The sequence below is a fragment of the Eulemur rufifrons genome, chromosome 29, assembly GCF_041146395.1.
Source record: "Eulemur rufifrons isolate Redbay chromosome 29, OSU_ERuf_1, whole genome shotgun sequence".
NCBI classification, from domain to species: Eukaryota; Metazoa; Chordata; class Mammalia; order Primates; family Lemuridae; genus Eulemur; species Eulemur rufifrons.
The window spans coordinates 18,133,547-18,342,038 of NC_091011.1; the positions used below are offsets into that span (position 1 = coordinate 18,133,547).

A 208,492-nucleotide genomic window follows, 5' to 3' on the forward strand; every position below is an offset into this window, starting at 1 on the left:
AATTAGCTTTCCTCAGAGCCTAAGCAGAGAGAAAAAGAACCACATGACTCCCCACACTTATCTAGTCTGTAGTTCTTTGGCCCGGTCTTCTTATCTCTTCTGAGATGTCATGTGACTTGGCTGTGTCCTATTTTAGAACAAAGCATTATATGCCTTTCTTTATCTATGATCTGGTTCGGATTTATTTTTTTCCAGAAAAACAGTGCTCAATTCTCCTCTTCAAAGCAGAAAATCAGTGTCTGCACAATGAACAAATCATCCACGGGCAGGAAATATAAACACACTTTGAAATTGTGGAGAAAAAAGATGCATCACACACAGCCAAGGAAATATGAATGGGCTAATTCTAACTGATCTTTTTTCTCATTAGATCTAAAATCCAGCCTTCTCGACTGCCCATTATTTTCTGCACGGCTCATTTTCTGCACACCACATGAAAGGCCTTGAGAAAACTTGACCCTTCAAGGAATAATCAGGCTTCTCCAGAGAAAAGACGCTACTTGACCAGAATATTCTTTAACAGCAAGATAAAGAGCCCATATAAAGCTGTTTAAAATAAAACTAAATAACTTCTGAATAGAACAAGTTATAATTTCTACAATTTGTGGGTGCTGCTGGTCAAATTGCTAAAGGGCTGTGTGTTTATGGCTTAGGCTTTTTTTTTTTTTTTCTGCTTCAGTTCTAGTTTTAATTTAGCTTTGTTTTGCAAGAATGAAGGGGGAAGGGCCTCCTAACCAACCCAACAGGGCAGTTCCGGTGAGCTTCAAAGTTCGTGGTTTACAGTCACTGACTTCAGCCAGGGAGCGTGGCAGGAAGTGCCTGTTGGTGCCACTGTGCAGCTTAGGTTTTTCTTTTTCCTGCAGGTTTTAGCTCAGAAGAACTGCACTCCACGGACTCCCTCTACCTCTTCCCAGACTCTGCCCCATGTGGCTCTCTCAAGGGTCCCACAGTCGCGAGCTGTGGGTCTGTGAGTGTGTGTGTTTTCATTCGTGTCACGCTTATTGAAGCGCGTGTATCTGACTGAGAGTGTGGGGTGTGTGTGTCAGAGAGAGGAAGAGAAGGGTAGAGAGACCAACTGACTCTGTGGCCTCAGTTTGAGCATTCCTTGGCCGGCACCTTCTGTAGCCAGGAGATCCCTCGTGGTGCATGGCTCAGAGATGAAGCTCCCCTGGAAGATCCTTATGGCAGCTCCTCTATTCTTCCTCCTGCCCCTTCACTCCTCGGCTTCTCCGGCCTACCACGACCAGCTGGGCACCATCCACTCCAACAGCCACACCTGCATAGGTACGTAAATATTTTTACATATTTTATGTGTATGTAACAATGGGGTCCAATACTTTTCTTGCTTAATAAATCACCTATTTAATGACATCCCTAGTTGTAAGATTCCGGGTAAAGCACCAATAACCTCACTGACAAAAATGTTGAGTCTATGAGTAAGCATTCATACTGTATACAGCCGCTAGTTTGAATTAGTCATAAAAGTCTTCCACCTCATTGGTGATTGCAATGTTTTTCTCTTATATGGGCAACTATAACAGCCTGAAATTCTTACTCCTTCTCCCGGGCTTTGTTTGACTTCAGACAGACATGTCTGAGTTTGAATCGCTGTTCTATTTCCTCCCTTTCTCTCCCATCCTTTACTGGCTGTGAAATCTTGAGCAGCTTACTTAATCCTCTCCATGCCTCTGTGTCCTTATTGGTAAGCAGAGGCTAATAGTACCCACCTCACAGGGATACCGTGAGAATTGTGCTCGTGCATGTAAATTTGTGGTATTTGCACACAGTAAGGACTCAACCATATTAGCTTTCTTCTTTCTCTCAGGGAGTGTAGACTTGGTGATCATTCAGAAACTTTGAACACAGACTGAGCTATGGCTCCTAAGTGTTTTGTTTCTGTGGGGTTTTTTGTTTGTTTGTGAATTTTTTTTTGTTATTTTGTTTTTGAGAGTAGGAAGTAGGGTAAGATCTTTGATATTCACATTGTAGCTGCAGCTTCCATGACAGTGATGGGCATTTAGAAGGGACAGTCCATGGAGCCACATAGATTCAGAACACTGAGTAGCAATTGTTCAATGAGCAGACCTCAAAATAGAGCCCTGGCTTGAGAAGCCAGAAGAAGAACCCTAGGGTAAGTATGGTGGCCACATGCTACAGATGGAAAATCTGGAAAGAGTCTGACACTTATGAATTATTTCTGGAGGCGGTATGGAAACACATCTGAATTAGTTCTACTTCTCCAAAACCATGACCTTAGGTTCCCTCTCCTGCCCCAGTCCCGGTGAGGCCACAGAGAGTTAGAAGGAGATGTTGAGGGGATTCCAGGTTGGGGTTCCTCTGGTTATCTATTGTTATATAGTAAATTAAAATAATAACCATTCTGTTCTATCATGATTTTGAGGATCAGGAATTTGTTCAGACCCTGGCTGGTGATTGTTCTCTCTGTGTAGGAGTGACCGTGGTCACTAGGTGGTATTCAGATGGTGGATTGATGGGTCTGGGACTGTTGGAGGCAGCTTCACTCACATGTTTGGCAACTTGGGGACAGAGAATGGCTAGAAGGTTGGCTTGTCAGGGAGCATCCATCGGAGTGCCTACGTGGGGAGGACTCAGGGAATAGGCCTTCTTACCTAGAAGCTCAGGAATCCCAGAGAGAGAATTCCAAAAGACAGTATCTAGAAAGAGACAAAGCATCACTTCTGTCACCTTCTATTGCTCAAAGCATTCACAGGTCCCTCCTCCCAGACTCAAGGGAGGGGAGATAGACCCCTCGTTTTGATGGGGAGTGTCATCTCTACTAGCTACAAGAGTTCACTTTGGTTGCCCACACAAATATTCCATGGCCCCAAGAGCCTGGGGCGTCTGTTGCTGATTAGGCTTGAGGATGATTTAGCACCTATTTTCCTAGCAACTCACGACTTCTGTCTAACTCTGCCGGGTGACTTACTCACCTGTCGTCATCATAACAAGAAAGGTGGGTGCAAGAGGAGTCCGTTCATGTGATTCACCTTGACCGAGCACTGGCTGTGTGCTGAGACGGGTGCTGAAGGTCATCCACACTGGTGTCTTACTGTTTGAAGTTGGCCCCTTGGGGAAACAGGCTCAGAAACTTGTGTGCAGGGGAGTTTATTGAGGAGTGTTCTTGAGGAAAAGACCAGTAAGAGAGGAAGGCAGCAGGGGGTAGGGGAGGAGGAGGGCTGTGCTGCAGCCACACACACAAAGAGGCCTAGTCGATCCCACTGAGAGCTCTAGGGGCTGTTCTGAAGTGAGTTCAGGTCGTGGAACCCCCTCCTCCCAGGGGAGGTGCCATAACTTTGACTGAGACATACTGCGACACCTCCTTTGGTGGAGGCAATTCCTGGCAAGGGACTCAGACACTGGCATGATCCTTCAGACAAACACTTCCTGCAGCTGGGGGAGCGAGTATCTTCTGAAAGGGGGTCCCGGGGTACATACACTTCCTGACAGGGCCGAAATGCGGGAAGTGTCTCAGAAGTAGTGAAGTAGGCTCACTAGCATGCTGGTGGCAAGAGGAAAAACTTCATGGAGGAAGAAGAGAAGGAATTGTTGGTTGGGCTTCCACTAACTTTACGTTTGCTGTTAACACCCCAACAACTTTCTGATGTAAAGCAGGATTATGTGCCTGCAGACTCCCCCGCAGAAAGGCATTCCCCAAACATTTCCATGATTCACTCCTCACCCGGTCACCTATGCCAGGCCCTGCGCTCTGAGCCAGGGATACAGAAATGAAGAAGAGAAAGAATTTTGAAAATGCCTGTCTTCTGAAAATTCATTGTCCAGTGTAGAGGAAAATGAGAATCTGGAGCCCCGTAAAGATTACAGTTCTCTAAAATGAATGATGAACCGGGCACTTAGTGCGTCCATAGTGCCCCACTCGTCTGGACCTTGTGGAACCGCAGTGTCCGTGGCGGAGCCGGCAAACAGCCACGGGCCACAGGAGCGGACAGCTGTTGACTGTGTGCTAGCAAGGTCACCGGAGGAGGGTGAAACTGTAACCTGGGCGGGAGGGAGAAGAGTTTGTGAAGACTTCAGAGTTTTAGAAATGTTTCGACCCTAATGTTGCCAGTCAAAGAAGGAAGCTTCAGTTATCTCAAAAATTCCATTGCAGACACCTCCTCCCTGGAACACCCCAGCCAATGAAAACCTTTCTGAGCAAAAGCTGGCTAGGCAGGTGGGTTTCCAATCATCCCAATGGAGCAATAAGTCATCTTTGTTAGTTGTTTTTTAATTGCCCTTCTACCATAAAGTCTTACCTTGATCATTTAAGTATATGCTTGTCTTGATTTATAAGATCATAATAAAAGAAAATATTTATATCTCCTTCCCGATACATGGAAGTAGTTTTTCTTTCTTATTTTCCATTGAGTTCAATTTAATTAATTAGATTCCATCTATTTTTATGAAGATGTGTATTTAGTAATCATTTATTTCTTATTCGTAAAATTTGTTTTCCTACTGGTCTGTGGCCATTCTTACAGCGCCCTGACACCTCTCCACGGGGGAGGTTGCCTTCCATCTTTTCTCTGAGTTGAATCTGGACTGACTGGAGTGATACTTGGGGAGAGTAACTCTATCCTAGTGTTCTTGAGCCATGTAAATTACATTTGTTACTTAATAGTTATAATAATTGCTAACATTATTTGTTGGGTACTTACTGTGGATAAACTGTCTTCCAAAAGATTTACATGTATTAACTCATTTAATCATTAAATGACATTATGGAGTATGTAGTGTCATTATCCTCATTAGGTAGGTGACAAAACTGAGATGGAAATAAGTCACTTGTTCAAGGTTACACAGCTAGTTAAGACTTGGCGTATTCCTCACTGTATTTGTGATTATGTTGTTTTTGAAGTTTTTACCTGATTTTGCATTACAGCTTTATTGAGATATAATTCACATACCATGAAGTTCACCCTTTTTAAGTATAAAAGTGGCTTTAAGTATATTCATGACTTGTGCGGTGATCACCAATATCTAATTCTAGAACATTTCATCACCCTCCTCCCCAAAATCCCATGCTCATTAGCAGTCATTCCCAATTTCCTTCACTCCACAGCCCCTGGAAATCACTAATCTTCTTTCTGTCTATATGGACATTTCATATAAGTAGAATAATATATGTGGCCTTCTGCTATAGGCTTCTTTGACTTAGTATAATGTTTTCAAAGTTCATCCATGTTGTAGTGTGTATCAACCTCATTTCTTCTCATGGCTGAATAATATTCCATTGTATGAATATATCCAATTTTGTTTATCTATTCATTGTGTTTTTCTGAGGTGACAGTCTTGCTATGTTGCCCAGGCTTATCTCAAACTCCTGGACTCCAGCAATCCTCCTGCCTCAGATTCCAGAATAACTGTGATTATAGGTGTGCACCACCATGGCCAGCTCTTTGTTCATTGTTGATGGACATTTGAATTGTTTTCACTTCTTGGCTATTATGAATAATTCTTCTATGAATATTTATGTACAAGTTTTTGTGTAGACATGTGTTTTTATTTCTCTTGGGTGTATGTATACCTAGGAGTGGAATTTCTGGGACATATGGTAACGCCACGTTTAACATTTTGAGGAACTGCCAAACTATTTTCCAAAGAAGCTACCCCATTTTACATTTTCATCAGCAGTGTAAGAGGGCTGTAATTTCTCCACGTTCTCACCAACACTTGTTATCATCCATCCATCTTTTGCTTATAGCCATCATGGTGGGTATGGAGTGAGATCTCATTGTGGGTTTGATTTTTATTTCCCAAATGATGACACTGAACATCTTTGCATGTGCTTTTGGCCATTTTATTTATTTATTTTTATTTTTGCTGATTTTTTTCATTTTATAGGCATTGATAATTTATGCATGGTTTATACTGAAACATTTCACAAATCAGAATATACAGCAGAAAACTTCCATACTATGGTGAAATAAATGAAAATTGCATATCCCAAAGGTAAAATAGTCATGGTGTATAACAAAATAATGATAAATGTCATTTTTACATTTTATTTGCTTATCTTCTCTGACAAAAATATCTATTCAAGTCTTTTGCCCATTTTTTAATTGGGTTTATTTATCATTTTATTGTTGAATTGTTAAAGTTCTTTATATAGTATAGATACAAGTCCCTTATCAAATGTATGATTTGAAAATATTTTCTCCCATTCCATGGATTTTTTTCCCCCACTTTCATGATGGTGTCCTTTAAAGAACAAAATTTAGTAATTTTGATTAAGTCAAATTTATGGGTTTTTTTTTTCTTTTCTCTTTTTTGCTTTTAGTGTCATATCTAGGACTTATTTTTTTTTAATTATTATTGGTTTCCTCTTTTCTTATGCCCCTTCCTTTATTTTATTTCCAAGACCTGAGTCCCTAACCACCATTTCAGCAACCAGGAGTGAACCTCCCGAGCTTGCCAGTAACAGGAATCGCCTTGAGCTAGCCTCAGCAAACAAAAGGAGGAAACTTTCTCATGTGAATTTCAGGAATGAATTTTAAAAGTCAAAAGGCAGAAAGGCAGGGCTAAAAAACAAGCCAGGAGCCAAAAATGATGGCTGACAGGACCCCAGGGAGTTCTCTCTCCTGGCCTTTCGGTGCTGCCTCTACCTCTGCTCCTCCAGACTAGCTGGTTTAATGCTCTCGGCCCTTTGGCCGACTACTCACTCCCACAGCCCTGAGTTTGCATGTAATAGTTCAGCCCACGTAGAGATGGGCTGTCCTGGTTGCCAACTCCAGCTTCCCAGCAGTGGGAATCTGGGCTATGTCTTTAGAGCACTGAGTACGAGGCAGGTGGGAGTGAGGACAGCTCGAGGTACAGATACGGCTGCCAGGAGTGTGGAGGAGGGCAGCTCTTGCAAAAGGGGGAGATTGTCTTGTCGTGACTAGAGAGATACTCCAAAAGGAGCCACCACTGAAGTTACTGAGCTATTGAGCCCACATCCCCATCGCAAATAAACAGCCTGGCTCCAGTCCCAAAGAGGAGCGCTCCTGTGGGGAACCAGCCAGTAGACCTGAGGACAGGGTCTTGAATACATTCTCAAATCAAACCAAAGCTGTGGGAGGCCCCGTGTCCCCTTCCCCAGTTTGCCATATCTGTTAGCACCGAATAACGCGTCCCGTTTGAACACTAGGCACACACTGGCTCGACTGCGCTTGAACGTGCTGTGTCTCTCTCTGCCACTTTTCAAATGTCATGGGATCAATAATAAGCCATGTTCATTTTTCCAAAACATCATTTTCTTTACATGGGTGATTTAGAAGGAAAGCAATCCTTATGTTTCTAAGTCATTGACATTTAAATTAATTCATTGAATTTTGAGGTTTTTTTTTAAAGCACTATTTGGTACTCAGGAAGCCTTTCAAAAGGGTAAAAAAGAAAAAAAAAACCCACGTTTTTCTTCATTCACGCTTGGCTAAATATATAAAATGCCTTCTGAGTCAGGTTATAACCCTCTCTCTTTCCCGCACACTCCACACAGAGTGGTCTGAGATGACTTCATAGTCTGAATGATAAAGAGACAGAGGTGGCCCTTTGGTGTCAAGGCATTGTGAGTGATAAAATAGCAGTGTCACTGACAAAAATAGGAAAGATTTGGCCTGAGCCAGCAGAGAAGGTTGAAAATTTATTATCACAATTTAGAGACACAGAAATTTTACTTTCTCTATCTCTCTATAACTGAACGTGTTCATGAAGACACCATTTCTGTTGATAGCAGAAAACACTTCATCTTGCCATTTGGGTTTAAATTTAGTCTCCTTTAGGTGACTCAGCTTCTCTTCCCTCCCTCCTCTGTGAGGGTTGAGCTCAGTTCCCAGGGAGGGCTTACACATCAACCTGACCCTCCCAGTTCCTGGCCTTTGGGATGGGCCTCTGTCCTCAGCCCTCAGAGCTCCCGCAGTTGAAGCTTCATGGCTGGTGGAATTCTGGGTCTTGGCTCAGCAGAGAAAAGGATAGTTGACCCCACATCTGACCAGCCTGCATGTTCTGCCCTGGCAGGCCCTGCAGATACCCAAAGCTTAGCCCGACAGCCCCTAGTCCCCTGGACACAGCTGTTGTCCTCTGCACTTGCCCTTCACCGTGGCAATGCCCACACCCTTAATCCCCTACCTTTATTTTAAAATTATCATTGAATTTAACCCCAATTTTAGCACAAATGGTAGGTTTCTGATCATCTGAATTTTCCAAATATTCCCCACCCTGTCTGCCTTTCTTTTTCCTGGATTGTTCTGGGGTGGTAACTCTGAAGAAAAAGGCCACAAAGACATCGTGGACAGGGTCCACAACTTTGGGGAAAGGATTGCATAGTGAGAAAAACCAAAAGAATCCAATTGACGGCATGCCGTTCTTCAGGAAGAAAGCAAATGTTTTTTTCTTTTTGTAAATATACTATGGGAAAGTACACAAAGCATCTTTAAATGTATTATGGGAAAGAGGGAAAAAAAGAGGAAGTTGCAAAGCATTAAACAGAGTAAAATCCCCATCAAGTTATATCTCTCTATTGACATAGCTATATTTCTAGACAGAATGAACACCAAAATGTTAATAGTGCTTATATGGTTATCTCTGAGTGGTGAGGTTTTGTGATGTATATTATCTTTTTGGTTCTTTTCTGAATTTTCCACAATTTTCAGATGAGCTCATGGAAGAAATAGTAAGGGCTGGAACTTACTTAGAGTGGCAGAGCGTGGGGTGTCATTCAGACAGCCTGGCTTTAAATTCTGGATCTGACATTCTGGACAAATGTGACCTTAGGAACATTGCTTCACCCTCTTTACTCACTTCCCTCATCTGCAAGATGAGAATTACAGGGGCAGTGTGGATGGCTAAACAAGTAAATACACTCAGAGGACTTAGAACTGTGCTTGGTACATAGGAAGTATTCAAAATGGTTGTGATTATCCACTTTTTGAAAATCGGGAAAGAAATATATGGAAATTGTGCTCTAGAAGTCCTGAAATTAAACCTATTATACAGCTGAGTCCTGAGTAACTGAATAATTTCACATCAATCTATATCTCATGTAGATACAAATTCTCAACTCTTGGGTATCTTCAGGGAAGATTCATTTATAAAGAAAGATTTCACAGTGTATTAGCTTTCTATTGCTGTGGCATAAATTGCAACACACTTATCAGCTTAAATCAATACAAATATATTATCTCATCATTTCTGCACATCAGAAATCTGGACATAACATAATTGGGTTCTCTGCTCAGGGATTTACAAGGCTGAAGTCAAGATGTTGGCCAGGGCTGCAATGTGATTTGAGGCTCAGGTCCTCTTGCAAGTTCACTGGTTGCTAGCAGAATTTAGTCCCTTGCAGTTGCAGAAGTGAAGTCCCATTTGTTTGCTAGGTGTCACCTAGGACCACTCTCCATAACTAGAGGCTGGCCCTCTTCATGAGAAGTTAGCAACATAGCTATTTCTTTCTTATTCAAGACCAGCTGGAGAAAATGCTATATTTAAAGGGCTTCCCTGATTATGCCCAGTCCACTTAGAAAAATCTTGATTAATTCAAAGTAAACTGATTCGTGTCCTTAATTACATATGCAAATCCCTTTTTGTCATTGCTGTATAACAGAATATAATCATGGAAGTGATATCCAATCATATTCTCAGCTTCTGTTTGTGTGTACACCGGGAGGCAGAAGTCTTAAAATTCTGCCTACCACACATAGAAATGCTTTTAAAAGAACAAAAAAAGGCCTTCAAGCAAAAGAGAATTCATGTGACTTAATTTCAATGTGATTCACCAAATAGACATGAATACATAATGGAAATTAATAGAAGAAGAGTAAGTTGCAGACTGAACAAGTTTCTTGTTTTGGGTTTTGATTTTGGTTTGGTTTTGGGAATTTTGATTTTTTATATGCAAGCTTTTCCTCATGGACTTCACACTCTGAGAATTTGGAAAGAAAACAAATGGCCTTTTACTCATAAGCTAGTCGTCTTTCATTGTTAGGAAAGGGGACAAACCCCTATCTGAATCATGCTCTGGACAAAATCTATTTTTTAAAATGACTCCCACAATTTAACAAAATGTGAATGCAAATTGGAGTAGATTAACTTGCCCTTTATTTTATTAAATCTAAAACCCCAGGTTGCTTCAGATAAAAATAAGTATAAGAGAAAATTCTGATTATGATGGCATGAAGGAGTTGGAGATTCCTCTGTGCAAAAGACCAAGTGTAAAACTGGAAAAATTGTCACAAGCATTTCAGGGCACTGGAAATCACCAATGGCATAAAAGTGAGAAATGTTTGTTCTTGAAAAATTGCTTGACCTTGAGGAAAAACAGTGAGTCTCTGTGGCCTTCTTGTCCAGGGCTGCTCTATCTACTCCGCTTTCTTCTTGGTTAGAGATATTAATAGTTTTATCACTGTGGAACTGGCTGCAAAAACCAGTAGGTCTACTGTTAATGTGATAGATGATTCAACCAGGGTTCAAAGAGTCATGACATTCCTGGCTAAAAGTGATGGACTCAGTTGGGAATTAACAAAGAGAGCCTGCAGCTTTGCTAACCCAAGGTTTTGGTCCCAGCTGGAGCAATGGCAATCAGCCAGAAGTTTAGCAGAGAGATCATGGAAATGATCTGGAGAAGAGCATAACAGCAGGACTGAGATAAGCTGTCCACATATCCCTTAGGGATTGGGAAACCATGTGTGTGTAGGGGAGACCTGAAAGAGCCCAGCAAAAAATCCCAGGGAGACTTGAGAACTGGCTACAACTTTGAATGTATTCCCTAACTCACAGATGGATCAGTCAACAGAGGGTAGAAGCCTTACAAGCATGTGTTTCAACACAACCATGCACAAATCTAATCTAAGCTATGTAGACACAGGAGTGGTCCACAAAAAGCTGGGCTAAAAAATGAGCAGAGAATCAGAGACTCTACATTCTGGGGGGGAAAGATCTGCAGTTGAAGCCAAGAAAGTTATTACACTAGAAAAGAAGAGCCAACAGTCCTCAGAAGATAAAACAGAATCAAGAGATGTTAAATGTGTTATTTAAAATATCCAGTTTTCAATAAAAAAAAAATTGTAGACATGCAAAGAAACATAAAATAGACACCCATACTTGGGTGGTGGAAGCAGTCAATAGAAATGGACTCTGAATGGGTCTAATAGATGAAGACTTCAAATTTACTATTATGAGTATATCCAAAGAATTGAAGAAAACCATAGTAAAAAAATTAAAGGAAAATATTATGACAATATTCAGCAAGTAAAATTTCAGTAGACATAAAATTATAATGAAGATACAAATGTAAATTCTAGATGTGAAAAAACAATAATTGAAATGAAAACTTACTAGATGGACTCAACAGAAGATATGAGTTCAAAGAAGAAAGAATCAATGAACTTGAAAATAAATCAATAGAAAGTATCTAGACAAAAGAATAGAGAAAACAAAGCTTGAAGAAAAGTGAACAGAGCCTCAGAAAAAATATACATTATCCAGCATCTCAATATTTATGAAATGGAAGTTCTAAAAGAAGAGGAGAGAGAGAAAGGGAAAGGAAAAATGGTCAACACCTTTTCAAAATTGAGGAAAAATATTAACCTATAGATCCAAGAATCTCAAAAATCCCCAAATACAAAAAGAGAAGAAAACTTTGACACCTCATAGTCAAACTTCTGAAAATCAAATACAACATGAAAATCTTGAAAGCAGCCACAGAAATATAACTTATTATTTACAAGAAAACAACAATATGACTAATGGCTGACCTCTCATCAGAAGATATTAAAATGACATACAGACATACCTTGTTTTATTAAACTTTGCTTTATTACCTTTGCAGAGATTGTGTTTTTCACAAATGGAAGGGTTTTGGCAACCCTGCATTAAGCAAGTCTATTGGCACCATTTTTCAAACAGCATGTGCTTACTTCATGTCTCTATGTCACATTTTGGTAATTCTCATAATATTTCAAACTTTTTCATTATCATTATATCTGTTATGGTTATCTCTGATCAGTGATCCCTGATGTTACTATTATAATTGTTTGGGATTACCATAAACTGCATCCACATAAGATGACAAATTTAATCAATAAATGTTGTGTGTGTTCTGACTGCTCCACTGACCATCCATTCCCCCATTTCTCTCCTTCTCCTTGGGCCTCCTTATTCCCTGAGACACAATAATATTGAAATTAGGCCAATTAATAACCCTACGATGGCCTCTAAGTGTTCAAGTGAAAGGAAGAGTCACATGTCTCTCACTTTAAATGAAAAGCTAGACATAATTAAGCTCAGTGATAAAGCATGTCAAAAGCCAAAATAAGTCAAAAGCTAAGCCTTTTGTTCCAAACAGTTAGCTAAGTTGTGAATGCAAAGGAAAAGTTCTCTAAGGAAATTAAAATTGCTACTTCAGCGAACACACAAATGGTAAGAAAGTGAAACAGCCTTATTGCTTATATGGAGAAAGTCTCTTCAATTCTATGAAGACTGAGAGGTGAGGAAGCTGCAGAATAAAAGTTTGAAGTTAATAGAGGTTAGTTCATGAGGTTTGAGGAAAAAAGCTACCTTCATATCATAAAGTGCAAGGTGAAGCAGCAAGTGCTGATGTGGAGGCTACAGTAAATTATCCAGAAGACCTAGCTAAAATCATGGATGAAAGGGGCTACACTAAACAATAGATGAAACAGCTTTCTCTTGGAAGAAGATGCCATCTAGGACTTTCATAGATAGAAAGAAGTCAATGCCTGGCTTCACAGATTCAAAGGACAGGCTGACTCTCTTGTTGGGGGCTAATGCAGCTGGTGACTTTAAGTGGAAGCCAATGCTCATATACTATTCTCAAAATCCTAGGGCCCTTAAGAATTATGCTAAATCTACTCTGCTTGTGCTCTATAAATGAAACAAAAAAGCCTGGATGACAGCACATTTGTTTACAGCATGGTTTACTGTATATTTTAAGCCCACTGTTGAGAAACTGCTCAGTAAAAAAAGATTCCTTTCAAAATATTGTTGCTCATTGACAATGCACCTGGTCACTCAAGAACTCTTATAGAGATATACAAGGAGATTAATGTTATTTTCATGCCTGCTAACACAACATCCATTCTGAAGCCCATGGATCAAGGAGTAATTTCCACTTTCAAGTCTGATAAATTAAGAAATACTTTTCACAGGGCTATAGCTACCATAGATAGTGATTCCTCTGATGGATCATGGCAAAGTAAATTGAAAATCTAGAAAGAATTCGCCATACTAGATATCACTAAGAACATTCATGATTCATGGGAGGAGGTCAAAATATTAACACTAACAGAAGTTTGGAAGAAGTTGATTCCATCTCTCATGGAGGACTTTGAGGGGTTCACAACTCCAGTTGAGGAAGTAATTGCAGACATGGAGGAAATAGTAAGAGAAATAGGATTAGAAATAGAGCCTGAAGATGTTGCTGAACTACTACATCTCATGATAAAACTTGAATGGATGAGGAGTTGCTTCTTGCAGATGAGCAAAAAAAGCAGTTTCTTGAAATGGAATCTACTTCTGATGAAGATGCTGTGAACGTTATTGAAATGACAATAAAGGATTTAGAATATTCCATAAACTTAGTTGATAAAGCAGCAGCAGGATTTGAGAAGATAGAGTTTTAAAAAAGACAAGATCCAACTACATTCTGTCTACTAGAGACACACTTTAGATGCAAAGACACAAATGGTCTTAAAATAAAAGAAGGGAAAAATATGTACTATAGAAATAGTAACTGTAAGAGAATTAGGATAAATATATTCATATCAGACAAAATATACTTTAAGATATGGTATAATTCTAAAGAAAAAGACATATTTTATAATTATAGAGAGTCTAATATATCAAGAAAAAAGTAAGAATTATTATTGTTATATATTAATATTAATTACATATATAAACTTAGTAACAGAGCCCCAAAATACAAATAACAAAATATTAATAGATTTGAGAAGAAAAATAGCCAATTCAACAATATTGTTGGAAATTTCAATATTTCTTCTCTTCTTAATTGATAGAACTTGACTAAAATATGTAAGGGTCTAGAGGACCCGAACAACACTAGTAACTAACTTGACTCAGCTAACCCACTCAATGACAAAAACACATATATTATTTTAAGCATTCATGGAACATTCTCCAGGATAGACCATATGTTATACAGTAAAGCAAGTATCAATCCATTTTAATGCATTGAAATAATACAAATATTTCTCAACTTAAATTAGAAGTCAAAAAATCTGGGAAACATCAAAATGTGTGGAAGTGATACAACACACCTCTTTTTTAAAAATGTAAAAAAGAAGAAATCACAGGAAAGTTAAAAAATAGTTTTGCCTAAGTGAAAATGAAAACACAATATACCAAAATCTATGAGATGCAGCTAAAAAAGTGATTAGAGGAAGATTTATAGCTGTAAATACATATTAGAAAGAAAAATCTAAAAGTCAATAATCTAAATTTCTACCTCAAGAAGCCAGAAAAAGAATAACAATCCAAATTCAAACTAAGAAGGAAAGAAATAAGAAAGATTGGAGCAGAAATTGGTAAAATAAAAAACAGAAATAGAGTAGAGAAAATAGATGAAATCAAAATATGGTTCTTTGAAATGATAAATAAAATTGATAAATCTTTAGCTAGACTGATAATTAAAAAAGGAGAGAAAAAACAATAATCAAAATCAAGAGTAAAACAACAGACCCAAAGGAAATTAAAAAGATTGTAGGGGAATATGAACAATTTTGTCCCAAGAAAGGACAGAATTTAGATAAAGTGGACAAATTCTTAAAAGGACACAAGTATCCAAAAATGACTAAAAAAAAAAGGAAAACCTGAATAGACCTATGTAAAGAAACTGAATTAATAATTAGAAATTATATTAGTTTCCTAGAGCTGCTATAAAAATCTACCATAAATTAGGTCAGTTAAAACAACAGGAATTTATTCTCTCACAGTTCTGGAAGCTAGAAGTCTGAAATTAGGTGGCAGGCTCTTTCTCCTGCTAGTTACTAGCAATCTTTCTCATTCCTTGGCTTGTAGTTGCATAACTCCAATCAATCCCTGCTATCATTTGTCACCTGAACATCTTCCTTCTGTGTGTCTGTCTTCACATGGCCTTCTCCTCTCTGTGTGTGGTTATCTCTTCATATAAGAACACTCGTTATATTGGATTAAGGACTCACACTACTTTAGAAGGACCTCATCCTAAGTAATTACATCTGCGAGAATCCTGTATTTAAATAAGGTGCATTCTGAAGTTCCAGGAAGGGCATGAATTTTAGGGAGACACTATTCAACCAGATATAGAAAATCCCAAGTCTAGGTGGCTTCACTAATAGATTCTATAAAACACTTAAAGTAGAAATAATGCCAATGCAATACAATTTCTTTCATAAAATAGAAGAGGAAGAAATAGATTCCACTTCATTTTATGTTTTTCCCTAATGCCAAATCCAGACAGAGACATCACAAGGAAAGAAAATAACAGACTTTTATAGACATAGATGCAAAATCCTTAACAAAATGTTGACTAACTGAATCCAGCAACATATAAAAGAGGTAGCACAACATGACCAAGTGGTGTTTATTCTAGGAATGCATGATTATTTTAACATCTGAAAATCAATTAATTAAAATACACCAAATTAGTAGAATAGAGGCCACCATTACATTATCATCCAACAGAAACAGGAAAATTGTTTGACAAAATCCTTTATTCATTCGTATTAAAATCTCTCAGCAAGTCATGAGAGAAAAGATGACTTCCTCAACCTGATAAAGGACATTTATGAAAACTCTATGGCTAACTTCATATTTAATGACGGCAGACTAAATGCTTTCCTCCGAAGACCAGGTGCAAGGTAGGGATGTCCACTCTCACCACTTCTAGTCAACATTGTATTGAAGATTTTATTCAGTTTAATAAAAAAAGAAAAATAATAAAAGCATAGGGGTTGTAAAGGAATAAGTAAAACTGTCTTTACTTTCAGACACTGTGATCCTAACTGTAGAAAATCCTAAGGGATCTTAAAGAAAAAAAAATCCTGCTAGAACTAATAAATGAGCTTAACAAAGTTGGAGGATTCAAAAGTAACATACAAAAATCAATTTTTGTTTATATTAGTAATAAATTTTCAAGTATTGAAATTAAGAAGATAACCCATTCACAGTATAATAAAAATATTTAGGAACAAATTTAACAGCTGAAATAAAATTACACTGAAAACTACAAAACATTGCCACAACAAATCAAAGAAGGTTTTACAGAAGAAGTGATGTATCATATCAATGGATTGAAAGACTCAATAGTGTTAAGATGGCAGTAATCCCCAAACTGATATATAGCTTAAACACATTTCTAACCAAAAAACTAATAGGCTTTTTTGTAAAAATTGGAAAGCTGATTTTAAAATTTATATGGAAATGAAGAGAAGCCAAAGTAGCCAAAATAATTTTGAAGAACACTGTTGGAGAATTTACATTGACTGATTTCAAAACTTCTCTAATACTACAGTGACTAAAACAGTGCAATATTGGTATAAGAGTAGACATACATACGTGGAACAAAATAGGAAGTCCAGAATTAAAGCCATACATTTAAGGGCAATTGATTTCCTACCAAAGTTTCCTAGATAACTCAATGGGGACAGGATAGTCTTTCAACAAATGATGCTGGGACAATGGGATATCTATATGCAAAGCACGAGGGGACTTAGATCCTTATTTCAAATTACACACCGTTGTGAACTCAAAATAGATCATGGACCTAAAGGTAAGAGCTGAAACTTTAAAACTTCTAAAAGAAAACATAGAAGAAAATCTCTGTGACATTGGGCAAAGATTCTTGGATATGATAAAAAGCACTTTCAAAAACAAAAATTGATAAATCGTACTTTATCAGATTTAAACAGTTTGCTTTCCAGGAAATATCCTCAGAAAATGTAAAGACTAGCCCCAGACTGAGAGGCAATCCTTTCAAATCGTACAGACTTTAGTACATTGCTGATTATTTTCATTAGCATAATTGAAAATTTTCAGTTTTGAAAGACGATGAAGTGTTGCACTTAGAAGATTATGAAATTTAAGATAAAGTAGATCTGGATTTGAATCGCCAGTTAGCCACTGCTTCCCGAAGGATTTAGGTATATTGCTTAACCTCTCTGGGCCTCAGAGTTCTCATTTGTAAAATAGGAGGTAGCGATCTCATGAGGGTGCTGTGAAGAATAAATGAGATATAGTTTGTAAAACCACTCAGCAGACAATCTGAAATAAAAAAGGTATTCTAGAAAATGTCATTTCATGTTTTTCTAAAACTTATTAAGGTGGAAGGATGCTATGAAAAAGCTTATTTAACAAGAAATTGTTTGATAAATAGAATTTTTTCCCAATTATAAAAGAACATGTGATCTTCATAGAGATTTTAGATATAGAAGAATATTTTAAAGACTGAAATCCTAAAACCCAAATGATCACTGTTGATATTTTGCTATATTTCCTTTCAAAATTGTCTAAGTATACATTTGTGGGGTTTGGATCTTGTTTTATTCTTTTATTTCTATATTTGGATAGTTAAATAGATAATCTAAAAGCAAATACTGTATTTTTCTTTCAACAAAACATTTGCAGGAACTTCAGTGCAGTAGTGAGCATTTGCAGGCAGGTAAAAGCTCTTCATGTTAGCAAGTAGGTTTGTGGATAGAGACTGAGTATAACATCAAGCACAGGCTAAGATTATTTATCTATCTGTCTGTCTATTTACCTATGTATCCATCCATCCATCCATCCATCCATCTGCCCACCCGCCCATCCAACAATTTTTCTATCCATTTACCCACCCATCCTTTATATCTATCTCTATCAATCTTAGAATGCAAATATTGAAGAGAATTGAAAAATGAAGTTATATTTTTCTCAAAGAAAAATCTTTTTTTTGCATGAACATCGTATTGTTTTATTTTACAGAACTTTTTTGTATAAAGTTTTTTCTACCAATTCCTTTGTGTTTCCAGATATATCATCATATCATCCACATATTAAGATTTACAAATTTGTTTTCATTTCCTCTGCCACCTTCAATTGCCCTTGATAAGGTTCAACGCAAGTTTAATGAATACTAGAGGCAATAGTGTGCTTTTTAATATTGTTGCTTAAAACAGTAGGTAGTAATCACCCTCATGTTTTCCATGAGTATGATAAAGACTGTTTTATCAAATGTGAAAAGATCTATCAATTCCTAATTTTGATGCTTTTATTTTTTTATAGAGCATTTTTTTATTTTTTTATGTTATTTATTTCAGCTTATTATGGGGGTACAAAAGTTCAGGTTATATATATTGCCCATGTCCTGCCCATCCCCCCGAGTCAGAGCTTCAAGCGTGTCCATTCCCCAGACAGTGCTCATCGCACTCATCAAAGAAAAATCTGATGGATTAATTTCTTTAATAATATGATCTGGCTTTGTCATTTAGGTTTCTACAGAGGACATTTTTCATTACTTGAATGTACTAAGTCTGCAGCTTCAACATTTGACAAAAATATTTTTGAAGTATGCATTAAGATAAAAGCATTTTATTAAAAATATTATATAGGCAAAAGTGTATTGAAAAGACTCAATTCTTTCTGAGTATATTAGGTTTGAACAGGGTCTAAGTGAAATAGTAATTGCTATAATTAAAAGATAAGCATTAGTAAATTTTTTGGTATGTTTCCCAAAAATGGAGAAAGTACAAAACTGCATTGATTTACCATATTTTTGCAAGTCAGGTGGTTTCTAGTTCTTTGCTTTCAACAAAATTGAAGGGAGACTTAATAGAGTTGTCAGGTAATAGATCATTTAAAATAATTTTCAATGATAGATCACTCTAAGATTTTTGGCATTTAACTCTGAAAGAGTTCAAAGAACTGAGTGACATTGCTATATCAAAAGTCCTTCCATTCCCATCTACTTATTTAAGTAAGTATGTTTCTCATCACATCTTGAAAAATGAAAAATAGGAACAAAAGTGATGCTGAATCTTATCTCATTATCTTACATGAATAAATAATATTTTTCAACAGATATAAGTACTATTAATAATTAAAAAGCCTCAAGAATTTCACTAAGAGGTACAATTTCAATAAAATTTTACCTTCATCATTTAATAATCATTTATCAAATTGGCAATATATATTGTTTAGATAAGTTAATTTTACTAACAAAGAAAACTCTATCCAGAAGATTTTTTAATACTTAAGAGTGTTATAGGCCAGGTGCAGTGGCTCATGCCTATAATCCTAGTGCTCTGGGAGGGCAAAGTGGGAGGATTTCTTGAGGTCAGGAGTTCAAGTCCAGCCTGAGCAAGAGAGAGACCCCATCTTTACTAAAAATAGAAAAAATTAGCCAGGTGTGGTGGCATAAGCCTGTAGTCCCAGCTACTGGGGAGGCTGAGGCAGGAGGGTCTCTTGAGCCCAGGAGTTTGAGTTTGCAGTGAGCTTTGATGACACCACTGTACTTTACCCTGGGTGACAGAGTGAGACTCTGTCTCAAAAAAAAAAAAAAAATACTTAGAGTGTTATAATCACAGAAAATTAAAATTTTTATTTAAATTTTATACATATTTTTAGTGTTGATAGGTATAAAAATGTGATCAATGAAATACTTTCAACCAAAAAAAAATCACATTGGGGCAAAATTCTATAGTGGAAAAAGAATTCAAGGGGGTAGACTTTTCACTGAAATAGAATCCAAGGAGACGAATTCTCAATGCAAAATTTCTCACTGTGAAAGAAGAGTTTGATCACATATTTTTTAAATGGATGAGAGTAGGTATAAGTCACTAAAGCATTTAGATTCTTTTGGATACATATGAAAGTATAATGTAGCAGTTCTATTGTAATATTTACAATCTGCCCAAAATTACACCCTTTGCAACTATTTAAATTGATATCCATTAATAATTTCTTAATATCCATTAAAATGTGGAAGGGGTACATGGTTTTTCTAATTCTTTTAGGCGATACAGAGCAAAACATTTGGAAACCACTGAACCGTGCTGCAGACTCTACAGCACGAAGCTGGTGCTCTGTAGTATGACCTTCAAGGTTCTTCACAGTGTAGCCCCTTCCTGATCACTCGTCCCTTCCCATGGACCCTGAATTCTAGCCTTGGCCAACTCTTCTCTTTCTTACCTTCAAGTCTTTTTAAAAAATGCTACTACTATGTCCCTGGAAAGCCTTTTCTGTCTTTTTTTGATGAACGAGGTCCTCCTCTCCCTTAAGGCTCAGCTCTTCCAAGAAGCCATCACTGGCGACCCCAGGCAGAGTTCATTTCTTCCTCCTCTGTGCTCCCAAAGCACTCACAGCTCCCTCTAGCACAACACAGGCTGCTGGATTGTCATTTAGGCGTCAGTCTTCCCTGCTGCTCTGTGTCTTCTCTCATTCACCTTCGCATCCTTAAGCTCCTGAGTGCATAGCAGGTGCTCATAAGTGTGTGCTGAATAAGTAATAGGATGGATGAGTCCTGGCATCTCCACTCCCATTTCTTTATCATTAATTTTTTATATATTTCTAAATTAGTTAAACCAGTCATCCTGTGTCTCTCAGCACAGCCTGCTAGTTTCTTCTTCCTGCCTTGCTTGGGCCTGCTCCCCCTTCGGTGCCCTCAGCCTCACTTTCACCAGTACTTGTCCATCATGCTCCCTCTCGTTGCCTATGTTCTTGGCAAACTCGGCAGTTTGGAACTCACTGAGCATTTTCTCATAAAAACAATGTTCTGCACAGCCTAGTCCACCCAAATGTAGTCAAAGGACTGGATATGTACAATAAAAGAAAATTCATCCCTAGAAAAGTAAAAATGTTGTTGAAAATGCCACACATTTTTCAAAGATGAGTTTCTGTGTTTTTATTTTTTAAAGGGTTCGTGGAGAATATGTCCCTTCCCAGTGGATGTCTCAGCAAGAGGGAGAGGGGCTAACATTTGTTAAATGCCTACTCTGTTCTAGGCATCTTGTGCATTTTATGTGATGTGTCACTTAAGCCTCGCGACAGTTTTGCCAGGGGCGTCAGATAGCCTTTGCTGTATTAAAGACCACCCTACACTTGCACAGCGATCATTTGTTAGCTTATGATTCTGTGAGCTGAACACACCTGGGTGATTCTTCAGCTGGTCTCCCCGGGGCTCACTCCGGCAGCTGCACTCAGCTGGTAGACGGCGGAATGGCAGGGTCTGGATAATCTAGAATGGCCTTGCCCATAAATCTGGTAGTTGGCAGGCAGTTGGCGGTAGGTCACCTTTTATGGGGCCTTTCCAGCAGGCTGGCTCAGGCTCACGGCTACAGTGTTGAAGAAGGCAAAAGCGGAAGCTTTCTGAGGGCTTAGTTCCAATCTGACAGACTGCCCCTCCCTCCACATGCTACTGATCAAAGCAAGTCACAAGGCCAGATTCAAAGGGCTGGGAAAGAAACACCACCTCTTTATGGGAGGCAGTGCAGAAAATTTGTGGTCATCTTCAATATAACACAAGGGGCATTATTATTCCATTCTGTGCATGCCAAAATCCAGGTTTAGACAGTTTTACTGTCCTGCCAAACACCAGCTAAGAAAAGCAGGAGCTAAGCCCAGGTCCGCCTGGCCTCCCAATTCCCCTACTCCTACTGTACCATAGCATCTCAAGTAACCTTCATTTCCCTCCCTTCCATTCCCTTTCCTTCTCCTCCAGACTCTGAGAGGAGGAAGCAGACGAAAAGGTCGAAGGTGCAGGATGATTCGTACCTGGGTTGTGTGCCACCATCTCCGGCTTGGTAACTAGTATCTTAGGGAAACAAGGCTGGCAGTAGGATACATTTTAAGTGATTATTTTCATAAGTTTCTTTCTTGTTTTCCTTTCATTTCACCAAATGTAGTGGTGTTCAAGTTGCATCTCTTCTGCTTATTGGCCACATACCAGGCAAGGCACTTAACCACTCTGAGCCTCTGTGTGCTCATCTGTAAAATGAGAGTGATCATTCCTGTGTCTATGAGTTGTTGTGAAGTTTGAATGAGACGCTAATGTATGTAAAAACACTTTGAAAACTGTAGGGCACACTCTGGCAACGTGATGAATTATTTATGCCGCTACTCAGGGTCAAAAAGGAAGTGCGGTCACGCTGACGGTGGCTCTGACAACTCCAGGTGCTTTCAAGGCTTTTCAATGAAGTGCAGGCTTCAGACAAATAGGAAATCTGATAGACCGCTCTCCGCAGTTGGCTGCATTTCCAGCCAGCACAGATATGATTATAATTAGTTTCAAGAGTTCTGTTTCACTTCAAAAGGATTCCATGGCACAATCTGCAGTGTACCTGAGATATGTGGCCAGAAGTCGATTCCTGTGGCAGGTGTTTTTATTCGTGCCCATTTGCTTTTTTTTTTTTTTTTTTTTTATTATTTTAAACACTGTCAGGAGTGTCTGTTCTATTCTATTCATTATTTCTCAGATGCCAGGTGAGAAGAGATTTTCCATATGTAAGTTTCAAGACGGTCACCACTGAGCAAAATGCATAGCTCTTGCTCCCCCCCTCACTCTCTAAATGAACAGCAACCCGGGCAAACTCGCTTTAACAGAGCCAGGCCTTTTATTAGCAGAGAATAGCCTGTAATGGGAGGAATTACTCTGTCCATGCATCCCTCCCAGGGAAAACATTCGTTAACCTGTCAAAGAAGTGAAACCTCTTATCAGAAACTGTAGAAAAGTCAATTTCTTCATTCTCGCTGCTAAAGGATTCAGAACATACCTCACTGCAGACCTTAAATTAACAGTGCAACTGGAAGGAGAGTCGAGCCCACTGGAGTCAGGCGGAGACGGCCAAGTGCGCAGGACTCCCAATCAAAGCTGAGCCCAACCCGGGCGTTCACTATTTCAAACCCCGATACCTGCTTTTCTGCAGGGTCCTTTTCATCATCGTAGCTCTTCCCTAGGCAAAGTGATGATAGTGGTAAAATCCACCCAGTCTTCAGAGACAGATGACTTTTTTTGGCTTCTTTTTATCTATCTAATGATATTCCAATTTTAGCCAGCAATGCTAAGGAGCCATGACAGTCACAAGAGTCCTTGATGGGATTTCTCTGAGTAAAACTCAGAAGAAAAGCCCAGATCCGCAAGTACAAAGAAGCAGGTTGGTCTTGAGCAGCCCAATTTGCTTTATATTCATCTTTCTAAGCCATGGATTAAAACAAATGCAAATATGTGCCGGAGTTGAATTTTCAGGGAAAGGAAACAGCATCCAAAGTTTACGATCATTGAGGTCGCTAGGAATGGACACTCCTCAAGGACAAATTTCAGTGAAGGTTACCTTAAGCTCCATGCTCACCCAATATTCCTGCTACACTGAACTATTGTAAGTTTTCGATTCCTGCATCTCATCCAGACTACTATACCATTGATTGTAAGAAACTATTATTTTAGGTACCAATGAGAAAGAAAAGTTGCTACTAATTAAATTGTGGAAAATACGGAGAAAGCTATTATATCATGCTCTTTCAGACCAAGTCTTGTTTCTCTCTTAAGAGCACCTTTTCTTCCACCTGCTCTGTCATAGTCTCTCCAAAATCACATTCCACCTAGCATTTGACTGATATTTACCATCCAGTTCATAGGATTTGGGGAAGTATATTGTGAGCCCCCTATGGGGGGATCATATTCTATCCATCTGGGGGCCCATCAAAGCCATGTGAGGACACAACACTTATGCCCTTTTGCGCCTTCCACCACGTGAGGATGCAGCAAGAGGCGCCATCTATGAAGCAGAAAGCAAGACTTCACCAGACACAAAATCTGCTGGTGCCTTGATCTTGGACTTCCCAGCATTCAGAACTGTGAGCAATAAATTTCTATTATTTATAAATTACTCAGTCTAAAGTATTTTGTTATAGCAGCAAGAATGGACTAAGACACAACCCAGCTCCCCTGTATTCTTCTTTGATTGTGAGCTGCATGTCATGACCATTAGCAACAGAAGTTGATTGCCTGCCTGGCTCAAGAGAGGGCACTGGTTGCTTCACACCAAAATGAGAAGTGGAGCAATGTCCAGAAGTGGAGACTGGAACACAGAGGAAGCAACGTGGGTGAGACGACTGAGCTGGGAAGCAACTATAGGTGCATCCATTAGCCCTTTGTAGGGATATCTCAGCGACAGACAACTGAAGTGTTACTCACGTGGCTCTCAAGTCAGTGTACCCCAAGCCAGTAAGCATCTCTTCCCTCCATCCTCTGAGCCAGGCACTGTGCCAGGCACTCAAAGTTAGAGATGGTAAGACCCCATTCCTGCCCTCAAGGAACTTATGGTTTAACTTTAAACTCTTAAAAATGAAGTTCCAGAAAGATAGGTACCTTGTTCAAAGTCACACTGTTTGTAAGTGGCTGATTTGAACCCAAGTTTTTTTTCAAAGCCTCTCCAACTACCCCAGATCTTCTTATCACATAGCAATATAATTACTTATCATTGTTCTTCACTTGCAATTGTTAAAATTTATTTAGCTTCACCCAACTTAATGGCGATTAACAGAGACATAAATCAGGGTGTAAAAGTATATTACAAATGTTGAAAATATTCCTATGTATTAAATATATTTGACATATTGAAAATAAAAGTGAAATTTCTTATCTCTAGGTGAGTTGAGTGATGTTTATTACCTTTTTTATACTGTACTGTATTTTCAAATTTTTCAAAAATGATATTACATTGTGTTCATATTTTTGAAAACTTATTTTTTCAAATAAAACAAATTTATATGAAAATGCTTTTAGATCATGAAGTGCTAATAAATGTCAGCTAGTAAACTCCTTGCAATGTAAGGAGATCCTCCAAGGTCATGCATGAGGTTAAAAAACAGCCAATCGACCTCGATAGTGGATGGTGACAAAGGCACCAGCAAGCGGATGCTCTTGGAGCCCAGTAAGACCACGGTTATCAAGATTTTGCTATCTCAGATTCAGCGAGCCTCTCTTTGCCAAGACAGAGGGGACAGAACAATCAAGGCCAAAGTATCACCAGACATTGCAGCATCTAGAAAGGTGAAAATTTCTCCGTCCTTCATTGGAAATTCCTCATTTTATAGAAGGTTTTATTTCTTTCTGTCTAAAAATGCCCAATTGTATTGTTCACATCTGTTATCAGCCACCTTCCCTCAAGGAATCCTGGTGGGGATTTAGTTTTAATGACACTAGACATGTGAATTGGGTCCCCAGTGCCTTAAGCAGAGGGACAATAGTGAGCCTACTACTGGGCCCAGGCACCCTGGAACAACTTCATGTTGGGTGTCAACCTTCCCTCGCCGCCTTAGACATGAACCTCTGCTAATACGTGTCCGTTCTTCTTATTGCAATGAGATCTGACAATTTCCTTTCACATACTTACTGATCTTCGACCAACCAGTTGTGTATAGGAGAATAAATGTCACTTTCCTTTGGAAAAAGGAGGTTTGGGCTTCCCCAGCAGTTCTTTAAATCAAGGCAAGCGCTAGAATCTTCTATGAATGTCAGCCTAGCAGCTCTGGACATTCATACTTATCATATATCAATAGTGGCAGAAGGGACATATTCCTAACTTAATGTAATCCCCTTCTACACACATATCGTGTTGGTGCATGCTTTCCAGTAGTGTGCTTTATAGCTGGGAGGTGAAATAATATTTTACAATGTGTTATAATTTCAAAGGCACACTCAGTTTCACTTTTACCTCATTTAATCATCACAGCAGCCCTATGGGAAACATATTATTACCTACTTCACAAGGAGGAAACCAAGGCTCAGAAAGGCTGCATGATGAGTCCAAGAATACAAAGTCAGGACTCAATCCCAGATCTTATGACTTTAAATGTCAGGCAATTTCTACCACTTTTCCAAAATTAAAATTTTGACCCCGGGTCTCCTGGTATGCAAGAGAATGTGTAGGATAGAAATGATCTTATTCACAAGGAAGCAGAAAGGAGAGAAAGAGGGGAAGAGAGAAGCTAATATCTATTGAGCTTCTACCTTGTGTGGGCTGTTTTCCTTGCACTTTCTCATTGAAGCATCCTCTCTTTCTCCCATGTGATTGAAAAGAAATGGAAATTAAGCAAGATTAAATTACTTTCCCAAATTCATATAGCTCACCGGTGGCAAAACTGGACTGACATCTCCAGGCCTTCTGATTCCCAAACCCACAGTCTTCTCGCCACATTTTATATTTTACTACAACTCACAGTGCATTTACACACAGAGAAGATTTTAAAAGGCAAATAACAAATAAAAATTTTGTGTTTTGGAACACTTTCTTTCCCCTGGCCCCTCCAGCCAGTTTTCCTGTGACACTGTTGACATGTTCTTCTGCTCTCTGCAGGGTGTGTGCTGGTGGTATCCGTGATTGACCAGCTGGCTCAAGTTCACAACTCAACAGTGGAGGCCGCGATGGAGAGACTATGCAGCTACCTGCCTGGTGAGTATGGAAAGGGTCATGCCACCATGGCGCTGCTTGTCTTCCCACTCATGGGTCAGCATAACTGAGTGTGTACCTTGCATGTGCTTATGGAGCAGAATCAGATCGTGTTGTTTCTGTGGGTGGATGTTCTTATGGGGCTCATAGAAATTAAAATGGGGAAAAAAAAAAACACTCTAGGAAATTTCTCCCAGACATTCAGTATCCATCATGGCAGAATGAAATTGCTGTGGACGTTTAGGGAATAAAATGTTGAATGGCCAATTGTCGTTTTATATGTCACATTAATAATGATTTGTTCACCTAGTGATCATTGCCTTAAGTACTAAGAAATCAAAATAATGAATAATTTTCAATAATTTTTTTGTTAACTTGACCAACATATACATACTAAGATGCATACACAGACCTACCAACACAGAGTTTTAGACTAGGAAGACAACTGATCTCAAAAACCCAAGGGTAAAATAATCTGGAACATTCCATTGATTTGAACTGGATTACAATAAAGTCCTTTAAACATTCTGCAAAAGAAGAAACTGATTGGTGGTTCGAACAAGTTGTATGTTTGTTTTTCAGTGTTAGCAGAAAAAAATTGTTAACTCTATTTCCCTGATAGAATACTGTTAAACTTGAACAGTCGTAATGAATAAACTTCTTTGAGAGTCAAATTTTTATTCTCTTAATGGGAACTAATTCATCAAGGATGCCCACATTATTTTTTCTGTTAAGCAAAGTAGTTTGGCTAATGGTGGTTTTACCTTTGATTTATTTAGTACATTTTGCCAATAGCACCGAAGCATTTTCAGAGTATTAACTGCATGCGGTTGCAATATGCATTCACATGCTAAAATGTTTAGAATTCAAAAATAAATAGTAGGAGAGGGTAATATACAAACTCACGTGTTTACAGTGTCCCAAATGGACCATTGTTAAGATTTTGACATATTTACATCAAAATTACATCTTTCTACTGTGAAATTAAACCATGGCAGATAAACCTGAAACCCTTTGTCTTCCCCTATGCTCCGTTCCATTCTCTCCCCACATCCCTAGAAGGAACCACCCATTGAACTCAATGGGTCTCCTTCTTGTCAGATTTTATACTTACACATTTACTCATGTGAACCCATAAACAAGGTGTAGTATTGTTCTGCCAGTGATTTTTTTAAATCTTGTCTTGGAAAAAAGAAGACAAACATAGAAAATCATGCAAAGCAAATGTATAGCTTCAACAGTTATTGAAAGGTGAGCACCCTTGTGAATATATAGAGTTTACAAGGGTAACGGACAGATAGAGCCTCCTCAGAAGGCCCTGCCATGTCCCCATCCTCCCTCTCCCACAAAAGAACAATGTCCTGAACTTTATGGTAACCATTTTCTTGCCTTTCTTTATAGTTTTATCACCCGCATGGGCATCCCTAGACACCATAACCTTGCCCAGTATTTAATTTTTTGATGTCTTTTAAGTCTATTTTAACCAACAAGTTTCCTTTCCACCCCTTCCATTTTCTTATAATATAGCTGTGGAATTGGACCTGTAGAGATTCCCACAGTCTGGATGGTGCTGATTGTATTCCTGTGTTTTAACTGAGTCTGTTTCTCTGTACTATTTCCTGAAAATTGGCACCTTGACCAAAGGCTTGATCAGACTCCAGTTTGATTCCTTTGGCAAGAGTATAAATGGGATTGTTTTCTTAACAGCCCTATTTTCTTTTGGTGAGAAATAATATTTCAAGACCCCAGTCTGCATGCTCATTGCCACTGAGTTGACCATTCTTTCTAGGCCTCTCAGTGGACAGCAGTAGGAAATAGATGCATATAAATTTACGTGAATAATTTTTAAGATAAAATATCTGAGGCATTCATACCAATATTTCAAATTCAAATTCAGAATTACAGATGTTTTTACCTTAATCTCTTCTGTATAATAGCTTTATTTCCTTTTTTCCACACGAAGTCTCTCTTTTCACACAAAGTTTTGGTTGTCAAGGATAAAAGGATTGATAGAATTAAAATATCCCATAAATACTCATTTATGTATCCCTCATTGTGCATATAACAGTCCCAGAATATCAGTTCTAATGCTGCCATTATTAATATATTTTATCTTTATTGAATGCCTTTCCACCTTCTCCACCCTTTTCATCATTGTACTACATTGTCTGAGTATAAGAGTTACTCCATAAAATACTTGTTTCTTTTTTGCTCTCATTTGGTCTTAGCTCCATCAGCAACTGTGTGATTAATGTTCACCACCAGCCCTTATGTGGATGTCTCCTTAGTTGAGTTGTTGTCTAAAGTTCATTCCTCAGGAAGGGTTCATGAGAACAACATTCCCTGAATCCTTGCATGTTGGTAGTAGGCTGTCTTTACCCTTTATACCTGGAAGTCAATGTTTTTCTGTATATAAAAATCCTTGGCTTACAATTTCTTTCCCTAAGCATCTTAAATATATTATTAAAAAGCCAACTGATAATCTAATTTTCTTTTGTAAGTCATTTGCTGTTTTTGCCTTGAAATTCAGAGGATTTTTTTTTCCTATAAAGCTTAGTTATCTAGAGTATGTCTTGGTGTTAGCTGTTGTGTATTGATGTTCCCAGGCATGCAGTGCACTCTCTCAATGTAATTTCAAATGTATGTTTTCTAATTTTAGGAAAGTTTTTAGCATTTGTTCAGTTTCCTTGGTTTGGTTTTTTTCTTCTGGGATTTCTGTTATTCATATTTTGAATTATCTTTGCCTGTCTTCAATATTTTACCTATCTCTTAAATACCTTTTATCTCTTCTTTTTTATCTTAAAATTGTTCTTCCTTTTCACCTTCTGTTTCACTTAAAACATCATCTATTGTTTTACTGTTTTTGTGTTCATTCTAGTTTAGACTTCACTTCTTTGTTAATTTTTTTATCCTTCCCCGAATTCTTTTATTCCATCTCTGAGTTTTTCTAATTCTGATCTGCTGTTCTTTCATGTCTTACACCATTTTATTAATGCCTCTTAGCTCGTTTGGAAATAATATGCTATGTTTTGATCTCTTTTTTTGGCATGATTTTCTGGCATGCTTCTACTATCTGTAGGGATGTTATTCTGTTCCTTCCTCTTTTTTTTTTTCTTATAATAACTTTGTATGGGAGTTGACCCAGATACATTTCTGCTGCTCATTTTTATGTGAAATTAGTTTTCAAAAACTCTTAGAGAGAGAGGGGGTTCAGGGTAGTTTTTCTAAATGCACAGAGCCCCTTCCTCTGTTGTTTTGGGGTAGTGTTTAAAAAAATGATGACAGCTTGCTTTGGGGGGTTTCCTGACTCCGTTCCCCCACCACTTTTATCTGGACATTCTCTCTACCTTATTTCTAGTCAGCTCAATTTTTATCCCCAACCCAGCAGTTTCTCCTCACTGTGGGCCCTGTCCTCGGAGGGAGCTCCTATGGGTCTGTTTCTAGAGTCTGTGAGAACCACACCACTCCAGCCCCTTAGCCCTTCTACCTGTGAGCTCCCTGCACTCACCAGCTATCACAGTGGGCAAAAGCCCTCCCGGTTTCAGCCGCTGCTCTCTGATTGGCCCTATCTCAATACCTATCAGCTATTCATGGATTCTCCTGTTCTCAGGTTTATCTGACATCCATCACTTTCCTTTACTTTCTCTGGTACATAAGTTGATGACCCACAGGTTTTGTGGTTGTGAAGTGGTTGAGCCTTACCTACTTGCATGTTGGGGTTCGTGGAGATACCTAGTTTTGTGGTAACTGTTATCTGTTGGGTTTTGGTTTTGTTACACAGGTGCTTTTGTGTGTGTATGTGGAGATTCAAAGAGATTCCAAAATTCCACTGCCTCAGGCCGGGCGCGGTGGCTCACGCCTGTAATCCTAGCACTTTGGGAGGCCGAGGTGGGCGGATCGTTTGAGCTCAGGAGTTCGAGACCAGCCTGAGCAAGAGCGAGACCCCATCTCTACTAAAAATAGAAAGAAATTATATGGACAGCTAAAAATATATATAGAAAAAATTAGCCGGGCATGGTGGTGCATGCCTGTAGTCCCAGCTACTCGGGAGGCTGAGACAGGAGGATCGCTTGAGCTCAGGAGTTTGAGGTTGCTGTGAGCTAGGCTGACGCCACGGCACTCACTCTAGCCTGGGCAACAGAGTGAGACTCTGTCTAAAAAAAAAAAAAAAAAAAAAAAAAAAAAAAACAAAATTCCACTGCCTCCACCATCATCTTTCCATAATTCTTCTCTGCAGAGGCTGTAATTTTACATCAATGGTCTGTTGTATGCATTGCTGTGCAACTTTTGTTTTTCATTCAACATTACGTTTTTAATATCTATACATGTTAAGATATATAGACCTAGGTCAATCCTCTTAATTGCTTTATAGTTCTTTACCATATAAATGTTCTATGTTTTATTTATCTCCCTATCTGAACATTCATATTCTGTTATAAACCTTACTTGATATTTTCACAGCTGTAACTTAGACAAGATGAGAGAAAATATTATTACCATTTTACAAAAGGAAAAAAAGGGAAGAACAGTTACAAGTATCACTAGGCCTTGCTTTAACTGGTTGACATTTCTGTCTGGTAGACCACACTGACAGGTATAACCATTGGTACCTTGAGTTTAACACTCTCTCTTTAGGCAAATTTGTATCGTTCAAAGGTGAAAGACTGACTAAAACTCCTATTTCCTGCGTTATCCCCTCTTCTTAATGTGTTAGCAAAATATAAAACAACTTGAAACAAGGTTGCTGAGCTTCAAGGTACCACCCTGGCTCCTCCTGACTTAGAACAGCAAATGTCAGAGTCTGGAGGTAAAATGAGAGGCGAAAAGGCAGGTTCTGGTGAAGTGGAAGTTGACATTTCACCGAGGGAAACAAGGTAGATATTTCCGGTTTCAATGGTGGGTTGCCTTTGCAACTGGTGCAATTTCAAAGGATTAAGAAAGCTGTCTGGAATTATTTTCATTTTATCAATTAACATTTTACCTCCAGATGAAAATACAACACTCAGTTCAGGTTAAAGGGTCATTACATTTGACAGATGGAAAGGCGGGTTGGGCAGTATTGTTTGATTCTACGGCTGTGGAAAACAGCGTGCAGAATGGTTGTGCAAATTGTATCGGATGACAAAGACAGACTGTCTCCAAGCTCAGGATTTTTCCCAGAAATGTAACAGGCTTGGCTCACAGAGTCTGTGTGAACCTGATATTGCCTCTGTCTGGTAAGCAGGAGAATGGGTTGGGGGGAGGTACAAGGAGGTGAAATTGTGCACGTAAACACACAGTTATTTTTTAAAAAATGCTTTTTAAGTGTTACTTTCACCTCCAAAGCTAAACAAGTGCAAAATAAAACATAACCTTAGCAGGGAAATCACGTAAGCAACATCGCTGAGAATAATCTCTCAGTAAATTATGTTGCCCTTCCCTGTGCCTGCGAAGACAGACTTTTTCAAATTGTGCAAAGCATTCATGACCTTCAGTTTCACCCACTGCTTTTGCCTCCGGCTCTCATTAGTAAACACCTTGGAAGAATCTCAGAATTGTTAATGGAAAAATGATTAATGGAATTGTTCTCATTAGGGGTCAACAGAATCAGATGCCCTGAGAGCCTTGCCAGAACTTCACTTTCTTGGGTCACCTATGCAAATATCTTATCTCGATGAAATATGATAGTTAAAAACTCATGGAGACTGAAAATGGAGAAGGCAACCCTCCTCATACTCTGTAGGTTCTGAAAATCTACATGCATCCTGGAATTCATGTCACAAAATTGTGTGGTCAGTTGGTCTCACTAGGTTTCAGGTTTCCCATAGTTAATGTACAACAATACCTGAGATACCTGCAGCAAATAAGGCATCAAATAAAATGTCCTCAGCATATTGTAAGGTATGCTATGAATAGCAAGGGCTTTTGGAGTAAAAGATTTTAACCTCGGTTGATTGATGTGTCTGTGATCTTAAGTTCTCTAAGCCTCGATGTTCTTTCCTATAAAATGAGGATAAAAATAACCACTCCCTCAAAAGATTCTTAGGAGAATGGAAATAATAGTAAACATGAAGGTGACTTATACGTTGGAATGTCCTACGTTTTATTTACACACACATGTGTATACACCTAATGGACGATGACTGCTCAATTGGTCTTTTTTTAACCCTTTTTTGCCCTTTAGAATAGCCACACTTTCTTTTTTCCTATGCTGTTCCAAGTCCCTACCATTTGAATATGTAGAAATTAAATACTCTCGTACCTTCCTAGTCACAGGCAGGGGTTAACAGTATAATTTTTACGTTAAGTAAGTTACTTTCAATATGTTAAGGCCAATCTTTTCTTCAGTTGTATCAATAGCTGTCAGGGTACCATCCGATCATGGCTTACAGAGTATAGCTGGCTCTTTATGGAGATTTTGCCAATTTCTGCTCTGCATCTTCCGAGTTGATCTTAGAATCTCATGTCCCTCATCAGCCATTGCTCCTGGGGCCTCTCAAGCTAACAATCACAGACTCCATTAGAAGAAACTGATCGTTCCAGTGGTCCTGCTGAGATTGTGGGGAGAAGCCTGCGGCCATACACTTTTACTTGAGCTGAACAGAATTCTAAGAAACACACACACACACGTACAAGCACCTCTTATCTTATGGGAAATAAGATGAATTTTCTCTGCCTTTTGGCCAGTACTGCAAGTTTATCAAAAAGCACTGCAATGTCCATTTTTAAATTGCTCTGCTCTAGGCTAAGCTAGTTCTGCCTTAGCAATACTTTAAACTTGCTTCCAAAGTGACTTGCTTCCTCACTTAATTTTGACTATCTCTTATAAAAGTCTCCAAACTTAGCAGACGTGATAGTGAAGGGACCCAGATCCTACACCCACATTTTTCAGATGTGGAATTGAAAGTCCGGAGAGGGAATTGAAACTCCAAGATCAGAAGCCAGCGGGCTGGTGAAGGAACTCGGGTCTCTGAGTGCTATGACATGAGAGCTTCTTAACCCTCTGCACGATGGCCTGCCTAAAAAGAAGCACTCAAGGGGGAGGGTATATGTTTTTAAAACAGTTTTATTAAGATAGAACTTACATACCATACAATTCACCCGTTTAAACTATACAATTCAGTGGCCTTTAGTATATTCTCAGTTATGCATCCAAAATCACAATCTATTTTAGAATATTTTCGTTATACCTAAATGAAACTCCATGCCCCCTAGCCATCACCCCTAAACACCATTCTCCCCAGCCCTAAGCAACCGATAGTCTACTTTCTGTCTCTGTGAATTTGCCTATTCTGGGAATTTCATTTAAATTGAATTATACAGTATGTGGCCTTTTGTGACTGGTTTCTTTCCCTTAGCATAACGTTTCAGAGGCTCATCCATGTTGTAGCATGTATCAGAACTTCATTACTTTGTATTTCTGAATAATAATATTCCATCACATGGATATAGCACATTTGTTTATTAGTTGATGGGCATTTGAGTAGTTTCCACTTTTTGACCATCGTGCAAAATACTGCTATGAATATTTGTGTACAGTTTTTGTGTGAACATATGTTTTTGGTTCTCTCAGGTATATATAATATATAGGCATAGAATTGCTGAATCACCTCGTTACTCTATGTTAAGCAATTCAAGGAACTGCTAGACTGTAGTATTTAGACTGGTTACCAAAGAAGATACACTATTTTACATTTCCACGAGCACTGTATAAGGCTTCCATTTTTTCCACATACTCACCAACCTTGTTATTATCTCTCTTTTTTGTTATAGCACATTATAGTAAGTGTGAAGTTGTATCTCATTTTGGCTTTGATTTACATTTCCTTGATAGCTAATGATGTTGAGCATCTTTCTATGTGCTTTCTGGAAATTTATTTATCTTCTTTGGAAAAATATTTATTCAGTTTCTTTGCACATATTTTAATGGGACTATTTGTCTTTTTATTATTGAGTTATAATGGTCTTTTGTATATTCTAGTACTATGTGCTAGACATGATTCATAAAACTTTTCTCCCATTCTGTGGGTTGTCTTGTTACTTTCTTGATGATATTCTTTGAAGCACAAAGGTTGTTTTTTTTTTTTTTTTATTGTAACGAAGTCAAATTTGTCTATTTTTTCTTCTGTTAAGTCTACCAGTCCATAGACATGGAATGTCTTTCCATTTATTCAGGTCTTCTTTAAGTTCTTTTAACAATGTAGTTTTCAGATTATATGCTTTGTACTATTTTTGTTAAATTTATTCCTAAATATTTAATTCTTTTCAATGTTATTATAAATGGAATTGTTTTTCTTTGTTGTGTGTTCTTTTTAATTTATTTTATTTTTAATGTGGTACAAGGGTTTTTATTACGTGGATATCTTGTAACATGCTTAAGTCAAGGCATTTGGTGTGCCCATCACCAGAGTAGTGTTCATTGAACTCAGTAGGTAAGTTTTTATTCCATACCCCTCCCTGCCTCCCCCTTTTTTGGTTTTCATATTCTTTATGTTGCTTTGTGCTTAGCTCCCACTTATTAGGGAGAACACATGTTGTTTGGTTTTCCATCCTTGAGATACTTCATTTAGGATAATGGTCTCCAATTCCATCCAAGTTGCTGGAAATGACATAATTTCATTCCTTTTTATGGCTGAGTAGTACGCCATGATACACACACACACACACACATATATACACACCACATTTTCTTTATCCAGTCATGAACTGAAGGGCATTTAGGTTGATTCCACATCTTTGCAATTGTGAATTGTGCTAAGATAAACATTTGATTGCAAGTGTCCTTTGGATAAAATGACTTCATTTCCTTTGGGTAGATACCTAGCAGAGAGATTTCAGGATCAAATTGTAGGTCTACATTTACTTCTTGCAGAATCTTCATACTGTTTTCCATAGAGGTTTTACTAATTTGCAGTCTCACCAACAATGTATTAGTGTTCATTTCTCTTTGCATCCACACCAGCATCTACTGTTTTATGATTTTTTTAATAATGGCCATTCTGATAGGGGTAAGGTGGTATCTCATTGCAGTTTTAATTTGCATTTCCCTAATGATTAGTGATATTGAGCATTTTTTCATAAGTGTGCTCACACCATGTGGCCTTCTGGATCCTTTAGTGCGGCCTTTTGACTGAATCCAAATTTTACAGAACAAATCCTTTTAACAAAGGATTTTTTAACAAAGGATAATTTTTAAAAATGTATTTATTCTGTGAAGTTTAGATTCAATTGAGGGGCCACACTTGGGGATCTGGAGGGCCACTTGTGGCCTTGAAGCCACAGGTTACTCACCAATGGATCTTCTTTTGAAAAGCTTCTGCTCGGGTCTTCTGCCCACTGTTTGATGGGGTTGTTTTGTTTTCTTGCTGACTTGTTTGACTTATTTATAGATTCTTGATATCCGTCCTTTGTTATATGTATAGTTTGTGAGTATTTCCTCCCTATTCGGTAGGTTGTATGTTTGCTCTGTTGATTATTTCCTTTGACATGCAGAAGCTTTTTAAATTAATTAAGTTTCATTTATTTATTTTTATTGTTGCTACATTTGCCTTTGGGTTCTTAATCACAATTTTTTTGCCTAGGCTGATGTCTAAAAGAGTTTTTTCTATGTTTTCTTCTAGAATTTTTATGATATCATGCCTTACATTTAAGTCTTTAATCCATCTTGAATTAATTTTTGCGTATGGTGACAGATAGAGGTTATGTTTCACTCTTCTGCATGTGGCTCTCCAATTTTACCAGTACTATTTATTGAATAGGGCTTCCTTTCCCCAGTGTATGTTGTTGTTGGCTTTGTGAAAGATCAATTGATTATAGGTAGATGGTTTTGTTTCTGAGTTCTCTATTTTGTTCCATTGGTCTATGTCTCTACTCTTATACTAGTACCATGCTATTTTGGTTACTGTAGCCTTGTAGTATAATTTGAAGTCAGGTGATGTGATGCCATCATACTTATCTTTTTACTTAAATTGCTTTTACTATTTGGGTTTTTTTTGTTGTTCCAAATTAAACTTAGGATTACTTTTTCTAGATCTGCTGGTATTTTGATGGGGATTGCACTGAATCTGTAAATCACTTTGGGTGGTATGGACATTTTAACAATGTTGATTCTACCACTCCATGAGCAAGGGATGTTTTTCCATTTGTTTGTGTCATCTGTGATTTCTTTCATCAATATTTTATAGTTCTCCTTGTAGAGATCTTTAACCTCCTTTGTTAAGTATATTCCTAGATATTTTATTTTCTTTTTAGCTATTTTCAATGGTGTTGAGTTTTTTATTTGACTCTCCACTTGAATATTATTAGTATATAGAAATGCTACTGATTTGTATATACTGATTTTGTAATCTGAGACTTTGCTGAATTTATTTATAAATTCCAGGAGTGTTTTGCTGGAGCCTTTAGGGTTTTCTAAATATAAGATCATATCATAACAAACAGGGATAGTTTCATGTCCTCTTTCCTGATTTGGTTGCTCTTTATTTTTTTCTCTTGCATGATGGCTCTGGCTAGGACTCCCAATAAAATGTTGAATAGAAGTGATGACAGTGGGCAGACTTGTCTTGTTCCAGTTCTTAGGAGGGATGCTTTCAAATTTTCCTCATTCAGTATGATGTCATATGTGGGTTTGTCATATATGGCTTTTTTTATAATTTCAACATATGTCCTTCTATACCTAGTTTGTTAAAGGTTTTTACATGGATGGGTGTTGGATTTTGTCAAATGATTTTTCTTAATCTATTGAGATGATTTTTATGGTATTTGCTTTTGTTTCTGTTTATGTGGTGAATCACATTCATTGATTTGTGTATGTTGAACCATCCTTGCATTCCTAGGATGAAACCCACTTGATCATATTGGATTATCTTTTTGATGTACTGCTGAATTTGGTTTGCTAGTATTTTATTGAAGATTTTTGCATCTATCTTCATAATAGATATTGATCTGTATTTTTCTTTTTTTGTTGTGTCCTTTCATGGCTTTGGAATCAGGGTGATACTGGCTTCATAAAATGAGTTAGGGAGGATTCCCTCCTTCTCAATATTATGGAATAGTTTCTGTAGGATAGGTACCACTTCTTCTTTGTAGGTCTGGTAGAATTTGACTGTGAATCCATCTGGTCCTGGGCTTTTTGTAGTTGGGAGGTATGTTTATTTCTGCTTCAATCTCACTGGTTATTGTTGTTCTGCTCAGGGTTTCTATTTCTTCCTGATTTCAGCTTGGGAGGTTGTGTGTTTCCAGTAATTTATTCATTTCACTAGGTTTTATAGTTTGTTTGCTTAGAGGTTTTCATAGTATTCATGGATGATATTTTGTATTTCTGTGGTATCAGTTGTAATGTCTCCTTTTTCATTTCTGAATGAGGTTATTTGAGTTTCTCTTCTATTTCTGGTTAATCTGGCTGGTAGTCAATGGATTTTTTATATTTTCAAACAACCAACTTTTTGTTTCATTGATCCTTTGTATTTATTTTTTTTTTCATTTTGTTTAGTTTGCTCTGAGCTTTGTTATTTCCTTTCTTCCACTGGCTTTTGATTTGGTTTGTTCTTTTTCTAGTTCCTTGGGCTATGATATTTTGTGGTTAATTTGTGATCTTGAAGTAGGCATTTAACCCTATGAACTTTCCCCTTAGGACTGCTTTTCCTGTGTCCCATAGATTTTGAAAGCTTGTGTCCCCTTTGTCATTCAGTTTGAGGAATCTTTTGATTTCCATCTTATTTTCATAATTAACTCAAGGATCATTCAGCAGTAGGTTACTTAATTTCCATAATTTTGTGTGTATTTGAGTGTTTGTCTTGGAATTGACATTTAATTTTATTCCACTGTGGCCTGAGAAGATATGTGGTATGATTTTAATGGTTTTGAATTTTCTGAGACTTGTTTTGTGGAATAAAATATGATCCATCTTGGAAAATGTTCCATGTGCTGATAATAAAAATATATATTCAGAAGTTTTGTGGTAGAATGTTCTGTAATGTCAGTTAGGTCCATTTGTTCTAGAATCCTGTTTAAGTCCAATGTTTCTTTGTTCATTTTCTGCTTTGGTGATCTGTCCATTTCTGTCAGTGAAGTGTTGAAGTCCCTGACTATTAAGATGCTACTGTTTATTTCTCTACTTATATCTAGAAGAATTCGCTTTATGAAACTGGGAGCTCCTGTGTTAGGTGCATATATACTTAGGATTGTTATGTCTTCTTGTTGAATTGCTCCTATTACTATTATATAATGACCATCTTTGTCTTTTTTATCGTTTTTGATTTAAAATCTATTTTACCTGATATGAAAATGGCTACACCTGTTCACTTTTGTTTTCTGTTTGCATGGCATACTTTTTCCATCCCTTCGCCTTGAGTCTATGTGAGTCCTTGTGGGTGAGGTGTATTTCCTGGAGACAGTAGATATTTAGGTTGTGGGTTTTTTTTATCCATTCAGCCAGTTTTTGTCTTTTAAGTAGAGAATTCAGGCTGTTTATGTTGGGTGTTAGTATTGACATCTGGGATGCTGTTCCATTCAATATGTTGGATGATATCTTTTTGTTTTATTTTCCATCTTGTGCTATTGTTTTATAAGATATGTAAGCTATAACTTTTGGGTGTTTTTACACTGCTGTGTATCTATTGTGTTATTGCATGTACAGTGCACTTTTGAACATTTCCTGTAGGGCAGGCCTAGTGGTGATGAATTCCTTTAGTGTTTGCATGTCTGGGAAAGACATTATTTCTCCTTCATTTATAAAACTTATTTTATCAGGATATAAAATTCTTGGCTGACAGTTCTGTTTAAGGAAACTAAAGATAGAACACATTCCTTTCTGACTTGTACAGTTACCCTTGGGAAATCTGCTGTTAGTCTGGTGATTTTTCCTTTGTAAGTTACTTGATGTTTTTGCCTCACAGCTCATAGGAGTTCCCCCTTCATGTTGACTTTGGCCAGTCTGATGATTATATGCCTTGATGATTCCCTTTTTGCAATGAATCTCCCACATATTCATTGAGCTTCTTGTATCTGGATGTCTAAATCTCTAACAAGGCCAGAGAAGTTTTCCTCAGTTATTCCCTCAAATAGGTTTTTTAGGCCTTGTGATTTTTCTTCTTCACCCTCAGGGATGCCTGTGATTCTTATATTTGGTCATTTTGTTTAATCCTGTATTTCTCATAGACTTTGTTCATTCCTCTTGATTGTTTGTTCTTTATTTTTGACTGACTGGGTTAATTTGAGAGAGTTGTCTTCAAGCTCCGAAACTCTTTCTTTTGCTTGTTCTAATCTATTTTTAAAACTTTCCATTGTGTTTTGTACTTCCCTAAATGAATTTTCATTTCCTAAAGTTCTATTTGGGTTATTTTTAATATATCTATCTGTTTAGTAAATTTTTCATTCATTTCCTGAATTGTTTTTCTGGTTTCTTTGAATTTGTTTTCCATTTTCTCTTGGATATTATTGAGCTTCCTTGCAGTCCATATTTGGAATTCTTTATCCATCATTTCAGTTTTTTCATTTTGGTTGGGATCCATTGCTAGAGAATGGGTGTGTTCCTTTGGGGGGTGTCCTTTCACTGATTTTTCATACTTCTGGAGTTCTTGCACTGATTCCTTCTCATCTGGAGCAGCTGTAGCTTGCTTTTGGATCTTCTTTTGATTATATGGGTTTTTTTCCCCCTGTCTCTTAAGAATGTGTCTGTAGCATATGTTGGATATGGACCTTTGGGTTTGCTTATGAGTACTTTGATGGGGTTCTAGATTCTGGATGGATACCTCGGTTATTCTTAATGTTGTGGTTTTCTCAATTGCTAATTATTTGAAGACCATAGTGATGGTGTACTTTGTATGAGCAGATTCCTTGTCTCTTGTTGATAAGGGAAGATGGAGATATTTGAAATCCTTTCTCTTTCTCTAGCAGTGTGTGAAGTATATTGGGATTCCAAGTTTAATCTCTGAGACAGTAGGTGGTGCTTGTAGGTAAGAGTCAGCCACACCCTGTATGATTGAATTGGTAAATGGTGTAATGGGATGTACAAGTTGTCCTCCCTGCCAGTAGGTGGTGCTTGCAGGAAGGAACCAGCTGCAATGGTGTTTTGAGGGACATGTGACTAGCTCTAGTCCATCAGGAGAAGCACTCAGATGCTCAAGTTGGTGAGAGGGGCCCTGGAGCTCCCAGGGGACTCCTTATTCTCCACCACAGCAGAGGGGGATGGAGGAGCAAGGCTGAGCAGGGCTGAGTCAGAGGAGCCTGCATTCAGGCTCCACAAAGGTGGACACAAGGAAGCTTCTCTTCTGCGCAGGATCCTGCCTTGAACCAAAAGTGTGGCTTTCCTTTTGAAGGAGAGGTGCTCTGCAAGTACCCTGCAGCTTGGACCCACACTGCACTCTCCTTTCGGTTCTGCCCACATGGGCTCCCTCACCTCCCAAGACTAGTTCACAGATCTCCCCTCTGTGTCCCCGAGCATTAACATAATTGAGCCCTGGGGTACAGAGTTCAGCCTGGAGGGCTGTCCCTTGGTGCCCCAAGTTCAAGCTCTGACCATGCAAGGGAGAAGCATGTTGGTCCTGAGTTGCCCATGGAGTGCTCAAGTAGGCTTAATGTCTCTCCACTTTGGGGTGTGTCCTGCTCTGCTGGAGCAGCCAGGCGAGCAGCACTAGGAAGGGCTGTAGGCAGAGAGCTCAAAGTCCAAGCACCCCTTGTTCTGCTGAAGGTCTTTAAGAAGAAATTTGTGAGTCTCACTCTCTGTGGAAGCCTCAGTGTTGTGGATGAACCAACAGCAGGGAAAAAGCCACTCCTGAGGACCCTGGCTCAATTGTCCCTTAAAGAACCCATGCCACTTGGCAGCAGTGGGGCGGGGGGAGAGGCAGGGGAGGAAAAGAGCCTGAATGGAAGAGAGCTGGTACTCTGGTCATCTTTGTCCCTCTCCCCAGACGGCAGCCTGCCCAGAATGTCCAAGCTCTGGGATCACACAGATCCCCCAGGACCCACCAGCTCCTGTGGCCACCATAGTCTGGGCAAGAGTTGGGAAATGTTTGTGTGGGAACCAGTGACATAAAAACTGAGGGACTGAAGCCCCCTGGGGAGGACAAAGGAACATAGTGGGTAGAGAACCAGTATGGCGCCTACCGTCTCAGCTCAGGTCTGTGGTGACAGGGACCGACCCCAAGAGGGCTGGCAGCCCAGTACTTTGTTTTCAAGAAGCTCCCAGTTCACTGGCAGCAGCAGCTTTGGGGCTCCTGAGGGTAGAGAAGCTCCCCAGCAGCTCACGAACCTGCTGACTACCAGAGGTGTGAGGGAAGGAGAAACAAAACCCCACCTACCCTTTCCAGGACTCCAAGTTTTTCAAGGGGTTGATCTCTGCCAAAATCTTGCTCCATCTTCTTCTGCTCCACAACTTTTTCCTGTGGAATTTCTTGTAGGTTCTCACACTTTTCCCCCAGAATTGCACCTGAGCTATGTTTTGTTTTGTTTTGTTTTGACCTAAAACTTTTCCTTCTTTCTGAGACGATCTGGCAACCAATGTCTCTAAATCAGCCCTCTTGTCCCACCCTCCCTGGAACTGTTTTTTCTTAATTTCATTTTTTAAGTTCTCATTTCTGCTATATAGAAATACAATTGATTTTGCATATTGATCTTATATCCTGCAACCATGATGAACTCATTTATTGGTTCTTAGGGCTTTTTGATGGATTGCTTAGGATTTTCTACATATGAGATCATGTCATTTGCAAAATAGCTTACTTCTTTCTATCCAATCTAGATGCTTTTACTCTTATTCCTGCCTACTTCTCCTGGCTAGCACTTCCAGTATTATGTTGAATAGAAGTGGCAAGGGCAGATATTCTTGTCTTTTCCTGATCTTAGGAGGGAAGTGTTTGTTTAATCTTTCATCATTATATATCATGTTAGTCGTGGGGTTTTGTAGATAACCTTTATCAGGTTAAAAAAATTCCTTTTTATTCTTATTTTTTTATTTTTGTTTTGTGGGGTTTTTATTAATAAAAGGGTGCTGTATTTTTGTCAGATATCTTCTGCATGTATTGGATGATCATATAGTATCTGCTTTTATTCTATTGATGTGGTATACTTCATTGATTTTCAGATGTTAAACCAATCTTGCATTTCTGGGATAAATATTGTTTGATCACGGTGTATAACTTTTCCTATATTGCTAGATTTTATTTGCTTGTATTTTGTTAAGATCCTTTGTGGCTATATTCATAAGAGATTTTGATCTTTAGTCTTCTTTATTGGGGGAGTTTATCAATGAAGCCATCCTGTCCTGGGCTTTTCTTTGTGAAAAGTTTTTGGTTACTAATTCAATATTTTTACCTGTTACATGTCTATTAAAATTGTCTATTCCTTCACCAGTTTTTGGCATTCTGTGTCTTTCTAGGAATTTTTCCATTTCATTTAATTATCTAATTTATTGTTATGTGGCTGTTCATAGCATTCCCTTACAATTTTTTTGTTCCTGTGAGATAAATAGTAATGTGGAGATACAGTTTTAATTGTGCACTTCAAGAGCACAATTTATAAAACAAGTCATATGAACATATCTATTTTAATATAAAAATAATATTTAATATTATTGAACATTAGTAAAATTGAAGTGCCAAGGAGAGTTCGCTGTATTTATCCTGTTGTTTCACCACTCCACCCTCCAAGCCAGGCCTGGGGCCCCCATTTGAGATGCATCATGACAAGATAAATTCTCCTCAGACAGGGTTTTCCATCTCTTTCCAGAACAGCTTATCTGTCCCCAACTATACTTAGATCCAAAGTTAAATTACCAAGGTTCCACAGTAGACTCACAAACTAAAGAAACAGGATCAGAGGGCTAACATGTTTGGTAGTGTAGACGGATCAACCCACAAAATGTTCTTATACTCTCCTAAGGGGTGAGGGGAGATTATTTCATTAATTATTGTGTATGTGTGTTGTGTGTATCTGTGTTCTTTGATGAAGATAGCAGTGCAGGGACACCTGTAACAGCTGGTCTTTTATCTCTGGGTCAACAACAACAAAAACTAAGTAGTCCAAGTAAAGTCTTCTCCCCAACTGAACACCAGAGAAGAGTATTTCTAACATAAAAACCAAAAATATAACTGTGTTTTGATAACAAACTGGTTATCTTTAGCATATACAGTCAAGTGGCATTCACACAAACCTAAAATAGAAATGATATTTAATAGATACATTAAATGTAACATTTCCCCTCATATCCTTAAAGTAAAATACTTGAATTAATCATAAATTAATCATTCAGCTTCAGTTCCTAAAAAAGATAATCAGTGTTAACTCATGTGTTAAATTCGTCATAATAAAGATATATTATATTTGTCCTCTTTGTTTTTCTTAGAAAAACTGTTCTTGAAAACCACCTGCTATTTAGTGGTTTACTTGTTTGGACGTGACATCGTAAAGCTGTGAGTACGCCATGGAATATTATATAGCTCTGACTCGGACGCTGGGGCAGGAGGGAAGGCGAAAGCTGGGAGGCAGGAGCTTCGCTGTCAGTTTGATGTACTTACTGGGGAAGGGCCTGAGTTGTTGTTCCAGTTCTTGTTAATAGTGGAAAATCAAAACTGATTCAGATCCTTTGTCACTCTGGGCACAGGCTCCCCTTGGGTTATGGTGTAGCAATCTGGCTCAATTTCTCTCCAAGAGGAAGGAATTTCACAAACAATTCCGACAACAAAATGACCATACCCTACTGCCTTAACACAGACCATCGAGCCTTCCTCCTGAGCCCCCAACCTGGTCCCGCCCTTTCCCTGCTCTCCCTCCCTGGTCGCAGGCCCCGTTCCTCCAGGCTCTTCTCTTCTCCCCTCCTGTGGGCAGTTTTCCTGGTCTCTCCCCCTTTCTACCCCAGCTCCTTGCCATTATCGTCCTCTGTCTGCCTGCTTTGACCTTGCCTCTTTACGGAGCTCAGGGCACTGGACTGGATAAACCATACTCCTCAGCCCATGGCACCTTCCCATCAGTGATCCATGCATGGCCATCTTACATGTATTATTTATTTACTTACTTAGTTACTTTGAATAACGTAACAAGCTCCCAAACCTACCACCCAAAACAGTCTAGAACCTTGACAATAACTTCATCTAGCCTTAGGGTCCCTCCCTCTCACGCTCATGCTTTTCCCTACCCAGGTGAGAATCGTCCTAAGTTCCATCTTCATCCTTCTCTGGCTTTCTATAAAAAAATGTATAGAAGCTTTTCTATAGTCTTATTATATATGAACTATATAAATAATTAATCATTACATCATGCATATGTTATTACATATAAATTATGTATGTTTGGGTTGTTTTCTGGCTTCCCCTCTTGAATATCGCTTCTATGAACATTCTTACATGTTCTGCTTCAACATGCCATTAGCCTTAGAGCAGAGATGTTCAAAGAACAGCATCACTGTCCACAGCAGGATAGCCTAGAGCGGCAGAAGTTTAAAGACAGAAGGAACTTAAAATCATACAGGCCAGGGAGATCAGAGATCTATACAACTGCCTCTATTAATATTGACCTCACTCTATTATGGTAAATGATTTATCATGAGCCTCAGACTGTGAGTGTTTGGAAGGCAGGGACCCTGTTTTCTTGGCTAATATCACTATTATTGCCACCGCCTCCTGACTGGACTCCAGGCCTGGGGGCCTGCCCAGCGGCCTACAATTCCATAATCTACATTATAGCCAGACTAGTATCTTTGTAATGCAAACCTAATTATGGCACTCCTGTACATAAAATTCTTCAACGTCTTCACACCCTTTGTAGAATTCCTAGTCCCATACACAAGACTCTTCCTAAACTGGTCCCTGAGGGCATTGCCAGACTCACCCCTTGCTACTCCACAGCACAACCTACTCCAAACCACTTGTAGTTCTCCACACACACCAGGAGGTTCTTGCCTCAGAATATTTGTGTGAAATGTTCACTCTATTTGGCACATCCAATACCTCTACCCCCAGACAAATGCTATTTCTTGGGACCTCAGCTCCAGGGTCACTTCCTCTGGAAGCTTTCCTGACCCTCCCCAGGCTAAGGCCCCACCCCCACCATACACAGGAACACCTGCAAACATGCGCACACACACAGACACACACACGCACATGATCATGTGCACACACAGACACACATTTAAGGTCATGCACGCACACATTTTCCTAATACCCTGTGCAACCCCCCAGCATGCCACTTACCACATCTGTTTGTATTTTAATTGTACATTTACTTTTTTCTTGCTAACTAGATGAAAAACTTTTGGAGGCTGAGACTACATTTTATTCATCTTTGTATCGCCAGGAATTTAGCAAAATACTGACTATATGTTTATGAAAGGAGGAAAGAAGGAAGAAAAGTTGAGAGGAAAGGGGGAAGAAAGGAGACAGCTTTTTATCTCCAGGGCCAGGTGCAATACTTGAGCATACAAAGCTTTCAGTAGGTGTTTGTTGAATTAATGAATTAGTTTTTTAAAAGAAAAAAAAAGTATGACTACAGATGAGCTATGACTAGACTGCTCTGAAGAAAATTATTTGAGAGTATTAAAACAGGAAGAAAAAACTATTCAGCCTATTCAGTGAATCTATTTATATACCTCAAAGGAGCCAGGTGCTACTGGGGGAGATGTCAGCGTGGCTGGAGAAGTCCTGCTGGGCCTAGAGCAGGGAGCCAGATGAGCAAGCTAAAAACAGGCACAGAAGCCAAAAGGGGCAGCACACACAGATGTCCCGTATGGGGTGCCAGACAGCAACTCCCAAGAGCAACACAATGGAGTGAAAGGGAAGTGTCCTGGGTTAATCTGGAAGTGCCTTGCCCTTCTGTGGATGGCTATGGAGTGGTGAGTGCGAGAGCCAGTGACACACCAGGATCAGAGAGAGGCCAGACACAACTGTACAACATGTGAACTGTATAAGGGACAAGTGGGCATGGGTGTGAAGAAAGAATGGGCCCAGCAAGTCACTGAAAGAGGGATCCACTCCTGAGTACATGGTGGGGACGGGAGGAGTAATATTTTTCTTCCTAAGATGGCTAATTCTCACTAGCATGAGGTGGGCTACTTTGAAGAAAGACAGATGTTATAAATGATGCCCCCTGCACGGTTCTGTCTGCCATTTGCTTTGCTTATTTATAATTTCCCAGTATCCATATTAGCTGTGAGCTGACAGAAATTTCTCCTCCTATGGTGTGTTCTTCTTACAGCTTGTTTTAAGCAATCAGATACAGCTCTAGGTTGATGTGGGCCCTGAAAATGACAACCTCATGATTTAGTTTTACTTGAATGTCAGTCTTCCAATATTAAATGTACTTCCTAACCCAGAGGGCATCCCTCCTCATTATTTCACACCAGTCAGTTCTCAATAATTCATGGACTAATTATGCAGCAATTATATTTCCTACCCACAGGCAGAGCCACTAGATGTTGTAAGGAGGTAGGATACCTGAGAACTCAGGGATTCCTCCAAGAACCTGGGTCATGCAGGGAGGGGCTGCTTCAGGGAGCAGCCCAATCCTAGCCAGTGACCTCGTGCTGGGTCACGCCCCACCCCTGCCCACTGTCTGGTCCAGCCCTCCATTGTTCTCAGTGTTGCCATAGCAAACCTGACTCTGGTCTCTGTCTCGTCTTGCTTCCTGTTATCTATTTATCTCCCTCTAAATCACAAATTCTGGGTCCTAAGCCCAGGGGCAATCAGAGATCAGGAGAGGACTAAACTACTAACATTTTTAGAAGAAAAATGCAGAACAGAATTGATAACAATTATAGTACACCATGAATGTAACTAATGGCTTGGGGGGGGCATCAAAAATACAGAGCAATATAATTGTGTTATTCACAAGATAATTACAAGATTTATAGAAATGATTAAATTCACTGTACACTTTAAAGAATGTGGTCCAGAAATGGATAAAAGTATTAAGTTACATGATAAAGACTTTTCAATTCTGTTGGTAGATCTCTGTAACTATCATTAATGTACAAAGCCTCCTTTAAAAGTAATGTCAAAGGTTTAAATTTCAGCACTTTTGAGTGAAAACGGCCCTGTCCCCCCATCCCTGCCATAGGCTCTGTTACTCTGCCATCTGGGGATCCTTCCTCTCTTCTTGAGATTTATGACGATAAGGATCATCACCATCATTGACTTGATTCTCCCATGATCCATCCTAATTCAAACTGTCCATTGGCTGGCCACACCGAATGGCTGAAGCCCTCTCCTCTCTGCACGCCTCACTCCTGTACACCTCTGTGCCTGCAAAGGTAGTAAAAGGAAATCAATTAAAATGTGGTGGGTTCAACATTATGGAGCCTGGAAGGTGCCACGCTGTCCTAACAGCAAGTAAAAAGCTGAACAAACTGGAAAATCAACAAAACTTCTTACATCCTTAAGAGAAGTAAGACCACTGGGAAAACCACTGCCTCCAAAATTGAGGAGAAACAGGTAGATACAGAGAATCACAACTTACCAGAGCTGAAATTGCCCCAGAAACCTGTACCAGGGAGGGGAAACCTGAACTGAAATTGACAAATTGCTGGAGGCTACATGTGGACAAGTCTGAGAGTCAAAAATTCCAGGGGACCCAGGCACAGGGGTGGGTGCCCGCACATTTGTGTGTCTTACCTCCAGGAGTTTGACTAGAAATTATTGGAGGGAAAAAACTCCTCATGTTTGTGGGGGTTGGGGTGAGATATGGAGTGAGGAAGAAACAGGTAAAGAACCATTTTGAAATATACCAGAACATTCTGTTCTTAACAAGCTCGACCCTCAGAAGAAACTAGTAACCAGGGCCTAACTGACCTGAGAGAAAAAAAATACCCAATTCCAGCCAGCTCTAGCCTTTCATGTGAGAGAAGGGAAATTCCTAATCTAGTCCGTTTTAGCCATCCTGTCCCAGCTAAGAGGGGAGAAAAACTGAAAAACACTTGTGAAGTTCATAGTCAGAGGCACAGGCTCCCTGAAAGACTGAGACCTGATCATAGAACTATAGAATGTTTCTCACACACACGCACACACACACACCCCTCATCATCCCATTAGTAACAGCCTATTTACAGAAGTTCCTTCTACCCAAATCATAATATCTGACTATCAAGAAAAAAATTACAAGGTATATTAAAAGGCAAAAAAAAAAACAGTTTGAAGAGAAAGAGCAAGCATCAGAACTGGACACGGTAGATGTGGCAGGGATTTTATAACAATCAGACAAGGAATGTAAAACAACTGTGACTAATATGCTAAGAGCGCTAATGAATAAAGTGGGCAGTATGCAATAACAGATGGGCAATGTAGGAGCTGGGTGTCCTAACAGCAAATTACAAAAGGAAATGCTAGAGAGCAAAAACACTAACAGAAAGGAAGAATGCTTTTGATGAGCTTACTAGTAGACTGGAAATGTTGAGAAAAGAATCTCTGAGCTTGAGGATATATCAATAGAAACCTCCAAAACTGAAAAGCAAAGAGAACAAAGACTGAAAAAAAAGAACAGCATATCCAAGGACTGTGAGACAACTATGAAAGGTATAAGTGATGCATAATAGGAATACAAGAAGGAGAAGAAAAGGAGAAAAGGACATTAGAAATATCTGAAATGATGACTGAAAATTTCCCCTGAATTGATGTCAAACATTAAACCCAAGTCTAGGAAGCTCAGAGAACACCAGAGGGGGGAAAAAACCTTACCTATAAAGCAACAAAGATAAGAATTACATCTGACTTCTCCTTCTTGTGATCAAGAAAAGAATGGAGTAAAATATTTAAAGTTTTGAGAGAAAAAAACACCATCCTAGAATTCTGTACCCTGAAAAATAATCCTTCAAAAGTGAAGGAGAAATAAAGACTTTCGTAGACAAACAAAATTTGAGAGAATTTATTGTCAATAGACTTTCCTTGCAAGAAACATAGAAAGTAGTTCTTTACAGAGAAGGAAAATAATATAGTAATAAACTTGAATCTACATAAAAAAGGAAGAACAACAAAGAAAGAATCATTGAAGGTAAAATAAAAATTTTATGGTTCCTATTCTTAATTTACCTAACAACAGTTTATTTAAAATAATAGTAGCAACATTGTATTTGGTTATGTAAGTGAAATGAATGATAGCAATGATACAAGGGACAGGAGGAAAAATAAGAATTCTTTTATTATTATATGATGCTCTCACTACATGTGAAGTGGTATAGTGTTATTTGAAAATGGACTTAGTTGTAAGTGTTTATTACAAACTCTAGAGCAGCCACTAGAAATGGAATAAAGAGAAGTACAACTGATATGCTAAGAGAGGAGAGAAAATGGATTCATATAAGATGTTCAATCAAAACCACAAAAGGCAGAAAAAGAGTGAAAGATAAAAATAAAAACAAAAACCAAAGACTAAAAATAGAAAACAGTAACATATACGATAGGTATTAATCCAACTATATCAATAATCACTATGAATGTCAATGGTTTAAATGCACCAATTAAAAGACAGAAATTGTCAGAGTGGATCAAAAAACAAGATTCAGCTATACATTGTCTATAAGGAACCCACTTTAAATATAAAGACATAGATACATTAAAAGTAAATAGATGCAGAAAGATATACCGTGGTAACATTTATCAAAGGAAAGCAAGAGTAGCTATATTAATTTCAGACAGAACAGACTTCAAAACAAAGAAAGTTATCATGGATGAAGGGGGGTATTACTTAATAATAAAGGAGTCAGTTCTCTAAGAAGACAACAATCCTTAACATGTATGCACCTAAAAACAGAGCATCAGAATATGTGAGGCAACAAATGAAGGGACTGCAAGGAGGAATAGATGAATCCCCTACTGTAGTTGGAGATTTCAACACCTCTCTATCAGAATTGGGCAGAAAATCAATAAAGACATACAATAGTCCTCCCTTATCTGTGGGGAATATGTTCCAAGACCCCCAGTCGATGCCTGAAATAGCAGATAGTACCAAACCATGTAAATAATGTGTTTCTTAAATACTTACGTACCTCTGATAAAGTTTAATTTATTCTTCTTCAGTATTTTCTTTTAAAAAGTTTAATTTATAAATTAGGCACAGTACTCTTGTGCTTTGGGGCCATTCCTAAGTAAAATAAGGGTTACTTGAACATAAGCACTATGATATCTCCACAGCTGATTTGAGAACCAGGACAGCTACTACGTGACTAACAAGCAGATAGCATATACAGCATGGAAACACTGGACAAGGGGATGATTCTTATCTCTGGTGGGACAGAGTGGGATAGCACAAGATTTCATCATGCTACTCAGAATAGCAGACAATTTAAAACTTATGAATTGTTTATTTCTGGAATTTTCCATTAAATATATTTGGACCATGGTTAATCACAAGTAATTGAAACCACAGAAATCAAAACTCTGAATAAGGGAGGACTATTATAATTAAACTCAACAACACCATCAATCAACTAGATATAACTGACATCTAAACACTACTTCATTCAAAAACAGCAAAATACACATTTGTTTCAAGCTCACATGGAACATTCACCAAGATAGACTACATTCTGAGCCATGAAACACACCCTGAATAAATTCAAAAGAATATAAGTCATACAATGTCTCCTCTCAGACCACAGTGGTATTAAACTAGATATCTATAAAATAAAGATAACTGAAAATCCCAAAATACCTGGAGATTAAATAGCACACTTCTAAATAACACACAGCCAAAAAAGAAATCACAAGAGAAATATTTTAATCTCAAGTTAAAATATCTTAAACTAAATAAAACTGAAAATACAACTTATCAAAATGTGTGGGATCAAGTGAAAGCAGTGCTTACAGGGAAATTTATAGCATGGAATGACTATGTTATAAAAAAAAATCTAAAATCAATCATCTGAGCTTCTATCCTAGGAAACTAGAAACCAAAGAGCAAAGTAAATCCAAAGTAAGCAGAGAAGAGAAACAATAAAAATTAGAGCAGAAAATAAGGAAATTGAAAGTAGGAAATCAATAAAGAAAATCAATACAATCAAAAGCTAATTCTTTGAAAAGTTAATAAAATTGATAAGCTTCTAGCCAGGATAACTAAGAAAAAAAGAAAAGGAGCACAAATGACTGATATCAAAAATTAAAGAGAGAACATCACTACAGATCCCACAAACATTAAAAGGGTAATCAAGAAATACTAAGAATAATTTATGACCATAAGTTTCATAACCTAGATGAAATGAGCCAATTCCTTGGAAGACACAAACTGCCAAAAATCACACAAGAAAAAATAGACAATCTGAATAGGCCTGTATCTATTAAAAAATTGAGTCAATATTTAATTATCTTCTAAAACAGAGCATACCAGGCAAAGATGAGTTCACTGGTAGATTCTACCAAATATTCATGGAAGAAATTATACCGATTCTCTATAATCTCTTTCAGAAGATAGAAGCTAAGGGAATAATTCCTAACTAATTCTATGAGGCCACCATCATCCTAATACCAAAACCAGACAAAAACACTACAAGAAAAGAAAATTACAGATCAATATCTCTCATGAACACAGATGTAAAAATCCTCAACAAAATACTAGCAAATCAAATCCAACAATGTATAAAAATAATTGTACACCACAACCAGTAGAACTTATTGTAGGTATGCAAGGCTGGTTTAACGTTCAAGAATCAGCCAGGTGCGGTAGCTCATACCTGTAGTCCCAGCTACTAGGGAGGCTAGGTGGGAGGATCACTTGATGCCGGAGTTTGACACCAGCCTGGGAGATACAGTGAGACTTTGTCTCTAGAAAAGAAAAAGGAATTAAAAGCCAATTAATGTAATACATCATATCACAGGCTCAAGAAGAAAAATCAGATGATCATACTAATAAATGCAGAAAAATCATTTGACAAAATCTAACACCTATTCGTGATTTTTTTAAAAAAAAACCTCACTAAACTAGAAATAGAGGGGAATTTTCTCAACTTGATAAAGAACATCTACAAAAGCCCTAAACTAACACCATACTTAATGCTGAAAACTAGATGCTTTCCCACTAATATTAGGAACAAGACAAAGATGCCCTTTTTACCACTCCTTTTCCACATTATACTAGAAGTCCTAGCTAATGTAATAAGACCAGAAGAGGAAGTAACATATATACTGATTGGGAAGGAAGAAACAAAACTGTCTTTGTTTATAAATGATATGAGTGTCTATGTGGAAAATTCAAAAGAATCAACAAAAAATTTCCTGGAACTAATAAGCAATTATAGCAAGGTTACAGGATACAAGGTTAATATACAAAAGTGAATTACTTTCCTATATACCATCAGTGAACAAATGGAATTTGAAATTAAAAACACAAGATCAGACAAGATCGGGTGCGTTCAGGGTGGTATGGCTGTAGACATTTAGATTGGCACTCCCAGAAATGAAAGACTTATGTATATATCTAATAAAATATGTACAAGATCTATATGAAAAAAACTACAAAACTTTGTCAAAAGAAATCAAAGAACTAAACAAACGAAGAGATAGTCTATGTTCATGAATAAAAGGAATCAATACTGTCAAGATGTCAATTCTTCCCAACTTGATCTATAGATTCCAAAATCCCAGAAAGTCATTTGAGAGGCATCAACAAAGTATCTGGAGAGGCAAAATACCCAGAATAGCAATACAGTATTGAAGAAGGACAAAGTTGTAAGATTGACACTGCCCAACTTCAAAACTCACCTTAAAGCTACAGTAATGAAGACAGTGTGGTCTTGGTGAAAAACAGACAAATAGATCAATGGAATAGAATAGAGGATGCAAAAATAGACCCACAAAAATTAGTCAAATGATCTTTAAAATAGGAGCAAAGGCAATATAATGAAGAAAAGATAGCCTTTTCAACAGTTGGTGCTTGGACAAATGGACATCGACATGCAAAATAGTGAATCTAGACACAGACTTTACACCCTTCACAATAATGAGCTCAAAATGGATCACAGACCTAAATGTAAAATGCAAAACTATAAAACTCCTAAAAGATAATGTATGAGAAAATCTAGATAAGATAACCTTGAGTTTTGTGATGACTTTTTAGCTAGGACAACAAAGGCATGATCCATGAAAAAAAGAACTAATAAGCTGAACATCATTAAAATTAAAATTTTTGCTCTGCAAAAGACACTGTCAAGAAAATGAAAACACAGTTTGCAAATAGTTGGAGAAACTATTTTCAAAAGACATATCTGATAAAGATTTGTTATCCAAAATATACCAAAAAAAAAAGAACCTCTTAAAACTCAATAATAAGATAACAACCCAGTTAAGAAATGAGCCAAAGACCTTAACAGACACCTCACCAAAGAAGATACACAGATGGCAAATAAGCTATGAAAAGATGCTTAACATTATATGCTATTAGAGAATTACAACTTAAAACAGCAAGGAGATATCATAGAAAGGCTTAAATACAAAAACCTGAAAAAATTGATAGCTTTTTACAAAACAAAATATAGTCTTGCCATACAAGCCAGCAATCAAGCTCCTGGGTATTTACCCAATTAAGTTGAAAATTTATGTCTACACAAAAACCTGCACATGAATATTTATAGTAGCTTTATTCATAGTTAGCAAAGACTATAAGTAACCATAATGTCCAATGGTATAAGCAATCTGTGGTACCACTATGCAATGACATGTCATTCAGCAATAAAAGGAAATGAACTATCGAGTCACAAAAACTTGATTGCATAATACTAAGTGAAAGAAGCCAATGTGAAAAGGCTACATGCTGAATGAGTCCAACTGTATGACGTTCTGGAAAAGGCAAAACTATGGAGACAGTAAAAAGATCAGTGATTGCCAGGGTTAGGATGGAGAGAGAGATCAATAGGTGTAGCACAGAGAATTTTTAGGGCAGTGACAATCTAATCTGTATGATACTATAATGGTGAATACATGTACTTATACCTTTGTCCAAACCTGTAGAATATACAACACCAAGAGTGAATGTTAATGTCAACTATGCACTTTGGGTGATAATGAAATGTCATTGTAGGTTTGCCAATTTTACCAAATGTACTGGTGAAGGGTATAGATAATAGGGGAGCCTATGTGTGGGGGGGGGTGGGCAGGAGGTATATGAGATATCTCCATAGCTTCCTCTCAATTTTGCTGTGAACCTAAAACTACTCAGGAGAAAAAAAATCTTTTTTTAATTTTAGAATATTATGGTTGTACAAACATTTTGGTTACACATAATGCCTTTGCCTCACCCAAGCCAGGGCTACAAGCGTGCCCTTCCCCCATACAGTGCACTCTGCATTCATTAGTTACAAGTTTATCCACCCTTACCACCCACCTCCCACCTGACCGGCACCCAGTGAATATTACTTCCATATGAGCACCTTAGTGTTGATCAATTAGTACCAGTTGGATGGCCAGTACATGTGGTGCTTGTTTTTCCATTTTTATGATACCTTTAAGATATCTTGCATTCTTGTGATACATGCAAGAATGTATCACAAGAATGAGCTCAAGCTCTACCCAGGATAATACAAGAGGTACCAGTTCACCATTGTTTTTTGTAGTTGAGTGGTATTCCATTGTATATATAGACCACATTTTATTAATCCAATCAGGTATTGATGGGCACTGGGGTTGTTTCCACATCTTTGCAATTGTGAATTGTGCTGCCATAAACATTTGAGTGCAGATGTCTTTATCATAGAACGGGCAAAGGACATGAACAGAAACATTTCAAAAGAAGACAGAATAATGGCCAGCAAACATATTAAAAAGTGCTCAACATCTCTAAATCATTAGGGAAATGCAAATCAAAACCACAACGAGATATCACCTGACTCCAGTGAAAATGGCCTCTATCAAAAAGTCCTCAAACAACAAATGCTGGCGTGGATGTGGAGAGATTAAAACACTCTTACACTGCTGGTGGGACTGAAAATTAGTACAACCCCCTGTGGAAAGTAATTTGGAGATACCTCAAAGAGCTAAAAATAGAAATACCATTTGATCCAGCAATCCCACTTCTAGGCATCTACCCAAAGGAAAAAGTCTTTTTAAAAATGTGACCATTTGGGCCTTACTTGCTGCTCTGGGAAAAAGAAAACAGTGTTAGGTGGGAATGGTTCTTTTAGGTTTGGGGAGATTTCCTAAAGATTTCACTAATTGTGCATAGTCCAGGCCTCCTTTCCCAAGGTTGGTCAAGAGTACGTGCACTACATTGCCACTTCTTACGCATCTTGCACATTCTCATGGTCTAAAACCCGTCTGGATTTCCATGATCCAGGATTTTCTCTTTTTATCCAAAGGAGTACTTCACACTTTAAGGCTTTTGATGAGGAATCTCTATCTTAGAGGACGCTGGAGGGACACCACATGCCCAGTTCCCCTCTTGTATTCCCAGCTCAGAGCTCCAGCCTCCCTCTCTGACTGAGTGGTCCACATCTCCACTGCCACATTCAGATTCACTTACTTGAAATTGTGCTGTATTTAAGAGAAAGACAGAAGAGGTCTTGGATCCTATACATCGAGTAGGCTCTGGTGGTTCTGGATTGCCACAAATGGGATATTGGCCTTAGGTTAAAAACAAAGCTTAAGAAGAGGCCTATTTATCACTCTTCAGAGTCCACTAAATACCAGACCTCCATAAAGATAGCAGCCATTAGTTAAATAAATGAACCATTAAGTTGAGAACAGGTGTGTGAAAACAGCCACCCTCTCCTGATTTACTGACCCTTGGTAGACATTAGTTGGTAATGGACTCCATCTGCAACAAGCAGCTTGCCCTGCTATTTAGGAAAGGTGGCTCCTTTTACACTTTAAGTTGCATTCCCGCCCCCTGACCTCCCATGAAGAAACCCTGGAGCTAAGGGAGTGACTCTCGTGAAGAACTCCACACTTCCCTTTTAACTCAGGTGCACACAGAAAGTTAATAGACTATCTTGCCAGCCACATTGTGAGTCTCATTCAGCTGCAATGAAATTTGGGAGCCTTTGGTCCCAGCTTATGTTTTCACATGTTGGTGACCCTCAAAATATCTGGAGATTTCTGAGGCAGCTCCCCTGCCCCGATGGGCTTTGATAAGATACATTTTCATTAACACAAGGGGGTTCTTCCTACGGGAAGGGGCATGGTAGAAATAAACTCTCAAGGCCCCTTCTAGCATTTGGAGGGGCCAAAGATGAGATTTTAAAAACTATTTTGATGTTTGGCAACCAATAAAACTGCTGCTTACTCATGTAGTAAAAACCAGTGTGTTTTTGTTTTGTTTGCTTTGCTTTTTGTTTTTGTTTTACCACTCTAACTCTCATTTGTTATTCTGCATGTCCAGGTATATAATTCCTTTAAAGGAGTGGACAACCTAATTATGTCTGTGAAATGGGTATCAGAGAAATAAAACAGAGACAGGAGTGGGACGGGGGAGCAGATTCAATGACTCGCACTCAGGCCTGAGCTCAGGAGGCCACAAGTTCCAACGCTAACCAGTGGTTCTCAAGGGTTGGCCCACACGTGGGCTGTGACTGCCTTCAGTCGAAAGAAAAAGAGACAACTTGACCTTGCTCATGGAGAAGGAAAAAGAGGAGGAGGAGGGTCAGGGAGAGAAGAAGAAAGGTGGTAGTAATTATAGCACTTATAGAGGCAATCATTGTAACAGGTGCGGAGAGGTGGGAGGGAGTTATTATACAGAAACTAGAGCATTATATGGACCTGAAGGACAGGAAAATATCCAGGCCTCCAAAAGAGGCTGAAAACAGAACGAGGAAACCAAAGGAACCCAGGGATGTGCTCTCCCTGGGGCTTCCCTGCTGCACACCCTCTAGGTGCTGTCCTCCGAACCCCAACTTGCAGACTAGCTTTCCAGATACCCAGTCCACGTGGCAGGAAATGACTACAGTACGGGCCCAGCTCACCACGGTTCCTCTTAAGCTGAGATTAGCCCAGACTGAAGTCAAACTTTATAACACTAATTCCAAATTTTCATAAGTGAGAATCTGATTGGTCCTGCTTGAAACAGTGGTCTAGTGAAGTTTAATCAATTGTCCAGGAGTTAGGAAATGCAAACACGTTTCGTTACCAGGGGTCTGCCACTCTGGACAAAGGGGGATAGTTAAGTGATCATGTGAGCTGGGAACAAATCCTCCCAAAAGTATTTTCTAGAATCCATCACTGTCCCTCCATGTAATGCAGAGATTAGTCTCCAGGTATTACCAACCTGTGTTGTATTTTTTTGTTTTTGTTGTTTTGGTTTGGTTTGGGTTTGAATCAATAATTTGCCTGGAAAATATACTAAAATTTCATACTTTTTCCTTCATTCAAAGTAGCACATTAAACACATTTTTCTTAGTAAGAATAGTTTTAGGGTTGGCAAAGAAAAAGTGGATATGGAAGGTTTGGTTTTTAGCCCCTTCAAATCTAGACATAAACCAAAATGTTTGAAGAGCACTACCCTTACACCATTCCCAGGGAAAGAAACAAGTCAGTCAACTATATTGTGTTTTCTTCTGCAAGGATAAGAAATAAGTTTACTTTAAAGGGGAAGAGATGATTTGGATTATGCGTAAGAAAATAATTTTAGATGTTTAAGACTATATCATAAATGATTGTTCACGATAAGCCTCAGCAAACTTCAAAATATTGTTCTTGGCCAGGTGTGGTGGTTCACACACTTTGGGAGGAACACTTGAGGCCAAGAGTGCGATACCAGCCTGGGCAATATAGCAAGACCCTGTCTCTACCAAAAAAAAAAATTAGCCATGCACAGTGACATGTACCTATAGTCCCAGCTACTCGGGAGGCTGAGGCAGGAGAATTACTTGAGCCCAGTTCGAAGCTGCAGTGAGCTATGATCATGCCACTGCTGCTCCAGCCATACAGACAGCAAGACCCTGTCTCTAAAAGAAATAAATGTATTGTTCCCATTTAATTACACTTCTGTCCATTTTTCCTTTCCCAGTTTTATTTGTGGCTTCTGGAAAGAATCACAGTGCTCATATGTGAGGCTACCCATAGCTCAGCACTGTGCGTGCCCCCTGCCCACCCCCAGGACCTTACTCTAAATGTAGGAGACAGCAACGTGGCAGGAAATCGTTATGATCCAGCAGCCACATGGGCCTGGGCGCGGAGGCCATGCTGCAATGAGGAGTGGAGGCTATTAGAATCCATTCCAGGGTTTCACCTTTCTTTGAAATAGCTTCTACCTCCTAATGCCTGAGAGTTGTGAACAGCCTTTGTTTTGTCCCATTTCCCTCCAGGCTTAGTGCAGATATGAATGCTGACGTGGTGTGTCACACTCTGAAGTTTTGTAAACAGAACACCGGCCAACCTTTGTGTCATCTCTACCCGCTTCCCAAGGTGAGTGGGTTTTCACTCTCAATAGCAGTTTCTGGTGACATGCAAGCCCTTTGGAAATGCTAGGAAAGGTGGCTCAGCTTCACTTGCTCGTGGCTTGGGGACAGGCAGCGAGTGGCAAGACGACATTTTCAATTACACTGCATGAAATAACATCCTGAATTTCAGCCTAGATCCCCCACCACCCCCTGGCCACCAAAGAATGTCTTTGCTGTTCATCTACTGTGGACTGTAATTCTGAGCTGGGCTGGCAGTAGTTAGGAAATCTGATCAGCCAAACAGCACAGAGGTTTAAGTCCCTCTCTACCACCTAAAAATCAAGCAAGAGCAAAGCTGGGCAGCTGGTCACCCCCTCTTCTGAGCTTTGTTGTTCTTACCCATACAATGGGTTACAGTGAAATACCTCCCTCATCGGTTTATTGTGGGAAGTAGGTGAGCTAATACATATAAAATGTTCAGTGTAATACCTTCTACCTAAAAAAGTGTTAAGCAAAATGATAGCTTATGTAATTATTATTGATATCATTATTATTCAGAGATAGTTGTTCTGAATACCCTGTGTGCATTATATCATTCCGGGCAACTTTTAATTGGATTGCAGTCAGAGACAGGCTGCAAATGTTGACACAATTCCCTCCCCATACTCTGGGTGAGAGTATGATATTAAATCCAGTTTTTTTGGAAGCTTTCTGTAAAAAAAAAAAAGTTCTATGCCTCGTTTTTCAGAATTGTAGTTTTTCTGTGTATCACACAACCAGGTTTCTATTTTAATTGTAATTTCTTTTTTATTCATGTTAAAATGGCAATTTGGCTTAACCAATAATCATGATTTTGCTGACTGATAATATTAAATATCATAAGCCTGTCTCCTTGAGCAGGAAGAAAAGGATGCAAATGCTTAGAGTATGAATGTATTTTGTGCTTCCTTGATCATTGACTAAGTACCAATTAAATTTCCCCTAATTCTACCCAAGGAGCTGTGGGCTCCACCGGTTTCTGGAAGAGTTAATTTTTAATTTAAAAAAAAAAACAAACTTTTCATGTGTTCAAGTAGCATGTGAATATCATGATATTCACTGATACCGCGGCGTTGGTGGTATAGTGGGTAGCACAGCTGCCTTCCGTAATATTCACTGATGTTGCAAGGAGGAACGTGTCTCTGTGTAGGAAGGAGAGTGATAGGGGATTTTGTGATTTCCTTCCCTAACATCATGTCATCTATACACTGCGCCCACAGCTATACAGAGTCACAAAAAGTTCAACTTTAAACTATCCCATTTGGTCTCCTGAAATTTCATTTCCTTGTCTTCCCACCCCAACCCCCTTTTCAATTCCAACTCCGGAACATTGCAACCGTCCTCTGGGAGGGAACTGGAGGATTTCATGCCGAAACGTTCTTTGGTAGCAGCTGGCACTTACTGAGCATGCGCCGTGTGCCAGGTACTGGGTGAAGAGGCTTATGCTTCATCTCATTCAGACCCCAAACGACCCTGGGATGCGGGCACCATCACAACCCCTTTTTCACAGTGAAGGAAACGAATTCCCAACCCTGTTCTGATTGGAGAGCTTGGGTGGGCTCCTAACCGTCGTTATCAGTGTTTCTGCAACTCCCCTGGGGTGTCCCCCCAACGGTCAGCTGCAATCCCACCACCAGCAACAACCCGTGTTAGAATGTTGCTTGCTTTCCTTTTAATTTTTAAAATAAATTATATGGTATTAATAATTCCTTTGAAAGTCATGATAATGTTTATACAATTTCATACCCTACTTTGCCCCCTGAACATTGCATGTTGAGCGTATACCTTTTTTAAAAATGATACACAGCAGACCTTTTTCATTTCCAGGGCATACAAATCACTCCTGCATAGCATGTATGAATTAGTAGCTAGAATGACCTGCCTACCAAAGGCAGTGGAAACACAGATGTACATGTAGACAATTTCCAGCCCACCAGAACTTCCTCATGTCTCTCCTGGTCAATAGTCACCGAAGTAGCCACTATTTTGAAATCCATCAGCACAGAGTAGTTCATTTATATAAAATTCTATTCTTGAACTTCATGTAAATGGACTCACACAGTTTTTGCTCCTTTGTGCCTGGCTTCTTTTGTCTACGAGTTGCATCTATGTTTGGGGTGTACAGTATCATCGCATGCAGTATTCAGCCAGTCATCTTCTGATGTAGCTCCCTCTGTAGCTTCCCAGCTGGTCCAACCACATCCGCTCTTGCTCTCTTCCCAATAGTTTCCTCACTGATGCCAGAAATGCCTTTCTATAAGATTAATATGATCTTGTCACCCCACCTTGGCCCTTTGCATGATCAGCAGATCCTCCCTCTGTCCTTCCTCCAGGTGATTCCTCCTCATCCTTCATGTCTCAGCTGACATCTTGCTTCTTCAGGGAGATGACTCCGATCAGACACCGCTTGTCATAGCTCCTGTGCCTTCCTTCATCGAACTCACTCTTCAGTGATTCACCTGTGCGATTGCCCGTCTGTCTACCCCTCCCACTAGGCTCTAACCTCCAGGAGGGCGAACTCTGTCTTGTTCACCACTGTATACCCAATGCCTAGGATGGTGCCTCATACATGCCAAAGAAATATTTGTTGCCTGAATGAATGGATGAAGCACCACTAGCTTCTCATTTGCATCACTGATGGCAATTCTGGTTTCCCTCACGTCATGGCCTGACTCATTTTCCCAGTGCACACCTCAGGTCCTGTTATTTACTCCAGCTTAGGATCTCCACATTGCCGACATCTCGACATTGCCAAATTAAGTACAAGTTTTCACTTAGCATTTCAGGACTCTCCAAAAGCCTTTCCAGACTTGCCTTCCACTCTTAGTCTTGTGAATCCTGTGCTGTGGCCCAGCAGTGGGTGACGGGCTGTCCCCCAAGCCCACTCCCAACCTCCCACCCTGCACCTTTGGTCTCAATCCCTCCTTCCACCCAGACAGCCTCACCAATGCCATGCCCACCCTTCAAGTGTGTCTCCATGGCCACCTTCTCTGTAAAATAATCCCTAACTCTCCCAGCAAAATATTAACTCTCCTCTCAATAATCATTGTAAAATAAGCACTTACAATGTGCCAACACTGTCCAAAATGCTTCCTATGTATCAATTCATTTAATCTTACAGGGTAGATACTGTTGTCCACATTGCATAGATGAGGAAAGCAAGGCACAGAGATGCCGAGATATTACAGCTGCGTAGATTTCTTGACTAGGGTGTAAGCACATGGGAAGGCAGCTGCATCTAGCCTGTCTTCGCCCCTCCATCCCACCAGGTTTGTGCTTACTTGGTGTGTGGATAATAATGGAAATAGCAAGAGCATACAGTTATTGACGGCCTGCCAGCATCTGCACTTTATATGCGTGATCTCATTTAACAATGCTCTTAGGTGTGTATATTTACTTCACAAATGAGAACATTGAGAGTTAAAGAAGTTCAAGGGTTTTCCCAGGTTACACAGCCAGGGAGGACACACAGGAGGCTCTGGGTCCATTTGCCTGCAAAGCCCAAGTTCTTATCCACTGTGCTCTGCCTCACTGATACTCTTGGGGATTGAACCACCTTCCTGGGCCAGCTACGTCCTCACAAGCAGGACTCTGCACCCTCCATGTCTTGCTGTTTATGCATTTCAGATTCTGGTGAAACATAAATTGTGTGATATGAGCCATCTCCCCGGTAACATGCATACTGCAGGGGTGGAGGGGATGGAGGTGATGGAGGGGTCCTTCTGTGCCAGGAAGCTCATGGGGCAGAGAGAAGCAGTGTAGAGCAACAGGGATCTGGCTCCAGTGGGGCCAAAAGAAAAATGTGGAACCACATTTGGGGAACACAGTGAACTACCTATTGATCATCTGTAGCTCACCTGAAATTCCAGGCCCACTTCCCGCTGATCCTGTGGCCACGTCTCCCTACCACTATCTACCATGTGCTCAAAAGGTCAAACTTCATCCCCAATTAATCAAAGCAAGAAAAATCTACAATGTTCAACTGGTACAAGGAGGAGAAGAGGGAGGAGGGGAGAAAAGGAAGTAAAAGGAAGAAGGGGAGGGAAGGGGAGGGGGAAGGGGGAAAAGCTGCAGGCCTCATTGCAAAGACTCCCCAGAGAGTTTTGTGTTACCTACCTTGGGGGGATTATTTTTACCACTGTTCCTCTCATTTGCACAGAAAACAGGGCATTGACTGCTGCTGGTTGGCCTGTGCAGGTACACACACACACACACACACACACGCAAACACACATACATGCATGCAAATTTGTGCAAAAGCATGATTCTGACACCGCAGCTCACAAAATGAAAATTGAGTGCACCTCCTACATGTATGCCCTGTGGCATTAAACCTCTCTTTTTTGGATCAGTGTTACAACGCACAAGCCCCTGCCTGAGCCAGAAGCTCCTGGAGCCTCCTCAGCTTTGTGCTGCTCCTCCTTGGGTCCCCTAACCCTGAGATCCCCAGGCAGACCTCATAGCTTTAAAGAGACCCCCTTCCTAACCACGGCTGTGCTGGAGGCACATGCTGCCCTTGCCAGCATCCCGAAGGCACACTTCAGACTTACTTGAGCCACTTTGAAGCCACCCACTGAAACAGAATTACATGCAGAATGGAAGCCCTGTGTGGGGGCAGGTTCTTCGTATTTCCCTGGGGCTTCCAGCCACTTAAACTGCTATGAGGGAGACCTACAGCCTTAGAAAAGCACCCCAGACTTTGAAATGGCTTTTCCCACGGTGAACCTGGTTTCTGCAGGAACCAGATGCTGAGTGTGTTGGGGTGTGGGGGGGTGTATGCACAGAGAATCCAAACCCCCAGAAGCTGACATATACGGGTTTGGGAAGAAGTAAGTTTGCACTCTTTTTTATGAGAAAGAGGCACACAACAGATTCTTGTTTCACTGAGAAATTAACAAACTGACCTCAGGAATTTACTTTTACTTTTTAAACATTGGGTGTCAAATAAAATACCTGGCATCCCTTTTAATGGACGGTCTCAAGTGGTAAGGTTAGGAAAAGAATCATGATCAGGAAACTGGACATTTTCTAAGCTCCCTTAATTGCTACATTTCATTCTGTCCGATCAACAATGAGCTCACAATGTGCTTTCAGTTGTGATATCATCTAGTCTTCCCCAAACTCTGGTATTCTTCATAAATTTATTTTGGTAATAATTTCAGATTTACAAAAAGTTGCAAGGATGCTACAGAGAGTACACCCCTCACCCAAGTTCAGTTTCCCCTAAGGTTAACATCTTAACATTACTTAGTCAACACTAAAGAAACCAATATTACTACTGTGTATCCATTACGAGTAACTAAACTCCAGGCTTGATTTGGACTTCACCAGTTTCTCCACTAATGTCCTTTTTCTTTTCCAGGATCTAATCCAGGACACACATTGCATTTAGCTGTGACATCTCCTTAGTGTCCTCTGATCTGTGACAGATTCTCAGTCTTTCCTTGTTTTTCATTAACCGTTTTCAGGAGTACTGGTTAAGTACATTTGTAAAAAGTTCCTCAAATTGGGATTTTTTTTGTTTTTATCTTAATTTGTTGTGTACCTCTTTTGAGCTCAAATTTTTCGAGTTTTCCAGTTTTGCTGCCATTGGAAGCTCTTTTGGGTTGGTTCCTGTGTCTCTTTGACATACCTCCACCTTTTTGGGGAGAGTGGTATTATGTATTTTCTGGTACTACCAGGTGATTCAGGTGTTATCTTGTATTTTTTTCTGACCCAGTCAGAATCAGACATTTCCCTAAAGAGACCTGGTTCCTTTTACTGGAGAGTGGTATTTAGCAACCAAGATCTGGGTGCTAGGTGTGCCCATTGCTACTGGGATGTCATTGCTTCTGTGCCTTCTCAGTGGAGAGCTAAGTAAAACATGTATGTATACAACCCATATATATATATATACACATATCTACAGTTGTTTCTGTGTGTGTGTGTGTGTATGTGTGGACATGAGTTCATACTGGTGTCTCCAATTTTAATCCTTTAGCACAGGGCCAAACCGTATTTCATAGGTGTAATTATCAAACTTATCTTGCAGTGGAGGCTTAAGATCTTTACCCAAACCTCATAACTAGTGAGTAGAACCTGAATTCAACCCAGGGCCTTGGATTTCAGACCTGCTGCTCTCCACCTGAGCACGACCTATGTTTAGCACAGATTATGGACCCCATTCAGAGTAGCCATCCTCAGAGCCAGAGGGAAGTAAAAGCACTTTGCTTTTAGTTTTAATGAAATAATCCTGAAGAGCTTAAAGAGTCTGCACAAGTATCCCAACTTTCTCAACACCAATTAAACTCTGCAGCCATTTGCTCACTTAGTCATACCTCAGTGAACATTTCTGGGGCACTGTGAGCAACCCCACAGCCAGGCACCCGACGTAAGTTCTGTTTTCCAACCATCACAAGTCTGCAGGACAGATAGGACACCCCTATTTCATAAATAGGTCTGCTGAGACGTAGAGAACTGAGAGACTTCCCTCAAGTCCCACGGTTTCTGTAGAGTAATTGTTTTTCTGTTCTCAGCCAGCCAATATTTGTGTAGAATGAATTATGTAGAATATTCCAGAAAGTGTGGCAGGCAATAACAACGCAAACAGTGATTCTGGCAGGGGATGCAGGCTTGTAAACAGACAATGATGGAGACATAGGTGCTCTCACACAGGGTGCAAGGAGGGTTCCCCCAGAGCAGGGCTGAGCTTTACCTGGGGGAATAGGAGCGGAGGTGATACTGCAAGGAGTTGGCCCCGCACGCCACGCCCTGCCTACGTCAGCGCCTTGTGCTTGGGCCCTTTGCCTAGAACTCCCAGTTCTCTGCACCTTCTCCTGCTGCAGGTCTCTGTGTAAGTGCCTCCGCCGCACACAGGCCCTTCCTGACCAGCCCGTCTGCAGCACGTCTCCCTTCCTGCTCTCCCACAGCACTTTGTTTAGTTCTTTCATAGCCTTTGGGTACAGAGACCATGTCTTCCTTGCTCGCCAGCATATTCTTGGGACTGGCACAGTACCTGGCACGTCACAGGTGCTCCGTGAGATTTGTCACATGAAAAATGAGATGGGAAAGGCCGTCCTAAACAGGTGTTTGCCCTATCTCTTCCCTTGTGAGGATTTATCTGGCCTTGATGGAATATCCAGGAGCTGGAAATGTTTAGCTTATTTTAGAATGTGAAACTGTTTTCAGAGATAAACATGCCCTGGAAGGGTCAGAACTGTTGTGCCAGAGCTGGCCCGAGCCTGAGAGCTTCCGTTGACAGGCCTGAAGGCACCGTCCCTCCTCCTGATTGTCCCTCCCGCACATCCAGGGACACGTACCCTGCCTGCCCACAAACATCATCTTTCTCCCCAGCCATTCCTTGAGTTCTGCCCGTTTTCTGTTGATTCATTAACTTAACCTCAGTTACTGGCTTTCTAGTCTCTTATCCCCCCAGGAATAAGGCCTCTTAGATGGAACTGGAGATTTGAGAACAAATCTACCTGGAGTTCATTCCTTTCCTAGGGATTCTCCCAAAGCAGCATGCTGACTCATTGGGCGAAGTTGCTCTGAAGTCATCTATGCCCAAGCAAGAAAATGAGAAATGCCTATCAGCCTGCTCAAGTATCTCCCATTCTAAAAAATAAATACCAAAATCAACTTTCCCAAGCCTCCCTCCCCCATTTCACTTCAGCTTTCCGGAGAAGTCAAATTTCTCTCCTGCCTCTAATGGGCAAGCAGTTCAACAAGATGTCTAAGGGTACAGACCCTGGAGCCAGACTGCCTGGGCTCAAAGCTCCAAGCTTTACTAAGCTCCTGTGATAGGACAGGTACATATTAGAGGCCGAAAAGTAAAAGACAATGAGAACTGCTGTAAAATTGGACCAAGAGCTTGGCATAATACAGCATCTAAAATCCTTCCACGGAATTACAAGCTTATTCTATTACCTTAACTTCACAGATGAAAAATCAAAATTCAAGCAAATTGATAGTTGAGAAGTTGTTTAATTGACAATGTTTTTAAAATTCCCCTTTAAACATCTGAGGAAATTATGAACAATGAGAAAAATGACAGGAGAATAGAGCCTCCTAGACACAGAAAGTCAGCTTAAAATGGAACAAAATATAGTGTCTAGAAATAAGCCTAAATGCATTTGAAATTCTTGTTTTTGATTAAAATAGCATTTCAAATCGGTGCTAAAATAACAGATTACTCAATAAATGCATGGGGCTAAAGACTAGACATTTGGGAAAAATTTAAGCTAGATGCTTATCTATTCCTTATAGCAAAATAAATCCCAAATGAATTAAGAGTTGGATCCAAATGAATCAACGGTTGAATCATTAAAAAATGGAACTATTACAGAAAAAAATCCTGAGCAGTTTTATTTATAATTTGTGACCTAAAAGTCACAAAAGGAAACATTAATACATCTGACTAGTAAAAACCTGCATCATACACAAAGTCAAAAGACAATTGGCAAACTGGGAAAATATTTTTGTAATATACAACACAAAGAATTATTTTCTCAACGATTCAAAGAGCTCCTTAAAAAAAAAAAAAGAGCAAGCCCACAAACAATTAGTTAACAGAAAAAGATTGGTTTACAGAAAAAGAAAATCAAAGGACAAAAATTTCGGGGAAAATGCTTACCCTTTCTTATAATTTAAAAAGTGAAAATTAAGATGAGATTCCATCTACCTCCTATGTATTTTGCCTTCACAAAACTCTTTGATGATCATTATGCAAGAAATTATCACAGAAACAGAAAGGCTTTCAATATCAAAGACCACTAAATTAAATTGCTCTCTGAATATTTGAAGATTTAACACTCTAACAGGGCTGAGCATTGGAACACTGTGTTTAGACTTATGATCGACTGCTCAGTGTTTTCTGCAAGCATTTCAGATTCTAAGCAGTATTTTTGTTAAAGCCCATATTTGGAATCTTGGAGAATTTATCTACTTAAACTTGTTTTAAAGACTTCTTTGGGGGCTATTAAACTCATAGAGATGTGAAGACTCTTCAAAGAACAGCAAAAATAATGCAAATGTTAAGTTACCCTTGACTTCTGATAAGTAGAAGAAATCAAATGATTCCACAGAAGGTACTTATATGACATTTAAGATATAAAAAATTTTCTTGCCTGATTTTGAGGAGTTCAGAAAATGACAACTATCTCTCTCTTAAGAACATGCTTATTAATTCCCTTAGCTCAAGAAAAGCTAATGACCCTAATGAATTTGAACAGTTCTAAAAGATCCCTTGAATTTTAAAGTTTTAATCACTAGTTTTCCAGCATCCGCTCTTGGTCCTCATTTTCACCAATTAATCCCCCACATCAGAGCTCAGCTTGGAAGTCATTTCCTCTAAGAAGTTTTCCCTGGTGCTCCAAGTTCAGCCAGGATTCCACCCCTTCCTTCACACTCCATCCTTCTAGCACTTATTGCAATTGTAACTAATTAATCATAAAATTATTGCTCAATGTCTGCAACTTCTGTTAGGGTGTAAACTCCATGAAAAAAGAGATATTCTGGCTATTTTATTCTGTGAACATAATGCTATTCTCTGCATTTTTCCCAGAGCACCAGTGACCCCCAGGTCACTGCATGTATTAATTGTTCAGTTACTATTTGTTAAATGAATAGTACAGTAGAAAGAATAACACCTTCCCAAAGAAGTTCACATCCTAATCCCCAGAGCCTGTGACTATGTTACCTTACACAGCAAAAGGAAGTTTGGGGCTGTGATTTAGTGAGAATCTTTAGATGGGGAGATTACCCTGGATTGTTTGGGTGAGCCCGATGTAATCACAAGGGTCATTCTAAGAGGCAAGCACTAGGATCAGAGTGAGAGAAGAAAATGTGACAACAGAGATAGAGGTGATGAGAGTGATGAGGCCATCAGCCACCAAGAACTGGAAGAGGCAAGGAATGGATTCTTCCTTGGAACCTACAGAAGGAGCCAGTCCTGCTGACACCTTGATTTTGATCCTTCTGAACTCCAGAATCGTAAAAGAATAAGTTTGTGTTTTTTAAGCCACCAAGTTTGTGGTCACTAGTTACAGTGGCAATAGAAAACTAATACAAATAAATTGATTAGTTGCATAACATTGGGCAAGACTGCAGGCAAGTAGAGAAAAAGTAAAAAATTAAAATACTATGTAACAAAGCGATTGACCTAAGACAACCTAATGATTAAACCATACCCGCTATTTGACTGGCTCAATTATTTGCTGGAAATCATTTGTTTAAAGAATAGGACAACATGTTATAGTAAGAATAGACCATGGAGTCTAGTACTGGAGTCTTTGTTTGTGTGCCCAGCCACTAGAGAAGAAATAGTCAAAATGGAGCAAAGGTGTTTGCATTGGGTCTTGGATTTCTCATCCATAAAGTGGGGTTAAGAATGGTTACTTCCTACTTTGCAGAGTTCATATAAAATTTAGCGATAAGTTGTATACAATGTTTGATATAGAACACGAAGCATAGAGGAACTATGGCAGAATGGTGTATGGCAGTGGTGGTAAAATCAATGAATAAAAATGTCAGAAAAAGGAGTAGGGTGGGAACAGTGCTGATTAAAATAAGGCTTTAGAGCAAAGGGTATTGCCTGGAAAATGGGAAACAATAGCAAGAGCATGATGAGATATATTGATGATGCTAACAGCTATACAATGCAGAATTAGCCTAGAAGAAGGAAAGAAGAACATTCAGCTAATGGTGAAATATATATGAAGAAGAGACATTCAGTGATAAAAGAGAATGCATTTAAAAGTAGTGCCTTTTTTCTTTTACTTTACTTTTTTCTTTTTTCTTTTTTGCCCCTGGAAGAAGATGATGTGAACAGACTTCATTTTTTCTGTATAACTTAAAGTCATAAATGCCCATTGGAGCTGGAAAATGTCAGAAACTCAAAATCAAATTGGGCTTTGACAGAGCTAAATCCTGGGTATTGGAAAAACAGCTATGCAGGATGTAGTAGAACGCAGATATAGCAATAGACCAGCAAATTCTACCCAAAAGCCAAATATGCCACTATTTGATAAAAACTCATAAGCAGTGGAACCACTTGCCTTTGTCTTTCGACTTGATAGAGATTGCCTCAAATCCCTTTTCCATGCCTTTCTGTTGGCTCTTTCTTTGTAGTCCGTCTGTCTTAGTCAGTTAGGGGGCACTATATAACAAAGTACCACAGACAGGGTGACTTATAAACAACAGGAGTTTGTTTTTCACAGTTCTGGAGACTAGAAGCCTGAGATTAGGGTGCCAGCAGGGTCAGGTTCTGGTGAGGCTGGGGAAGGCCCCAACTCCAAATGCCATTACATCCGGATTGGGGTTTCAACTTACGAACCTGGGGGAGACACAGACACTCAGCCCACCTCACTGTCTCATGCTGTAGTTATTCATGCACTTAGCTCCGCCAGTGGACAGCAAATCCTTGGAGACAGCGTCTTTCAAATCTTGCTCCATTTTTAAAATCAATTTGTACCACTTAATTTGGGTGTGACGAGCAACCTGTGCTAATACACTTGCAGAAAAGATCCAGGGTAGATGAGTGATCTCCCCCCCCAACACCCCCCTCACTCATACGTGCTCTTTGATAATAAAAAAAAAATCACCCTTCTCAAATCATCCTTTTCCCTCCCAGGGGCTTTCTCCTTTGTGGGAATCTGTCACTGCTGTCAAATGTGTGAAGTGAACAAAAAGCACTTTTTGTACTTTTCACATATACTGCTGTTATAATTGATAACAGAGAACGTGATCACTAAAAATTGTTCCCTGTAGAAACTCATGCTTAAAAATACTGTTTTTCTTTACTTTCTTCACTCCTAAGTGTACCAAAATCCAATTCTTGAACATCACAGAACCTCAGAAGGCCCAATTAGTGAACATACCCTGTCCAATTCACTAATACTCTGAAAATGTCCAGGGACGTTGTGCCGAGTCCCTGAGAAGCCCCTGAGAAGCCCCTGCACACTGTGTACCTTACATGTTTCCCCGTCGTAATCAATAAAGCTTAATGTACTTTGGCCAAAACATTTGAATGTTTAGGAAATAAATGCAGGATCTACATAATATTCATTTTTTACAAAGTGTCTCCAAGCCTTGAATATGCTAAAGTGTGTGTTGGCTCTCAGAGGAGGATTTAATTCTCAGATTTCCTAAACTTCTTTAACTTTAAAAAATGTTTGTTTCTTTTTTAGCATGCCTTATTAACATCTCCCAGAGTAGGGCAAGGAGCATGGATTTTGTGCCAAATGGGTCTGAATTGAATCTGGACATGCCACTCATTGATTCTGTGACTTCAGGCGAGTTATTTAGCCACTCTGAGCCTCAGTTTACCTCATCTATAAAAGAGGGATCATATTAACTACTACTTAACCTTTCCAATTGTATTCTCACAGATTCCTGTCAATCTTCTCTACCAGATTATAAAACCCTTGACATCTCATTCACTGTATGTCCCCAACATATTTCATGGCTCAACAGATACTAGATGAGTATTTATAAAATAAATGAGTAGAATGAGTGACTGCACAAAAAATGGATGACTGAAAGAATATTTCTTTCTCCTTTCGTTGTCAATATTATGCTTGCTACTGTGCTTATACGTGGGTTACATGAATTTCTACCCAGGTGCGTGGCTTCTTGATATACAAGAGCCAGTCCTCTCGCCTGGACCTTTTATGTTAAACCATCTACATTCCATGGAAGCTACATTTGCCATTCCTCAAGGCCTTGGTGAAACCTCATAAGTCTTGTTTTCTTGCTTGTGTTAAAATTTCAGGCTTACTTCATCCTTGGAAAACAGTGTTTCACTGGTGGGAAAGGTGCTGGAGTCTAGAAACTCGAGTACCAACTTCAGCTCTGCTTGCAGAGTGGCCCTGGTTAAATTGTGTCATCTCTCTGAGCTTCAGTTTTCTCATCTGTAAAATGGGGAAAATATTACTTTTTTCTCAGGCAGTTTTCAGGATCATTGAAAAAGAGCATGCATTTCTGTCAGCTGATGTAATCACTGTAGTTTTTCCAGCTGTGTATTAGTGACATGACAACCCGAAATAAAAACACTAATTATTGTTTACACTAATGTCATGCTTACTATCTGCAAGGCACTATTCTAGGTATTATCTTGTTCACTACTCATAACTATGCTATTATCATCCCCATTCTACAGATGAAGAAACTGAGGCTCAGAGTGCTTAAGTCACTTGACCCAAAGCCCTACAACTAGTAAATGATGAAGCCAGGATTCAAACCCACAAGCACTCTATGATCCAAAATCATTTTAAATGGCAAATAACAATGGAGACCCTGATCTAGTGATTAATACAATATTTAAAGAGTTTCCCTTGAAGATGGAAGTTTGTTCACAACCGAACTGCTAGTCAGACTACTGTACTTCCTTCCTTTTGCTTGGGCTCCCACTTGGCCGATGGTTGGCAGAGCACAGATCCTACCAGGGCACCTCTTTGCCCAAGCACTTGGCCCTTGCTCTTCCATCTTCCAAACTACTGTTAGCTCAATGTCAAGAGCCAAAGTCACTCTGAGAGCAAGAGAAGCTGTATGAGTCTGGGTGGTTTAAACAACAGAAAGTTATTGTCTCAGGTAGTGGGGGATAGAAGTCTGAGACCCAGGTGTTAGCAGGGTTAGCCTTCTGTGGGCTGTGAGAGAACATTTGTCCCATGCCTTTCGCTCTCAGCCCTGAGGGTTTGCTGGCATCTTTGGCGTTATTCTCTCTGAATCTCCACATTATCTTCCCTCTGGATGCATTTTTTTCTCTTCACACGGTATTCTATCCATATGGACACTAGTCATATTTGATTACCAGCCTACCCTGCTGCAGTACGACCTGATCACAACTAATTTCCTCTTCCATGATCCTATTTGCAAATAAGGTCACATTCTGAGCTACTGGGAGGTTAGGACTTTAACATATAAATTTTGGTGGGACAAAATTCAACTCATAACATCAGTCAGTAGTCACCAAACCTTTCCTCTTGTTTGAGACTTTGGGCTGGCTCTGATTTGGTGGGCACTGATATCATTCTACACAAAAGTGTGTTAGTGAGCCACCGTGCCATGTGCTACTGGGTGCTCGAGCGAAGGGTCACCCTCTCCCCTTTCACAGACTGCTGGGCTGCTGGGCCATGTTGTCCTTGAGCACTTTCCAAGCTCTTGAGTAAAGAAATCCAATACACATATCCATGGTCCTTTTGAGGGCTTATGTCTCCCTGAGCCTGTGTGACGGCTTCCTTAGCAATCCATTCAGGAGGGTATTAAATAAATAGGCTGAAGAGGATTTGAAAATGGAATAAATAACCATGATAACCAAGGAAAAAAATGTAATGAGAATCTGAAAAGATATGACCAAAACAAATTGCAGGATCAAATGAATGCTTCCAGAACCAAGCTGTTCATTGTTGACGGAGAAACTGCTTATGCCTCAGACGATTGCTCTAGCTGAGTCATAAACATCATTCTGGCTTCCAACCAGAAGAGCTTTCTAATCAGCTCTCAGTCCGTTCTCAAACTTTCTCTCCAACCGCTCATTAAAATTGCATCCTCCATCCTGAAGTCTTAATTTTTCAGAATATAGAAGAGTGGCCTTCATGCATTATAAATGCAGGCTTAAACGTCAAATTGCCAGCAATTAAAGATTACCAAGGAGAGATAATAGTTATTTTTATTTTTCCTGGCAGTTTGCTTGTCATTAAGACAAGCAAACCAAGTAATTTTTCCAAATGGCTTTGAGTTTTTACATCCATTTTCTTCTGGGGAAAAAAAAAGCACAGGCTTTTATCTCAATTCTCTTTTGTATATTGGTATTAATATTAATGCATTTTGAATCAGTAACTAAAAAGAAAGTGGTGCTTTGATCTTTTTTTAATTTTAATTTTCTTAACATGTATTTGTCACTAAACCTGGCACACCCCTGCTCAAAAACTCTCAGTAGCCAACAGCTACCTTTGAAATAAAGACTAAACTGTTGTCATGGCATCTAAGACCTCACTCTCTGCCCATTACACCCTCGTCCAGACTTCTCTTCAGTACGTAGCCAGAGCATCTGGCCTGTTCAACACACTGTGGCCCAAATGTTCCCTGTGCCCAATATGTTCTTCCCCTTTCTACTCACTTCCACTTGTTGCATTCTTACCTTTGATGGCTCAGCACAAGGATTGCTTCCTCCTGAAGCCACCTTGGCTTTCCCCTTTTCTGGCAGAGCTTTGTTTTCCTCTGTTTTCTTTTTATTCCACATTGCAATATACTCCCATGCATGCACTTCCCCGTTTAATGTTAAGCTCAGGATAGGTGAGAACAGTGACGGCTGTTTTTATGCAACTCTCCAACCCCTGCACTCCCTACTTTGGTGCCTGCCATGCTACCTTGGAAGTAGTAATGTTGAACAAGTAAAGGAATGAGGACATGTCTGAAAAATGCAGCCCTTTCCCAGGCTCTATTTAGTCATTTTCATTTTAAGAGTCCTGTGAATTTAAGTCAACAGGTGCTTGTTGCCTGCATGCTCTGGGCTTGACAATATTGAAGAGGTTAAGGGTGACCAAAAATTACAGCCCAGAACCCAAAGCCTCCATCCAGGAGCTCTCAGAGTGGTTGGGGGAACAAGACAGCTGTGCTGCAGCTGGAAAATTATCCAGCGGGGGCTGGGGGGTTTCTGGAATGGCAGTTTCTGGGCGAACCCTTCTGATTCCAGTCTCAAAGGCTGGAAACTCCATTTCTGGTGTCGTGGAGCGCACGGTGAAAGAGAGAACTATGCACAGGCTTAGAAGATGAAAGCTCTGGGGCTGCCTCCTGAGCAGACTTCTCCATAGCTGTGTAGTTTAGGGGAGCTGAGCCTCCACGTGGACCCTGCTATAGAGTAGGGAGGATATGTACTTCCCAGGGGCCGTGAGAGATTTGAATGAGAGCTCAGCTCAAGCTGCAGGTCCTCTGAAAAGCGTCCCCAACCCCTCAGTGGGATGTAAACAGTCTTTCTTTGGACATGTGCCCCACAGCTCCTGTGCACAGCTATTCTGAACCTGGAGTGGCTGACATACCCATCCACTCACCCCACCCCTCAAAGCCATGAGCTTTTTGAGGGCCCTTGTCTATGCTATTGCAGCAGCTTCGAGTCTGCCAGGCCCTTCTCAAGCCTGGGGTGATGCCCACGGGTGCAGCCAAGTGTGGCTTCTGGAGCTTCCCTCCATCCTCACTTTATTGTCAGGTAAAGGCAATTGCCATTTTCTCAATCTTAGGTAGAGTACCCGCAAATGCAGCTGCAAGACAAATCCATCCCCACCGCTACGCAGGTAGCAGTGAGTGGGCGCCCCAGGCTGCAGTGGACCCAGGTCCTAGCACAATGCTCCGCATCTCTGCAGCACTGGGACACGCACCCCACACACAGCTACTCCGTCTGCGCTGGCCGAGCCCCTGCTGCCCCAGCCTCGAGGGTGCTAGAGGATTCTACCCTAGGGTCCCTTCCCTTAGTGCCCATGTGGCCTTCACCTTTGAATGCGCTAGAACACTGGCCACTCCCTCCTTGCTTCAGTTTGGTGTTACCCAAATTGCATCTTGAGGAAATGCTTCCAATTTTCTAGTTTGTGGATCCTACCCGTCCCCAATTTCCAGCAGAAATCTAGAGTTTCCTAGTTGTCATCGTAACTGGAATTTGGAAGTGGGTGCTGAGTTAATGGGTAAGTTTAAATGCCCACCTGGGACCAGGGCGCTGCCCAATCTCGGATGCTTTGAACCCTCTCCTTGGCAAAGGCTGGTGCGCTTCTCTGCAGCCCATGCCCCTCTCCCTGCTGCCTTCCCCGCATGCACCAACACAGGGACTCAACCCATCCAGAGGAACCTGCCCTCAGCCTCCTAGGAGGACAGGGAAGCAGCCATCACACCGCAGCACTAAGGGTGGGGCAAGGCCTCTGCTATAGCACTTACCATGTCGTGTCATATTTTTACAGCTTGTTTGTCATTACCCCCCACCAAACATTAAGCACCAGAGAATTAAGCTGGTTTAAAATCAAATTGGTTGTCTCAAAGGGATTCAAGTGGCTTCTACCAGAAAGGTGTTGCCAAGGCCCTCTCTCAGCTTCGTCTCACTTCTGCTCATTGCATTGGCTTGTGATCCGTGGCTTTGCCGGACTGGAAGCTCTGGGAGGGCAGCGATGTCTGTGCTGTTCCCTGCCAGATTTCCAGGGCCCTCATTGGCATATCTGTGCTGAGAGCACATCACTTTCTTCTTCAATAACAACAGAGACAACATGGATTGAGCTGTTTTTCGAAAGCATTTATTGCTGAATTGGTGCTCATTGTATAAAATTTAGAAAGCATGGAAAACAAGGAGGAAAAGATTATCACCTATCATCATTACGGCATATTCCTTTGCAAGGTATTTTTCTACGTGAGTAAAATCTGGTAGCCTATTTCCCTTGCTTAACAATGTCATGACCATTTCCTTTTGATTCCCCCCCCCTATTTTTTGAGCACCTAACATGTATCAGGGACTGTGCTAGGCCCTGTAGATTTTTAAACTGGGCCTTAGAATGCCAGTGAATATTTCTGAGACAGAGAAGCAGGGCCACATAATTAAGGTAGCGGGATACTACCTTCAGGTTGTGATGTATGGAGACTGAACTTGAGGCTAACAAGGGTAGCCAAAAAGGACACCATAAGACAAATTTGTGCTAAAATCTAGTGTCTGTTACACTGACCATGCCAGAGATGCTACTTTATACAATAGGAGAATTTCCAAGATTTTCCAAAATTTCTGGAAAAATCCAAAAGTGCAATTGATAAGGTCAGTTTTACCCAAAACTGGCACCATTCCCGAAGCAGTCTTTCTGCTAAAGACGCCTCTGTTTTACAAGTGAGGATAGTAGTCTGTGCTGCCAACCATTCAGAAGGGACACTGGGTGCAGTGTTGGGGCACAGTCTGGAGGTGCCCACTGGGTGGTACCATCACATTGACCTCTTAGTTGACCTGTCACAAGGAGGTCTGGGGAGTCCTGGCAAGAGGCTGGGAGGCCAGAGCAGTGGTGGGGGACTCTCTAAGGCTCAGGGACACAACTGTTCACTAACTAGCACAGAAGACTTGCAATGTTTTGAGAAACATACACTGTACCAGAGCATCCTGGCAACCAAACCCACCCAGAGAGCATCTTCTTTCAAGCCTTACATGTCAGCTGGCCTGTTGCCTTTGACATGAGAGCCCCAGTTTGCCATCCATTGACCTTGAGCCAGAGTATGATTTGGAGCAGAAACCAGGAGAGGGGTTCAGAGCCTGCCCATGGAGGACAAGCTGTGCAGGCTCTGCCACCCTCCTTTCTGAAGCACCTCCTGGAACAGTCATTCCAACCCAGGCTCACCCTAAGAGACACACACCCGCTCACATGTTCACTCAATATGGCCACGTAGCTGCAGAGTGGAGAGAGGGGGCTTGTAGGGTGAAGAATGAGCAAAACAATTAAATACGGACCTGAGTCCTGAATATCCATTAGTAGCATTGGCCAGCATCTCCCAGGAGGCCTTCTCTTGTGAACAGCCATCTCAAAAGTCCCATTCTAGCATCCATTTTTACTGCCTAAATGTGGGGACAACATCCTTAGTCATGTGGAGTAAGAACTACTACAGTACTTTCCTTAAATCCCAACTTCCCTACTAATTTGGGTGAGTGGGAAGTGGGTAGGAAAGACAGAGCTTTCCAATAAACCTATCAATCATTGAAGGGAGGTGATTTTAGGGCTGTACAGGCAGCAGGATGATGAGGGACGTGGCGGCCAGGATTATGTACATTGAGTTGCGGGTAAAAGCTCCAGAAAGCAGTGCTAGAAACAACCTACCTCCACCTACCCCAGGATTAATCTTGTCCCAGCCTCCCCTCACCCAAATACACAAACACGGTGGTCTTGAAATTTCACAGCAATCATTATTGATAATAATGAGCTAACTCTTTGTATTTGCAATGTGTGTGTACTTGAAAGATGCATTTAGATGTTGTAGAAATGGTTGAAAGAGGACAGGGAATCTCCAACGAGGGGAAGAGGAGGTGACTGAGAGCTGGAGTTAGCCTGCAGGGCAGAGATCAGACTTTCTTCACTGCTGCAGCATGAAACACTCACGTTGGTTGTTGATAGCTTCCTAGTTGCTAATGTGGCTTTCAGACACAAGGACAAGTTGCTTATGGAGGAGATCAGCATAGCATAGCAGTCAGGAAGCAGAGGTTCAGATGGCGTCTCTGCTAGACTCTAGCTATGAGATCTTGGGCCAGTTTCTTAGCTTTTCTGCATCCCAATCTCCTCATGTGTAAAATGGTCTTACCTCTCAGGGCTGCTGTGAAGAGTAAGTAAGATAACGTTCACAAAGTACTTAGCACGTCTGACAGAGCAAAGTCCTTAACAAAGGTAGTTGTTCACATGAAATTGCTTTCTTGTGAATTACTTTATCACAAATTTATGGAATAATTCATTTATCGAAAACATGTAGACTTTAAAAGTCCTAACTTTAGAAAAGATCTAGAAAGAAAAGACGAGACGTAAGTTGTAATGTTGTCTAACTTTGCTTTTATAGGAGTCATGGAAATTCACACTGGAGAGAGCAAGACAGATTGTCAAGAAATCCCCGACTCTGGTAAGGAATGAGCCTTTTCCTTGGTGTGTTCATCTCCCACTGGCCCTGCTGTCACCCCCAAAAGCAAGGGCTACTCCAGATCCAAGCCTGCAACATGCCGTAGTTGCACTGGGATTAAAGTACTGATAGGAACATGAACCCCTTTCTGTCTTTTTTTCCTGTCTTCCCCCTTTTTTATTTTTAATTTTTTAATTTTAGCATATTATGGGGGTACAAATGTTCGGTATCTTGCCTTCTCTCTTAACCTCTACACTACTGACTTTGAGGCTGGGTAATCCTTTGTTGTGGAGACTGTCACGTGCTTTGTGGGGTGTTTAGCAGCATTCCTGGCCTTTACCAGTAGCACCCTCCACCTCTTCCCAGTCATGACAACCCAAAATGCCTCCTGACGTTGCCCAATGTCCCCTGGAGAACAAAATCACCCTCAGTTGAGAACTCTAGTGGACCATTTTGGAGGAGGCTATAGACTCCTGCTCCTCCACTTTCTAAAAATGTCATCTTAAGCAAGGTGCTCAACTTCTCTGAGCCTCGATTTTCTTGTCTGTAAGATAAGGTCAGTAACAGTGTCTTTTGATGTAAGGACTAACAGAGTTGATGTGTGTGAAGCACCTGGTGTCTTGCCTAGGACTTACTCAGTACTCCATAAATGTTAAATGTCATCACAATTATTATTCATTTCCCCTAATTTGTCATCTTTGTAATAAATAACACTCTCCTTCAACACATAGGATGTTTAGTTAAAATAAGTTCTCGTGAAGTTAAGCATTTAACTTGGGCCCTGGTTGCAAATCACCCCCAATAGAAAAGGAGGCAGAAAAGTAGATCTCTAAAGACAGTGTCATCCTTGATGCTATAAAGATCCTGGCAGTAAGGGGGCATCCATCAGCAACGGGAGGCCAAAGACCCCGTCCTTGGCTTCTCCCTGCTGGCCAGCTCATCATTCACTGGATGCAATGCATTTAAGGTATTATTGATTTGGCAACATGGAAATAAAGGGGAGGAAATCCCTCGTGGCCAGGCAAGCCAGATTTAGCAAGTGAAAAATAGGATGCCCAGTTAAATTTGAACGTCAGATAAACAATGAATAATGTTTTAGTATAAGTATGTCTGATGCAATATTTTATCTGGCAGCCCTACTCACGGGGGGCACGTGGGGCTTGATGGACCAGGCTGCTATGTGTGAAATGGCAATATGCAGGCATTTCCACCTAAGTGATTAATCGATCACCACATCTGCACCGCCCATCATTATTTAATGCAGTGAATAATTAAGCGCCAACAGTAGCCAGTTTAGCTAATTTGCTTAAGTTGTTGGATGAGGTACGGAAGCGCTGCAGGAAGCCCTTGACCACCGCCTTCAGAACCCCGAGCAGAAACGGAGAATAATAGAATTCATCTTTTATTCCTCTCAGCACACGCCTAAAAACTTATTCTCAGAGCATTGTTTACTTCACTAGCACAAACTGCCTTGGCGTTAACTCAAAGGCTAATTAGGATTTTACAGTTTTTTTATTTCTGTCACCAGAATTGCAAGCATAATTCATGGGGCAGAATTCCAATAATTACTTGCGAGAAGCCAAAAAAAAATTTTTTACTGAACAATTCAACAATTAAAAAACTCCTCAGAAACCTCCACCACTTTATTTACTCTCCAGATGAAAGCTATCAAGGAAAAAATAATCAGAAAATGCAAATAAGTGTTTCTGAAAAACTGCTCAGAGAGAATAGACTGCGATTGGGTGCACTGTGACAGCTGCTGTAACCGCAGACCCAGCCAGGACACGGAAAGCAACACACAGTAGGTCGCATGTCATTTCAGCCCAGACTGTCAGGCTGAGAATCCAGACAGGAGAAGTTATGCACTGTTGAAGGAAATCAAATGTTCCAGAGAAAGTCCGGATCTCAATGAGGCCCCGAAAACCTCCTTGAGGGAACTTTTCAGAGATTTCGGGGAACATTGAGCATCTAGGAGCACCAGAGTTTCTTAATCACCTTACTTAATTCTCACCTCTACAAAGTAGAGTATTTTTGTCATCAGTTCCATTTTACAGATGAGAGGACTGAGTCTCAGGTAGGTTAAGTCATTTGCTCACTCCACATAGCTAGTAACAGAGAAACCCATCATTTAAGTCCAGAGCTAGCTATTTCCAAGTTCAATACCCTCTCTACTATGCTGGTAGCTCTCAACAAGTTCTCGTTAGTGCTAAACTTCAGGGAGCACCATTCATGTCCCAGGCTATGTGGATATTGGAATCCTACAGTGGACAACCTGTGCAGCTATACGTGACAGCCCTGATCACAAACTCACCTGCTCAACAGCATCATCTGGGAAGCCTTTAAAAATTGCTAATGTCCGAGCCCCACCCCAGACCAATTTAAATCCAGGTATAATAACATACAAGGAGGGCTGAAAACTACTTCACTATGCAGAAATTCAATTTTATCTTGGCTGTGTACAGAAGAGTGATTACTCTCCCCCTATGGCCTTCCATTTACCCCATTCACCCGATCTTTCTTTATTCAACCCCTGTTTTTTGTTCTGCTTTCATTTAATATCCTGGTGTGTGGGGAAGCTCAGGAGGCTGGTTAAATCGATTGCAAAGTGAAGATGCCGCATAACTCCTGTCCCCAGTGACAGCCCAGATGCGAGACTTTCATTTTAGGTGGGATTAGATGCAGCCAGATGCCATATTTTAAATCCATTGCTGTGTTAATAACAGCCCACATTTTGTCTCTATCTAGCAAAGTTCCAGTGAAAGGAAGGGGCTGGCAAACATGCAGGCAAGGACTGCTTGTGGCAACGCTGCTCTGGGCCCACCTCTTTTCTCTTTGTAAGCAAACTGTAGGAGGATGAGACGGTCTTTCCCTCGCTATGTGATGAAAAGACCAAATAATCAAAACCTCTGTCTAAATAGGAGCAGTTTTGGGGGGGGCATCCCTGGGACATCAGCTTCCTAACCCCAAATTCTGTTCAATGAATGTCAAATACAGCTGCAGCCATCCAGCTGAATTTTGACACCAAACGGCTGTGTCATTATAAAATTTTATTTTATTATACCTTTTCTTTGTTGTACTTATAAGGCTGTCCATATAAATTTTTTTTAATATATTGGTTATCATGAGTGTTAAAAGTCTACATTGTCGTTAGGATAATGAGACCAAGGCCTTCAGACCAAAGCAAATATTAAAACAAGTAGCTCAAATGTTCAAATGCAGCCTGGCCTTGAACTCTAGGTCTCAGGATGTGTCTACACTTCCAAAGTGCCACCAATGTTGTTCTCATGCTGGTGTTTGTCTTACTGTGTAGCTACAATTCTAATCTTAATCAGCTACTACATCCCTGAATTCAATCTTCTAAACACCCCTCCTTTGCACACTGCCCTCCCTGCCCCTTTTATACCCGTGGCTTCCAACCACTGGCACTTGTGCCCCTCACCCCACCCTGGATTTGGTGATGTCTGGAGACAGATTTGCGCTGCTGGCATCTGGCGGGTAGAGGCTAGAGATGCTTCCAAGCATCTCACAGTGCACAGGACAGATGCACAGCAAAGAAAGAATTAGTATCAGCCCGAAATGGCAATCGAGATGAAGTTCCAGACCCTAGGATTAGGCCTCAGGGTCCCTTATCTCTGATGGGCCCTTCTGCCCCCTCTCGGCTCCTCTGGGCCATCGCCCCACCCTAGCCACAGCTTTCTGAAACACCAGTGTAGCTCCTCTGCCTGACACCTTCAGGGATTGCCCACAGTCCCGAGGGTAACATGTAGTGCTGCATCCCAGGCTTGTCATAATGTCTCCTTCCTTCCATGGGTCACGGCGTTCTGTGGTTTCCGATGCTCCAGCCGGGCCGAAATGTTTGGCATTTCCCCTAAGATACCAGATTTTCTCGTACCTCCACAGAACTGCTTGGGGTGCTCCCTCCGCCAGGAGCCCGGCTTCTTCAGCTTCAGTGTGCACCCCGGGGGTCTTGTTAAAGTGCAGATTCTGATTCTGTAGGTCTGGCGGGGTGGCGCTGAGACTTTGCCAGCACACCTTGGGTGGCTGGGACCTAGGCCAGTGGTTCTCAAGCCTTAGCGGGCACTGGAATGACTTGAAGGTCTAAGAAAACAGGGTGCCAAGACCCACCCAAGGTTGCAGATTCAGCAGATCTGGGGGCCCAGGAATTTTCATCTCTAACAAGGCTGTGGACTGCACTTTGAGTCACAAAGCTTCAGGGCATCTGTCTCTTCCTTCCCACCTGCCTCCATCCTGCCTGACTTCTGGGTCATCTGCATCCTCTCCCAGGTTCCTAGAGAGCCCTGCTAAATGCGTCAGCCCCCACAGACCCCACAGGGTGTGCCCAGAGCTGGGATATCCATCCATGCCCTGCACTCCACGGTGAGCTGAGGACAAGGACAGCCTCTTGGTCTTCACATCTCATGGCGTTGGTCAGGATGTTCTTCTCCTAGGAAGCCAGGCAGCCATCTCAAAGATCCTTGAATACTTCATTTATATTCTGAAAAGGTTGCCAGTTATCCTTTGCCAGGTCAAAATATCGCCAGTGCCCATGAAGCCTTGCATAGCTGTCAGAGGGAGTCCCTGGGCCAGCAGGAATCCACCGTCTCTCTCCCTTTGTTGATAAATGCAGGTTCCTAACTCTTCCCACCCTGTTGTCTTTTTTTTTTCTTTCATTTGAGGAAAGCATCATGGAAACCACAATCTTTCTAAAAACACAGCTTAGTAAAGACCCAGGGCTTTCAGCAATAATGTATCCCACTCTTGGAATCTCATGGAAACCGCTGTCTAAAACCCCATGGCTCATGGAGCTGCACGCTCTCTGCTCCCCTGGGGAAGGGGCCTTCCTTCTCTTTAGTCTTTATTTGCATAATAAGATGGAATTATTTTATTTGAAATTGTTGTCTATTTTCAAAGCTCTTGGGTACAGGAACATTGTTGACAGAATAGAACCGACCAAGGTGGAGAGTGCGGGTGGCAGGGAAAGTGGGACAAGCCTGTGGGTGAAGGGTGGGGGCCTTCCGGCTGGGAGAACAGCATGAGCAAGTGCTTAGGGGTTGGGATAGGTGTGGGATGGGTATGGAGCTGGGGACAGGAGCAAGAGGTGAATTTAGGTCAGTAAAATGGGGATGCATTCTAGAGGGAGAAGGGTCCAGACATCTAGGCTACAGAGGGGCCCTTAGAGGGCAGGGAACCATTCCTTAAACAACTTTTTATATTGTTTGTTTTTTTTTTTTTTTCTCTCTCTCTCCAGAAATATTCTAGAAGTGGTTCTGGCATTTGTTCACTCCCATTTTTGACCAAGATCTGTCAGAAAATTAAACGGTATGTATACAGTTTCTACCTTCCCGAGCACCAGCGTATGATAACATCTTTGCTGGTCCAAGTTTTCTAATGACTAAAATAATCGTCACACTTGAAAGGCATATTTCTGAGGGTGACAGTGTTTCTTGCTCAAAAGATGACTCGTATAGAAACCAGAAGACAATTTAGCTCTGAACAAAATCATTTTGGGAATATATTGAATACCAGGATCTTTACATCTCAAAGCTTGATCTGTGCCCCAGGCTAAAATGCGCCCTGCCCGGGAGGCTCTCTGCACACGCAGCCCTGGTGCTCCCTTCGCCACACTGGGGACAGCCCCTCCTTGTCATCATGGCAGGAACTCCATGAACATCTTTAGTGCAAAGGGACTGTTTTGTTTTGTTTTGTTTTTTTTCTCAGAGCCCAAACTGTTGAAAAATCTGGCTTGGATATATACAAATAGGGTCCTGGATACAGAGACACTATCCAGAACTTTCAAGCCCTCCTGTCTCAGTTTAAAATCCTACACTCCAGCTCCACTTTGAGTCTGGGGTTATGCTAGACTTCATAGTAATCACTGTTAAAAAATGGTAAGAGGTGGAACAGTGTCTTGAGAGGGACATTTGACTCAGGGGCACAGTAGCGTAGGTTCTATCCTCCATTCAGCTACTTCCCAGGTGACCACTGCGGCTTTTGCTCCTACCAGGTAACATATGGCACTGTTCTAGGTGCCAGGTGCTAACCTTTCAATACGCTACTCACTTACTTCTCACAACTGTATGGGGTAGGGGTGATTATTATTCCCATTTCACAGGGAAGGAAACTGAGCCTTAAAGAAGCAACTTCCCTCAGGCCACCGAGGACCAACACACACCCCCAGGTGTATTTGACCTCGTGTGTTCTTTGGTAACATGCATATTCTTGACCCCTTTGCGATGCTGCTTCTTGAGCCGACTTTGAGGACCTGGGCCATTTAATGTCTCTGAGCCTCAGTTTCCCCATATCTAAAATTAAAGCATAAACTAAATGCTGGCTACACCTCAGAATCATCTGGGAACTTTTGCAAATCCAGATTCCTTGGCACCAGCACTAATGAGAGAGCACTGTGTTTTCCTGAACATTCTCTATTAGGGGATCCTTAGGCAATTAGACGTCATACCTAGACTCCTGGTTGTCTGTGTCCCTCCAGCACTCACCTTCTAGTTCAGGTGCACAAGATCACGAGTGCTGCATGTACTGATGATGCTTTAATGACTCAAAGGAATGTTCCTTAGCTATGAGACACTCATTTAACCACACCACCTCCCCAGGCCCCTTTTTCTTACTCTTCCTGTCCCACAGGAGCTCCAACAACTTTCACCTGTGCTAGTCCAGCCTGGCTCTTGGACCTGAGAATGCCAGAAGTGAGAGTTGGGCTGCACACCTGGACTGAGGGGCTATACTAGTTTCCTGTGGCTGCTGTAACAAAATACCACAAACTAGGTGGCTTAGAACAACAGAAATGTATTATCCCTCAGTTCTGGAGGCCAGAAGTCTGAAATCAAGGTGTCAGCAGGGCCATGTTCCTCTGAGACCTTAGCTAGAATCCTTCCTCATCTCTTCCTACCTTCTGATGGCGACTGCCTGTCCTTGGCATCCCTTGGCTTGCAGCTGCGTCACTCCATCTTCACATGTGGCCATGTTCCCTGAGTAGCTGTCTTTTCCTTTTATAAGGACACCAGTCATATTGGATTAGGGCCCAACCCTCATGGCCTCATCTTCACTTGATTACATTTGTGAAGACCCTATTTCCAAATCGGGTCACACTCACAGGGAGCAGGGGCTAGGACTTCAACATGTCTTTTTGATGAACACAATTCAACCCCTAACAGAGGCACATTTCCTATGTCCCACCACCTTTCATCTCATAAGCTTCATGAGAGCTAAACCCACTGAACATCGCCAGCTCCAATCTGTTGTGAAAATATCCGGGGAGAGGAGGAGGCTGTGATTCAGACCCACCTTCAGAGCCTCTTAGAGATTCAAGAGTTGAAGAGTTCAAAATTCTTCCTGGTTTATCTGCCATCGTGAGCCTCTGCAAGCCAGCTGTGCAGAGTGCTGGCCTGGGCCCCAGAAACAGTAGCGACACCGCTTTCCATGAATGGGGTGGATGCAGACAGCATCGGGTTGTGGGGAGCAGAGGGGAAATATCAGACACGAAAGAAGATGCTGGGAGGCTGAGGTGCAGCCAGCTGCCCATGCCCCTGTCATGGCCTCGTGCCTGGCTGCCGCTGAATTCAGACCCCCATTCCCTCCTTGCTGAACCCATCATTGTGTTTTCTGTGTCAGATGTGGACCAGCAGGACCCAACAGTGCCAAAGTGACAACACTTCCATTGAACCACCTCTGAAAAATGAAATTCAAGAGCTTCTGTGGCCAGGGATTTTCTTGGTCCAATTTAAAAGGAGATATTATTCTTTTATGAAAAAACAAACACGTTGTATTTTTCTTCATTCTAAAAATCACTGTGTTTCAAGTATCATTGACACCAGGTCACAATTTGTTGAGTACTTTATGATTTACAAAGCACATATAAATACAGTCTTATTTATTCTTCAAAACAATCTGTGGTTTGGTACTAAAAATGATAACTAAAAGTTATCTGGTGCTGTGTATGCACCAAGAACTGTGATAAATGCCACCCTATAAGGTAAGCCTCATTATTGTCCCCTTATCTAAAGAGGTAAAGTCATTTGCCCAAGGTCACAGGGCTGGTAATGGACAAATCTGATCTTTGAACCCAGCAGTCGGGTTCCCACTGACCCCTCAACTCTCAGGCCTCCTCTTTAGGTGAACAAGTGGGTTTTACATGCCTGACCCACCAGCACAAAGTCAGCAGGTGGTAGAGACAAGACCTGTGTGTCTTCTGTTGCATGGTCCTTTGATGAGATCCCACCGAGAGGAATCCCTTTCCTGCTCTGTGCCTCTGCATGCCCCCAGCCTGTTTGGTTTACAGCTTTCAACATTCAGTTGAGGGTCCCCACCTCAAATTGAGGGAGGTGTTCCTGCTCCCAGCCCACCTTCAGTCCCGGTGCTCCCACTCCCTGCTCCCCCGTCTCCCACACCGCCCGTAAGCTCCTGCACAGCAGGGATACCATTTCTCAGTAGTAGGAGCTCAGGGAAGAAATGAGGGAAAAAATAAAGCAAAAGCACTACTTTAGCAGGAAAAAAAAAAGTGTGTAGACTATCAGGCTACTCCCATGGGGTAATCAAGTTTTTTGTTGTTTTGTGCTGATCAGATCCACAGTGCAGCACACTGTTGATCTTTGTCACAATTTATTACAATGGCAGGTCAGGAGGGTCCCCTCGTTTACAAATCTATGCTTTTATATAATGCCTATATGCATAAACACACACATTATTTCATATAGATACACACTAACTATATATTTATATTCTACGTTAATTGAGTTTTTCATTCAACACTACTTTCTTTTCCTTTTTCACTTGCTCTTCCTTCCCCATGCCCTACTCCTTCCACCACGTCAGTCCTGTCCCCAGCACTGAGCTGAGCCGTGTCTACAGGTCAGGGTGTGCCCTCCCTGGTTTCCCCGCTCTCACTTCGTCTTACACAGACCCACAGAACACACCTGCATCCACACACAACCAGCCCATGCCCCGCCCTCCAGTGCCACCTGGGACTCCAATGTGTGGCAGGTACCCATGAAAATTCATTCTCATTTTTTCTTTTGTCATAATGTCCCGGTTTCAGGAATCATTTTGGGAATATTAAACTTGAATAGCTCAATATTGTGCAATTAATAACATTCAGCTGCAATTACAATTGTTCACTGGATCAAGCCTGCTAGCCCGACATCTGCCGTCTCTGATAGGGCCATGGCAGCGATACCAGCCTGCATGACAATTGGATAGAACGTTGTGTGACCAGAAACCTGAGCATCTGACAGGGTCCTTGGATTGGGATTGGGTCCTCTCTAGAAATGAAACTGCGATACCAACAGACACCTGACTCCTGTTGCCCAACCCTGGGAACCATCCTTGAAATAACTCTTTCCATTGCACATGGTAACAATAAGAGCTAGTGATTTTTGAGAACTTACCATACTTCAGAGACAGAAAATGATAGTGGTCCTATTTTACAAATGAGGAAACTGAGGTATGAAAAGATTAAGTAATTTGCCTAGAGTCACACAGCTAGTAGACAGCAGACCAGGGATTCAAACGCAGGGAGTCCAATTTCAGAACCCAGAGCTATGTTGAGGGAATGCTCATGGCTCTTCCTTTCCACTGGGATGCCCTTAGTCCAATTACTTGCCTTGAAAATGCTTCCTCATCCTTCAGGTCTCACCTTAAGATCATCTCCTTCCTCACACACAGTTAGAAATGTTTTCCCTCTGGGGGCACAGCACCTTTGTAGTATCTTCTCTCCAGGACTGTAGTTATCTACTGATGTACCGATTTCACCCATCCATCATTAAACTCCTCAAGTGCAGGAAATGTGCCTGGTGTTCATCCTCGTATCTACGGGTTGAATGCCCCGCACACAGCAGGGACTCCAAACATGCCTGTGGAATGAATGAATGAATGAACATTTCAACATACAACTAAGATACTTCTAAGGATACACAAAGTATCAAGTTTAGATACAATTTTACAATAATAATTTTAGCAAAAAGTAAACAATGCCTTATCCAAAACCTTGGCACCAGATATGATTTAGAATTCAGAATTTTTCATATTTTTAAGAAAGTAACATATGGTGCATATACCATAACTCACCTACCCTCCCCAGCACCTCTCGATCAAACACATTTCTATTTCGGAATGAAATGTATGAGTTTTCACACTCAATATGGTAAAGTTTATCAACTGCTTTATATCAGTTTAGGTCAAGTTTTGTCACCAAATGAGGTTGCTACAAAGTTGGAAAACATTTGGATTAGGGTGTGTGAATAAGGGATTGTGGAGTTTATATAAACTGCAATTTATGCTGCTTTGTAGAACCAATCTACCCACTCGTGTCTAGAATACATGGCTTTGGTGAGTGGCTTTGAGCATTTAAGCAGGCCAAGGTTAATGAACTAGCTTTCAAGTCCTAGAGATAACTCATAGTTCCTTCTTTCAAAGACACACTCTCACCCCCAAGATGGCAAAGGTGGAAGGGAACAACTTTGGCATACTGAAGTGAGACCTTTTCTCAGACTGAAAATATGGCTCTTTGGATCCATGCCATCTCTCTCCCCCCACCCCTTTTCTCAACTAGAAAAATAAAACTGCTTTCCAAGAGGTCCAAGACACTCATGGGAAAAAGCCACCTAGTCTCACAGGAGATATGAGCTTCAAAAGCTTCCTCCAAAACTTTTCTTAACAGTCACAACTTACGTTAAATGACTGTGTGTCATTTGGTCCAAGCTTTTTCAACTTTTCTTTCTGGAGTTTGCCCATGCTGGAATGCAGTGGCTCTATCATAACTCACTGTAACCTCCAATTCTCAGGCTCAAGAGATCCTCTTGCCCCAGCCTACACTGTAACTGGGACTACAGGCGTGTGCCACCACGCCCTGCTCATTTTGTTATTGTTTGTAGAGATGAGGTCTTGCTGCGTTGCCCAGGCTGGAACATTTCTTGACAGAAGATGCAGTGGGAGAAAAACATTCGTAGCTCAGAGCAGACAAGGAATGGGATGTATCTAGAAACCCTTGAATGTCAGAGCAGGGCTGGATCTTATAGACGATCTTGTCCCACCTCCTGTTTTACGTGAGGGAAAGCAGCATTATAGCCTCTCTGAGTCCCCTTCTGGAACCTTCATCTCCCACCATTTCAGCCATGGGAAAATCAAAATTTTGGGTGATATGGCTACAGCCCACGCCTGGATTACTACTGGAACGTCGCTGGATCCCTCGCCACCTTCCCCCAGGGCTGGTCTAACTTTCCACGTAAGAGGGGACGTGTGCAGTCAGGAAGTAGAACTTCCCTAACTGTCTTCTGGTCATTCCTCTCTGGCCCTGTTCAACTGTCCCCAGCCCAAGTGGAAGGTGAATTTCTCCTTTCAGACAGCAAGAGCTCGTAACCACAGCTGCAAGCACTCTGTGATGCCCAGTACCAGGGGCTTTTCGTGTTGCTTCATTTAATCCTCCCAATAAACCCTGTGAGGGAGAGGGCATGAGCCACATTTTACAGATAAGAAAGAATGAGGCTCAAGGAGGTTAAACTGCTTTCCTAGGACCCCAGCGCTAGTAAGGAAGTGGTGGACGGAGCAGGTTCCAACCGCAGACTCTGGAGCCTTATGAGCTACCACACTCAACTTGGATCTGGCAAGAGGACTTAAATTCTAAGGGAAAATTCTTCTTTGGGACACTAAAAGGCAGCCAGCTGCCTTGTTCTTTCGGGGTCCCAGCCTCCCCTGCTCCCCAGCACAGGGAGGTAGGGAGGACTAGCTATGAGATACCAGCTGTGTCTCCTTCTGCACCAGGTCCTAGAAGGCAAGGGTTGCCCGAGACAAGGGCTTGCCTTCCACGCCCCCCGCCCCCATCCCCCAGCATCCTACCTGTACTCGTTCATCCCAGGGTCCTACTCAGTGTCCAGTCAGGAAACAGAACCATGCCAGGTATTTCACGTCGGGAAGGTTTAATACATGGAACCAGTTTTACAAGTGTTGAAGAGGCTGAAAGAGTCAAACGGGGAAGGAGAAGCAGCCTAGCTGTGCTGCGTGGCTGGGGGTGAAAGTGAGCAACCACGTGGGCTGGGACTCCTGGGAGGGCCAGCTGTGGGTAGAGCCGGAGCCACTGAAGGGAACATCCAGAGAGGGAGAGAGAGAACGAACAACTGCTCCTCTCCTCTCCCTGCCCTGTCTTCCCACCAGTGCCAGCTCTAGCTGGCAAGGGAACCTGGGAAGTGTGTTTTACAAAATTCCCAGCCCCAGAATTGCAGAGCAGGATACAGGCTACATATACAACCAGCACGGTGCCCTTTTGTGCTTCCCCAGAGAGGCCTGTAACCTGGGCTTCTGGTGGGTCCACTGCCCCAGAGTGCAAAAGATGGGCTTAACGCTACCAGTGTGTCTTGAGGTTCTCAGAACTGCTGAGATGCCCTGATGATTCAAAAGATCATTTAGCAAATCCTATAAAGCAGCAGTCCCCAGCCTTTTTGGCACCGGGGAACGGTTTCATGAAAGACAATGTTTCCGCAGGCAGGAGTCGGGAGAGGTGGAGCTCAGGTGGTGATGCGAGCAATGGGGAGTGGCTGCGGCCCAGTTTCTTACAGGCCATGGACTGGTACCAGTCCACAGCCCTGGGGTTGGAGACCACAGCTATAAAGGGTCATGTTACTTGCTCTAAATTCTAGGCCCCAGAAGAGCTTTATCCTGCCATATGAGTGCATTATTCTGCTACCTCACAAGTGATTTTCCTAAACCGAAAGCAATGCTTGCCATAGAGGCTGGTAAAAGTCTGGTAGTGAGAGCACAGGAGAAATCTACCCTTGTGAGTGTCCGTGGCTTCGGCGTGAATGTATCTGGTCATCACAGCCGGGTCCTTGGTTTCCTAGGCTCATGAATGGGAACGAAAGTTGCCAGTGAATGAAAACTATAATAAATGCCTCAAGATTCTCAAAGTAAGTGGTTAAAAAGAGTAAAATTTTAAGAAAAGCTTTCCATAACAGAATGTGTAAAATGGCAGGAATTCAATTTGTAGTGCTGAGTTCATTGACTGAACTCAAAATACAGCCTCTATTTCCTGGGGATCTCAACGTCAATAACCCACGTCCTTTAAAATTTCAATTCAATTATTTCACTTCCCCATATGGGCCAAGTTAAATGTCAGAGAGAAAACTATCCTGTTGGGTGGAGAATAGAGATTGGCACAGTCTGGCTGGCTCTCTCCTATACCATGCAGACCCTTCACTCTATTTTTAGAATGGCCCTCTGTCACAAAACTCAACACAGCTGTATCTGAAAACGTCTCTGTTTGTTTTCACCAACATGCTTTCTTTTTTCCTTAGCTCACCAGATGTTTTGTTTTCTTTTTTCTAGAGCTTTTGAAAATTCTGTGCCATTCAAAGATGCAGATTCAGACAAATACAGCGTCTTCCCAGTAAGTATGATTAAGAATAATTAGATGTTCACTAAATATTGCATTGCTTCCTACAAATTTCTTTCCTTTAATAAGACAAGACTGAATTTCATTTGAATGTATTATTAATTTGATGAACAACACATTATTTCATGATTTTTAAGGACTTTTTGGCATCATGATAATACATAGGCCATCAAAGTAAATCTTAGGCCCAGACTATTTTTGTTTCAATTCCCAGCTGGGATTCTCTATGGGGACCGTAGTTATCTTGAAAGGTGTTATGAATTATTTTGGAAATTCTTAAACTTACTTTTTTAAAGTGAGTGTTTGTGTGTGTGTGTGTGTGTGTGTGTTTGATTTAGAGCAATTAAAATGCCAGGGTGTTCTCTATGAAAGCCAACAAGCAAGTAACATGTCATAAACTCCCAAAAGTTTGGGAAGTCTCAGATATTCTATTTGGGAATGCAGTAAGTAAAAACATTGTTTGAAATTATTGTGGCTTTTGATTTTTTTTCAAATCACTCATATCAAATATATAAATCCACATAATAAAGTTTGGCTAGAGATTTTTAAATTATTCAATAAAATGATTAATCATTTGGCCAAATAAACCAATCGTCTTATAGTCTGAGAAGAATGATGGCTGGTAGAGGAAATTTCAGGAAGTTGGATGATTCTGCTGTTTCTAGAGGTGCACATAGATACACATACATGAATAAACATATCCACACAAACACACGTGTACATACATGCACATCTGCAACATGCATACACATAAACACATACACATGCACCCACACACACACGTACAGGCACACACCCAACATTACACACACACACAGGCCCACACTCAACGTATACACACACACATTTGAATACGCACACACACCCTGCCACCTGTCATTAGCCCTGGTGTTATACTACATTTTACCTACCACAGCATATATTACCATATTAATCTTAATTTTCTTGGTGTGCTTTAGTGTTCCTAGACTGAGTTTGAGTTAAAACCTGCAGATGTCAATACCACCCAGACAGCTCTGATTAACCTTCCTCATGGGTAATCCAAACAGACTGACCACCTCCTCTGCCTGCTCTTCAATTTCAGACGCTGCGGGGCTATCACTGGCGAGGGCGAGACTGTAACGACAACAAGAAGTCGGTGTACCCAGGCAGAAGGTAACTGTTTCCACTGGCCACTGATTTTGAAAATTGCCTTCAAGAAAGGGGGCAGGCGGCATGATTCCTTCCCCCAGCCTAGGGCATTCCCACTTACAGAGAGACAGGCCCTCCACGTCCCAATTGAAGAAAAGCTTTAGCAAAAAAAGAACAGCATTCATTCGTGCATTTATTCATTCATTTGTCCAGGAAATGCACCTACTATTTGCCAAGCACTTTGCATCATGCTGGGTGGTAAACAAAATAGAAATATGCCTCCTCTCCTGGAGCTCATAGTTGAATGGGAGAAACAAGAGAGTAAATAGAGTATTGTGGACATTTATCCAGCTTTCTGTATAAGTTCTACATGCAGGATTGGGCCCAGAAATAGTGGGCTCTCCCCCCAGGAGTGAGGAGAGGGCTCCGATGGATGGAGAGCACGCCACACTTTATCCCTGGGCTGATGTTCAGTCAATCACGTCTCTGACTTCAAAAACGAATATGCCAGCCCTCACCTCAGCGGTGACTACAGTGCCAAAGCATTAAATTAACCAGATATTTGGGCATTTAGTGGTACAATGGGGTGCAGATTTGTTAATTATGTTCATCAGCACCATTCCACAACAATATACGCCATGAATATAGTCAATCAGGAAAAGGGATTTGATCCAGAGCTCCCAGCAAACATACAAACCCAAGATTAATGCAAAGAGACTGAACGAGGCTTCTGGGTGTCACAACACGCAGTGGTACGTGGCACTCTTCCACAAGGAATGCTGTTTGCTCTCCACGGCATTTTGCATGGCAATCCTACATCCATCCATTCATGCATGGAACTGGCATTCACTAAGGGGCAAGTATGTGCCGAAGACCAATGTTGATGTTTTTCTTCTCAGGCCAGACGACTGGGATGCACATCAGGATTCAAACTGTAACGGCATTTGGGTGAGCAACCACATGCAAAGTTAACCCCATTCCCTTCTTCCCCACCCTCCCCTAAAGCCTATCACCTGTTTGCATTAGTCAGACCCCGGGAAGACAGCGACAGCCCGAAGCAGCTCTTTTTCTGCTGCTCAGAAGATGGGTGTAGAATTCTGATCACACATGAAGAGTGCCAGTGATGTGCTGAGAGTGGAGCCTCTCTCAGTGACGGCCCCTTTAAGCCTCGCTTAAGGTCACCCACATCTAATCCCTTTATTCTGTTTTGAACAGTGTGAAATTAAATGAAGAATAGTGTTAGCAAAGTTTTACTGCAACCCACACAGCTGTTGGAGCGAACCACATGCTGTTATTTTGTTGCAGCCATTTTTTTTCCTATTTCATAAGCCTCGTCAGGCAGAGCAGAGATCACCCTGCATTTACCCCGCTACCCACACCTTGAGACTGCTAGCGCTGGGTGCCCCAGTTCCCTATGAATAATGGATTTGCAGCTTCCAGACAGAGAAAAGAGGAGGAGGGAGGAAAGCCGACCAAACGCGCATCTGTGGACAGCAGAGGCACAGCAGAGCCGCGTGTGTGGGGCCCTAAGCTTCCAGGATTTGAGGGTTCCTCATGAAGGAAAAGAATACCAACTTACAAATGCAAACTCAAGTATCAGAGTAAATAATTATTTAGAGCAATAAAAGAAATCTTAAAAAATTTCTGGAGTCTTAGAAATTCAGGTCCCCTTCTTTTGAGATCTCTTGTTCTGATTTACCAGCAGCATTCATGGAAAAGCAAATCCTAATCGAAACCTGGCTTCCCTCCCCCCTGACCTAGAATACTTTATAGCTCCCAGTCACTCCCAGCACTCACATGGGCAAGGGCAGTACAAATGAGGGCCCCTGGAGCTTAAGATTTCCTGGCTTCAAGGTACATTTCCTCTGACTAGTTGCCTCATTTATCTGCTTGGATGAAGAGGAGAATGTTTTCGTAAATATTTTCCTCTTTCCAGGACACTAATGGTCCAGGCTTATATCAGCAATCACCTACTGTGTACATTCTGGTCCCATGGCTTCTGGGATATTGGAAGCATGACAGATGACTGTGCCCCAGCCCTCCCATCCACCCTACCCCTCAGTCACTCTCCTTGTCCATGGGGGAGAAGATATCTCCCCTGGAGCTTAAGGTGCCAAAACCCCCAAGGCAACTTAGGTTTTGATAAACCCAAGCTTAGTTGTCATGTCGGAGAACAAAGGGGGCTGATCAGGGTCTGTCTTCATTCCACGGTCGCACCCTTGCCTCTGGCATGGAGTGTCACCCACATAAGGGCAGTGGGGGGCCAAACAAGAGACTGTGCTAGACCAGAGGAAATCCACCATGAGCTCGGGGAGGAGACTCAGAGCTCATCGTCGTCATGGAGAAAGACACATCACCTTCATACCCATCCCTTCCCACAGAGGAAAAATGACTCAGAATCACAATGTCACAAACTCAGAGGGAGTTTTAAGACTGTCAAGTCTAACAATGTCCAAACTGTGTCCATGATTCACCAGTGTTGAGAATGACGCTAGCAGGGTTTTTGATGTTTTAATGGGCAAGGGGAGCTCACTGTCACTCACACCCGGGAGAGTGAGCACACTCTTTCCAACACATCTCTGACCATCAAGCACTTTCATCTTGGAATACGAGAACTATTCCTTCTGAGGAATGGCCACTCCACTCAAGGGGAGCTGTAACTTTAGGTGTTGAGAAATCCCAGCTGTGGTAACTCAGCTGCACTCACAGGCCCAACCTCACTTCAGGTCTCAGCATTATTAATGTTTGGGTCAGATGATCCTTTGTTGGTGGTGCTTTCCTGTAAACTGTAGGATACTTAGCAACATCCCTGGCCTCTGCCCCTTAGATTCCAGTAGCAGACCCACCCTACTACGACAGTCAGCAATGTCTCCAGACATTGCCACTGTCCCCAGGGAGGGGGAGGTACAAAATTTCCTCCGTTGAGAATTGCTGCTCTAGAAGCTTCCATCCTTAGGTGCTGGAGATGTCAGGACACTTAGGTCTCGAGCTCAGAGACTGCAGAACCCACCCTGACCTTGTGTCCCAGTCACTCAGTGGTCCCTTGGTGCTTCGAGGAGTGAGACTCCCAGTCTGGGCACCTCTCCCAGATCCCTGCCCCGCATCCCTCTGAGTGAGATGGCCCAGTGTCTGGGTCTCTCCTGACTCCTGTCCCCGGTTCCTCGGAGGCCAGCTCACTCGGCGTGGAGCGCTGCTGTGTTGATTATGGGCTCAAGAGACTTTAAAGTGTTTTATCTACTCATTTGCCTTTATGCTTTTAAAGCCATTTAGGGAGGATTTAGTGTACGTGTCTCATAAATTTAAAACCAAACTGCTAATCTCATCATTTCTCTTTTTAAAGGGTGTTGATCCAAAAGATGGAATTCCTTATGAGAAGAAATTCTGTGAAGGTATGAACTGTTAAAATCAGTGTGCTGATATAATTAATGTGCTATTCTATTCCAATAGAATATTCTTTTCTAATCAGAGTCAAATTCAAGTGAACAGACAACTGAAGTGCCTGATGCTAGAACTTACTTTATGTTGACCAAGTCACACTTATTTTCATGACAGATCAGAGAAAAACATTAAAAAAGTTTGGAAAAGGAGGCAGAATCTAGAAAAGGCAAAACTTAATGTGTTTAATCGACTACTTGAGGATTAGAAACTTTAATAATGTTAGAAGAGGCTGCAGGATGGATAACAGAGTGACAGAAATCCAGCACTTTTCCAAATATAAGAAAATAAGTAGAGGTGCCAATTGAAATTTTTAATCTTTCACATTTCCTTCTCACTACCCTACAAGTCAGACACCTAGACTTGTACTGATGGGACAAGTCCCTGTGTCCACTGGGCTAAAGATGCATATCTGAATGATTTGAGGGAAAGCACCAAGCTGTAGCCTGTAGGGACCTCCCAAAAGCTCTGTACTCTAAATGCCCAAATGCCACAGACGTCTGTGCCACCAGCCCCATCAGGAGAAACCTCACCACCCACACATTACTGAAAACATGCTCCTGGTGATGCCGACCCCATGGTAACATCCCTGTTTAAGTTTAGGAAATGCTTTTCTCCCTGCTTTCAGAAGCATTTCACTCAGTCATTCATTCAACAGGTATTTCCTGAACAGATATTCCAGTTATGCACCAAGGCTATACTTGGCTCTGAATTTTCATGGGCAAAAAACATACAGTCCTTGCCTTGGATCAATTTAAAGTCTAACTGTCTTTAAGCTCCCAGAGGGTCAGGAAGGGGGATGGAAAGTTTAAAGGCCCATTACATATCTATGCAGTTTAGAAATATTTGTTGGATAAATAAAAGAATGAATGAACAAACCAACTAATGAGTGAGTAAATGCAGATCTAGGGGAAACCCTGGTGCAAGGGTCTGGGGTCACTGTGGGAAGCCTCTTGGATCCCTCACAGTTCACTCCTCTGTGCTCTCCAGCGTGTCCTGGGCCTTCTCAGTTCCCACTTGTGTGGCCAAGTGGTGGCTCCTGTGGGGCCCAGGCTAGGAGGCACCGCAGTGAGGCTGGGCGATCCTGTTGCATGACTTGAGGGGTTTGGAGGTGGATAAAGGAGGCTCCATCTCTGCCTCTGAGAGGCACCAACTGATCCTTCCAGGATCTGAAGGGATTTGGAAGAGTGTGTCCACAGGCAAATGACTTCCATGCATGGGCCTTAGAATTAGATTAAGTGATTCTGAACCTCCCGACATACAGGGCTGCACAGAGACCGTTCTATCTCCATCTATCCATTAATCAGACAGAATCATCCATCCAGTGCCTTTGCATATGTGGATTGAGAGTTTAAAAAAAAAAAAATAATAACATCTTTGAAAAATCAAAATTACTCCATAGGATCATTAATTCTTACAGTGAATTGTAATAGAAATCGGTGTGTTTTCAAGAATGCAATTTCCAGAACCAAAATTTAGAGCATATTTCTGAGTTCAGATAAAGCCTTGATTCATTTATTCATCCATCATGCTCTCAGGATGTTGTATGGCAGTTTGTTTTATGCTGAGCTGGGAAGTACACCTGCATCTGTACATCTTAGCTAGCAGTTCCAATGGCCTAGAAATCTCTTTCTGCTTCTAAATGCTATGCCCCTCACTCTCCAACACGCAAAAAGTGGCGATGCATCACTGTTACGATGCTCTGTGCCTGGAATACACACCAGGGTATCTGCTCTCACCACTACTCAGTCTGGAGGCTCCAAGCCACTTGAGTGCATAAATAATGTAAATAAATTGTGCTGCCTAGGTTCACAGCCCAGGGGAATCATTTTGCTGGGAGACTCGGCAGGGGCTCATTTTCACATTTCTCCCGAATGGATCACAGCTTCGCAGATGTCTTTGGTAAGTAATTTTGGCAGTAATCATTCCAGATGCGCTGGCCTTTGTTTCTGTTTCCCCTTGCTCTCTCTAAATGCAATGCCAGCTCCAAACAGGTGCAAATCTCCTTCCTCAGCAAAATCTGCCGTGAAAGACATATATATCCACAGCCGTTTCAGTCCTAGGCAAAGGGAGGCACAGGGTTCCTTCTGTTCCCAACCTCAGCCAGGAACCCTAAGACGGCAGGTGGGAGTGAAGAAGGTGGAGAGTGCGCAGAGAGGACACAGCGGTGCTGGCTTCCCCACAGAGGCCAGGGGGCGCCGCTCTGGGCCTCTCCAGCTTGTTTCTTGCCCAAGCAAGTGAGAAGGACCTGGCAGAGCAGAGTGCTCAGCCCGCTGGCCCCTTCTGTGTTCCACGGAAGGGCATCGGGGGACAGACAAGCCTGCCATTCATTCCTGAAGAGTGGTGGGCCTGTCCTGAGGGTTTTTAAATGAAAAAAATGAAGAGGGGGCACAAGGCTGAATTGCAAACAATGACAGACTTGGAGAAGGCAAGGAGAGGGGAAGGAAATCGACATTGTTAACTTTGTGTCAGGCGTCAGACGCCCTCAGAGAGGTTTGCATGTGTTACTCAGATGAACGGCTCATAAATGTGGAGTAGACACAAAATGGCAACTCCGTATGTTCCCAGTTCGTCACCTGAGCACACACCTGCCACATTATCGAAACACCATTATCTTCCTCTTGAATCGTGCAAACGCCTGGGAAATCGTGTGTCAAAGCGGGTGCTCAGGGCAGGTGCAGACCCTCGCAGCACTGGGCTGCCCCCACCAGAGACACTCGGGCCTGGGGCCTGCTGGCGTCTCTTCCTGCCAGTGCTCCGTGGGTCCGCACTCTGATCAGGCATCTCCCCTTCCCAGGGCCCACCTCCCCAGCCCACAGCAGTCAGGTAACCCCCAATGGGTCTTCAAACCTCTGTGCTGAGACATGCTAAGTGCTTGGATGGGGGATGGAGCTGGCCTCCCCTGCCCACCAGATGCCTGCGCTGCCAGCCAGAGGCGGAGGTGGGGAGCTGCCACTGTGCCCAACCCCAATCCTTCCCTTGCCTGTGCCCGGATTCCAGAAAGGGACAGAAGGTGATATCAAAATACAAGCCTCTCCTGATGACACCACCTAGTCGCCCCCTTGTTGGAGGGTACGGCAGTTGCAGGGTAAAATGGGGAAGCGGGTGGGGGTGAGCTGGGGGCGTGAGTGACCAAGAACCCGTTGCTGGGAGGCTGCCGGAGGCAGGATCCATCAGGAGCCCAACTCCAGTCCCTCGCTCACATGTGCTCAGCTGTCCCAGTGGACTTCACTCACATACAGATACAAATATAAGAGCCTTAAGAAGTTCAAGGTAGGGCAGCAGAGCATTAAACCAAGTGTGGGGGCCCTTCTGAGCAAAGGACAGAATAGAGAAACAGAATAGAGAACTCAGAAATAAATCCACATCTATACAGCCAACTGATTTTTGCAAAGGCATTAAGAACATGCTTTGGGGAAAGGACCCCTTCTTCAGTAAATGGTGCTGGGAAAACTTGGTATCCATATGCAGAAGAATGAAACTAGACCCCTATCTCTCACCATATGCAAAAATCAACTCAAAGTGGATTAGACTTAAACGTGAGACAAGAAACTGTAAAGCTATTAGAAAAAAATTAGGAGAGACACTTTAGGACATTGATCTGGGCAAAGATTTTTATGGCTAAGACTTCAAAAGCACAGGCAACAAAAACAAAAATAGACAAATGACACTTATTAAACTAAAAGGCTTCCACACAGCAAAGGAAACAACCAATAAAATGAGGAGACAACCTGTTGAATGGGAAAATATATTTGCAAACTATTCATGCAACAAGGAACTAATATCCAGAATATACAAAAACTCAAACAAAGGCAATAAACAAATAATCCCATTAAAAAGTGGGCACAAGACATGAATAGACTTTTCTCCAGAGAATACATAAAATTGGCCAACAGGTATGTGAAAACATGCTCAACATCAATGCAAATCAAAACCACAATCTTACCCCAATTAGAATGTCTATTACTAAAAAGACAAAAAAGAACAGGTGCTGACAAGGATGCAGAGAAAGGGGAACACTAGAACACTGTTGGTGGCAATATGAATTAGTACAGCCATTATAGAAAACAGTATGGAGGTTCCTTAAAAAACTAAAAATAGATCTACCATATGATCCAGCAATCCTGCTGCTGGGTATATACCCAAAAGAAAGGAAATAAGTATATCAAAGAGATATCTACACTCCCATGTTTATTGCAGCACTATTCACAATAGCCAAGATATGAAATAACCTAAGTGTCCATTAATGGATGAATAGATAAATAAAATGTGGCATATATACACAATGGAATGATATTTAGCCATAAAAAATGAAATTCTGTTTTTTGCAGCAAGATGGGTAGAACTGGGGGTCATTATATTAAGTGAAATAAACCAGGTACAGAAACAAATACTGCATGTACCTACTCATATGCAGTAGCTAAAAACGTTGATCTCATGGAGGTAGAGGGTAGGATGATAGACACCAGAGGCTGGGAAGGATGTGTGTTTTGTGAGGGGTGGATAAAAAGAGGTTGTTTAATGGGTACAAACATACAGTCAGGTAGAAGAAATAAGTTCTAATGTTCGATAGCAGAGTGGAGTGACTGTAGTTAACAACTTACAGATAGCTAGAATAGGCTGGGTGTGGTGGCTCACACCTATAATCCTAGCACTTTGGGAGGGCAAGGTGGGAGGATTGCTTGAGACCAAGAGTTCAAGACCAACCTGAGCAAGCATGAGACCCCATCTCTACAAAATATAGTAAAATTAGCCAAGGGTGGTGGCGTGTGTCAGTAGTCCCAGCTACTCAGGAGGCTAAGGCAGGAGGGTCGCTTAAGCCCAGGAGTTTGAGGCTGCAGTGAGCTAAGACGTCACTGCACTCTAGCCTGGGCAACAGAGAAAGACCCTGTCTCAAAAAAAAAAAAAAAAAAATAGCAAGAATAGAGGACTTGAAATGTTCCCAACACATAGAAATGATAAATACTTGACTTGATCATAACACACTTTACACGTGTAACAAAACATCATATGTCCCCCCAAAATAGGTACAAATACTATGTACCTATAAAATTTTTTTAATTTAAAAAATAAAAGTGATCAATCACAAGAATATATGTACATGAATACCCATCAAAGAATTATTTATTTATAAGAGTAAAAATGAGGAAAGAAACTAAAAATCAAAAATAGGGGATATAAAAATATTACATCTATACAATGAAATTTTATACAACCATTAATACACATATTAAAAGACACCTTTATTGGCAAGAAAAGATATTTATGATCATTCATTAAGGAATAAAATCAGGTTACAAAATAGTATTATGAATCAATTTTGTGAATATATGTCTGTCTGTGTGTGCAAACAAAAAAATAATTGGAAGGTTTTAGATTAGGATGTTTACACTGGCTATCTTTGGATGGTGGAATTATGGATAAGTTTTTTTTCTATTTTTACTTCCTTGAATTTGTATTATGTGTGTACCAAATACTGCAATTCAAGATTTTGGAGATTTATTTGTTCTGTTCTGTTTTGTTTTGTATTAAGCAAATAACTAAGGAATCCAGCTAAAGAAAACCAATGCATCTCTTTCTTTCTTTAACTTTTGTAAAAGCCCCCTGACGTAGGTGCTACTACCACGCAGCCTCCCTTTGCGGACAGATTCTCAGAGAGCTTGAGTAGACTGCCCAAAGTCACACAGCTAACAGGCGGCAGAATCAGGCCTGTCAGCATAATCCTGAACACGCACTCAAACCAGAAACTCTGTGAATGATGATAGTAACAATCTTGGGCAAGGTCATGTGCTTCAGTGAACCAACGGCTGTGACAATGTTTTGGACCCGTGTATGGAATTCCACCCACGCGGCTCCTGCAGTGCAGTGGTGTGGTCCTTGCGCTTGTCCTTCCTACTCCTGCCCCTGGCCCCCTGGTGGCTGAGGAAAAGCTGCCTCTCTTCACAGCCTGGGGCCCCTTCAGTGTTCTCCAGGAGAGGACAGCCTCGCCCCCCTCTCTCAGGGAGGGAGAGGGGCTCACTCTGAGTCTGGAGTCAGCTGGAGTCAGCACTGGGCTCTGGACAGCAGGGAACAGCAAAGGGGGTAGAAGAGCTGCAAACACTATTCAGTGGGGGAAGCTGGGGTGAGTGGCCAGGGAACAGCTTTCATAGTCCTCCTGCAACACCAGTGACTCAGCCTTGAGGGCCCGGTGACACCCAGAGACCTAGTTGGTTGTCATCGTGGCCTCAGCCCAGTTAGAACCTCATGTCTTTGTGTCTTGTTACCCTGGAGCCTGCCTCACCCCCACCCAGTCCCCTGAAACCCCCAGGACGGGCTGCTGTTGACCAAATGCCAGATCATTCCTTCCTCAGTAGCCTGTAGGAATCCAAACAACCAAAGTCATCTTTTAAAATGAGGCCACATGACCTTTCTTTGACCTGCTCCATGGGACAGAGGTACTGAATTTGGATTGTGTAGGAGTAACTGTGACCCCACCATGTAATTAATCCCTCCATGAACTTGTGTTCCACACCAAGAGGGACTATCACAGGGGCACCCACTACAAAGTAGACATCAGGCCGCGTGGTCTCGCTCAGGGTCTGACAGTGCGAATGTGCATTGCACACCAAGAGCCTTCAGGAAGCCTAAACACGTTTCGTGCCATCCCTTTGCTATACCAAGAATTTGATCATATTGTCTGGACAGGACAGTAAATGCTGTGGAAAAACAAGCAGGCATTGTTCCGTAAGAGGCCATTCTGCCCTGGATGAGGCTACGCAACATTTCTTTGCCTTTGTCTCCCTGCGAGGCAGAAAACAGTCCTGTGCATCCATCGCCCCCGTCCCAACTGCGCCCACTGAGAAGGGATCTGATGGCTTGGGCGTTCTTCCCCCAGCAGCCCTCTCCCCTCCCGCACACCATCCTCTGGCTAAGCGGTGTGGCACCCGGGAGGCCTGTTTACAGCTAATTAGATTAGGAGTGTGTTCATCTGGAAAGATATTTGTAGTTCAATAAAGACAGTGTGAAGAATCACCCTCGAGGTGCCGCAGAAACAAAGGGTCTGATCCTCACTCCAACACATCCGCCTGCTCCCTCCTTAAACAACCCTAGCCTCTCCCCAAGACATCTCTACCTTAGCAGTCAGGTTCAAGTCAAGCCACCCAGGCCGCATGAAAGACCCCGACTTAGAAAGATGGCAAAGGAAACAAAGAGAAAATCTGAAAACACTTTTATGCTGGTGCGTTTTTTTTTTTTTTTTCTTTCAAAGGAAAAACAATCCCTGCTTGAGTTGTTTTGTTGAAAACGAAGGCGAGGTAGGGAGAGCATCCCGGCTAGCAAGGAATGCTGCCCTCCTGCCTCTTCTCCCATCTGCTCAAAAATTATTTCCAAAATATTAAATGCTGCATTTCACTGAATCAGAATTGCATGACATGTTGAAGAAGGAGGTGGGGGGGAGAGAAGTGATTCTGACATACAATTTTCCAAATGTTTATTTTGCTAGCGAAGACCGTTGCCTGTCCTATTATAAAATCTTAGCACGACCCCTGGCAGGCTGTTGTCTGTAGGGTAAGTAGACACAGATTGGATTTCGTGCTGTGTCAAGGACAAAATGAATCCTTAATCTGGCTGCTGAAAATGCATATTCACCCGAGAGCAAAGCAACTCCTGTCTTTCAAGCCCATACACGCTTCATTTCTCTTTTCGAGATGATTTTGTTTATCAGGTTTGGCTACTCTTTATTAGCCTGCAAATAGCACAGGCAGTAGTGCAGCTCTCACCCTACTCTCGCTAACCTGCCCTGCTCCTGCTCTCAGGATTTATCTGTGCACATAAAGCTTCCATTAAGCATAAAGGCAGATTTCCATGGTGCATACAAAATATGGAAATTCTATCTGCGTTAACTTCATGTCGACTCCAGAAATATCTAAGCATTAGAGTTGTCTGTTATTATTTTTTAAGATGAGGAGAGGTTGTTTGGTAAAACTGGACCAAATTACATGTTCTGCTTCTCAGACTATCTTGCAGGCTAGCAGCTTAAAGATGCTAAACGATGAGGAGAGAAACCTCAATCCTCGTTACTTCTCATTTATTCTGTCAGAGAAAGGGAGTTGTGTTCACTGTGGTGAATTCTTTTCTCTAGCAGCCATCAGGCCACAGGAGACAAAAGGTTCTTCTGTTCCCTTTCCCTGTTGAAGAACACAGGCCAGGTGGGCTAGTCTTGGGTTCTGATCAACTCAGTGCCCTCCTCTCCCTGCTCGAAGTGAGTGTACCAGGCTCTCACCTGCCGGCAAAGTAAGGTGCACTTCCAGGGTCATTCTTCTGAAAACGTCTGGCACATGAGATAGAGATTTCCCCATCAGGAGGCAGCTTGAGTCGGTAGTGGGTCAATGCCTGCGCTATCTGCTGCTACAACTGGAGAACAATCTCTTGCACGCTGGTTAATTAATATCTATCACTTTGCTCCACTCTCCCCAATCTTCCTTAGCCATAAAATAGGTCCATGGAACTAACTCATCACAGGGGAAACACCAAGAATCTCAAGTCCCTTGGGATGTGGAAAAAGGGAATTCTGGTATTAAAAATAATTTTGGATGATTAGAATTGATTGCTACACACCATTCATTCATTGTGTTTTTAAGCCGTTGAATTCCTTCCATGCCACTCCTTAGGAAGCATGGGGGGTGGGAGGCAGCAGAGATGAACCAGCCCAGCCCTAGCCAAATATATGGGGGACAAAACTGGCCTCTGTATGATTTCCTGTGGATTTCCTACTCAAGGCAATGGTTGGGAGGTTGCCAGAAGGATGAGCTAAACTGTAATTTCTAGAAGGAAAATTAAGAGAAGCGTGCATGAAATACAAAGTCCAAAGATTCCGGGAGCAGAAATTGAGGACAGCATCACCAAGCCAAGAATTGAAAGCCTGGCTGCCAAAGAGCTCAAAGGAAAGTAGATCAGGAAGCAGCAAAGAGGTCCTGGTCTCATGTGGATAAAATATTTTAGAGCCAATAAGAATGAATGGATGACCCAGCCCTTTAAGAATGCTAGTTTATTAATCAAGCAGGATATACGTTCAGCTGCTGAACCAGAGTCCCAAAATTCAGTGACTTAAGATAGAAGTGTGTTTTCCTCTCACATAATAATCCAGAGGGAAGCAGTCAGGGCTGGAGGACAGTTAGATCATCCTCAGTATGCAGCTTCCATCCCTGGGTCCAAGGTAGCCGCTCCTGCTCTGGCCCCTTCCCACCTGCAGGGAAGGAAAAGGGCCAAGGGAGAGCATGCCTACCTTGGGAGAACTTGGCAAGACGATGGCGCAAATCACCCTCTCACAGCCCGTCATCCAGAACCTAGTCTCATGGCCACACGGGGCTGCAGCAGAGACTGAGAAGTACAGTCCCTGGCAGGGCAGCCCTGCGCTCAACTAGCACTATTCTGTTATTAAAGACAGAGACAATAGATAAGGGTGGACAACTGGGCTCTGGAGGTGAAAAACACCAGCTCTAGCCTCAAGAAGCTTAAAGTCTAGTTGGGAAGGTAAACAAGTAAGCTCACAACTATAATAATAATTTAAAGCAAATATTACCATGTGCTTACCAAATACCAGGTGTTGTATTTTGCCTTATCTCATTTAATACTTGCTGTGATCTGAATGTTGCTGTCTTCCCAAAATTCATAAGTTGGAACCTAGTACCTGGTGTGATAGTATTAAGAGGTGGGGCCTTTAGGAAGTAATTAAGTCATCAGGGCTCCACCCTCATGAATGGAATTAGTGCCCTTATAAAAGAGGCTGGAGGGAGCTCTCTTGCTCCTTCTGCCATGTGAGGACACAGTGACAAGGCACCATCTATGAGGCAGAGAGGTAGCCTTCACCAGGCATTGAGTTTGCAAGCACCTTGATCTTGAACTTCCCAGTCTCCAAAACTACGAGCAGTCAATTTCTGTTGTTTACCTTACCCAGCCTAAGGCATTTTGTTATAGCAGCCCAAACAGACTAAGACAGTACTGAAATGACCTCATTAATATGTGTGTTGTATTGATAAAGAAACTAAGACTGATCCAAAGTAATACAGTTAAACAGGGAGCCCGGATACACACTGACTCTGTTGGAGGTCAGGAAACTATGGCCCTTGGGCCAAATGCTTTCCTCCTCCTGTTTTTGTAAATGAGGTTTTATTGGAACACAGCCAGGCCCATTCATTTACATATTGTCTCTGGCTGGTTTCGCATTACGACAGCAGAACTGAGTTACAACAGTCACAACAGAGACAGAATGGCCTACAAGGCCTAAAATATTTACTGTCTGGCCCTTTACAGAAACAGTTTGCCAGCCTCTGCACTAGTGCTAGCGTGGTAGGTGTCATTAGTGTCATTAGCTAAGCATGGACAGGGTTCAAGGAGAACATAGGAGGGGACACCTGAGAGAGGAAGGCCAGCGCAGGCAAGGACGTCGAGATTTAGCTGACTCTTGACCAATGAGCAGCACTGGACCCATACAGAGAGGGTAGTGGGAGGAAGAGCTTGTGACAAGGCCTAGAGGTCTGAGGGGTCAGTGGGAAGTTGGGGGACCTAGGCAGCTGCGGGATGGGAGAGGCAGACTGGGAGGACAGGCTGGGGAAGGTGGGCACTGCGTGGGAGAGGATGACGTTGAAGAGCTCCAGGACCTGCAGGTCAGGCTTCCCAAGCTTGGCCGGTCACTGCAGTCACTTAGGACACTTGCTCAAAATGAGATTCCAGGGCCCCACAACAAGCCCACCCAATATGCATCTTTAAGACCACTTCCCAGGAGATTCTGGGAAACACTGCTGAAGATGCTAGGAGGGGGTGAGGGGACAGGGCCCCCGGCCAGAGGCTGCTGCAGTGACCCAGAGCCATGATGAGCGCAATTCCCAAAGGACAGTGCAGTGAGGTTTTGTGACAGCTTTTTGGCATAAGGTGAAAGGGAGGGAGAGGAGGAAAATGAGACGATTGTTTGTGATCACAGTAGTTCAGTCCTGGTGATCAGGTGGCCCCAGGGAGCTCTTCTCCCCAGTCTCATCTCCATAACCTGACTGTGCACGTTGAGCTTCTTCTGGTGTCAAATTCCAGACCTTACGTCCCCAAAAAGAAAAACTGCTCACACCCCGACAAATGGCAGCCTGGATGATTTAGAAATGACCAAACTTTTACAAAATCAAAAGTATTAGAAGAGTCAGCTCCTATGATATGTATCTCTTGTTGCTTCTTTCTGGCCCTTGTGAAAGAATCTGTTTCACTGGACTTACAAAAGAATTGACTTGGGATTATCTCTGTGTCAGAGCAGGAGATTTTAAACTCTTGTTTTCCCACTTTTATGAATCTGGATACAGTCCTCCAATCACCCTGGGAAAAATGACGGAAGGAAGGGAATTTGGTAGAAATGCATTCTTATGTGGTATGGGGCAGTTAGATAAATGCATGTCTCGACTCATTCATGGAATAAATAAATCATAGGGTTAGAGCTTAAGTAATAAATAATAGAAAAGGGGGAAGAAAGAAACTAAGAGGAGCTGACAAGGTAAAAATAAAGAGCCACATTTAGGTGAAATGATGACAGATTGCATGTTCCCTGCCATTCTGTCCTCTTTTCATTTACTGATCATCTTTTGCTAGAATTCTTCACTTGACTACTTCTTCACTGCCCCTACAAGCTTCTGGGCTGGTAGAGGGTCAAAGATGAAATACTGTACTTTTTCCTTTATAATTCCTTATTTGGCTGAAGTCGAAGTTTAAATGTACATCAAATAAGCATAATACCAGAAGGTGAGCAATTATGATTACTAGTCTGCCGGCATGGAGTACATTTTAAGCCACTAAATTTGTGGGTGATTTGTTGCATAGAAATATGTAACTGATACACTTGATGTTTCTTGGTCTTCTTTGGACATAATATTAACATAATGAACTTAGCCTTGAGGTTTTGCATGTGATGTTAGCAATGCTGGAACTATTTTCCCTCTACCTCCTTTGTCCCAGCTCCCTCTTACTAACCTTACAAGACTCATGCAATAGATAAGATTTCTTTCAAGATTCCTTGCCCAAATCCCCACAGGTAGGATAGGTGTCCCTTCTACAGCCTGACATAGTACTCTGGACTTCCCTATTAATATTACTGACAGCCAACTTTCATTGAACACTTACAATTCTCCCCTTCTCTTTCTACCTGTCTGTCTCTGTGTTTCATAAATTATAGAGCCACAGGGACCTTCCCTCAATGTGAGACTCATCTCACGGTACGTGGGATTATAAGGTTTACGAATCGAACTCACAGAGCTAAATTACTTTCTTGAGGTTATCTGTATCAAAGCACTAGTGTATGAGAGCTGTGCTACCTAATCTAGTTAAGCCTGAGATGATAGGTCCTCTCTTCCAGGTCTTCATCTGCCAGGCCCCCTTGGAGGACAGACCTCTGCAGCAGCAGTGTGTTGTTCCCTGTGGCTGCCTTTTCCCAGGATACGTCAGGCCAGAACAGGCCCTGGGTGTAGGGATTCGGGGGTGGGGAAGAGGTGTGGGGCAGGGGGACTGTGTAGGGTCACATATTGTTTCCATATTGTATCCAAAAAATACTAATTCTGCACTCTTCTGAAGTTAAACACGGCCTTCATACATGAGAAACACAGAAGAAAAAGATAGTGGGAACTCTCGGATTCCCTGTGGATTTCTGAACTCTTTACCCAAAGCAGTATCTGAGAAACTATCCCCTAAACAGGCAACAAGGAAGCCTCCTTTTCAACAACTAACAAGCCCAGCTTAGCCAATCATGTGATCATGGGCTCTGGCAGCTTGGGGGCAAAGCAAGGAGCAGGTACAAGTGGGCTATGGAAAGCTGAGGGTGGTGCAGGTCCTGCCTGCCCTACGCTTCTCCCTGACTTGTTCCATCAGAACGTGGGTTCACATCCCAGCCCTGCTGTTTACCAGCTCTATGACCTTGGCAAGGCATCCAAACTCCCTCTGAGTTCTATTCACCCGGGCCCTGCACCACCCTGTGTAAGGGATTCTCCCACCAACAGAAAACACAGAATCCTCTAGGGGCCAGAGCCAGCAACAGGAGGTACCTACTATAAAGGGGCTCTCTCCCTGTACCTCTCACTAAGCAAAGGCTTGGTCATTTAATTTACTGCTGTTGGTCTGAGGTATGAGTTCTCGTTCTTTTTTTAGAGGTAATATCCAACATCTGATACATGGGTGGTTGCTCCAAAGTATTCATAGAAGGAAGAGAAGGAGGAAGGGAGGGAGGAAGACCAACCCTTCACAGAGTTGTGTTAAGTTGGACAATGTGTGCACACTTCCTGTCTCAGTGCCTGGCACATAAAGGGAACTCAATGTTATTTACTTTCCACACTCTGGCTTAAAATACAAAAGTTATCCAGGAAACATAGCACATCCAAGCATCATGATTTATTTATAGGATTTATTCACATAGCAAAGCCTAAAGGAATGGGACCAGGGCAGGAAAGTTTGTGTAAAGTTTCGTAATTTGGTGTTCCCATAGGAAAGGCACTCATGAGGTAGGAGTGTGAGGAGGGAGATCTGAGCAGGCAAGAGGCGGTGGGGGCACTATGAAGCTCAGAGGCATAAAGTAAGAGGAACCTTGCTCACCTTCCATGGGCGCCACCTGCAGGACAGATGGCAGAGCAGCCGGCCAGCAGAACTGAGAGACCTGGGGTCCCAGTGCTAAACAGGTATCCCTTGACTCTGATTCCCAGGCCTTGACACTCTCCAAGCATTATCAAAACACCAACCCAAGAGCTATTTTCTTCTTTTGGTAAAACAACAATCCCCTTGTCTGCTTTGACAGTTTAACTCCTGAGGAATGGATTTTAAAAAAGACTTATTTAACTGATGATACTTTTCGTATCTTTTTCCAACAGTAGTTGCTTGCAGATTTCTCCAAGTGACTTTATACTGTTTGAAAATAATCACTTTAGGTCTAACTCAGTCAAGTGTATTAGAAAAGGGAATACACTGTGCAAATTGTCCACAGCAGCGCTGCATGGGAGGGCTCAAGTGTAAACTCTGGAATAAAGGCACAGAAGATATTCCCTTCACCACTGGAAGACTGGCAGAACCAGATGAATGTGTGATTGATGCCATTACTCTCTTTCTCCCACTTAAGAAAGCTTCAAGAAAGTCCAATATCAATTGCTTGTTGAAGTCAGGACTTAAAATATTTCCAAACTCAAATTACTGTATTTACTAAATAGTCATCAAAAATGAGAACCATAACATATGCAAATCAATAAATGTGATTCATCACATAAACAGAATTAAGGACAAAAACCATATGATCATCTCAATAGATGCAGAAAAAGCATTTGATAAAGTCCAACCCCCTTTCATGATAAAAAACATCTTAACAAACTAGTCATAGAAGGGACATACCTCAAAATAATAGCAGCCACATATGACAAACCCATAGCCAACATTATACTGAACAGGGAAAAGTTGAAAGCATTGCCTCTAAGAACTGGAACAAGATAAGGATGTCCACTTTCATCACTGCTGTTCAACATCTAGAACTACTAGCTAGAGCAATTAGGCCAGAGAAAGAAATAAAAGGCATTTGAATTGGAGAAGAAGAAGTCAAATTATCTCTGTTTGCTGACAATATGATTTTATATCAGAAAATCCCAAAGACTCCACCAAAAAAACTTTTAGATTTGATAAATGATTTCAGTAAAGTTTCAGTACACAAAATCAATGTTAAAAAATCAGTAACGTTTCTATACACCAATAATGATAAAGCTGAGAACAAAATAAAGAAGACAATGCCATTACAATAACTACAAAAAATTTAAATACCTATAAATATATTTAACCAAGTTGGTGAAAGATCTCTACAACGAAAACTACAAAACACCAATGAAAGAAACCGTAGATGACATAAACAAATGGAAAAATAGCCCATGCTCATGGATTGGAAGAATTAACATCATTAAAATAACCATACTGCCCAAAGTAATCTGCAAATTCGATGCAATTCCTATCAAAATACCAATGTCATTCTTCACAGAATTAGAAAAAAACAATCCTAAAATTCACTGGGAACCAAAAAATACCCCAAATAACCAAAGCAATTCTAAGCAAAAAGAGCAAATCTGGAGACATCACATTACCTGACTTCAAATTACACTACCAGGCTATAGTAATCAAAACAGCATGGTGGTGGCATAAAAATAGACACATAGATCCAGTGAAACAGAATACAGCACCCGCAAATAAAGCCACATGCTACAGCCAACTGATCCTCGACAAAAGTGACAAAAACATACAGTGGGGGCAAGATATGTTTTTCAAGGTACTGGGAAAACTGGATCCTCATATGCAGAAGAATGAAACTGGGCCCTTATTCCTCAACTTATACAAAAATCAACTCAAGATGGACTAAAGATGTAAGTGTAACACCTGAAACTATAAAAAATGCTAGAAGAAAACCTGGGGAAATCTCTTCTGGACACTGGTCTAAGCAAAGAATTCATGACTAAGACCCCAAAAGCACAAGGAACAAAAACAAAAATAGATAAATGAAACTTAAACTACAAATTTTCTGCACAGCAAAAGAAATAATCAACCAACTGAACAGACAACCTGCAAAATAAGAGAAAATATCTGCAAGCTATGCAACTGACAAGGGACTAATATCCAGAATTGGTAAGAAACTCAACTCCAAACAACAACAACAAAACAACCTCATTAAAAAGTGGGCAAAGGACATGAATAGATATTTTTCAGAAGACATGCATATGGCCAGCAAGCATACAAATGCTCGATATTACTAATTATCAGAGAAATGCAAATTGTAACAACAATGAGATATCATCTTACACCATTCAGAATGGCTATTATTAAAAAATGATAATAAAAAAATAGATGTTGATGAGGATGTAGAGAAAAGGGAATGGTTATACATTGTTGGTAGCAATGTAAATTAGTAAAATCTTTATGGAAAACAGTATGAAGATTTCCCAAAGGACCAAAAATAGAGCTATCATTTGATCCAACAATTCTGCTACTGAGTATCTACCCAAAGGAAAAGAAATCTTTTTATCAAAAAGACACCTGCACTCAAATGTTTATTGCAGCACAATTCACAATTGTAAAGATATGGAATCACCTTAAGTGTCCATCAATGGATGATTGGGTAAGGAAAATGTCTCATATATACACAATGGAATACTATTCAGCCATAAAAAAGAATGAAATCGTGTCTTTTGCAGCAACATAGGTGGAACTGGAGGCCACTATCATAAGTGAAACAACTCAGAAACAAAGTCAAATACCGCATGTTATCACTTGTAAGTGGGAGCTAAATAATGTGTACACATGAACATAGAATGTGGAATGATAGACATTGGAGGTTAGGAAGAATGGAAGGGTGGAAGGGTGTTGAGGGATGAGAAATTACCTCATGGGTACAATGTACATTATTCAGGTGATGGATACACCAAAATCCCAGAATTCACCACCATGCAATATATTCATGTAACAAAATTGTACTTGTACCCCTTAAATTTAAAGAAATAAACAACAAGAACCAGCAACCTTTCTCAATGCATGGAAACACACACACACACACACAGAGCAATGTTAAATGAAAATATTATACAAAAATAGTATTCAGGTGCCAAGTATGACATAAAGACACATTTATGTCATTGATAAGAATCAGAAGAAAATTTGAAACAATGCAGTATTTGATCTAACACTCACTAAGTTGCTTGTGCTCCTTAAATTTGGAAATTTTTTCTTGGTAAATATTAAATCTTTTCACATATGTACATTTAAGGTACATCTAAGATGAGTTTCCTGGGAACATAAATGCTCAAGTGGAATAAGCAGGAGTTGATGAGGAAAATCTTAATTTGCATTTTTCCTGCCTTAAATGCCTGAAATATCTTAGATATAATGTTGCATGAATAAGGCTTATAGTGGTTAATGTGATATGACTTAAACATTCTCCTTTTGCTAGGGTCTATAAAACACTTGCTATTAATGGCCATTACTTTTCCTTTTTATCTGCCAAATTTACTAAGGAAGAAAAAATATGTTGAGGATTCTGTTAGTCTGTTCAAATCTTTTCTACTATCTAGCAATAAACTTCACTCCTCTTAAAACTGGGACAATCCACTTGGAAAGGGACTCTAGGTGGTCCATCCTAAACATGATGCTTTACACAGTATGGGGCTTCCAACTTGTCAACCTGCTTCTCACTATGTCTTTTGATCTTTCCAACAGTCCTGTTGAAGTAGACTGGATAATATTTCTACAGCCATCAGAGATACAAAAACTGGGATATATCATCCTCAATTTTGCACAGCTAGTAGCAGTAAAACCTTGCCATAACACCATAAGTGAAATCTAAAACATTCGGCCAGGAAAACACAGGTTTGCATTATTTTGAAGTCAATCAAATGATCAGGATAAACCTGTGCAGCTGGCCTGCCTGTGCCTTCCGGGGCTCCAGCTGGAGAATGCAAACACACCGTGGCCCCAGCCTCAATTCAGCACCAGCCACTGTCCACTCCAGTTTAAATCCCAGTGGGGATGATTCCAGGGCTGACTGGGGCTTCCAAGATACCAACAAGGATTCCAGGAATCTCCCAGGTAGCTGAGACCCATTTCTTCAGATTGATCCAGAGAGACTGAGCTGAGAGAACATTGGGAATGGGAAGACCCCACTTCCCAAGACACGGTTGCCTACCATTTTCCCACCTATCCTACTCCTCCCCTCAACATCTCCCTTTCCCCCACCAAAGCCAAGAACTTTATCACCCACCCTAGAATGAGAATGGGGGCTGCATGGAGAATGGAACCTATTTCCAATAGTGTCATATCTGAATCATGGAGTTTTCTTGATTTGTGTGTCTTCTTAGTATTTGAAGAGCCAGACATGGAAGACAGATCTCTCAATTTTTAGAGTAAAGCCCTTTTCCTACTTTTCGGGTACACTTTAGAATTACCATCCCTTCCATTAGTTTGCCAGGCTACAGAGGGTATCAGACATGCCTCCCTATGCTAGCAGAGTTCTTGTCCAACTCCTTCCTGTGAACGAGAGATCAGGCCCACCCAGAATCAATACCCAAACCCACTTTCCCAAGTCTGGAGCTTGTATTGCACAGATGACAGAGAAAAAGGTGAGGGAGCAGGGCAAGGAAGGAGAATATCATTCTTTTAACATTTTATACAAGTTACTGACTTACTTCAGCTCATAAATTCTGCCCACATCTCACAAGTCACTTGCTTACTCACTATCTCTGCTTAACACATCTTGTGAGTTTCATCCCTTTTTATTTGTTTTCCTGTCTTCTCTAGCAGAATTGAATATTCTCAAATTCTATAGCAAACACACATTGCAAACAGAAAGATGTAGGGGGAAAATAAGATATAAAGCAAAGGAAAATTTTGCTACATGGTGGCAGGAGAAATAGAAACCACAACAGAGAATATTAACTAAGTCACAGTAATGTTGGAATTTTGAGCAGAAAGTGGTGGGTGCCTACTGCTAAGAGAAGTCAAAGTACTAGTCACTGGAACTGATGGTCTTCTGAGATCTGTTGGGAGCGTTCTTTCCAGACCAGGAAATCTCAGGATTGGCATGTGGAAGGATGAGGCAATTGAGGAAGGAGGAGCAGAGGAAGCTCAGAGACCCATGGAAAATACGCAAGGTACCCTGCGATAATTGCTGTGTTAAAAACAGTCACTTATGACATGACTTATTTTGAAAGTAAATCAACATAGCAGAAGGCTTCATATCTTAGCCCCATGAATATTAAGAACTACAAGCAAATTGTCTAATTCAGGCCATGTCTTAGTTCCCTCTGGCTGCCATAACAAAGTGCCACAAACTGAGTGGCTTAAAACAACAGAAATTGCTTGTGTCAGAGCTCTGGGGACCGGAAGTACAAGATCAAGATGTCCATAGGGTTGGTTCCTTCTGAGGGGTCTGAGTGAAAGTCTGTTCCACGCTGCTCTTCCAGCTTCCGGTGAGGGCTGCAGTCCCTGCCATTCGTTGGTGTGCAGAAGCATCGCTCCAATCTCTGCCTCCGCACCACGTGGTGTTCCCCACGTGTCTTTGTTTCTGTGTCTCCTCCTCCTCTTCTTATAAGGACCAGTCATGTGGATTAGGGGCCCATTCTATTCCCGTGTGACCTCATCTTAACTGACTGTGTCTGCAGTGACCCTATTTCCAAATAAGGTCACATTCTGGGGGACATAATTCAACCCCTAACAGTCCACAACTGAGAAACATAAATTTGGTTTTTATTTATTTTGAGTACTTATTTTCTATTTCTCTGAAAGTAGAACAATGACTTGAGGTTTCCCAAGTGTAAAGACTTATGGTAGATTTTACATATTTATTTTATATAGAACTGTTTAGACATTTATATATATAAATAACACAAACTGCTAACAGTGGTTATCTCACAATAGTTATATCTTGGAGGCTTTCCTTTCTACCTCATAAATTACTATCATGTTTGAATTTGTATAACAAACATGTACTACTCTGTAGTCAGAAGGAACAGCAAAGACACGTTTTCAAGGTGTGGATGAGAGAGATGTGTGGCTTTCCTTCCCCTCACAGCCTCCAGAATCTTCTTAGAAGATTCTAGATTCCTTAAAAGATGATGAGAATCACCACGGGGAGGAGGAGGGCAGGAGACAGGGGCACATGACATTCAAAAACTTGTATTCAAAACTGCAATTGCTTTGATGCGATTTGCCTTTAGACATTATCTTTAATGTATTTTAAATTCTAAAACAGCACTAAAGGAGGACCCAAGGTTTTCATGTTTATCCAAAGGAAGCACGGATTTTCAACATTGAGAAATGCAGGGGCTTCTTGCAGCCACTCACTGAGGTTTCCTGTCAGCCAAGGCAAAAAGGGAATATTGGCCAAAGTAGGATTCCCGGGTAAAATACAGGACATCCAGTTAAATTTGAATTTCAGATAAGTAATTCTTTTTTTTCAGTATGTCTCCACCATGGCATAGGACAAACTTATACTGAAAATTATTTCTTTTTTGCCTGAAATTCAAATTTAACTTGGAATCCTGTGTTTTCATTTGCTAATTCTGACAGCCCTATTCCAAACACACCAGTTTAGACAAGCTTTTCTAGAAATTAGACCATAGGAGGGCCATGCCCCAGAGGCCACTTATAAAGGGACCTTATAAAATGCTGTCTCACCATATTTTTCTTCCAGAATTTTATACCAGCCATGGAAACGTAGTTTAAATGAATCCTATTTTTGTCAACACTTTATGTCAGGAGTTCTTAACAAACTGTGCAGGAGCTGCAGGGGGCCTGTGAGCCCCCTGAAATCAGAGGCCATATTCAGTACAAGTGCATCTTTGTAGGGAAAGGAACCATAGTTAGATTCCCAAAAGTGTCTAAGACCTGCCACAAGGTCAGGGAGCATCAGTTTATTGACTAGGGACACAGCTTTAAACCCAGGTGTCTTAGTCCTTTTGCATTGCTATAAAAGATTTACCTGAGGCTGGGTAATTTATTTATTTATTTATTTTTTTATTTTTTTTTTTTTTGAGACAGAGTCTCACTCTGTTGCCCAGGCTAGAGTGAGTGCCGTGGCGTCAGCCTAGCTCACAGCAACCTCAAACTCCTGGGCTCAAGCAATCCTCCTGTCTCAGCCTCCCGAGTAGCTGGGACTACAGGCATGCACCACCATGCCCGGCTAATTTTTTTTCTATATATGTTTTTAGCTGTCCATATAATTTCTTTCTATTTTTAGTAGAGATGGGGTCTCGCTCTTGCTCAGGCTGGTCTCGAACTCCTGAGCTCAAACGATCCGCCCACCTCGGCCTCCCAGAGTGCTAGGATTACAGGCGTGAGCCACCGCGCCCGGCCAAGGCTGGGTAATTTATAAAGAAAAGAAGTTTATTTGGCTCATGGCTCTGCAGGCTGTACAGGAGCATGGCACCAGCATCTGCTTCCCGTGAGAACCTCAGGAAACTTCCGCTCATGGCCGAAGGTCAAGGGGAGGCAGTGTGTGCAGATCACACGAGGAGAGAGGAAGCAAGAGGGGGAAGGTGCCAGGCTCTTTTTAACAACCAGCTCTAGTGCCAACTCACTCATTACCACAGGGAGGGCACCGAACCATTGGTGAGGGATCCTCCCCCATGACCCAAACACCTCCCACTAGGCCCCACCTTGGGGATCAAATTTCAACATGAGATTTGGAGGGGCCAAATATCCAAACTATATCACAAGAGGCCAGGTGCCGTGGCTCACGCCTGTAATCCTAGCACTCTGGGAGGCCGAGGTGGGTGGATCATTTAAGCTCAGGAGTTTGAGACCAGCCTGAGCAAGAGCAAGACCCCGTCTCTATTAAAAAATAGAAAGAAATTAGCCAGGCAACTAAAAATATATAGAAAAATTAGCCGGGCATGGTGGTGCATGCCTGTAGTCCCAGCTACTCGGGAGGCTGAGGCAGGAGGATCGCTTGAGCCCAGGAGTTTGAGGTTGTTGTGAGCTAGGCTGACGCCATGGCACTCTAGCCAGGGCAACAGAGTGAGACTCTGTCTCAAAAAAAAGAAAAAAAACCAAACTATATCACAAGGAAAGGCATTTTTGCTGGGGGCTCAGGTATTACTTTCCAGGTTAATTACTATTTAGGCAATAGACTTTCTTATGATCTAAACTGAAAATGGAGAAAATCTCAGAAAATGTAAAGCATGCAAAGTTTACCTGTGTACTGGAGCATCTCTCTCAAGTGTATGAGGTGCCGTATGCTCGGCAGGTGTCACAGGAGCTGAACAGAAGCCAGCTCCTGGGTGATGCTGATCATTGTGAATTCTCCGATGAAGGTTGAGGTTAAGTGGCATCTGCCTTAAATGCCAAAAGCTCTTAAAGAGAGAGATTAAGAGAGAAGGACAGACAGACAGAGAACAATGCTTAGGCAATGGATATTCTTATTACTTGTAGGGGAAAAAACTGACCATTTTGATAATTACTACTCTAATTTTTTTCTTTAGAACTCCTTCTCCGACTTACCAACAGCTCTTAGCGATGAGCTCGACTGGCCTCAACTCTCCGGTATTACTGGGTTTCTGGACTCCACTAGCAGGTATGTGTGTCTGCACACCCTCGAACATTTCAACGTATCTGTGTAAGAAAAGAACAGGAGATGAGTCTTGCTCCCAAGATGTTGAAATGAGAATTAGTAGGAATTGCTTCTAGAACACGAATGACACTCGAGTCCATCCACCACACTCTAGGATGCAATGCAAATTGCATTTTAACAGTGCTGGCAAGAAAGGAAGATCCCTGCTGTTGGTTGCAGAGGGTGCCAGGGGACTTACAGTTTACCACTGATGGAAAATACTCAAACACATCACTGAATTTTTCTGATTCAAGGGACAACGAAGTTTACTTGATTATTTACTGTCAGAAATTAACATTTATAAAGGTAATGGCTAAAGTTAATTGGCAAGTCTCAAAGTCCTGGAATCACCCTGGATTTAATGCTCTGGATTTGCAGCTAGAGACCACGCAGGATGACTCTAAGTGACACACAAACTCGATTCGCTGCATGTGACTGGGTATTATTGCCTGAGGGCCTGCCCTCTGCCTCCCAGCACCTGCACCTGGCAGGGACACTTGTGGTGCTGTGAGACTTTGCAAGTGTCCTTAACATGGTAAAAAGCCACAGATATGAAAGTCAGTTTTTCTCCCCGCAACGTCCCCAAAACATTTGTAACAGATCACAAGCATAAGGATTATGGCAGATGACTGGCTTCCATGCATAGAAACAGTAGAAAGGGCAGAGCTTTGGGTTGAGGTCTCAAGGCAGGGCCGAGCCAGCAGGGGAACCTTCTCTGACTCAGGCAGCAATACCAGAAAGCCAGAAAGGACCATAGACACACCACGAAAACGGTGAGGAGGGCAAATGTGCAGGGGGCCTCATTTACCCAAATCCGTAAGGAGCAGGAATGCCCAAGGGACTGCCATTTATAATTTGAACACACATTTCTTTTGTTTAACAAAGAACATTGCATGCCATGAATCATTTATTTGATTATCTTTGCTCACTCGCTTTATAACCAGGTACAGACGTTACAGGTGTTTAAAGATAAGTAAGGGTTGTCCCATCTCTGCAGCCGATTACAATCAAGAAAGGCAGACGAGACAATGAGCAGTGACGACACCAGGCGATGAGTTCAGGCAGGTCTCACCCAGAACCACGGGGTTCAGTGGGAAAGCAGTTCCTGAAAGTGATCACCAGCCACCTCCTTTTGGAGTGGAAGACAAGGAGCCCAAATCCTGAAGTATTTAGGAGACTGGAGATGATGAAAGGGGTAGGCAAGATACTAAGAAAGACAACCAACCTTCAGGAAAATGTACTCATGTTTACGTAGGAATCCTCTGTGCCTATAGGGAAGGCAAAAGAGATGAGTTTTCAAGTTTCAGTGTATGTTTTCAAGCTTAATCATGTTTTTTTTAAAAAAGGCTAGTCCTTGTCATTTGTGTAAAAGTACTAGCTAATCAATAACAGGGATAATAAGAAGTAACCTTCACGAGAAGTAAGAAGTCATATGCCATTCACTGTACTGTTATATAAAGATTATGTCATTTAATCTCTTTGTGAGGTAAGTGGCTCATTTTCTGCATTTTGTAGTTGAGGATTCTAAGTTAATAGACACATTAAGAAACGTGACCAAGGTCACACAGCTAAGAAGTGGTAGGATCTGTCATCACTGAACCTCGTGTCGTGCTGTAACGCAGAGAATAATCTGGGGGCAAGGACCCTCGCAGCCCACAACCCCCAACCTTCACGTGCTGTTTTTATTGTATGTGTGGGAACATGCTCGCTGTACCTATTGTCCCCTTGAGAGCATAGCTATGGGATGGGGAAATGACTGAGAACTGCAGAAGTACTCCCGGAGTGACGATGAGGCATGAATGGTTTCAGATGTCCCTCATGTGCCTGTGATGCCTTCCTGGGGCCCCATCCTCCCAGCTGTCTGGAACCCCTGAGCCTCTGTGCCCTCTTCCCTCTGCTGCAGCTACTGCCGTCTCTGTTCCCCGGGACACATCCAGAGATAGCCCGGCCAAAGCAGCTTTCTGGAAGAGAGAACCTTGTTTATCTCCCCGCTGTCAGCATCAGAACTGAAAAAATAATAAGTGTGCTCTGCCCAATCCAGCTATCTGTCTATAAAAATATCAGGATGTTTCTCTCAATGAAGGCTTTTATGACAATAACAAAAATAGTTATGAATGAGAAATGAATGCAGTTTACTGTACCTTTACCGGAAGCTTAAATTTACATATGAACCCTATAATTCCCAGCCACCTTTTGACCGCATGATGGAAATACCAATCTGATGTTTAAAATTAATTGCCGAGTAGTTTAAATCCTTACTGGAGTCACTCAAAGAGTGAAAGAGGAATCCACTCACCATGCCCAGAAAAACTGGGGAAAACTTGTGTCCCCGTAGCTTTCTGCTACAGCTCACGCACACACCAGTAGTTGTCCTGCACCCCCGAAATCTAATTTCCTCAAAACTCTGCCCACACTTAGCTCCTGCTCTCAAGCAGATTCTGGTCAGTAGTTTTTAGTTTTTCCTGGGGGATTGGAGAGAAGCTCTCTCTTCCCTTCTGCATCGGACTAGTGGTTTGCTCCCTCACCAGTGTAAAATCCTGTGAGCTCTCCAATCCTGCAGCAGTTTCTACCCATCATCTTGATGAGAGCCCAGCAGGCAGACAGGATTTTCTTTTGAAATACGGAAGTGGGGTGAAAGGAAGAGGAAAAGTTGAGAGTCTTCAGACACTTAAAAGCATTACGCAAGGAAATTCTGACACCATCTCACAAACGAATTGGCCATCTCGGCATGGCTTATGTGAAAATCATCCCTACTCTGAGCTAATATGTGTTGACTTGGTGCCTTTTTGTACTACAGTCTGTATTGCTTTTTACAAAAAAAGAAAAAAACTAATACTCTGCTTATGCTGCTTGCTCAGTGTTGACTTTAAGTATTGTCCTTATCTGTTGTATTTCTAAAGAGGTGCACACTATAGCTGATATTGTTCACCTGCCCTGCAGGGATTTTTCTCTCTATGTGTTTGTGGGGCCCAAGCTATCTAGTTCTTTCTCTCAGAATGCTCTTTTTGCCAGCTGTTTCTGTGTACTGTGCCTGTGTTCTCTGCTACTCAGCTGGAGAAGAATATATCCAACTCCCCTAGAAAAGGGAATTCTCTGGAATATGGGTTGCAATGGCCTCCCCCATTAAGCAGAAACGCAGGCAGCAAGACACTCCATGTGCAGTGTCACCATCCAGTACGTTCAGTTGGACTATCTCATACATCGTCATGTAAATTATACCTTCAGATAATCTACACTAAGCCAATATCCTTATTAAAATAATAAAAAGTTATAAAGTATATAAAAATATCAAATATTAGCATATGATGGAAGTTCTCTTCTTGTGGAATCAGAAAAACAAAAATAATATTGACCCAGAAGCAGCACTTCTGAAAGGTGTGTGCAGTTTCCATGGGCATTTTTAGCAGATGTCCCTTGAGTCCCAATGCTTATCAACATGAGACAGAATTGATGGAGTTCTCCATTCAACTGTATCTCTAGAATGTGCTTCCTGTTACGATATTACGATCACCCTCATGCTATGGGTATAAACAATGTTCTTTGGAAAATGCACATTGTGAAAGCACAAAGATGCAGTTCAAGAGAGAAAACAGTTCCTTTACTTTCATTCTTCTTTTATATTCTCTGCCCTCTCAAAATTTCATGTCTCCTTCATCTTATGCTGTTATGTGCATGCATTAAAAGACAAACATAACCCCTTAGTTTTACAAATCTTTAGTTACTTTAGTGGAGTCAACGTTAACAAAATCTGTTGTCTTTACTCTGGCTTCAGAAAATTCAATGTGATAATGTGATATCCCTTAAAACAACGTGTTGCTGTTTTGTTTTGTTTTGTTTTTTTTCCAGTGAGATTCAGGAAGGAATTGAGTGGGTCAAAAGCAGAAAAAAGAACCTCTGTAGAACTGGAGAGCTTGAGAATAGGGGAGAACTGTAACTGCAAGTGGGAAGAAAAAAGTATTTAAAAAGATGAGACATAGTGCTTCTTATCAGATCACTTTCAAAAGCAATTCATGTAACAGGAAAATCCTACTTAAGTTGAAGAAGCCAAAGTCCAATAGCACATGTAAACTAATGGGGAAACAATACTAAAACTTTGACAAAAAGGACATCTCATTTGAAAGCAGTATCTAAAATTTCAGAGCCAGTGCTGTAGAGTGAAAGGAAGTCTGTTTTTACAGTTGCGAAAGGGTGCTCCTTCTCTGTGATCCTGGGTGGAACATTCAGCATTCCTCGCCCTCATTTATATACTGACATTGAGTTGGAGCAGGCGATCTCTGAAGTTCTCTCCAATGTTCAAGTTTAGGTATAGGCAACAGAATCCTACTGTATGATGCTACTTGGTTTAGAAGCACAGGAGGAAGTTGTTGGGGAGAAATTCTTCCACTTTTCCCCACCAACTATGTCTTCCTCTACCCAGTAACTAGCCTGTCTCTTGAGACAAGACATGGATGATTTTGTGGGTCAGCGTCTGACCCATTCCCAGAACCATATTTGGCCGGGACAGGGTTACTGTGCACTAAAGCGTGGGCTCCAGTACAGTAAGCCCTGCATTGTGTGACATTGGATGTGTGATCAGCTGTTAAGTAAAAGTGGTACCCATTGCTGTCCTGTATGTGTACTGTTTGCTCCACAGCAAACCCCAAAGAGAAAAACAGACAACCTCAAATCCTTAACAAAATTAGACACCTGAACCCAACCAAAGCTAAACTGAGCATTTTTTGGCTCTTCCAATCCTCTTCTTATGAGGTTGGGGCCAGGAGACAGTGGAGTTCTGCAGGTTGGGGCTAAATGACAGAGAGGTGAAAACAGGGCAACTAGAGATTTAAGAGAAAAAAAAAGTAAGAAGCTGAACTTAGCCATAAAAAGCCATGAAAGCCAAAAGAACCAAAAGCAGTTATCAAAGTTATATACCAACCTGGAGAAATGAGTGAGATCCACAGTCACCATAAGCGAGTGCAAACGAGATGAAATTTTCTAGACTAAATGTTGCTCCCTCTGCCTCTGGCTTAAATTTGACATATCGGACCAGAGATGTAGCAAATGCTTAGAAAGAAATAGTCATAGCCCTTTTTTTAAGTAGCACAATAATGCTCTTCAAGGACATTTACACACATCTTTGATGAGAGGTGTCCTAGAATCTGTGTTAAAGGTTATCTATTCTCTCCTACCCAATAGACATTGTACAGGAGAGTAATTTTGAAAAGCAGTATATAACTCTGAACCAAGTCACTTGGGGCATTAAAACTAGAAAACTGGAGAGTAGGGATTTGCAGCTAAGATTTGCTAACCTAATTTCATGTTTAAAAAAAAAGACATGTAAGTACTAAACACTAATGGGCTTAATAACCTTATTAAATCCATTATTCACAAATTACATGTGATATAATTGCAAATGATTAGCCCTGTTACGATTATACTTCACAAAACAAATAATTAACCAGAGAGGCGGTCATCTGAAGTTGGATGAGGCTGATTGGAGTGGGATAGAATTTGTAGCTGCAGTTCTCTAAGTGCGGTCCAGGGGCCCTGGAGGGGTCTCTAAGACTCTTTCATGGGGTTCACAGATATAAACTATTTTCACAACAATACTGAAACAGTATTTGCCTTTTCATTGTGTAGCCATTTATACCGATAGTACAAAAGCAATGGTAGGTAAAACTACTGACACAGTGTAAGTCAAAACACTGGCACCAAACTGCATTGGTAGTCACTGTGTCTTCACCTCCACACTCTCCCAGTTTAAAACAAGGGGCAGGCAGCGGAATCGTCCCTTAAAATTTTGCTTATGAAGCAGAAAAAAATTAATTTTATTAAATTGATTTTTAATAATTTAGTCTGATGAAATATGAAATATGCATAAGGCACTTCTGCTGCATTACCAGTGATTAACAAAATATGATGGTTGCCATAGAGAAAAGCACTTGTGTAGATGAGTTGAGAATTGAGTTCGTTTTTCATGGAACATCACTTTTACTGAAAAATGACCAGATAACAAACTATGGTTTTTCAGACTTGAATATATGGCAGATGTATTATCTAAAATGAATGAGATGAACTTGTTGCTCAAGGAAAATAACTGACCGTATTGGTTGCTAATCATAAAATTTGAGCTTTCAAAGAAAAATTTGAATTTTGCAAAAGTTGTATCTTCTACTATGAATTTGACAGCTTCCTAATACTTTAAGACTTTATTAACATTTGGAATATCTTCATAACTCAAGAACCAATATAATCTAAATGACTATTGTGTGATTATAAAATCATACATGGGTAAAAGATTCATTGAAAGTACAGAATAGACCAGTGAATTTAATGTAACAAGGTGTTGCAAGGCCATTGATATAATTTCAAATTCCACATTGCAACTAATCAGTCTTTAAGAAACTACTACTTGCTGGGTTCTGGTGCAGCATCAAAGAAGGCTATCCATAGTTATCTAAAAAGGATATTAAAATGTTACTCCCTTTTCCAAATATGTGTATGTATAAGACCAGATTTTCTTCATATACTTTCACCAAAACAACATATCACAACAGACTGAATGCAGAAGCAAATGAATCTGTTAATAATTAATCTTCTATTGATTAATGAATTAATTAATCCTTTATTAAGCCAGACTTTTAAGAGAGTTGTAAAAATGTAAAACAATGCCATTCTTCCATTCTTCTTACTAATTTAGGGGAGGATTTGGAACCTATTTTTTTCCAGAAAAAATGTTATTTATATTAACATGTAATGGGTTTATTATTGGTATTTAAAATAATGACTAAATATTCACTCAAATTTCCCCATTTTACTTCTAATATAATAGATAGCGATAGCTCTAACATACATAAACAAAAGCTCTCTGGGGTCCTCAATAATCTTCAGAGTATAAAGCAACCCTGAGAGCAAAAGTGTGAGAACCTGTGTTCTAAGCAGTGAGTGTAAAAAAGAAACATGGCTCATTGCAGTGGTTGGAGGGTGCCGATTTTTGGAGATCTGGGAAGAGACGATTGAGAAGGAACAGCCCTTAAAGTAGAAAGAAAACTGGAAAGACTTGGAGTCCCAGAGGTCAAGAGAAAAAAAGTGCTTCCCAAGGAGAAGTGACCCTCAGCCAAATGCTGCTGGAGGCAGAAGAGGATGAAAGCTGAGAAAGACCACGTTTGGGGCGTGCATGACAGTGACTGGGAGAGATGTGGCCAGGAACGTTTCAGTGGGGCAGAGGAGGTGGGAGCCTGATTGGAGAGAATGGGTACAGGAGGTGATGAGGTCAGTGCCGGTGAGCACGAACAACTCTTAACCAGTTTCGCTTCAGAGAAAAGGGGTGATGGCTGCAAGGGAATGACAGATCAGGAAGACTTTTTTAGGTGGAAAATCCTCCAGCATGCTTGTAGTGCTAGGAGAGAGAGAAAGGGGAAGAGGGAAAGGATGAGCCCTAGAGAAAGCAAAAAGGGATGGAATCCAGGCACCACTAGTGGGCAAGAAGGAGCATCTATAAATACTGTGGCTCCTAGCAGAGGGGACTCTCCCTGCCACATACTGACAAATCCCTTAACCTGCAATGACTTCCCGTTATTCCTACTTATTTTTAAATTTTCATTTTTAATTACTCAAAATATGAATATATTTGCATTTTACCAAAAATACTGATGTATGTAAAGTAAAAAGCCAAAGTCTCCCCTTTGTGTCCTCTGATGCACTTCCTTTCCCAGAAGAAAGCCCTGTGAACAGTTTAGTGTAATTCTCTCTGACTCTTTCTATGTACTTATGTGCATATATTCATACATAAAGAAATGAATACTTTGTTGGCATTGTCCCATACATATCATATTGTACATAACATACCATAAATTGACGCTTTGCCTTGACAACACTTCTTGCAGCACTTTCAATTTTTGTCCAATACTGCATAGTATTTCATAGTATGGTTGTTTCTTTTCCTACTGATGGTCATTCAACTTATCTCCAAAGTGTCATTATTCCCAATAGTGTGCAATGAACATTCTGTACTGACTGTTTAGAATATGAGTGAGAATATCTTTGGAAAAAAGAATTGCTGGATCAAAATGTATTCATTTTTAATTTTTATGAGCCTCCCAAATAGGCTATTTCAATGAATATTCTCACAAATAATGTATGAGAATATTTGTTTCCCCACATCCTGGCCAATACTATATATTGTCCATCTTCATTTTTTCAAATATAATGACAATAATTTATTGTTGTTCTCATTTGTAGCCTCCTGGTTACTAGTGTAATTGGGGCCTCTCCCCTCATCTTTATCCCATCTAGTTCCTCTCTGCTCATGCTTGATGCAGAGAGCATCAAGATTTTCCATCTAAGCATGGACCCACTGCTCAGGGATCAGTCCCTCTAGGCAGCCTCTTCATACTAACCCTCATCTGACTGGATGATTCTCTCATGAGCCCCCATACCAATGTCACCTCACTTATCATAACTGTTTACTAATTGTCTCCTACTCCACGTGTCCCATGCCCAGACTCTGAGTATCTCAAGTGCAGGAATCAAGTGACTTCATTGTGTAGCCCTAGTAACCTGGCACAGTGTGTGGCACATAGCAGGTACTCAATAAAAGAATTGCTGAACCAGTTCATAAAAATATCACATTACCTTTGTAGAGTGCTTTACAATCTGCAAATCTCCTTCGCATGCATTTTCTCAGGTTGCTTCAATCAAATCAGATTTGTAGGAATTAACATTTTGGAGGAAACGGAGTAAAACAGCATGAATTGAATCACCAGCTGCAGGATATGATGTGTATAAAAATAAACCAGTGTAACTTAAACCCTTGGACTTCTAAGTGTGTGCTATAAAAAAATGTTCTACAAGAAATTAGCAAAATTCATTAAATCATGCAATCAAAATTAAAATATTTGCCGTACAATCAACATTACAATATCAACCACACAATCAATGAATTGGAGAAAATGAATTTAAAAGAAATTTATCAATTTGGGTAGCCAAGTAGGAAAAAAATAAAACAAAGAACAGATTTGCTAACAGGTGAATTTGGTCAATAATAGGCCAAGTCTTGATGTAAATTTTTGCCCAGAATGATGTAATTTTGCAACCTAGGTTGATCAAAGTAAAGGAACACCTTTCAAACTCCTCTAATAGAATTCCAATTGAACCTGAGATTTTAGGCCTTCTCAATGCTCAATGCTCAAATGCAGATCACAGAGATAATTCATCAATATATCTTCAAAAACTATTCTGTGAAATACTAGCTTTACAAGATGCTAAAGGGTATTTTATTTCAATAGATTTAGGGAGTACAATTGTGTTTTTTTACATGGATGAATTGTAGAATGCTGAAATCAGGGCTTTTAGTGTACCTGTCACCAAAATAGTGTACCTTGTACCCAATAGGTATTTTTTAATCCCTTACCCCCTCCTTCTCTTCCCCCTTCCTAGTTTCCAATGTCTATTACACCCGTTTATGACCATTGTTTAGCTCCCACTTATAGGTGAGAACATGTGGTATTTGTTTTTCCATTCCTGAGATACTTCACTTAGGATAATAGTCTCCAGTTCCATCAAAGTTGCTGCAAATGACGTTATTTCATTCCTTTTTATGGCTAAGTAGTACTCCATGGTGTGTGTCTGTGTGGGGGTGTGTGTGTGTATACATACCACATTTTCTTTGTCCACTCATCAGTTGATGGACACTTAGGCTGGTTCCATATCTTTGCAAGCATGAATTGTGATAAACATTCAGGTATAAGTGTCTTTGTGACACAATGACTTCTTTTCCTTTGGGTAGATACCCAGTAATGGAATTGCTGGATTGAGTGGTAGGTACACTTTTAGTTCTTTCAGGAATTTCCGTACTGTTTTCCATAGAGGTTGTGCTAATTTACATTCCCATGAACAGTGTATAAGCATTCCCCGTTCACTGCATCCATGCGGTTTTTTGACTTTTTAATAATGGCCATTCTGACAGAGGTAAAGTGGTATCTCATTGTAGTTTTAATTTGTATTTCCCTGATGATTGGTGATGTTGAGCATTTTTTCATATGTTTATTGGACATTTGTATATCTTCTTTTGAAAGAAATCTATTCATGTCTTTTGCCCATTTGTTAATAGGGTTATTTGGCTCTTTCTTGCTGATTTGTTTGAGTTCTTTGTAGATTCTGAATATCAGACCTTTGTCAGATGTATAGTTTGCAACTATTTTCTCCCATTTTGTAGACTGTCTATTTACTCCATTGATAATTTCCTTTGCTGTCAGAAACTTTTTAGTTTAATTAAGTCCCACTTATTTATTTTTATTGCTGCTGTATTTGCTTTTGGGGTCTTAGTCGTAAATTCTTTGCCTAGGCCAACATCCAAAAGAGTTTTTCCTACATTTTCTTCTAGAATTTTTATGGTTTCAGGCCTTAAATTTAAGTCTTTAATCCATCTTGAGTTATTAATAATTTTTTTATGTAGTGAGAGATAGGGATCCAGTTTCATTCTTCTGCATGTGACTCTCCAATTTTCCCAGCACCATTTATTGAATAGGGCGTCCTTTCCCCAGTGTATGTTGTTGTCTGCTTTGTCAAAAATCAGTTGGTTGTAGCTATAAGTTTTATTTCTAAGTTCTCTATTCTGTTCCATTGATCTCTGTAAAGATTTAAGTCAAACAAGTTTTGGAAATGCTAGTTTAAATAAAGGGAAACAAGTTTTTCAGTGTAAGGCTTATCAGAGCCTTCAATATGCCAAAAAGCACTGTATATCTCCAACAAAAGATACACTATGAAACATTTCTTAAACTTATTTGACCACAGAACTACATAGAATTTGTGTGTAGTTTGTCTGTTTTATGAGAAAGATACCTCCTCTCAGGATACTGGTGTTTCATGGAACATCCTTTGAAAAATGCTGTGTAGATCATTAAAGCAATCTTCTATGTCACAATTGATCTTTTCAGATTTACAAGCATCCATAGCTTTAAATCTCCTTGTTTTGTCACATTTTGTTTACCCTAATACAGTGGCTTAGTATCAAATCTAGGGCTGGGAAAAGCCAGGATGGAGAGAGTTATAACTGCTCCAAGCTCAGAGAACAGCAGAGGAAGAAATCTCAGTGAGAGGTTAACCTAACAACAGGTGGAAAGACTTGTCTGAGTTTAGCAGCTCATGAATTATTGAACACAGTGCCCATAGAGTCTATTTTCTGTACTATTTTGCTAGTTCAGATTGGAAATTTATCATGCTGTCCTGCTGATCTTTTTGTGTGTGAACTCCCAGGACCTCCTCTGTAGTCATCCTCACCCCTGCATAATTAGCCTGTTGCCAGTCTCCATGAATGCACAAGTCATATTCTGCATGTTTATCACTCTCTGAGGCTGCATCTTGTTTGTTCTATGATGTGGTGAGTTAGGGATTACGCCAGGCTCTAGGATGTGAGTATTATCAAAGGGCTGGAAGGAATTTTAAAAGGTCTTTATTCTACCTCCTGGCCCCATGCTGGCTTGACCTCCATCCATATTAGAAAGAAAACTATCCACCCTTTTTTTAAAACTCCCCAACAGAAAAGGTCCTTGAATAAAGCCTGCCTGGTCTCTAAGTCATCCAATTTTATCCAATCTTCTCCCCTGTCCTAACCTTTCACATCAAATGTCACCATTTATCTCTCACCGGCCCTGCTACTGGCCTTCCAAGACCATTTTTTGTGACTTATTCCCTAAGATTCAATTTAATGGGGCCTCAGAATTTATACCAAACTATAATAGCTGTGCCTCTGCAGAGGGTCAGAAGTGGCCTAAGAAATTTTACCAGAATATGATATGTCACTATTGCTTGAATCGTATCACATTTGGTTTACCCCAAAGACCTCTGATAGGCTACTAAGCCTTTGGGAAAAATACTTTTGCCTCTCTCCAAGTAGGTTCTGCTTTGAGTCAACATAGGAGGTAACCATTTTTTCAGTTTTAAATCAACCCCTTTAATTTATCTGAATTATTCCGGAGGCCCATTCTTGGTATTGCTCTGTTTTGTGTTACTAAAATGGGTGAGGCATTAGAAGGCTTTCAGAGAAAGTGGTTTTGGTGTTTCCTGAGTCAATGTTGGGGAAAGCAACAAGCAGCCATTCTGTATGAGTTCTACCTATTTTGAATTATGGTGCTAGAAATCAAATTGTGACCAGTCCATCCTTAAATGAAATGTCTGTACTGCCTGGGCCCTCCAGTAGATGAAGCTGCTAAAACTTGGAATTTGACATGGTGCACCCCTACACCTGCTCCTGGTGTTGAGGATGTCAGTACTTTAACAACTGGGCAAGGGTTAGGGAAGAGAACTTGTATGCACCCCTCAGATTACAAGACTGAAAGTAGTCACTTCTACTAGCCCATTGGACTGGGTTTTGTTGTGCAACAGAAGAAAAAAAGAGAAAAAAAAGATCACATTGGGATACTTGAATTCTTGTGGAGACGGGAGGAAGGGATGGGGAATTTGAGACCAGAACAATCATTGCAGTTTAACCTCATTGTGCATGGTATTCTAGAATCTTCAGCTTGTCTTATTAATGCAAGTTCAAGTGACCCTGCATATAGATAACTTTCTATTAAGCAATCTTCTCAGTTTGTAGACGTGTCAAAAGATGTATTGATCCCTTGAGATACTCAGGATTTCTGAGCACTCCATGAGAAATGTAATTCTTAAAGTTTCTAAGAGATATTATGTATTTGGGATGAGGATGGAAGAAAACAGTATCTTTGATTATATGAAACATTTTCTAGAGCTTGGTACAAGACCTTCATCCCCAAATTCTGGATGCTATTTCTAGTCAAAATGTTAATGAAGGTATCTCCTATTGGTAAAAATGTTTTATATTCTGATAATGGAAGTTGCAAGTAACTGTATCTATAATATTAATACACACACTATTTACTCTCCATGAGCAGGTCATGAGCAAAACAATATTTTGGTACATAAATTCCATTTTTAGAATTGTCGAAAATATATTTATGACTAAGTATTTGTAACAATTACTTTCCAAAAGGAAAATAACACCTCTTTATTGACTGTGAAATTATTTCAGTATTGAACTCAGATCTAACGTCCATTTCCCATCTGCTTTTCCCAAATATAATCAAATAGTCAAAGCAGGGCATAAACGATGTAGTGTATCAAGCGTTCATTTCAGGCTTTTGGTAAGATGGCATATCGAACACAAGCATTTGCTTCTCTCCCTTCCAGAGCCCTATTCTAACGACAGTTAATGAATTTGTCCATAAGGACAAAGAGAAACAGGAAGAGCCAACAGCCAGAAAACACTGGAAGCCAGAAAGCAGAAGGAAAAGCAGATTTGGGACTGACAGCAGATTTGGGAGAGATGCATCCTCAGCTAGTGGGAGGGAATGCCAAGAAGCAACACAGTTCATACTGCAGAACCCCCGAAAGACTTGAGGATTGGCTACGGGTGGTAGCTCTAGAAGCAGAGATGAGGCTAAAGCCAGAAGTATTGGCGGAAAGATTGCTGAAGGGCAGTCAGCTGCTCAGATCCCTTCCCAACTGTCCACGGGTGGTCCACTGCCCACACTCCCCCCGCCCCACCACCACCGGTCACCCTGGAGTAAGATTAGAGCTTTATTCTCTAGAGAAGCTAAAATCAAGGGCCTCTAGACTGGGAGGCAACAAATTAAATGCAGAGTATCCTGCTGTAACACATGAATGCTGAGCATTGAGGACCCTTCCCCACCCACCCCCAGAGTGTTGGTAACACAGCCTGTACTCTCCTGGCTACAGGCTAGATGACCCTGCCCTGGAGGATCTGAACATTCCCAAAGGGAAAATCCCCAAAGTTGCTGACAGCCCAATTCCCTCAGAAAGGCCCAGACACTCACCCTACAGTGAGGGCCATCGTCAACAAGCACACCCAGGGGCCCGGTTTCCAATCAAAATAAGTCAGCTTTTTAGTTTGCAATTGGTTTCAATATTTAGATATAAGCCAACAATCCAGGATCATGTTTAAAAACCTTAAACATGAAAGACAATACAAAAACAAAAAAAGAAAAAAAAAAACAACTTAGGGAAATGGAGACTATGCACTAAAAGGGAAAACCTTCTGAAAAAACTCTGCTGTTCTACTTACACAAATAACTAAAATTAATGTCTTCGAAAGAGATAAAAGAAGATATTACACTCATAAAACAAGAACATTATGCTAAAATTAAAAGAATATTCAAAAAAACAGAAACGATCACTTGGAAATTATACCAGTGGCAGCAGATGAGTTTCACAGGAAGGTTGGAAAACAAAGTTGAGGTTATTATCCATGTGTTTTAGCAGGATACTCTTCAACAAAAAATAGAGAAAAAGGACAAAAACATGAAAATAGGACAGAAAAACTAGGAAAATCAGAATACCAGTTTAGTTACCCAATATCCAAATAATAGTTATAGAAAAAGAAAGAAAAATCAACAATGAAATAATTTCAGAACGTGTCTCAGAACTGAGTAACATGAATTTCTAGGTTGAAAGAATCCACCAAATGTCTAACACCATGAATGAAAATACACCCTCGCCAAGCCTGCCATCGTAACATTTTAGAAAATTTGGAACAAGATGCTACTACAGGCTTTCAAAGGACCAAGACACAGAGTGGCTTTATACTTAACAACACTGGGGAGGCTAGAAACCAATTCCTTCAAACTTCTGAGGGAAAATGATCTTAACCTAGAATTCTATAACCATCTGTTCTGGTTATCTATTGTTGTGTAACAAAATATTCCAAACTTTAGTGGCTTAAAACAACAGCCCACATAGCCAAAGCAATCCTGAGCAAAAAGAACAAAGCTGGAGACATCACACTACCTGACTTCAAAATATATCACAAGGCTTTAGTAACCAAAACAGCATGTCAGCATGTTATTGGTATAAAAACAGACACATAGACCAATGGAACATAATAGAGAACCTAGAAATAAATTCATATATTTATAGTAAACTGGTTTTTGACTAAGGAAGAACATACATTGGGAAAAGGACACCTTCTTCAACAAATGCTACTAGGGAAATTGGATATCCATATGAAGAAAAATGAAACTTAAACCCTGTCTCTCGCCATATACAAAAATCAACTCAAGATTGATTACAGATTTAAAACATAAGACCAAAAACTATAAAACTATTAGAAGAAAACATAAGGGAAACATTTCAGGACATTTTGGTCTAGGCAAAGATTTATGGCTAAGACCTCAAAATCATAGGCAAAAAAAATAAAAATAAAAATAGACAAATGGGACTTTATTAAACTAAAATCCTTCCGCAGAGCAAAGGAAACAATCAACAGAGTGAAAAGGCAACCTACAGAATGGGAGAAAATATTTGCAAATTATTCATTCAACAAGGGACCAATATCTAGAGTATACAGGGGACCAATATCTAGAATACACAAGGAACTCAAACAACTCAACAAGAAAAAAAACAAATAATTCCACTAAAAAGTAGACAAAGACATGAATAGACTTTTCTCAAAAGAAGACATACAAATGGCTAACAGGTATATGAAAAAATGCTCAACATCACTAGTCATCAGAGAAATGCAAATCAAAACCACAAGGAGACATCATTTTAGCCCAGTTAGGATGACTATTATTAAAAAGACCAAAAAATAACAGATGCTGGCAAGCACGTGGTGAAAAGGTATTAATACCTCTTATACACTCTTGAGAATGTAAATCCCAACTACTATGGAAAACAGTTTGAAGATTTCTCAAAAAACTGAAAATAGAGCTACCATCAATCCAGCAATCCCTCTACTAGGTGTCTAGCCAAAGGAAAAGAAATCAATATATCAAAAAGATACCTGTACCCTCATGTTTATTGCAGCACTATTCACAATTGCAAAGGTATGGCATCAACCTAAGTGTCCATCAGTGAACAAGTGGTGTGTGTGTGCACACAATGGTATACTACTCAGCCATAGAAAAAATGAAATTCTGTCATTTGCAGCAATATGAATGGAACTAGAGGTCATCATGTTAAGTGAAATAATCTAGACACAGAAAGACAAGTATCATATGTTCTCGCTTGTATGTGAGAACCAAAAAAGTTGATCTCGTGGAGGTAGAGGGTAGAGTGATAGACACCAGAGTCTGGGAAGGATGATGTGGGGTTGGGGGAATGAAGAGAGATTGATTAATGTGTACAAACATACAGTTAGATAGAAGGAATAAGGTCTAATGTTCATTAGCAGAATAGGGTGACTATAGTTAACAACAGTGTATTGTATATTTCAAAATAGCTGGAGAGGACAAAATGTTCCCAACACATAAGCATGATAAATACTTGAGGTGATGGCTACCCTAAATACCCTGACTTGATCATTACACATTCTATGCATGTAACAAAATATCACATGTACCCCATAAATATGTACAAATATGTATCAATAAAAAATAAGTAAATAAAAATAATTAGGCTGAATGAAAGAAAAAATAAATTTATTATTATTACTATTATTATGACATAGTGACTTAGAAACACCACAACTTTCTTTTCCCAATAATATGTAAAGTGCTAAGGAGCAAAGTTCCCGTCCCAGAGGCGTCATATCTAAGACATCTTCCTAGGGGATAACGAGAGCTCAGTGACCATGAGAACTCTGCTACTTCTCCACTTCAAGTTTTTCCCCAGTAAGTTCAGTTAACTCTATTTATATTTAAACTTATGGTGCAAGCTGTGTTTCTGGGCCCACCTTACACATCACAAGCAATCAAGTCAAAGAATAAAAACATTTTCAGGTATACAAGTGCTAAGAAAAATAATGATGCTTCCCGCACACCCTTCAACGTTATTTAAAAGTATTCTTTATAAAAAATAAGAAAAATATAGCCCTCCAGGCAATAGGAGCTCTAACAACCCAGGAAAAAGGGAAGGGAATCCCGAGGATAATAGAGAAAGGAGCTCCCAGGATATCAACTGTGCACCAGGGTGAGGACAACAAGTCCAGATGGAAGTAGGTCAACAGGCTCCAGAAGAGATTTTTACAGAAAATGAAATTAACAAACTATCTGGTATATTGGAGCATATTGAAAGGAGATAAAGCAACTGTAGCATATTTAAGGGTCAGTTGATGATAAATACTTAGAAAATTAAGCAAAGAAGAAAAGACAGCTATTATCTCCAGAGAAATAAAAAAGTTATAAGGGAAAAAAAAAACAATCATTGATCAGTTGTGAATAGCTAAATCCTCCTCTTCCAGAGTAACAAGTAAAAGACTAAAACTCAAGATAATGTCAAAGACTGAAAATGAAGAAGTAGCCTTAAAAGTATGTTATTTAGAGATAAGGAGAAAAATACCAAAAGACTCCATCAATCGATGTTGAAATTAGTTGCCTCTGGGAAGGAGAAATGGGGAGGGGAGAGAAGCGTGGGATCGCTGTTTATTATTACAAGTCCTACATACACAAATAGTTAAACTATTTGGCTCTATAAGACTTACCACCTCAGATCTTGTAGAAATTCACCTTTGCAATTAGACTTCCTCTGGCCACTCTAATCCTGTTTCTTTCCTCCCTCCCCGCCTTTGTTTTTCATAGAATTTATCACTTTCTAGCATACTCTATAATTTGCTTACTTATGATGTTTAGTGTTTTTATCTGTCTTTTCCTGCTGGAATATCAACAACACAGAGGCAGAGATCATGTCTTTTTCATTTGCCCATATAACCCAAGTGCCTAGGATAGTACCTGGAACATAGTAGGTGCTCAATAAACACCTATTGAGTAAATCTGCTATCCCCAACCCCTGGGCCACAGATCAGTATGGGTCTGTGGCCAGTTAGGGACCAGGCTGCAGAGCTCCACCCCCACCTCCACCCCATCCATGGAAAAATTGTCTTCCTGGTGGGGCGGGTGTGCTGCACAGCAGGAGGTGAGTGGCGGGTGAGGAAGCAAAGCTTCATCTGTATTTACAGCCACTGCTCTCCTCCCCATCACCCACATCACTGCCTGAGCTGCATCTCCCCACCCTCCCCAAGTCCGTGGAAAAATTGTCTTCCATGAAACCGGTCCCTGGTGCCAAAAAGGATGGGTACATGAATTTAATTTTTAAACTATGTGCATGGGTAGCTTTGATTTAAAAAAAAATAAAATACTTAATTCACCTGAAAATTCTACCACAAAGCAATTCCATACATAAAACATCTTGGTCATCTATTAAAAAACATGATCATTACTTTTCTCAGACTTCAAAAAAGAATACTACTTTCAACGCATTGTGAATGCTCAAACAGGATACATGCTTACCTTTCTGAAGCACTGATACAGTTGCCAACCACTGTAATACAAGAAGTAAGATTTACATAGTACATAAATAACAATAGTTATTGTATGTAAGGTTGAGAGGAAATTATTATAATGAAAGGAAGCTAAAAGACATTTGAAGAGTAATCAAATATTTTTGAGTTAAATTATTATTCATTAGTTTATATCTTGTCTTGTTTCAAAAAATATTTTAGGAAGCCTATGGTAATTTAGAGAATATAATATTAAATTGCATTTAAATTAAACTAAAAGCTTAGCAGAAGAAAATGGAAATCAAAGATGGGACAAAGGGAAGCTGAGAAAATGACTTAAAATTTGTACAATCATAGCCTGACACTGGTGTCAAATGTGTCTGTAAGTTCTGTGTCTATCAGTATTTGATTCAGCTGCTATTTTAACAGAGAGACTCAACATATGGAAAGTTTAAATAAGATAACACATGAGTTTATTTCTCTCACACAGAGAAGTTCACAGATGTGCAGTCTAGGACTGGTTTGGGAGCTCAACTCTACCTAGTGCCCGAGGATCCAAGCTCCTTTCAGCTCACCCCTAAGAAACAGTACCAGAAAGCCACTAAATACTTCTTTACAAGGTCTTGCTGTGTTGCCTAGGCTGAATTCAAACTCCTAGACTCAAGCGATCCTCCCAGCTCAGTCACCCACGTAGCTGGGATTACAGGCATGCGCCATCATGCCCAGCTGCCACTGGGTGCTTCTAATTCCATCCCATTGCCCAGAACTTAGTGATTGACATGCCACTCCTAACTGCAAGAGAAGCTGGGAAATGCAGTCATCATTCCTGGCAGACATGGGTCCTGCTGCAAAATCTGTTATAACAAACGAAGGGGAGAATAGATCTGAAGGACAACAAGAGTGTCGGCCACAGCTTCATGGTCAGGTTCAAAATAACAGAGCTGATAAAGATGAGCAATTTCTTAAGAAATATACATCGCTTGAAGGTGCTGACTTGGGGAGGGGGGTGGGAGGAGGGGATGGGTGTATACCTACATGATGAGTGCTGTGGGCACTGTCTGGGGAATGGACACGCTTGGAGCTCTGACTCGGGGGGATAGGCGGTACATGGGCAACATATGTAATTTGAACTTTTGTACCCCCATAATAAGCTGAAATAAAAAAAAAAGAAATATACATCAGCTCTTGGTAAAAAGATTAGAAAGGGATGACTCTGGAGGTCTTCATACAAATGAAAAAGTTTGACATCTTCAATGACACTCTTGCCACATCGACACAATTCATTTCATAGGACTGTTTCTTGTGACAACTCCCAATAATACATTCACAGTTTAGGGAAAATTTGTCAGCAGAGATTTGATTTTCTGAGTTCATTTTAACTGCATTTTTTAAAAAATCATGATAAAAACATGTTTCTTTGAACTTCATCATGTAAATAAATGTCCGTCTGACCTTAATTATAAACATATATATTTGTTTCAGAATTAAAGAAAATTCTATTTACCTTCATTTACGGGAAAGAAACCGCTGCAATCACAGGGACTACCAGAATATTGCAAAAAATGGTATGTAGCTTTCTATTTCAGCCTTCTCCAATGTGCCTGTAATGAATGATTTTGTTTTGCAAATACCTTGAAAGCTGAGATTTAGATAACAAGACCACAGAATAAAATGAACAATCTCCCTTCCAATACCATTGCCCTTTCTGAGAGCAGGGCCCTGCGCTTAGAGGCATTTACCCACAGCAAAAGGGAACAAAAACAAGATGCAGTCACAGGGTAGACCAAAGGGCAGATCAGTCATCCCACCGCAAGTTCTAGAAAGGTCAAGGTGCAGGGTGTTTAAGGCTCAGGAGGCAAGACCTAAGTGAGCGTTAGCAGAACAAGGGCTGAGCAAAATCAAGGTCATTGCCAAAGCTCTGCCCTCTCTGATGGTGAGAAGTCTCCCACGTTTCTGCTGGGGTTGGAGTTTTAAGTGTCACCTGTGTGGGTTTCCACCTTCCACCTTGGACCCGGAAGTGGTCTACTGATGGAAAATTTTAATGAAATGCCTAATTGATAAACCATGGCCTGGCTAATACCAGATGAATTGCCAAGTAATGTTTTGTGACACCGTAATGCAGAGATGGCAAACAGTGTGTGTATGGCCACTCCTTCCTCCTAAGCCTGGGGAAGATATTACTAATCAACCTTGGCACGCTTGCCTGCTATACTCATCCTGCCTCAGCAGTCCTCAAAATGCAGCACCTCTGACAATCATCATCAACAAATTAGACTTGGCACGTGAAGTTAAACCTATCTGCCATCCGTCCCTGTGCCGTCTCTAATTAACAAAAGATGTGGAAGAATTTTCCAAGCAGCACGAGTCTTAACCAAATATGTGACCTACAAATAATGTATCTTTTTATAATAAATATTCTAGACAGATAAGTGTTCTACTTTTCTAAGAACAATACAGATTTTTTACTAGTAAAATAACAGCTGCCATTTATTGGGCTCTCACCAAGTGCTAAGAACACTTTATGTGTATTTCCGTTAATCCTTTCAGCAACAGACACTGTAAGGCAAGTATTATTAAATTTCTTCCGTACTAAGATATCATTGATTTTAATAGCTCTGGGGAGTGTTGAGGGAGGAAAAAGGAAGGAAAAATTACAATGTGCCCATTGATTGCAGCACTCAACCCAATATCAAGTGTGTCCAAATATACTTCTCAGAATTGAGGAATTATAGTGACAGGCACACTGTTCCAGCCGAGGAAATGAGGCATAGTGAAGCCCAGAACCTTGTCCCTAGTCACAGAGACAGTAGGCTACAGAGCCAGAAGTTTTACCCAGGTTGTGTCACTCCACACAGACACTAGCAAAGAGAACACAGTCATTGGTCTATGACCTGAGATTCCAGAAGGAGGTCGGCCTCCCCACTCTGCGTATGAACACAAGCAGTAGTGAATGCACATTGACAGTCAAACCTGGCTGTGACTCATTCCAGATACAAAGCGAACATCAGGACTCTGGCTGCACTTTCTCTTTCCTTTAGTGAGATACTCAGACAACCCCCAGCGCTGTCCAACACCCTCTGTCCATGTAGAGACCTCAGAAAACAAAAGCTCCTCTGTGTGGAATATTACGCAGCTCTGGGAAATGATGGCTAAAAATCAAATTTATCTTTACGTGGGAAGACAAAATATTGCCAAAAGAAAAATTAGGAGATAAAATTGAATCATGTAGTTTAATTTCTACTATATTTTTCAAAAGAAAAGAAAAAAACAGTTATACCTAAGAAGAAAGATTGGTAGAAAACAGACCAAAATCACTGCAATAAGTTATGGGTGATGGCTTTTATTTTTTCTACTTTCCTGTTTCCCAAAGATTTTATTTTATATAGAGATAAACTTTAAAAAAAAAAAAAAAAAACCTTAAAAACTGAGTGTAGGAACAGTAAAGGGCTTGCGCAAGGTTACATGGCCAAAAGTATCGGGTCAGAGCAGGTCAATGAGCAACAGGGCTCTCCCAGAAGAGCAGAATGCAAGCCGCTCTCTCTTCCCTCTACTCCAAGCCAGCGCTTCTCTTTCACAAGATCCGGACGTGCCGAGTCGACATCACTTTTCTACCCGCAATGAATGCAGCGATCTCTCATAAAATCATAAAGACCAGAGTAAGATACTACAAAAAGGACCTAGGATACTTGATAGTTGACGGTTATCTTTTTGTGATCTGCTGTCTTGACAACAAACATTCCTTTAAAATTTAGGTTGCAGAGAGGAAAGAGCGAAGAGAGATGGGAGGAAAGCCTAATCATGAAAAAACACATGTGTCAAAATTTGATTGAAACCTGTGACTCCTGTCAGACTTCTTTTGTCTAATGAACAGATGCCGAGGGAGGAGGGACTCTTTCCTTCCTTTTCTTTGAATTTGCAATCCTTAGAAATTCATAACATGGACACTCTGTCTGGTATTCCTTCTTTGAAGATGCTTCTCGACTGTTTTTCTAAGAATGTAATTCTAAAAGGATTTTTTTTTAGGTTTTCAGGTACTCACTATTTAATGCTCTGGTTTTGTTCTCCAGCCCCTCTTCCTACTTTCTGTCGCATTTCCTTGCTTTGGATTTTCTTCTGATAATACGCAGCATGGAACCTGACTGCCCACGCCAAGTCATTTCAATTACTCCCCAAGGTTTTTATTAGATATAAGAGAAGTCAGCTTTCCACATTCTGCATACTTATGGGGCTACACTTATTTTTCAGAACCTGCAAGAAAGAAAGAGGAATAAAAGGAAGAAACAGTTGAATGGAATATTAAAATGTTTCTTAAAAGTTGTGTAGTAAGAATTAAAGAAACAGCTCCTATTTTCATCTTGATCCTTATGTAAGAGATCACGAACATTCCTATACCTATCTCTATCACGAACCACTGTCAGTGATTATAAAGCATTTTAAAATGCAGAATGTAGAAGTCATCTTTAATTCAGGGAATAATTCTCTGGTGTGGGAGTTAAGAACAGCGAGGCTCCTGCCAAGTCTTCTTTACGATCAGCAAAGGAAATGGCTTGCAGTGGCTTTGGGAGCTTCCAAGATGCCAAAATGGCCCAGGGCAGGAGGCAGCAGGTGCACTGAAGGGGAAAGGGCCAAACCACCATGCAGCTGGCTGGCTCCTTGCAGAATGTCACTTCACCTCTCAGAGACAGAAAGTGATGTCCAGAGAACAAGGTCCCCTCCTTGTTGCCTCATAAAATCTTCTCCTTTCCTTCAAGTATAAAATCAACTGGTTTTGAATTTAGGCTCTGGGATTGGTGTGCAACTTGGGCTAATCGTTTAATCTCTTTCTTCTGTTTCTGCATCTGCAAAATGGGGATCGTGGCTCAGTGAGCACAGTGTCAAAGGCGACCCCATCTCATTCTGGGTTGCCTGGAAAACAAGCTAGTGTGAGTGGGCCGTCATCACCCCATCCTCCTGGGGGTGAGGCTGCACCCAAACTTGGTGGGATGAGGGGGTGAGGGGGACAGCTGCCTCCTCGTCTTCTGCAAACCCAGCCTCTCTCCATTAAAGCCAATTCCTTAAACTATGCCACGTGATATTGTAGAGTTCATCACAAAACCTGGTGCATCACTGACCCAGATGGGGCCACCTTGCACAACAGGTATGATAACAGCACCGACCTGAACTTCATGGGGCTGCTGTAAGGTTCAGTGAGAAAATACGGGGCTTCCTAAATGCCCGTAATTAGGATACCACCAAAACAATTGTCGCTAATTCCACCTACCACCTGTAACATTATTTACTCAGCATTTTAAAAAATCAGTCACTTTTTCAATGTCAAAAGTGGGGTTTTATTGATTGACAATAAGTTTACTTTTTTTATTGCTACATAATAGATGTACATATTTTGGGGATACACGTGAGAATTTGATACATTCATATAATCAAATCAGGGCAATTGGGATAACTATCACTTTCCACATTTATATTTTCTTTACTCTGGGAACACTCGACTTATTCTCTTCCAGCTATTTTGAAATGTACAATAGATTAATGTTAACTGTAGTCACCCTACTGATCTATTGAACACCAGGTCTTTTTTCTTCTATCTAAGTATATATTCATAACCAGTAATCAATGTCAAAAGTTTTCAAAAAGAAACAAGTAGATATGAAAAAATTAAAATAAACTGAAGACCACGTGTCAGTGATAAGAAGGCCTGTGGCTGCCAGAGTCAGAGGGCAGCAGAAGGTCATTGACAGCTGGGTGTCCAGGCGCCTGGGGACAGCAGCAGGTGGATGGTAGCGGGGAGGGGTCGAGGCAGCTGGACAGGCCTGGAGTATCCGGCAGAAAGAAGGGGCTCCCTCTGGGAGGAACACACTCAGCGAGGGATAGGAGTGGGGCACGACGGAAACTGGGATGCCAGAGGGCAGCGAGGGCGAGGGTCGGGGGAGATGGCTGCCTCCTGGGAAGCCAGCTCAGGACTCCACTGGGGAGGAGTTAGAGGGGCAAGGGCAGGGATTAAGGAGGAGAGGAGTAAGCGTTGAGGGCCAGGCAGATGAGGGCCCCATGAGGGTGGTGGGGCTAAGGGATGGAAGGGGCTGGAGAGACGCCTTCGCTGCTTGGGCTGAAAGCTCTGGAACATGCTTGAGGCTGGGGGAAGCCCAGGGTGGAGGCAAAGCAGATCCAACCAAGATGCTCACCCCTCAAGGACTAGACCGTCAGAGTGGTGGCACTAGTCAGTATCCAGCTGGGAAGGCTGGCGGGGCAAACATGGACCCTTAAACCACCTCCTACACCTGTGCTACCTGCTCCACTCTTTGAGACCTGCGCGTTAATCATTGGGGCCTCGTGCTCAGTGAGGACTCAATAAATATTAGATTTTATTCAACTCTATTGAGAGTTGTGATCTCATGTTGTGTTCTTACAAACACACAAAAAAAAATAAAAATAAAAGACATAAAATAAAATAAAAAGTAGAAGAAAAACAAATGTTAAAGTGGTATAAAATATATTAAGTAAATAAAAATCTATAAGACATCTACTTTCAAAGTAAATAAGACTGATCCGATTTTAAAAACCAACCAACCCCAGTGCTGACTCTGCGTCACTGCTGCCCAGGCCACCAGAGGAGGACACGCTGACGGGTTTACGGGGTGCACACAGGCCCTCTTCCCAGTTTCCAAACAAAGCTTTACTCACTTGGAATATAATGTCTTTTTCACTGGCAGCCTCCCTCATTTTGTTTTTGCAAGTTTAGCAAAACCTTTGTATAAACACCTGTTTCGGGTTGTTTTGTTTTCAGAAATTTGGAAGTGCTTAACAGCATGTTTTTTTTCTGGGACCAACCTTCTATCTATGCAGTGAAAAGCCTCCCCTCTCTGTGCACCCACTTATGGGGAGAGTGGGAGCAGGGGACTCCCTTGAAGGATCAAGATACAAAAAACAGAGAATTTTAACACTTTGCTGAAGTGCATGTATTTGCAGCCTCACCTGCCCATCCCCACCCCTCACCCCCTTGCTGCAAACCAAATTTGGTCTGGAACCTCTTAAGTTGTCCACCCACACCCACCGCCCACACTCCACACTCTGAAAAAAACTTCATCTTGCTAGTTCCCTTCTTTGGGCTTTGGTTAAACCATCTGGAGAACAGAGAGAATCTGACAGACCTAGAGAAACTAAGGGAAAGGGGCAAAATCCAGACCAGCACCTGAACTTCACATTCACTTAAGAAAGTGTTGGGAAGGCAGGAGTGGGGCAGGCTTGGCCAGGGACGGGGTGAAGGAAGCATTTCTAAGAGGAACTGGGGAGGGAGCCCTGGAGCAGAACCGGAGTGAGGGGAAAACACAGAAGAGGTGAAGGGGGTTGCACACAATGTGGGGAACTGTGTCCATGACAGTTAGGTTGTGAGCACAGCTAGCTCTTCACTCCCATTTGATGATTGTTGACCTGTGTTTTCTCAACACATCTCTGCTCTGAGAATGAACCACACCAGAATGTAGGACAAGGATGTCAGTGTCCAATAAGTCAGAAAGACTTGCGTGGGCGCGGAATAGCTCCAGAGAGCTGCCCAGGCCTCTCTGGCATATCGATTACTTTGAGCTAAAGGCCATTGAGAACCAGCAGATAAAAGATAAGTTTTTCTTTTGTAATGGAAATTTGCATTTATTAAAGAAATTTCCATTTGTAATAGGTGTCTCCTTCTCCTTATACCGGGAAGGGGAGGACTCTTAACAACTGTTATCAGTTATTGTTATCAGTAACTGTTATCTTAAACCTAAATCTGTATATTCAGCCTTACTAACAACTGCTTTTTACCATACTTTTCCTGGTCACCTTCCCATAACTTGCCTCTCCCACTCAGAAGCCTGAAGTCCTTTTCCTTTAGCCTAAGATGGTATGTGGGCCCAGGTTCTAGCCACTCTTTTGGGTTATTCATTGCTGGGTCCTCCAGTCTATACATGTGTGATGCGCATGTTGATAAGCTTCCATTTATTTTCTCTTGTGAATCTGTCTTTGGCCAGTCTCGTGTGCAGAGCCCCAGCTGGAGAGCCTAAGCTGGGTAAAGGAAAAAAAATTTTCCTCCCCTACAGTGTCCAACAGAAGGAGAAAAACTGCTTCTGGGAGCTGTTCTAACAAGAGTAAACAGCAGGGAGCAGTCCATCCTGCTGTTAGACTTAAAGAAACCTGACAGAAAGGATTTTACTTCCTCCATAAGCAAGAGAACTGTCAAAGGAGCTTGCCCTGGGCACAGAAGCACCACTATTCAGGGCTTACTCCAAGCCTGAAAGAACAGGTTGATGTCCTTTTGGGCCTTACAGTTAAAGGGCCCAGGATGTTTTACCCAGGAAAATTGCCAGGGACCATGGGTCAGGGCCCAACTATCCAGGGCCATCCATTAGCAGGATGAGTGCATTTAGCTGGAGAGTTGTTTGAGGCTGTGATAATTATTATTACATTTAAGGATTTTAGCTAACACTAAGGACCTTCTCTGAGGCAGACACTATGCTGAGTACTTTACATACTCTATCGTCATTTAATCCACAAAGCAACTCCATTTTACAGATGAGCAAACTGAGGCTCAGAAAGGCTAAGTAACTTGCCCAAGGTCTATCACCTTGTCAGTGATAGAACTTAAACTGTGTCTGTCTCCTACTGAAGGCCATGTGCCCCGCCATGCCACACTGTCCCCCGTTGGGTTCTGGCCTCTGAAGTCACCATCTTGCTGCCTTGGACACTCAACACCTGTCCTGGAGTCAGCTGAATGTCAGAATTGGATCCCTTAACCCAGCATTCAGTGCCAGTCCTCTTCCAGAAGTGGTCTTTTGGGAAAGAGATAGAGACAAGAAAGAGTAAAAGAAAGATGAAGAGACAGACTATAAGTGAGTATTAATACAGGCTTAGCTGAATTCAATTACACATGTAAGGACTTACTATTTTTATTAACACCCCCCACCATGCTCTTTATTCAGGAAAAAAATAGATTTTGTAATTTTAACTAGTAAACTGAGCTTCTACTCTTGTATTCTTACCACGAATTGCATAATCTGAGTTTAATCATGAGGAAACATAATGCAAGCTCAAATCAGGGGACATTTTACCCAAAAAATTGGCCAGTGCTACTCAAGAGTGTCCACGTCATGAAAGACCTAACAATCAGTCCAGATTAAAGGACACTACAGAGATGTGATAGCTAAATACAGTACGTGATTCTGGATTAGATCCTAGCCCAGAAAATGGTCATCAGTGGAATAATTAGTGAAATTTAAAGTCCATAGATTAGGCAACGGTAATTAAAAAAAAAAAAAAAACTAAAAAAAAACCAATGTTGATTTCTTGATTTTGATCAAAGTACTGTGATTATTAAAGATTTCACATTTAGGAAATCTGAGTGAAGGGTATGTACAAATCCTTTGCTCTATTTTTACAACTTATTGAAAATTATTTCAAAATGAAAATTCTACAACAATTTTTTTAAAAGCCACAGAGGAGAGTATTTGGAAAAAAGCAAAGAGGTCATGTTTGCCAAGCTGAAGTAGGCCTTCAAGAAATATTTGGTGAGTTCAACAATTGAGTTGGGTTGGTCTCAACCCAAAACCTTGAGAGGATATGACAGAAATTATTTATAACAAAACAATGAGGACATTTCTTTTTGGAGAGCCTTGATACAGTGTGGTCGCAGCAACCCAGACAGATTTTAGTGCCAATTTTTGACATGCATCATCTAAAAGGCAAATGCTTATAGATACACTCAATGCCTACAGGCATCAAAACCTGCTATTTCCCCTAAGGACAAAATGCTTCAAGGTACAGTGTTTAATTATAACAAAAACTTTTAGAAGAGAAACATTTCAACATGGCATATCTCATATAGAGGGACACAAATCACCTTTTTATTATTCATTTATTTATTATTTATTATTCCTGTTTTTAATGCTTTCAAGGTTTGGGAATTCAAAGGCTCATTAAACAATGGAGACATTCTGATCTAAGTGGGACTATTTCTTAAGACTTATCCATGCAACCTGTGCAGGTGGGAACAGGACACGTGGTAATGATTGTAATGTGAAGAGTGTGTGCTTTTGAGCCTTCTGTTTTGTCAAGATTTGCATCCTGTACTGAGTTAATAAGCACACCTTCAGAAGGAATATTCAGAAGGAAGTATTTTATGCTTTTTTTAATGTAATTGCCAATGGCCAGAGCTCCAGAACTCCCAGAGGGGTAGGGAGTTCAATACATCCCTTTTGTTTAGGGCTTGAGATAAAGGGCATCAGGGGAAAGCTACCTGCTACCTGTACTGATAGCTAAAGTGAACCTGCCATTTCTATCAGCTCCAAAGCATCCCGGGCTGTGTATTTTACCCTGGTCTTCCTGGTCTTCTCTTTGACTTCCCTTCCTCTTATTTTCCACTTGATTTTCCTCCACTGCTCCCCTCCTCTCTTTCCCCTCCAATATTGCAATAGGTGCTAGAAATAGAAAGATGAGCAAGACAAAGCCCTCCCTTCAAGGAGATCATAACCAAACAGGAAAAAGAGACAAGAAAGGGATTATGGTTCTGATAAGCTGGTACTCAAATAAAGTTAGGTTGAGGCCTCTGGAGGCAAAAAGCGCTTAATTCTGCCTGGAGAAGTAGAAGAAGACTTTATAGAGAAGTTAAAGTGGGAGCAGAGAGCCCTGCAGAAATCGATAGGACTCCAGAAACCATAGGGAGATGGTGACTCATGGCTGGGAGGCTCTGAAGGCAAAATATCTTTGAGGAAGAGGGAGAGAGAAGTTCAACGTGGCTGAAGGATATTTGTGGAGGTGAGTCAAATTTTGAGACTGGAAGTAAATTAGAGCCACAATGGGAAGACTACTACATTCTTTTAAAAATATATGTTTTAAGGAATCATTTAGATAGTTTGTCACTGAAATTCAGAACCACACTTACGAATTTGAAAGCACTTGCAGTAGTAGAAACACCAGCAGAGACTGTCACAACAATTATTAAGTGCCTACCATTTTGAGTTCAAGGTTAGTCTATTAGTCTGAATGTTTCTGTTTATTGCAAGCAAACATTTTTAGAGAAAAGAAAGAATTTAAATTTCTCAAGATGGATTTTTTTAACTGGATTGTATAAATCATTCTCCTGAAAATGCCTTCTAAATTATAAAAATCCAAGCAAAATCTGCAATATTTAAAAACCTAATTCATGTTAAATGACATTATTAGATTTCTTTTAGGTCAGTGTATGATGCCATATTTTTTCTGAACTTTTCATACTCTTTATAATGCATTCAGGTTTCTGGTTCCAGGTACAATGGAGTAAACACACCCCACCCTCTCTCTCCCACTGAAAACAGCCACAAAACCGGGACAGAATGTATGGAATAGCTATTGGAGAGCTCTGGAAAGTAAATAGCAGGCCCACTGAAGAAGAAAACCAAAACTGGGATTACCACTAAACCAGCAGTGAGGTTAATGTTTTGTTTTCTTCTGGTATCTCCCAACCTCTTCTCAAGGCAGCTGAAAACCCACAAGTGGGCAGTGGCACAGGAAGAAATCACTTCAGAAGAAAACCTCTAGTGCTCACTCTAGGCACGGAAAAGGAGTCTCCTGGCAGTGACAATAGTGGGGACATACAGGTGCCTAAAATTCTGATGAGTTTGGGGGAAGACTGCCTCTTATCTGGAAAAGCTGTGGTCCCAGGAAGAGGGGGCAAACCCCCCATTGCCTTTTTTCTTACCCTGTCCTGCCATTACCCAGTACCCCAAGAGTGAATGTGTAGGAGGACCACAGCAGAATGGGGTAACTAAAGCCCCAGCTGTCTGGCTATAGGACCAAAGAGGGGAGCACCCAAGGAACCAGAAAGTACCAGGGAGATCATAGGGAGGGAGGATCTTTGAAAAGCAACTCCCTGAAGTTCTTTATGAATTCCTGGGCTCAGCCCTGAGCTGCACATGCATGGATTTGATCCTAAATAGCATGTCAAAGACTCTGAGAACTGAACTTAGAGATTGATCACTGCCCAGGTTCTATACTGGCCATTCAGTGGCACACACACGAGACAAATCAAAATAATACTGAAAATGGAACTGATGTTGAAATCACAACCTCACAGAAGGCTGATTAGAACTTGCCACCTAAACCTAACAGGGCTGATTGCCTACTAAGACAAAAATTTTCACATATCCATAGTATTTAAACAGGACTTAGAGTCTCATAACATAGTATCCAAAATGACAAGGACAAAATTCAAAATTATTCAGCATATGAAGAATCAGAAAACTCTCAAGTCTTGTGGGAAAAGAAAATCAACAGGTTTCAATGTCAAAATAATACAGATGTTGGAACTATCTTACAAAAAATTTTAAAGCAGCAGTTATAAAATGTAAAGACATAGTGAAAAGTGCAATAGATAAGTTTAAATAGAATACTAAAATTTTTTCAAATAAATAAAAGAAGGCAGAAAAGAGAAGTAAGAGAAACAAAAGAGAAGAAACAAACATAAAACAAATAATGAAATGTTAGACCTAAATTCAAACATCTTAATAATTACATGAAATAAAAATGGTCTAAACATATCAATTAAAAGACAGAGATTATCAGAATGGATTAAAAAATAATGACTCAGCTAAATGCTCACTTCAAATATAATAATATACATGGCTTAAAGGTAACAGGATTGAAAAAGATATACCAAGCCAACACTAATCAAAATAAGCTGCAGTGACTATATTAATTTCAGAGAAACTAGACTTCAGATCAAAGAAAATCACTAGTAAGAGGGGGACATCACGTAACAATAAAAAATTTAATTCAGCAAGAAGATATAACAATTCTAAATGTGTATGTATTTAGCAACAGAGCTTCAAAATACATGAGGCAAAAATTGACAGAATTTAAAGAGAAATAGATACAATTACAGTTGGAGACTTCAACATTCCTCTATTGGTAGTCTGTAGAACTAGAAAACAGATAATTAGTAAAGATATAGAACTATTAACCACCTGGATCTAGCTGACATTTATATATCACATCACCAAACAACAGAATCACATTCTTTTCAACTGAGGATGGAACATTCACCAAAGTAAAATATAGCCTGGGTCACGATATAAACCTTAACAAATTTAAAGGAATTGAAAGTCTGTTTTTTCACTATAATGAAATTAAACTAGATCTCAGTTATGGAAAATTACAGAAAATCTTCAATCATTTGGAAATTAAGTGACTTATTTATTTATAAACCATGTGTCTAAAAGGAAATATCAAAGGAATTTAGAAATATTTTCAACTGAATTAAAATGAAAATATAACATTTCAAAGTTTGTGGGATGCAACTAAAGCTGTGATTAAAGGGAAATTATAGCCTTAAAATGCTTATATTAAAAAAAGAAATAAAGATCTCAAATCAACAATCTAAGCTCCTAGCTCAAGAACCTGGAAAAAGAAGAAAAAAATAAAGCCACAGCAAGCAAAAGGAAGGAAATAATAAAGATAAGAACTGAAATTGATGAAATTGAAAACACAAAAACAGTAGAGAAAATCAATGAAACCAAAATCTGGTTCTTTGGGAAAAAAACCAATAAAATGTATAAACCTCAACACTAATAATAAAAAAAAGGAAAAGACACAAATTAGCAATATCAGGAATGAAAGAAGGGAAATCACTACAGATCCCATGGACATTAAAATGATAATAAAGGCATCCTACGAACACAGAGGTCTCATAGATAATTTTAAACAGTTTTGACATTATCTTATTGGTAGTGGGACTCCCATGGAGGTAGATAAACAAGAACTGACACAATATTTGCTGGTTGGTAGGATCCCTCTTGCAAATGTGTAGACATTAGAAGAAATTGGCTCCCTGGAGACTACCAAAGCAGCCATGGCAAGAGTCCTGGCCAGAGTGAGGCAGGCCTAATCTAAGGCAGCAAGAATGAAAAAGAATGTCTCCTGCCAATAAAGATTTGTCAAGAAGTATAACCAAAAGGACTTCATGACCAATTGTATTATGATGGAGGCAAGAGACAATAAGGGGCTAAGAATAACGCACAATGTCTCATTTAGTGGACTGGACAAGTCATTGTGTATTTCTCTTTTGTATCCGTAACTCAGTGTCCTGGAGGTCATTGCATATTAACCCAGATAGGAATAGGGCAGGATGAGCTTGTTGGGGGTGGGGAAGATAGAGTTCAGTTTTGGCCATATTCTATTGGAGGTCTCTGAGGGACATCCTTGAAGAGATGTTCCATAAATAGTGGGAAGCATGGGCCTGGGTTCAAGGAAGAGGTCTGGGCTCAGATAGAATATTGGAAATTATGAGCACACAGACTATTGAAATCATAGAGTTGTATGGTCTGACACAGGAATAATGTGCAGAATGAAAAAAGGCAGCCAAAGGTGAGACCCTTGGAAGAAGAGGAAACATGAAAGAGAATTAAAAGAGTGATCTTTGGTCAGAGAATTAATAGGAGAACAAAGAATGCATGCTGCCATCAGAAGTTAACAAAAAAGAATGGTTCACAATGCAAGAAACAGTCATCAATGTCCGTCTCTTCTTTACTTTCCTTTCTAAACCACTGCCAAATAAAGTTATTTAATGAGCACCTTTCATGTGCTTAGTGCTTTAGGAAAGATTCCTACTTTCAAGAAATGTATTATCATACACACATGAAATAAGCAAAAAATAAGCCAGAAAATACAAACCCTTACACAACAAAACACCAAATAGAATATGATCAAGAATCAAAGGGCACAGACCAAACAGTAAGTATTACGTGTGGAGAGGAAAGGGAGACACTCAGCATTTACTGACATAAACTGGAAACCTCTTCCTGGGGAAGATGAGTCCTGAGAGGAAGTGCTGAGGGTGATGAGTGAGATGTTGAAGGGAAGAAAGAGAGAGAAAAAGAGGTCTTGCCTTAGTTACCCAGACTCCCTGCTCTTTTCTAATTTTATAGCCTGCATCGGTGCTCGCCTGTGCAGACACACACACACACACACACACACACAGGCACACCCCACCTTGTCAGAAAGGAAGGAAGGAAGGGAGGACATCACAAAGTTAATCACCCAATTCTGTTGCTTTTTAATTTGGAACCAAATACAAGTTGTAAATTTCTGTTAATTATTTTAATCTTAAATTTTCAAATAATTAGTATCTTCTGTTATAAATAAAAATTTTAGGGAAAAAAAATTCAAAGCAATTTAAAATCAGTTAATTTTTTGTCACCCTGGGAGAGCACAACTAAATCAAGTGCAAACATGCCCCACAGCTTTGTTTTGTTTGGCACATGAAGCATTTTTTTTTTTAAATTATTGGATTAGTTGCCAACATTGGGAAAAATTGGGAGATTTCACATAAAGCCCCAGATATCCAACTTCTGTCGTGAAATCAAAAGATTTGACAACATTGGCCCCCATTCTGAATGGCACAAATCCGCCAGGACTGAGGAGCAGCTGCTCTTTCTAGATTGGAATGATCGTGTAGTTCACCTGCCAGACCCCGCAGGTGTCTGAGCTTGTGACCTCTGGTCCACGTAATTGCTTAAGGCCATTTCATGGTTTGCTTGAGTGGATTTGTAGTCGGTAGATAAAATGCACCTCACAGTCCTTTTCACAGATTCTCATATAAGAACTGAAAAAATCTATTTTCAATCATTACTAATGTTTATTAGTAATAGACAGTACGATTACTAAATTGCTCTCTGAAATGGATTATACTAGATGACTTGCTGCTTACAAGCTATAAGAGCTTGAGCAAGTCTCTCTCCCTTTCTGAGCCTCATCTGTAAAACAGGCTACGTGGCCAGATGCTCTTAACGTCCCGCCCAGGGCTGATGCTCCACAATGCTCCGTGGCTCTAAGGCCTGCCAAGGGCTGTGAAGCTAATGATGCTAACGCTTGAGGGCCCCTCACTGGCCTGGTTACCATATGCATTTGTGACATTTGCAAACTCAAGGTATTTATCCACAACTGGTTAAGACCCCGGTCTCTTTCCTCTCTGGCTTCCCTCTAATGTCAGGTCTTGTTTTGTGTTTTATGTTCTTTTCCCTAAAGAGAATCCCCCAAATTACATAAGCTTTAGAACTCACAAAATCTGGGCCTTCCCTGTCCTATACAGATAATTATAACAACTGTGGCATTAAACTAGAGATTTGTTTCTGAGCGGTGTGCAAAGAGCATCAGGTGTTTTATTGGAAATTAAATAACAAGTTCGTATCTCAGGACTTCAGGAAATAAAATGCCTGCTTTTCTTTCAGGACTGAGGGATTTTTGGAATCCCTCATGCCGTATGTTCATTGCTTGTTTAATAACTATAAGCTTCCTAAGAACAGGAATAGCGTCTTTTCTACTTACTGCTGTGTCCCAGCACCTGTGACAATCAATGCCTGGCACGCAGCAAGTACAGTAGTACCTTTGTCCTTGGTTTTGCTTTCGGAGTTTCAGTCACCCGTGTCAATTGCAGTCCAATGATATTAAGTGGAAAATTCCAGAAATAAACAAGTCAAGAGTCTTAATTCCATGCCATTCCACACTGTTCCTCCCAGGACATGGGTCCTCGCTTTGTCCAGGGTATTCACACTACAGACACCTCCTGCCTGTTAGTTACTTAGCAGTTATCTTGGTTATGAGATCAACCGTCTCAGGATCCCAGTGCTGTACTCAAGTAACCCTTATTTGACTTAATTGCTCTATTTTATTATCAGTTACTATTGTTAATCTCTTACTGTGCCTGATTTATATTAATAAATTAAACTTTATTATAGGTACGTATGTATAGGAAAAAAACAGTATATATAGGACTCGGTACAGTCTGAGGTTTCAGGCATCCACTGGGGGTCTTGGAACATATCCCCCAAGAATAAGGGGGGATTACTCTACTCCATAAATGTTTCTAAATTAATGAGTTACTTAATTTATGAAAACTTATTAAATTTATATTTACATATACCTCATCTCTTTCCGTTAAGAATTTGAGATTGAGTGCCTATTCTGGGCCAGAAACTAAAAGTCACAAGCTCATTTAGAAGACCATTACAATTGTCTTACCAGTTAATTTGAATGCACACTATAGGAGATGCTTGCTGCTGTGGCCAACACCGGCCCAGCAGTAGAAATGTAAGCTGAAATTCATATGTGGAGGGACAAGCAATGCTGAGATCATGTGAAGCCCTTCTCTTCTTGGAGTATACTATGTCTTATTTAAAAGAGACTGAATGAGTCAGAATTCAGATTTTAAAGGCCTATATAGGCCCTAGTCTTTCCTTTACTGGGGACTGGTGGGTTCTCCATTAGACTGCCTTGACAAATAAAATGCCCTTAGCCCAAGGTCAAACCTTTTTCATTTCTCCAAACTATGATTGTAGAGATCAGAACACAGACTTCTTAAGGGTAGTGTCAATCTTCAAATGTTTGCCTTGTTTTGTCACACCCCACAGGCTAGGAGCTGTCTCTCCTGCTCACGTTTTCCAGTTCCAATTGCTACAGTAACTGTTTTCTCTAACTGTAGCAGCCACAGCGACTGGGGAGAAGTCTGTATATAGAAGAAAGACAATAGAAGTGGGGAAGGAGACAGACTCAAGATGTTAATGAGTCTAGCAAAAGGACAGCATAACAACAGAAAGAGGAAATTAAGAAGAAAGAGTGATATGGGAATTACATAAACGGATTATATAATCTCATAAAACTGAGATTTCCATTTGGAAACGGTGGAAAGTGCAAGAACTTCGGAACAAAGAGAATTCTGGCTTGCAGGAAAAAGAGACATTTGGGTAAAAGAACAAGCAGTTCCTTGCTCCTTGGGTGGCTGTGTGTGATTGGTTTTTTAAATTCACCACCACCAGTTGCCATTGGTTTGTCATCCTTATGCCCTGTAGCAAAGGTGGTGTTGGGCGTGGGGACAGCTGCCCACGTGGCATGCTGTGACAGGTTTTCATTTTTATTTTCCTCAAGCTCCATGGGTGCCCTGTGGGTGCTCTGAAACTCAAATTCCCAGGAACAATAAGGAAAATTATTGGTCTAACTTGGTCCTTTAATTTTTTTCCCCACTCATGGGTTGAGATTTCATTAGTTTTCATTTCTCATTAAGAGAAAAATCAAAGAGTGAGAATTAAACACCTCTTGGTTTATTATCTTTCTGAAAATGAGAAGTCGAGCGTCATGGGACAGGAACAGAATGAAGGGTGCAGCTGGCGACCGAGCACCATGGGACCCCCGACAGGACCCGCATCAGCATGAGGGGCTGCTCTCCTCCCCGCCCCTCTGCAGGGCAAGAGGGAGCAATCTCGCATCCAGAAAGACTTTGGGTCTCTATATTTAAGACTCAGTGTCATTAAATGAGGCACCTTCCCTGAGCAGGGCTAATAGGACTCAGATCACATTGGGCTTTCCTGTTTTCTAGCATCGGGGCTGGATTTACACTAACCTTTCAGAATTGTTCCCAGCATTCAACTATGTGTCTCCCCCGACAGATACTAGATATAAAGGCTGTGTCCAACTCATCTGTTAATCTCCTGCGACAAGGCTGGGACCCAGCAACAAATGTAGTGGGTGAAGGGGTGGCTGCGTGCTGAGGTGGGCTGATGGCCCTTGATTTGTATGGCTGTGTGCATTTTTAATCATACCCTGCCTCAGTACAAAAAGGAAATAAAGAACATAATATGGCAGTTTCTCAAAAAAAGATTAAACATAGAATTACCATATGGTCCAGCACTTTCAATTAGGTATACTGTATACCCAAAAGAATTGAAAGCAGGAACTTAAACTGATACTGCACTCCCTGAACAGTGCATAGCTGCACTGTTCACAATAACCAAAAGGTAGAAACAACCCAGTGGCCACTGATGGATGACTGTATAAACAAAATGGCATATGCATACAATGGAATATTAGTTAGCCTTTAACATAACCTTAAAAAGGAAATTCTGATATGTGCTACAACATGGATGAACCTTGAGGGCAATAAGCATTATTGAGGAAAATAAGCCAGACACCAATTGCATGAGCCATCTACATGAGGTACCTGGAATAGTTAAGCTCATAGAGACAGAAAATAGAATGGTGGTTGGCAGGGACTGGAAGGATGAGCTAATGGAGAGCTATTCTTTACTGGATTTAGAGCTTCAGTTTGAGATGATGGAAAATTCAGAAGATAAATGGTGGTGATGGTTGTGTAACAGTGTAACTGTTCTTACTGCCACTGAATTGTACATTCAAAAACGGCTAAAATGATAAATTTTATGAGATGTGTATTTTACCATGATAAAAGGGGAAATAAAGCAATTTCATTTAATGGGCTAACCTTCCTGAATAAGCCAAGAGAACACCAAAGCTGCCCATACAGCTTGCAACTCGCATGTGGCAGAGTCATTTGCTGCATGGCCACACGGCTTCAGCGGAACATGGGCCAGGGTGCCCTTTTCCCCATGGGGAACTGAAAGAACACACACTGGTTCTGTCATAAAATGTACCTGCCCCCAAGCTTCCAAGGCTGGAAGTTATAGGAGAATTCTCCTATGCAATGGTACAACCAGATGTTGTTTCTCCAACTCTCATCCACTGAGTTGCACCACCCACCTGAGGACTATTCACTTATTACTAACAGACCAGCCTTCTAGGGTCAAAACAGCAGTAAACCTGTTTGGGTTCACTCTCTCTGACTCCAGCCTGGAGGAGCAGTGTCCCACAGGGAGCCAGAGCTCAGCGTTGCTGATGGAAGGGACTGGTTTGACATGCAGTTGTTCAAATTAGTAGTTGTTTGGCTTCAGGCAAGTCACTTAAATGAGCCTCAGTTTCCTCATCTAGAAAATGGGAATACGACAGTGCCTACCCCACACACTTGTTCTAAGGCATAAATGAGCTAATCAGTGTTTAACAGTACCGAAAATAAGTATTCAATAAATATGATTGCTTTTCATATGAGATATATTATAGGCGGTAACAGGGACTGGGGGAGAATGTAGAAATATATCAACCCTATAATCTGAACCTCGTACTGACCAGACAGCATGAAAGAGCCTCAGGAGTGAGCAAAATGCAAAGAAGAAACTAAATGGGGCTCTTTAGGGAGATACGTAGTTCTTAAAGAATCCTTTTCACTATTTCTCTGATCCTTCAACTCATTCTTTAGTATTTTAGGTAGTTTGTCTCTTCGGTGATAGATAGATACATGTTTCTCACATCTACTAGAGAGTTTACTCGTTTATACTTAGGAAATGTCTTGAGATCCACGAATCCAAGGAAATTTTGGTTATGTTAATATAATGCCAAGTAAACAGAAAACGCATTAAGGAGAGTTCCACAATTAAACACTATCGAAATTCACCAGAAGCAAGTTACTGCCATCCACATTATGGTCTGGACAACGTTTGACTGTATGATAATGCTTCTTTCATGAATCCAGTCAGTCAGACTCTCACATTGATAGTGTGAAATTGAACTCACTGACTTTAATTGTTTTCTTAATTTTAATTATTCAGGTGCATCTTCCCGAAACCTGAAGCAATTTCTAGAAAGGTAAGTGGAAGATGGATATAAGAACTTGTTTTTAAATTTGGCTCCTCATTTTAGAAAAGGAATGAAAACTTTCTGTTGTTTCCCCATAATCATTTCTACGGAGCGTAAATAGCTTGTTAGTCACTCTCCAAACACGAAGATATCGCTCTTTAGGCCAGTGAGCATAGGAAGTGATTAATTTGCATATGTCCTCAAAGAAGGATTTTAAAAATGCATACAAAGTGCATAAAACAGGTCTGGCAGAAGTAACTGAAAAGACAAAAGGATTATGTCATATTCCTGCTTTATGAATGAGAAAACATTTTGTGCTTATTTGGGGCTGAAAATTCAGAATCAACGCCCTGGGTGCCTTGAATGGAAGCCTAAGGAAGCCCTTGTCTTTTCAAAGTTTACTTCAGGTCCACAGCTGTCAGGACATCCTACAAATGAGCACATAAGTCACCCAATACCCCGCTTGTGTTTACTGATGACAAATGCTGTGAAAGAGGTCAAGATGGTGGTGTGTCTCTTTACCTGGGACTTCTATGTACTCCTTTCAGTTCTGTGCATTTATGTGGCCTTTCCCTGATAGAGAAGTGAGATAATGATTATAGAAAAGAATAGAGGAAATGAGAATGATAATCAGCTATACTTGAATAAAAGAAAAATAGCCAAAAGTTACCAAGGGGGTGGCTGTACAGAAATTATCTTCACAGACCTAGCCTGTGTCACTGGTCACAAAGCTCGATTTCCAAGTGTCTGACGTTTGGATTCTGTCTGTGGCTTCTCAGCTTGTCTAGGAACCAACTGTTGGACCATCCAGCCATCGTGATATACGCCATGATTGGAAATGATGTCTGCAATGGGTGAGTTATTGAGAAAGAAGATTGTCAAAATTCTTTGGCTGTGGCTTCCCTACTCTTCCCCACCCCACTCCACACGAACCCCACCCCATAATAATAGCCTGCTGTTGAATTGGATGTCTCTATCTTGGAAGCAAGTCCTAGACACATGTGAAATCCACAGAACCAAACTGTGAAGCTGAAATCCCCTTTTGAAAATATCTGATCCATTAATTGTCAATTCCAAGATCACAAAAAATGGGTGTGTCATGAGTTATATCACAGTTATGAATTACATCACAGGGAATATGCTACTACCAACCAAGAATCAAAGATTGCGAATCATGACTTGTTAAATAAAATAAGACAGAAGCACAGTTACCCTATAAGGACACTTATCTCACTCATATTCTGATCTACTCTACTTCCTTGTGTGGAAGAGACAGCATAGAAGCATAGACTTGCAGTATTTGCAAAGAAACTGCACATAACTCACATCCAATCCTATTTATGCCCATGGCCCATAGCAAGAGAGTAGTTTTGCTGACCTGGTAATATCAGTAGTGATTTCAAAATGCTGAATGCCTCAGTTCCCCTACAACATTTGGGGAGGTGTCTCAAAATCTGTGTATATCCCTAAGAATATAATGCATATATGGATGCCATCTGTCCTGTCATTGTGGCAAAACAAAAAAAAAGTCGAGACAGGATCTAGAGCAACTCCCCAGGAGCGACCCATCCACTATTTTAGGAAGCAGGAAAGTCAGCCCAAGAGAGATTCCATGACTTGCCCAGGCACCAGGACTGATTGGTGGCAGGGCTGGACACAGCCCAAGTGGTGCTGGAAGTGAGCATCCTGCTCACCGCCCAGCCTTTGTTTTCCTGTGCTTCACTCCCTAAGCTTTCCAAGTCTGTTCTGAAAACAAAGTTCAATGGTATCAAAGTGTGTCTCCCCTTGCAGACAGGACTCTGAGGTGCAGGGGATGTAGACATAATCAGTGGAGCGAGTTCAGGGAAAGAGATGCCACGCTGTGATCCAGAGATACTGATGCGCCGGGTACTGCCTTGCCGTCCTCAGGCTGCTTTACTGCTCTGCCCAGAACCCCACGTCGGACAAGGCTGCATGCCTTATTTGCTTTCTTTTACTTATTCACTTTTTAAAAAGTATGTATTGAGCACCCATGATATGCCAAGCACATGCCAGGCTCTGGAATGCAATGGCAAAGAGGCCACAGTCCCTGACCTCAAGGAGCCTATGGAAGGAGACGAATCATGCTTCAGCCCCGAAGCTCCCAGACTGTGCCCCTCTCCCCCATGAAACAGAGCAAACCTATGATCAGGCCAGCCAGTGCTCCTCCAGCCGCCGGGTCACGTCCTTCCAGAGGGGGACAGATAGCAAACTGGTTATACAGAGTAAAGAACATGTGCAAAAAGAGGCTGTAACTCCAAAAGCCAAAATCCCTGAAACTGTCTTTTTCCAGCACAACCTGCTTACCCAGAGGCCCTCCAGCCCTGTCCTACTTTTCCATTTCCAAAGAGCCAAAGGGCAGGCACACGTCAGCCAGAGACCCGTGCCAGCCTCTCCCCTGCCAGCGAACTGGGCAGAGAAGCAGCAAGCATTTGGGTGAAAGAACAGAGCTGGCTGCGTGGGATGTCCCTGTGGTGCCCACTTTGCGACGTCCTGTGGAGGGGTTAAAAAAATAAAGACAGATGGCCACTCTACCTCCCCATCTGCCAGAATGTCAAGGTGGAGTAGAAATCCCAAAATGAGCAAAGAGATTTTATAAAAAGCTCAAGCCAGCAAGGAGTTACATAAGTCTGTCCTAGAAGAAGTTTTAGGATATCTGCTTGACTTTTTTCTTTCCTTTTTGTTGTGATGATGCTAGCTCTTACTGAAATAATGCATTGATGTGCTTCCTTCTCACATTTCTAAACTCAAGTAGTTACTCAATAAATACTTGTTACATGAATGAAGGTCACAGTCAGAAGATAGCTTTTAGCATCAGGAATTCAAGAAGAAAGGTCATACAGAGAACCTAACTGTCTCATTGTAACCTACTCAATATTATTTAAGCTAACTCAGCTTCCTCGGGCTTTTCGTCTCACGATGCCCTCAAAAGCTATATAATGTGAGTGACATAGAAGGAGAAAAATTCCTGGAAACAGAGCAGATGTGGGTGAGCTACGGCAGCAGAACCTTTAGGTATCAGGGACAACAGTGGGAACTGGGAATGGCCTCAGGACATCAAATCATAAAGGCCAATGACAACCCTTCCCCAGCATCCCACCGTGACATCCTTGAAAAGAGCATTGTAATTGCTGGAAATGTGATCAAATTATACAAGCATCTAACACTAGCCACATTAATTGACATGATTCCATTTTTTACAATAGATATAGAAATTACAAACTGAATGTTTTTCATCTAGTGGAGAGAGCCGGGACCACCCATACATGTTGTCTGTGGCTGCCTCCTGCCCCCAGCCCTTCTTGTCCCGCAATGCTGATGCTTCAGGTTACACCAAAGCAGCCGACCAGCACGGCATTAAGAGGAAGCCAGCCATGGTGTTGACGGGTCACAGCCCCCAAGGAGCCTGGACCAGTGGGAAACAATCCGTGCTACCCATTCAGGTGGTAGAAAAATCAGCAGGGGAGGGAATGGACAGAACTCCTGCTGCCCAGAGGAATCTTCTCTCCCAGCCCCCTCAGTCAGAGGCACGGGTGGCAAAGGTAATGATAAGGAATTTCCAACCAGCCAGCATGTCCCCGGACACACCCACTTTTAAGGGACTTTTAATGTATCTGTATGCATGGACTAATATGGGAGTCCCCACTCCATTCCCGGTCTGGGTCAAGATGCCTCTTTGAGAGGATGGACGGGAGCCCAGTGATGTGAGCACAACTAAATGACATGAAGAGAAGGGCTTCAACCCTCTTACCTGGATGTTTCAAAAACATGAAAGCTGGCTGTGACTGAGGTCTGAGTGTGCAATCACGGCAGGTCTCTGGGCTTTAGCTCCGGTTCTGGGAAGCTGATTTTCCTGCAGAGGCTGTTCCCCTTCTTCCATGAGAGGGGGCACCTCTCTGGCATCAGCCAGGTAAAATCTGGCCGGCCTGCCTGCCAGGGAAATGAAATGATCCCGGCCAGCCCTGCACCCAAGTAAAGAGCTTATTTTGCATCATCAGACACAATTCATTAGGACGGGACGGGCTTTGGAGACACCCTCAGGCGTGAGGCTCTTCATCTGTTCCGAGCCCAGCCATGTGTTCCTGACACGTGCGAGAGCATGTCATCGGGCTCCAACTTCTCTCTCATTACTTTCCCTGGTGTGTCCAGCGCGTCCCCAGGCTCGTTTTCACATTTCTTCTCTGTTAGCTAGGCACTCACCCACTGACCCCGCACCCACCATCTGGGTGTCTGGGGTGAGCTTGCCAGTGTGTGAGGAGGGGTGCCAGGGCTCCGGGGCAGCCAGGCAAACCCAGGGAGGCAGGTGGCCCAAACACCTGAGTTGAAAAGGGTAAAGTGCCTTCATCTCAGCCATTCCACCTTTGGAAGACACTAGAGAGACCTAGGAGATAGTTCCCAAATGACTAGGGTTCTTTGGTCCCCAAAATATTAACACTAAGTCCTCCCAAAACTCAACAGAGGAGAAAGAGTACACAGATCAAAATGGCACTGAGAATTTTTCAGGGACAGAAGTTGGAAGGCACCTTCCATGGCATCTGGAAAGGGTGACCCACCACCTGTCACATAGATCCTTTGGCCTTTGCCTGATTTAAGAATTGGTTGATTTTGCTATGCACATTAAAGGATTTAACTGACAATGCACATGTGCAAATGATGTAGCCATGCAAGATGGAACAAAGATGACTGGAGAATGTTCCAGTAGCAACACCAAGGCTTCCATTTGGATTTCACCTGACAATTAGCCCATTTGATTATGCTTACTTAATTGGTGGGTGCCGTTTCATAGGTACAAATTAGCTCAGACTCTTTATCTTCAGGATTGTGTCTCTAACCAAAAAAAATAATCATTCAGTGGGGAGTTTGGGAAACTTTGCTCCATCTTGATTCATCTTGCCTTTATGTGGTTGGAGAGTATTAGCTCAGCATAATTGCTTTGTGCCAGAGTGCTGTTGGATCAGCAGGAAAAAAAAAAAAAAAAAGAATGTGGCAAGGCCAGAGTTAATAGGCAGTGTGTGTGAACTTTGCCAATGACAAAAGATGGGATATAGACTCCCAACTTGCCTTTCACTTCACCCTTGCTGTCACACTTCAAACACACAGTGAATATAAAACCTGGTTACTCTGGGTGTGTTCTCTTGATCGGCATAAACCCACAAGGCAGCCTAAATTCCCTTTACAAATGGGAATTCTTCTAGGAAGCACTGCTTCTGCTCATATACAGATCATGCTGGAGCCCCTACCTCACCCCTGCCCCCAGTAGGAGGGCAACGTAGTCTCAAATCCCTGTGAGTGTTTTTATGCAAGTTAGAGAGATTTTTATTCAAAAAGTAGTATCATTTTTTTTCATGGCAACAAAAAACATGAATTTAGCATGCAGTCTTATATGCTGAGGTTTTGTAAAATCAGACATCTATTAATATTTTTCCCCCTTAGGAAAGTCCAAGCAACCCATTACACAGTGTAGAAGCATGGACACCAACCACAGCTAACATCCTACTGGTCACCCCCAAAACACCAGGCTTGTGCTGCCTCTTCTTCTGTGTGGGGACATGTTGCTGGCCACAGATTGGCCCATGTGACCCTCATGCCCATGTTCAGCCTCACGACCTTCTGGATAGTGGCCAATTTGGAAGGTGATTTTATTTGACTACTTCAAATAAGTGGAGGAGAAATGACATAAAATTATAGTGTTTTCTGCCCCTCCCATCAAAGCTTAAATGGGGTCCAGTTTTTTCCCTCACTTTAGAAAGAGGAATAAAAATGATATGGGAATCTGTGTCTCTGGTTACAAAATAATGTTTATTGTGAAAAGTTCAAATAATACAGGACTTACGGAGTGAAAGTATCCCCATAATCGCTCCCTACCACCCCCACCCGCCACCATCCCGCTCCAATACTGACAGTTTGATGTATTTACATCCAGATTTTTATAGCCAAATTCTAACTTAAAGATTTTAATAGTCATTGAAATGAAATAAGATTATGCATACTGCTCTACAGTTTGTTCTCTGAAGTCAACAATACTTTTTAGCCATCTCTCCACATGAACACATACAAATTATTTTGTTCTTTTTTATTTTATTGAAGTGAAATTCACATAATATAAAATTAATCATTCTAAAATGAACAATTCAGTGGCATTTAGTACAATGTGCAACCACCAACTATATTTAGTTATTTCATCCTTTTTAATGCTGTATAGAGTTCTATTACATGGATGTACATGATGTATGTATCTAGCCTTTTTAGCTTTTTCCAGTTTCACACTATTCCAAGCAATATCACAATACTTGTATCTATATTTTTGCAGATTTGTAGAAATGTTACTACAGGATAACTTCCTGAAAGTGAAATTTCAAGGTCAAAAATTAAGCCACCTTGAAATTTTGATAGATTTTGAAAAATTGCCTTCCAAAAAGACAGTGCCAATGTCCATTTAGGAGCTCCCCTAAAAGGGAGAATAGTGGCTCCCCAGGAGCCTCTTTCTGTCCCCTCTTCCCATATCACTTATGCCCCGGGTCCAGCCTCTGGGTGATGGACTTACTGTTCCTGGTTTGCAATCTATTTTTTTTTTTTTATTTTTTTTTTTTTGAGACAGAGTCTCACTTTGTTGCCCAGGCTAGAGTGAGTGCCGTGGCGTCAGCCTAGCTCACAGCAACCTCAAACTCCTGGGCTCAAGCCATCCTCCTGCCTCAGCCTCCCGAGTAGCTGGGACTACAGGCATGCGCCACTATGCCCGGCTAATTTTTTCTATATATATATTTTTAGTTGTCCATATAATTTCTTTCTATTTTTAGTAGAGACGGGGTCTCGCTCTTGCTCAGGCTGGTCTCGAACTCCTGACCTTGAGCGATCCACCCGCCTCGGCCTCCCAGAGTGCTAGGATTACAGGCGTGAGCCACCGCGCCCGGCCTGGTTTGCAATCTATATTCAGTTCCCTAGGGCTGGCATAACCAAGTACCACAAACTGGGTGGCTTGAAACACAGAAATTTATTCTCTCACAGTTCTGGAGAAGAGGAGTCCAAAATCAAGGTGTCAGCAGTGCCCTGCTGCCTCTGAGCTCCAGGGGAAAATCCTTCCTTTTCTCTTTCAGCTTCTGGTAGCTCAGGGCCATCTTCAGCATTTGTAGCTTATGGCAGCGTGATCTGATCTCTGCCTCCATCTGCGCATGGCTGTCTTCCTCGAGTGTCTGTGTGTCACCTCGCCTTCTCATAAGGACACTAGTCATTGAATTTAAGGCTCACCCTAATCCATTATCACCTTATCTTAACTAATTACATCAGCAAAGACCCTATTTTCAAATAATGTCACATTCTGAGGGACACTATTCGACCTGCTATATGATCATTAGGTAAATTTGTAATTTTAAGTACACAAAATAGAAAACAGCTCTATAGCATCATTCTGTTGAGGTTGACAGCAGGCAGTTTAGAGCCTACAGAGTAGATGGAAACCTTAGAGAATTCGGTATTCTACTCCCAGGTTAATGCAGGTTAGTATCCTCATTCAAATTTGGTATGATCCTGAAAGCATGTACAAAAGTCTGTTGCACAAAAAATGAACAATAATAGACATATATTAACACCAAAAAATATTCTAGCATCCCTGTTTACACCTTGCCTTTTAAATATAACTTTAAATAAATAAAATACATTTTTAACATAATGTCAAATGATGTATTCCTAGTATTTTGCACATTTCTTACTTCTGTTCTTTTCCAAACCAAATGAAAAGAAGTCAATCAGCTTAAATTTAATGAATGTCTGATGGTGGCTAAAGGTTTGCTACTTTCAGTTCACTTATCATTTCCACTTTTGTCTTAAAATGCTTTGATTTTAGGCCTGTCCTTCTTATAATTACTTTCAGCACTTTCTTTTTCTGTTCTATTGACTTTTATGAAATAAAAGAAACTATAACTTAAAAATTCGAATATCCTCTATAGAGCACAAGCACTGCTACATAAGGACAGTGATGCCAAATGGAATTGTTTGTTGGCAAATGCTGTCGTGGGGTGTAGCCTGGAATAGTAGTCTATCAGGAAATGCATGAAAGTCCAAATTTAGTGTAGAAACTGAAGGATAAAAAGCAAGATATAGTGTGGACACATAATACAACTTTATTTCTCAGTGAGATTCTGTTTCCCAAACTGTAATATGTGGGAAAAGCTATAAAGACCAAGTTACAGATCTTAAAGTGTCAAATAACTGTAAGCGATACTGAATCCCTTTGTTTTCATTAACTGTGTGTAAGTCAGGATAGGAAGGTTATGCTACAGGAACAAACAGCCTCTAAAACCTTAGCACTAAAAAGCAACAGATGTTTACTTCTAGCTCACACTATTTGTCCATCAAGGATCAGCACAGGACTATGTTCCTGGACTCAGATTGGTGAAGCAGCTATATAGAACATTGCCTGTACCCATGGCAAAGAAAAAGAATATTCTAAAGCCTCTGTCACCACCAAACATGACACGTCACTTCTGCTCACAGCTCATTGGCCAGAACCAGTCACATGGTCCACCCAACAGCAAAGGAGTCAGGAAGTACAGTTTGACCATGTGCCAGAAAGGTGGAAAACCAGGAATATTTTGCAGATAGCACCAATAACTACCACACTGTCTGTGTATGCCTGTGGGGAGTGGAGGTGTATCTTATATTTGCATGCAGCTGCATGCATCTGTCTTTACAATCAACTAAGATATTCTTTTTCTTCTACCAACAGGAAGGCTGATCCAGTTCCGGCCATGACCACTCCTGAGAAATTGTACTCCAATGTCATGGAGACTCTGAAATACCTCAACGCCCACCTGCCCAATGGCAGCCACGTTGTCTTTTATGGCTTGCCAGATGGAACCTTTCTCTGGGATAATTTGCACGACAGATATCATCCTCTTGGTATCAGTTTGAAGATATTTTATTCTTTAACAATGTCAATGTGTATATAGTTCAATGTATTCATAGTTCAAACCACGTAGAAAGATGCCTAAAATGCTATCAGAGAACATGGGTCGGAGCTGGTGAAGGGAAGTGTCAGGTGTAGTATCTGAAGGTCATTATTCAGAGGACGGCAGAATCAAATCCAAAGCCAAAAAGGGCAGAAGTATTTAATTAAGAATTAGGGAAAACTGAAAGATAAGGGTTTAAATCAGGAAACTCCTTTAGCAGAAGGTGAATTGCAGAATGTGCTAAGGAAGCCCAAACATGAAACAGGGAGCATCAAAGGGAGGGGTTTCTCCCAACCTCAGTGGTGAGTAGCCTCCTGTTAGCCAGTGAGAATTCTCTAGAACACAGTCCTCCAGCCTGCTCATTTTCTGCTTCTACACTAATCTTGGGGTAGCTTGCTCTAAAAGGCTTTAAAGGTCCCAGAAACTTCTAATGGAAGCTCTAACATTCTAGATACCATGCAAACAATGTCAAAGTGGCAGTAATTCACCTTAGGAAGGGCTGCGCGCTGATCCTTAAAACTGCCCCGTGAGATAGATGGTTTCATTAACTATGGTAATTCCACTTCATAGATGAAAAAGCTAAGGCTCAGAGAGGTTAGGTAGCTTGCCAAATGTTGCATCACTCATTATATATTCAAGCTGGGGGTAGCAGGGCTCTGCTTCCTGTATTTCAAAAGAGACTATATTTATTAAGCACCTACTATGTGCCAGGAACTGTTGTAGGTACAGGAAACCAGCAATGAACACAGTAATCCTAGATTCCTGCCCACATAATGTTTATATTCCAGTGGGAGAGAGTCTCAAAAGTATGTCAGAGGGTGATAAGTGTCACAGGAGGAGAATTAGGCAGAGAAGAGGAGCAGGGAGTGCCAACCTCAGGCCTCGCTGATGAGCCTCTACAAGGAGAGGCCTGGGTACCCTTCCCTCAGACCCATATTGACGTCACCTGCTCCAGTCAGTCACGAAGCAGAGGCTGCCCTGTCCCTGGAATTACCCTACCACTTCCTGAGAACAACCCAAGCTAAAATGTGCCTGGGGGTCCAAGCACCTTCTTAGGAGTCAGGTGAGCAATTCAAAGATCTGAAACTCATTCCTTAGTGCCCTTCGGGGGTGTGGGTGGAGAGCCAGATGTCACACTCAATGCCATCAAGAGCTTTCCCTTGCATGAATAACCTGGTGAGTATCTTTTCAAATTTCCCTTGACTGCAGTCCCTGGGTAAGCCAAGCCCCTGGCTTCTCCATCAGAAAATCCACCCCTCCCCTCATGAGAAAAGAGTAGGGGCCTTTCAACCAGCTCTCAGGGGGCTCTGATCTCTTCACTGGGTGGCGGAGGACGGGGGGTGATGACAGATGCCCAGGTTCCAGGCTTCTCATCAATGAGGCTGAAGTCATTTTCCCCTTGAGTTACTAAAGTGTATTACAAATATTATTATCCAAGCAAAACACTGTCCAGCCTCACCGGAGGAAAGCGTATTCTTCCTGTTCATGCAACTTTGACTGTGCCCCTGAGAAACAGTATTCATAATATAATCACACGCAAGAGAACTCCGCTCCATTCTGAGCTCCTTGCAAGTATAAAAGACAACTTGGGCTAAGAATGTCTCTTTGAGCCATTGGATACATCTGTCCCAACAGATTCTTCCAGATTGCTAAATTTCTCCCATGCTAAGAAATGCTTGGGGGGAGTTGGGGGCAGGGGCCGTGTGCTCCCAATTTACTTCATCACACCAACAGGGATTTGACTCTGAGTTTTCTGATTTCAAATCCCATTCTCTTTTCGTGAACTCTGGTTAGACAGCCTCCATAAATTCTTTCCGAGATGCCATGCAATTCACTTGATTTGACCGTGGTATATAATAGTGACTCCATGAGATTTGGAGAGAAGGGAAGGAAAGAAGGTGTTTTGGGGATTCATCATCTACTTTTCTGGATTCTGTAGGTCAGTGGTTCTCAGTTGAGGGCAACCCACACCCCTATGCCCCGTTATTACACCTGGGGGTGGGGGATGGTGCAGCTAGCATCTAGTGGGTAGAGGCCACAGATGTCGCTAAACCTTCTACAGTACGCAGGACGGCCCCACAACCAAGAATGCCAGTAGTGCCGAAATGGAGAAACTCTGCTCTAGGCTTTGCCTTGTGCTCCCCAAGTGGCTTCTCTCTGGCCACAAATCACATGCTAGCATTTAACAGCACGGAAAAGGAAGAAGGCAAAGGTGGAACAAGTTTGTTCTGTATAAACAACCCTAGTTTTGAAAAAAAATCTCATCAGGGAGAAAGTTGAAACCATCTAAAAATTCGTTTAATGTTTTTAAAGTAATTATTCACATCCCAAATTATCCCTGCTGCCTGGTTGCCATGGGAAATAAATTATGAATTTCTCAACGAAGCATCAGGGTCCTTCCTAGAAAGACTGGGGAAGTAGGAGGGATTTTTCCAGCTTCCCCATTCCTCCGTTGCAGGGCTCACAGCTCACACAGGAGGAGAGACTCGAAGAGAGGGCCGCTGCCTTGCGCTGTCTCTCTTCCACTGCTCCCACTCCAGACCCCATCCTTGCACCTTCATTCCCAGCAGACGTGAACCAGCAGGGAAGCAAGGTCAATGCTGGACCAGCCTCCAGGGTTCGGTTGCTCTGTCTAGGTTAGAATAGATCGCATCTTAGTCAACAGCCGGACACTCGAGTCTGATTCCCAGGGCTCTGGGATGAGGGATTTGCAAGCAAAGAAAACAGCTGGGGAGTGGGGGAGTTCCCTTTATTTCTGTATTTGAGCCTAGATGCATGGTGATGGTAATCTCTAGACTGCGGCCACCTCTTAAGGAGTAGGAAAGAGTTCCGGGAGCAGAGGGGTTGAGGCGAAGCTCCTGGTCTGTGAGACATTGTCTGCTGCCTCGCCTGCCCTTAGCAAGACAGGCAGGAAGTCAGCCTGACCATTCAGCAAAGGAAAGGCTCAATGCCATAGAGTGAAACCAGCAGGTAATGGAGGCCCAGGATGAGCACAGGTGCCCGTCTCATACCTGCCAGGGAGTGGAGAGTGATGAACCCCACCCCACCCCAGCACCTCTGCTCTTCAACTGTGTTTGTGAGTCACTACCCAGTCACTGACCGGCTGCCAAGGGCTGGGACACCCCACAATCTCTGCCAGTCATTACAATTCCTGGGGAGAGTTTCTTGTCTTTGTGAGGCATTACCAGAGAGCAAGCCTCACGCATTAGGATTCTACTTACGCAGATCTTTTGAGAAAAGTCAAGCTCAGCCCGTCATGAGTCCTCTCAGCCGTAGTCTGTGAGGAAGGCAGTCGTTCCAGGAGTCTGTCTGAAATGCCTGTTCTCTGCTTGTGGGTTAAGATGATATAGAGGGAGTCCCTGTCCTCACAGGAAAGAGACAAAGACAACTCCACAGAGGAAAATAGCACACAGAGCCTGACAAGTGGCAATGACGATGACGCAGGCCATGGGCATTCTGGGAGCTGTCCAAAGGGTAGACTGTGGTTAGGGAGTCGGAGATTGCTGACTACAAATGAGTCTGCAAGTCAGCCCTCCCTGAAGGACCCCTGCCACAAAACAACAACAACAACAACAGCTGCAGCAGAAACTTACTTTTGCCCCAATTACTCTTAAACTTGAAACCAAATGTCTTTTTAAAATACCTCGTAGTTTTTTTTTTTTTTTTTTTAGGGTTTTTTTTCTTTCTTTAATTATAATTCCAGAAGAAATCATCATATCCCTGATAACTGATTCTCAACAGAAACAAATAATAGAAATGACTTTTTCAGGGCTTGAGCTTTATTTGGCAATTCACACATTCTTCCCCCTTCTTTCACTTCTCTCTGCCAAAAACTAAGGTATCTACTTCTATTTAGTATGTATAAGAACAGAAACCTGGGAAAGTTTCTGCTGGAAAATTTCTTATATAGAAATATAATTTCTAATGACTTTTCTGACTTTTATAATTATATAGATACTTTTATATAAGATGGAGTTGCTACTTCTGGCTCTGCTATGAACATTAAACAAGGTCATTTAGCTCCTTCATTTCCTATAATATAACCGTGATAATGAAATAGTAACAGTTTAGGATAGAACTTGGATTTTTCAACCAAACCTATGAACCATATTCACTGGTGACTACAGTGTACCAATATTACCCATTCTTTTTCTTTTTTTTTTTTCAATTTAATTTTACAGAATCAAAGAGTCTAACAGTATATCTTGTTAGATACGGTATGTCCTCATAATGTATACATTATTTCTTGTACAATGATATGAAATAATATGAGAAATATTCATGATAAATTATTAAGTGAACAGTGCAAGTTAAAAACAATAGTTTCATATTTTTCCCCACCCCCCCTTTCCCGAGTCAGCACCTTCAAGTGTTACCGCTCCCCAAACTGTGCGCAATGCACTCATTGTGTAGGCATACCCCCATCCCCTCCCCCACCCCCCACCTCAGTCTGATGTCCAATTGGTGTCGTTCCCAGATTTGTATTTAGGTGATGATCAAGGAAACCAATTTTATGGTGAGTACATGTGATGCTTGTTTTTCCATTCTTGGGATACTTCACTTAATATAATGGGTTCCAACTCTCTCCAGGAGAACCGTAGAGATGTCGTATCTTCATCATTCCTTACAGCTGAGTAGTATTCCATGGGTAGTTTATATTTTATTACTAGCTTTCTCCCCATCTGAATTAGTGTGGTTTTAATGCATTCAGATGGTATTTCATGGAGGTGTGACTGATTTTTGTTGGTACTAAGCTTTCATGATACCTAAGGTTTCAATTGTGTTCCCAGCATTGAATAAATACCAAAGACCCTGCCCTAAAGAACTTACAGATTGCTGAGACACAAACTGCCACTCCAGCCAGCTGGGGAAGAATATGACCTCAACTCTGCAGAGGGAGCTCATGGCATGCACTGGGTCAGCCCACTGGCCCCCAGCCACACACACGTGTGCACACAGGTGCATGCACACACACATGCACACGTGTGCATGCACACACACACAGATTGCTCCTCAGCCCTTGACAATTCCTGGCCACTATGGGACAGTCCTCCTGACCTGCCCCTGGGGCATTCTTGATCAGCTTTCTTAACCAGATTGACTTTCTGACCAGGTGGTCACGGACACACCTCTTTGCATGTACCCCATACAGGCGGGATCGGTCTTTATGCCAGGGCTACTCAATGTGCAAAAATTACGTCAAAACAATAAGGGATAATAGGTAATGCCTAAAAAAGAAAGAGTGAGTGATCAACTGATAGTGCCAGTGAGGGGAGAAAGCATAAGAACCACCTTCCCACTTCCCTTTCTTTAAGCCCATCACAGGTGCTCCTAACAATCTTGCCCGTGAGCAGAGTCGCCCTCCCTCTAACAGGCAGAAATACCGAGAGAAGGGAGTCCACCTCGTTATCCCTGTTGCAGTTACCGACTAACTACACTTAATGTGCCCTCATCCTTCTCAGCAGACCTAGTGCTTCACACTGAGGATTTTTCCTTTACCAACGGGCCCAACTGCAGCCAGTGCCAGAATGGCAGAGAGACGGGGGGAACAGGGGAAGGGATCGCAGAGGGTCTGGAAGGAGGGTGCACCTCATGGTCTCCTTCTGAGGTGTGCTGGCCCTCACAGGAGGACAGCAGGAAGAGGGAGTATGGCAGGCTGGACAGAGGCTGAGATGGCCTCACTTTGAGGGGCAGCCAGCTGTTAGGGTCCCAGTATCCCAACCCCTCCGCACAGCACAGCAATCCAGGCTGGCAGGTGGGAGGGAAGGGTGCAGGAGTGTTACTCCTGGTCAGAAACAAGGAGCCACCTCCTTTCAGGTTGAAGAGGCTGCAGCCACCGAGCAGGGTAAAGAGAGAAAGGCTGCCCCTCAGGGTGAGGGGACACGTCGGGCCCAGCAGGGTGGCAGGGCCCTAGCACACTACCTCAGTTCCATTATGAGGCCCAGTCCCAGCAAAGAAGTAAGGTGTCCGCCAAGCACCAAGGGATAGGCAAGACCTCACAGAGGGTGCTTATAGGAGAGGCTGCGACTCGGTGGCTCAGCGGCTGTCCCTCCGCGAGAAGGAGCCAAGTCATCCGGGCACCTGGGGGAGCCAAACTGGGGAGCAGAGGTTGACGGTGTGAGTCTCTGCAGTGGGCTGAGATGAGCAGAAGCACATTCAGGAAGGGGACAAATTACAAAAAGCACAAAATAAAAAAAGAGGGACCAAAGCCTCAGTGGGTAGAAGCAGGAATTTGGGGAAAGCTGGTGCTCGGGGTTCCGTGTTGGGCCCAAAACGCGAAAGCAAGGATGAAGCCAGGGGCTCGGGATTCAGCTGCAGCGCAAAGATGCAGAGTCCTGTGCTGAAGACAGCCTGGCGGGTCACTGCGACTTTAATGGCAGTGATAAGCCTGTGGCTTTCCACTGCGATTTACTCACCCACACAGAGAGATAATATGTTTTTCCTCTATGACAAGAAAATTGAATCTATCTTTCGGTCTAAATGATCGGAGGTATAAGTGAAAAATAAGACTGTGTCCCATCACCTTCAATCTCTGAGATAGGGCCTATTATCTTCCTTTATTTTTTCAGAGTGTGAGAAGTGTTAATGGACACAGCGTCATTAATTCCCCCTTGAGATTTGGGGAGACCTGGATTGTGTGTGTCAGGCACAGCTTGAGAGCTGAATTGCCTCTGGGGGTGGATGTGCGGGAGGACGGTGGGAGAGGAGTGTTGGAAGAGAAAAGAAATAATCCCCGTAGAATCTGGGGGATGTTTGGAAAGACTGGATGAACCCCCTCTTCATTCTTCTGTGCCTCTAGAAGCTGCACCGAAACTAAGTGTGGGACACATCCACTAATTAGGGCTCAGATGAGACATCCACTGGGCAGCCCCTAATCCAGTGCCAGCCTCCCCCATCCTCTGGGCATTTTTGGAAGCCATCAGTTCCCCAAACTTCAGGGCACTGCAGAACTTCAGATACTTAGAAAGTCCTGCCAGGTCCTCAGCATGGGACAATTGGGTCAGACCTGGGTGTTTCATAAACTTGGAAAGGAGCATTTGGTGAACTGCCACCTTAAATGCTCCCCGTGCTCCATGGGAACTTGGCATTTCCGACCATTGCCAGGAGAGAGTCACTGCTCTGCAGAGCGCTTTGTCCAAGGCATTCTGGTCCATGTGGAGCTGTAGGGTACTTGTATTCCTTTTCCTGGAGTCCAGATGAAGCCAGCTCCTCCAGCCCTGTCCTAGCCCATGCCAGGAACTCTACATGGGACTAAACTCCGTAGGGCCTCTCCCCAACCCTGAGTCTGAATTTCTAGGAGCTCAGAAAGAAGGGCAGCACAGGCGTTCTCGAGAGCAATGCTGAATGGAAAATCAAGGCAGTCCCCTGGAAGTGGCAACCTCCTGCAAGGGAGGCAGGGTCACCCCCAAGTGTCTCTAAATGTTGCTACAGCTAAGTGCACGTGACATACCAGCCCTCTCTGTTTTCCAGGCCAGCTAAATAAAGACGTGACCTATGCACAGATGTACTCCTTCCTGAACTGCCTTCAGGTGAGCAATCACTGACTTGCTCCAAGGCCCAGGTACCCATCACTGTTCCTCTTTAATCAAAGTGTTTTCCTGCTCTCAGGCCAGCCCCTGCCATGGCTGGATGTCTTCCAACAAGACGCTCCGGACTCTCACTTCAGAGGTATGACCGTCACGGGCCTTTTATACCACCTTTGATCGTTCCTTCCCTGTGTTTGCTGCAGGGTTTTCACTGGGAATGGGTTGCTCTCCAAGCTGGTGAATAACAAGACCAAACTGCCAGGGTGCTTGAGGAGCCCAGAGAACCTGGCATGCCTTGTCTCTTCTGCCTGTCTGCGGGTCTGTCCCTTTTACTGTGTCTCTCACTCACTGTCTCTGTGTGTGCATGTTTCTCTCATGCATGCACATGTGTGTACACACAACTTATAAGCTGGTCCTAAGCATAGTTGTTCTGGTGGAGAGAACTGAGCGAGGTTAGCCCTGTGTCTGTCTGGAGCTCTTCTGAGGAAATAAGGACTTTTCTCCCTTCTCTGAGGGAACCTATTGCTCAGGCAAAATGGGTTGCACATCTTTCACAGATGGTGAATGATCTCTTTGTAAAAGATTTATTGAATTTTTTTACAAAAGTACATTTCAATTTTAAAAAAACTTTGAGAACACAAAAAAGCACAAACAATAATAGAAATCACCAAAAATTCCACCAGCCAAAGTCAGTATGTGTGTATGTCTTTCCGTTTACGCTTCCATAGGTAAATATGTTTGATTTTTGCCTATATGGTATGAGAATATACACTCTTACGCCTTTCAACGTTCATAAATTGTTTCTCCACATCATCATGTTGTAACCATTTTAAAGCATACACATTCTGAACATATGATTTATTTCATCCTTTGGTGTTGGACATATAGGTTGTTCCCAACTTTTCACTATATTAACAGTATTGTGATGAAGAAGCCGTACGTCTTTGTGTACATCTATATTTCCATGACAAATTCCTAGAAAAATTTTTAGGTCAAAAGGTATGCCCATGTTTAAAGATTTGATCCATATTGCCAAATTGTTCTCTAGTAAGGTTAAACTAATCACATTCTCATTCACCTACCCATAACAACATCTGATGTCATTGTTATGTTTGCCAATCTCAAGGGTGGAAAAGTAGTATCTTATTACTTTAATTTGCATTACTTTGATTCCTAATGAACTTTAACATTTGTCATATGTTCATTGGCCATTTGTACATGAATAGAACTTTTTTATTTATTTCAAAGTATTAAGGGGGTGCAAATGTTTTTGGTTACATGGATGGCTGTTGTAATGCTTGAGTCACGGCTATACAACAGCAACATAAACAAATGGGATTTGATTAAACTAAAAAGCTCTGCATGGCTAAGGAAGTAATCATCAGAGCAAATAGACAATCTACAGAATGGGAGAAAATATTCACAAGCTATACATCCAATAAAGGGCTAATATGAATCTATCTACAAAGAACTCAAGCAAATCAGCAAGGAAAAAAAAAAAAACATGAACAGAAGCTTTTCAAAAAAAAGACAGACAAATGGCAATAAACATATGAAAAAATGACTAGAACTTAATGTGCAGAGCTGGTCTCTGCTGATGACTTGGAGAAATGAAAGTGGAGTGGGGTGGGGAAGATTGATTGATTGATTGATTTCTTTGTTCTGCCTGAATTATCTCACTAAAGTCAAAGTCAGGGTTTCATGGAATTCTCCGTTTCCCTTGTATTCAGAGAGCAGAACAACTCTCCAATACACTGAAAAAAATTGCAACCAGCAAGAAATTTACAAACTTCGATCTTTTCTACATGGATTTTGCCTTCCAAGAAAGTAAGTGGCTTGGTTTATAGGTACTGACAGAAGACAAAGCAGCAGCTACCGTCTAGAGCCTGCCTGGGCAACGGGTCCATGAGCCAGCAGGCAGCGGACTGGGCAGGGTTACTCCTGCCCGCTCTGACACACTGATCGCTCTCGGTGTGGAAAAAGGGAAAGTGTGACTCTCTCCGAGCAGGTTGGGGCTCAGCGTTACCTCCTTACTTCACTGTCATTTCAGAATCTCTGCAGCGATAGAGCCAGTGACCAGCTGGAAAGAGATTTGGGCTGGGAAGCAGTAAGCTAATGGAAGCTAACCTGTTCTTGCCAGGTTAGCAACGCCCTGCTTACCTATGGGCTACAGAAGGATACGACAGAAATGAGGGATAAGCTGGTGCCTCTCACAGTGGCACTGAATTACCCAGGGACTCAGTGGCAGGGCAGTTTCCCAGACCCCACACAGGATGAGCCCAATCCCAATCCCTAGGGGAGGGACAGAAGGACTTGCCTGTGACAAAGTGAAAAACCCATGTCCCAGCTTTCTGAAAAGACTGTTACCAAGTTTCTCTTCTAGCATTCTGTCCAAACACTCGAGTCACTGCTGAGAGGCCACACAAAAGCACATGTGCTTATCGTAGCTACTGATTTATCCTTTCTATCTTGACTCTGAAAAATTATTATTTGTTAACTGTAATCCTTCCAGCTTCATTTTCATTGCTAAGCAATTTTTATGCAAGAGGAAAGCCCCTGTTGATTGCCAGCTGCAATGAAGCTAATGAAAAGCTTTACGGTGCAGGTGAAGAACGGACAATTTCTCATTCAGAGTTCATCATCTCTGTCCCCCCCCCCCACCATCCCCCCAGCTCAGGCATCTGGGATGGAGCAGATGGCCATCATGAATTATCAAATATTACATTAGCTGGCACGTTTTGCATCACAGACTCTAGTAGTTCAATTCTGAACATCTTTTCAACAAGACCGATCTCCCTTAACCAGATTTTCTGCCTGGGTGATACACACTTCTTTCATGGCAGGAGACATTTTGATAAATAACCTCTCATTAAAATGCAGAGCGAAAGATTCATTAATGAATTCCTGGTGTAAACAAATGCACCACCAAGTGATCTTTGATCATCATCAACCCTGAATATAGATAAAGTTATTAAAAATATAATAATGTCTAACATTCACATGGGACTTTCTTATTTTTCAGAGTGATCTCTAGCCCTGTCATTTATTATCTCTGGGACTGCAGGCAATTCTCTGAGAATTTCTAAACCCCCCCTTCCAGACCTGGAAATGGGGGTACCATATCTACCTAGCAAATCTTGTGATGATTATACAAAATAATGCATCATCCCCCTATATGCTGTGCCTAGTGCATAGCCAGCACCCAGGAAACAGAACTATTCCCCTCGTACCCACGCTAGGCAGTGTGTGGTTCTGGAAAAGCAAAATCAACACTGTCTGGAGCTAGTTATAAATGCAGAATCCCAGGCCCCACTCCAGACCTACCTAATCAGAATCTGCATTTAAACACAATCCACAGATCCACTCTATGCCCATTAAAGCTTAATAAATGGAGTTCTATAATGCTCCGAGACTGAGCTTCGTCAGTCAGTCATCAGATTTTTACTAAGTCTTGCTGTGTGCCAGGAGCTGTGTAGGTGCTGGGAATATAATTGTCAACACAACAGGGGAGTCCTTAACTCTATGGAGGGTACCGAGAGGAGAGCTTTATCTTTGACCCAATACCGACCAGCATTCCACTGGCCAACTAACATGCTTGGAAGCAGAGCCTCATTGGCCCTTTCTTATCCTCACAGCAACAACAAATACAGTAAAAAAGCAAAAAGTTCGGTTAAACCGAACCAAACATTCTACATCAACTTTGCAGAAACCTCCTAGGTATTTCTCTTTCCTTGGCAATTCCCATCAACAGTTCAAGGAAATTCTGATTTTGTAATTTTCTGCCATTTTTTAAAATAAACTTGAAGATCCCATTTTGATGCAAGGAAGTTAGTGGGGGCCCTGCAAGGGAAGACACATGGACACAGTGAGTGAGAGGGAGAGTGGAGACGGAGGAACAGTGCCTTGGGACCTGTCTACACGAACATCTGACACAGCATCCTGCACTCAATGTCTAGCTGCCACCATGTCCACTTCTGAAAGAGCTGGAATTTCACTCTAGTTTTCAGGAACTGTGGTAATCTCTTAGCTTATGCCCAAACTTAGGCAAAGAATATTTTTAACTTGAAATTTTAGCCTTTTCCAGAGTAGGTGGAGGGATCATGCACTCCTAGATCTACCTCCATGGGTAACCTCCTGTTCCTGGGCAGCTTGACCTTCTGGAAACCAACCCCATGTGGGGACAATGTGCTACTGTGGACAGAGCCCAGGAATTCCAACTGAGTTCCTATTCCAACCCAGATAGCCGTGTAACCTCAAGCAAATTAACCTCTCAGCCTTTGTTTCCTTGTAGCTAGAGTAGAAATAACTAGACCATGGGGTTTATGTAAAGATTAAGTGAAACAAAGCTTGTAAAGTAGTAAGGACTCAATAACTCTTAGCAGGCATCCTCCACCACCACCATCATCAATGTGGCTCCTTCACTTCTGATGTCCAGCCCACCTCCCAGCCACAGTCAGTCAGACCTGTGGAGTCCTTTGAGTTCCTTCGAAGATGATATGCTAAAAATGCAGCTCATTAGCAGGGAGAAAAGTGATCTTCTTCTATCAGAAATAAAAACCCCATAGAGTCACTTACTAAATTTGCAGCCCTAACAGTCACTTGAAAATCTCTCATTTCAGCACTGTATTGGAGCTGACCATTGCATCACAAATATCCTCATTTTTCATGTTACTGAAATTCACAACTTCACATCCTTGTGGCAGAGCAAATTACAGTCGAGGATCCCTGTCACTTGAGGGTACGCACGAGACCTATCTGTCCTCCACTCTGACAGCTCCAATCTGGCACTGAAAGATGACTGCTCACCTCCAAAGCCTCTTCTTGTCTCTTGCTGACTCATTTTCCAACTGGTTATGAACTAAACAGAGGCAGCGATTTTTCCTCCCTTCAGGAAATGCCAACTTGAACAGGTGATGTTCTTTTTCTTTGTCTGTGCCACACCTCTCTAACAGAGGAAAGAAAATGCCACTTGGCTGACAAAGCCATTTTTACTCTGACAGTTTAAATATACCTCCAGCTGCCCTCAGCTTCCAAGACAGCTCAATTGGAGTAAATTTCGCTCTTAGCTGCGCACCCCACCCCCCATGTATACATTTGTAAAGATGGCCAAAGACCTTATGGTGCTGAGTAGAATGCAGATTTCTTTTTAAAATAAATATCCGCTAGTGTTGCTGTCCGTCAAAGAGCTACCAAGTATTTTATGAGCCATTCTTCACTATCCTATTGGCATCTTGGAAAACCGGTGATTAGCAGAGTTTCTTTCACTTTACAGATTTAAAAAAAAATACATTTTAAAAAAGAAAAGAAAAGATGTTATGCACCAAATCCCAACAGATTGTTCATAGTCATTCAAGAAATTTAATCCAGGGCTTCTGAAATCAAATAGAAATTCATTTGCCTACTTTGAGTTATGGCCCCAGGTAGAAAGGAAACTGATCAACTTACCACGTTACCTTTGATTGGACCTCCCACTCTCAAATCAATCAAGGAAAAAATAATGACCAGTGTCTAGTATCACTTTTCTCCTGAGAGAGCAGAATTTCATCCTGAGATAAACAAAGAGTCGTTCTGTCTAGCACTAGTCACAATATAGATAAAACCGTAAAGTCTTACCTGTGAGTTACTGAGGCTTCCTTTAAGTTTTACCCTCCTGATGTCTACATACATGTGAGGACCAGCAGCTCTCGCAGACACAATAATCATGTGAGAAGATGATGACTTTTTCCACTGTAAATAGACTGATTGTAGCCTTGGTAAACTTGAGGCATTTTTTTAAATACGTATTATATTATTTTATGTGGCCAGTTTTAAAGGCTGGACTACCGTGGAGTAGCCTACTAATGTAGAGGAGGAGTGAGTGGTAGGAGGAATCAGTTTCCTGGCAGGGAAGAATATGTTATCATTGACATCACTTAGAATTGCCAGAGTATGGTGATAAGAAAACATGGACTTTTCCCACTGCCCCCCACGGCCCTGCTCCCTTGCAAAACGTGGCAAGTGAATATCCCATCTCTTTCTGTATGCTTTTGTTCCTGAGTTTTCCCTTCATAATCCCCACTATTATGGGATTGCTCAAGTCTCCACGGCAAGTAGAAGGCAATGACCATTCTTCTTATTTTGGAACTACAGTACAGGTTGAGTATCCTTATCTGAAATGCTAGAGACCAGAACTGTTTTGGATTTCAGATTGATTTTTTTTTTATTTTTCGAATTTTGGAATATTTTCATTATATATTCTTACCAGTTGCATATCCCAAATCTGAAAATCTGAAATGCCTCAATGAGCATTTCCTTTGAGTGTCATGTTGGCACTCAAAAGGTCTCAGATTTGGGGGGTTTGTTAGTGTGTTGTTTATTTCAAAATATTAAGGGGGTTCAAATGTTTTTGTTGCATGGATACCTTTTATAATGTTTAAGTCAGGGCTTTTAGAGTGCCCAACACCTGAATAGTGTTCATTGTACCCAATAGGAAGGACTTTACCCCCTCACCTCCCCCAACCCTTCTCAGTTTCCTATGACTTTTACATCTCTTTGTGCCCATGTGTGCCCATTGTTTAGCTCCCAGTTATTAGGGAGAATACATGGTGTTTACTTTTCCATTCCTGAGATACTTCACTTAGGATAATGGTCTCCAGTTCCATCCAAGTTGCTGCAAAAGACATTATTTCATTCCTTTTTATGGCTGAGTAGTACTCCTTGGTATATATATATACCAGATTTTCTTAATCCACTCATGAATTCATGGGCACTTAGGTTGATACCACATCTTTGCGATTGTGAATTGTGCTGTGATAAACATTTGAGTGCAGGTGTCTTTTTTATAAAATGACTTCTTTTCCTTTGGGTAGAAACCCAGTAGTGGGATTGCTGGGTTGAATGGCAAATCTACATCTATTTCTTTGAGGAATCTCTATACTGTTTTCCATAGAGGTTGTACTAATTTTCAGTCCCACCAACATCTATAAGCATTCCTTTCTCTCTGCATCCTTGCCAGCATTCATTGTTTTGTGACTTTTATCAGTGGGCATTCTGACTGGGGTAAGGTGATATCTCATTGTAGTTTTAGTTTGCATTTCCCTGATGATTAGTGACATTGAGCATTTTTTCATGTTTTTTGGCCATTTGTCTATCTTCTTTTGAAAAACTGTGTTCATGTCTTTTGCCCACTTTTTAATGGGGTTGTTTGCTTGTTTTCTTGCTGATTTGTTTGAGCTCTTTGTAGATTCTGGGTATTAGCCCTTTATCAGATATACAGTTTGAGAATAACTTCTCCCATTCTGTAGGTTTTCTGTTTACTCTTTTGATTATTTCCTTTGCAGTGCAGAAGCTCTTTGATTTAATCAAGTTCCATTTATTTGTTTATTTTTATTGTTGCTGTACTTGCCTTTGGGATCTTAGTCATAAATTCTTTGCCTAGGCCAATGTCTAGAAGAATCTTTCCTACAATTTGTTCTAGAATTTTTATAGTTTCATGCCTTACGTTTAAGTCTTTTATCCATCTTGAATTAATTTTTGTGAGTGGTCAGAAACAGGGATCCTGTTTCATTCTTCGACATGTGGCTATCCATTTTTCCCAGCACCATTTATCTAACAGGGCTTCCTTTCCCCAATATAGGTTATTGTCTGCTTTGTCAAAGATCAGTTGGTTGTAGGTGGATGATTTTATATCTGTGTTCTCTATTAAGTTTCAGATTTTGGATTTTTGATTTTCAGATTTGTGATGCTCATAATTCTGATGACTGAATTATTTACGTTTGTTGGTTCCCTGAGGATATCCATCAACACCTCTCCCTTTCTCTAAGGCCCATAGTTTTTAGTTTGGTAATTTGTAACACACATAAAATTCAAATCAAAATGAAACAACTTTAAACCTAGGTGCCAAAATTGAACCACACTAGAGGAAATTCATGTATAAGCAAATCTGACCTTTTTAGTACCAGACTCCTAATAACCATTTCTCTCAAGGAACACAATCTTGGCTTAAACTGCGTTTCATTAACAGGTTCAAATTTGCTTTCCACTGTGGGTTTTCCAAGTCTCCCACTCACTGTAATTCTTTCCTAGATTTTCTCTTGGCCATTGAAAGCTCAGGTTTTGATTCAACTTGTCATTCCACCTTCTCTGCAAATATACAGTCAAAAAGGGTCATAAGAGGCTCCCTACCCACTCTGGATCAGAGGACACCAGGGTAGTCCGGGTCAGAGCCAGGGCTCACTGTATATCTATTTAGTACAAGAGGCCTCTACCTCCCGTCTTATTCACCCAATTCTTTGCAACTTTTTAGCAGGTTCTGTCTGAGAACTCCACTGGGCTCAATTCCCGTTGGCCTGATCTTATTGGCACACCTGGGAGTTTCTTAACAGCTGTCTTATCTCAGGCTACTATAATGAAGTGCCGTAAACTGATGGCTTAGAAACAACAGAAATATGTTTCTTACAGTTCTGGAGGCTGAAAGTTCAAAATCAGGATGCCAGTATGGCTGGCTTCTGGTGAGGGCCCCTTTATGGGCTGCAGATTGCCAACTTTTCCTTGTATCCTCATGTGGTGGAAAAAAGTGCGAGCTCTCTGGGGTCCCTTTCATGAGGGCACTAATCCCTGCATGAAAGTTCCATCCTCATGGACTAATCACCTCCCAAAGGCCCCACCTCTTCATACCATCACACTGGCAGTTAGGAGTTCAACATATGGATTTGGGAAGACACAAACATTCAATCAATATAATACTGTGTTAGGATTTTCTTTCATTCTTTCCTTTCTTTTTTCTGTTAACATCTATACAGCATAAGATGAAACCAAACTAAAAGGAGAAGCAGGAAAAGGGTCAAAACATTTGCTGAGAACTCTGGTGAAGTAAAAAGAAGCACAAGTGAACAGAAGCGATGTCACTTCTGATGTCACAGAGGGGACTGGGAGGCTGAGGCCTCACCCGGACGGGGCCTTCCGTTTTTGTTTTGGTTTTTGTGCTGGAGACTCCCGTGGCACTGCAAGAAGAGATGAGACAAATACTATAAAAGGACAAAGAGAAGTGAGGGGGCTCAGTGGAAGTGATCCTGGCTCTGCATTTAAAGAAACCTTTCCAAATGCCTTATTCTCCGTTGAGGGCAACTTACTGGATGTTTGGATTGGAGGCGGCTTGGCTAGAGAATCAGCGTAGAGTTAGAAAATGAAAAAGCAGGACCCAAAATAGGAGGAGGAAACTGGCCTGTTCTTCTGGGCAAGTGGGGGGCGGGGAGAACAAAGAGCCTGAAAGCAGCACAAGGGATGGGCAGGATGGCATCACAGAGTGCACAGAGCCGGCATTGTGGCCAGGATGGCGGTCTGGGACACACGGAGCTTCAGAGTGTCAAGTCCGGAGGGAAAGGGACAGCAGCCAGAAGTGAACCTGAAGCAGAAGGTCAGATTCCAAGGTCATGCCCCAAAAAACAATCAGAACAGGCCAGGCAAACTGAAGACTGAGGCAGGCAAGCTTCCCCAAGGCTCTGCCCTTACAGGACACGACAGCCAAGGGCACAAAAGAAATTGTTGAAGGCTGCGTGCTGGTTTGGCAGAACAAATAAGCCTTCATGAGAGTGCATGCGGTCTACTCCTCAGTGCAGCTCTGAGCTTCCTATAGGACAAGCAGGTATTTAATACATACCATTCCTTCAGAGAGAGGTATTGTCTACCAGCACGAAGCAACTTCTCCCTTGGGATGCCATGTAGGGAACACCACGTGACACAGTGACACAGTGGACAATGTCCTCAATTTGAGTTTTCAAGCAACACAAAGGCCATTTACCAAAAGCTGCTGCTTCCAACGACCTCCAATAAAACCCAGAAGCAGGATACCAAGAAAGGTTCAGGGGCAGTCATTCTGCCAGGGATAAGCTAACAGGGACTGGTGGTTTGGTGTGTAGGACTCCAAACCACCAGCATGAATCTTTTCCTGAGCTCTGAGAAGGGCAGCATTAATTGCAGCCCCTAAGGGACAGGGGTTGCCTCGTAAGTGGCGATGGCATGCTGGGACATTCGGACTAATTGCAAAAGCAGCACAATATTGATTCAGCCCTGGAGAAGTCCAGCGTCCCTTGTCCAATCAAAGCCCCTGATGGAATCTCCAACCCTCCTTTGGGATGAGAAGGGGAGAGAGAGGGCACAGACCTCTGTCCTTGAGTTTTCTAGGAGGTGAAGAGAAAATTACTGGAGGAACCTTAGCTATGCCTGCTCCCCTCGCTGGACGTGGGGGAAGTGAGGACGTAGCTACTCAGGGAACAGCTGTCTCAGAGGCTTCTCTCTGGAGGCTCTCTGGAGACGTGAAACTTCCTCGAGGAGTTCTTATTGACTGTGTGATGGAACAACCTAGAGTTAATTGTGCTGTTTCCTTGGAGCAACTGACATTCTTGGTCTCTCACTCCTGTTGAAGGACAGCTTTATAGCTTCTCATCACTCCTGGGCTCATAATATTTTCTCTGCAGCCACGCTCTCTCTAAATGTGATGCTGAGATAATTTTATGTAATTATATTCCTGATGCACTGTATGGTTTTGAAAGGTGGGTGCTTGACACATGCAGGCAGTGTCTGCAAATGGCAAACCACAAAAGGAGATGTTAACAGAATGTTTAATTTTCCCCTCCCGCAGTCCTGCCCCACCGCACCACTGAAAAATGAGATGTACTTAAATCGGTGTTGAATATTTTAGAGCTCAGCTTTTCCCACTGCCCTCCCCAATACATAAACCACATTCATCCAGCGCTCTCATATATTCCCTTCCTGAGTTAGGGGGTTAGAAAAATCACACAATGGGAAAATCACTTCTGTTCAGAAAGCCCCCAGCCCACGAGAACAGCTCAGAGGGGGCTATGGCTGGGTCGGTGTGAGCCCAGGAGGGCTGTGGGCAGCTCCGTGAACTTTCTCACATCCTTGCCCTCGGACATCGACCACTGCTTGTGTGTAACCCTGTGGTTGTGTGCCCCGCAGTCGTACAGGAGTGGCTGAAGAGAGGCGGGCAGCCCTGGGAGCTCATTGAACCCGTGGACGGATTCCACCCCAACGAGGTGAGTACAGTCTTAGGATGCTGCAGAAGGCTGTTTGGTTTTTTATCATACTTATGCACTCATGTTTATTTTTATCCTGTTTTGTTCCAGAAAGGATTTGAGGTAATGTACACACATGTGTAAGATAAATTTAATAAAAATGAAGTAAAAATCAGGACAAAAGGAAAATAAGGTAAAAATTATACCTAGCTTCCTGACCATTTCTGCAGTTCATAAAATGTGTGCGGGGCAGTCCTAGGAAACCACCCGAGGGGGCCTACAAAATCAGCTCTGTGTTCTCCAGCAGCCCATGCTGAGGGGGCGTAAGTCAGAGCCTCGTTAAGATTTGAAAAATAAATAATTAAATCAAGTGCTCTCCCCAACAAAAGAAAATCACAAGAATTCTCGAAAGTGAGATGCATGAGAAATTCCTTCTATGGATCTTTCTAGAAAAAAAGCTGTAAGAGAAGAGGACAGTGTCCTTACAGCATTCTGCCATGAGGGCTGTTTCTCGTGGAGGATTCCAGAGCACAGTTGTGTGAAGCGGCTGTCCTCTGCCCTTCACAAGGCACCGGGAGCTGGAGGGTGGAGCTGTCTCCCTCCCGTCTCCACCCCTTCCCATTATCCCGGCTTCAATTGGACAAACTCCACTTTTATCTGTTGTGTATATGGGACTTGCTCTGACATTTCTTTATTAAAAAGAAGAAGAAGAAAGAAATGGGGGAGTAGTTCTGCCACCTTCAAAACTTCGAAATCTGGCCCTTCCTCTGCGGGGAGGGTGGTCCCCTTGCTCTCAGGCAATCCTCCAGAGCTGCAGTCACCCTGCGCTTTGGTGAGTGGGGTGTGGCGATGACAAGGCTGCGAACATGAGAAGCACTCCTGGGGGCTGCTCCCTGGTGGCCTGGGTCTCAGTGGTCAGCCAGGCAACAAGGAGGGCTGGCCGGCCCCTTAGGAGCCTGAATGGGAGCACAGCCCACCTTCCCCCCAGCTCTGGGCTCAGCGACTGCCCAGGGGCAGGGTTAAGAATCTCCTCAAAAAGAAAAAGAAAAGGAGGATGACACCCCCTAACAGAAGAATAAACAGTGCGTTCTCACAAATGCTGGGCCAATTTTAAAGTGAGTGTTAAATGCCCACTTCACTGGTTTAAATAGCCACACACAAAAAAAATCTGAGTAAAGCAGCTCAGAATATCTGACTCTCTTGTGTATCAATTGGATGAGTTGATCTAAGAGAATTACTGGTTAGATGCTGATTGAACCCCTCAAAAAATGATGTCTTTGGTTTTAGAAGAGTTAATGTGTAGCCCTTGTTTCTGGCACTGATTAGGTATGTGTCTTATCATTCCCTGCACATAGCAGAATTTTGTCTTCTAACTCTGGAGAGAATGAGGATATTGAAAAGATGGTCAGGTAAGGTGTCAATCAGGAACAAACTAACCAGAGGGTCAAAGATGGCTTTGTTGTATCCCTCAGGACATGTTTGATCTATCAAATGACCATCTTATCCCTGACTCAAAATAATATTAGGGTTCAAGGTCTGTCAAATTGGAGACCTGTCTTGTACTCAGACAACTTCACTGATATGTGGTTATTGAAAACCAAGTCAAAAGCTGAAGATCAACATGTGCCATAATCTTATGCTAATCCTGCAAGGTTTGTTCACACACTGGTAGCAGGTGGTAAAATGGGCAATTGTGGGTAGCCATGGCTTCAACCAGAAAGCTCCACTTTTATCTGTTGTGTATACTGGACTTGTTCATCCCATTTCTTTATTAAAAAGAAGAAGAAGAAAGAAGTAGGGGAGTAGCTGGTCACAGACCAACAGACAGACGCTTAGCACAATTGCAAGTCATGAAGCAATTACATAAAGCATCATGCTAGACATGCAAGACCCTAACTTAGTGAACTCAGAAACCGCCTCTGGCTTTACTGTGTTGTGAATTGGATATGCTTATGTGCAACTTAACAAGAAAGTGGACTCTGCAAGATGTTTAACTGCAAAGGAAGAAACCTGGAAGGACCTAACTCTGTTAACCAAAAGATTCCAATTAACCAGAATACCCCATTCCCAGGCATTCTTCTGGACTGGACTAGATTCCATTCCATGTGCTGCTGGCGTTGTGTGCACTGGGAGGAGGAGGGTGTCTCCATCCTTTGTCCAGAGGACAAATGTTGGGGCAGGGGGATGTATGACCAAAGTTTCCACTGGTAAAATGAATTAGCTGCACCCATCTGATGGCACACCATGCGTCGAATAAAAACAATGATATAGATCGACCTTTAGTGACAGAGAAGTAAGTTTGTAATATAGAGGAAAGTAAATAAGAGCAGACTGCAGATTGTAGGGGTAATGACACAACTGTATGCATTTGTTAACACTCATAAAACTGTTTACCAAAGAGAGTTAATTTGACTGTGTGTAAATTAGACCTCAGGAAGAGCAGATCATAAAATGGTATTCACAGAGGGATCCAATTTGCACGTGTGTGTGTGTGTGTGTGTGTATTGAGATGTGAAATCAGAAAGGCTCCCCACCAATGTCAACAGAAGCTACCTCTATTATAATTACAGATAATATTCTGTTTTTCTCTTTTTGCTTAATTGTCTTTTTCAATTTTTCTAGAATAAATAGCTTCTGCTTTAATATATTTAACTATGAGTAGAGAAGCACAAAAGAATATCAGTGTGGAAAAATCAACTAATTTGGAATAAAGAGAGTACAGGGTAGCTGTGCCTTGCCCTGTGCGTGGTGTCATAGGAGTCACAACAGGAGAGTGTTGTACAAGCCCACAGTGGGTGCTCAGTAAATATCTGTAGAATAAATGAATGCTTATAGTGGATCATTTTATCACAAGTCTCTTATTTAGGGATAACCATGCTTCTCTCATTTCAGACCCAATATTTTAGCAATGCCCACTCATAAAGATTTTAATCTCTATCAGAGCGACAGCCAACTGATTGCCTTCAAACCAAACAGTTACCACATGCTCAAATCAGAGCTCTTTCATTTTCATTTTCCTCTTCTTACCTCACGCCTGTGTCCTTCCTTATTAACATAGATAGGGTAATAAATGCCTGGGTACCGCATAGCTGTTAGAAAGATAGCTTAGGTGTATCAGGTTGAAAGCCAATAAAACAAAAAAGAAGAACCAGTAATTTTCCACAGACCTGGAGGCAGCCTCCTTTGCTGAGAAATGGCAGGAAAAACACTCTCTATCTTAAAAGACACTGATTGCTTTGTGTGAGAGATGATCCGACCCTTCCCGGAAAACTGACCAGTTTGACAGGCAGCCTCTGACTCGATCCTGGTTTTAAGTGCAAAGAAGTGTTTGTGTGGGGGGTGTGTGTGGTATGTGTGAGGGGGGTGTATAGTGTGTATGTGTGTATGTATGTGGGACTGGGGGGTGCAATGTGTGGTATGTGTGAGGGGGGTGTATGGTGTGTATGTGTCTGTGTGTATGTGGAGCTGGGGGGTTCGATGTGTGGTGTGAGGGGGGTGTATGGTGTGTGTGTGTATGTGTGTGTGTATGTGGAGCTTCGGGGTGCAATGTGTGGTATGTGTGAGGGGGGGTGTATGGTGTGTATGTGTGTGTGTGTGTATGTGGAGCCGGGGGGTGTGGTGTGTGGTATATGTGAGGGGGTGTATGGTGTGTATGTGTGTGTGTGTATGTAGGGTAGGGCCGGGGGGTGTGGTGTGTGGTATGTGTGAGGGGAGTGTATTTTGTGTGTGTGTGTGTGTGGTGTGTGTGTGTGTGAGACACTATATGAATATGACCAAGATTACATAGTCAAAGGATGAAATAGGGGGTATACCTCAGAAGGCTCAGGAACACATTAAAATACTAGGGATATTTAATCCACTGACTCGATCAGTTCTAGTTTTTTCTGACTACTGAAATCTTACACGCAATGTAGATCCAGGAAGGACCTTAGGTCATTTGCTTCAGATCATTCTTATGCAAATGAGAGAGCTGGGCCCAGGGAATGGACCAGGGCCACCCAGTGTCACCCAGGGAGTTAGCCAAACTGCCTAGTAGAATGGGGCACTGTGAACTGCCCTTTGTAGACAATGTCCCTGTGCTTTTGAACAAAGCCGGGGACATCCCTGAGCATCCTCCCTGCACAATGGATTCCCCTCTGAAGCTTCAGCAATCTCATTTCCCTTATTGTTCAGCATTGAAAACCACGGTTGAGACACAGCCATCTGGGTCTGGACGGCCTGGCCAGGCCCCATTTGCTAAATGAGGCCATTATCTGCAGAGAAAGAGCCTCCTCGTCAAAGGCATGTTCGTGATAAGCCAGAGGGTTGGACAACCAGGAACGGATCCTGCTAACATCACGGACAAAGGGAAACCGGACGAGCAGCAGTGGAACCAGAGCCAGCACGAGCCCGGAGAGCCAGGCGTGAGCCTGCTGTGCAGTGAGCCGGTCACTCCTCCTGGCCCTCCAGCCCGACTCTGCACACTCACGGCCTCCTCGGAGTCCCGCCCCAGCAGGTGGCCCGGCCAGGCTCATCTCCCAGGCACCCGTAGGTCCCCAGCCATGCCATTCTGTCACCTCTATGCCTCTTGCCTGCTGTGTCCTCCACCACGCACACAATTTCCCCACTTCTCCTGGCTGGCGACTCCTCCTTGCAAATCTAGCTCAGCCGTCACCTTCTCTGGAGAGGACCTGCCCCTTCCTTCACCCGGCAGAGTTGGCAGCTCTTCCCTTTCCAGCGTGTGTCCTCCTCACAGCCCTCCCTCTGGGCTTAGGGGTGTCATTTCACCTGTCTGGGTCCCTCCCTAGGCTGGAGGTTCCTGGAGGGAAGGACTTACCAAGTTCACCAAGCCTTAGGCGGCGGTAGAGTCGGCTGTCCACAGATAAGTGGATGAGAGGATTTCTGAGAAAGTGTATTTGTTTTCTGTACCTAAATGACAAATTACCACAAGTGTAGTAGCTTAAAATAATATACATTTATTATTAAATATCTCACAGTTCCTGTGGGTCACAACTTCACTGGGTCCCCTGCTTAGGGTCTCACAAAGCTAAAATCAAGGTGTGCTGGCCGGGCCACATCCTCATCAGGAGAGTGACCGGGGAAGAACTGTCCTCAAACTCAACTCGGGCAGATCATTCCCGCCAGGCTGTGGGACTGAGGACCCAGACACTCGCTGGGTGTCAGCTGGGGGTCACCTCAGCTCCTGGTAGTGTGGGCCCCCAACACGGCTTCTTCCTTCACCACCCAGCCACGAGTCTGCAGAGCGAGTCTGCCAGCAAGGCAGAGCCTTACGTAACGGGACGTAAACACTGAAGTGACATCCTCTCACCACGGCCACACTCCATTGGTTAGCAGCAAGGGATAGGCCCCAACTGCTGCAGGGGAAGAGGATTGTACGGAAACATGAGGGTAGGAAACACAGGACCATCCTAGACGCTGCCCCCCAAGAGAGAATAGAGTAAATCTTGCTGGTAAATTATTTTTTATAATTTCCCTTTCCTCCTTTGGGTTCTTTTTTGCAGGCAGCTTCGCGGCTGTTGGCAGATCTCTTCTGGAAGAGGGTGCAGCTCCAGTGGCCCCAGGTCCTGGGAAAGGAGAATCCGTTCAACCCCCAGATTGAGCAGGTGTTTGGAGACCAAGGCGGGCACTGAGCCTCCTGGGAACACGCCCCCCTGGGGGCTGGCACAGGGAGGCAGGAGCTGGGGAGACTCATTCAACACACGGCCCGCCAGGGAGGCGGCTTCGTTTCAGGCCCAAAGGACCTTCTTTCAGCAGCATGTTTGCAGAATGCTTTTCTCTCAATTAAGAGTGTATCCGAGTGACAGTGTGATGCTGTGCGCTTCTGGGGTCAGTAACCCTCCAACTGTTCCTGAAATAACCTTTAATAAAGCGCTCTGGGTGCCAGTCCTAGCAAGAGAGTATCTGTGCCCTTTAACAGCTAATTGTTCTAAAAAGGGCTTCTAAAAACACATACGAAATCCAGCAACGTCTGGCAATTTGCCTGGGGTCTTGCGTGCCAGGGAGCTGATCCTCCCTCCATTGCTGACTTCAGGATGGCCGGGCGAGCCCGCCCTCCTCCTGAGAAGGCAGCTGCCAGCTGCCAAGGACTGGCACAGGCTTCGTGGGGCCCCCTCTAAAAACAGAACGCAAAACTGTAAATATGAAACGTGAATACTTATTTAGAGTGAGAAAAGAAATCACAACAAACTACAAATGTTTAAAACTTGACAACTACCATAAGCGCCACAAAGTCCAGAAAATGACAATTTTTTTCCCTTGAAAGATTTCCTTACATTCTTTAGCTGCATCACCTGATCACCTCTTTCTTAAAACAATGATTTTGTGATATCATTGTCTATACAAGGAATAGAAAAGTAAAATTTATTTCTTATTATTGATAGTTTAGAAGTTTCTTTCTACTACACAACTTCTCATTGATAAAGTGGTATAAATTTTTAGGATTGCTGTCACATTGGGAAGACCTCTATCACGTTCCTTTTGGGTGAGAGCTACTAAAGACCCACTGTCTAATTGCAGCATTGGTAGAGGTTTGCATCCATATAAGCACAGGAATTCCGATCAATTCTATTGCACCCCACTCTCATCCATGCGTCACCTCCCTTACCCACCTCTGAGCACAGCCATGGACTCGGTGGTCCATCAGTGTGAGCCCAGGCCACCGTGCTGCCAGCATCCCCCCTCAGGCAGGCACATCTTTCTACATGCTGCCCTCAGGATCCCTCTTGGCACAGCCCAGAGGTGGGGGACAGTTAACACCCCGGGGGGGACTCAGGGCCAGTGAATGAAGGCACCAGCCTCCTCCACGCATGGTCCTTGGAGAGGCACTCTGTGTGCTTCTCGGGGTCCCAGCAGAATCAGTCCCCTCTGCTCACAGCAGTGACAACCTTAGCACAGCGTTATGCCAACAATACTTCCTTCTTCCCCATCTCCGTTTCCATGCTCCCTCATTCCTACTTCCCAAATAAACCACCTGCACCCCAATTTTTGTCTCAATAAAGACAAAGTTAGAATGACGGTGTGGGTATAATTGTACATGGCTTAGCACTGAATATGTTCCTGATGGACTACTTCTGTTTTGACCGGGCATCAGTGCAAACCAAATCTCTGGCTCACTGTGCGCATCTGACGATTGGAAGCTGTTGCCATTACCGCGGACTGGCATCTGGCCCTGTGCACCTCACACCTTGTTTCTCCCCCGCCACCCACGTGCTTTCATACTGTGACGTGACCTCTGGCCCTGCACCTTTGTCCACGATGCTGGTGGACAATAGGAGTGTGCTGGGAAGCCCCTCCTACCCCAGGGTGTCTAGCAATGACCTGACTGTGCACAGAAATGACTGCACATCACGTAAATACCAACCTCAACCCAGCCTAAATGGATCTCCATTTCAACTCACCCTTAGCTGAAACTAAGGGGGATCCCAAAAATTCCCATGGCTACTCCAGAGACACCATGTATATATATGTGTGTATAATATATATATATATACATGTGAGCACATTTCTGGGGCCCCTTTCAGGGCTTTGGAAGGAACCCTAAAATTCCAGCTTTATTAGACTTGTGGTAAATTCCCCTCTGCTCACAAGATTAATCTGCCTGGTCGTGTGTGAGCTTCAGTTCTAGGGGCCAAAACACTTAAAATGTTGTCAATCCATTCGTTTCTGTCACATGGACGGGACTCTCGGGGCACGGTGGGCACCAACACACTGTCAGGAGGCTGCCTGTTTCATGCAGGAAGTCAATACGAGGAGATTAAAAGGAGGATGAACTGGAGAGTGTGAGGTTTCGAGGTGGGGGGATCTGAGACCTGGTACATCCGTCTCCTCCCGAGGGACGCATCTGCTCACAGGATCTTGGTAAGCACATTACTGGGTTTGGTGTTTCAACATCTCATATTATTTTTAAGCACCAAAATACCAATACTTGTTATAGTACTGTTTTGTTGTTGGTATTTAACCTGAAATCTTAATCCTTCAGTCTCAAGATATACCCAGAGAATGCTGCACTAAAATTGGGTCTTCCTTTAGAAAGAATTCTACCCAATCCCTCCCCTATTTCAAATGCTTCCAAGGCACCTTATTGCTATCCTATTAATAATTCCTGTTTCCCAGAATGCGAGTGAAGTTGATAACCTCGTATTGCTTTTGCTGTCGGGGGAATAGAGAACTCATTTTAGGCCATGATCTACTCCCAGAAGGCCCTGAAGGACTGGAGTTATTTTAAAAGTTGGGAAAAAACAGACAGGGTGAGTAGGGAGATTCTGAGAGTACAAGGAGGGGGGTCGCCACGCCGGACCATCTCCTTTCTCTCACCCCGGATGTCATCTCTTTCCCTGCCACTTCCCACCCCTCCAAAAAAAAAAACAGTTTAAATTCTCTTAGGGCCTGGTCACCCAACCAACCTTGGGGAATAATTTAACCAGTTCCGTCTTCTGAGCAGGCTCAGCCAGGAGGACAGAGGTGCCTGAGTCCTGAGCCCTGACCCTACTCTGGGGCACAGCACCAAGGAACCAGGGGGGTGGAAGAGGAAGGCGACACTATCTCACTTTTTTAGAAAACACCAATACTGCAAATACTAACTGTAAATCAATGCTAAATACCACTATCGCCTGCCCAAGAAAGCGTCTGAGGCCAAGTGCTCTCCCCTGGTCAGGGGCCCCTGCATGAGGCTCGCTCACATCTGTCTGCATTTTCTATGCTCCAGACCAATCCTAACATATCCCTTCTTTGAGATTCAACCAAGTCTTTCTCCCTGGCTTAGGAATGTTCTGTCCCTATAGGTGCCTTTCATACTTCTTATGACTTCTGGGTGTCCAGGATTTACAGGATAGCTGGGGTGGGACAGCTACTATCCCCTTTTCGGCACTGGTGGCCCTTGAGCTGTGGCTTCAGTCTTGAGTTTTCCAGATGACGGTGTGTGAGGTTTGTCCTCTGAGAGGCACCTGAAGGGCTTTGCTGGAGGGGGCCTGGCAAGGAGCACCAGACCCTGAACCAAGGCTCCACAGGATGGGAGCCTGGCCGATCATGTTCACTTCCGCCACCTGTAGCCGCTAACACAATGCCTGGCCCACTATACATGCTCAAGAAATAGTATTGAATGAACGAATGAATAAATGAATGAGGAGCTAGTGTTGCTCGCCAGGTCACACACTGTTATTTTTTGCTATTTCAAAATCCAAAAAATTAGCCTCTTTTTTGACACATTTGGAATTAGGCCCACTGAATCATGCTCCTTATGGTGAGAAAGATAAGAAAGAAAAGCAATCAGCAGAAAGACTGCCTTCCTCTCTGGGCACCTTGGTCTTGGGGTTTCTGTACAATCTTCATATAAATACCCCAAAATTCTATTCTAATTTGTTTGTCTAGTCTCAGAGCAAAGGCCTGTCTTGCCCTTCACGATTGAAATGGAGCTCACCATTTTCCACATGAATAATTATGAAGAATCTCTATTTCCACCCATCGTCGGTGTTGTTTATTTGGTACAAAGGCTTTTGGATTCAGGCCTTGGTGAAAAAATGTTCAGGCCCCCCAGCAAAAGCAGATCAGATAAAAATCTTTATATGAGACTTGTATTAATATACAACATTACAGCACCCGAAACCCCAGAAACCTGCACCAGCTTCTCCATCCCACCTTCTCACTGATTTAATCCCACTAGAGAAGGTATTTTTAACTGGGGTCCATAGGGGCCAGCAGAATTAAGAGTGCCTATAAACTGGAATGGGGAAAAAATTAAGTCTTCACTATCATCTAAAATTTAGCATTTCCTTCCACCATGAATGGAGACAGCAAAACATAGGTGAATTAGTAATTGTCTTTGTCACAAATATTTTCACATCACAATTACGGTTGTTGCAGATACGATTGATTCTTAGAATTCATGGAAATTATGTTCTATAATGTTGCCGTGAACACTGAATTAGCGAATGCCGGACTGTTTTCATCAGGAGAAATACAAGATTAGGTTCCTTTGAGCTTCTGGTCACAATATTTTTGCTAACTAATCAATACATAGCCTTGTTTTGTTAAAAAAAAAAACAAAAAACACCTTATTTAATATATAGGAGGTTCATGAACACTGAACCGATAGTTCATTAACACTCATAGGCCACAGCACTATAGCTCGTGCCCAAACAAACTCACCCAACGCACACATTTTTGTATTTTCTCTATGTAGCACATCCCAGGCTTCTTGGTCTTAGAAACACTAGACACACCCTGGGTGGCTATTTTAAATAGCAAAATCACCAGGAAAAAATATAAAAATGCCAAAAATGTAACACTAAATATACGGTGAAGAGGACGCTTGCATATATTATGAGAGCTGAAACAAGAAAGCAAAGCATTGCCTTGTCTGACGGACCTCAGCTGGGAACGTACAAGTTGGGCAAATCAAATCTGTCACTGCTCTGGACATGGGCACAAATGACTGTAAAGACACCACGAGTATTGATTTTGAGGGTTACAAAGAAATTATAGCATGTCAGTAAATTCACAAATAATAAGTATCAACTATATCTTGACATATCATTTACAGTCACCAATACTTTGTAGTTACTAGAACCCACCACTGGATCTTGTTATTTGACACATTCAAAACTAAGCACATATGTGAATGTATGCCCCTTTTTAAATATGTCAAAATATTTTTAATATTTTGATGTTTGATTTCAATACAGTTGATTTCCTTTCTAATCTTAAGTGTTTTATTTCTGGCATTTAAAAATGTTATTCTGAGAAGGGATCCTCGGGCTTCCCCAAACTGCCAGAAAGGTCATATCCTCTGGGGGATGTTGCTTTGAGAAGAAAGAACTCCATCCTCTAAAAGGTTTGGAAGCACAGCGGAATTTATCTGCTTCCTGGAAAGTCACAGGGTGGAAGTTCTGCAGTAAAAAAGTCTGTTCAGCACATCGTTTACCCGACATCTTGCCCCACAATTTTTTCCTCATATGATACCTATTAACACTTTGTGGCATCGTGTTCTTCCAAAGCGCTTTGGAAGGTGATGGTTAGAGGAATTAGCCTTTATCTAACACATTCACTGGCCGTGTCAAGAGAGGGATTTCCCAGGCATATTAAAACTAGAATTCCCAACTCTCATCTTTGGGATGAGGCAAAATGTCTTTGGAACCCCCTTTATGGCGACAATAGCTTTCCTGGGAGAGCTAAAAGTGACAAAGGCAGCGTCTCTCCTGGACCCCAAGATGCGTGGTGCACATTTGCTGTGCTGTGTGGATTTCCTGATGGATTGATGCATCAATATGCTATTAACATGTCAGTTTCTCATTAAATCTGAGTACAGAATCCGTGTTTGCCCTGCGGGATGAACTCCCCTAATCTGATTTGGCAGAGATTTCAGCATAAATATTCATACAGACTAAGGCTCTTTTAATCTGGTCCTCTGCTTGGAGTTAAAGGGGGTGGGGAGAGGTTGCTTTGAAAGCCTGTTTTCTGGGTTACTTCTTAAAACCGTAGTATCAAAAAATAATGGCCTCATCATCATCAATCTGTCATTAAGGAGGATTACACTTCTGAAGCTCCGGGATGGATGGAAGGAAAGGCAGAGGAGAAATAAAGAGCACACAATGAGGTTGGCTAAGGATTTCTTTAGGAATTGTGCTTCTGGCTGGCTGCTTTGTTTATAATTAATTACACGGAGCGTTTACAGGAAGCCTTTCAGCCTTGGAGTGCTGCAAATGTAACTGACGGGTTCACAAAGCTCTGGTCAATAAACCTGCAGGAGGAGGGGTGAGAGGACACGCCAAGGGCTTCTGTGGCCTGTCCAGGCTCAAGGCAGCTTCAGACCCAAGACTCAGTTCCACCTGCGGACTCTTCCCTCCAAGATGCACACTTTGCACAGGCTCAGAAAATCCGCCAGCTGTTAATATTTTTTACAGTGATTTTCACATTGTAGATCTGCAAATATCAGCTGGAGCCAGGACGTTGAGTGAGGCTGTAGGGGAGCAGAGGGCTTTTCAGGGATAAGTAGAGACTCCAGGCTCATATAAGTCTCATGGAAAGAACACAACTGTGTCTGTCCTTTGCCTCCTGGAGCCAGGAACACATCAAAACACAACCAGTGGGAATTCACAAAGCGACAGGTTTTGGAGGCCTTAAGCTCCTGGCACCTCAGTTACTCCCTCTATAAAATGGGAGTAGTAACCCCTGTTTCCCAGAACCGCTGTGAGCATTGGCAACAAGAGCTAGTGCTTAAGAGAGCCAACTGACAAGCAGGTGCATATATTATCTCACCTAACCCCTACAACAGCCACATGTGGCAGGTCTGCCATGGTTATCTACTGTCACAGATACACAAAAGGAGGCTGAGAGAAATTAAGTAACTTGCCGGAGGCTGCATGGCTAATAAATGGTGAGTCAGGAATTTGAAGCGAGGCCATCTGGCTCCAGGGACCCATGCTCCAGGCCACTAGGCTATCCTGCCTTTATTAAGAAGATAATGTTTGCAAAACATGCTGAGTGATCAATCAATAGTGGCTGTCAGCATCATCATAACCAGGGTGTGGTTTGGCCACCATACATGTTAGAGTCTGCTTTACCTTGAAAGTAAAATCAAAACTCCCCAACAGACAGTCCATGCCTCTGCAGTCTCACTCCTCGCTTGGCCATTTCTTCTTTTATCCTATACTCCAGCTATGGGAAGCTTATCATTACCAAACACAGGCAGTAGGTAAGTCTCCGCAGATGGCTGCCCTGCCTGCATGTGCACGCTGCTCCTCCCATGGAGGGTGGCATCTAGTCCCACCGCTTGAAGCTGGGCTGGCCGTGAGAAGGAGGTGCCAATGAGACTGCCCTTAGGAAGTGAAGCTGCCACATGCATCCTTTTAGATCTCACAGCCACCGTGTGAGGAAGTTGAGGTTACACTACTATGAGAGAAGCCCTGGGGGATGAGACACCACATGGAAGAGAAAGGCCACATGGAGAAGAACCAAGGTGCCCCAGCCCACATTGAGGTCTCAGAGGCATGAAAGAGACTTTCTTGGCCCTTCTAGCCCAGCTCGAGACCAGCCAACCCACAGGAGCATGGGATCTAGTACCCTCTTCTTATGTCAAGCCCCTAAGTGTTTGAGGGACTTATGCCCCAGCAGTGAAACGAAACACAGGGGAGTTATGCAGCAACCGTGACCCGAAACACAGGCCAAGCCCTCTCACATCATCACGTCTTTCTGTAGGTTGTTTCTCGGCCTTCACGCCCTTCTCTGACTGGAACGCTCCTCCTCATTCTTCAAGACCCAGGTCACCCTTTGCTGTCATGGAGGGCAAGATCAGACACACTCAGAATCTGCCAGAGGGCATAAGAATCTTTAGGGTTAGCTTCAGCTGCTTACAGATGAAATCCAGAGTAAGAGAGAAGGTTATTTCTCTCCTGTGAAAGACACGTAGTGGTAGGTGGTACAGGGCTAGGACAGGACTCCGTGTGGCCATGGACAATGCTCCTGCTCTCTGTTGATACCGTCGTCAGCACGTAGCTTCTATTGTGTGGTTCAAGGCACCTTCTCCAGCAAGACCACCTTGACTGCACTTGAGCCAGCAGGAAGAAGGGAAGGGAGAGGAAAAGCCACACCTCCTCCCTGGAGGATGCGACTCCCACTTGCATCCTCACAGGCCCAGCTCAGTCGCATGGCCACACGGCTTTAAAGAAAGCTAAAAATGTTTTTCCAGCCAAGTGGATCACAGAAAATAAGCTGTTCTATTACCAGGAGAGAAGGCAGGATAGCCACAGAAGGACAAGTAGCAGTCTCTACAAAGTGTAAATTAGAACCTTCTGGAAGCCAATTTGGCAATATGTACAAGCCACATGTCAGCTACCTCCAACCCTTACTATTCAAAATGTGGTCCTCAGAACAGAATCATTAGCATCACCTGGAAGCTTGTTTAAAATGCAAAATCTCAGGCCTGTGTACTACTGAATCATAGCTTGCAACTTAACAATACCCTTGGGTGATTTATTTGCACATTAACGTTTGAGAAGTACTGATCTAGACCACATCTTTCCACATTAAATGATTCATTAAGAGAGTATGCCAAAAAATATATTCTGGAGACAAAGTATGCCACTTCCTTGGGAGACAGTGTGGCTATGGCAAGTGGTATTTTAAATAATAATAATATTAAAATAATTCTTCTTTAGCTTCAGGCATCTCCTGTTTTAGAATCCATGCCTGACAAAGAACCCAGAAACCATTTAAATATTGGTAAATTTACTTTTTAAAATAAAAGTTTCTTGTAAGTCAAAATGGTAAAATGGAGGGAAATGCAACTCATTTTATAGACAAAGAGCTAAGAAGATGTGAATGGGCAAAATCATAGAAAATGGAATCAAATGTTCCTTACACATAAAAAAATATGAAAATATGCTCAACTTCACCTATAATTAGATAAATGCAATTTAAAACTGCACTGGGAGACTTCTGTTTCCTGATCCAGCGTGAAAGGAGTTTGAAAGTTGTCACTCTATCCCAACAACAAATGAAAAGCTTAATAGACTGGAAATCAACTCTTCTTAGATCTGTCAGAGAATTGACATCACAGGGCAAACTACTGCCCCCAAAATTGGACAGACAGAGAGGCAGATACAGGGAATTCCAACTTACTGAAGAGAAACCCACAAGTAGAAACATCCAATGGAAGTAATATTAGGTATGTTGTGGCCGGCTTTCAACAAAAGATTACAAGACACACTAACAGGCAAAACACAGTTTGAGGAGACAGAGCAAGCATCAGAGCACAGTCAGATATGATAGGAATATTGGGATATCAAACTGGGAATTTAAAATATCTGTGATTAATATGCTAAGGGCTCTAATGGAAAAAGTAGGCAACATGCAAGAACAGGTGGGTAATGTAAACAGAATGATGGAAATTCTAAGAAAGAATCAAAAAGAAATGCCATGGGCCGGGTGCAGTGGCTCACACCTGTAATCCTAGCACTCTGGGAGGCCGAGGTGGGTGGATTGTTTGAGCTCAGGAGTTCGAGACCAGCCTGAGCAAGAACAAGACCCAGTATCTACTAAAAATAGAAAAAATTATCTGGACAACTAAAAATATATAGAAAAAATTAGCTGGGCATGGTGGCACATGCCTGTAGTCCCAGCTACCTAGGAAGCTGAAGCAGGAGGATCACTTGAGCCCAGGAGTTTGAGGTTGCTGTGAGCTAGGCTGATGCCACAGCACTCTAGCCTGGGCAACAGAGTGAGACTCTGTCTCAAAAAAAAAAAAAAAAAAGAAATTCTATGAATAAAAAAAAGTAGAAAGAATGCCTTTGATGGGCTCATTAGTAGACTAGACACAGCTGAGGAAAGAATCTCCGAGCTGGAGGATATGTCAACAGAAATTTCACAAACTAAAAAGAAAAAAGATAGAAAAAAAATTGCAACAGAATATCGAAGAACTGTAAGACAAGTACAGAGGGAATACAAGATGGAGAAGAGAGAGAAAGGAACAGAATAAATACCTGAAGTAATAATGACTGAAAATTTTCCCAAATTAATGCCAGACACCAAACCACAGATCCAGGAAGCTCAGAGAACACCAAGGAGGATAAAGAGTTGGAACCCATTTTACTAAGTGAAGTATCCCAAGAATAGAAAAATAAGCACCACATGTACTCACCATCAAATTGGTTTCACTGATTATCACCTAAGAGCACATTTAGGAATAACATTGATCAGGTGTCAGGCAGATGTGGGTTGGGGAGGGGATGGGTGTATACATACATAATGAGTGCGATGCACACTGTCTAGGGGATGGACACATTTGAAGCTCTGACTCGGGAGGGGGGGCAAGGGCAATATACGTAACTTAAACTTTGGTACCCCCACAATATGCTGAAATAATAATAATAAAAAGGAAAAAAATCTACACCTGGGCAATATCATAACGGGGGCAGGCTGTGCATGTGGTGGGGAGGGGGTATATGGGAACTCTCTGTGCCTTCTGCTCAATTGTGCTCTGACCATAACACTGCTCTAAAAAATAAGGTCTATTTAAAAAAGTGAAAACAGCTGGTGGCAGTTTGGTAACAACCTATACACCAACTTGCTAAAAAAGTCTGCAATGGTGCACTGCATTGGAGCAAAAAACAAACAAACAAAAAAAACCAGTCATGTGATTCAGACTACAGACAGCCGTTATCCGACTCTTGTTAAACTTCCGGCTAGAATTTTATTTGGGGGACTAAGCTTTATCCATGGCTTCCTACAGATTTTACAATTTCCATACTCCTAAAACAAGTTCTCTAATAGAAATAAGATTATGTTCTGCTGAAAAAAAAATGTAATTTTTATACACTGCAGCAGACAATTCGAAAGTGAATTTTTTAAATTTCATTTAAAATGATATCAAAAAGCACAAAATATGCATGAGTAAAATTGACAAAAGACATGTAAGATCTCTATACTGAAAACAATACTTTGCTGAGAGACATTTTGAGACCTAAATAAATGGATATATATACACCATATTCATCAACTGGAAAGCTCAATATTAAGTTGTCAATTCTTGTAAAATTGATCTATAGATTTGACATAATTGTAAACATAATCCGAGAGGCTATTTTGTTGAATCTGATTCTAAAATACATAGAGATACAAAGAACCTAGGTTAGCCAAAGCAATTTGAGGGGAAAAATAAAATAAAACATAGAGATATTTCACTACCTGACTTAAAACTTACTGTACAACTACAGTAATCAAGAAAGAATGTTACTGACATCAAGAAAGACAACTAACTCAACAGAACAGAATAGAGTGCCTGGAAACACACCTCCATTTGTATGGTCATTTGATGTTTTTACCAAGGTGCCAAAGAAATCCAAATGGAAAGTAAAGTCTTTTTAATAAATGGAACTGTCAAAACCAAATGTTTTTTAAAAATGAACATTAACTTCTAAATCATACCATAAATAAAAATTAATTTGAGATGGATAATAGACTTACATGTAAATGCCAAAACTAAAAAGCTTCAAGAAGAAAATATAATGAAACACCTTCCCAAGATGGGGGTAGGCAAGAGTTTCCTAGGCAAGACACAAAAATAATAACCAAAAATGAAAAAGAAAACTGATAAATTAAACTTTAGATACAATGAACATTATTCTGTCAAATTAGACAAAATGTAAAACTTTTGCTCATCTAAATACACCAGACACACTGGGAGAAAATATTTACAAAACATAGATTTGACAGTGACTCCACAATATTTAAAGAACTCTTACAACTGAATAATCGGCAACCCATTTTTTTTAATGAGCAAAATATTTGAACTTAGGCGTCACAAGGGAAGGTTTAGGGTTGACCAATAAGCACATAAAAACATGTTCAACATGGCCAGCATGGTGGCTCACGCCTGTAATCCTAGCACTTTGGGAGGCTGAGGCAGGAGGATCACTTGAGGTCAGAAGTTCAACACCAGCCTGAGCAACAGCGAGATCCTATCTCTACAAAATAATAAATAAATAAATAAAGTGCTCAACATCCTTAATCATCAGGTAAATGTAAATTAAAATCACAATGAAATGCCATACATACTCACCAGAATAGCTAAAATTGAAAAGATTGAGAGCACCAAGTGCTGGCAAGGATGTAGAGCAACCAAAACACTCCTATATAAGCACTTTTGAAAAGTTTCTTTGAAACTAATTATAAACCTACCCTATGACACATCAAGTTTACTCCTAATAAGACCTGTACAGGAACGTTCATAGCAGCTTTATTCATAAATGTCAAAACCTGGAAACCATCCAGTTCATCAAGAGGAGAATAGATAAACACATGAAATAACACTCAGCAATATAAAGGAAACTACTGATACATACAATGTAAATGAGTCTCAGAATTATGCTCAGTATATATACATTTCATATATTTTATATTTCATATATATATGAAATGATAGAACAAGCAAAACTAATCTATGATGAAAAAAATCAGAAAAGCGTTTGTGGGATGGAAGGGCTGGAAATTGCAAAGGTACATGAAAAACCTTTCTGGAGGGATAGCACTACCTTAGTAAGGTTTTGCATTACATACTTATCAAAGCTCATGGAATGAACACATACAATTTGTGCATAGCTGTATGGAAATGCTACGGACAGATAGAAGGCTGGGTGTGTAAATGCATGAATGTGTGTATCTGCTATTTACCTTCATAAAATTTAGCCAAGGGGGATTTTTTAAGCACCTTAAGATTGACATATTGATAAATGTACTCCTATAGATGAATCATTTTTCTAACAAATCCTGAAAGTCTATAAAAAGGTTACTAGAAGAGTCTATTAAAATGCTATACAGTTTACTGTGGCCTGCAATATTTTTACAGGCATATAAAATGAGTTTTGCATTCATGCTTTTGCTAAGTTATCAATTTCATTACAAGAAAGAAACATTAAGGAAAAAAGATTATATGCCCCTAAACTTCAGGCTATAAATAGGGTTATAATTTGGAAGAAGGAAAGACATAAGGGAAAAGAGAAAAAAGGGTAATTACGATGCAAAAAAAAGAACACGGTTCATGAGTTAACCTTGAAAGCACAATTTTAAAATATAACCATTTTAATTCATTCCTATCCTGAGACAATGTGCAGAATAAAACCAACAGTTCCTCCTGGCCTGCTGACAACTTTATTAAGCCAAGTAACTTCTGATGTCCCCACTCAAAGAAGCAGAATCCCCTTCTGGGAATCCAAGCTGGTGCACGATTTGCAAAAGGAGGTGAGAGACATTAATTAGATGTTGGATTATATTGTAGACAACATCAAGGCTGATTAGCTGTGTGGACCAAGTACACAACAGGAATCTCTAACCACTGGAAAATCTGACATTTGGATGCTGACTGTTTGCTGATCAGCACTGTGGCCCAGCTCCCACCCCCCGCAGAGCCAGCTGCTCGGTGAAGGCGCCAGCAAGGGCATTTACCTCATCCATCAGCGTGCAAATAGCTCACTATGCAATCATAATCTATCTCACGGACCCCAAACAAAATAAGGAACAGTGCAGAACATGGGTAAAAAGCCAAACATTGGCAAGAAAGTTAAAATGTTCTCAGTGTTTTAGAATATTTAACATTTTTAGTAAATGAGAACATTTATGTTTTCCTGCAGAAAAATTAATGGTTTGATTATACGGAGTTGCCCTAGACCCTTATGGAGTATTACATAATATATAATATATACCCAATATTAGGTATAAATTCAAAACATTTTGAATTACGAAGCACATCTGGCCCCAAAAACGTGAGATAAGGGGTTGTGAACCTGTAGGAAATCCCTATCATATTATTAATGTATAAATTCACAATTCCCAGTTCATTGCATATCAAGACCTCCTACATATGGCTTCAATTTATGTTAAAAGAGTTTATGTGAATTGATCAGGGTTGCTTATTAATGGATTCTACAGTATCAGCAAGTTTGGGGTCATCTTCCAAAAGAGAAAACCTGGAAACTGTCCAGTCATTCACCAATAGAGGAATGGATAAACACATGAAACACCACTTAGCAATATAAAAGAAACTACCGATACACACAACATAAATGAGTATCAAAATTATGCTGAGTATACATATGTATTTCATACTTCAGATATATGTAGATGAAATTCTAGAACAGGCAAAACTAATCTACACAGTTTCTGAGCAAACCATTCTGCTACTTCAGCAGCCCTTGAGTCTTAAGGCACAGAGTTTAAAGAAGCAAAAGTTACAACCACTCTTGTTCAGAAGACACAATTGAACAAATGAGTTGAGTCAAGGAAGAGGAAACAAAGAATGGCCATACCACAGAAGCCAGGCCCAATTCCATCAGGGAAACTGTGAAGACAGATGTGTGATTTTCACTTTGCTTCTCAGCTTAGCTGCAAACGGCCCGACTAGAAGCAGCTAATTAGTGCAGTAAAGAGTGCAGCTTTGGAGTTAGTTTTAGTGTTAAATGGCTGGTCTACAATGCAGCATATGGCAAGAACTTGGAAATTTTAAAAGATTAACTGTAGAATCTGGTTTTTGAAAGTTGTATAAATTAAGTATAAAGTAGGGTATAGTTACAGGAAATAAATAGCTCTCCATTTCAGGCTGCTTAATTCTTTGGCATAAATTGTTCTGAAGGATATTACACATTTGTTCTCATTTTTAGCTACATCAAAAGCTAAATTAATAATAAAAACCCTAAATTCTTTAAGAGCATAAATTACCAATCTTTTCAATGTTTCGCAAATGCTTAAAAGGAAACCAAACCACTTGGCTAAACCATCAGTGACATATTGGCGCCATCTGGTGGTAAATCTGGAAACTGCACATGTATACGTACCACTTTCAGCTAAATTACAAACTCAATCCTTAAACTGGAAGAGGTTATATAATATAATCTGAATTTGGACACTGGTGGAAAAGAGCATCATCGGGGAAGGGAAACACAGTCATTGTGGTTGGCCCTCAAGGGGACAACAAAGGAGAAGACCCACACAGCCCCTAGAAGTGGACTCCAGCCATTTGAGCAGAGAATTCTGAGGATCCGATGCCAGGATCATGGTGTAGAAAGGGAGATGTCCCCTTGGTCTTGCAGAGGGAGTGCACGGTTGGAGGTAGGCCAGAGTAAGGGAGGGTGTCTAAAGCTCGGAGCCCAAGGAAGCGGCCCTGCTGTCTAGGAAACCACTGTCTTCAGGCTTTGCAGAGAAGCGAAATCTCCTACAACGCTCTCTTCCACTTCCTAACAGCCTCTGACCTGCAGATCCTGGAGTGAGAAGTTGTATACCCACCCCCTTGGTTAAGAGAGGTATCTCCTATCTCCAAAAGCCTGGTCGAGGGTAGAATGGAAATATCACAGGCAATCCTTCAGACAGTGTCCAAATTCAGATTCTTAGTGCTCTTGGCAACAAACACTTCTTGATATAAATCCACAACAAAAAATGAAGTTAATGTCCCAATTTTAAGTATTTTGTCCCACTGGTAAGCCAGTTGTCTGGACTTTTAGTTCCAGGAATATGATCATTGTATGTGTTGGCATCAGGAGCAGGTCTGGGATCTTATTATGCCTAAAGACAAATGTGGGTTATAAACTATCTACTTAAAAGAGGGAAGAAGGAAGGGAGGGAGGAAGTCAGTCTGATCTGAGAGTTCTTTGTTATTTTACCTTTTATAAGTTAATTCCCGCTAACTAGTAATTCTTTAGTCAAGGTCCGCAATGACAGCATCGTCCAACCCTATTACGTTATTCATTGGAAAACATGTCAAGAGCCGCCTGGAGACGGCTTGCCTATTTTGTTGTCAAACCTATCCTTAAACTGTTTAGCTATTCTTGCTGCTGCTCTGAGACAAACAGTAGAATGCAAGAGTTAGCTTTATGACAAAGCCTTAGAGCAACAGTCCCCAACGTTTTTGGCACCAGGGACCAGTTTCATGGAAGACAATTTTTCCATGGACAGACACGGGAGGCGGGAGTGGGGGGGGTGGGAGGGTGGTTTGTGGTGTGGTAGGCGGAGCCCAGGCGGTGATGTGAGCCACGGGGAGCAGCTGTAAATACAGATGAGGCTTCTCTGGCTGACCCACTCCTGGCCTCTGCCACGTAACTCCTGCTGTGCAGCCTCCAGTACCTAAGTTTCATGGAAGACAATTTTTCCACGGAGCAGAGTTGGGGGGCAGTGTGCCCGTGGAGCTCTGTGGCCCAGTCCCTAACAGGCCATGCATGGACAAGTACCAGTCCTTGGCCCAGGGCTCGGGGACCATAGCCTTAGAGTTTTTCCCAAAATACTTCCAGCCAGTGAGCTCAAAATATTCCTCTTCTTAAAAACAGAATTTCTTGTATGCAATATTATTGTGACAGGGAGAAAATGTTAATATTAAAATTCAGAAAGAGCCCTTTTATCTAACACAACCAATTAATTAAAAAAGTCAAATAAAGTAGGAAAGCATAATAAGAGATTGCACACACATCTCATATATTCCTTTTTATTCACCACATGTATTGCAAGGACAGCCCTTTTCTGTGAGCAAGAGTCTGCCTAATGAGTGACACAAACTCTTCCTTATGTAAACAACCAATGTTCAGGACTCAAAAGAGAACTAAATTTAAAGGTATTTGTGAAGTAATCTCAGATGAGTGTTCTTCTAGATTTCTATTTTCCCCTTTTATACTTAATATGGTCACAGTTTCTGTATAGAATCTCTCGTAGTTATTATTAAAAAAATTTCTCTTTTCAGGCCGGGCACGGTGGCTCACGCCTGTAATCCTAGCACTCTGGGAGGCCGAGGCGGGAGGATTGCTCTAGGTCAGGAGTTTGAGACCAGCCTGAGCAAGACCGAGACCCCATCTCTACTAAAAATAGAAAGAAATTAGCTGGACAACTAAAAATATATAGAAAAAATTATCCGGGCATGGTGGCGCATGCCTGGAGTCCCAGTTACTCAGGAGGCTGAGGCAGGAGGATCGCTTGAGCCCAGGAGTTTGAGGTTGCTGTGAGCTAGGCTGATGCCACGGCATTCACTCTAGTCCGGGCAACAGAGCGAGACTCGGTCTCAAAAAAAAAAAATTTTTTTTCTCTTTTCACACTTTCCGTGTATGTAATATTTACAATATGTTATTTACAACTGGTAGGATCAGGTTTGGGAACAAACACTTGACTCTCTGACATTTGCCTGTGGAAGCAGAAATGCACATGCTTGTTAGAGAGCAGTCTCCCGTCTCCTGACCTCTGGTGATTACCAGCCAGTGGGTTCTGCCAGAGAATGAGAAAATTAATATATTCATATGGTTAAGTGACACTTAAATGGTCTGTCTATGATGTACGTGTGTGTGCACATGCTCACACACAAACTCCCTGGGTTCTTGGGAACGTACACCTTAGGGAATATCCTTTAGTTTAGCTGAAGGTTAATGACAATGTGAATGAAAGAAGCCAAGAGCAATAGAGGGTTTTGCTGTATAACAAATTAACCCAAACTAAGCAGCTTCAAACCACACCCATTTCCTATCTCACTGTTCCAGTGGGCCAAGAATCCAGCTTCGCTGAGTCCTCTGCTCAGGGTCTCAGGAGGCTGCAGTGGAGGGGTCAGCTGGGTTATGTTCCTTTCTGGAACTTAGGATTCTTGTCCAAGCTCACGTGGTGTTGGCCGAATTCAATTACTTACGGTTGCTGGAGTGAGGCCCTCAGCTCCTAGGGGACTCCTGCAGTTTTCTGCCCTGCGGCCCATGCCACAGACAGTTCACGTGATAGCAGCTTGTGGCTCTGAGGCTGGTAGGAGAGTCTCCCCTTCCAATATGCTAACGTGGAGTCTTAGATGTCTCAGAGTTTTGATAATGATGGATTGACCTCCCACGCTTCTGTCATGATATCTGACCAAGGGACTGACATCCCATCACCTTTGCCAAATTCTATTGGTCAGAAGAATATCACAGGCTTCTCCCACACCCACCTGGGGAGGGGATTCTACGAGGGTGTAATTCAATGGGGGTCGCCCGAGGGTGTGTCTGCTTCAGGAGGGGAAGAGCAAAGCCTGGCACTGGTGGGGACCGAGGGACAGTGAGTCGAGAGAGGGAAAGAGAATTTAGGCAGTTATGTAAGTGTGGGGGACTTTGGGCAGACAGAGAAATTTACAGGGCACATTTTTGCAGCTTGGCATGATAATTCCATCCACTGTATCTCTGGGAATATTCAGTAAAAATTGACATAGCTCTTCAAAGACAGGAATAGGTTTGGGTGGCTGTTTTTTCTTTGTTCCTGTTTGGTGTAAACTAAAAATAAAATCCTAAGCCCCCTGCTGACTGAATGGCCCCCCTTCTGGCCGAGGGGACCCCAGAAATACCTTAAAACTGGGTTCCCTGCCATGAAGGGAAGCGAGGTCAGATACATCTCATTATACCCCCTCCCTTTTGGTGTTTAGACTAATTGCAAACTGGACCTAAGG

The 208,492-nt window shown here is 41.6% G+C and overlaps 1 protein-coding gene across 3 annotated transcripts; it reads left to right on the forward strand.

The window, feature by feature from the left end:
• Positions 1–832: 832 nt before the first annotated feature.
• AOAH (acyloxyacyl hydrolase) lies at positions 833–190,530 on the forward strand. 3 transcript variants are annotated; one of them, XM_069461844.1, is made up of 21 exons: positions 833–1,284; positions 26,337–26,432; positions 43,750–43,816; positions 58,612–58,711; positions 78,250–78,309; positions 83,555–83,625; positions 91,633–91,693; positions 92,784–92,854; positions 93,730–93,778; positions 96,171–96,219; positions 98,073–98,167; positions 118,252–118,343; positions 138,091–138,173; positions 157,053–157,089; positions 157,860–157,934; positions 165,821–165,993; positions 173,514–173,572; positions 173,652–173,711; positions 175,300–175,396; positions 184,526–184,606; positions 190,087–190,530. In XM_069461844.1, exons 1-21 carry the CDS (start codon positions 1,158–1,160, stop codon positions 190,209–190,211), a joined length of 1,728 nt encoding a protein of 575 aa, XP_069317945.1. In that variant the 5' UTR covers positions 833–1,157; the 3' UTR covers positions 190,212–190,530. The 3 variants fall into 3 exon arrangements, with proteins under 3 accessions (XP_069317945.1, XP_069317944.1, XP_069317946.1); XM_069461843.1 differs by having other exon boundaries at positions 184,526–184,602; positions 190,083–190,457; XM_069461845.1 differs by lacking the exon at positions 26,337–26,432 and having other exon boundaries at positions 184,526–184,602; positions 190,083–190,457.
• Positions 190,531–208,492: the final 17,962 nt, after the last annotated feature.

What these genes read in the sequence shown, in the direction of transcription:
- AOAH (XM_069461844.1), top strand. Translation starts at nt 1,158, where the DNA reads ATGAAGCTCCCCTGGAAGATCCTTATGGCAGCTCCTCTATTCTTCCTC. An exon ending in TTTCTGGACTCCACTAGCAG is followed by an intron (nt 118,344 to 138,090) that starts GTATGTGTGTCT and finishes TATTTGTTTCAG; the next exon opens with AATTAAAGAAAATTCTATTT. An exon ending in TCCGGACTCTCACTTCAGAG is followed by an intron (nt 173,712 to 175,299) that starts GTATGACCGTCA and finishes CCTTGTATTCAG; the next exon opens with AGAGCAGAACAACTCTCCAA.